Source organism: Natrix helvetica, assembly GCF_964273705.1.
Source record: "Natrix helvetica genome assembly, chromosome: 4".
Taxonomy (NCBI): domain Eukaryota; kingdom Metazoa; phylum Chordata; class Lepidosauria; order Squamata; family Natricidae; genus Natrix; species Natrix helvetica.
This window is the reverse complement of record NC_138550.1, coordinates 51,803,944-52,092,301: the sequence shown is the minus strand read 5'-3', so window position 1 is coordinate 52,092,301 and position 288,358 is coordinate 51,803,944. Positions and strand designations below refer to the sequence as shown.

The following is a 288,358-nucleotide window of genomic DNA, read 5'->3' as shown; positions in this document are numbered from 1 at the left end:
GTTCGCACAAGGCGGCCAAAAAAGCTGAAAGTCACGGTCCTCATTGAGGACACTCCCTGCGGGCTTGAAGTCGACACTGGATTGTCCCTCACGATCATCTCCTGGTCGACCCTGAAGCAAGCCATCCCGACCCTGAAAAAACGGCACCTTCGCACGCCAGACATCATGCTGTGCAGCTACCAGGGGAACCGAGTCCCCATCGTGGGCCAAGGCACCTTCCAGGTCCAATTCAAGGGCATCAGCACCAAGCTTCCCATGACTGTGGCCAGCGCACTGCTACAGAGCTTCCCGGGGCTAGACTGGTTCGAAGCCCTGGGCCTGGAAGTCACCAGGATGAACGCCATAAAGGACGGCGGCGCCGAGGCGATTTTTAAGGAGTTCAAGGACGTCTTCAGCTCCAGTCTCGGTAAGTATGAGGGGATGCCAATTTCTTTTAACTTGGACCCCAACGTCATGCCTATCAGGCTAAAACCCAGGAGAGTGCCTTTCGCTCTCCGCCCTAACATTGATAGGGAAATTGACAAACTGGTGAGCCAGGGGATCCTAGAGCCAGTCAACCATGCACGCTGGGAGACCCCTATAGTGACCCTGGTCAAGCCGGATGGGTCAGTCTGCATCTGCGCGGATGATAAATGCACAATTAATAACGTGCTGCAACAAAGCGCCTACCCTGTGCCCATTGTACAGCACCTACTACATTCGCTAAGGCCAGGAATTTTTTTTGCTAAATTAGATATGACGCAGGCATACCAGCAGTTGCCTGTAGATGGTGCCACAGTGGAGGCTAAAACCATTGTGACGCACAGGGGTGCATTCAAATTCCACCACCTGCAATTCAGAGTTAGTATCGCCCCTGAACTGTTCCAAAGCGTCATGGAACGGCTTTTGCAGGGGATACCAGGAGTCGTCCCCTATTTCGACGAAATTTTGGTATTGGCTGCAAACGAGGCACAACTTTTAAAAAGAGTTCGGGCTGTTTTGACCAGAATTCATGAAAAAGGCCTCCGGCTTTAAAAAGAAAAATGCAAAATTAATGTGCCCAGGGTAGAATTTCTCGGGTACATGATTGATGGCTCTGGGATCCACCCGACATTCCAAAAAGTAAAAGCTATCCAGGGAGCCCCTACACCTCGCAATCAGGCCGAGCTGCAAGCATTCCTCAGGTTCCTTAACTTCTACAGCGTCTTTCTCAAACAGAAAGCTACTGTTGCCGAGCCCTTGCATCGCCTCCTGTCTAAAAATGCCAAATGGTCCTGGAGCCGAGCCGAGGCCACTGCATTAACCGCAGTGAAGCGCCTGCTAACTGCTGACTCCCTGCTGGTCCAGTACAGCCAAACCCTGCTGCTGGTGTTAATGTGTGATGCTTCTCCTTTTGGCATCGGCGCTGTCCTCAGCCACCGCATGCCCAACGGTGTGGAAGCCCCTATTGCCTTCTACTCGCGAACCTTGTCTCCCACTGAACGGAACTATAGCCAAATGGATAGAGAGGCTTTGGCTGCAATGGCGGGAGTCAAGCGGTTTCACGAGTACCTCTATGGCCACGATTTCCAACTTGTGATGGACCACAAACCTTTGCTGAGGCTACTGGCTGGGGACCGACCTACCCCGGTTTCCTTGTCTCCGTGCATGACCAGGTGGACTGTTTTCCTGGCTGCCTACTCCTACAAACTGATCCACCACCCTGGTTCCACGTTGGGACATGCCAACGCTTTAAGCCATTGTCCCCTGCCTGAACTGCTGCCCGACCCCACTCCTGAGACACCGGTCCTTCTTATTGACTGCCTGGACTCTGGACCTGTCTCTTCTAATGACGTTGCCCGCTTTTCTGCTAAAAACTCTGTTATTAAGCAGGTTCTGAACTGGGTATGGAGGGGGTGGCCCAAGGGGCCTGTTGGGGCTGAATTTAAAAAGTTTTTTGCTAAGAGTGATGAGTTGTCGGTAATCAGGGGTTGTTTACTGTGTGGGGACCGGGTGGTTGTTCCAAGCAAACTGCGAAAGGCAGTATTGGAGGCATTACATGTGGGGCATCCTGGCATCGTCAGGATGAAATCCTTAGCACGGAGCTACGTCTGGTGGCCTAACATGGACAGGGAGATAGAAGAGTGGGTGGCCACCTGCACTCCATGTCAGGAATCCAAACCAGCTCCCCAAGAGGCGCCCGCTAAGGAGTGGGAGCACCCTCAAGCATCCTGGTCTAGGGTGCACATTGACTTCACTGGCCCTGTTCATGGCCAAACGTTCCTAATAGTTGTGGACGCATATTCGAAATGGTTAGAGGTAGCCCTGATGACCTCTACCATGGCAGAGGTGGTCATCAAGTTGCTACGGAGACTTTTCTCCACGCATGGCCTGCCCGATGTCTTGGTCTCTGACAACGGGCCCCAATTCACGGCCATGCAATTCAAAACCTACTTAGCTAGCCAGGGAATTCGGCATGCCTTGGTTGCGCCATTCCATCCGGCCTCCAATGGTCAGGTGGAGAGAATGGTGCGATCCGCTAAAGAGGCCCTTGCCAGAATGGGCCCGGGTGATTGGCAAACACGGGTTGATCACTATTTACTAATCCAACATATTACGCTAAGCGCCACCACTGGGAGAAGCCCCTCTGAGCTTCTCATGGGTTGCCGTCTAAGGTCCCACTGAGACCGGCTATACCCAAACTACTCTGCCACATCGCCCCCAGACTCCACAAGCAAGATTCGGAATTTTAGCATAGGGGATTCAGTATACGCCCAAAACTATGCCGGGGGAACTCTGCGGATTCCTGCTACGGTGATGGGCATCACCGGGCCTCGCTCTTACTTACTAGAGCTAGAGGATGGTAGAACTTGGAGGAGGCAGATTGACCAACTCCGTGGTTGCCTCTCCCACTCCAATCTTAGGGTACAAGACGAAATTCTGAAACCAAACGACTAAGGCCCTACCCAAAAGGAGCAAACATTCACTCCTTTCACAGACAACTCAAACCCGAAATGTCCGGTAGACTTATCCAAGTTTGTTGCAGGCCCACAGTGAGCTCCGAGCAAGCAAACTCAAAGAACTCCAGCCGCGGCCTGGGGTAAGTTCCAGCAGGTTCCACAGAGCGGAGCTGGAGAGCACGCAGGTCCGTCCGACCTGCCTGAAGAACCGGTTCCAAATGAACTGCGCAGGTCTGGTAGGGTAAAACAAAGACCCGCCTACCTCAAAGACTATGTAATCAATTAGAACAGTCCAACCAAGAGGGGAGGGGTGTTAGATATTAACACAGGCTACTGTGGTTTCCACTCCGGTCCTCTGTTTAGGCAGGAACAGAGGTTCAATCTGATTGGTCGAGAGGTCTGACAGCTCCCTATAAAAGGAGAGCTGTCAGACCTAACTGATGCTGGATTGTACAGACTTGACTGATGTAATAAAGAGCTGTTGTTGCGTTAAACCTGAGTCTGCCTTCTCATTGTCCTATCTAACAATGACAGTGGTGGGGCTCATTAATAAGAACAATGAGTCTGCTTATAGGAAGAAAGTACAAGGGCTGACATTGTGGTGTAAAGAAAATAATCTTACAATTAACACCAAAAAAGCTAAATAACTTATAATTGACTTCAGGAGGAAGAGAGATGTACATTTACCTTTGTACATAAATGGCGAGGAGGTGGAGAGGGTTGGTAGTTTTAAATTTCTGGGCATTTATATCTCAGAGGACCTCTCATGAATAAATGCTAACATGCTTGTGAAGAAGGCACAGAAGAGGCTGTACTTCCTGATAATGCTAAGGAAGATAAATCTATCTCAGCATCTACTTCTGTCCTACTATCACAGCACTATTGAGAGTGTCCTGACATACGACATTCTTGCATGGTATGGGAGCAGCTCTGCAATGGACAAAAAAGCTCTACAGAGAATCATTAAAACTGCCCAGAATATCACTGGGCTCCAGTTACCAGTCTTGGGCGACATCTCGCTGTTTGAGGAAGTTGCATAACATTCTCAGAGACTCTTCCCATCCTGCTTACAATCTTTTTAGACTGTTGCCTTCTGGCAGAAGATACAGAACAATTAAAACTAGGACCACACTTCTTCTGAATAGCTTTTATCCCAGAGCTATAATTGCACTCAACAATGAACTAAAGGGCCACCATCGGTAAGCTATTGGACAGCACTACTTGGTCTGTTGTGTGGATGTTTGGGTGGTTTAGGGGCGGGGAATTTTTTGGTGGGTGGTGGTGCGTTTGGGGATTGTTATGTGTGTTGGGCCTGGTCTCTGGGTATTATGTGAGTTTTGTTGTATGTGTAAACTGTCTATTTATGTACAATGACAGTAAAGTAAAGTAAATGCATTAATATAATATGTCAGATTTGGTATGCTTAAATCTTTTTGCTTCACTAAAGGATTTATCTTATTCTTGGTGATTTCAAAAATTACTAAATTATGAATTTTTATTTAACCAGTTAGAGGACATACTGGGATACTGGGAGTTTCTAAAAATGTTTTAGGAAGAATAGCAGTTTAAATAATTGCTATCTTAAAAATAAAAAATGATGTCACAAAATTTTTAATTCCACTTTATTTTTTTCATATTGCAGATTTTTTACTATGTTGCCAATCCTGCATAAGAATTAATTACAGATATTTAAATTTACCAGGGTTAATAAGAAAACCAATATTGTATTGAAGTTACTCTGGTAATGACATAATATTAATTAAAAAAAAACAGATTATTTTCATTATTTTCTTCTAATCTTATAGTTTATTGAATTTATCCAATTTATCCATTTGGTGACATCTGATTCCAGCATTTTGGGTAGGAGAAAATAGCTTCTCCCAATCTACTTTATAAAGTATAAAGTATGATGAATTTTGTGTAATAAGCAAATTTGGCTATTCCATTAGTGGTGACCAATTCCATTGTTTTTAAATGTTGAAAAACACTAGTCCTAAAACAGAAGATGAAATGAAGATGAAAGGAAACAATTACAAATTTACATCTTGAGCATCAGCAAATTGAGATGGATTGGGACTGGATACTTTCAATCCAAAAATCACACCATTTGTTACTCAGGACTTGAAAAAGAAGAAATGGAATTATTTTTATAGTTAGGAAGAGTTTAGCAAGAAGAGTACTTGGCTACAGTGCAATAAATGACCAAATAATATTGATTACATCCCGACAATTTTGTAATGTGATTATTCAAATTATGCTTCAACCACTAATAAAGACGAGGAGGTTAATAATTTTTATGATCAAGTTCAATTCAAAATTGGCAGAACATGGAAGCAAAACGTGTTGCTTCTGACTGATGACTGGAATTCCAAAGCTGGAAGCCTGAAAGAGGAAAATAATTCCTTCAGAGACATCCATACTTCCTGCTTTTCCTTTGGGTATTTAGAAAGATTTGTATCTATTTTACCATTGTTTACTAATACATAAGAGAACGTAATACTAAATATTACATACACAGACATACATCCCCCAAATACATTCAAATTCTACCTCCCAAAGCAATTTTAACCCAGTTGTTTTCAGCCTTGACAAATGCATTAAAAGCATCAAAGATAAGCAAAGCTAATGCAGGTTTAGTGTGTTAATATAGTGAATTATATGTAACATCCTTCAGATTTAATTATCTATGTTCCTTTTATGGACAAATCTCAGATAATTAGGAAAAATATGGTTACTAATAAGTGTAATTATATACTTGTGGCTGCATACGCAGTATAAATGTTGTAAATATGTTTTTATGTTGATTGGAAAATGAAATTAGTTTGCGGAGAAGTCCTGTGCATAGCAGAAGAGATTTCTGAATTTGATTTCCTTTTCCCTTTCCATGTTCCCTCAGAAAACATTGGATTTGCACCCGTAAGTATTTTGAGATTTTCTCACTAATTTCCACCCAACAATCCAAATTTAAGGATACAGTCTTTGTTTTGTAAAAGAACAAAAATGTAAAGCAATATTAATATAAAGAATTCTGTATATAAATTTGGATGAGTGACCTCATTTACCATGACTAAATAAGAGCAAAACTGTCATGTTGTTTTTGAGAAGCTAATTTACTACAATGTTATTATAAAGCAATATAATTATGTTGTACTAAATAATAGCATCTAATATCAGTTTCGGAATCATTCAGTGTTGTGTATTATGATAGCTTTAGGAAATCAAGTCACATGTTTGATACAATGACTCTGTAGTATTCATAATGCACTATTATATTACTAACAACCGAATCTTATATGTTTTGGAAATAAGAGAAAATAGTAATATTTCTCTTAGATGATTAAACAATGGTAGAATTGCAAAAATTCTATGAGGACAATATGAATTGCTTAACTCCCATGCCAAAATCAAGTAGGTACTTTTCATTGTTCTCATTCCAGGACAGCCGAACTTTTTGCATGATTTTTTAAAGGTAGTCCTCAAGTTACGACCACAATTGAGCCCAGAATTTTTCTTGCTGAGAAATTTGTTAAGTGAGTTTTGGCCCATTTAATGACTTTTCTTGCTAAGTGAAATCACTGCTGTTGTTAAATTTAACATGGTAGTAACATGGTTGTTAAGTGAATAGGACTTCGTTATTGACTTGGCTTGTCAGGAGGTCACAAAAGATCATCACATGACCCCAGGACACCGCAACCATCATAAATATGAACCATTTCATGCATCCAAATGTAAAACATAGGATCATGGGGATGCTGTATCACACAACTGTAAGTGTGAAAAATTGTCATAAGTCACTTTTTTCAGTGTTGTAACTTCAAATGGTCACTAAATGAACTGTTGTAAGTCAAGGATTACCTATAACAGGGATCCCCAGTCCCTGGACCATGACCCACTACCAGGCTTTCAGCTGTTCATAACCAGGCCATGGAAGTGGTGGGCGAGTGCATGGGCATCCCCACTTGCATGAGTTGTGGTTGACCATGTGCACTCCATTTGTGCAAATGGCATGTGTGCCTGCCCACCATACATGCAAAGGAAGTTTTGCTTGCCTGCCGTACACACAGAACCAACTCCTTGCTCCCCCATCCTCATGGTCCAGAAAGGTGGAAAGATTGGGGAACTCTGACTTAATAGGCATCTAAACTGTGATTGAAAATTATATTTTTCCTGATTTTGCTGCTGCTGTTTTCTCACAGCTTAACAAGAATAGTGACTTCCACATAAGGCTTTCACTTTTCATCATTTGTCTTTTATAAAATAGGGAGAGAAGAAAGGAAAATTAAAAAGCAAACATAATTAATGCTAGGAAAAAGCCAGTATGGCTACCACAAATTGGAGCAGCTGTTTTTTAAGAACTATGTTGTTCTAAATACTTAAATTATTGCTAGGGATGAAAAAGATGATAGCAGTTGTTCTGAAATGTCTGGATGGAAATGGAAGAAATTGAAATTGGAGAGTTTTGCAGAAGCAAATTGAGTTAGAATAGACTTTCACAAGCTGTGGCTCCCTAATAGTATCAGATGACAATTCTCATAAACTCTTACCAATACAAGCAAGTGGCCATGTTTATTTGAGCTTCTACCCTCTGGACATTTCAGTATAAGAAGCATTTTCTTCCCGGTGTTCCTAGCCTGTGGATAATTAAGATGTTTTCTGTGCATAAAGCACAGAGGAACTCTTAGGTACCTCTGCATCACCCCCATTCAACCAGCGATTCTAGTATTTTGAATCAAACAAGGAGAGGCAATATAGATTCCATTGTGGATGCCATATTTGGGGCTCAGAACTGTCTCCACTAATTCATCACTTCTATTCCTACCAGCAATCACTATATAAGCCAAAGGGTTGTCTCACAGAAAATGCAACAGAAAAAAATAGGAATTCAGTCAGCATCACTCTGATGGTAACCAGAATATCTCCAGGAACATTGGGAGGTGAAATGCTTTAATAACATTCTCCCTATAGTGTAATCCCAGCACCAGATCTCTCAAATGGATGAAGATCTAATGATTTTCTATCCAGCTAGGGAAACCTATGTTCTTTTAGATCAGTGGTTCTCAACCTTTCCAATGCCCTAACCCTAACCCTTTAATACAGTTCCTCATGTTGTGGTGACCCCCAACCATAAAATTGTCTCGGTTCCTAAGACCTTTGAAAATATGTGTTTTCCGATGGACTTAGGCGACCCCTGTGAAAGGGTCGTTCGACCCCCAAAGGGGTCCTGACCCACAGGTTGAGAACCACTGTTTTAGATCTTTATTTACACATGCAGATTAATTAAACAGTCTTCAAGTTTAAGCTTTTTTTAATGCAATATGGGTATTCAATATACTGTGAAGATATATTTTAAAAAGTAAAATACAGATTTTTCAAAGAAAAAAATTATGAAATCTGGTATTTTAAATATTCATCATAATTTAGGGTGGAAAAAAAGTCTTTTTTCCCCTGTAAGCATTTGAGTAATGTTCCCAAAAGTTGATGAGGTCAAGTGGTTTTAAAAATTTTTTTTCAAGAGATTGATGATCATGAATCTTCATTTTTTTTCCTGGTTTAACTTATGGTTGCCTATGAGATAGAAGAATGTAGTGAGATACCAATTTATTCCCCATTCCATGTCATTGACCAAATCAGGGCTGCTCATCTTGTGAGGCGGAGGCAAAAATTAAATTTGACTTGATTTCATTTGTAAACAATTCTAATGAAATGAATTTTAGTTAACATGATTATTATTCAGATTTATAGATTTCAGAAATGTAATTAAATGTTATATTTAATAACATTCCCTTTCTTTCCCATTAAAAATTACATTTTGGTTACATTTTTTTGAAGTTTTACAAGTGTCACAGTCAGGCCTTCCAAGGATCTCAGGTTAGGAACATCTGGCTTAAGAGACGCTTAATTCCCTTCTTAAGGCTAATAAACAGGTCGCATAAATGAGCTAAAGACAGGAAGATCCAAACTTGTTTTAACAACTGTACATTTCATCAGATTCTCTTTTTATTAGAGACAGACACTTGCAAAAGTTTAAGCATTATGAAGCCAATATATCAAAACCATCTGTTTAGTTATGCCTTTTTCTTTTCTTTTAAAAAAAGGTCTAAAAGTTGTTGCCTTTGGGAAACAAGCGGGGGAGGGGGAGGGGGAAGTGACCAGGATCAAATTGTTGATGCAAATTTCAAAGAGTTTATTTTTGTTCAGATTTTTCCCTTCTAAACTTACATGCGTGTGCATTTTTTTGATCCTGTTTGGAGGAGGCTTGCATGAAATTTAGGTTAGAATTTATTAGAAGGAAAACGTTATCCAGTTACAGTTTCCCATTATGTAGGAATCAGGCTCAGAGCAGGAAGGAGAGAGAAACGTAATGAGAAGAATCTGCTTGATGCATAATCTGAGCATTGCCCATCTAGAATAAATACAGAGAAAAAAAATCACTGTGTGACCACTTTTAAACATTAATAGAAAAGCCAACAAACATGTATGTTTAGAAATGATAAAGAAACTTTTTCAAAACCTTTCGCAAATGCTTTTCTTGAATATTGTTCGAAGTAGCAGAGGAAAATAACATATATGGCTGTAGCTTGTTTTCCTCTTACTAGGATTTAATTTGCAATCTTGCTTCTCTGCTGTGAGCAAATGAAGACTTTACCTATCAGAGGGGAACAGGCCAGATTAGAATCTGGCTACCAGGACATTCCTCAGTGTTAGCCCTGGAAGCTAAAGCTCTCTATATTACAAAATAAATGAATTATAACACAGGAAAATAGCTTTTAACCACTCTTCACTTTCTTGTTTTTTAAAAAAATTATCTTAGCACAAAACTGGAAGGGGTCATTTTTGAGAATGCATGTGCTTGTTGCCTAAACATAGCAGTGCTGGATGGTAATCTTGGATTTGTGGATGATAAATATGGAAAGAATGTTTAACTCTTTCTCTTCCTACTAGAATCCTGTTAAAACTGTCTCTTTAAAGTTGCATTTCAAGGGAAACTTTTGCTGGTGCCAATGGGGGTTGTTTTTCTTCAGTCCATGTTATGGAGAGTAAAGATTCAGTGACTTCCATGTATATCTCAGGCTTTCTTATAGCTGTTATTAGTAAAATATAAATCTCTAATAAAGGAGATTAATTGTAGCTCAGGGTTGACATGAGGAGTCCTTGGCGTGCTCTAAGCTTGCTTGTTTTCTTGAAGACATTCCATTACCCAAACTAGGTTAACATAATCAGTACTAAACTAGGACTCATGATTTTACCTAATTTGGATAATGAAACATCTGCAAGAAAACAAGCAAGTTCAGAGCGCACCAAGGACCCCTCATATAAATCTCTCCCATTGTTTACAAAGCTGTTTATGTCCCTTTACTCCCAATGTACTGTTTTGATAGATCTTGACTCTAGACTGCTAGGTTTGGAAAGCACAAGCTATAGACATTGACAGAGAAGAGGAGACATGATTTGGTATCATATCTGACTGATCCCATAGATTCTTGGATGCCATGCCAAGTGGATAGAATTGCCACCTTAACTGTATCAGGATCCTAAGGAATATTAATTAAACTGTGCTACTTTATGTATGCAGAGTGTGTATGTGGTAACTACTGTGTGCAGTAACTATTGTAATGGTAATTGATTAATAATATAATGACTAGATTGGCAATATGAATGTTGACAATGATCCTTTTCAAAACGAAAAGATACAGATGCTACATTAATATATTGGGTTAGCAGTCTGTCTATTTTGCAATAAGCTACTATCCCAAAATAAAAAAGAATCAGTGCTTGAGTATTCACTTCATGATGTCTTTGTACTGCTGTCACCTAGTAATTAATACTTCCTAAGATGTAGTAAATCAACAACAAAGACCATTATGGGAAAATACTACATGATGAACCTCCTCAGGTACTGATAGGCAAAGAAGTTAATTGTTTGGCAGCCTTAATAAATGAGATCACAGTAGGTTTTTTTTTTTAAATAATGTATTTGGCTTCTTTCAAGTGGAAACAGAATGGACTTTTATTATATACTTTGGTTAATTTTTCAGCATTCCCAAACTATTTTAAACTAATAATTAAGTACTAAGATCTTTGAATTATGTGTTGTCTGACTCTGCAAGAAAAATCAATGTGTGTAATTCACACCAACCTTATCCTGATTATTAGATAATTTGCCATGAAAGTTTACTCACAGTTACCTACAGTTATTGCTCCCCCCCACAACTAACCTATTCTAATTTGTTGAGGTTATATTTTCCACAAAGTTCATAAAACATATTAAGATTCTTTGTTCATCTAATCTGGAAAGGAGATTAATAATATGCTAGATCTGTATCTCATCAGTTTATTCTCTGTGTTATAGGAAACTAGAAATTGTACATTAACAATTTTGTATACTTTCAAGAAATATATGTATTTGTCCATTAATCCTATCCCAAAGTATAACACAGGGCCTTCTTTGTAGCTGATGGACTGATCTAGGTTATAAGTCTGTATTCCCACAACAAAAACATGAAAAATGTGAAAGCAGCAGCTATATTACTGTAAAGGGGGTATTGAACTGCACATAAAGGCTGAAGTAATAACAACCATAAATAGCATCCTATCTGAAGCTGGGCAAAAGCTCCCCCTAGGACCACAGTTTCCACTATTGGAGGAAGAAACTATGGGACAAGGAGGACCACAAGTAATGGAGCTGCTGCCGCCCCTGGATGACTATATCCAGGGTCAATGGAAGAGATGGAATCAAGCCATATGGCTTATCTAAAAGCAGTAGCTCTCTCTTGCTAAGATTTCATTTCAGTCTGTTTTCTCTCTCTTGTTTAGATTCTCACAGCCTCCAGACTCAAGTTAAAACCTCCATCACACTTCTGCTTCAGAGAAGCATCATTATTGTCTTAGGCACACTTAACAAAATAGCGTATTTGTGATCCAAATAAATATATGTGGAACAAGCAATAATTCAGATTCAATATCATTCTAAAAACAAAAGGAGTTGGGATATGCAGCAATATTCCAAGTTATAAAATAGAGAGTTTTCTTTGGTTCTTATAATTGCAATCAATTTAGAAAAAATAGTATGCTCGCTAGTGGAACACAAAGAATGCACTTAAATTGGAGTTGGATTATTTTACAACAGAATCAAACAGATGTGCACACAAGTGGTGAAAATACAGATTTTCTGTCTGTGTGGTGTATTTTATATGGAAGATTGGATAAGAGGTGTCTCCACTAGAATGTTGTCATCTATTTTAAGACCCAGAGGAACCTGTGTTTCACAAATGTTATAACCATGAGACTGTCAATTTGATATGCAATCTGATATCCAATAATAATAATAATAATAATAATAATAATAATAATAATAATAATAATAATAATAATAATAATAATAATATTTAATGCTTCTAGACCGCCCCCTCTCCCGAAAGGGACTCGGGGCGGTGTACAGTTCATACAAAATATAACAAGATACAATAAAATTAAATATGTACAGTTGACAATTGACGTGGAGGAGGTTAAAAGCAGTTAAAAGAACTGTACAAAGCAGATATAAGATAAATTCAAACCCCTAAAAACAAATACAGTAAATTAAAAAACCCCTAAAATAACCAGATATAACACATTTGCCAGGAGGGACAGTTGAATTATGCCAGGCCTGCTAATCGGAACAGGTGGGTCTTCAGTTTTTGCCGGAAGGAGCTGAGGTCAGAAGTGGTTCTAATGTCGGGGGGGAGGTCATTCCAGAGGGTTGGGCCCATCACAGAGAAGGCCCTACTCCTCGGTGTTGCCCGCTGGCATTGCCTAGTGGACGGCACCAGGAGAAGTCCCTCCCTGTGTGAGCGTATTGGCCGCAGGGATGTATGTGGGAGGATGCGATCCCGCAAGTAACTAGGTCCCATGCCATGGAGCGCTTTAAAGATGGTAATCAGCACCTTGAAACGCACCCGGAAAACCATAGGCAGCCAGTGCAGCTCGCGCAGGAGAGGTGTTACGTGGGAGTACCTCGTACTCCCCATCACAGCCCGCGCGGCTGCGTTCTGGACTAACTGCAGTCTCCGGGCGCGTCCCAAGGGCAGCCCCATGTAGAGAGCGTTGCAGTAATCCAGGTGGGACGTCACCATCCTCACTTAACCGAGGCAATTGAGATTGGAATTTCTGCAGCTAAACAATCGGATCAAAAAGTGTGATGTCACTTTGGCATTTCTGGTTGCTGTCACATTGTCATTAAGTGAGGACATCACACGGATGCAATTTGCTATCCTCTGTCAATTTCCCTGTTGACTTTGCTTATAGGAAGCTAGCAAAGAAGATTGTAAAGATCGTGTGAATGTAAGGATGATGCAAGAATTGCAAGTCTGAAGACTGGCCATAAGTACCACTTGTTCAGCACCATCTAAGTTTGGATGATGGCTATATGAAAGCTGGGTTTAGGGCAGGAAAGATACAATGTTTAAACCATATCATTTATACAGAAAGTAACCAAAGAAAAGGAAAATAAAAAGCCATGCAGGACTTGTTGTTCAGAAAACACAAAGTCACATAAAATTAAGGATAATTATGGACCTACATGGCACTGTTTTCTCCCTGAAGGGAAAAGAGACTGGACATCTTTTTAAGATCGCCCTCCCATTACTGACTGAAGATGTGCCTGGCTAGTGAGTGTAGTTGCCAGTGTATCCTTTGTACTGATTATATTAATGCATTCCAAGGAATCAGGAAGAATCTATAATTTGAGCTGGAGTTGAACCAGTGATGGGTTGCTCCCGGTTTAGCCCAGAACAGGCGAACTGGTAGTAGCGCCGGTGGGAGGCTTTGCCCACTCGCCTGGATGCTTCTGTGCATGCGCAGAAGTGTCACGCGAGCGAACTGGTAGTAAAAAATTTAGAAACCCACCACTGAGTTGAACTGCCTTTTAAACCCTACCAGAACATTATGGGAAAAGCCCATGTGACATTGTTCCAAAAGAACACTAGCATGGCACTTTTGTCTGAGGAAATTCAATGAATTGTGTTGGTTTTCCTCTAATTTCACTGTTCCACAACAAAAGCATTAGATATCTTTTAACTTGGATGAATGTTGTTTCTGAGGTTCTTGTTATAGCAGATTAAAACCTGAGGCCACGAGTTTATGATGTTGCAACACCTAACCCCAAGGAAGATATACCAGTTCTTCTGGAAGTGTGTGACAGGAAACTACTCCAAGTTCCTAATTGCTTGGGGCAGAAGAGAAACGTTTCTTTTAAGAACAGTCTGTTGAAATGTCAGATGTCTTTGTTAATAAGGAATCCAGGATAGGCTTTGCAACATTACTGCCTCTATTTCACATTCTTAGATATTTAGAAAAAGCCACATACAAGTATAACGAGAATCCAGATTTTTCTTTTAGTTCTGTAAAGTAAGTGAAGAATTGAAAGTCAGCTTACATAGAGAAAAGTTTAAAATGACTCATTTTATGTATTTATGTTTTTGAAATGTTTGCACATTTGAACTCTGTAAGTACCTCATTCTTACCTCACTACATAAAACTAATATTATTTATTTTCATGATACCACCTTTCTGTCTCATGAAACCACTTTGTTTAGATATGCAGACCCATGATGGTTTCTCTTAATGTAGTGACTTGACTTGTCTGGAGTATTACATTGTTATAGATTAATTGACTGTAAACTGATGTAAAAGCATAAATATTGTATCCATATTTAAGCTTCTACAAATGGTCTTCTGTTAAATCTCAGGAGCAGAGATTGTGATACAACTCCCGCCATTGAATATAAAATTATGGAAAATGTGTAATGGAAAGCAATAACAACCCGAATCCTCTTGTCTCAAAAAAGTAAGCTTCACCAAATATCAAGATTTATTTAAAAAAAAAAATTCTAAAGCACACTAAGAAAAGAATTTTTTATCCTTGAAGAAGTAAGCTTATGAAATTGGATGAACAACTTTCATATGGCATAGCATCAATATATGATGTTTGTATTCAAAAGGCATACTACAAGAATTAATCTGGAGTTATTTTTTCTCCTAAGTGTTCCAATAACAGGTCACAGAAATTAACAAATTAATTTTACGCTACTTTTTTTTTGCTAAAAAAAGTACATGTGCACACTCACTTAGAGAGAAATATTGTTGGCATTGAAGTGTAGGACTGAAATGCTCTAGCAAAATGGACTAATGTTCATAAACATAAGTATAAAGTTATATTTTTCTTTTCACTGTTTCAGAATTCAAAGTTTATTAAGTTTCATTTCAGTTGCAAAGTTTAGTAACAAATTTAAATTATATATTTTTTGTTTTCTTTATTTGCTCTTTATAACTATATCACTCATTTAAATTTTCCTTTAGACAAACGGAACTATTTAGCAATGTTAAAGCTTAAGCTTTTTCTGCAATATGAATATTCAGTAATTTTTTTTAATAATTGGAGAATATTTTTACTAAAGCCTGGCACTTAAAACAAATAATTGAGGGCGAATAGATTACATCAGAGAGAGCTGTTGAATCTGGAGGGTTCAACAGAATGATAAAATATGCATCCTCCGCCCTTTATCTAAGTCAGTGGTTCTCAACCTGTGGGTCGGGATCCCTTTGGGGGTTGAACAACCCTTTCACATGGGTCGCCTAAGACCATAGGAAAACACATATTTTCAAAAAAAAATGGAAAACATAAAACAATTTTATGGTTGAGGGTCACCACAACATGAAGAACTGTATTAAAGGGTCACGGCATTAGGAAGGTAGAGAACCACTGATCTACATGAAGACAACATTACAATGCATATACAAAATGGGCAGAGTCAGTATTGCAAGTCATCATATGCTTTTTGTCATTTCTTCACCCCTCTCCCAGCAGACTCCCATGAGTCATTTGCCTCATCACTGTCAAAATACTTCGGAAGATCATCATATTTTAATTAACATAATTATCGTATAAGAAGCAATTAGGTGACTTCTCTACAAATTACTTGAAATGCATAATGCACAAGTTTTGCAATAAAAGGCATACGCCGAAGTCACTTGCCATAGAAAGAATTATTACCTAGTTGGGCATTCTGTTTTATATAAGAACCAAGTGGATACCCAACTATGCAATGATTTGTTCTTTGGCAAGTGACTTCGGTGTATGCCTTTTACTGCAAAACATATGTGCATTATACAACATTTCAAGTAATGTGTAGCCCTTATTGGAGCCCTGATGGTGCAGTGGTTAGAAAGCAGTATTGCAGTCTGACTCTGCTCACTGCCAGGAGTTTGATCCCGATCAGCTCAAGGTTGACTCAGCCTTCCATCCTTCTGAAGTTGGTAAAATGAGAACCCAGATTGCTGGGGCAATATGCTAACACTGTAAACTGCTCAGAGAGTGCTGCAAAGCACTATGAAGTGGTATATAACGCTAAGTGTTATTGCTATTGTTGAAACCCACACGCAGCTTGTACGGGTTGTTGCTCTCTCTTGATGCTCACCAACTACAGGTAGTCCTCGAGTTATGAATGCAATGGAGCCTGCCCATTCCATTTATAACTTGAGGATTCATGGGAGTGAATCTTGTACCTAGACTGGAATCACTCCCTGCTTTTGCCTACACATTCACTAATTGAATGCACGGTTTATTAAGCGCACATGTGGTACTTCAGGATAGGGAAAGCCATGGGGGGGGGGTGCTAGTGATAGTGTTTTTCAACCACTGTTCCGCGGCACACTAGTGTGCTGCGAGATGTTGCCTGGTGTGCCGTGGGAAAAATTGAAAAGTAATAATAAAAGTAAGGGCTCGCCTCTTGCACACTGGTGTTCCGATCAGATCCACCTGGCGGGGACAAGAAGCGAGGAGGCAGAAAAAGAAACGGAGGCTAAGGAGCTTCCCCCCCGCCTCCTCCCAGCAAAAATCTAACCGGGGAGCCGGGCGGGCAGTAGCAAATTAGCCGATCACGCCGCGTGATCAGCTAATTTGCTACTGCCCGCCGGCTCCCTGATAAGATTTTTGCGGGGGGGGAGAAGCTCCTTGCCTCAGTCTCTTTTTCTCCCTCCTCGCTTCTTGGGGCTCCACCAATGGGGGAGCAAGGCCCGCCCAGCGCCAGGCTTTGGGCTAACACAGAGGTCTGCAAAGGTGGCTGTTTTAAGACTGGTGGACTTCAATTCTCAGAATTCTGGGAGTTGAAGTCCACCAGTCTTAAGAGCCAATTTTGCAGATCCCTGCCTGGGCTAATATGATTGATGCCCTTGGTGGACTTCAACTCTCAGAATTCTGGGAGTTGAAGTCCACCAGTCTTAAGAGCCAATTTTGCAGATCCCTGCCTGGGCTAATATGATTGATGCCCTTGGTGGACTTCAACTCTCAGAATTCTGGGAGTTGAAGTCCACCAGTCTTAAGAGCCAATTTTGCCCAGGTTGCGCACTGAATAAAGTATTTTATAATTTTTCATATTTCTGTTTACTTACTATTTCATAATAAAGTAATTATAAAATACTTTCTTTGTGTTTATTTGATTCCTATTCAAGAGAATTACTTTATATATAGTCAATATAGGCACAGAGTTAAATTTTTTAACATTTTCTAATGGTGGTGTGCCTCGTGATTTTTTTCATGAAACAAGTGTGCCTTTGCCCCAAAAAGTTTGAAAAACACTGCTCTAAGGGAATGCTCGTAACCTGGGGGATTACCTGTACTTTATTATACGATAGATGCCACATATTGAGATGCATTAACCTTTGGTCAAAGTCGGAAACTCTAGAGAGGACAGAAGATATAGAACTACTAAACCAATAAACAGTAAAATTAATCTGAATTGAGTTAATTTATCATTCACGGTAGATGAGTACATCTTTGGTCATTAGTGAATCAGATATAAAGGCTTTCTTTTCCTTTTTTCCAGTGTCAAAACTCTCCACAACCTTTAATAACTGCTGTGCTTGGAATCTATGAATCCACAAAAATACTGTAGTTTGAATTCAGGCTCTCTGAACAGAAGACAGTGGAAACCTTCACATTCTGTGAATATGCTGAAGTTTTCATTTGATGTTATTGCAATGCTTGATTTCCTAATTTGGTACTTCATCCCATTTTGTTTTTGATGACAACTCTCTGAGCACAACAATTTGCACATCCTGGCAAACAGAACTTGGTCAATATAGTTTTCATTATCCATTTGTGTTTTGCAATAGTAAACAGTAGCAGTTTCATTTTAAAGAAACAGTATTGCCTTTGGATGAGAAAAGTCGAGTGAGTCATCACATCCAACTTCCTGTCAATACAAGATTGGTCTTTAATATTTTGTCTACTTAAGCCTCAGAAAATTAATCCTTTACACCACATAATATTCTCATCCATAATTGCTTCCTTTACTAGCTTACTTATTTCCTAAACAAATAAACATCCAACACAATGATTCCCACATAAATCATTTAGCATCATGGGAAGCTTCATTCTGATGTATCATAAATGAATCTGTCCTGCCTTGTATGGGAAAAATATTTGAAGAACAATAGCACATTCTTGATAAAGCTAGATATGGTGGTTTTGATTTTAATGTGTCTTTTTAAACCAAGCTCTAAATAAGAGATAATTTTTGTGGTTTCCCTATTAATGAAATGAATCTTGATATTATTGGTTTGGAGAATTTAATTTCTGAATTCACCCAGAAGAATCAAATTTGCAGATGTGACACTGAAAGCAATTGGAGTTTAGCAAGATTTAGGTATTGTTAGGTAGGTATTAGAGCAGGAACCTCAAAATTGCAGACTGTTCCACTGGTATAGCCTAATATTATTGCAGCTGGGTCTATGGCCTGTCTTGCTATGGCTTTATGATGGGAGGCACAGGTCTAGATATGGGCTGGTCAAGCTAAAGTGTGACTGCACTTGTATCCCTGATCTTCTGCAAGACCATCAAGTGCCATCCAGCCATGGGATTCTGTATATCTGTGGTCATTTTTGCTTTGGCTGGCAGAGGGAATGAATTCCACAAGTTTGGTCACCATACCTAGTGGTAATACCCTTGATTGATCACTCATCATCACTGATCTGGTCCATTCCTCTTGGTCTTTTTTATCTCTGACAGCAGGCACTAAAGCAGATGGCCTGCTTCCTCATTGACCCAGCAGCTCCCTAACAGTAGCAATGTTTCATAAGCTATATGTTTTCCTTTCCTTTTTTATGTGAGGAATTAGATCTGATAGACAGAGTGCCTGAAGAACTAAGGGCAGAGGTTCACAACATTGTACAAGAGGTAGCAACTAAAACCATCCCAATGAAAAAGAAATGCAAGAAAGCAAAATGGCTGTCTGAGGAAGCTTTACAAATAGCTGAGGAAAGAAGGGAAGTGAAAGGCAAGAGAGAAAGAGAAAGATACACCCAATTGAATACATAATTCCAGAGAATACCTAGAAGAGATAAGAATGCCTTCTTAAATGAACAGTGCAAAGAAATAGAAGAAAACAGTAGAATAGGGAGGGCCAGAGATCTCTTCAAGAAAATTGGAGATATGAAGGGAATGTTTCATGCAACGATGAGCATGATAAAGGACCAAAATGGCAGGGACCGAATAGAGGCAGAAGAGACTAAAAAGTGGTGGTAAAATAACACAGAAGAACTATACAAGAATGAGCTTAACATCCCTGATAACCACAATTAGGTGGTCACTGACCTCGAGCCAGACATTCTGGCATGTGAAGTCAAATGGGTCTTAGGAAGTCTGAGCAACAACAAAGCTAGTGGAGGTGACAGTATTCCAGCTGAGCTGTTCAAAATCTTAAAAGATGATGCAATAAAAGTGCTACACTCAATTTGCCAACAAATTTGGAAAAGCAACAGTGGCCACAGGATTGGTAAAGGTCAGTTTACATTCCAATTCCAAAGAAGGGCAATGCCAAAGAATGTTTAAACTATCGTACCATTGCATTCATTTCACATGCTAGCAAAGTTATGCTCAAAATCCTACAAGCTAGGTTCCAGCACAGTGGTGAGTTCCGGATCCCGGTGCAACTGGTATTATGCAACGGGGCCCAGTGGCCACCACATGAATGCATGCAGCATGCGTGCCCATGGACGCAGCACGCACATGCATCCTTACCTCCTGTGATGCCTCCGCGATGCTCCAGCTGCTCGGCAGAGTGTCGTGCAGGCGCCGTATGCTGCGTGCATGTGCGCAGATGGCCCGTTTCCTTCAAATACAGGTAAGGAACAAGGGTGGGTGGGTGAGCACTCCGGAGCACCATACTGGAACGGTACCCGGTGCTCTTGGCAGGCACCTGTATGCCCATACCGGGGTGTACTGCCTGCAACTCACCACTGTTCCAGCAGTATGTGGACTGAGAACTACTGGAAGTACAGGCAGGATTTCAAAGAAGCAGAGGAAGTAGAGATCAAATTGCCAACATACAGTGGATTATGGAGAAAGCGAAGGAGTTCCAGAAAAACATATATACTCTGCTTCATTGACTATACTAAAGCCTTTGATTATGTGGATAACAACAAATTGTGGCAAGTGCTTAAAGAGATGGGAGTACCAGGCCATCTTATCTGTCTCTTGAGAAACCTATATGCAGGTCAAGAAGCAACAGTGAGAACTGAACACGGAACCACTGATTGGTTCAAAATTGAGAAATAATTTTGAGAATACAGAAAGGCTGTGTACTGTCACCCTGCTTATTTTAACTTACATGCAGAGCACATCATGAGAAAGGCGGGGCTGGATGAATTACAAATTGGAATTAAGATTGCCAGGAGAAATATCAACAAGCTCAGGTGTGCAGATGATACCACTCTAATGGCAGAAAGTGAAGAGAAACTAAAGATCCCCTCGATGTGAGTGAAGGAGGAGAGTGCAAAAGTTGGCCTGAAATGCAACATTAAGAACACTAAGATCATGGCATCTGGCCCTCTCAATTCCTGGCAAATAGATGGGGAAGAAATGGAGGTAATGACCGATTTTAGATCACCACAGACTACAACAAAGAAATTAAAAGACGCTTGCTCCTGGGGAGAAAAGCTATGGCAAATCTATACTATACAGCATACTAAAAAGCAGAGACAACACCCTGCCAACAAAAGTGCATAGAGTCAAGCCATGGTTTTCTCAGTTGCAATATATGGTGTGAAAGTTGGACCATAAGAAAGGCTGAGCACCAAAAAATTGAGGCCTTTGAACTATGGTGCTGGAGAAGACTCCTGTGAATCCCTTGGACTTCAAGGTGAATAGACAGGTCAGTCCTAGAGGAGATCAACCCTGACTGCTCTTCAGAAAGTCAAATCCTGAAGATGTTTGACCACCAAATGAGAAGGAAGGACTCACTGGAGAAGAGCCTAATGCTGGGAACGATTGAGGGCAAAAGGAGAAGGGGACGACAGAGAATGAGGTGGCTGGATGGAGCCACTGAAGCAGTCGGTGTGAGCTTAAATGGACTCTGGGGGATGGTGCAGGACAGGAAGGCCTGGAGGAACGTTGTCCATGGGGTCACAATACGACTTTGTGACTAACAGTAGCAACATTTTCCTTCCATGAATATGATCTTCTAGAGCAGTGATGGCGAACCTATGGCACGTGTGCCACAAGTGGCACGTGGAGCCATTTGTCAGGGCACGCGAGACGCTGCCCTGTCAGCTGGCCAGTGCACATGCGTGCGCTGGCCAGCTGAGTTCACCCTTTTTTAAAGCCATTTTTCACCTTCTTCAGGCTCCAGAGGCTTTATAGGAGCCTGGGGAGGGCGAAAAGAGCCCCCCCCCGAAGGCCCTCCGGAGGCTTCATGAGCTTCTGTGAAGCCTCCGGAGCATAAAAAACCAACCCTATGGGCAAACCGGAAGTTCAGGAACGGACTTCTGGTTTGCTCAGAGGGTCGTTTTGAGTGCTCCAAAGGCTTCAGGGGCCGCCCGGAACGCTTAAAACAACCCTCTGAGCAAGCCGGAAGTCACTTGATGGTCCCTGAAGCCTCCAGAGGGCGTCCAGGGGGGTGGGTGGGGAGGCTTTTTTCACCCTCCCCAGGCTCCTATAAAGCCTCTGGAGTCTGGGGAGGGCAAAAAAAGCATGTAAAAATGGGGGGTCGCACATTGCATTATGGGTGTGGCATGCCCGCACACGACCCCCCTGCGCTCCCCCCACTTATGGCACGCGAGCCAAAAAAGGTTCGCCATCGCTGTTCTAGAGTTTGGTAATATAATGATGTTATAATACACATATTTCTTGCCTCATTATAGCTCCAATAGCTTTAATGTTTTGCTGTCTGAAAATGTGTTGGGCTAAGGATTCAGCTGACATCCATGTGAACTAAAAAAATCTCAGCACTTCTGTGAAATAGCACATTATGACTTGCCTTTGGCATGTAGATGTTATCTCTTTTTATTGTGTTATCTAAACTAGCTCTGTGATTCATCTAGTGTTTCTTCTCTTTTGTGTGTGTGTGTGTGTGTGTGTGTGTGTGTGTGTGTGTGTGTGTGTGTGTGACTTCTAACTATCACCCACGATTTCTTGAGAAGTTTAAAACAAGCAAGTATAGAGTTATTTGACCTTAGGCCAGACTAGGCACAGCCCAAGCCTGTAGCATGATGAAATACTGGGCTTCAAGCATCATCATTATTGGAATGAGGGAGGGACGAAAACTTCAGTTGATGTGGAAATTCTGTAGGATACATTTCAAAACTAAAGTCAAACACAAAGCCTACTTTCAAAAGACTTTTGTAAAATATCAATTAAAATCTCTGAACACCTGTTGCTTTCCAGCAGTTTAGCATACCGGAGAGGGAGACAGAAAGAAAATATGGAACCTACTTATTGGATATTGTGGTCGTACTTGCAGATTTGAAATCTGCTCAATGTCTGTATGTAGCTACCTGTTAGACTATCTCTGGAAACCCATGGTCCTCAACAAGAAAACAAACAGAAAGATACTCGGCCACATTGTTTTCTGCTTCAAGCAGCCACGTATCAATAACATTGATTCAGGCTAATTGTTCCTCATCATCTCTCCATGGAACAATTTATACTAAGAACCCATTGCCTCATATCTTAATTGTACATTGAAGTTCAAGAGGAAGAGGAGGAAGAGGAGGAGGAGGATTAAAATGTCGAGCAGAATCTTTGTCTTTTTGTCCTCCTGAGTGGATGGATGGGCTTTTGAGTATTCCTAAGCACTTTTGGAATCCACATGAACAGCCTGGTCGGTGGATGAGACGGTAGGAGTAGGCAGCTAGGAAGATGGTCCATCTGGTCATGCAGGGTGATAATGACACTGGGGTAGGTCGGTCCCCAGCCAGTAATCCCATCAATGGCTTGTGGTCCGTAACCAGTTCGAAGTCCCAGCCGTATAGATACTCATGGAACCTCTTTACTCCAGTCACTGCAGCCAAAGTCTCATGGTCCAGCTGACTGTAGTTCCACTCTGCGGCAAACAAGGTGCTGAAGTAAAATGCAATAGGGGCTTTGGTTCTGTTGGGCATGCGGTGGCTGAAGATGGCACCGACGCCGAATGGGGAAGCATCGCAGGTCAGCACCAACGGCAGGATCTGGCTGTATTGTATCAGGAAGGAGTCTGCTGACAGGAGTCATTTTACAACAGCAAATGTGGCAGCCTCGGCTTTTCCCCAGGACCACTTCATGTTTTTAGCCAGAGACAGTGTAAGGGCTCAGCAACGGTGGCTTTCTGTTTAAGAAAGACGTTGTAAAAATTAAGGAGTCCGAGGAACGCCTGCAGCTCAGTTTGATTGCGAGGTGTGGGGGCGTCCTGAATTTCTTTGATTTTTTGTGTTGTTAGGTGAATCCCAGAGCCATCGATTAGGTACCTTAAGAATTCAACCCTTGGCACATTAATTTGGCAGTTCGCCTTTTTGAGACGGAGGCCTTTGTCTCTAATTGGAGCCAAAACTGTTCATACACATTTTAAAAGTTGCACTTTGTTTGCAGCCGATACCAAGATGTCATCGAAATAGGGGACGACTCCTGGAATCCCCTGCAAAAGCCGTTCCATGATGCTTTGGAACAGTCCAGGGGCGATACTAACGCTGAATTGCAGGTGGTGATATTTGAATGCACCCCTGTGCATCACAATGGTTTGGGCCTCCGCCGTAGCACCATCTACAGGCAATTGTTGGTATGCTTGCACCATGTCCAATTAAGAGAAAATTTTTCCAGGGCCTAATGAATGAAGGAGGTGCTGTACAATGGGTAAAGGGTAGGCACTTTGTTGTAGCGCTTTATTTATTGTGCACTTGTAGTATGCACAGATGCGGACAGACCGGTCAGATTTGACAGGTGTCACTATAGGGGTCCCCCAGCTTGTGTGATCGACCGGCTCTAGGATTCCCTGGCCTATGAGCTTGTCAATTTCCCTGTCAATTTTGGGGCGGAGAGCAAAAGGTACTCTCCTGGGTTTTAGCCTTATTGGGGCTATGTTGGGGTCCAAACTAAAGGAAATTGGAGTCGCCACATACTTACCCAGACCGGTGCCGAAGACGTCCTCAAACTCCTTAAAGATGGCTTCAGCGCCGTCATCTTTCAAGGCATTGATACCCGCCACCTCTAGGCCCAGGGCTTGGAACCAATCTAGCCCTAGGAGGCTCTGCAGGTTGCCACTGACCACTGTCACTGGGAGTTTCCTGCTGAACTACTTGAACTTCACCTGGAAGGTGCCTTGGCCCACGATGGGGACCCAGTTTCCCTGGTAATCACGTAGGCGGATGTCAGGGGTGCGAAGATGCTGCTTCTTTAGACTAGGGATAGCCTGCTTTAGGCATAATGGTCAGTGATGACCCAGTGTCGATCTCCATCTCACATGGAGAGTCCTCGATGAGGACTGTGACCTTGAGCTTTTTTGGCCATCAAGTGCAGACTTGGCGATTGACGTGTAGTAGGTGACTCTACTGTCACCCTCTGAGCGCCATGGCGGCTTCTGCCAGGCCCCTTGGTTGGGCCTCTGTTGGCAGTTTGGTGCGCTTCTAGGCTGCCAGGTAGTGACATGGAATTCGCTCTGGCACACCTTGGCAATGTGCCCCTTTCGCTCGCAGCACTGGCAGATTACATCACAGAAGTGGCAAGCCGATCTGGCATGGTGTCCTCCACAGCTAGCACAAGGCGGGGACACGGTTTGACTTTGTGTGCTGGCGGGATGCGGCTACTGCGCATGCGGCAGCTGTCATCTTCTTCGCCTTCTGAGCTCTCGGGCTCTGCAGCATAGCAATGTACATATGTACTCTTTTGCACGTCTTGTGGAGTGCTTTGGCGCTGCAGAGTCTCAGTAGATTTGATAGATGATTCGGATGCCCTGGCTTCGTCCAAGGCGATCTGCAGAGTGAGATTAGATTTAGAGAGTAACCTTCTCTGCAGGTTAATGTCCTGCACGCCGCAAATTATGCTGTCCAGAAACATCTCGTCCAGGTCTCGGAATTTGCAGTACGCTGCAGCCTTGTAGAGCACTGCAACATACTCATTAATTGACTCGTCCTCCTTCTGGTTTCTGATGTTAAACTCATGCCGGCAAATGGCTTGGATGGCTTGGGCGCATAGTTTGTAGCGGTGTCAGCTCAGAGAAGTTTTTCGCTGTCTCGAACACTTCCCGGCCACAGTATCCGAGGGACCTGTTCTTCTTGTGGCCTTCAGAAAGGCCCATGAGGTCATTTGCCTCGAGGAAGCAGTCAAACAGTAGCATGTGCGAGTCCCAGTGCTTGGTGACTGGGTCATATGGAGTTGGTGGGGTGTGCATGGCCATTTTATGTTCAGAGGGTGTTTTGAGTTTGCCGCTCAAAAATGGCTGCTCGAAGCTGTGCTGAGCTCCGGACTAGATGTACTTGCTGGATTGCTACGCTCTTTCAGTTCGCCTAGTTGCCTTCCAATCCCACCTTCGTTACCAGTGTTAGATTGGTTAATGGATAGGCACACACAGGCTTAATGGTAACAACAGCTCTTTATTAAGTACAACAAGTGAGAACAATCCAGCAAAGGTTGTTTCTGACAGCAGCCCTTTTTTAGGGAGCTGTCAGACCCTTTGACCAATAGGATTAAACCTCTGTTCCCTCTGGAATAGCAGACTTGGTGGAAACCACTGTAGTTAGAACAAATATCTAACAAATATGTTTCTCTATACTGCAGAATTTTAAATACACACAGCATGAACAATATTCAATTTAATTAACTCCTATGTAATAATAATATATCTATCTCATGTATGTACAGACTTGAACATTTCAAACAGGTCTACATTTCAGTGCTTTATCTTATTTAGGATAGATTTAGAAAAAGAGTGGAGCTGTTTGGGGAATAGAAATTTGATTTCAGTCAAGAGGGAGTGATAATAGAGAAATTCCAGTTAAAATATTTTCAGATTTACATGCATTGACTTGATATTGAGTCAATATATTAGGGATGAAACCAGAGACAGAAAACAGCAAATTTAGGAGTGGAACTAACTATAGTTAGAGTTACTAATTTAATTAGCTATCATAGAATTTCAATCATGATGAATGCTCAGATTTTTAAATTAATAAACTTATGTAGTACAGTTAGTCTATTCATTTATAAATGTAGTGCTTGGATTATGATCATTTGTTCTACAACTGTTTAAAATTATGATAATATTGAATGAAGAGTATGACCAGTCTGTGAAGTTGGGGCTGTCACATTGTCCCTGCCAACTCACAGTTTTGGTGGCCACAATGTCCTGCAGTCAGGCGATTGCCAATTGTGACTTCTCTGCTGGCATCCCATAAAAAAAGTCAGTGGGAAATCTGGCATGAGGTCACAAACCACTTTTTTTCTCGCTTGCCTGCAGCATCCACACAGTATTCCATGCTCCAAAGCATCTTCCTGAAGCATCTGTGTACCTGTCTCCATGCCATAGTGCTTGATTGTGGCACCCCTTCACCTGTCCAGTGACATAGTCACACAAGTCCCATTGCACCTGCCAGTAGTATCCACACACATGCCCACACTCCATAGCACTTGCCTGTGGCACCTGCATGCCTTAATACACTCCATAATGCCTGCCACGTCACCTGTGCAATTGCCATGCTACTTGCAATCCACCTGTACTATATAGCACCACCCCGTGACACACAGTCGCACCCATATACCTGCCTTTACTGTATAACACCTGCCTGTGGCACCAATCTGTTTAGGCTTCATAGCACCTGCACATGACAACTGCCTGCCTGCAGCACCTGCCTGTGAATCTCATCTGCAGTTCTAACCTGCTGACTACTTGCCTGGCATTCCTCCCTTTTCTCACATCATGGTCATGTGGGGTCCTCCCTTAATGACTCTTGTGGTCCTAGAGGTTATGATGGCTACCAGGATTCCAGCATTGTTGTTGCAGTTGTATGACTTTGGGATTTACAATTATATTGCTTAGCAACAGGCTCAGTTGCCATCATATCCCAAAGACTATCTATAATGAGGTTTGGCAAATCTTTGCTTGAATCTTTCATATGACATTTTAAAAATCCAGTCATAAACACATTGTTCTCCATTCAAGGTTAATTTGCCTTGGATTCATATTTAACCACTACGGTAGTTGCAGTTTTCAAAACTTTTGTTTCACTGGTCAGTACAGAAGAATAAAAGTTAACTTGTATTTTCTATCTGAAGTCTAACTGTAAGATGATAAACATGTCAATGCTATGTTAGACCTTTCCAAAAATATTTTTGGTTTCTAACTGGAGGGATGTTTTTTTGGAAAAAACAACCTGTTATATTAACACAATCTAGTTCTATACCATGATCTTATGATAAAAAGAAGAAAGTTTAAGGGAAAAATGACTTTCCTTAAAGGTTTAGGTGTGCCCTGAGAGGATTTTTGTGTGCTTTGCAAGCCTTGTTATGTGTAACCTTTCACTTGCTTTGAAAGTTGTAAAACCTGACTGATAAGTTTATCCTTTCCAATCAATAGGGGCAGTGGTATGCTCAAAACAGCAGAGACAGCCAACTCCTAATCACTGTGGATCAGTCTGAAATGGGTTTGAGTTAACAGAATTTCGGTACATGAGCATGAGATGTTTTGAAACATTATTTTTTCAATATCTGATCTGAATCGGTGAAGTAAAAGAAGATTCACCGAAAATTCTCTGGAACAACATTCTACTGACTTGGAATGAGGAAATGGCGGCAGCGACTTCATTGCAGATTGTAGGACTGATCCTTGGAGGCATTGGCACTGTTGGGACCTTTGCCATCACTGGCATGCCCCAGTGGCGAGTGACGGCTTTCATTGAAAACAATGTGGTGGTCTTTGAGACATTTTGGGAAGGCCTCTGGATGAATTGTATAAGGCAAGAATCCATCAGGATGCAATGCAAGGTTTATGACTCCCTCCTGGCTCTCCCACCAGACTTGCAGGCTTCAAGAGGTTTGATGTGTGCAGCTTCAGCTCTGGCATTCATCGCTTTTGCAGTGGCTGTTCTTGGCATGAAGTGTACCCAGTGCACAGGAAATGATGACCGCATCAAAGGCTACATTCTGCTGGCAGGTGGCATCTCCTTCATCCTGACTGGTATTGTGGTGCTCATCCCAGTATGTTTTGTTGCCCATAACATTATCCGAGACTTCTACAATCCCGTCATCACAGTGGCTCAGAAACGAGAGCTTGGAGAAGCGCTTTACATAGGCTGGGCTTCAGCTTTCTGCCTTGTGGCTGGAGGGGCAATTTTATGTTGTTTCTGCCGTTGCGATGAAAAAACCCGAAGCTACCGATACTCATTGCCCTCAAAACCCACCACCCACCGCAGCCACACTATTCAAAGAAGAGCTGAGAGTGCATATTCTAAAAGTCAATATGTTTAGTTGTCTTGATCCAAGAAGAAGAATCTTTTACATCCAACATGAAATTTGATAAGGTGAGAAGAAGCTTTTCTCGAGTAACATACTGTGCATGCTGGAATGCCACTTTATCTATGAACTCTAAAAGAAAAGACAGAAATGTCTTCAGATATTTCAGAGCAGGAATGGAGTTTGAAGCTGGATCTTGTTTCCAATTTGTCCTTTTCTAATTAATCTCTATTAAGAAGTATTCACATATTTATACTTTGGAAATGTCCACTTTAAATCTATAAATGATTATTTGCATAGGTAGTCTTTAATAAAATGTTCTTCAGTTGTCAGAAAGTATGAAATTATATATTTCAAATAGTTGGTTTTCATTTTCTGTCAAAATGTTTCTTTAGTTTATCCCAAAAGCATTAATATTTTGTGTAAACATAAGGGGTTTTGAATAATTAATGTCTGTTTTCGTTGTAAATTGTAATCTGACATTAATTTGATGTGCATTCTATTTCACTCTGCAGTTAAAAAAATGCTGTTATTAAACATATTTCACATTGCATCCGATAACAAGTTTTGTGTGACTTTTCCAATGGCTCTTTGGGTAAATCTAATTTGCATTCAAAATGTGAAATCTACAATAAACATGGAAAGTATTTCATGTGACTGACCAGTAGATGGATTTTGAGGGGGGGGGGAATATCTCTGAGTAGCTCGTAGGATTTATTTTAAGTTATATATATATTTATCAGGATGTGTTGCATATACAAAGCACTTACATTTTTATATTTGACAGGCCTAAAGGAAATGCAACCATTCATATTACAATGTGTTAAAATAGCTGCTGAGATTGCTTTCAGGTTTTTAAAGGTTAACAATGTCAATCACACAGCTATATACATGCATTCTTCTTCTAGAAAAAGGAATTAGACATTCCTTTCATAGATTGCTTGAGCTGAAATATGGCAGGAAACCGATTACCGCAATAAGACTATAGTGGAGTACATGTTGACTACTCAGTGTTCTTTATATTGTTGAAAATTAAAAGTTTTCATAGTCATATAGCTTATAGTTAGTGAAGAACAAACAAAATTCTTTTATAATTAATCATAGGAAGAAGCTGTGCAATCCAATTGCACATAGCGGTAGGTATTTTACTGTTAAATATTATTGGATTTAGAATGTACTTTCAAATATTACAAATGCTGTTTACATCAAGATGATTTTTAGATCCAATGGAAATTGCACAATTTGCCATTTGGAATACAGGTAGTCCTCGCAATAGTTCATTTAGTGACCAATCGAAGTTAAAGCAGCACTGAAAAAAGAGACGTAGGATCATTTTTCACACTTACTATCATTGCGGTATCCCCATGGTCACATGATCAAAATTCAGGCAACTGACTCATATTTATGACAGTTGCAGTGTCCCAGGGTCATGTGATCACTTTTGTAACCTTCTGACAAGAAATGACATTGGGGAAGCTTAACAACCGTGTTACTAACTTAACAGCTGCAATGTTTCACTTAACAACCGTGGAAAAGAAAGGTCATACAATGGGACAAAACTCACCTAACTGTCTTGCTTAGTAACAGAAATTTATGGTCTTATCTGTGGTCTTTTTATCTGTGTTGTTAAATGATGGCACTTTGAGCACTGGAGATGTGAATTAACCTCCCATCCAAACTTTCACTTCATTTTATGCAGCAAAGAATTCCAGCCTTCCACAACTCAGAGGCTCCTATCTATTGGGCCTGTATTGTATATATACAAATGGAATTTGTAGACCAATGTATTTGGAAAGCAAATAGCAGATTTCCAGATACTGTACAAAGTAACAGGCAAGAAAATAAGGTGTTTTTCTTCTAATAGAGAATTATCTGATTTGTCATCAAAATCTGGAACTGAAACTCCTAATAATTTTCCTGATTTTAATGTAAAATTTTAAAATAGGTAGGAAAGAAAAATCAAATTTTCAATATTTTTGGGAAATCTGGAAACCAGTACAAGAGGTGTTAGTATAATCCACAATCCTTAGTTTCATTCCCTCTCTTTCTATTGAAGGTGGTTTTTTTTTTTTTTTGCTTTACTTCCCTCAAGTTTCAGCATTACCTCCTATCATCTCGGACTCCATGTCTTCATGTCTTCAATGTGCTTATGTTATATTCTTGGATGTAAAAAAATAAATGCAGTCTGACTTTAATTAAGTCTCCATGGCTTAATTCTGTTCTTCAAATAAATACTTCAGGTATTTTGATGCAATTAGTTATGGAAGATCCTATATAAATAGCTTCGGTTTAAATTATTTGATCTATTTCATTATGTATTTATAGTATAAAATAATTACCATTAGTAGTAGAACTATTACGATTTGCTGGTGAGAACTTTGCAAAATGCCTTCATTTTAAAGGTCCATTGGTGAATTAAGAGGGCAAACCCTCTTCATCTTCAATTTATAGCACAGAATAAATGTGGCATCTGCTGACTACTTCCTCAGCTTAGCAGATAGGAATAATTATATATCTGTACTACTTTTTCTTTTTTAATTCTGAAGATGTTTTAAATTGAGTACCCAAATAACCCTGGCTGCTTTTTTTCTTTTTCTTTCTGTGTTTACATGCATATTTGCTATTTCATTCACAATTTGAATTTCCTTGAGTTTTGATACTTACATGCTACACTGCTCCACACTTGGAATGAAGCTAAATAGTTGTAACATTCGTTGCAAATGAGTGCTTTGAAGAGAGACTACACATAGTCGAACTCAGAGGTAAGAACAGTAACAGGTAAAGATAATCCATCAGTTTGGTTTTCTTCAGTTTCTCATTTTTTCTTACATCAATTTGTTTTATCCATTTCACACATCCTGGATTCAGCTAAGTGATGCCATTTAATAGATGAGCCCTGGAGCATGTCCATTCTGCCAGATCTAGTGGGATGAGTAGAAATGATCAGAGACAGGAAGTCTCTGGCTCTGTGCCATTCATAGTTGTGTAGGTAATAACCAGCACCTTGACTTGCCTCCAGAAGCTAGTGTAACTCACAAAGCAGTGGTGTTATATATTCTGTGCCAGAGTTGGGTTCCTACCGGTTCAGACTGGTTCGGACGAGTAAGTAGTAACTTGGCCTGCCATGCCCCTGAACTGGTTTTATAGGCACTGCCGTAGGCGCCGCCATCTTGTTTTTTTCAATATTGTGCATGCACGTGTACTGAACCAATCAGGACGTGACTAAGGCATAAGTGATGTGAGTGAAGTTTCCTGATCCAGCAACAGGTGAAACTGGTACTCAAGATGGATTTAAAGTCCCTTCTGGTCATGACCATGCGTCTCAAGCAGGAATAGTGACTCCTTTCACCACAAGCAGTTGGAAGAGAGGTGAGCTCTGAGGTACCCAGTGATATTGGGACTGGACCTATTTGACCTCTACACTGACTGGAACTAGCTTCAGAGGAAGAAGAAAATCCTCATAAAACTATATTCTCCATTCCTAACCTCTGAAACTAATCCAAAAGAACATCATAATTGAAAGGCCACTGAAAGATCAAGGAAGGCTAGGATGGATGTATCACCCCCATCCTGAACCCATAGTGGTTACTGATAAATCTGATCTATGTCATCTCCATGTTATAATCTGGTCTGAAACCTAACTGAAATGGGTCTACACAATCAGCTTTCCCCAGGGCTTTTGGAACGTCAAGATGATGGTCTATTCAACCATAGAATTGCTGGTTTTCCTGAAGAAAGTTTAATTTATCTCTAGTTGATAGCATATTTTAGCAACTAGTAGGAAAACTACCTTTTTCATATGATACACAGATATTGTCAGTGTACAATAATATTGAGATGGATCAAGTTTAATTGAATAGCAGAAACTTCTTACACTGACTTGCACCAGTACTGTTTATTGTAACTATACAATGAGTAAAAATTTAAATAATCAAAATTACACTTTGACATCCTGAGAATTAGAATTCGTAACTGATATTGGCTCACTTTAATTACTTTTCTAATTTGATGAAATATGCAAATCAATAGTAATATAACTCTTATGTTGATGAAGGTAAACTAATTGTCAGGGAACAATATTTAATCAGAGAACTTGGTAACCCTGACTTCTAAACAAACACATCAGACTTACAAATTTCTAGTAAGCAAAAGACTTTGAAAGGGGGGGGGGGGAGAACCTTTCACTCCAGCCATACTTTTTTATTCGTGACATGTTGCCTGAAAGTAGATCTGACCTTCTAGTATTCATTATATAGATTGAAAAACAAAAGGAGAAGATGTGGGTAGTGGCTGCCATAATATTGTAATGCTAAACAACAACCACAAAAAGATTACTGCAATATTTCCATAATTGCTGAGCTTTAACTTCCAATAAATAATCTCAGGTTGCCAAAATATTACTAGGACTTTATAGACATTTGGATGCACAGGGCTTCACCAGTGCTTCAATTCATTAACTTCAGGATCAATTTATCTTGTTTTTACTTATCTGTGTTAAAAGAACTGCTTAAGCAATGCAATTCATTGATTTGGAGAATTATCAGGGCATAGCTTGAAAAAGACCTTCTGCACACAATATTGTATGCTAATTAACTAATTCATTACTAATTTCATAACTAATGAATGAAAACAGGGACCCTCAGTGTGTCTACATAAATAATTCACATTCATCTATTCCTTGAAACATTGTCAAATATCCTAAACCCAGCCTTTGGTTTTTGTCATCAACTCGTAAATCTATTTTAGCAGATAGAACACCACGTTCATTTTACCCATTATATTTTGACACTGATGCAATCATTATTGTTGTAGAATAATTATCAGCACTATAGTTAGAACCAAATCATTTAATTATAGTCTTGCAGAAACATTGAAATTCAAAAAAGCATCAGCGTCAGGTATAAGTTAGACTCACCCTTCCCAAGGATATGATTTGCTAGCCAGGTATTAGGTCTTGCTTTTGTAGAGACTCTTAGACGGGATATATAGCAGTTTCCTCCGAGTAGGCAGATGTGTTCTGAACTCTTCACTGGTATAGATGGAGACGATCTTAAATTCATCCGACCCAGGAGGAAACCATGAATACATTGTCAACTTTTCAGAGGAATGAAGATCTTCTTTAGAAAGCATATTCTGTCTCTTGCTTTTCTGGGTACAATTTTCTGAGATGGCTTTTTGTCCGGTGCAAATGATGGCTTGGCTGCTAGGGATTGTTGGCATGTTTGGAACGGTTATTGTCACTCTGATGCCTCAGTGGAAAGTATCAGCCTTTACAGGGAACAACATCATAGTCTTTGAGACTATTTGGGAAGGCTTGTGGATGGTATGTGTCAGTCACATCAAGAATTATCAGTGCGAATTCTACAAATCCATTCTGGCCCTTCCACCTTTGTTAGACGCCGCGAGAGGATTAATGTGCACGGCTTGTGCGCTGTCAGTTATTGCTTGTCTGATTGCTTTTGCTGGCATGAAATGCATCCGAAGTCCAGGCAATAATGAACAAGTCAAAAGAAACATTTTATTCACAGCTGGAGTAAGTTTTTTCCTGGCCGGGGTTTTTGTGCTGATTCCTGTTTCCTGTATTGCCAATGATATCATTGAGAATTTTTACAATCCAGAAATCCAAGCTGCCCGGAAACGTGAATTGGGAGCTGCTCTCTATTTAGGCTGGGTCTCAGGCACATTTCTAATCTGTGGAGGAGGCATGTTTTGTGGTTTCTGCTGCTGTCCTGAAGAACCTGAAATATATCAGCATTCAGCACCATGCAGCCAAATCAAGCCTATGGGAATGCGTTCCTATGTATGATTCCTTCAGGTCTGCATCCTGAACTTGTCTGGGACAAAGAAATGAATTTTGGGATTCTAACCTTAAATCCGGGACAATACAGTTATGTAGATTCAATCAATAACAGATTTTCATCTAGTAGTATGCTCTTTGGGCAGATCACTTCCTTTACTTAGCAATGCAACATGTAACAGTATGAAGACATTGTATTTGCTGCAAAACTCTCAGGCTATGTCCATAAGGTATTGTGTTTTCAGGGAAAGAAAATTAGATTCAATCTGTTTTCTCCTACTTTTGAAGTTCTCTTGATCAGGATAAATGCTATTCCTAACATTTTGGTGAGAAATGCATGCTTATATACAGATAGTGGGATACACACACACACACACACACACACACACACACACACACCCTTCAGTGCTTTCACATTTTGAAACCTGAAAGCTTGCAGATGAATTTTAAATCTGCTGAAATTTCCTTCCTTTTAAAATACCCTTGCTGAATGCTTAGGAAAAATCTACTATATTATAGTTAATATCTATTTTCTTTAATTTTTCTTTTTAATTTATTAATGTGAAAAGTAAAAAGTTTATCAAGCCCTAATTTAGTTTTTTTCTGACTTAAGAATCCCTAGATCTGTGGATTTTAACTCCCAGGCATATGAAGCTAACATAGCCATTGCTAAGAAATATGGTTTTGATGCAGCTAAAAAGACCTAGATTAGGAAAAATTGGCTAAATGGGTCACAATATTTTTGTAATATTTCTGTTTGATGGGTCATGATTAGTCCAAAAAACACAGAGGAAACAGAAAGGAGTTTAGTGTATAAGAATGGCCAGTACAACTTTAACAGAGTGAACAATTCCAGAGCAAATGTATTAAAGGAATGCATTAATTTTAAAATATGTTGTAAAAGATTTGATTTTGTATGTTATGCCTGATTATGTTGCTTTCCTAAGTTCTATTTGCTAAATGACACCTCTTACATAAATATATGAGTAAAGGTATTTGATCTGGTGAATAAAAGACCTTTGAGTTTATAGAAAAGTACAATTTTTGATGCAGTGTAAATTATTATTGGATTTTCCCAGGTTTTGCCAAGAAAGTTATAGTGTGGCTTTCAGCATTTGCCTGGTCAATGTTCAATAAATTTCTGCATAACCTATCTTTGTGATTCTGTTCAGGACAAAATAGATACGTATTACGAAGAAAAAGTTAATATAAACTACCAGCTCTAATAGTAAGGTTTGCTCTCGGTCTGTCAGTCAATCTATCTGTCTGTCTGTCTCCATCGCTCTCCAAATTATTGTACAACCTAAATTGAAATATACACAAAACAGACACTATATATTACAGTACCTAAATTATGACCTTCTATAGTTTCCTATCACTAGACCCATACAATGTATGTGAATCCATTTTGATGCATGTATCCTGCATTGCGTACACATTATAATTAATTAATTATAGCTGCCCATTCCCATAGATTTTTTGGACAACTTATGAATATAATACAAAATAATACAAACAGTTAAAAACATGCAACCACATAGGCAGCCTAGACTAAAACAATCAAACAATAAGAAATCAAACCAAACCAGAACCCCCACAAGGACATCGACCTCAGACCTGAGACCAAAGCCAGGTCTTGAGAGTTTTTGGGAGCCCTAGGAGAGAGGGGGCTATCCTCACACTTTGGAGGGATGCTGTTTCAGAAGGCAATAGCTACAACAGAGAAGGCACACTTCCTTAGTTTTGTAAGATGATCATATTTAATAGAATGTACCAGTTGGGCAGAAAAGGTTCGGCCCTTAGATGTCCAAGCCATAAATGGTTTCTATAAATAAGGGTCAAAAGCCTCAATTGTACCCAGAAGCTGACTGGGAACCAGAACAACTCACTCAGTAGCCATGACATATGGTCATACTAAAAAGTGTCTGTTATTTTCACACTTATGAGTATTGTAGCATTCCCATGCTCATGTGATAAAAATTCAGACACTTAACAACTGGCATATATTTATGATGGTTACAATCTTCCTGGGTCATGTGATCACCTTTTACAACCTTCTGACAAGCAAAGTCAATGGGGAAGTCAGATTCACTTAACTGCCTTACTAACTCAACTGTTGCAGTGTGGCAAGAAGCTCATAAAATGGAGCAAAACTCACTTAACAATTGTCTTGCTAAGCAATTGAAATTTTGGGCTCAATTGTGCTCATAAGGCGAGGACTACCTGCACAGCTTCCAAATGATCTTCAAGAAGTATATACTTAGGTAAAAAGAATGGTATATGGAGTTATGATGTGAGCTTTTTAAATTTTAATCAGTGTTCACCCAGGCCAGCAATGAAATGGAAGTTTTCTAAGAAAAGGCTTGAGTTCCCCCCCCCCCCCAAAAAACCATGAAATTTTGAGGATTTTGAGAAATTTTGATTTTGACGAAACATTTCCCATTGCCCATTTGCACATCTCAGTGTGTTACAGACCATAAGAGAATGGATTCAATTAAGGTGGTGTTTGGACACGTGACCATTTTAAGAATTTTTGTGTCTGTTGAGTCAGAGGCCAGCTTAGCAGAGTTTCATAATGAAGCACCACCAAGAATTTGTTTTTTTTTCTGGTATTTCAGAGAAAACTTATTTGCCTAAAATTTTGCACATGAAGATCGCAAGTAATTGTTGGGATGAGACCTGCAGACAGTCTCCCCCCCCCCCCAAAAATGAGATACGGTATAGCGAAGCTTCACTGGCAAAAGCATAAACATCAGTGCAAACATTTTTAGGGTATGCTACAATATTAATATTTAAAAATAATTTTGGTATGAGTGCCATTTCCTGTTTTCTTTTCCCACACAAATGCTTTGGAATGATTCACAGAAAGATGGTAGGGATAGAAAACACCAATAATTATTTCTTAGAAGATCATTAATTTATTTAATTATTAATTATTTATTTATTTAAAACACAATAATCAGTTAAAAATGTTTTCCAGAGTGGCTAAAAAAGTTGAAGAATAAGAGAAATAATGTCTTAAAATCTCAAATACACCAAACACCGGGAGGTGGGGGAGGAGGAAGAGATAAAGCGAACCAGAGATTTTGGGGTAGTTTCTAAGTCACTAAAATAAATCTTCTTTGAAACATTTGAAATTCTACTCCCAAGTTTGGGAAATAATAGGACAATAAGCTATATGTCTGCTTATTTTTGAGCTACATTATGGATTCGGATAATGAAACTTGGTGTCTCAACAAGCACTGCTAATTTAAATATATATTTAACAGAAGTAGCATTATGATCAAGGTTTCTTTATCTGAAGAAGGGGCTGCTTGCTTTCATGATGATTCTTGCTTTAAACTGTATAAAAACAGCTGAATGCAAATGACCGGAATATATTTACATTTCAATACTGATAATAAGGTATGAGAACCACATGACAAATAATATGTTGACTATAGCTATGTTTAGAATTGCTTAAGATAACACAATAATTCCTTTGAAATTATTTTTTAAATACAAATGATTCATTTCTCCAACTTTATGCATATTGACTCAGAATAAAATTCCTCTCAGATTAGGAGGATGTAAAGGATTAACATTTATATCTATTGTTCTCCTCTGAATAAACAGCTTAGACTTATTTATTTCCGTGCTGGACAGCCCCTTTTCCTCTCCAGGAACAGAATAAATCCTTCTGCGACGGAGTTTGGCTGCAACAGCTGGAAGAAGTGTTACTGTCATTGATTTGTTGAACAAACAATATTTGTCTTGGCTCATGTAAGACTGAAACAACACCAGACAAGCCATATAGTATGTTTGTGAACTGCTGGAAGTACTCCTTTAGTGTATTTGTATTTATGAACAAGAACAGTCTTTGTTTCACAGATCAATTTGAAACAGCCAACTTATTCATCCAAGTGGGAGCTTTATTTTCCATCTGAATTTGTGAAACTTCATTCGATTTAAAACAGCAGCAAAAATTTACTGTAAGTTATGAGGGATGGCTTAATAGAAATAGAAATGTAAGTTTATTAGGGCAGTTTTCATGTTTCCGAATCCTAGCTGTAACAATAAATAAAGAAGTTCTCCTGTGTATTTGTTAATATCTCAGTCTGGCAGAATTCTGGTTTTAAGAAAATTGATTCGCCTTCAGTACAAACTAACATGCTACTGGAAAACATATTAGAAGCTGATTAAATATACTGAAAATTGTATAATGTAAAGTTCTAACTGAAATCAAAAAGTTATTTTTAATAAGCTTTTTATTTATTATTTTTGTACAAATTTAGTTTCAGCTATTGTCTCTTATGCTTTGTCAAACTGCCTCTTTTCAGAATATAGTTGTTACATATTGGTACATATAATTACGTATACCATTTTATGACCTTTTTGCCACAGTTGTTAACTGAATCACTTTGGTTGTTGAATGAATCCAATTTCCCCCACTGACTTTGCTTGTTGGAAGTCAATTGGGAAGGTCACAAGTGGTGACCACGTGAACTTGTGGACTCTCTGACAATTATAAGTGCAAGCTCTGGTTGAAAATCACTTTTTTCAGCGCTGTAACTTTGAATGGTTGTTAAACAAATGGTAATAAGACAAGGATTATCTGAAATGAGAAAGAAAGAAACAAATAGATGCATAATAACCTTTAGAATGGTATCACTAGCAGCTCTCCATCCAAAGCATTATTTATGGCCTCCTTCAGTAAACATGAATCAGGTCAAAAATTTAATAATTTCCAATATTTTATTATTTATATCAGCAATCAAAGTTAGTTTGTTCATTAATAAACTTATATTGCTTACTCCATTTCATTGATGGTTTCAGAAGGACCATACAAAATCAATTACCATTTTTTAAAAAGTGAAAACTTCATACAATCTAAAAAGAAACCACAAATAAACCCATTACTATTTATAAACTAAATAGTGAGGGACGTTGTGGCTCAGTGGCTAAGACTCTGAGCTTGTTGATCACAAAGGTCGGCAGTTCAAAGGTTCGAATCCCTAATTCCACATAATGGCGTGAGCTCCTGTTACTTGTCCCAGCTTCTGCCAACCTAACAGTTTGAAAGCATGTAAAAATGCAAGTAGAAAAATAGGAACCACCCTTGGTGGGAAGGTAACAGCGTTCCGTACATCTTTGACATTTAGTTATGCCGGCCACATGACCACAGAGACACTTCGGACAGAGCTGGCTCTTCAGCTTTGAAAAGGAGATGAGCATCGCCCATCGGGAACAAGTAGCACATATGTGCGAGGGGAACCTTTACCTTTACCTTTTATTTATAAACTGACCCACTGTACAATATTCATTCTTACTTCCTTCTGCAACATCATTCTGTAATGGTGACATTGAAAGGTAGGTAAACAAGTCTGATTTTAGTGAAGCTTGACAGCTCATAATTTCATGGTCATGTTTGTATTATTCTCTTGGCAATCTAGAAATAGTTTGCTACTGCCTTTTCCTTCTGGGATGCTGTTGTTGTTCTTTGTCTTTTTCACTCTAGCACAGTGATGGCGAACCTATGGCACGTGTGCCACAGGTGGCACGCGGAGCCATTTGTCAGGGCACGCAAGGCGCTGCCCTGTCAGCTGGCCAGCGCGCATGCGTACGCTGGCCAGCTGAGTTCACCATTTTTTAAAGCCATTTTCGCCCTCCCCAGGCTCCAGAGGCTTCCTGCCCCCCTGGAGGCCTTCTGGAAGCTTCATGAGCCTCCCTGAAGCCTCCGGAGCACAAAAAACTGGCCCTACGGGCAAAACGAAAGTTCAGGAATGGACTTCCTGTTTGCTCGGAGGGTCGTTTTGTCTGCTCCCAAGGCTTCAGGGAAGCCTCCTGAAGGTCCCTGAAGCCTTCGGAGCGCTCAAAACGACCCTCCAAGCAAACTGGAAGTGATCGCTTCGGAGGCTTCAGGGAAGCCTCCTGAAGGTCCCTGAAGCCTCCGGAGGGCTTCCGGGGGGCGGGGGAGGCTGTTTTCGCCTTCCCCATGCGCCTATAAAACCTCTGGAGCCTGGGGAGGGTGAAAAAAGAATGCAAAAATGGGGGGTCATGCCTGTAGTGCGCGCATGCACACTGGGGGATCGCACATTGCATAATGGATGCGGCACGCCTGCAAACAACCCCCCTGTGCTTCTCCCACTTATGGCACACGTGCCAAAAAAAGGTTCGCCATCGCTGCTCTAGCATATGGATTTTATGTTTACCTCCCCTCCAGGTTCTGATCAAATCTGAACTTTTTATTAAGCAGATTTGGCTAGGTGTTGTTATCTAGCTGGCAAAATGGTGACAAAAAAAGTCTAAATGGGTCAAAAGTGATACAATTTTTTGTTAAGCTACTGATGTCCTAATACATTGTCAGTTGTGATTCTAAAATGCACCAATAATTTTCAAATGTAAGCTAATTGTATTTGCTTTCAAATCCAGTGATACTCTAATCTTGGGTACAAATCTGAGGGCTGGTTTGTCAAATCACTGCAAATGTGGGAGTTACATAGCTAGAATTGCTAATGCAGTATTCAATTCCTCATGTCTAACTTAACTTCCATTAAGATGTCCTTGGAAATCATGACATAGCCTGGATTGGTTTTCATTGAATGGCTTGACTTAAGATATTCTATCTGGCATGACCACCTATAGTTGCATACTTAATGACTGATTTTGCAATTGCTGAAATGCTATTCCTTTTCTGGAGTGGCTGTTTTAGGGAATGCTCCACCAAGAAAAACAATGCATGTGTCATTTCGCTGCTCCCATTCATCACGTGTACACACCTAGATTGTGTAGCATGTCAGCCATCTGCTGCAATATTTTCAGAAAGAATAACAAACACATCACCCACTGTTGCTATTTTCCAAGTCTAAACAAAGTACTCAATAAGGGGAACTATTAACATATATATTTCCTTCAGACACAGGAAGCTGACTATGTATGATATTAAGATGAAAATCTTACCTAAAGAGGTACTTGAATATGTATGTGTTTGTGTGAGAGAGGAAGAGAGAATGAGGGAGGGAAAGGAATGTAGCATACAGATGAGCCCCATGTTATGCATGATTTAGCATTAAATGCAAAATAGCAAAGGGGAGCTACATCTTAAACCGATCAATGGCAGTGAGTTTATCGGTTTAAATAAGAAGCATTGCTGAGTTCAGAACTTCTAATTACTGTTTGCTTCAACAAATAAACCAGTGGCTATTTTGCCTCCTGGCTGATGTTTGTGACATGTAATCCTTCCCTGCAGGAAAGTGGCCCTGACAAGTCCATGTAAATCTTCCATGTAAATCTGAATCTAGATTTCTAGATAACATGAAGTCTGCAGCTATTGTATACCACGTTGACACATGCAGGCACTGCAGTATAAATGTGAGGGGAGAGTGTCTTGACATGTGCTGTGATGGCCACAAGTGAAACATTTCAAATATATTGAAATAGTTTGGCGTAAAACCTCTTGCTTGGAAATAAGAAAGGACAACGGAGAAATTCCTTTTCAATATAGGATGAATAGGAACTATTTTCCATGCCTAGCTTTCCCACCAGTGGGGGTTCCTAACTGGTAGTGGTTTGGCGACCTGGGTCGCTGGAACTAGCAGCGACCCAGGTCTGCCATGCCCCCCAATTGGTTCTCTGGGCGCCACTGCAGATGCTGCCATTTTATTTTTGGGTTCTGCGCATGCGCAGAACAATTTTAATCACACTGTGCATCAAGCAAGCGTGCACACACACAAGAGAACTGGCAGTAGTGCCTGTCGGAACCCACCCCTGTTTCACACTATGGCAGAAAATGATGTTGTGGCAAGTATTCAAAGGATTCCCAGCATCAAGTTCTCACTGTCAACCTTACCTCTTGCTTGGAAAGAGGGAAGACATATGAAAATGGAGATATTCAGAAAAGATCAAGGAAACTTTTGAGAAAAACTAAGTTCGTTAAAACATGGAAAGTGACTGATTTGAGCATTGATATTACGTTTTTCATGTTTAAAACTCTCTCTCTCCCTCCCTCTCTCTCTCCCCCTCTCTCACACACATCTATCTATTTATCTATCTGTCTATCTATCTGTCTATCTATCTGTCTATCTATCTGTCTATCTATCTGTCTATCTATCTGTCTATCTATCTGTCTATCTATCATCCACATCTATTATCTGTCATCTATCTAATCTATATTTATCATCTATCTATCATCATCTTATTAACTGCCTGTCTTCCTTACAGAGGAGCTTTTGATTTTTAATCCTATCTTGAGTTGCAGTTGAGAGTTGGGCAGCAATACATAATGATAAAATGAACAATGAATTAAAATATATAAACAATAAAAACACATACAGATTGTTTATTGAAATTTTCCATGGTTTTAAATGTGTATGTATAGAACAAGTTATTTGACAGTTCAACCTTGTAAATGTTACACAGAAGGACTCCTTAGGATGTTCAGAATATTTATATAATGAAAATTTGTTTTCTGTGGAGAAGAGACAAATAATTTTCTTGGAAGAAGGAACTGTATTTTTTAATTATTTAGTTTGGAGAAACAGAAACTCTTTCTCCAGTTTCCAGACACAGAAACCTGACAGCAAAAAAAGATCCAGTGATCCACTGAGTCTTTGCTTTGAGGTTTTGTTTGTTTGTTTATATATTATTTTAATAATTATTATTTTTTATTTTATTTTTATTTTATTTAATTTTTGTTGGATGATAAACATGTGTTTATCTCAAGCATATTTGCAGTCAGTTACTAATGGTTAACCCACTACCTCCCCAGGAAGTTGGTTCTAAGCTTCAATTACTTTGTTTCTGCTGTTCTCATATTTGTTATATGCTATTTTTTTGCTCCTTTACATTCTATCTACATCTGCTTTGAGTGGTTTCTTTCTTTTGCTTTTAATAATGGCAGATTTTATCAGCATCTATTGAGAACTGACTCGTCACCTTAAGCCAACCTTCAAGTTTATGTTTTAAATACTCCCCCATTTTGGTAAAAAAATTGTGTTTGAAGTCTAAAACTTTAGTTTTAGTATAGGTTATGTCAGTTTTAATTTTAATGTCAAATCAAAGGCATTGGTGATCACTAACACCTACATTTTTCCTCACCTCAACTTCTGGTAGCCATATCTCCATTTGTCAAAACTAAACCTAGAATATGGGCCCTCCTTGATGGGCATTTTACTGTTTTACAGAGGCACCTTTTAATGCCTCTAACATATTCCTGTTTCTTTTGTAAGTGTAGTTGAAAAATCCCAATTAATGTCGAGCATGTCAAAGTCACCTATGATTACAACCTCTCCCTTCATTGCCATCTGGGTTATCTCCTCAGCCAGAATGCTATCATAAGAGATTCAAGGGGCCATGACTATAATTTCAGGATATTGTCAAAGTAATTAGGGAAGGATACCTTAACATTTGTCCTACCAATCCTACAGTCCTAGGAAACACTGGATAATATGTTTGAGGATTCTAAGGTCTCCATAGTTAAAGTTCAAAGATTAAAGCATCTATTCTGTCCAATTAAAACTTTCTAAATATTTCAGGCAAGAAAAGATCTAAAATGTTGGCTCGTCAGGACTGTATGACAAGAAAACAATATAAAAATAAATATCCATCACTGCGGACTTTCATCAGCCATTGATTACATCTATAAAGTTCTTATTTCTTTTAAATAAGATAGGGAAAGCATGAAAAACATGGTTTCTGAATAATTCTGAAGCCCCTAATAATAGTGCCTCTCTCCCATGGCTAGGAAGGAAAAGGAGTAGCATGGAAGAGTTGGCATGTTTCAAACTACTGCCCAATGGCTATTCCAATAGGAATGCACTGGGATTTCCTCCCCTCCATTTCCAGTCAGGATGTGGCCCATTTTCAATGCCAATCTTTGTGGTTTCTTTGATCCCACTCTTTTTAATTTTCAGAGAGTTATCCTGCTGCTGGACAGACAGATGGATTGTTGGAGTACCAATAATACTGCTGACAAAATCCAAAGGACTGAGGGAGCAGACCACTGCCCTTTAAGAAGTCACTGAAGGGACATTATATGCCAAATGTACATCTGCAGAAGTCCTCTGTGTTGGATGGTGGGAAGCTCAGGCATCTTAAATGTTGCATTGTTATTGTTATTATGATGGTAGGGAATAAAAAACAGATACAGTCTGGGCATTTTTAAAAACCAATCAATCAATCAATCAATTAATCAAAGCTGTAATGCATCCTAGGGAGATTAAGGGGAAGAAATACATTTATAAAAGAGAAACATCAGATTAAAACATGGAGACGTGTTAGGGAAAATTGTCTATTTCCTCTCAGCCCATAAGAATCTGGAAGAAGAATTCTTCTGCTAAACACAGATTAGGCCACCTCTTTTGCATGAATTGCTCTTTATTTTATGTTCTTACTCAACAGCCCCTTCAAGGTCACAGTGTTACCTTTTTTCCCCTGCCAGCATTTATGCAGCATTTCAGGAATTATCTTTTCTTCTTCATGCCACAAAATGTATTATTTGACATTTCAACTCTATTTTCTTGTATCTTCCTTTTACTTTGTTGGGCCTTCCTTAGCTCATTTCAGGTTACATTCCCTCTCTTTTCTCTCTCTCTCTGTATCTGTTTTGACTTAGAGACTTAGAGCCGAGAGAGTTCACTGTGCCGCAGACACCCGGGTGTGAGTCCCTTGTCGTGAGATGGGGCCCAGGGAGACAGTTGGGCCTGCTGATAGTATACCTGGCTCCTCGCTATACATCAGCGGCCCTGCCTGAACTCCTCGAGCTGATCGCATCGGTGGCGGTTGAGACCCCCAAACTTTTAGTGATGGGGGACTTCAACCTGCCGTCGATGGGAGAAGCGTCCGAGGTGGCTCGGGAGTTCATGGCTTCCATGACAGCCATGGACCTGACTCAATTAATTCAGGGCCCCACGCACGAGGGAGGCCACACGCTGGACCTCGTTTTTGTCTCTGGCCAGTGGATGAGTGATCTGGGAATAGGGGATTTAGCTATCACTCCCCTGTCATGGTCAGATCACTCACTTCTCCGACTTGACTTCCCTGGTGCTACCCCCCGCTGCGGGGAGGCGGAACCGGAAGGCATTAGATGGTTCCGCCTCAGGCGCCTGATGGAACCGGATAAGTTCCAGATGGAGCTTGGGCCACCTCCTGTAGACCTGACCCGCCCCCGGATAGAGGACCTGGTAGCCGTATGGAATAGTGCGACTGCCGGGGCCCTAGCCCAGGTGGCGCCTTTGCGGCCTCTCCTGCGGCAACGAACCACCCTGGCCCCTTGGTTTACCGAGGAGCTAAGGGTGATGAAACGCCACAAGAGACACCTAGACAGTCGTTGGAGATCCTCCCGCTCTGAACTTGACCGAGCACAGGTACAAACCTACTTAAGGTCATACCTTGTGGCATTAAGAGCGGCCAAACATCGACATTGTGCCGCTCTTATTGCGTCCGCAGATAACCGCCCTGCCGCCCTGTTCCAGGTGACCCGCTCCCTTCTGTCACAGAGGCCGCGGGAAGCCCCTCTACAGGGCAGGGCAGAGGAATTTGGGAAATATCTGCAGGATAAAATCGCTCAAATCCGGAGGGAATGGGTCCCTTTCAGTGGGCTAGGGGAGGCGCCCAAGGCGAGTCTTGAGAGACCACTCTGGGAGGAGTTTGACTCAGTTGCCATCGAGGATTTGGATGGGTTACGTGGGTGTCTGCGACCTACCACATGTTTATTGGACCCGTGTCCCTCCTGGCTTGTACTGGCATCCTGGGAGGTTACACGCGACTGGCTCCTGGGACTAATGAATGCTTCGTTGGGCGAGGGGTCTCTTCCAGCCGCCTTGAAAGAGGCGGTTGTGAGACCCTTACTCAAGAAGCCTTCCCTGGACCCAACGGAGCTAGCCAATTATCGTCCTGTCTCCAACCTTCCCTTTTTAGCGAAGGTTGTAGAGAGTGTGGTGGCCCAACAGTTCCCACGTCACCTGGAGGAAAATGATTATCTAGACCCGCGCCAGTCCGGCTTCCGACCCGGGCACAGCACGGAGACAGCCTTGGTCGCGTTGGTTGATGATCTCTGGAGGGCCAGAGATAGGGGCTGTTCCTCTATCCTGGTCCTATTAGATCTCTCAGCGGCTTTTGATACCATCGACCATGGTATCCTTTTGCACCGGCTGGAGGGGCTGGGGGTTAGGGGCACCGTTTTACGGTGGTTCGGCTTCTACCTCTCTGGCCGGACGCAACGTGTGTTGGCAGGGGAGCAGAGGTCGACCCTGAGCCCCCTCACTTGTGGGGTGCCACAGGGGTCGGTCCTCTCGCCTCTCCTGTTCAACACATATATGAAGCCGCTGGGCGAGATCATTCGTGGTTTTGGGGTGGGATATCATCTGTACGCTGATGATACTCAGCTGTACATTTCCAGCCCGAACCACCCCAACGAGGCCATCGAAATGATGTCCCGGTGTTTGGAAGCCGTACGGGTCTGGATGGGTGACAACAGACTCAAACTCAACCCCTCCAAGACGGAGTGGCTGTGGCTTCCGGCCCCCCGGTTCAACCAGTTGCTTCCATCTCTGGCCATCAGGGGCGAGCAACTGGCCCCCATGGAGCGGGTGCGCAATTTGGGCATCCTCCTGGATGCCCGGCTGTCCATGGATGACCATGTAACAGCCGTGGCAAGGGGGGCGCTCCACCAGGTTCGCCTGGTGGCGCCAATTGCACCCCCTATTGGACCGTGATGCCTTACGCACAGTCACCCATGCGCTGGTGACGTCTCGCCTAGACTACTGCAATGCTCTCTACATGGGGCTTCCCTTGAGATGCACTCGAAGACTACAGTTGGTCCAGAATGCGGCCGCGTGGGTGATTATGGGGAGTACTAGATACTCCCATGTAACACCTCTCCTGCGCGAGCTGCATTGGCTTCCTGTGGTCTATCAGGTGCATTTCAAGGTTTTGATTACCATCTTCAAAGCGCTCCATGGCACAGGACCTAGCTACCTGTGGGATCGCATCCTGCCCCATACATCCCTACGACCAACCCGCTCGCACAGAGAGGGACTTCTCCGGGTGCCGTCCACTAAACAGTGTCAGAGGGCGACACCCAGGAGTAGGGCCTTCTCTGTGATGGGCCCAGCCCTTTGGAATGACCTCCCCCTCGACATTAGGATTACCTCCGATCTCCGCTCCTTCCGTTCAAAACTCAAGACCCGCCTTTTTCAATTATCTGGCCTGGCTCAACCATAGTTCCATCTTATTCCTCCTGACAGTCTTTTTAAATCCGTAATTTTAAACTGGGGTATTTTAATTGCTAATTTTATTATTATTATTTTATGTATTTAAAGATTGTTACCTCCTTCGTGTATGTGTATGTGTATATGTATATATATGTGCTTTTTTATTGTATGCCGCCCCGAGTCCCTTGTGGAGAGGGAGCGGCTAACAAATCAAATAAATTGAAATTGAAATTGACTAATAGCAATGTAATTCAAATAGTTTTAATTCTTCTGTCCATTCTCCTTTAACTTTTTTTTTGTCAAAGTCCATCTGCCTGTCATCATTGCCTCATAATAATGTCTCCATGACCTCATAAAACTCAGAAACACAGCCAGGACCAAAAAACTGGTGTCCTCTGAGACCTCTCATCCAAAATCATAAAAATCCCACAGAAATATAACGTTCAATGAATGCCATTCCTCTTTCATGGCATTAAACTTAGATATTTGAACATGGTGACTCATACTTCATAATGGTAGGACTGGCTTTTAGTTATTAAATTTCATCTTCTAAACATTGAGCACTCAAGTAGCTAACCCCTTCCAGTCATTTTGGTGAATAAAGATGGCTGAAGGCTAGCCTTTTACTCTGAGATGTATGACACTACAGTTACCATTTACATCTCCCGGTGTTGTATTTCCTTTTCTTCCTTGACTTACGACCGGGGATTCCCTTGCTGCCGGCTAGCAACAGCCAAGCCGCATCTTAGCCAATCAGGCGCGGCTTGGCTGAAGGCGGGCTGCTCTTGTATAAATAGCTGTCAAGCAGAGGGACAGCTGCTTCTCTCCTGTACTGCCTGTTTGCTGTGTGTTAAATAAATAGTTGGAAGTTTCCTCAGCTGTGTCCAGCCTCGTTCTTCCCCACTATTCATCACCCGGTTTAATAACTAATATTATGAAATGAAATTCTATGGTAAAGTTACATTTTGAAAGCTTTGTTTTATTTTCCTGGGCTCTAGGATCACCACAGATAGGAACTTCAGCCAAGAAATTAAAAGATGCTTGCTCCTGGGGAGGAAAGCTATGGCAAATCTAGACAGTATACTAAAAAGCAGAGAGATCACCCTGCCAAAAATGTGTGTATAGTCAAGGCTATGGTCTTCCCATTTGCAATGTATGGCTGTGAAAGTTGGACCATAAGAAAGACCTAGCACCAACGGAGAACGAGCCAGACATCGCAATGACACAACGTGCGGTCTCGATAGTCCGAGACCGCCGTTGATTCTTTTACCAGCTGCACGGTCCATATGGACCTAAACCATCCCGGAGAGATGGTGACAGGGAGACAAATCCTTGCTGGTCTCAGGGACACCGCAAAGTCCCTGATTGACCCAAGGGAAGTTCTCCAAGCCGGCGGTAAACAGACAGCCCCCAGGCTGACAAAGTCAGAGACGGCTCCGGAAGGAAGGAAGTGAAAGTGAGTCCAGCTGGTGAGATTTTTTTTTTCTTTGAGAATGATTGCCGAAAGAATTTTTTTAAAAAAAGATAAATTAGTCCTTTAAGGAAAAGAACAAAGCGGCGAAATTTATCTTTATTGGACTGCCTTAGAAAGTTTTTTTTCTTCCTCTTCTAAGTAACAGCGTTTTGTGTATTGAAGTGATTGGAACGCTTCCCGTTTCTCCTCTTAAGTAAATGAATTGATTTTTTCTCCTAATCTGTGCTACCTTTATTTTTTGGCTGATCTAAAACTTTTTTTACTTTAATAATCCTTCCTCTTATTGTTTAAATTTAAACAATTTTAAATTTTATTAAAGACACTTAGAGATTTTTGTTTTCCTTAAGCTTGATACGAATAAGAGAATGTTGAATCTGCCATTCGGAAGCCAGAACTTGGTTTTTTTCTCTTTTTGAAACAAAGTATCCTTTGCTCTACTTTTCCTGAGTTTGTTGACATTGCTAACTAGAGGGTTTGCAGCTTGTCTGTAGAGACTGATAACGGCTGAAGGACACAGACTGTTTTCTTGCAGGTGTTCTTTAGAATATTTTGGACAAGGGAAGGGAAAGAAAAGAAAAGATAGAACCCTCAATTTTTTTTTGAAAAAATTAAAAGGATCTTATGTTTAAGCAAATTTAAAACAAAAATATTTTTATACAGAAAAGAGATATTGAAGGCGAGAGTGCCAGTGGATTTTAAACTTTTTCTTTTCTTCTGGGAAATATGCATTCATATACAGATGAAGAAACCCTAAGTTACTAAGATTTTTGGGATGGAATTCTAAAGATATTGGAAGGATTTGAGAGGTTTGATAAGAAGTTAGATAGATTATTGTCTGGCTCAATAAAAGATTAAGGGACTGGAGCCTCAAAAATTAAAGAAGGGAGTGAAGATAAAGAAGATAAAGACAAGATAACAGATGAACCTAATAATGGAGCACCTATGAGTGAAAGTGGAAAGGAGGGAACATGGAAAAGTGAATCTGATTATTATTAAATACCTGATGATCTGGAGCTGTACCCCCCCCCCCTGTCAAGATATGGATTTGATGATGGAATTAAGAAGAGAAACAGCTTTAGAAAGACATCGGATAATCAAAGACATGTTAATTTTAATACCAGTTCAAAGGCAACAAGACTATATGAGAGGTCTTTCAAGCAAAAAAGTGCGGAGAGAAGTTTTTAAAAACTTTATAAAGAAGTTTATGAGAGAATTGACACAACAACTGGCTAAAGAGATAAGACAGTTTTGTTACTGGAAAGACACAGGCTGATGATGAAGGTTCATAACTCAAAACTTAGTTAACCTTTGGCGATTAATAAGTAGGATTTCTTAGACACTTTAGAATGTTTTCTTTAAAATGTTTTTTTGTTAATTAATAATCCATTATGATGATGATGATGATGATGATGATGATAATAATAATAATAATAATAATAATAATAATAATAATAATAATAATAATAATAATGTAATAATCTCAATTAGTAAAAATAATTTGGATATTATTATTATTATTATTATTATTATTATTATTATTATTATTATTATTATTATTATTATTATTATTATTATTATTATTATTATTATTATTATTATTATTATTATTATTATTATTATTATTATTATTCATATTTATAGACCGGTGTACAGTCATTAAAATGCGTTATAAAATACATACATAAAACAGTTAAATAATTAAATACATAGGTGAAGGAGGTTGTAAGACTGTATATAGAATAATAAATATAATACATTAAAAGCTTATTAAAACCCCAAACCCAATTAAAATGAATAAATCCCCGGGAGGTAAAACTAAGAAAGTGCCAGGCCAGCTGATTGAAATAGGTGAGTCTTTAACTTTTGCCGGAAGGAACGGAGGTCGGTGGTAGTTCGAATGTCTGGGGGGAGGTCATTCCAGAGGGTTGGGCCCATCACAGAGAAGGATCTACTCCTAGGTGTCGCCCGCTGGCATTGCCTAGCAGACGGCACCAGGAGGAGCCCCTCTCTGTGTGAGCGGATAGGTCGCAGGGACGTGTGTGGTAGGATGCGATCCTGCAGATACCTAGGTCCTATGCCATGGAGCGCTTTAAAGATGGTAATCAGTACCTTGAAACGCACCCGAAAGGCCACAGGTAGCCAGTGCAGCTCGCGCAGGAGAGGTGTTACGTGGGAGTAATGAGTACTTCCCATAATAACCCGCGCGGCTGCGTTCTGAACTAGCTGCAGTCTCCGGATGCATCCCAAGGGAAGCCCCATGTAGAGAGCATTGCAGTAGTCCAGGCGAGACGTCACCAGCGCATGAGTGACCGTGCGCAGGGCATTCCGGTCCAGTAGGGGGCGCAATTGGCGCACCAGGCGAACCTGGTGGAACGCCCCCCTTGCCACGGCTGCCACATGGTCCTCCATTGACAGCCGGGCATCGAGGAGGACGCCCAAATTGCGCGCCCGCTCCACAGGGGACAGCTGTTCGCCCCCTATGGCCAGCGATGGGGTCAGCTGGCTGAACCGAGGCGCCGGTACCCACAGCCACTCAGTCTTGGAGGGGTTGAGTTTGAGTCTGTTGTCCCCCATCCAGACCCCGACGGCTTCCAAACACCGGGACATCACTTCGACAGCCTCGTTGGGGTGGTTTGGGGTTGAAATATACAGCTGAGTATCATCAGCGTAAAGATGGTACTCAACCCCAAAACCACGGATGATCTCGCCCAGCGGCTTCACATATGCGTTGAACAGGAGAGGCGAGAGGACCGACCCCTGTGGCACCCCACAAGTGAGTGGCCTCAGGGACGACATCTGCCCCCCTGTCAACACACATTGCTTCCGGTCGGAGAGGTAGGAGCCGAACCACCGCAGAACGGTGCCTCCGACTCCCATCCCCTCCAACCGGCGCAATAGGATACCATGGTCGATGGTATCAAAAGCCGCCGAGAGGTCTAATAGGACCAGGATAGAGGAACAACCCCTATCTCTGGCCCTCCAGAGATCATCAACCAACGCGACCAAGGCTGTCTCAGTGCTGTGCCCGGGTCGGAAGCCAGACTGGCGTGGGTCTAGATAGTCGGATTCGTCTAGGTGTCATGGAAATTGTTGCGCCACCACATTCTCAACAACCTTTGCCAAAAAGGGGAGGTTGGAGACTGGACGATAATTAGCTAGCTCCATTGGGTCGAGCGACGGTCTCTTGAGCAAGGGTCTCACCACCGCCTCTTTCAAGGCGGTAGGTAAGTATCCCTCACCCAATGAGGCGTTCACCAGGCCCAGGAGCCAGCCTTGTGTCACCTCCCAGGCTGCCAGTACCAGCCAGGAGGGGCACGGGTCCGTTAAACATGTGGTAGGTCGCAGCCGTCCACGCAACCTGTCCAAATCCTCGGGGGCAACAGAGTCAAACTCCTCCCAGAATGGTCTCTCAAGACTCGCTGTTGGCAGCTCGTCTGGTCCACTGACGGAGGCCCACCCGTTCCGGATCTGATCGATTTTGTCCTGAAGATATTCTCCAAACTCCTCTGCTCTACCCTGTAAGGGTGTCTCCCGCGCCCCCTGCGATAAAAGGGAGCGGGTCACCCTAAACAGGGCGGCAGGGCGGTTATCCGCGGACGCAATAAGAGCAGCACAGTGTCTACGTTTGGCCGCTCTTATTGCCACAAGGTAAGTCCGCAAATAGGCTCTTACCTGTGTTTGGTCAGATTCGGAGCGTGAGGACCTCCACCTGCTCTCTAGACGTCTCCTGTGGCGCTTCATCACCCTAAGCTCCTCAGTAAACCAAGGAGCCCGGGTGGGTCGATGCCGCAGGAGAGGTCGCAAAGGCGCAACCCGGTCCAAGGCCCCAGTCGTCGCCCTATTCCAGGCAGTCACTAGGTCCTCGGAGCGGGAGCGGGACAAGGCTACAGGAATTGGCCCAAGCTCCGTCTGGAATCTATCAGATTCCATCAGGTGCCTGGGGCGGTACCAGTTTATAGAGTCTGGTTCTGAGTCTGAGGATATAAATTGTAAATGGTGACCTGGGGAAAAGATTTATCAATTTCACTAATATATTTTTGTTTAGATTTTATTATAAAGAGGTAATTTTTCTTGGGCATGTATAAACTTTACTAACAAACTTTTGTTTAGACTTTATTTTTCTTGGATCGGAGGGAGGAGATGTGATATAAATGACAAAAAAAAATCTGTTTTTTTTCTCTTTAGATAACTATAATAATAAGAAAATGTTAATGGACAATGTTTAATGATTTTTATATATCTTGGCATTGGTAAAAGCAATTAGATATAAGCCTTAGATAGTGAGTTGGAAAAAAAAGAGAATATGCTATAAAAGGGTAATTATTGGAGATTTATAGGAATAGCTAATGAATGCCAGTAGGTGGTTGTGTCTTCAAGTGCAAATGATTCTAGATAAAAGCATATTTAAATAATTATAGCTAAATGAGAATGATGGTACATTGATGGTAAAATACATAAAGATCTTCAATTTTAAAATGTAAATTAAAAATATGAAGGATGTATAGTAATGCACGAAATTTATTTGTAACCAATCGACATGCTTTCTACAAAATGTAATGAAGAATTTTTTTTGTGTTTTTGTTTAATTAAAACAATAAAAAAAATTCTAAAAAAAAGAGAAAGGCTTAGCACCAAAGAATGGATGCCTTTGAACTATGGTGCTGGTGAAGACTCATGCGAGTCCCTTGGACTGCAAGGCGATCAAACTGGCCAGTCCTAGAGGAGATCAGCCCTGACTGCTCTTTAGAAGGCCAGATCCTGAAGATGAAACTCAAATACTTTGGCCACCTAATGAGAAGGAAGGACTCATTGGAAAAGATCCTAATGCTGGGAAAGACTGAGGGCAAAAGAAGAATGGGACGACAGAGAATGAGGTACCTGGATGGAGTCACTGAAGCAGTTGGTGTGAGCTTAAATGGACTCCAGAGGATGGTAGAGGACAGGAAGGCTGGAGGAACATTGTCCATGTGGTTGTGATGGGTTGGACACGACTTTGCAACTAACAACAATAATCTATGGTAATATTTTTCAGAATGGATTATTGGATCTCCATCCCACTGAGATATTGGAGTTATCATACTAAAAGGTTATTGAAGCTAGCAAAATGATGATAAATAAATATTACATATTACCAAAAAGTTGCTAAGTAATATAATAAAATGATTTTTTAAAGTCTAAAATATAGCAGATGCTGCTTAACTGGGATATTTGTGAACCTGTGCCAAGAAAATATTTGTGTACTACCTAACAGTTAAGCACACACCAACAAACCAAAGTTGTTGCTGAAGAAGATGAAAGATAATCATGAGTTTTTTCTCACCAGATAATAAAATAGTTCTGCTATTTAGAACCCCTTGCTTGTGATACTGTAGCTGGCCAAATAAATGAATTGTCAGAAATTTTAGCATCAGAGTTGAAATCTAGATTAGCTGCAGGAGCCAGATATATATTAATCAGCCACCTTTTTCCCACTATAGCTTCTTAAATGTACAGATAGGAATTTTTCATTTGAAAGGCAATTCAAGGCACATTTATCTGGAGAGAATCCCCAGTAAACTCAATAAGACTTACTTTTGAGAAGGCATGCATGTGTAACACTGAACAGCCATAAATTAAAAAGGCCGATTCTGAAAATGATATATTTTTTTTCTAGGTTACTCTTAGCAATAGTTCTTCGGCTTCATTTCTAATTCACCACAAGACTGCTAGATGAAACCTTGGCCTTGTGACTTCCTGCAATTGAAATGATCAATTTGTTGACATAGCCTCTCTGATATCTTTTTCTTTTCTCTTTAGTGCTTTATTTTCATCAAGTGGGATCTCCGAGAGTGTGGGCTCTCATCCTCTGATTCTTCTTTGATGAAACTCTCAAAAAACTATGCTATCTTTTCTTTTCTTTTTCCCTTGTAATCAGGCACCATAAAAAAACTGGAGTACATTTTCTTCTTCAGATAATCAAGCAATTCACATTTTAAAATCAAATTATTCATGTAGTGGTCAGTAATGCTACTTCTATGATTTTTCATTAAACCATCCATGAGTGAACCATGTATTTGGAAGTTTGTTCGAAAGTATGAACTTCCATCTAGATTTATCTAGGTATATTTATAACATTTATTTTTGGGTGTGTGTGTGTAGGTTATTACTAACATTTGCTATATGCTTCATGAAAGGCATTGTCTAACAAACATTATACACATCTTCACACCAACCCTAAACTAAACCTTGTTGATACTCTGGAATGATAGACAGAAGCCAGAATCTAAAGAATCGTCTTTGCAGGCGCCATGGAACAAATCACATATTGGCATCCAGATTCAAGTCGGTTAAAGAAATAAAGGTATAAGGAATAAACCATTCCCTTTGTTGTATTACATGTATATTTGTAAGCTTAAGCTGAAATTTAAGCATATTCATATTAAATCTTACACACATTCACCAAACATTGAAGTACAATTTAATCAATTGTTTGTAGTTTAACTCCAGGCCTTCAGATTAGCTCAGTATGTTGTCTGAAGGTCAGTGAATAAACCATGGTTAGGTCAACTATGGATACACATGCATGAACACAGCCATTAAGCAAACCCATTAAACACAGTGGGATTTACATCACCTGACACTGTTCTGTTTTCTGCAGTGCATTCTATTTCCTAGCTGGCCATTTTCCTGTCTGGTTGTCTTCCTTAGTGCTCTTACCCTTTAACCCCCAAAGAGCTGTAGCTTGCCCAGGAAGGAGCCAGCATTTCCTTACTTATCCTCCTCAAATTATTAACCACAATATTCTTCATAAGATGAAAATCACTCTTCTTTTAAAAGAATCCCACAAAACTGAAAAAAAGACCTCACAACACTTCGTATATCCAGTATGAGCCAGGAATTTAGAATTTCAAGGACTATCTCAGCTTCTTGCTGAAGTTGAGTAATAAATGTATTGTGTCTATTGTTCAAAGACACTCTCCCAGTTAGATATTTCTCTCAGTGAGGATCAGCCTGAGGTTGCCTAAGAAAAGCAATGTATCCATGTTTTGTCATACTTCAGATAAAAACATCACACTCAACTTGATATATCGGCTTAGTTCCAGACTGTTCATCGTTCCACTCCATTAGTTTCTACCATAAATACCCAAATTTATTCCTTACATGACCTGGGATCAGTTCTGTGCACCACTCATTGTGCAGATTTCAGGATCTGGGATTGCTGCAGTACGCACACAGCTGAAAGAGCATACTGATGCTACTATGGCATGGATATTGCTGAAAAAGTGCTAGGAAGGCTCATAACATTAAGGCGTAGTTAAACCCTTAAAGTCACATACTGTTGGCACTCTATTTCATGTTTTGAGGGATGCTTAAGATATTGCTTTTTTAGAAGAGCACCATTATTTTGGCTTTAATATTTTAAGATTTGGAGGAGGAGATCTACAGATAATTTGATGGTTGTTGTTTTTTTAATTTATGGACCACCTGTACAGAATTCTGTACCACAAATACAACCTAATGTTACTCAGAAAAAAAGTGGAAAAATAATAGACTATGATGTATGAAGTAGCACCCCAGACATAAAAGATATTCTATATCTAAAGCAGCCATTATTCAGAGAAGTGCTATTGTGATATACAGTAAAACAACATTAGACTGCAGAAATAAAAGATACAGCACACAACACAAATATGTTTTATGTTTTATGCTGATCAATGAAACCACCATGGATTAATTTTCTTGTGATTATGACTGTAGGATTCATATTTTGACTGATTCCAGGTTACCAGTTGGCTTTATGACTAATATGGGACTAGAACTTACAGTCTTCCTGGTTTCTAAAACTGTGAAAGTTAAAACTCAGTCCAATATAATAAACAAAGCAGTCAGAAAATGTATCCTATTCCATATGAAAATTGTTCTATAGCTACACAGTATACATTTTACAGAGCATGTTAACCACCCTAAATAGCCCATCATCCTGGTTAGCAAAAATCAAGAAGATGAAAGCATTACCTCAAATTATCAGGAGGGAACTTTAAAAGTAACGTTAGAAAGTATTATTTCCTAGAAAGAGTAGTGAAAACTTGGAACCAACTTCCAGTAGAGATAGTGAGTCAATCATCAATAACTGAGTTTAAATGAGCTTGGGATAAGCATATGTCCCTCATCCAACCAAAATAATAATAATTATTATTATTATTTAATTAAAAAGAAAATAAAAAAACAAAAAACCCTCAAAGAGCAGACTCAATGGACCACTAAATTTTTCTGTCATCGATTTTCTATGTTTCTATCTTACCCTATGCATAGTGGTTTATATAACTTACAGCTGTGTGAAAAAGTCCTGCACGCTTTACGGTTTATGGTTTATGAGATTTTTTGGATAAGCCATTGATTTTATGATATTTTATGCTAACTGCTATGCAAATATTGTTATATTTCAATAAATACTGGTGGTTTTTAAGTGAAAAGCATAAGCTTTTTGCAATGCGGTGCTGTTGGATGGGGATTGTGGATTTTCTTGCATGCTTACAATGCATGCTTACAATGACTATGAAAACAGATTAACTGATGCATACCCAGTGGCATACGTGTTGCAATTACTAAGGCCGATGCTAATGTTTTGTTAACATTTTTATTGTTTGTGACCCTGAAAAGGACCGTTTAGGTAACCAAACATGGTTACTAATATGAAATTGGCCAGACCTTATTGCTTATCACAAGGTGGCATCGCTTGAGCATAGACTGTATAAGCTTTTGCACGTGATCTTTAATGACAATGTGGTGCCAGGCTGCAATAATGGATTCAATCAGCTCCTGCTTGGTCTTCGGATGTTTCTTTCTTATTTTGTAACCAATCTTGGCCCACAAGTTCTCAATTGAGTTCAAATCCAGGCTCTGGGCTGGCCAATCCAAGAGTCGAACACCATGCTTCTTCATTCACTGCTGGACAGACCTGGCTCATTGACAAGGAGCACTTGTAAAGTGGAAGTAAAAGTCCTTCCCTACAAGTAGCAGAGCTGAAGGAAGCATGGTCTTTTCCAGGACATACTGCTCGGAAGTCATGATTCCCTGCACAATTTGTATCCGACCAATACCAGAAGCAGCAATACAGCCCCAGATCATCATGTGCAATGGATGCTTCACAGATAGATTCAGGCAGCATGGCCTAAATTCTTCAGCTGGAAATCTTCTGACATACTTATTGCACTGATTCCCAGTCAAGTAGAAATTGCTGTCATCACTGAAGATGACCTTGGCCCACTGTTTGTTGGTCCACTTGGCATACTTCTTGGCCCATGCCCATCAACGAGAGCAGTGAGCATCTGTGAGTACAGGTTTATTTCAAGCCCTGCAGACTTTGAGCCCTCTGGCAACCAATCTGCAACACACTGTGCTTTTGCACACTTTTGCATCACATGTTTCACTCCAAATTCTTGTAATCTGAGGTGAGGTGAGCTTCCTGTCAGCCATCAAAATACATTGCAGAGCCTGATCTTGTGGTTTTGTCGGCTTTCTTGGTCTTCCAGAGCAGAGCCTGTCATCATCTGAACCAGTTATTTCATATTTTTCAACCATTCTACTCTCTGTGATGTGATGGCATTTCACTCTCTTGGCTATTTCTGTACAAGAATAACCCTCTTCATGAAGCACAATGATGTGATGTCGCTGCTCAGTACTGGTGAAAGCAAAGGCCTTCATCCTTGCCCACAGCCAGAGCTAAATTTAATTTCTCGATGCTTTTCATGCCTATTTATAGTCAGAGAGTATGACAACATTGATTGGCTCATAGATTTAGCCTCTGTGCATTTTGATTGGTCAGCCAAAGCTCTCTGCTGATTGGCTACTTTCGATCCTAACATCCTCGAAAATTCAAGTTGTGTTTGTTTTAGCACATAAACTCACTCAAAACCTTAAAAAAAACACCTTTGGTTATATTAATAAAAATTCCGTATTTCATTCTGACTACAGAATTTTTCATCGAAGTGCTAATTTTGCATGGTTTCTATGAGTAAAAAGTTGATTAAACATATAAATGCCGCTTAAAACTGGAAGTGTGTGGAACTTTTTCACACAGCTGTAATTGCAGTAGCTTCAAGCAGACTTTGAGAAGTAAGTGGATTCAGTAACTGCAGCCTATACTCAAAATCAAAATTGGAAGGAGCTAGGATTGCTAAACTGTGTAAACATTGTAAACAAAGGTAGGTTTTCAATATTTGGATGTCAGCTGTATCTTTATGAATATTCTATGGGATAAGAATTTAGTGCTTTTATCTTCATAATATTCACTGGTAGAAACAGCGAGAGCACCTGAAAGATTGACCAGTTTATTAGTGAATAAATTGCCTGGATCGCTTTCCACAGTTGGATTATATTCCATGTATCAGATGAAAAATACTGCAGTGCTGAAGACTGTTTCTGCTGCTAAGATAAATATAATAAAAAAGAACATGGCTACTGTTCAGGAAACCTTAGGAAAGATAAGTTCTTTCTTTTTCATGTGGCAGATAGAAAGCTGTTCTTTGATTCATCCTTTGTATTCTTTCTACTTGTCAGTAGCTGACCAAATCCAGTTTTGGTCTACTTTCTCCTTGTGATGAAGGGTGTTAAGCAGCTAATGATTATGCAACAGCTGCTTTAGTGCAATAGTTTTGTTGTTTGCCAATTGGATCAAGGTCCAAAGGGCAAATAAAAGTGCTGAATTTCCTGGCATCAGTGCAATCATTCCTATAAGCATTTTTAATATATACAAAGCAAGATAAATGTATCTAGAATGCATTTATTTCTCAGGAATGGATATGTCTATTAATGTGAAATGAAGGGTGGAACAGTAATATGAAACGGGATAGAATGAGAAGTAACAGTCTACAAAACTGACAGCTATTTGTCTGATTTGTAGCACAGCAGTTTAGCCTTCTTTGCTTTAGAACAGAAATAGAAATGGTGCTAGATTTCTGGAAGCACAGAGAGGAACCTGCCCCACTGTATATCGAGGGGGGCTGTGTGGAGAGGGTTTCCTCTATTAAATTATTGAGAATGCTTATTAGTCAAGATCTCACTTGGAAAAACAACACGTCTCTGGTGATTGGAAAGGCCCAACAGAGACTTCATTTCCTTAGAATCCTGTGAAAAAAACCAGGTGGAACAATGGCTGATGACCTCTTTCTATTGGTCCACGATAGAAAGTGTCCTCACATATTGTATTACAGTATGGTATGCTGGTTTAACAGCTGCGGACAGGAAGGCATTACAGAGTGATCAATTCGGCACAAGAAACCGTTGTTTGCCCTCTGACACCACTGGATGACATCGCCAGATCTCGCTGCTTTAGCAGAGTAAGGAAGATACTCAGAGATGATTCACACCCTGGTCAGTGTCTCGTTGCACTTCTACCATCAGGCAGAAGACATCAAAGTATGGCCAGCTGAACAAACAGGTTTAAAGATAGTTTCTATCCTTGGGCTGTGAGACTTTTAAATACAACCACAATCACTCCATGCACACGCTAGTTTTTTTTCTTTCTTTCTTTTTTCGTTTCTGTTATAATTTTGCACCAGTGAGGTGAAAACCAATTTCGTTGTATTTAAGTACAATGACAATAAAGATTATACTTACTTACTTAGAAATAATGTTTTGTTTTCTTGGCCTCAATGAACTACTGCTCTGTGTTTCTGGCAAAATGCTGTTTTTGGTAGTAAATAGTTAGAGCTGAGTATCCATTAGTGGTGATAATTTCATTTGCTATCCCACTGCTACAGAAGCAGAGATTTCATGAGGTGAGTCCTTTTGTTCCTTTTACACAATGAAGTTACATTCAGAAGGTACTTGTTCATGAATTAAACATTGGTGAGTCAAGTCCCTTGCCTACTGGAACAAAGAATATAAATGCAGCTTTTTGGGCACAAAGTAGATATAAATGGAACAGCATTCAGTCTTTGACAAAACCAGATTACACAGTAATTCATGCAGCTTGAGCAATATATAAAGGTACCATATTTTTCAGAGTATAAGACGCACCAAGATTTTGAAGAGGCAAATTAAAAAAATTGCATTCTGCAGACCTCCCAAAAACGGCTCATTTTTAATGAAAATGGGGCCATTTCCCTCCCCCCCAAAAAAGAGCATGAATAGCCTTTAAAAGGTTTGCAGAGTGCTCCTGGGGGGACGGGCCCCTTCAAAAATGAGCAAAAAATGTCAAAAAAAGGGCATGCATAAAGGCTATGAGGCTTATAGAGTGCTCCTGGGGCTGGGGGGGGGATTGAGCAAAAAACAGCCCGTTTTTCACTGATTTCTGCCCTCCCCAGCACCCAGGAGCACTCTGAAAGCCCCCTAAAGGCTATGCACGGCCATTTTGGTGAAGGGCTGGGGTTTTGGGAGGCAAAAAATGCTGTATTCAGTGTATAAGACTCACCCAGATTTTTAGCCTCTTTTGTGAGGGAAAAAGTGTGTCTATATTCCAAAAAATACGGTAATCCTCAGTTTACCACCATCTGCCCATTTGAAGTTACAATGGCCCTAAGGAAAGTGATCAGATGAATAGATTTATGACCGTATGCATTTATGATTGTCGTAGTGTCCCTAAAATCATGTGATCACAATTTGGGCGCTTGGCAACTGGCATGAAATTTATGATGGCTGCAGCATTATAATGACTGTGATTATTCGCTTAACAACATTGACAAAAAATGTCGAGCACAGACACATGCTGACTCACTTAATGACAGCATTACTTAGCAATGGAAGTTCCAGTCTCAAGTGTGGTCTGTAGTCAAGGGCTATATTAAATTTTACCATATATTTGGAAAACTCTCCTGGTGACTACTAGAACCAATATGATGATTTTCTATCATGTTCTATAAAATAGAGAGACGTATTGTCATGAATCTGGATTACATGCACTTTTGAACCTCTCTGTAAAGGCATGAGCAAAATCTTTTAAACTTGAATTTGAACTCTATCAACCTGAGTTACAGGACTTAAAAGGCACTAGGTAGGGCATCTTAGAGATTTCCGATTATACTGTATTTGCTTGTACTTTTATGAATTATACCAAAGTCCTCTTTATAGCCTTCCCCCCCACCCCCACAAGCATTCGGTCCTAGGCTGATAATGACCTGAAATCTTTGAAAGAAAATTTCTCTTCACTTAGGAATGTATTTTGCACATTTATCAAGAGAGAATAATTGCTTCTTTCAGCTGACCTCTTTCTCATTAGAGTTGGCATAGATTATTTCCCTTCAAATGACCTTACCTTTTTTTTTTGCCAAATGGCTGGTACAGGCAGAAAATACTGTATATATCTATTCCTTCCCTAACTGCCATTCTGCTAACATGGGCTATCAAAATTGCAATTACTGTGTTCCCAAACAGCAATAATAAATAATACTTTCTTATTATATATGTAAATTCCTAAATGTCATGTTAATTTCATTTATATTTATTTATAAATAGATTTACTGTATGTGTGTATAGATAGATATAGATTGATAGAGATAATGTTACATACATGATAACTTTCATTTACATTTATTTATAAATTGAAATGCATGGGCATTTTGTTCCTTTTAATGACACTCTTACAATCTCATAATCAATTGGCAAACCACATTAGTTCTCTCTCTCTCTCTCTCTCTCTCTCCCTCCCTCCCTCCCTCCCTCCCTCCCTCCCTCTCTCGTATGTGCTGAGAAGCAATTTAAAACAGTAAAAGTCCCAACAGAACCCCAGACTCTTACAATCAATAGAGGCCAGTTCTTCAGATAGTTTTTCTTTATGTTAAGACTCAAGGTGTTATCAAAGTATCCATCTTAAAAGAAGATTAACATTTTGCTGATGAGTCACTATTATGATTTAAAGTAATGGATTACAATTCGTTATTTTCTCTATGATCTTTTTAAAAAAATTCAGTAGAAAAATTCTTCCAGGAAAGTTCCAGAGTAACACATTGCTAGCATTTGTCAGGGTTTGCAATTATTTGGACATAAATGAAGCAGATCTCCCTTGAGCTTCAATAGATCCCATGACCTGTGATGAGACTAAGCCTTGATGGAAGTAGAAGCATTTTCCATTTCTTTCAAAGGTCTTTTTCCTGGTTCACTGCTTTTGATAGAGGGCAATCATTCTGAAATATTCTTATTTGAGTTCAATTCTTGTGCCTGTGAAGTAAAAAGTTATCTGCGGTCACAACTAAGTTTCTTCTGCTGAAACAATCTTCTACAGTCTGCATCTTCTATATAATTGGTGATAGCAGTTTTCAGAATTTCCAACCAATATCACCAAGTCTTATGATGACAGGGAATTTTGGAAGTTGTACTCCCAAAAAACATTTGAGAGCACCACATTGGGGCTGGCTGTAGTATTATATTTATTTCAAACCAACTAACAAAGTCAATTTACTTGTCTCATGTATTTGAGGATACTGAGAAATATTCTGGACAAAATGCTGTTATGATTACATTATTTCTACCAGACATGTCCCATAATCTAATCAATATAAGTAAAATGTTTGCTTGTTAGATGATAAATTATACTGAGTTGGAGATAGCCAAGTATGAAATATTTATGTTTTTGACATATTTTGCAATATAAAAGGACACACAAATAAATCATTGCTTCTTCCTTTTATATTTAGGACACATTAGAGCAAAGTAATTGTAAAAGAAAAATAATCACTGTCAAAACATGTACATTCTTTTTCTGAGAAAATTCTTACGCATTTTTTCTGTTGACATCCATTATAAGACTGTAGTGAAAGTAGAATGGACATATCAATTCAATGGTGGAAAAGAAGAGATTATCTACAGTATTATCCCATTTTCTTCTGTGAGTTTGGGAATATATTATTTGGACACATTGTCAGATTCTGGCTTTTTAATGTCTTTTTAAATAAGTAGCTGGTCTGTATGAGGGTGCTTTCTGAGTTTGATTGCTTTCTTGCAGGTGCTTCATTACCCAAACTAAGTAACATCATCAGTGCTAGTAGGAAATGGGGTTTGCTCTCGATTTATATTATAGTGGCTTGTCCTTTCAATGTTGGTGGGAGTTGTCTTAATGATTCTTTGGTTGAGCTGCTTATTGTTAGCTTGCTGGGCAGTTCCTTGATTGGGCAGTTCCTTGATTGGGGTATTGATTGTTGGTTTAGTGTTAATCTTGGCAGTGACGTGCGGTGAGGTTTATGGCTGGTGAGGCTGGTGACATCATCAGGAAGGCGGGGAATGGGACCACGTGTGCTGGAGGCTCAGGCTGCCTCAGCCTCCAGCACACGTGATCCCATTCCCCACCTTCCTGAGCGCGCTCCACTGGCTTGCGCTCCGCAGTCCTCAAAAGCAACTGGGGAACGACGAGAACCTTCCTGCCTCTGCTGGACTTTGCGCATATTGCAGTCGCGAGGAGCGGGCGAAATCCAGCAGAGGCAGGAAGGTTCTCGTCGTTCCCCAGTCGCTTTCGTGCCTTCGTCATCTGGGAGCGCCGACAACATTTCTGCCTCCGCAGATCCTGGGCGCGGCCGGACGGATGTATATAATATTATAATACATACATACATACATACATACATACATACATACATACATACTATTATTTCATGAAGAGAGGTGAGGCTCTGCCTCCCCTGCCTCCCCTGACCACACGTCCCTGAATCTTGGTATGAATCTCTGCTCATCTGGATGTTAATTGATGGTGGAAGGTGTTTTGGTCTGTTTCTTCCTTTTTTGGCTTGTTGATGGTCTCTTTTGTATGGTATGTAGGTTTTATTTACCTTTCTTTGTCTTTTGATGGTCGAAGTCTATATGTTGTCCATTATTTCTCCTGTTCATCCCCTTCATGATTCATGATTCTGTGGTCAAATGCCACAGAATCCATACAGACAGCCACTATATGTAATAAGAAAACCCAATTTGGGTGAAACAGTGCACCACAGGGCAAAACCTTTTTAAGCAAGGGCTAATTTATAGAATGTGTCCGAAATCTGAGAGCCATGAGTCTTTTGGCAGTGAAATTTAGTAAATTTATGACCTAAAATTATCATAAAGCATTTTATGACGTAATATAAAATGTCATAAAGCATTTCCCCTTGGTCAACTCCTCATGTTTGACCGTGCTATGCAGTTCAACATGGGTTACTTTCAAGGCAGATACATCTCTGAATATCTCTCTTAAATTTTTAAGAACATTTCCACAACATTAGATGCTTTGCAATTGTTGAAAGCATTGAAGAATCTGGTAAGGAAATATCTCTAAAATGGTGACTCAAGTGGGTCATGGGTATACTATTAGAACTATTGTTCCTATAACCTTTAACTGGGCAAAATGCTGCATCACAGGGCAATAATTTTTGAACCAATGTACCTCAAATTGGCTAATGCTGTGATGGCAAACCTATTAACCGGCATGCCAGCCCTCAGCTCTGGTGCGCATGTACGTACTGGCCAGTTGATTTCAGACTTTCCAGAGGGCCAGGGGAGGCCATTTTCATCCTTCCCAGGCTTCAGGAAAGCCTCTGGAGCCTACAGAGGGCGAAAAACTTCTGGTTGGTCCATTGAGCCTGTTTTTCGCCCTCCACAGGCCCCGGAGGCTTTCCTGAAGGCTGGGGAGGGTGAAAAACAGGCCAAATGGGCCAACCGGAAGTTTGGAAATGATCTGTTTCCACCTTCCATGTCACTGCGTTAAATTGTTTGCTAGCCTGAACTGACTGAATTGAAACTAAATAGTTAAACTGAAAGAGTTATTGCGCAGGTCATAAGTTCTTATCTGACAGTGATGTACTGCGCCTGCTCTTCACACATTCCAGAGCTTTCCTTCTGATCTTTGTCCGTCTACCAGGAGACTGGCAGACAAGCTGTTCTTTCAAAATGTAATGATTAGTTAGTTTTGCTTTATTTCCATTTATTATTTTTGTATTAAAGTTTGTTTATTAATTAGAATATGTTTCTCCAGAATCTTTATTTTATTTTCTTCGCACCTTAAAGAATATGCCTGTTGGAAACAGCCCCGATCTAAGACCTCGTCTAGTTCAGGGTGAAATAAATCTTCCCCTGACATTCCAGGGGGCCTTCAAGGAGGGAGCCATTTTTGCCCTCCCCAGGCCTCAGGAAAGCCTCCGGAGCCTGGGAAGGGTGAAAACTCCCTCCTGCACGGGGGGTGGGTGGGATGCGCAGCATGTGTAGGAAGGGCACATGCACAGGTACGTGGGGGCATTCCACTGTGGGTCTGGGCACAATTTTGGCATGCCTTTAGAAAAAGGTTAGCCATCACTGGGCTAATAAATAGAATGCATCTAACAAGATCATCACTCCTATGGAAAATAAATGCACACATTTTATAAAACATTTTTACCATAAAAATTATCACAAAATAGTTTATTATATAATACAAAATGTCATAGAACATTTCCTGTGCTGACATTTATGCTATACAATTCAACATGGATTATTATTTTCAAGGAAGATACATCTCTGAATGTATCTCAATTTATCCAGAGAAGGCAGTAGATGAAAAAGTCTGACACTGTTGGAGGCATTGAGGAAACTGGTAAGGAAATATCTCCTGAAAGGAACCAATGGATGTTGGTCAAAGCAACAAAGGAAATAAATGGAGTGATATCAAATGAAGTATGATATTTAACATTTGTTTTCATTTTGGTTTTTTTTATATTTTTGTTAAATAAGTAGATGAGTTTTTAAAATTATGTTTTCACATCGCTGTTAGTTTTATATGGTACAATTTCATGATATACTGTAATTCTCTTATTCTACCACAGAAGAAATGGCATCTTTTTGGAAGTTATTTAAAAGAATAGTAAGAAAAATGTCTGAGGAATAAATAGCAAAGTTCCATTATCTCTTCAGTGTAAGTGAAGCTCCACGTTCAAAGGTAATCTAAGTAGCAGATGCTTCAGTGGCTACCATTCTCATGCCTTGCTTATAAGCTTTCAAAGACATCTGGTAGTTACTTTTGGGAACAGAATGTTGACCTTTGAATAGCAATAAAACTTCTGTATTTTAGCTAGCAACACAGAACTGAAAAAGAACTATAAAAATAAAATAAAATAAAAGGCTCTATTCTTGTGATGAGAATCCATCTGCTCATGAGAAGAAAGAGCAGACTGCACTTTTTAATGCTTGGATGGCCATCTGATTTATTGATAGTCATTGGTTAACAATGGCATTCTGAGCATGGCAAATTAACCATCCCCCTGTCCCTCAACAATATGAAATATCTTTTACTCGATGAATATCCATACTTCTTGGACATTGTTGCCCCTATAATTGCCATTTAAACTTCATTTATCATGGAATCGTGACTCACCACCTCACATTTATTTAGCTCATTCAGTGTCCTAGTATAAAAGCTAGTGGAGTCTAGTGCTTAAGACATTGAGTAAAAGTGAGGAAACCCAAGTTCAAGTTCACCTTCAGTGAAAGTAGCTTTCACTGAATGCCTTTTGGCCAGGTATTAGCTCTCTCCACAGCACAGGGTTATTATTCTAGGTAAAAATAATTTTGTACTGCATTGATACATAAGCACATACTGTACCAAATTAAAATGCTAAAATACTAATATTAATTTCAGTCCTTAGCATCTATATAATGGATGAGGGGGAAAAAAGGATTTGATCGAACTTACAATATAATCTTCCCTGACACCAACAGAAAAGATGAGCATATTATAAAAAAAACCAAGTAGTGAGATAGATGGTCATATGTAGTATTGAAATCAATCAATCAATTCCTTCAAAACTATTAATATATGGCCTACATTTGCAGGCTTCCAATTAAGTGATAATGTAGGAAGGGTAATAAGCAATGCTGATAGAAACAAATCTAGGATCACAGTTTCAGGCAGGTGCTACAGATTCCTAACAATACAAAAGTTCTTAAGGCAATGTTGAGGATTAATTCTCCATTCTCGTCCAGATCTCAATGTAGAAACAAGACCAGCATAGACCCTGCTATTGTGAAGTCTATACATATCCATCATACAATTCCATTTTTTGCTAAGTATCCCTCACAAACATAAATGAAGGATTTTCAAACCATCCCTCACAAACATAAATGAAGGATTTGGACAAGCTTATAAAAAAATCAGGAACTACAGATGATGACAGACAGACGGTAGGAAGCTATAGTTAAAGAATGTCCGCAATCACTTTTACTAAAGAACAAATCCTAATCAACCAATGTACAAGCTCAGTTCCATTTTGTTTTACTTCTCACCCTTTTTTGAGAGATTATATTGCCACTTTTCTTGGGCAAATTGGCCCTTGTCTCCCCCCGCCCCTTCTCAATAATCTGATCTGTGTTATGTTGTTTTTCAGTGAATATATGAGGACTTACCTGAAGCACCATTATGAAAATGCACAAAAAGTGAAATAGCAAGAGAAGTTAAAAGGATAAAATAAGACAAAAATGGAAAGGCAAGCACACATAGAAGTTATTTCATGTGTCAAATAAAGATTTTTCCATGCAACTTCAGAAATCTTCATCATCAAAATTATCATAGGTAGAGCTGACTGTACCTGTATTTTTTTGGTAATTTTTGATAATCTCTTGATGAAATGCATTTGTATGTTATGCAACAAATTCCATGTATTGAGTATGATACAGACAGTCCTCAACGTGCAACCACAATTGAGCCCAAAATTTATATTGTTAAGTGAGAAATTTGTTAAGAGAGTTTTGCCCCATTTTATGACTTTTCTTGCCACATTTGTTAAGTGAGTCACTGCCGTTGTTAAATTAGTAATATGGTTGTAATCTGATTTCCTCTTTATTATTTCCTTTATTATTATTATTATTTTATTAAATTTATAGACCGCCCCCTCTCCCCGAAGGGACTTTGATTTTGCTGGTCAGAAAGTCACAAAAGAGGATCACATCTGGGACACTGCAACCATCATAAAGGTGAGTCAGTTGTCAAACATCCAAATATAAATCATGTGACCATGGGGATGCTACAATGGTCATAAGTGTGAAAAATGCTTTTTCAGTGCTGTTGCAATTTTGAAAGGTCACTAAACGTTGTAAGTTGAGGACTACCTGTAGTATATACAAAGTAACACTGACTTGTGGAAAGACACAATGAAATATTTCTAGTTGTTTGCTGCTGAATTCTTCACCAATTATATTCTTCCTATTTAGTTTTGTCTGACAGCACCATAACACAACCTGAAATGTTCTTCATGCTTGTTGCTGTTTTTGAGATGAACAGAGACTGAAAAAACCCTCTCTCTATTTGACAGTTAATTCATGGAAAAACTGTTGGCAGAGCAATTAACATTGCTAGCCAAACAAGCAGGTTGAGTCCTAAGGTGACACCTATAATGTATTACAACTACAAGGAAAACACTGCTATCTTCTGCTATAAATAGTAGGCACAGAGGGTAGGATAAACCAAATGTCTGCCATGAATATTAGCAAGACATTTCATATAGTTATCGACTATTATTTTTAGTTCTATTAATATTTTGTAATGCTAGAAAACATCCAGCCTTTGACAGATCAAACAATACAGAGATGAATTAGAGATTCTCATAATTGCAAATTAAAATAGGTTTTTTTTTAAAAAAGAAATGCCCATGGACACTTAAGGCAAGCAGTTGACTGTAATGGTAATGATGACTATATTATTCTTTTCAGCATTTTCCAATTTTTTGTAGTATATTTAATAATTTATTCCTTTCTTTTTGCTTAAATAACATTGGAGACATACAGTTAAAATGATCACGATACTTAAGGACAATCTTGCAGTTTTTGAAAGCTATAAACTGAGAAAACTAACATTCCTTGTTGTATAGTCCCTCAATCATTAGAATCCCTTATACACATTTAAGTATAATCTTTATTGTCATTGTACTTAAATACAACGAAATGTAATTTATGTCTTCGTTGCATTATGCTTTCTCCACATTTTAAGTGGTAGGTTAATAGCCGAAAGGAGAGAAAAGGCTACTTTGATTTGCAGACAGGTTCAGCAACCTGTCCAGAAGAACAGGCAGAAGAACAAGTCTTACCACTAAAAAAATGTATTTATGGTTTATTGTGTATCAATAAATACTTCAGTGAAGGAATGTCCATTGCTTTAACAGCTCTGAACAGAAAAACAAACTTCTGGGAGACGTGTGTCTCTTTCCACATTACTTTAATTAGCATATTAAAATGTCAACATTTAATGATTGTAGTTTTCAACTCATACAAAAACTAAAGGTGGGGAGGGGCTGAGGAAGAAAAAGAAGGGTTATTTCAATAAAGTGCTGCATTTTTATTCCTACTCAATACAAAAGCAGCAATATCTGCCTTTGACTTAATTTGACAGTAAAGATGAACACTGGAAAAGCTAAGAAAGAGTACATATACCTCTGGAACTATGTCAACCAAACAAGGTTTGTGAGTTGCAGTTTTGGCAGATTTCTTTGCATTGGTCATTCATCTTGGGTAGGATTGGAGTTCCTCCATTCATATTCCAATAAATGTTTCTTGGAATGAAATGTGATTCTTAATCACAACCAATTTACACCCTGGAATAACCCCAGTTTTAAAATATCAGCTTAATATCAGACAAGTAAGGGCATTATTTGGACTTTGAAAAAACAGGATGGAAAATATTAACACTTTGGTATTGGAGAAGACTCATGAGAATACTATGAATAATGAAGAAAACAGATCATAGAATAATTCAGTTCAGAATTCACATTCAAAGCATGCAAGCACAAAAGACTTCAATTATCATATTTTGGACATATTGTGGAAAGACCTAACTCTTTGGAGAAGTCTGTAGTGCTGGGAATGGTGGAAAGAAAGATAAAAATAGGGTAAAAATGTGGGGAGGGCCTGTGTCTCAAGCAGTGGGAACTAAGGTAGTAATACATTAATTAGCATTCAACTAGACTAGAGGGGAGAATATGTTTATAATATAATGCATAATGCACCTTTTTTTCAATGTTCTGATCGCTTTTTTTCCTTTTATGTCTTCTTGGATTTTTATTTGGTTTTCTATTTTGTATTTTAACTTTGTTCTCAATAAAATAACGACAACAACCAAAAAAAAGGGTGACCAGCACCAAAGTGGATTGACTCAGTTGTATGGTATGGTGTTGGAGGATCTGAAGGATCAAGTTAGGGAACAGATTGGGAGAAAACCTATGTGATCTCTGAGACCTGACACTGACTTAATGGCACATAATCAACTAATGCATCAGTTAATCAAATGCTGAGTTATTGTCTGTGAGGTCATAGAATCATAGGGCTGGAAGGGACCATGGAGATCTTCTAATCCAACCCTTTGCCCAAGACAGGTGTCCTTATACCATCCTGGGCAAATGGTTATCCAACCTTTTCTTGAAACTCCAGTGATGGAGCACCCACAATTCTGGGAGGCAAATTGTTCCATTGATTAATTTTCACTGTCAGAAAATTCCTCTTTATTTATAGATCGGATCTACATCTTATAAATTTCCACCCATTGTTTGCTTGTTTATTTATTGATTTATTAAATTTGCTTGCCATCCATCTTGCTTTGAAGCAACTCTTCTTGTTTTACCCTCGGGTGCTTGGAGAATAAATAGATGCCCTCTCCTTTGTGACAGCTCTTCAAGTATTGGAAGATGGGTATCATGTCTCCCTAAGCCTTCCCTTTGTTAGGCTAAACAGATTTTCCTTAGCCATTCATCATATGATTTAGTCTCCAGACCCCTTATCATCTTTGTTAGTCTTTTCCGCAGAGTATAAACCTGTTTGAGAAAACCCAAAGTAATAAACCCTTCTGAAATTCAGGTAGTCCTTAACTTACAACCGGAATTACAGTCATAAGTCATGATGATTGTTAAGCAGAACACCCTCACATTCAATTTGATAACCTTTTTTTGCAGCATTCATTAAATGAATACCACAGTCATTAAGCAAATACTGTAATCGTTAAGTGAACACAGCAGTCATTAAACAAGTCCATTTTCCCCAATGGGTTTTTTTCCCCATTATTCTGCTGTTTTATAAGTATCTTTTGCAATATAGGCAATCCTCACCTAACTGGCAAAGCCCACTGAAAATAACAATCACGTAACCACAGAATGCTGCAAATGTCTGTAAATGTGAATCAATTGCCAAGCACCCAAAATGGGGTCACATGACCACAGTGGCTTGTGCCGCCATTGTAACTATGAAAATGGGTCATGAATAACTTTGAGGAAGTCTGTTGTAACTTTGAATGGCCTCTAAGCAGCTGGATGTTAGGTGAGGATTGCCTATATTGCAAAAGATACTTATAAAACAGCAGAATAATGAAATTAAAACCATTCTTGACTTAACAAAAAGAAAGAAAAAGTTTTTTTATTAACTTCCAAATAAGTTGGAATAGAGTCAAAAAGCTGGCAATGATTACATCTAACCTCCATTGAAGTATTATAGTTCAATTGGTTGATTAGTATTAATGAGTACTGACTGTGGAGGTAGTTGGAACTGTTTAATCAATCAACATATGACTGAGGTTAAAATTAAATGCCTGATGTGAGATCTACAGAAACTGCACAAAGTACTACACAAAATCTGGTTCTCCATTAGGTAATACTGTACACATTGGACACTGAACAATGTTTCCTCTCTGCTGATAAGCAAACATATTTTCTTGTTCAACCTACTCAAGGTAGTTTAGTGAAAATGTTTTATATATTGTTTGTTAATAATGCATAACATTATTATCACTCCAACCAATTATCTCCCATCAACCTGACTGGGGGTAGATGGCTGGAGTGAAGTTCAAGAATGCTTTTTAAAATTTTAATATTAAGACCATAGGAAAAGAATATTTTGCATTAAAAAGAAAGAGGAAAAAACAAGCTTAAAAAAAGAAAAACATTAGTTTATAAATAAGATATCCTTCACTTCATTTTAGCACATTATTAGCCCTGCCTGCTATCTTTAAGTAACCTTGAACAAACAAAGGACTTTTACAATGATGTAATTTTATGTCCTACCTTCAGTTTTTCTAGAGGGCAGATATAGTAACATGTCTTTTTCTTACCATATATGTCCTTGTGATAGGCATGAAATAGGGATGGTAGGCCACATATTCTTCTATTCCTCCTACAGATAGATCTGTCACATTTACTTATTAACACCTCTTGATAAAAATACTAGGCAGGCTAGAGAGAAATGTAATAGATAATTTCGTTTTATTTGATCAATACATTTTATCTCAGAAAGAGTTCTGTGCAATTTTTACATTGTAAGAATAAAATGAATTCACTCTTTTAAAAATCCTTTAACTCTATTTATGTGCACATATTATAGATATTACATATTAACGTATATATTATCAGGGACTAAGTAGTCATAAACTGAAAATGATTCTATACCACTAAGAATTGCTCTGTTATGGAAATCTGAGGAAGATGGGTGGTTAATAAATATGAAATATAAATAAATTTCTTTTTCTTTAAGTTAAGCTGTGTGAGATTTTAAATTTATTTCTTTATTAAATTTATTCATTTAAATTATTTAAATTAATTTATGCTGCCCATCTCTCTACCAAGCAACATTGGGTGGCTTACACTACCACAAATAACAAAAGTATTACTGGATAAAAAAATTAAAATGTCAGGCATTAAAAACTAAAATATTAAAATTAATATTAAATCAGATAAAAATATTAATGCATAGATGAGGTAGAAGTGGAATCGTCTACTAATCTAATAGCCGCCTCCAAAATAGGATGTTCCCATTGGACCCCAAGCCCAAACTCTTGAAAATTGTTACTAAAAATGTTAGATATATCAAAAATATTTCCTTCTTACCCCTCTGAGTGGTATGTATCTCCCAGAGGCCCGGGAGTTTGCAAATTCTGTGTAGTATCTTAATCGTTCCTAACATTGCATCTCCTGGACAGAGACCTCATTGCTAGGATCTTTTTGAACCATTCTTGACCATTTTATTTTCCAGATTATCTCTACTTCCTCCTTCAGGCCCTGATGCTTTTCCAGTTTCTCATACTCCTTTTTCCTGATGTTGCTGACACTTGATGCCACTATATCTAACCCCACTGCTCTCTTCTGTTCCTTATCTCTTACTGTGAGGTCTGTTAATTGGCTAATACCTGCCAGTCTGGATCCACAGGAAACCAGTCCTCTTATTCTCTATGATCTTTTGTGGAATCTCCTATCTGATCTTGGGATGGTCTAGTCCATATACTGTGCAGATGTTCCTGTACACAGTGCAGCTACTTGATCGTGCCATTCTATGTACATTGTTCCTGCATGCATCTTACACCTTGCCATTATGTGCTTGACTGTCTCTGAGATTTCTCTACATAGTCTGCACTGTAGTTCTTGTCTAGTGTGGTAGACCCCTGCTTCTATGGGTCTGGTGCTTAGTACTCCTTTGATTGGTACCTCAGGGCTGCCTTTTAGTTCAGCCTTTGCAAGCTAATAGTAGGATTTCCCATTATCTGATATCTCAACTATTTGTCGATATATAAGAAATACCATGCATTATATTGTGAGATTAATTCCTATTTGTAGTTGTGAAAAATATACAGTAATATGTAAAGTTCTCACTATGTAGTCCATTGACTAAGAATACATGATAAGAAGCTACCATACTGACTCAAAGTATCACATCTATAGAGAATTAATCTATAGATTAAGAATTAATTCAAGAGCTACTTTCATCTCATAATGATAATAGTATTTTTTCTGCATGGGTATATGTTCCCAATGAATAACATACATTGAGATAGAGAACAGACGTGATACAATTATGAAGGACCAGCTACTTCCCATCTGTCTTTTCCTAATGGTTTTAGCATAAACATATTTCAATTCATGAACTTTAGACTTCAGTGTGTAAATTCAAGCTCAAGATAAAAGAAGCTCCATCAATCTAAACTGATAGCTTCTGACAAAATTCCTAAGAGGGAGGGGGGGGAGAAAAAATAAATGTGGGAAAAATGAATGTTACACATCGTTAATAGCTTAGAGAGCTGGATGTTGGAACCGAAGTCCAAAGAGTAGAAGAATACAAAAACAGTGATAAATATGGTAGGCCTCGTATTAACACCTAGGCAGGGAGAGCATGTCAAGTCCTAAATATAGAAAGTTTGAAACTGATGCTTAACCACTTTTTCTTTACTTGGGGTGTTCTGACTACCCCCCCAACACACACTCCGAGCCACAGATAAGGTACCAGATTTATTTACAGACAGACAGGTCCTTGGCAGCAATCCAACACAAATAAGCCTTCATAACAACTCGGCACTGATAATCCAGCCTGCCACGCTCACAAGACTGTTCTCCCACATTAGTTCATGAGTTCACTTCTGCAAAAGGGCATGTGCACAAGCAGTCCTTTTATAGTCTGGAGAGGAATCTAATTATCATCAGCTGAGCGCAATTACCTCCTGTAACTGCGCAATTGCTCCTGACACCTATTAGCGCGCTGATAACGAGCATCCAACAACTCACTACTGATGTCTGACTCACTGTCCTTTGTCTCTTCCCCACTGCTCCAAGGCATGACATCAGGAACACCATCCCTTTGGCTTTCACCACTGCTCCATGCCTCAGGCGCCTCCTGGTGGCCAACCAGCCTCTCTGATCTCTGCTCGGAGTCAGAACCCTGTCACGCGTCCTCCACATCCTCCAGAGCCAACTCATAGGGACCCTCGCTGTCGGAGTCTGGTGGCAGCTCCAATGGCTCCTGCTGGGCCACAACATTGGGGTAAGGAAATCAGACATACTGTAGATCTATATTCAGATCTTATTTTATAATGATATATTATTTTCATACCCTTATACCCTTAAATGGGTTGGCATCCAGCACCAATCCCTTATATGGATTGGTGCTGGAGAAGACTCCTGCGAGTCCCTTGGACTGCAAGTCAATCAAACCAGTTAGGCTCTTTAGAAGGTGATCCTGAAGATGAAACTCAAATACTTTGGCCATCTAATGAGAAGGAAGGATTCACAGGAGAAGAGCCTAATGCTGAGAAAGATTGAGGGCAATAAAAGAAGGGAACAACAGAGAATGAGGTGGCTGGATGGAGTCACCGAAGCAGTAGGTGTGAGCTTAAATGGACTCCAGAGGATGGTAGAGGACAGGAAACCTGGAGGAACGTTGTCCATGGGATCGTGATGGGTTGGACACGACTTCGTAACTAACAACAACAACAAGGATTGGCGAGGTAGCATTGCCTATAAAGACACTAAGAGTCAGACATGACTGAACGGTTAAAACAATAATATGGATTGGCACTGAGTTTTTACAGGTCTCTCAAACTCTTTCATTAGTTTTGTCAATTCAATGTGAAGATCCTATAAGACTCTATTAGCAGTACCTGATTTCTATTAAATTAGGGGAATTAAGGCCTGTAATCATGATTTATCAATATTCCTGGCAACTGAAATCTGGTCAGTTCCTATCTTATTAGATTTAGGTGTTAGGTGTAATCACAACTCAAATAGGAACAGAACCATTGCAAAATGGTATCTCAACTGTCAATCCTTGTAAGTAGTCCAGAAGTACAGTATGATCAATACTACTGAACACTACTAAGAGTCATGTTACTCAATGCTTGCCAAGTTAAATTAACTCCTGAAGTACAATTTAGCACTGCCTTAGGAATAAAGGTACAATAATGAGACTTGGTTGCCTTTCCATAACTCCATAAATCAATATCACACTTGACTTCATCCCTCTTCTTGGAGTTAATTGTTTGCACCAAGCAACTGGAAAACCAGTTTCTATCTTCTTCCACTTGGCGCAGCTTTTTCCCCACCGAGGCAATATTTCAGTTAATTTTCTCAGAGTAAGCCCTACTGAAGTAGGTTTTAGAAGACAAAGAATTGTGCTTTGGGTCATCTTATTATTGGGAAGAACCAATCCATTTATAGCTAAACAGTGACATCCAATGGCTAATGAAATAAAGGTCAGGTATTCCTAATTTTCTTACCTAGTTTATGTATTATATTCACAGAAGCTGTGTGCACAGGTGCAAATGTAAAATGTTGCTATTACTATGTAATGCAGGCAGCCACCCATGATATAATATGGACTAATTAATTTGTGCTATGGTTCTGTTGAATACCATAAAATGAATTCTAAATCAGGACTACCCAATTATTAAAGATGTATCATCAATTAAATAAAGCCAACAATTTGAAAATTAAGTATAATATTAAGCATCTAATGATGAATGGACCATAGGGTAAGATGAATCAGGCAACTTTACTGATAATGAGTTTTTGAATGCAACAAATGAGTATGCTTTCCATTTAATTCTATCCAGTAATCTTGAAAAGGAACAGATGTTCTTAAAGTACACTTAGCCGTAGCGCATTAGTTATATTACTGGAACCAGTGTTGCTTAAAGTATCCACTAAATTCATACAACATCTTATCTCTCTGAAAACTAAAATAATAATAAAAATGTCAAACTTTTACCAGATTTCAATGATTATGCCTTGTTCAGTACATTGACAGTTTTGACTTTACAGCCTGGGTTTAAATGTATAGTTGGGTACCATCTGTATCCTGATGAATACCAAACCCCAATATGATGGATGACTCCATGCAATAGTTTCATCTAGACAAAAAGCAAGGACTATCAAACCCACAAGTGGAGTGGTTGTTCCTCTGTGGAGCAACCAATAACATACATTTTGATGCTGTGTTTTGGGAAAGATGGTTTGATTCAGTTCTTAATTTTAAAAGAATTGGCCTTTCTGGAAAGAGAGCATCACAGAGCACAGACATTGGCAAGCAGATTTTAATACAATATAGGGACACACCTTTTTGATACGGGTTATATTCTATATTTATTGTGATAGAGTTGCATACAAAGCATTCTATTAACTGCTTGATATAAATTTATATTAGTGTAACGCTTGATAAATTTCTCATTACCTAACTGCATTAATCAACTGATGTATAATAACAGTGGCAGCGCTGTTATATTTTTCATGATATAAAGGGTTAAACTGGAATACACTTTTAATCTGATAAAACAAAGGTGTAAGCCAACTTTCAGATATTCTTCTTTCCTGTTTCTTCCTTCCTGTACAGTTTTGGACTTTTGTTGCTGACTTTTCCAGATTCACATACAACTAGTTTTTGTGGGTATTCTAAAACAAACTTTAAAGATCTCTCATTTTAACAGGGACATTAATTTGAATGAGCTGCATCTAACTTATTTTATCTGGAAGAAGATATCAGAAAACATAGTAATTGCAAGATGAAGAATGTCTCCATAATTATATCATTCAGTAGATCATTTATGCAATGAATCAGTGTCCGGTTCAGTCTACATATAGTTCATTAAGTTATATTTCATGTTGATATAGTTATGTATATAAATGAGGAAAATTTATAGATGAGGGATACATATTAATAAGCTGGCCAAAGAATTGCTGTTTCAATATTCAAAAGCTGATGGATTTAAGTTTTATTTGCATATTTACTTTTCACAAAGTATAATTTTTCTGGTCAATTGTTTTAGAATTAAGTACCAATTGGATCATTTATGAGGAATGGGTTTAAACATAATTTTGTCTGCATTGGATTATATCCTTTTTGCCCACTGATCTGAACTAATGGTAAATGTGTTTGAATTTGAAAAATAAAAATACAAGCTCAGACAGGATTGCCAATTTTTTCTGTTATTGCATTAATTAGAAGTTACCATGCAGGTGTAGCATTTAATTCCTCTATTAATTTTATTTCGGTGTAAAAACATTTCAGCTTTCATTTGAGATCAATCACAGCAACTTTCCCTTTATTTTTTCTGGTTCAGCTGAGAGTTAGGTATAATAATTTTTAAAATAGTACTACAGATTTCTATGGGATCAGTCTTTCAATAACAAACAAGGCATTATGTTGGCAGCTTCATTCTAAATAGGATACCAGCATGTAAGGTACTCAAACTTGTACAGCTTTTATTTCTGTTCTCTAGAATTTGTAGGAGATGACCAGGCTGAGCTGAAGGAAGGAGTCAAATGCATCATCAAACATGAGCCACTTCGTGCCCCATAAGAGATCTAAGTCCAACCCACCCTGAATTCTTTATCTACTGCCAAATTGCTTTGACCGTTAGTAGTTCAGATTCTTGTAAAGAGCTTAAGCTTAGAATAAATCTTTATGCTCATTTGAACTGCCTGAATCTCCTGATTTCATGATGGCACTTGACAGCTATAATTACCAGGATGACAGGAATCTTTATGTCTTCAGTTATATGAATGACCTCTTCATCAAAATTTAACATTATGTTGCCAGAATGGACAAATAGGCTCATATATTATAGACTTTTTGTATCTTTCTTATTCAGATATGGGAACTTCTATTATTTCAGCTCTAAGAGGTAAGACTGATTTCCTGACATTACTGTTACCTATGAAACAATATTTAGATGTGAGAAATAGCAAAAATTGATTTGGAATTATTTAAAGCAAACTTTTCACTCCTAAATTATTTCCATCCTGTAGGATTTCACACCAGGCAAAGCATTTCACTTTATTATGGCTATTTGATATTGCCTATACAATCTTTTCTTTTAAATCCTCTTTTCAAGTTTCCTGTCACAAACTAAAATTTAGAATTCAGTTCTATTAACAGAACCATTTAAATGGTAAACTGTGAAGGAAATAAACAGACTTTCAACTATGCAGCTAAGATAACATTGGACCAGGGATATGGAACCAAGGAAAGGACTAAAATGATTTGGGGATGGCACACGTAAATACTTCATTTTAGACTAATTAGGAAATAAACATTTCTAAGAAGGAACGGAAGCTAAATTAAACTTAAATAGATTAGTCTCAGTTATTCCATAACCACTAATCTGCATTTAGTAACGTATGTACATCAATAATACTTTTGCATTTCACATGGAATATAAAGACCAGATTTTACACTGATGGTTTAATTTAAGAAGAGCAGTCATTAGAAAGCTACTCTCCCTACTCAACTCCAGATCTTTCATAACGGTGATAATTTTCTAACTCTGGGTAGGTTATTGAAATAATAAATTTGCCTAGAATCACAGCATTAGCAGTATCTCTGGTCTAGATAACAAAACTTTGCCTTCTCTCCTTTTGCTCATTGATCAACAAAATGTTCCATGCCACAAATATCCATTTCTAGACTCATTTTTGATAACCATTTCATTAAGTTGAACTATGGCACTTGAAAAGAAACTGCAAAAGAATAGAAGTGACCTGTGAGTCCTGAAAATTTAGGGTTTAATTAACACCACGTAGGTACTTGAATTATTTGTCTCAATCAATCATGGAATTATACAATCTTAAATTTTTTAAAAATGTTTCTCCCAAATGTATGCATAAAATCAGTTCCAAGAACAAATTGATTTTAGCATTATTATTTTTCTCAGTGCACTTGTCAGCAACTTGCTCTTGATTTAAACAGTGGGAAGGGATGAAATTAAATAGCTATATCTATATGCATTTGCATATTATTTATCGAAACAATAATTCTACTGAGATGGAGGAAACAGATTGATTTATGTTATGATATATGTATATGTTTCAACAATATATGCATATCTTTTTAGAAGTAGCATTTTCTTCTCTGTAATACAGGTGATCCTTGTTTAATAACCATTCATTCAGTGACTATTCAAACAAGTAGTAGTTATAACTGTTTTCAGAACTTCCAGTTGGTGTGGTGCTATCCCTTTGTTCACACGGTCATGATCCAGACAGTTGGCAACTGCCCTGGATTTCCCAACAATTTTATTTTATTCAAAAGGTTAAAATATAAAATAAAATAAATTAACAAAGGCAAAACAAAGCTAAACAAAAGCATTGAAAAAATATGAATTAAAAAAGACAAAATACATATTATCCACCTAGTTCAGGCCCGTCAAACTGATGATCCATGGGCCGGATGCATCACGTGGAGACCACGCCCACCCCAGCTCCACAAAGGCAAAAAAAACCCATCACAATATGTCATGCTATGTCATGTGACATAATCAAGTTTGACACATGCCCTGGTTGAACACTAACAAATCTATTGCAACAATAATAGCTTCCTCCCTTGCAAAGAAGGTTCAAAATTTATAAACTTGGGCATCTATTTGCAACCGAATTGACCTGTCCTACATTTCACATATGACAGAAAAAGATATGTTAATAGGTTAAACAACAGTGAAGTTAGCATTCAAAGCAACCTGTCTGTTACTGTAATTAGTTCATAGAAAGTCTTTATCTAGTATAGAATGATAAGATCTAGATACCTGGAGAATATAAAATTTATATTGATATCAGTGATTACTGATTTGCTTCCAGACTCATTTTGATGTGACAATATTTCTTCTCCTTCTCCTTCTCCTCCTCCTTCTCCTCCTGCTCTTGCTCCACCTCCTCCTTTGTATGGCCCTTATGCGGCCTTTGCACTTAAGCAAAGGATGTATTTATATTGCCCCTACATCTATAAAGCCTTATCACCTGATATATGAATTTGTCATTAATTGTAAGAGTGTGATGAGATCAGCGCAACCTATCCTTCATTGCCTCACTGTAGGAATACAGCTTTTCATGCACTGCTGTTCTATACCTAAATGTGTTGGCTTCTACAGGTAATAAATACCAAGTTGGGGGAAAAGACTTTACAGTCCTATTTAAGAAACTTATTTTATATGTCTGTAATATGTCAGAGTGATCTTGTTTCATCCCTTTCTTCTTTTCTCAATTTAGTCTTTCTTTCTCTTCAAACTCTGAACTGTGTTGTACTTACCTGATTTTCTGTTTCTCATAGCTGTGGACAAGCCTAAATAATTCATGTCATTTCCTAAATAAAGCTTATCTTTATCTGCAAACACCAGCTTCAAGAATATTTTCTTATAAAAAATAGACTCCTAATTATACTATTTATCTCACTTTGCATTCTTTCCACTGTATGAAGTTATCTGCTATTCAGTCCTTATTCTAATGAAAGAAATGGTATGAGGGAGCTGAGGTCTGTCTTTCTTTTCCCTTTGTACAAAAAATAATGAGAGAAATGTGTTAATCTAGAGGGTGACAAACAATTCACATCAAAGGTCACCCTCCCTCTAGTCTTCAGTACTTTACCTCTCTTTGTCTCCTCCTTATCTGTCCCCATTATGTCCTATCAATTAAAGAGAGAAAGAACATTCTGAAATATCTACATATAGCACAACTGAATTAAAGCAGATAATTAGAAGAATTAGCCAGAGACATTACATATACAGTATTTTCATAAATGTTCCTAGAAATAGTTATTGATTTATTTATTCAATTTATATAGCTGTAGTGGCACAGTGGTTAGAATGCAGTATTGCAGACTAATTTTGCTGATTGCCAGGGGTTGAATCCTCACAGGCTCAAAGTTGACTCAGCCTTCCATCCTTCCGTGGTCAGTAAAAGGAGGGCCTAGATTGTTGAGGGCAATATGCTGACTCTGTAAACCGCTTAGAAAAGGCTGTAAAGCACTGTGAAGTGGTATATAAGTCTAAGTGCTATTACTATTGTCTATCTCACTTTTACCAGACTCTAGGTGACTTATAATAAAGTGAATGTAGTGTAATTGTTAAAATTTAGTTGTAAAATTATAGATCCAATACAATACAATAGCAGAGTTGGAAGGGACCTTGGAGTTTCCTAGGCAGGAAACCCTATACCGTTTCAGACAAATGGCTATCCAACATCTTCTTAAAGACTTCCAGTGTTGGGGCATTCACAACTTCTGGAGGCAACTTCTGTTCCACTGATTAATTGTTCTAACTGTCAGGAAATTTCTCCTCAGTTCTAAGTTGCTTCTCTCCTTGATTAGTTTCCACCCATTGCTTCTTGTTCTACCCTCAGGTGCTTTGGAGAATAGTTTGACTCCCTCTTCTTTGTGGCAACCCCTGAGATATTGGAACACTGCTATCATGTCTCCCCTATGTCAGGGGAAGATTTCACCATGAACTAAATGAGGTCTTAGATCGCGGCGTTTCCAAACAGCATTATCTTTAAGGTGCGAAAAAAAAGAAATAAAAATCCCGGAAAACATATTCTAATTAAAAACAAGCTTTAATACAAAAATAAGAAATAAAGAAATAAAACAAATCTATCTAATTGTTACATTTTGGCAGAAAACAGTTTGTCTACCAGCTTCTTGGCAGACGGACAAAGATCAAAAGGAAGAAAAGTCTCTGGAATGTGTGAAGAGCAGGCGCAGCAGTACATCATTGTCAGATAAGACCTTATGACCTGCGCAGTAACTCTTTCAGTTCAGCTATTCAGTTCAGACTAGCAAACAATTTAACGCAGTGACACCCTAGTCCTTCTTTTCATTAAACTAGACATATCCAGTTCCTGCAACCGTTCTTCATATGTTTTAGTCTCCAGTCCCCTAATCATCTTTGTTGCTCTTCTCTGCACTCTTTCTAGAGTCTCCACATCTTTTCTACATTGTGGCAACCAAAACTGAATGCAGTATTCCAAGTGTGGCCTTTCCAAGGCATTATAAAGTGGCATTAACACTTCACATGATCTTGATTCTATCCCTCTGTTGATGCAGCCTAGAACTGTGTTGGCTTTTTTGGCAGCTGCTGCACACTGCTGGCTCATATTTAAATGGTTGTCCACTAGGACTCCAAGATCCCTTTCACAGTTATTACTGTTGAGCAAGGTACCACCTATACTGTACCTGTGCATTTCGTTTTTGTTGCCTAAATGTAGAACCTTACTCTTTTCACCATTGAATTTCATTTTATTAGATAGTGCCCAATGTTCAAGTTTGTCAAGATCCTTCTGTATCTTAAGCCTATCTTCTGGAGTGTTGGTTATTCCTGCCAGCTTGGTGTCATCTGCAAATGTCAAATGAGATGATGTCAAATGAAAAATATTACAAAAATAAAGTAACATGGGTATAATTTAGCCTAGTCTGCTGCGCAGTGCAATATTTTCTGTTAGCCTATAATACTAATGTATACTCTGAAAACAATTACAATATGAAACACATTTGTTATAATCTTGTTCTAATAGAACATGCTAGTGATGTCAAACAAATATAAAAAATCATTCTTGACTGGGACTTTTTATTATAGAAATCCTGGGATCCAGCTGGTAAATTCCTCAGAAAACTACCGTAGAACTACTTCTAAATATACAGTGTCTTTAAGTGCAGGCTACATCTTAACCCTTTTTATTTTTATTCAGAACAATCAAATCCACTACAATTGAACATTGTCAGAGCTGTCTGATTTTTAAAAAATAAACTATCTTGATTGTTCTTAAATAAACTATTTGATAAACTACCTTGATTGTTAGAATTTTGATATTCATATTAAACATTGGAGTTCATTGTGTTTTCTGAGCTTGGAGGTTTGCCTGCAGACATTTCTTTACCAGACTGGATAACATATTTAGTGCAAGAAGGGACCAGGGAGAGCTTTGTTTATATACAGTATCTTGCCCTGTCAGTATTGGTGGGGGTGTTTTTTCCCGCCTTGGTAGTTACTTGATTAGGCTGTTGTTTACTGATTGATTGGTTGTCTCTATAGAGATAAACAACATTTAAAAGAGACAATAAAAAACTAATAGTAAAGAAAAGGACGACATAATTCTTTTCTTGTACAGCATTTACTAGCTATTCTTTAAATTCTTGCACAGCTTCCTGCACAACCTGCTTTATCTGCAGATTTAACATTCACACTATTCACATTTTACTTCTTGAAACATAATAATACTAATAATAATACTGAATTTCAGGGAAAACTTCAGCTTTCTTGCTTTCTTATGAAATCAAGCTGCAAAAAAGTATTGATTGCTTAGAAGACAACATCAAGCATGATATTTCCTGTTGGGATAAATAAATGAAAATGTTGTATGTGATTGAAGTCTGAAGAAATTATAAGAAACTATAGTAGTGTTCTGAATTTTCCTGAAGACAAGTAAAAATCAATTAGAGATGTCAATTGTGTAATTTAGGCTTCATCTGGCAATCAGCCTAAATCCCATCATTGAGAAGAGGCTGTTGGAGTATTGAAAACACTCTGGCACAAAAGAGTTTCATTACATGTGTGGTATTGTTAATAATGTCTTATAGATGGTAGAAGTAAGAAAGAAGCATGGTGTTGGGTCATGTAGTCTTCATATGTTTAACTTATAAAATCTTAATTAAATGTTTGAGGCACTGAGATTTACCATGGACCCCAGCAGTACTCTTGGCAAACAAACAGATCTCCCCTGCTAGAACAAAGGGGTGAGGTAGTATAATCTTCTTCTTCTTTTCTTCTTCTATAAGTATGTGTGCAACCTTGGGAAAATAAAAACTGGGTAGAAACACCCCCCCCCCCCGGTTTACAACAGAAACAAACATTTTGAGCACATCTTGTAATAAAGTATCAACAAACTGTTCTAGGAGATTTGTCCAATATGTTCTCTAGAGGCTAAATGGGAAAGTATAAATTCATGTGTATATGTATTTATAGAACGTATGTGGCCACCTATCTGACAAAGTGATCATAGGAAGCTCACAACATCCAATAAAATAGTAAGATAAAAACAGAACAAGCCCTTCCCTCCAGGCAATGGACCACTCATATTTGTATTGGCTTATTGACTCAACCCCATCCTAGCCCAGTACTTGGAGGAAGAGCCAGGTATCTCAGATTTTCAGAAGTCTAAAAGGGTACTCTACTACAAATGTGAAGACACATTTCTGAAGCATAAAGAGCTCAACTTTATTTAAATGTTCACTGGAAGACTAAGCTGGCTGGGGAATTCTGGAAGTTGAAGTCCACAAGTCTTAAAGTTGCCAAGTTTGGACACCCCTGGACTAAGAGTTTCACAGTTTTACCATGCCAGCAGCTTATATGATTCATCAAAGCAGGAGATAGTTTGAGGACTAACTGCCTTTGTGGTATCCAGATTGAAAGGGAATAGTAATTATTATTGGTTTCTGAATGTTAGCTGCAATCTGATGTTAGCAATATTTATCTCCAGTACATACATGTAGGTTGCAATCTTCATCTATTCTGACTTTAAACTATATTATAGAAACGTATGGCTGAAACATCTGTCCCAATTTTTAGATTTTTTTTAACTTTTTCCCACTATTTTTAAAAATCTTGTCTAGTAAATAATGAATGTCTGTTTTTGTGGCATTTTAGTTGAGCCTAAAAATGTATATTGTCTGGTACAGATGTTGGACTTGGTCTTCCCTCTACTGGGCAGATACAGCTCTTATTCTTTAAGAGTTAATCACTCTGCTCAGTTGGATAGATTTTTCCTACAGCATTCATTTTTAGATTATCTTTACAGCTCATTTGCTAATTTTGTTAAGTATTAAGCAGCAAATGAATTAAATAAAATTCCACCTATTCCCTTGCAAAATACATTAGATGATGATAATTATAACAAATGTTTAATACTGGAAGCTGATTTGGATCACATATTGTAACCAGATTGAATTGGCTTGATCCTCCTGTAGTGATGATTGATATTATTTTTTAAAAATGATGCATTGTCATTGTCACTATCTTTATTTTATTTCCATTTACTTTCTTTCATTATTACATTACAATGATTATTATTACTACACCTACTTTCTATATCAATTTTTATTTTGGATGTTACCATAGATGTTTTGTTTCTTCCCATTTTGTAGCTCCTTTCATTGCATTTGTTATCATAAATAGTAGTTGATTTAGTAGCATACAAATGGAACAAATAAATATACCTTACATCTCAATTTATATTCTGAGTTTGGGAATCATAATGCTGGCAATATAGGATTAAGATATAAATCTATAGTAACACTTTTCTTTGTCAAGTGAATTATGGATAAATCCATAAAACTATTACAGTTGAGAAACAAGAACAGATTTGTTGAATGCTATTGCTGGTCCTTCCAAATCATAGAGCCTCTGAATTGGATTCAAACTTTACAAGAACTCTATAAGATATGTTAGGTTGTAAATAATTATATATATTTGATTATGATTCTATTTCTTCAGCCAGAAATATTGAACTTAGTGAAAGAAGCAAGAAAGGCATGTGTTTAACTGGATCCCCTAAATTTTGAACCATAGTACTATGTTGCCCTGAAAATAAGACAGGGTCTTATTTTCTTTTGACCCCTGAAATAAGCACTTGGCCTTATTTTGGGGAGGTCTTATTATTTTTGAGGTGCAGGAGATGGTGAGCATGGTCACCCCATGGCTGCTGCTGGGTTGCAATATTTTGGGGGAGGGTTTTTTGGGGGGAGGGATTATTTTAGCACATGCGCTCAAAAGCCTGATTGGCTAATTATCCGGGGAGGTCTTATTTTGCGGGAAACAGGGTATTATACATAACTTTAAACTACTACAGCATTTTAGAAACTGTAGATGTTAGAATAACATTTTTATTTAGTATAAAGGTTCCTTTCTGGGCCCATATGGAATATTCTTATTTAGTATTTTCATATGGTCCAATTACTCAGAAGCGGAAGACGATGTTATTTACAAATTATATATGAGATAAAAATCTAATAAATAAACAAACAAACATACGTGTTGCTTATAGACATAGATGATTACGATGAAGTATGTCCATACTGTATTAGACTGTGATCTCACAATCATGCACATATATGAGAAGCTCCTTCTGTAATTTTTTTGTTTTTGCACTACTTTTTTAATGTTTCATTTGCTGTTTTAGTTTTTCTCTTTATTCTGATTTATTAAATAAATGAAAGCCAATATAAAAAAGAGACCTGTCCCCAGAATTGCAGCGTTTTTTCCACTCCTAGCCCTACTCTCAGACAGCTCAATACCATGATCCACATATCATAGATAAAAAGATTAGATGTTCCTGTATTCATAGTTTTTCAAAGAATTTTGAACTCATACCACTAGAGTCAGTAGTATAAATGACTTTTAGTCTAAAAATTAATCACAAAAAATGAGAGATTAAAAACAGAGTTGGATTTCCCATCTATTACAATGATTTCATCTTATCCTTGGAAAAATGAAATGGACAACTATTGGTAATTTTGTTAAGATCACTTGATGCAAGCCTAATAGAAGTCTAAACGAACATGCTCATATTGTGTATAATTTTATTTATTATATTTAGTCTCATCAGATGTTTCCACGTGCATTATTCTCTTATTATAACTTTTAGACTTTTATTTTAATGTAAAGCAATTTGGCTTTGTTCATTCAGCTTTTACAGACAAAAAATTCTGGCAATGAGCTTACCTTCCAGCTCTACCTAATGTTGCTTTCTTCTCAAGAAAAATTATACCCTGACAAATCAAAATCTTAAGTATTAAGTCTAAAAGGAATAGCATCTGTTTAGGCAAGGTTGACAAACAGGCAGCTACAGTATGAGGAAAGCTTTGTCCTGTTTCTGCTTATAATGAAAATCTTCTTAGTTTTCAATGCCTGGTGTCATGGTGGCAAGACAGGAAGGTAAAGTGACTTAGCAGAGAGTGAGGGGATCTAAGGAAATGGGAGCCAGGGAGAAACAAGAATTCCTGTCAGTGGGAAAGTACCTGTCCCAAGTTGCAGGATAACTAAAACAAATAGCTTGCATTGCTAATGACAGAGCTGAGCCAAAAATAAATGTGTTCAATTAAACTATAGCTGAAGTCAGGTAAGTTTATCAACTTTCAGTAAAAGCTGGTGCTGATCCCAGATCAGATCAAGAGTTGAATATTAACTGTAAGCCTTAAGATCTTCTAAGGGATTAAAAAAAAACATTCTATTCCACTTCTAGAAGAAGATGCAGCTCATACACCTCTGATCCAAGGAGCTTGAAATCTTCCATCCTCTCTTTATGAACTCTCGCCAGAGGAAATTGCGATAGTTCTCAGCTTTTCTCACTAATATTGGATCCACAGTTGGGAAAGATGTTTGTGATTACAGTACAGGAATGTAAAATTTGAGATAGTTCAGTTTCTGGTGTCTAATGATATCTGTAGTATTAGACCTATTTTCACCTGTTACACAAGAATTGTTTTGGGTGAAAACAAATATAACTCCCCCACAATATTTGGGGCTTCTATTGTGAAAGAAACAATAGAGAATAAGACAGAAAGACAAAACAAAATCTGTACACTGTTTTAGTTAAGTTATTTTTATGTGCCTTGACTTCTTTACCTAAGCTACTTAATAACTTAAGTGTTTTGGATACTATTCAGATAATGAAACAGTGTAATAAAATTGGAATTAGCTGTGTTTGTTTAATTGGGTGAAGTTTCAATTTTTAATGCTTAATTTGGTTAAACCATGGCAAATGAAGAGAAATGAAATTTTTTTAAAAAATAATTCCTGATCTGAAATTGAAAATAATAGCATTCATGTTCCCTCTTTTTTCTTGCCAACATGCCAGATTGAGTCTCAAAAGTAAAGCTTATGTTGCATAAGGTGAGAAAAGCATCACCTGAGCAAGAGAAAAGGATTAGGAAATAGTTCTGTTTGGGTTTACAAAAAAAAAAGTGTGTAGAAACCCAAGGGATTAAAAATAACTGTGTTGATTGATTTCTCACTTTTCAAAGGCATTTTATTATTGTGTTTATAACGCTGCATTATGTATCACTATCACAGTTAGGATGACCTATATCAAATGGATTGCTTCAATTATCTTCAATTTAGGATAATTAAGAGTCACAAGAGTTCCAAAGTGATCTATGAAAGGGGCTGCTACTGCTCTTGACAGCATTACTAAAACAGAGATTGACAGTTTCTCTGGCTGCATCTTGAATTCTTAAAGCTTGTCATAGGCACCAGAATTGAAAATGACTGATGTCTTAAACCACCCTGCCGTTACAATATTTTTACAAGTTTTTATTTTCAGTTGATGATGATGCTGTCACTAATCTCTTGTAATGTATTCACAGACCTGAAAAATTACAATAAAGTAGAGTAGAGTAGAGTAGAGTAGAATAGAATAGAATAGAATAGAATAGAATAGAATAGAATAGAATAGAATCTTTTTATTTTGTTCAGAAAGTACCTCAAGTGAATTGGCTTGTAACTGGCTCAATGAACAAAACTGTCATCAAGAGATTGTATCACTGATTTTATGAAGCAATGTACAGAATGTAGATTAGCCTAAAGCAAAGATGAAATCAACTGATGGTAAGATGGGTAGCAGCAGTGACGTGCAGTCAGGGGAGGCAGTCAGGGGAGGCAGAGCCTCACCGCTTTCATCATGAAAAGAAGAAAAAAAAGAAAAAATTCTCCCCTTTTCTCTTTCATCTCTTTCTTGCGCGTGCAAGCAAAATACCCCAGGATTGTTTGTTTGTTTGTTTGTTTTATTGGATTTATATGCCGCACTTCTCCCAAAGGACTCAGGGCGGTGTACAGCATTAAAAAAACACATATTACAAAAGTTAAAAGGAAATTAGAAACAATCCAAAAAAGAAATCCAATTAATATAACACTAACATTTAAAAAATTAGATAAAATTAACAGGTCAGGCCAGCTTGCTGGAAAAGCCAACTTTTTAGGGTGCGTTGGAAGGACCAGAGGTCAGGGATTATGCGAAGCTCCAGGGGCAGCTCATTCCAGAGGGAAGGTGCTCCCACAGAGAAGGCTCTCCCTCTGGGGGTCGCTAGCCGACACTGTTTGGCCGACGGCACCCTGAGGAGGCCAACCCTGTGGGATCACACTGGACGGTGGGAGGCTACTGGTGGCAGTAGGTGGTCTCGCAGGTACCCTGGGCCTAAGCCATGGAACGCTTTGTTTTTTAAAAAAAAAATTTTATTGAATGTTTTAATATTTAAAAACAGTAAAAAAAGAACAACAAGGAAAAAAACCACAATAAAACAAAACAAAACATGGAACCTACATAACAATTGTTATGTATGTGCCATGGAGCGTTTTAAAGGTCATAATTAGTACCTTGAATCGTACCTGGAAAACAACCGGCAAACAGTGCAGGCTGCCTAAAAGGGGTGTAACATGGGAGTACCTAGGTACCCCCGTGATAACCCGCGTGGCCGCATTCTGGAACAGCTGAAGCCTCCGGGTGCTCTTCAAGGGCAGCCCCATGTAGAGAGCATTGCAGTAGTCCAGGCGAGAAAGGATGAGGGCATGAGTGACTGTGCATAGAGCATCACGATCCAGGAAGGGGCGCAACTGACGTACCAGGCGAACCTGGTAAAAGGCCCCCCTGGTCAAGGCCATCAGGTGATCTTCAAAACTAAGCTGCGTGTCCAGGAGGACTCCCAGATTGTGAGCCCTCTCTGAGGGGGCTAAAATTTCTCCCCTTATCATCAAAGATGGAACAAGATGCACAAATTGGGATGATGGAAACCACAGCCACTTAGTCTTGGAGGGATTGAGCTTGAGCCTTTTCCTCCCCATCCAGATCCGCACAGCCTCCAGGCATCGGGACATCACATCGAGGGCATCGTTTGGGTGGTTTGGGGTAGAGATGAAAAATTGGGTATCATCAGCATATTGATGATACCATACCCTAAAACCACGGGTGATCTCACCCAGCGGTTTCATATATATGTTGAACAGGAGGGGTGAGAGAACCGACCCCTGAGGCACCCCACAAGTGACATGCCTCGGGGTCGATCCCTGCCCTCCAGTCAACACGAACTGCGACCGATCCAACAGGTAGGAGGAGAACCACCGTAAAACAGTGCCCCTCACTCCCAACCCCCCAAGTTGTCGCAGTAGGATACCATGGTCGGTGGTATCAAAAGCCGCCAAGAGGTCTAATAGGACCAGGACAGAGGAGCAGCCCCTGTCCCGGGCCCGCCAGAGATCATCGACCAATGTGACCAATGCCGTCTCCGTGCTGTACCCGGGCCTGAAACCCGACTGAAACGGATCCAGGTAGACAGCTTCATCCAGGTACTGGGGAAGCTGACATGCTACCACACTCTTGACAACCTTTGCTACAAAGCGAAGGTTGGAGACCGGACGATAGTTGGCTAAAGACGCTGGGTCCAGGGAAGGCTTCTTGAGGAGGGGCCTCACCACCATTGGTAATCGCCTGGAGCCAGCCTCGTGTCACCTCCCGCGAAGCCAAAACTAACCAAGAGGGACACGGGTCCAGCACACAAGTGGCAGCACTGAGTCTCCCCATAATCCTGTCCATGCCCTCGGGGGTCACAGGGTCAAACTCATCCCAGATTGTCTCCACAAGATTCATCCCCATTGACTTGCCCGAATCTACCCAGTCAGAGTCCAAGCCTGTCCGGATCTGAGCGATTTTATCCTGCAGATACTGAACAAATTCTTCAGCTCTTCTCCATAACGCAGCGGAAGGAGTTGCTTTCCCCGCCACCGAGATCCTGGGGTATTTTGCTTGCATGCTTGCAAAGATCAAAGTTGTCACAGTCCTCCCTTCGTGATGATAATTTGATGACGTCACCAGCCTCACCAGCCATAAACCTCACCACACGTCACTGGGTAGCAGATAGATAGATAGATGACTGGCTGGCTAGCTGGCTGGCTGGCTGGCTGGCTGGCTGGCTGGCTGGCTGGCTGGCTGGCTGGCTGGCAGGCAGGCAGGCAGGCAGGCAGGCAGGCAGGCAGGCAGACATGTCGATGTAGATAATAGATTTTTATTGAGCAGTGCTCTCCAGTTTTTTGGAATATGGGAAAGGTGCTTTAAAGAAAACATACATTTTAAAAAAAGAAAACTTGTCTTTCAAAGTTTATTTCTCAAGAATGTATATATTTGCAGAACAACAGAGTTGGAAGGTATGTTGGAGGTTTTCTAGTCCAACCCTCTGCTTAAGCAGGAAACCCTATACCATTTTAGAAAAATGTTGCCCAATCTCTTCTTAAAAACCTCCAGTATTGGAGCACCCACAATTTCAGGAGGAAAATCATGCCATTAATTAATTGTTCTAACTGTCATGAAAGTTATCCTTCATTCTTGATTAATTGTCTCCTTGATTAGTTTCCATCCATTGTTTCTTGTCCTGCCCTCAGGTGCTTTGGAGAATAGTTTGACCTCCTCTTGTGGCAGTGCCTTAGATATTGGAACACCGCCATCAGGTCAACCTTAGTTCTTCTCTCCATTAAACTAGACATACCCAATTCCTGAAATTGTTCTTTGTATATTTTAGCCTCTAGTCTCCTAATCATCTTTGCTGCTCTTCTCTGCACTCTTTCTAGAGCCTTATAAGGTAGTATTAGCACCTCACGTGATCTTGATTCTCTCCCTCAGTTAATACAGCCTAGGACTGCTGGTTCAGCCTAGGACTGCTAGTAGTGAGTGTCTACTAGGACTCCAAGATCCCTCTTGCAGTAACTACTATTGAGCCAGTACTACCTATTCCAGTGATGGCTAACCTTTTCGGCACTGAGTGCTGAAACTGGAGAATGCATGCCCATTCTGGAACTTGGAACTGTGCAGCTGGCCAGTGCACATGTGTGCGGTGGCTAGCTGCTCTTCTGGGTTCCATTGCATGCACACCCACCAGAGAGCTCTCTTTTGGGTTTCAGCTGGCGGGCATGTGCGTGACAGAACCCGAAAGAGTAGCTGGTGGCAGTGTGTGTGCTCACAGAGAGGGCTCTGTGTGCCACCTCTGGCATATGTACCATAGGTTCACCACCATGGACCTATTCTATACCTGTGCATTTCTTGCCTAAATGTAGAACTTCATTTTTCTCACCACTGAACTTTTTTTTTGTTAGATAGGGTCCAGTGTTCAAGTCTGTCAAGATCCTTCTGTATCTTGAACTTATCTTCAAGTATTGGCTATTCCTGCCAGCTCGGTGTCCTCTACAAATTTGATGAGGTCCCTTTCTATGCCCTTGTCTAAATCAGTGATGAAGATATTGTAGAATACTGGACCTAAAGTAGAGACTTGGGGTATCCACTGCATACTTCCCTCCATGTAGATACAGTTCCATTGAGGACTACATGTTGAGTGTGGTTGGTCAGCACATTATAAATCCATTTATCTCATTATGCTTCCATGGAGTTACAACAAACATTATATATATATATATATATATATATAATGTTTGAGTACTTCTTCCTCATTTGATCTGGGGAGTTGCCTTGTGACAAAGATTAGATTGAGAGACAGTGGCCATCAACTTCAGAGTTTATTTGGAATTTGATTCTAGGATTTTTTGCACAAAGTATAATTATCTAACCTCTATGATACACTAGCTCGAAAATATTTTGGTACCAATGTACTTTGAAAATTTTGTGTCTGTTGGGACAAGCAAATATGGATACAATTAAAATTTTATAAGAATTGATTTCTATAAAGCATTTCCAGTGCTTTGTATTAATGAGCTCTCACCTTTATAATACATATTCTGTTGCTCAATTCTGATTGCAAATTTGCATTATTAAACAGAAGTTGGAATTTATGCAACACTTTTAAGAACTCTACCCACAAAACAGATTTTTGTGACCCAGGTTACATACGCACTATATATTTGCTAAACAGCTGTCATTTTTGTGCTTATGACTTCAATTGTTTTATTAGAAAATACAAATAATTAGAAAGTGGAAGCTATTAATATGGTGGTGATAAACTTTAAAATCTTATAGCAGAAAAAATGTTTGATTTCTAAAATATAAATGAACAAATGTCCTTAAATTATACAGTGAATGCTAAATATGACATTGATAAGACATTGCAAGATGCATCAAATTGATTTGTTATATGAAAAAGTTTATAGTTTTGAAGTTAATACTAAAGTCTCCATGGTATTATTATTATTATTTGTTATTTATGAGTACTAAAAAAAAGGAAAGGAGAAAAAAGAGCTGATTGCAAAAGATAAAAATGTAATTCCTAACTTCCCCCTTTTTTGTACTCAGACCAATTTGCACTGTTTGTAAACATTTAAACCACTTTAAAAGCCATATTATAAATATTTGTATTTCCCCTCCTGCGTGATGTATTGTATGTATGGAAGTCATTCTTGCTTAAGTTCTTTATCTATTTCACACTGGTCTAGTTCCTGTTGCTCTGTCCCCATTTTCCACTCTATTTCTTCTCTTTCTTTGCCTAATTACAATAACTGTTTTTTCTACTGGACATTGGCCTTACATTTTTGTGAGTCTTGCAGTTACTGATATTTGCATCCAGCTGTGCTATTACTGTGTGTCTTAAATACGGATTGCTAATGAACTTAGACAACTCAGTGGTATTTGTACCAGGGATGCCAACATAATAACACAGGCTTAGTCCTGTTATCACATAAATGCTCCAAGACTGTGCTTGTGTCCTGACACCAAATGCATCATCACATATGTTTTGCCATTGGCTGATATAATTTTCTTGTGGATGCCACTGAACGTAGCATTCCTGCCCCAAATTTTCGGCATGACTGCATGTAAGAGCAGCTGCCAATGAACTGACTCCATCATAACAAATGTAATTAATTAAGTCTTGGACTTTGAAGAAATGAAATTAGCCATTGGAGAAAATCCATCTTCATTACTTAAGTTCCTAATTCAGCTATCGCTGGTGTTAGATACTCCCCCCTCTAGTTGTTGCAAGGACAATAGTAGTTTCCAGTCAGGTCCTCTCTTTTCAGGCGGGAACAGAGAGAGACCTGATTGGCTGAAGCGCTGGACAGCTCCCTTTTAAAAAGGGAGCTGCCAGACTTCTCACTCAATGGATGCCTGTACTTGACCAAATAAAGAGCTGTTGTTATCTTAGCCTTTTGTGCCTTTCATTACCCAATCTAACAGCTGGAAATTCATTCTATAGAGCATAATAGAAAACGATTTTGGCCTTTTTCTAATTGGTTTCTAGCTAAAACTTGCTCACATAACTGTAGGAAGTTGCAAAATAAGAAATGTGTGTGGTTTCATTTTGACTCCCAGTTTCACACAAAATGCACCTGATATGCACGAGGAAGAGTTTTAGTAATGATAAAGTTGATCATGGCCATTACTTTGACCTCACTTTTCTGAGCCGCAAAATAATAGAAGGTGCTAATTACACCTGAATATGCTTGTGTGTACAACCAGTTTCCCAAAAATAAGGTTACTAGTTGACCGCAATCATTTTAATTAAAGAAAATCTGGTTTTTTGTTGGACCAATCCATTAAAATATTTACATAATGGCCAGAATGAATTGCTCAAATACAAAGAGTTGTATTAAATATACCGCAGACATTAACCATGATGGCTAATGGGTTTTTTAAAAAAAAATCCCCCTCAAGTCTGGTTTCCAAGCTGCATAGGAAATACGGAAATGTCTTTGGTTTGATATGTAGGTATGCATACATATTTTGAAACCTTGACAATATCATGATTTGGGGTTATTAAAGAAAGTATGTCTACTCTATATGCTAATAAATAAAACTATAGTGCATTGTCAGAAGTAGCAACATATAGTGTATTTCCCCCCTTCAATCTGCTATTCAGGTATTTCACTAGAGACAATGTGGTTTTAAAAGGCAATTTATCTGATTAAAAGTATGCTTTGCTAGTCAAACAGGAATTAACTAATATTGTTCCATTAATTAAACAAGAATTAAGGTAGAAAAAAATAGGTGCAATGATACTTACACAGGAGCCATTTTATTTGTAAACATTAATTTAATATTGATCTATCTGGACAAATCACAGAAAGCATCTCTGCAATCCTGCATATTCTGGGTAACCCCACTCTTGTGATTCTTCGTGCAATTGGATTAATATTTTGTAAGAGGAGTTTGCAAACATTTGGATTTCAGCAATAGGTTGCTGTGGCTACCTGAACATTCTGAGAGTATTTCAACACAGTTTACTGATGTACTGGATTAAATCCTGACGGTGCTATGAATAGGCAGCACAAGCAGGGAGCTTGTTCCAAAACAACATCCCACATGCAAAAGGTCTTGAACCCTGAAATCTTTTTGAATCAAAAAGAGAGCTTTAACTAGAAAAAGCTTGGATTTCCTCTGAATCTCTTTACCATGATGATGTTTCACTTTCCCAAGATCACAAGGTGTGTGACTTGATTCTTGAGAAATGAAGATTGCTCCTCCAAATCGTGCAACTTTCCAAGTATAGTAAAGTCTCCTGAAATTATTGCATGTGAATTGAAGTAACTCTGAGCTTTGCCAATGCCTAAATAAGCACTAAGTGTAGAATGATTGAATGGTGGAAAAAGATACAGTAGCTATTTTCTGGAAAGGAGATGGGCATGGAAAAGAGTGACTGGTTAAGAATGCAACAGGAAGCACATGCTAATACATGATTTACAGGGATAGACTTGTTAGTCCTGAGCAGTTTCATGCACCTGAATGATGAGCTGATTGTTATTCGAAATAATTCTGCTTCTTTCCTCGCTTTGCAGAATATCTCTCCAGCAACAGCTGATGCATTTTGTATTTCTCTCATAAAACTATAATCTAGCCATCTTATAAGATGAAGGAATTAATGGAAGCCTAGGTAGTCATACATTTGTTTATCTTTAAAGTGCCATAAGATTCTTGATCAGTTTTGACCTTTCTTATTGTTTGCACAAGTTACTTTCTCATTCATATTGAGAAACCAATTTTAATTATTCCTAGGAAAGGAAGAAAAAACTGGCCAGAGACTTGAATGGTGATGTCAAAGCTTTAAAGTACAGTAGTTAGGACTGGACATAAGTGTATTTATTTCACCCTTGCAGAATTATTTTTGGGATTATATAACATTGCTACATTCATTTCTATTTTTTTGCTTCCTAATTACTAGTATATAATTCAAAATAAGATTAAAATGTACAAAAAACAGATGGAAAGTAATACATAAAATAACTTTTATCCAGAAGAACCCGCTGTACCATAAAAACATGACAAATAAACCAGTATTAAATACTGGATTATATATCTTCAACAATTTGCTGAATCTACCAAATATTTTCGTAAAAGATGCTTACAGTTATGCTCCTTGATCATATCTAGTTATCAAAATGATATTTTAAATAAAGATATTGTTACTCTGAATTTTTGGCAAGCAACAAGGGTATCTGATCCTACTAAAGTTCACACTTTGTTTTCCAAATAAGCATTGTTAAGGTTAAGATCATGTCAGTTTAGTATGAGCATAAACACTGATGCATTTCAAATAACTAAGAAAGAAAGTAATTGTATCCCAAACCACCCTCACTTCTAAGTGATTTAAAATATGCTCTTCCAAAATAACACATGGATGGCACTTTTCTGAATGCAAAACCTGGTATTAATTCATTAAAAACTTTATACTCCCAACTGAAATCTGAAAAATGAAAATATCTTTCACAAACTGAGAATTGAGCTGAGAAGAAATTATAGAGGAGAATCTTTCCAACTAAACCTCCAAAACAGGGCATTAAATATCTGAATCTACCATAACAAAATGAGCTTTATTTCATGTGCTATGTTTAAATGAGGCTCATATGTCTTAATATGTTGCTATTTCTAATAACAGTCCAATCATTTTAGATATATTTATCATGTATGTATGTATGTATGTATGTATGTATGTATGTATGTATGTATTTGTGTTATAATATTGATATTGTTATAAAACTGATAAGGTGGAGAGCCTGTGGCTTAGTGGCTAATACATCTGCCTAATATGTAATACAGCCCAGGTTCGAATCCCAGTAAGGGTATGGCTAGCTGATGAGAGCTAAATAGATCTATACTAGTCTCCCTTTATTTATTTATCAGCACAAATACAACACACACACACACACACACACACACACACACAAATTTTATCATTTTAGATATATTTCTAAGTATTCTCAAATATAATTCATTATAATTAGCAGGCTCAATCTGGCAAAAATAATCATATTTCATATTCTACTGAATGCACTAAATGCATCTCAGTCTACAGTGCTGGTTCTGACAGAGATTTGAAATTATTTATTTCTGGGTTTTCTCTGGTGCATTTGAAAATACAGTAAAAATAATTGCTCTCTCTTTTTTTAACCCCTTTTAGCCCTTTTTCTCTAAAGCTCTACAATCCAGTTGCCCACTGTATTTGCAGGAGCTTCTTCTCATTACATCTCTCTGATCCTTGGCTTCAACAAAAAACATGGGTTTTTACTCTCCTTCAGAAGACACTTGAAGGATCTAGGATGGCTAAATGAGGGAGCGTGCTTTTTATTTTATTTGTCTTTTGTGCTTGAGTTAGTGGGAAGAGGAACATTTATTAATATTCCTTGCATTTTCTTTGTGAATCTTCTTCATACTGTTTTTTAGGAATTGGGAAATAGAAACAGCATTGTGGAATTGTTCGTTGTCTAAATATTATACTCATTATTATTTTGGTCTCTGTGATATTTCCAATACAGAATGACTTTATACAACTTGACATATAATTTAAAATTGAACACAATTATTCTGCCTCCTGTTTACAGAATTAGTTATACAGGTTGGGTTAGAGATGTGTATCAGTCACATACCAGCTGTGCCGTGGTAGCTATTTTCAGTCATGCTTTGAAAATGCCAACTTCAGGAAGATTCAACATTGGATTTGGATATATTTTAACTCTCACCCAACACCCAGTATTAAGAAATACTTGAATATTTCTAATGTTTTCTTACAAATATACAGTAAATGCTTCTCAATGATAGATAGATATACAGACAGATAGCTAGATATGGAGAGCAATTAATTTCTTATGTTTCTTGTATATTTATACATTTCTTTTATGGTCCCTTATGCAGGCACATCTACATGAATTTAGGGAGTAAAATAAATTGCTAGTGCAGTCACTGCATTTTCCATTTCAATTTTCTGCTTGAGAAAGATAGCCTTATGCCAATGAAGTGGATAGTATGGTGATTGACTTTTAAATTGATACTTATCCATGCATCCCCATTGTGAATCAAGTCAGGGGAGCAGTGGAAATAAAAAAGTGTAATCATCATTTGGCCTTTGTAACAGGAGTATTCGGGATACTGATAACTCCTCAGAAACCGCCTTTGATTCAAAATTTCATGGAAATTACTGGTAGGATTTCATAAATGTTTGAAATTAATATTGGCATAGTCAGACTCCCACAAATTGAGGCTTTGGATTCTGACCTGGAACTTAGTTTTCAGCCGTGGAATGGAATGTCTGTGACTTTGGCCCATGGGCAGAAATGATCCAAAGGGAAATAATGAACAAGAGGCCATTAAAATTGCCCTATAGGTAAGGAAAAGGAAAGAGAAGGGAAAGGAAGGGAAAGGACAGGACAGGACAGGACAGGACAGGACAGGACAGGAAAGGAAAGGAAAGGAAAGGAAAGGAAAGGAAAGGAAAGGAAAGGAAAGGAAAGGAAAGGGAACACATCCCTGTGTGACTGTATTGACATATAGGAGCCAACCCCAGTTATTGAAAAATGAAGCTAACGTAAAAAAGGAGTCACTTAAACAAGGAAGTGGTGACATTTATGCAGTATTTTGGTCTTTACATTCTAGTTTCTCCCTTCCTCAACTATTTTCATTTCATTTCTATGTAGAGCAGGGGTGTCCAAACTTGGGAACTTTAAGACTTGTGGACTTCAACTCCCAGAATTCCCCAGCCAGTCACGCTGGCTGGGGAATTCTGGGAGTTGAAGTCCACAAGTCTTAAAGTTCCCAAGTTTGGACACCCGTGATGTAGAGAGACCAGCTACCAAGCTGAATCAGACTTGAACTGCTTATTAGCCTTCTTGATATATAACTAATCTGGTTACTGAGAAATCTAAGGGTTCAATGCAATATTTTCCATTGTACTCTAATTAATCACATAACATGCTTAATACACAGCACACACACCCGTCCCACCCCACTTCCACAAAAGATAGCATGTGTGTAGATGCTAAGTCTTTATCTGCTGGGTTTTTAACTGGCTTACAGTGGGTTGCTTGAACTTTGTCAGTATGTTTATGGTAGCTGAAGCAAGTATTATGTTAAGGTCCTTGCCCCTGATTTTGACAACGTAAAGCTCTAATAAGCAATTGCAGTATGTGTCTGTGTGTGGGCAAGGGAATATGGCAGTAACTAGTGATTCACATAGAGGCAGATCTTTGTCTCAACCATCCCAGTTACTCTCCTTACCTCCCATTTACCTTTTAGGCAGTCTTAGCTCAAGCAAAAACACCAACAATTTCATGGTAATTGCTTTGATAGTTGCCCAAGGCATTTTCTCTCTTATGGCACAATGTAGTTTGGGAGTGATGGAGATTGTAGTCCAATACATCTGCAGGTCTCAGATTGAAGAATGCCAATAGAAATTCATTATAGTTGAATAAGCTTAGGATACAGATTCCTTTATACCTGGTTCATCACAAGCTGAGAGATGACTTGCAGAAGGATTATTACACAAATACGGTAGTTAAAAAGATGACTATTTTGTTTACTACAAGCCTAAACCAAGATCTGACATGATTTGAATGGCAGACTATAGAATGGCTACTTGTATTCCTAAGGACCTTATGCCCCACTTGGCTAGATGCAAAGCAACCCAAGAAAAAATGCAGAAGAAAATGTAATTTTTTTAAAAAAAATCTGCTAATGGAGAGTATTATTATAACAATGTTTTCTATGCTGCCAAATGTATTGTCTCTAAGTTTAATTATTAAAATAATCTGTGATATTATAAAATCCATAAGCTTTCCCAATGAAAGCAATGAGAATTCTCCAAAAGCCACGAGGCAACAATAGGATGTGAAAATAATTATGAATATGACCCAATTGGAATAATGTACAATAAACTATAAATAAAAGCAAAATGGACACTAAAAGAGACTGATAGGGGCAATAGAGAGGGCATGTAAATACATTCTTAATGCAAATTTATAAACTTATCAATTAGCTCCTCAAATCAAGGCACAGAATGCTGACTGGAGCTTTGCTTACTATCATGTGAAAGTAAGCAATTATTACTTAGTATTATTTGCATACAAGACATTTTGATTTGGTCATAAAACTATGCTTCAAAATATTGACAATATTGTTCATTCTCTTCTCTGAACTTATGCTTCCCTAGCTAATCTACGTTTCTTGCTATTCAATTTCTAGAATATTCACTGAATATTGAACATTATTCCCCATAATATCAAAAGTCATGACACCCTGTGCTATGATTAGTTTTAATATTGCTTTTTTCCCCAGACAGTTGTAAATGATGTGGTCCACATGGCATACTAAGTCACAGATGTTTTTAGAAATCATAACAGCTGAAGTCACAATCAAATTAACCTACAACTAAACCAGGGATAATTTAATGAGCAAAGAGCTACATTATACAGCACATACCTCACAGTCATAACAGTTCCTTTGGTGAACAGTGTCTCCGCATCATAAACGTTTCATTCAAAATTTCTCAAGACAATGTTGCCTTTTGATAATACACATTTTCAATTGTCATGAAGGTTTCACCATGCCTTTGTGATCACTGAAGGTCTGTAACTGGACTGGGTCTTCAGTGATAATCTCCCTGCTTATGCATAACATTATCCCAGGTACTCATAATGTAGCTGTCAGGATTAAAATGTAGAAATAAAATGGCTTATTGAAAGCCATTGTGCCTTTAAGAAATGGAATAAGATATTAGCATTTCTTAAAACCATATTTTTTATAAACGTAACTAGAACTGAGTGAAATCTTCTCACTCAGCTGTTCTTGATAAATGACTTTTAAAATATGTAACTACAGCTTCCTTATGGAGCCATGCTCCAAGCTTTAATGTTTCCCTAAGGTCAATGATTTCTCCAGGGTTTTTTTTTTCTATTTCTGCTCTGTTCCTCAATCCCTATGTATTTTTCCCCTCCCTTTGAGGCGGAAGGTATTTGTAAGAAATATTTACTCTAATGGCAAACTTGGAGTAGTTTTTTATTCTGTTTTAGAAAATCTAGAATGGTGCTTCATAGCATTTCTACACACCACATTTTTGTGTTTTATCCTGCTCCAAACAAAGCCTGAGGTTAGCATAAAGAGATAAGCATAGTTCATATCTCTAGACTTATATCTTCCAGCTTTGTAGGTGAGACTCACTTTCTTCTGAGGCACACGGATTTAAAAACAAAAAGCTTCACAACCTTCACCGTCAGGTGAGAGACTAGCTGCTAGCAGTGATTGTTTCACAGATTATACTATAGAGCAGTGTTTCTCAACCTTGGCCCACCTGAAGATGCGTGGACTTCAACTCCCACAATCCCCCAGCACAATCCTCCAGCTTTAAAACCTATCCTTGCTAATTCCTTCACTATGTATTGACTCCACTCATAGCCTGATTGTTTTAAACCATAAAGACTCTTTTTTAACTTCCAACAATCAGTGTTGCTATCAGTGTTTAACCCTTCAGGTTTCTTTAAATATATAGTGTGTTGCAACCAGTGGTGGGTTCCTGCCAGATCGCACCGGATTGCGCGCTCCCTTTCGGCGCTAAACCTGGAAGTACGGTCTTGCCCCGCCCCTGGCGATGGGACGACGCTTGCCTGCGCTCCACCAGCTTGGCTGGGAACGGAGACGTTTCCTCAGCGGAGCGGAGCGCCTGAAAGGGACGCAGGCTCAGCCTGCCAGGCTGCCACCACTCCACTGAAGACATTGCTGAGCAGAGAAACGTCTCCGTTCCCAGCCAAGCTGGTGGAGCGCAGGCAAGCGTCGTCGTGTCGCCAGGGGCGGGGCAAGACCATACTTCCAGGTTTAGCGCCGAAAGGGAGCGCGCGATCCGGTGCGATCCGGCAGGAACCCACCACTGGTTGCAACGGTGCATGGAGATATGCTGTCTCAGCATCTAAATGATTCACTACATATCCATGCTTAGCTGCCCAAACTAATGATGCACGTAAAGTTGTAGCTTTTAAACTAGGTGCAAATACCTCATTATAGTCATTTGCTGACTGGTTGAAACCTTGTGCTACTAATCTAGCTTTATGGGTAACAGTCCCATCTACACTTGTTTTAATCTTGTAAATCTTGTAAAAATCTTGTAAAAAAGCCAGCTGGGGGATTGTGGGAGTTGAAGCCCACGCATCTTCAGGTGGGCCAAGGTTGAGAAACACTGCTATAGAGCTATGGATGCACCATAAAGGCAGTTGGCAAGAATAATTTGAGCTCAGTATGGGTTCCTCTGCTTTGTCCACAAGAGTTGTGAAAAAGTCTGATTCTGAAATGGATATTTTATAAATGGCAAATCAAATTCTTGCATGTGTAATTTTTAAGGTATGTGTTTTCCGAAAGATAATAAACATGGCATTCATTTAAGTATTCAATACTTTAGATGGATACTTGCTTTTAATTGTTTTCTATATTTAAGCAGTACAAAAAAATGATAAAGGACAGGAAAGAGAGAGAGAGAGAAATTGGAGTTGTACACAGGTGAATTAGTATATGCTAAGTGTCAATGACAGGTTAAGAAACTATTATAGTATTTCAACATGTATTTACTTTGACACCCACATTTTTAAAAATGTTCCTATGTTGGAATAGTAGTGGTATGTATGTATGTATGTGTGAATGTGTGTATGTATAGAGATAGACATGTACATTATTGCTGTTTCATTAATACAATTTCTACCTATCAAATCAAATGTGAACATGTGATACTTCTTTCAGTTTTCAGCCCCTCAGGTAATTCTTGTTAACAGGTGGATTAAACACATAATAAAAACTAAGCAAGCAAATAAAATCATTCTGAGTACAAAACGACTTACAGGTGTTTCCCCCTGATCAAACTCATTATTGATGGCTAAACTGACATACTGAACTGTATCACTGCTTGTTGTAATAATGGTTTTGAATGCTGTGAACAGTTTGAGTGAAAAGCATAATTGCCTGTTTATAAGTATTTACCAAAATATCCACGAAAAAATGGGTTAGAATCCAGTAGATTCTTTAGGTGTACTAGTCTATTAGCTGTCAGTTTGGATCTTGAATTCAGATGGATTTTTTTTTTGGTAAATGCCTATATTTTAGCATAATATGTTTTCTTTTATACTTTATTGGAAAACACATTTGAGATGTGCAGAAATTTCATTCACTTTTCTACCCTCAGCAATTAGCCCAAAGTTGTAATTATTTGACAAAGGAATTCTTTTATGATATAAAAAAATTCATTCTAGGGGAGGGGAATCCCATTGGGATAGGGAATCTTCTCCCACTGAGATTTCTCCTTTGGGGGGGGAGATACAGAGATACCCCTCGATTTTTTAAAGTACCCTAACAGTAAATGGCCCTATACCCCAGTCATATGGTCCTATTTTACGCCATCCCCCATAACTATCACGGTTTCCTGGAATCATTCTTTCCATTCTCAGGGGCTCGGAAATTCAACCTGAAGATGCTCAAAACCCCTCCGAGTTTTCGCCTCTGAAATCGTCCCGTGTTATATTCCTTTGGGCAAAGCTCAGCCTAAGTCCTAGCAACAGAATCCCTGAGTAGACGCTATGCTTTAACAGAGGCTTGAGGATAAATGGCTGGGAGTGGGACGACAAATGTAATGTATGTGTATGAGAATGTGTGCGCGCGGCGTGTGATGCTCCCAGGCGGGCTGACGTCACCAGAGGGGCTTCATTCATTCTTCTCCAGCTGAGCAGCTGCGAGTTGACCGGGTTCCTTTAATCGTGCCGGAGAGGAGAGCCAGCCCGGAGACAGCAGCGATCCAATCAGTTCTAGGTCCACGAGGCAGAAAGTAGCCGAGAGAAGGGGTGCGGGGGTTGGGAGAAGGCTTGGGACGGGCTCCCAGCAGCGGCTGCTCGGATTTGCCGTGAGAACTCGTCTCTCCTGCCTCTTCGCTTCCCCGTTCGGTCGTTGGGCGGCAGATCGAAAGCGGGAGCCAAGCCGGTCATTCCTTCCGAGAGGCAACTTTCCCATCGAATGACTCGCTGCCCTAGACTCGAGGAGACCCTCTGCAGTCTCTCTCGCCTGGCCGGGACACCAGCGAGAGTGATGGGCTGAAGGAAGGAGGGATACACGCGCTCACTCTCACGAGAGAGAGAGAGAGAGAGAGAGAGAGAGAGAGAGAGAGAGAGAGAGAGAGAGAGAGAGAGAGAGAGAGAGAGAGAGAGAGAGAGAGTTAAAGGAAAATATGAGGGGTCGCCGACCAGTCTGAGTCCGAGCAGCGAATGCCTAAGCAGGAGGAAGAAATGTGGCCGAGAGGTTGAAGCATGCACCCAGCCAGAGCGTGAAGAAAGCGGAGAGAGCCCTTTGCTAGGAGTCCATGGACTCTGCCATGGAAGCCAGCAGGAGGTTCTTGTTTCTCCTCCTTTATCTTCGCCTGGGCGTCCTTCACACTTCCCAGCAAGTGCTCAGGATCGGTGAGTGCCGGGAAATAAGGGGCAGGGAGGGTTCGTGAATGTGTGAAGGGATCTTTCCGGTGGTTTTTGGTTAGGCTCCTATATCCGTATGGAAACCTCCCCCCACAAGACAAGCATCAGGAGACCAAGCTTCTGCTATCTGCTGGTTGTCCACAGGGTAGGAAGAATCCGTCCATTCCAGTTTGGTCCCAAAGAAATGCTACACTGGAAACTGGTCAAGAATACCTGGACCTTTCTCTTTTTCTCTGGATTTAGACCAACCTCTCAGACTCCTTGGTTGTTACAATTGCTCCACTGGAATGCAGTGCAACTATCTGGGCAGGCTGCTAGTCCAAGGATGAAGGAGAGGCTGGCTAGACCAGCAGAGAGTGCACACTTGACCATTTGCCCAGGGATGGTTGTCCAGGTCCCACTTACCCAGGTGTTTTGTTTCAGTGGCTGATTCCCTCCAGAGTGGTTTTGTTTCTCCTTATTATTCACATACTCAGAAGCTTTTTCTCAAAGACAGTTGGTGGGCAGACTTAGCACTTTGTTAAGTTTGTTTCTCTGTGTATTGTGTATATATACACACACACGTCTCCATGGGTGCAACTGTGCAAGCATTTTTTCCCTCTTTAAAAGAATTTTTGGATTTCTCTTCACCAAACCTTTAAAAAGTACATTTGAAGTCACCAACCATCTTTATACACATTTTGTGTGAGATCCTTTGCTTGCATTTTCCAAGGAAAGAGAGAGAGATTTCATTCTCTTTAAATTCATGTTCCCAACTTGGAGTCCTTCAGAGGTATGGGATTACAATTCTCATTATTCCTGCCAGCATCACCAGGGGCAGAGTAATTCAAACATCTGAAAGGCACCAGACTGGGAAAGCTGTTCTGTGCTAATTCAAAATAAACAAATATTGACTGCCATCTGCTTAACCATTCTTCATTTTGAAGTCACCAAAAACCAGCCATTTTCCTTTGGCCATGTCAATATTTATATTTGCTTTTTGAAGATGTCAACTTCAGGAAACAATCTAGAAACTGAAACTGTGAATAAAGAAGGTAATAACTAAAATATTAAAATAACTTTCTGACTGGTATAAGAAATTGGCATGGGCATTTAAAAATTAGGAACCAGAAATGACTACATAGCCTATACTTCTTTGAGACTGAAAGAGTTAGAGCTGAAATATAAAGAGATCGTCAATCGCCATACTGTTAGATTGGTAGACAATTATAGATTATCTTGATTATACCCTCCTTAGACAGAATGTGCTACTGTATGGTTGAGAAAAAGATCAAACTTCTTTCCATGGAAACCCAACAAAGTTCATAGGGAGGGTTTCTTTCTATGGTGGGTTTCTTGGGTCAATAGTGAATATCAGTTATCAAAAATGTAGGTAGAAAATTAAGCAGGCAATGGACAATTGCAAAAAGGTAAGGCAACTTTCTGAATTCTGTTTCTTTGCACTTGGTGACTTATAAATAGTAGGCTAATGTTCTGAAAACCTGACCTAAATTACTATATATTTTAAATAGCTGTAAAGCTATGCTGAAAAAGTTGTTCTCAAGGTATTGTGATAAATTCAATGAAAAGAAGGGAATTCTTGATGAACTTAAGGAGAAATGAGAGTATTGGATAGTAAATGGACAAATAAGATTACCAATCAAAGAGAATATTTGTACCTCAGGGTTGAAATGAGGTGTCTTTGGTGCTCCCTGAGCTTGGTTCTTTTCTTGCAGACATTTCATTACCAAACTGGGCAACCTCAACAGTATGAATAATGAAACATCTGCAAGAAAACAGCCAAGCTCAGAGAGCACCAAGGACTCCACATAAATAAGTTTATTGTTGTAATCATGTATCATAACAAAGTGATGTAACATAAATACAATAAAGGAAAATTACAATAAAATGAAATAGAATAAGGAAATAAGTGTGAGATACAAAGAAACAGCCAGGTTAGGGTAGTCTTTTAGGGATCAGGTTAGGAACTGGGAAATCATGAGGGGAAACTGTGGGCCAGTCACTCTCTCTTAGATCTGGGAAGGAGGCAATGGCAAAACCACTGCTGAAGTCTTGCAAAAAAATAAATAAATAGTAAGAACATGCCCAGGTAGTCACCAAGAGTCAACACTAATCTGAAGGATGTATGTGTGCTTGGATGCACAGATGCATATGTGAACATATACGCACAGAGAAGTTAAAACAAGATATAATAAGGTCAGAACTTTAAAAAAGTATTTCTGCATTTAATAATAACAAAATACAAGTAGCAACCTGACTACTGTTGGAAAATGTAAATATTACATATTTAAATCTTGGGATCTGATCTCTTTTTTGCCCTAAAAAGTGTAAAATTATTTCTCTTCCTTTCTAAATAGTTATTTGACTTATTGGGACTGGAGAAAAACACCAATATGCCAAAACTACATGCATGCATACATGCATACATGCATACATACATACATACATACATACATACATACATATCATTTTCATATATTTTAATCTTGATTGTAGTGGATAATATCAAAGATCAATCTAAATTATAAGAATGGCTCAAAAATTAACACTGAAGTGCTTTTACAACTAACCTTGATCATGAGAATACTTGTGCAGTTACTTTCACAATATTGCCAGTAAGCCAATGAACTTCTTTGGATTATTAAACTAAAGCTTGATGTGCAATAATAATTTATCCGCTTTATATGACCTGGTTTAGAAATTACTCCAGGAAGAATTAAGGTTACAGCACCCAAACTATTTTATATTTAATTATCGCACAAAAATTGCTATGGAGCCTTTTCCTGATTATCTAACATGAAAATGACAGGTCAGAAGCTCAGCAATCTACTACTTGCTAAATTGCAGAGCTTCGTTGGAGATCAGCTATAGCTATTCTTAGAGAGCAGCAGGTTCTTTCTATCCTTGAAATCCATGTTCTTTATCTCTGGGGAAAAACACATCAGCACTTATCTTTTTTTATTTTTACGGGCTAAAAAAAGCTTGCCTAGTCTTAGCAGTTAAATGGCTGGATTTGAACAAAAGACAAAAGTTTTATTATTTTTAAATTGATTATCTTTTTTTGCAGTGCTTGCAAATCCATTAGTTTGAAATCTCTCGTGTTCATTCACCCTCATACACATGTACCCTCTCACACATATTCTCTCTCACACTGATATAGGGAACCTATAGATTGATTGTTGAAGCATCCTATGAAATAAAGAAACGAGACACTATTTAAAGCAGCAGGAGGCCTTTTTAACTTCATAAGATGACTACGGGGAAATGCTCTTTTCCACTATTGCTGTTCTGCAGCTGATATTTAATCTACATGTGATTCAGGAGTTATTACAGGTAGTCCTCGACTTACAACCATTTGTTTAATGACCGTTCAATGTTACAACAGCACTGATCATAGTGACTATTGATCAGTTTTCACACTTATGACCATTTCAGCATCCCCACAGTCATGTGATCAAACTTTGGGTACCTGGCAACTGGCATGTATTTAGGAAGGTTGCAGTGTCCCTGGGTCTTGGGATTGTAATTTGCAACTTTCTTAGGGAGTTTCCTACAAGCAAAGTCAATGGGGGAAACCGGATTCACAAACCAAAATTGCATGACTCACTGATTTGCTTAAGAACCATAGCAAAAGAAAAATCATAAAATGGGGCATGATGTATTTAACAACTGTCTTGCTTGGCAACAGAAATTTTGGGCTCAATTGTGCTCATAAGTTTAGGACTATAACTATCAAAAGTAGCTGCTCTTGATAGATTAATCATCCATAAAAAGGAATAGCTTGTCACATTATCAACAAAGACGTCTGCCAATTTGATAAATGTCTCAAGCAAAAGAAGACAACATAAATTGCCAAAGAAAGAAAATGTAGAATTCACTTGTTCAGGATTCTGGAGAGCACCTGCAACTACACGTGAAATCCAATCAAAAGCAAAAAGGATAGTTCTGCTTAAACCACAGATATATAATTTGGGTGATGATTTTTTTTTTAGAAACAGAAGAATTTGGCTTATCTAATGATGTAAATGTTTGGAATTTTTTTTTTTTGCATCTTTTCTATAAAGTAGAGATAGGAATTCCCTGATTCCCATTTCCAGCTAGCAAATTCAAACCAAAACATCCAGTTTTAAATTAGAACTTTAAACTGTAGCAATAAAGGAGAATATCTATAGCTCAAGGTTGAAATGAGGGGTCCTTGGTGCTTGTTTTCTTGCAAATATTTCATTACCCTAACAAACTAGTCTGATTAGCACTGATGATGTTACCTAGTTAGAGGAATGAAACCTTTGCAAGAAAACAAGCAAGCTCAGAGAGCACCAAGGACCCCTTTAACTATAGTTTCTCCTAATAAAATCAAGATGTGCTTTCTGATATTATCTTATTTATTTACATTATGTGTAATTAATGTCAGTCCTGTGTTAGATAAAAGGACAAGCTCCAGGTCTCGCGACTATGTAAAATTTGGTTAAATTCTTTTTCTTCCTAAACCTCATTGCATTCAAAGAAATATGAATTTAAACAAATTGAAATGCAGTGGTGTTTGATATGCTTATACCAGGGGTGTCCAAACTTGGGAACTTTAAGACTTGTGGACTTCAATTCCCAGAATTCCCCAGCCAGCCATGCTGGCTGGGGAATTCTGGGAGTTGAAGTCCACAAGTCTTAAAGTTCCCAGGTTTGGACACCCCTGGCTTATACAGTGTGTGAGTATAGAAGGTGGGAATTGCATGCATATGAGCCGTAAATATTAGTAAAATGACCACATGTCATTTTTATGTTGAACTCCTTTTAGAAGTGTGAGCAGTCAAAGGATTTTAGAGGCCTAGGTGCCTCTGGGTTAGAACTTCTGACTTAAAGAGCATAGCTTTTTTGAGATCTCTTGTCTTCTGTCTCTCCATGTTTTATCCTGTTTCCAGCAAACAGAATCAGTGAATGGAGAATATATGGAGAATGGAGGTAAGGAATGAATGCTAAGGGTGGCAAATTCTGTCCTCAAGTGTTGGGCTATCTCTGTCCACAACTGCCAAGGCTAATATTATTTGTCGTAATATTATTTATGTTTAGTTGAGAATTTGTCAATATTAGTAACAATATTGTGAAACACTAGTACAGTAGAAGTGGAAACACTGTTATTAGACATTGTCATTTGCCAATTGTAAAGATGATAATTGTGCCCAAAGTAGTTGAGTTATTAGACAGCCTAAGTGCAAAAGACAGTTCTATGTCTTCAAGGACACATGTATATCAGAATCAATCCAGTACACATTTATGAGGTCCATATATACTTCTACTTAAGATTTGGTTAAACCTTCCTAGCTATCTGAATGGTGGTATTTGAGGATGAATTCTTAGACTCATTCATTCTAACTGATAAAATTATCACGTCTTGGAAGATATCTCTGTTCAAAACTTTCAGCATCTTTACTTAATAAAATAATCCTTCAGTGGAGAAATTATCTCTGAATACAATGGAAATTTGACTGTAGTCATTTAGAAAGTAAATCCAATTGAAAATTGTAGAAGGTAAAGGTGCTAGAACTGCATATGTAAGGTTTTGATGGTACTAAAAATAAATGTCAGATCTTGCCCTCTAGTCATGTAGTTTAGGAGACATGAGCTACTTTGATTATCCCAAAGCTATATACAATGTATTTAACCGTTAAAACATTTGCAAGAAGTAGAATGCCTAGTAGTGGGATAAGTATCCAAACTGCAATTTACTGAATGCATTTTTCTACCTTCTATTCATTCCAAATGGTGCTTGGGCACCATCTTTTTGAAAACCTTAGTGCAAGGAAAGAAAGAAAATTATACTGGAATACTGATAAATATAAAGAGGGTGGCATTTTTATTATATAATATTTTTATTTCAGCAAGTATCTGACTTCATTATTATTTCCAAGTACAAAAGCTTTCCTTTGATAGATGAGCTTACAACCCAATTGCCAGCAATAACATATATTTTGTCTCCATAACTATACACCCACAGACATTCAAATATATTACAAAAAAACAAAAATAGAGTTCATGCACCCAATACATTTGATTTAGCATTAAGCAATTTTCATTTCTCTTTATGGCAGGAAACGCATTCAGATGTTATCATTTCCATGGTATGATATTTCAAGGAGATAGTCTGGGATACAATTCTGTTCATTTCCTGTATAGGAAAAACTTTTATGCAAAGTATGGAGGTACACAGATTCACTGGTCATCCTGATTTGAAGCTCTAGAGTTTTGCAGAAGTGTCCAATTCATGACTGTAGTCTCCTGTTGTCCAGCACAAGAGAAAATACAGATGTCCATAATTTTATGTTTAGTAGAATAAAAATTAACATGCAAGCTAAATAATTGTGACATGATATCATTACAAGGTGGTAGATTTTCATCAGTGTTAAGTGCTTTTAAGTTACCCAGTACATTGTTGTTTGGGTCAGAGTTTGTTAAATCTCAAGTAAAAATAGTTTCTTTTGTCTTGCAAAATTTTAAGCATGTTGTGAGTATGTTCTTTTGTTTTGTTCTCCAAAGTGGCATTTATCAGGTTGCTATTCTCTGAATTCAGTGAAGTTCTTTGTTTGTTTGTTTATTACTAACTTATATCCCAGCGCAATGTCATAACTCTGAATGATGGACAAGAAATGAAAAGAAGAAAAAAATGATTAAACGTTTATTATAAAATTAAAATACAAGCAAATAAAGGAAAATTAAGAAAACAAAAAATAAATTAAGGATCACGTATACTGTAACAGTAAAACATTGCAAGTAAAAGATGGTGCAGACAATGCAAATTCTGACCAGGGAAGCTTAGAGAGTGATTTCCACTATTAAGGGAAATATCAAAGGAAATAAGGTAGAAATGTGAAAAAAAGGGAAATATGTCACTTGTGCTTTGTTTTATGAAAAGAGTATAGAACACATAGTTAAGTCAGGCAAGCTAGCTAACAAGGCTCACATTGGGGTATCGTTTGCCTCCAAATGGGCTTGAGGCAAGACTAGTACTCATAGTTTCTAGTCTTATACCTTAACCAATACACCAAACTGCCTCTCTATTTGTTTATTTATTTATTAAGTGTAAGCAAAAATAAAAAAGGTTTGATTGTCAAAAATACAATAAAAGACATGCGAAAACAATGAGAAATGATGAAAAAGAAGTAGGTATATTATCTAACCAAATGAAACAAAACCCAGAGATAGCTCTAGAGCTACTGGGAACCAGTGACGTGCGGTGAGGTTTATGGCTGGTGAGGCTGGTGACGTCATCAGAAAGACGGGGAATGGGACCATGTGTGCAGGAGGCTGAGGCTGCCTCCCATTCCCTGCCTTCCTGAGTCAACATGAAGGGGACCGCGGAGCGCGAGCCGCGCGTATACAGGAGGCTGTGGCTGCCTCAGCCTCCTGCACACATGGTCCCATTCCCCACCTTCTTGAGTCAACATGAAGGGGATCGCAGAGCGCAAGCCGGCGGAGCGCACTCCGCGGTCCCCTTCAGGAAGGCAGGGGATCGGACCATGTGTGCCTTTTCCCCTTTCCCTTTTTTTTTCTCTTCATGATGAGAGCGGTGAGGCTCTGCCTCCCCTGCCTCCCCTGACCGCACGTCCCTGCTGGGAACCATGTTGTGGCTTTACATGTAGTCCTTGACTTATAACCACAATTGAGACTGTAATTACAGTTGCAAGCTGTTATGGTTGTAAGTTGAGGCTCCATATAACCAGACTCAATTGTTCAACCTTTTTTTCAAGACGTTATTATGTGAAACTGGTTTAAAAAAATCACCACTAGAAACCAGCAAAAAATATCACAAATCATGGTGCCGTGATTGTGGGATTCTGTAACCTATTTGATGACAAGCTGGTCAAAATGTGGTCAGATGACTAGTGAAGGTTTTGGTGTGACATTTTATGATGAACAAAAGTGCTTCATGGACTGTAAAGCACTCCTTCCGAAGGTGTTGTGACTAAAAGTTCTTTCAATGGCTGGTTATAAGTCAAGGACTACCTTTAAACCTTCAATGTTCATCATGGCAGCAGAATAGAGATAATAAGTAGGAGTCTAAGGGTCCCCCTTCTTTATTCTACATCATGAAAGAAAGAAAAATTTTAGATGGGATGATGCATCCAATGCTCTCTGCACAACTTCCTATATTTAAGATGGAATATTAAGGCACGCAGAGCCCACTCTGTGGGCATACGCATCTCGCCAGCTGCTCTTCTGGTTTCTGGGGTGAACATGCACACCGGCCAGCTGGCCTTCGCAGGTGCCAGACCACTGGAAAACAGCTTGAAAAAGCCCCCAAAACAAACATGTGTGCACCGGCCAGCTGTCTTCGGGTTTCCAGAGCTCTGGTACAAGAAGACCAGCTTGCCAGTGCACATGCACATGCTGGAAACCCCAAAGACTAGCTGGCCGGCACACACATGTGCACTGGCCAGCTGGTCTTTGGGGCTTCCGGTGCTCCAGCACACACATCCACGTGCGTTCTGGTTTGGGCACTCAGTGCCAAAAAGATTCGCCATCACTGTGCTAGGGTAAGATATCCTCTGTATGTTTGTTTTCATTCAAACAATTCACATTTCCTTTTTACTATGGTCATTGTCCATCTCTGTTGCTTTTGAGCCCAATCCTTATAGCTGCCTTCTGCTGGAGGCAGAATGAAGCAGCTGGAAGTTGCTGCCCTTCTCTGTTACTCCTCTGAGTATTTCTATTGAGGAAACAGGGACATCGGAAATGACAGTTTGGGAAACGCAGTTCCGGGGAACTTCTGTCCATGATACTGACAATGCTCAGTAAGCTTCCTGTCTGTTGCCACTGAAGGTTAGACTTCTTCACACATGAAACGATAAAAACATCGCACAGTAGTCTATCTGTAATATGATCCCAGAAAGACGTTCTGCGGTAATATACCCTGAATGCAAATTCAGTTTATTTAGTCATATTGCCTAACATTGCAGGCTATGCTTCAAAACTAATATGAATGTTTGGAAGCAGAATTTATATTCAGATCCTTCTGCTGCATCATCACTTACACGTACACACAACACAACACAACACACACACACATACACACACACACATACACACACACACAGCATGTTGGTTCAGCAGCTGGACTAAGAAGATCAGCACAGCACTAGGTGATTTAACAAACCTGACATCTTATTTGAGAACTACCATCCCTTCGCTTTCCTCTGATAGATGCTCAGTGATAGTAGAGCGCTGAAAATGTGAGCCACCGGGCAACAGTGTTCCCCAGAAATCTATTTATCTGGATTGAAACTCTCCTATATCATGTTCATTTCTATAGCCCTCCCTTTCCCTTCCTCTAGAATCTGTCCTTATACATACAAATGACTAAAAGGGAAATAATACTCATACATTTGCTGCTTTGACATGAAAAGTACAGTACTCATCACTCCTATGAAGCTCATAAGGAACACAGATATTACCATAATAGCACATGATCAGGTATTCTGCTTTGATTAAAATATATTGCGTAGGTAATTGTGTATATTTGCTAACACTTTAAAGTACTCCTTAATATTTCCTAGCAATGACTTCACATTTTTCAAAATCCCGTAATAATCAAATAAATGAAATAAAATAGTCGTAATAATTAGCTGCACTAGTTTTTTTTAAAAAACTGATTTGATTTTTTCTTATAGTTCTCATTCTGTTCAATATGGGTTATATACCACTACATGATGTGAATAATATACTCGTTTAATTCAGTTGTGTACAGCAAGTGTAAGTGGAGATATTTTCATATATAACTTTTTCTGCCTCTCTTAATGTTTAAGTAAAATGTTTGTTCTGGTATCAAATTTGTCTTTCTTAAAATTCTCAGATTGAGTTAGCAATGAATTTAACTCTTTTTGCAACAAACACCTGAATTAAACATTGTATGAAAAATTATTCTCAAAATTAGGGCAATCTTGCATTTCTTTAAAGCTGATGCTGTTCTTTCTTGCTTTTTATTATAACAAATAATAAAAATAAAAAAGTAAACTGCCACAATGCAATATTGTGAAGATGTTTGGGACAAGGTGTAGTTCATATATATATAACATGTTATGGAATTCATATATTCATAGCTTGAATTTTCATCAGGAAGTTGCTCTTTTAGAAAAAAAAAGTATATTGTAACAATGCATCCTTACAATTTTGATTGCAGATATCAGTAATCAGGCCGTAGTATTCTAGCTAGCTTAACTAAAGATGGTCCAAATGAAAAAGCATTCCAAACAATTCTACCCACAAGTTGTTCAGCGTAATTATATGGCCGTGAAAAGCAGAGGCAGATTGTAAGGTATCACAAGTCTACAACATTGAAGTAAACGACTACTCACATCTTCCAGCTTTCATCACTGAAAGTTTCATTCAAGATGGACTACATCTGAAATTGTGTTTTTGCAATTATGCTTAATCATCTGTATGCAGATACTTATAAAAGACATTCAAAACTATTTGTGAAGATGTAATATAACAAAAACTACCTTAGCATATCTTTGTACCTTAACTACACATGTTTAGTTAGAGATCCCCAGATAAGAATTAATTAAACTCAGTATTTGAGGAATTCTATTTTACAAGTTCTTTCTTTAAGGAATTGGGGTTGGGGTTTTTTGAAAATATATATTGGACTGTAGTTTTATTTTTGTATAAAAAACTAAAGAACTATTAAAATCTAATTCTGTGGTTTGGATTTGTGGTAAAACAATCTAGGAAGTTATCCTTCAGAGACTTACATCTTTCTCTACTCATACTATCCAGTATGGATAAGCTTCACTGACTTATGAAAAGGCAATCAGATGGTAATTTGTTTTTAGTTTTTAATCTTGCAACACGTTAAAAAAATCAACAGAAAGTACTGCATTTAGAAAATAATGTTTTACATTTTCAAAGCATATTACAAGCTTTCCCTTTACAGAAACTAAAGCAATTTAATACAGTTAGTCCTCAACTAAAGACCACAACTGAGCCCAAAATTTATGTTGCTAAGTGACACAGTTGTACAGTGAATTTTGCCCCATTTTACAACTGCCACAGTTGTTAAGTGAATCCTGCAGTTGTTAAATTAGTAACAGTGTTGTGAAGTGAATCTGGCTTCCCCATGTCTTTGCTTGTCAGAAGATTGCAAAAGGAGATCACATGACCTTGGGATACTCAATGGTTATAAATATGGGTCAATTGCCAAGTGTCTGAATTTTGATCATGTGACCATGGGAATGCTACAATGGTGGTAAATGTGAAACAGTCGTTCAGTGCCATTGTAACTTTGAACAGTTACTAAATGAACTGTTGTAAGTCGAGGACCACCTGTACATACAAAAGTAGGGCTACCAGACCTGAAGTGCAAAACCCCATGTATGTTCTCTGTATTGTAGCTGTTTAATGTCATCTGGTAGTTATGTACATTTTTCATCCCAATTCTGGTAGCTTCATGTAAAAAATACAGATGGAATATAGTGTGTGACAGTCTCATTGCATATTCAGATGTATGACAGATAATTTAGAAAGTATCTGTCATACATCTGAATATGTCCCTGGTTGAAGGGACATGATTTGCTTTTAAACAAAACAGAAGTTTCTCTAGTTACGTCTGACATAAAATACTGAGACTTGATCACATCGTAAATAAAGAGTTATAAAGCCACAGAAGAATGATTTTTTTTTGCCATCAATTACATCAATTATTGATTTTTAGGTGTCAGCTGAATTCCATGTATTATTAATAAAGGTACGTATTGGAAATATGCATTTAAACCAAGTAGATTTGCTCCCTGTACTTTTCCAGTTTTTTGCAGCTCACCAAAAGTTGTAGCAGGAGCATCTGTATGTGAACACAGATGTAGCATGGAGCTCGCAAACATCTCTATATCATTCTGGCTGGGCTACGAGCCATCTGGTGGTCCCATGAGCTCCTTGGCAAATACATGGAAGGCAATTAGGAATGGGAACGGAATTTGCTTGATTTGCAGCTTAGTTTGAACTGAAACGTGATTATCCTTTGATATTCGTAATGTTATAAATTTTGCAGGATGATTTTGTACCATTCCCAAATGTGTCTAAAAATATTCACTCACAAAACTTCATATAAATTAAAAACCCATGGCTTGATGAAAAATAATTTACAAAAATGACTTACTGCAAAAGTCTTACACGTGGAAAAAAAGTTCAATCATAGGTGGAAACAGAGTAAAATATTGGTAAAGCTGAAGAAAATTGAGTGAAACGAGATGACCAATCTATTCACCAATTTTAGTGTGCTTCTGAATATGATGTGGATTTTCAATTTGCTTTATATTTTTGCATTGTGATCAAGTTAGTTTTGCCTTGTAGTTGTTGAGTTAATTCATAACCTCTCGCATAATACATTTCTATATACAACATTTCTCATCAATAATTGTAAATAAACCAGTGTTCTAAATATAATACTCCTCCCCCCCCTAAGATCAGAAAGTATCAGGAAGTTGAAATGTTAACCTTTATCTTTATAACTGATCCCAAGTGGCTCATTGACAATAGATTTTGCCTACTGTGATAGAACACAGTCCTTTTTAATATGTTCTGTTCCCATTAAGGGCTGAAAAACATGCTGGACTGTAATGAATGTTAAATCTTTCCTCCAAGCATTTTAAGCAACTGTCTTAATCTTCTTAGAAATGCTTGATTTGATTGACTAGTCCAGAGATTGTTCAGCAGTTTAAAAAATAATGTTAAAAATCCTGTCCCCGGAACAGATTAGTTTTACTGGATGGCTTTGGAACTGTGACCTCAAAGATCGGTTTGTCCTAGTTTATTCCAAGTTTATGAATATGGAAAGATTGAGGAAGTAAATGGCCTCATTATTTCATATTCTCCTTTCTCTGCTGATGCTAATTAAACTTTATAAGCCAAATAGTGGCTTTGAAAATCAGTGCTGTTGGAAAGATGCTTGAATTACACCGATAATCTGTAAAGGATTGCTACCATGATGTTCCTGCTGAATTGAACAGGAGCTCTGCAAGAGCCCTTAAATGAACAATGCAGCAAAAACTTGCTGCATTGCTCTTGTGCAGCTTCCCCCCCCCCCCATAGAAGAGTTCTCTAGGCATGCATTAATGGTAGCAAGTTTTTAAACAGTTGTTTCTAACCTCTATTAAAATCATAGTCCAGCATATTTTAAATAATAGTTTGTAGATGTGCATTTATTCATAGACAAGTATTTGAAAAAGCTTTGAGCAATCTGTATTTTACTGCCAGCAAAATCTGGGTAAGAATCTGTCAGTATTTATTTCATTCCTTTGATTTATCTTCTTTTATAGATTGATATATGATTTTTCTTCAAGACATTCAAGACACATGGAGCTTTTTCTTTTATTCTTATTGCAACCCTGGGAGGAATGCTACAGTAGAGTTACTGGCTTTTAAATAAGATAAACAAATGCTGGGCTGACTCCTATTACTTAGATTGAAGAAATTCTTTACACCTTTTGAATAAGCATGTCTTTTTATCCCTCCTTTTGCAGGGACTAAAAAAATAAATAAAACTGAGGGATCTTTTTAGAAAGTAATAATTGGAGAATGTTTGTAGTTTAATTTAAGGTAGCTTGATGGTGGTGGTGGCATCTTTTTGGATGCAGCCGATGGTTCATGTAAATGTAGTCTTATTAGATTATCAAATGTTGGTCAGGGAATTAAGCAACATTGGTGGTCACCTGGACCAGTCAGGAAGAAGAAAGAAAGAAACGACAAAACTCCCCATTTGCAGTGGTGAATGCATATAATTGGGGGTTTTTTTTTTTAAATGAAGGAGCAACTAGGCAGGCAGACCTCAGTCTCTTCCTGAATATTTTGAAAGAAAATCTCAGCCTCATACCTCACATTCTGATCTTTTCTAACCCATGCACAGCTTTTCCAAAAGTGTCAAATTAAAAGGAAAGGACTATTTTGCTCCACAATTTTTGAACTTTACTTTTTTAGTCTGACACTCTAACCTTTTTTAAAATTAAACCGGGTGAAATACAGAGGAAAAGACTCTATATCAAATGGTCAGATAGATAGATGGAATTTTATTTCAGTCATTGACTAATATAAATGGAATCAACAACACGAACACACAAAACTATTCCCTAACAGCAAGAACTATTAGCAAACTGTTTGTCGGAGAACCTTACACACAAAGTAGCATTTCCTTTCGCTATTTTTGGAGAAATAAATTTATCTTGTTTATTTCACACATACTGCAGTTAAAAGCTGCCAGAGCGCCCTGGAAATTGAAATAAAAGAGGACTAATCCATTGGCAAATGTCCCTGTAGTACTGGAAATACAGATGAGTATAGGTTGTGGTTTTGATGGCATCCATATCAGAGGAATATGGTTAAATATTCCCAAAGTCAATATTGGGAAAATATTATAACTAACAATCTCAATGCAATATTAAAAGATATTCTTAAAAAAGTAGAATTTATAATCTTATGAAGAGCTTTGGTTCTAAATGGCCTATTTATGATACGGTAGCTATACTGAAATGTGGCTTTTCCTTGTTAGTTGAATTGTTTTATTAATTGTATCCCATTCTGAAATCTCTTGACATGCAGTGTGTTGGGAATATTTTAACAAAAAAATAATGTTTTTATACTGCACTGTTTATGGATTAGGTCTGAGATCCTGGGAAGTTCAATGAATTGAAATTCAATTCATAACCTCATGTTTTATTTTTTTAAGATATAAATCTAAATTTTAAAAGTGCACATAAAATGCAGGGAGAATATACATTTCTGTTATATAATTTTCTGTATAAACTGTAAATTTGCAAATGGTGATATACTAGAGAAAATTGACTTTGGTTAATGGATTGAAATGGTCCTGAGTTCAGAGTTCTATTCTTTGTATCATCTGGGATTAAAATATTCTTTAGCACAATTCAGGAAATTAATAATAATTCTTAAATTGCATTACCATAGAAACTACACATATTGATCTTTGAAATCAAGAAAGGTTAAAAGGGTTGACACACATTCATTCATTCATTCATTTATTAAGATTGAATAAATATTTTTGTAAAAAGAATAACATTTAGCTTTGTTCTAATTTATGTACATACCATCTTTTCCAAATAGATCAATGTATTGGTACTTTTCTACAAACAAATCTTTAAAACTAATTTGGTTTTTATGGTTAGAATGAAGTCCTATTAAAATTAATTATAGAGAACTTAAATTCAAGTAAAATAGACCTCTAACAAATTTTTGGCATCATTTGATGCACAATCTAAGAAAATTGTGTTCATAGAACAAGCAACAGTCAACTGATCTATTATTCTCAATAAGAGGGAATGAATGGAATAATGAGGAACTATAAAATTATGGACTAGGACATCTTTGTTTCTGATATTCTCTATTTAAAATACATATGGGCATAACTTATTAATTATGATTGCAATCTTAGTGATTAATCATTTATAGATTAACCATCTAAACTTAATGAATGGAGTGTGATAATAATTATCAAGTGGAAATGTTTTATTAGTACAATTGAATTGTGTGACTAGTTTGTCTCCTTTTTAGTTGATTTTCTTCTGATATGTTGTTGGGTAGTGATTAAATTAAAAGGTGAACATGAGATGGGCTCTCCTTCTAATACAATGTGGAAACTTTTATTTGGTAGACTTAGAAACTTTAGTAACTGAATTGTCACATTGTATTAAACTATGATATTTAACTATTGCTTGCTGACTTAATCATACTTATTAACATCATATAATGTTAAATGGTAAATAATATTGAATCATGATTTATAAAATGCAGTGGCTGTGAACAACTGTTGCAGTACAATTAGTTCTCAACTTACAACATTCCATTTGGTGACCAATAACATATCACTGGCATGACAATTTTTCACACTTATGACCATTGTGGCATCCTCATGGTGATGTAATCAAAATTCAGATGCTTGGCCACTGACCTATATTTGGGACAGTTGCACAAATATAGGTGATATGATCACCTTTTGAGACTTTCTGACAAGCAAAGTCAATGTGCAAGCCAGCTTTGCTTAACAACTAACAGCTGTAATGATTCACTTAACAACTGTGGCAAGAAAGGTCCTAAAATGGGGCACTTAACAAATGTCTCACTTAGCAACAGAAGTTTTGAGCTTAACTGTGATCATAAGTCAAGCGCTACCTGTATCAAAGAAACCACATTAAGGTTGAAAGGACTGTGTCAACTCACTACTTTATCTAAAAAAATTACATGGGCAAATATTTAATATAAAATATCAATATGAGGACAATCTGTACCACTGTTACAAATAATCTTAGTCCTTGTGAATTTGAGTCAGTGTTTTATTTTGCTTAAAATTTGGTAAAAAAATATATGTATTCTTTTAATTAATTACGATCATTTTATTATAAGTGTGCTAATGCTCAGTTAATAGATTATCAGCTATACATCAGCTATGTGTACATATATATATATATATATATATATATATATATATATATATATATATATATATATATACATACATACATACATACATACATACATACATACATACACACACACACACACACACACGATGGCGAGTGAGACCTCACCGAAACGTTGCCAAGACAATCTCAATCTTACAGGGGAAAAGACCCAAATACAACAAAACCAGCATATAATATATATGTTTTCGTAGATTTTAACGGGTGTAGGTATGCTGGTCTTGTTGTATTCGGGTCTTTTCCCATGTAAGATTAAGATTGTCTTGGCAACGTTTCAGCGAGGTCTCACTCGGCATCTTCAGGCTGGGTTTTGGGCTTAAAGTGTGATCGGAGCTGCCGTCTTTCTATAAATCTTGGTGGGAGTGGGGGTGGAGTGCTGGCTTTATTTCAGTAAGCGAAATGATTGGTTGTGTAGTTGTATCATGATTGGTAGATTGATGCCGATTGGTGCTGGCTATGCGTCCATTGTTGTTTCGTGTTGTAACAGCCTGGGTGGTGAGTGCCCCACTTGTTTGTTGACTAGGGCTGGTTTCCAGATGTCTGGTAGGTGGGAGGGATTGTTACGTTTATTCATGTTGTGGGGGTGTTTCTCTATTTCGATAGCTTCCATAATTATTATCTTGTTGAAGTGTTCTGTTTTGGAGATTAACCTGGTTCCTTCAAAATTAATTTCATGTCCTGTAGCTTTAAGGTGCTAGAAAAGGGAGGAAGTTTTTTCTTTTTTTCTTACTGCATTTTTGTGTTCTGTGATGTGTGCATTTATTCTTCTGTTTGTTTGTCCTATGTATGTTGCAGGGCAGATTTTGCATGGTATTTCGTAGACTCCTTGGTTTTCTAGCTGGATTTTGTCTTTGGGGGTTCTTAAGATATTGGCTATTTTTTGGTCAGTGTTGAAGGCTATCTTGATATTGTGTTTGTGGAGAATTTTGCTGATTTTATCTGTGGTGCCTTTGATGTAAGGGAGGAGGGTGATGCCGTTGTCCTGTTCTGTGTCTTGGTTTTGGGGGGGAGTCTCCCTTTGGATTAGGTTGGTAATTGTTTTTCTTTGGAATCCGTTAGAGATTAAAAGGGAAGTTGGTTGTTTGCTTCTATTTCCATGGTGAATTGTATTTTGGGGTGTAGGCTGTTGAGATGTGTGAGGAAGTTGTCCAGTTTTTCTTTCCTGTGTGGCCAAATCACGAAAGTGTCATCAACATATCTAAGCCAGAGTTTGTGTTTGTGTTCAGATTTATCTAAGGCATTGGTTTCAAAATGTTCCATGTATAAGTTTGCAATGACGGGTGAGAGGGGTGATCCCATGGGTGCTCCTTCTATCTGTTTGTATCTTTGTCCATTATGGATGAAGTATGTGTTGGTTAGGCAGTGGTTGGTCAGGTCCAGGATGTGTTTAGGGGGGCTGTGTTTGTTCTGGATAGCTGTCAAGGCTTCTTTTATAGGCACTTGGGTGAAGAGAGATATGACATCGAAACTCACTAGTAGGTCGCTGGGTTGTAGATTTTATTTCTTTATTGTTTCTATGAAGTGGAGTGAGTTTTGTACGTGTGAGGTAATGGATTCTGCGTAGGGTTGGAGTTGTTTGGTGAGGAATTTGGCAAGATTCTGTAGAGGTGAGCCTATGGAGCTGACTATGGGTCTGAGTGGTGTTCCTTCTTTGTGTATCTTGGGGAGGCCATAGAGTTTGGGGCATCTGGAAGATTTCTCTCTGGGGATGATTCGAAAGACCCAAATACAACAAGACCAGCATACCTACACCTGTGAAAATCTACGAAAACATGTATGTATGTATGTATGTATGTATGTATGTATGTATGTATGTATGTATGTATGTGAGAGAAAGCGAAAAGCCTTCCTCAACTAGAAGCCATCTTAAGGTGTTGAATTACTTCCATAGTTTGCTATCACACTATGGGAATTGTATTTCCAATATAACTGGTAGACTCCAGAGTGCATAATGCCAACAATTTGCATCCCACTGAGATAAATGTGAAGTAATTCATTTCATTCAAATTTATTCAGATGTATAAGGTCTTTAGGAACAAGACTTGGCCAATAAACAAGTAGCAAAATGCCTCCTTGGTGTGCTTAGTGATAGATGAGGGGGTTATAAGGCTTGATTAGGACAGTTATATAATTTGCAACTCTGATAAGTACTAATAATGATAATCTGAGAGAATGTTCATAACACTTCCAACAATAATCAGCTATGATTTTAATTGCATCAGACAGTCTAGCTCAGTGGTTCGGTCTAGCCCAACCTCTTTTTTTGGCCATGCCCCACCTAAGCATCTCTAAAATCCTGATGCCCTCTCCTGTGACATATAATTCTTACTTTACTCAAAAAGTGAACTCTACCCATGCGGAGGAAGCCTAAAAGGCCATTAACTTGGTTTAACAAAGTTCAAATTGCCCCCATTAAAAATCAAATTGCCCGTCTGTGGGGCATGGGCCCCACGTTGGGAACCACTAGTTTAGCTATAATGATTCGTATTTTAGTAAATTCTCATCTGGATTAAGGTAAAGCAGGGGTGTCCAAACTTGGGAACTTTAAGACTTGTGGACTTCAACTCCCAGAATTCAACTCCCAGAATTCTGGGAGTTGAAGTCCACAAGTCTTAAAGTTCTCAAGTTTGGACACCCCTGAGGTAAAGCATTGGAAATGGCCAATATATTTTAGATAGTAGGGTAAGGATAATAGGATAGAAAGGTTACAAATAAGGACTGGACAGTATTTATATTTAATTTTATTTATATTATTGCCGTATTTTATGAACTCTACTAATTTCCACCTAACCTGCAAGTTCAATTCAAAATGTAGGTATATGAAAATTAAGATTTTGCTCCTCAGAAGCTAGCTGACTAATTTCTTTGTGATATTTTTAGTGCCAAGTAATTTTTGAAAAAAAATAATGTACTGTCAGTTTTTTAATCTGTCAATTCTGGATTATTTACATCTTGTTACTATTTGAGTACTGATGTGTAGCTATTTGTACTATTTAGTTTTTGTACCATTTTGATGGGGTTTAAGCATTTTTTTATGATGTAGGATCCAATCTTGACCGGTCACCAGGGCCAGAAGTTTAGTCTCTGAGCTTTTGGACTTGTGCTGGAGCTCATCCGCAGAGAACGTACATCTACCAGAATGTAGACAGAAGTTCCCTGAGGATGGGCTCTAGCACAAGCCCGAAATCTCAGAAGACGAAACCTCTGGTGCCAATGTCTGACCAAAATTGGATCCTGCAACATTATCCTGGGACACATATATTTGCTTTCATTTATTGTTTTATGAATTATCCAAAAAGTTTTGGTTATTGGGTAACATAGAATCCAAACAAGCAACAAATAAATATTATTTAAAATTGAACCAGATAAAAGAACAATTAGTACATGAATTTCCCATAGTTCTAAAAGTTCCACATTATTCAACTTTCCTTACTATAGACACTCATTGAACTCTTTCAGATTTAGTTATGGAATTTTTCAGCTGCATGAACATTCACTAGAAATAATGTTTCCTTCCTTCCTAATTAGCAGGATAGTCCCAATGGGAATGACCTTTGGTTATGCCAGCTGTAACCCTTTTATGTACATGATAGTAGCAGAATAGAAGTAAAAACACCAGGAAATCTTTCCCACCCTCCATTCTGTACATTTAAAGCAACACTTTGATGATGGAAATGATGATGGAAATTATTACATTTATTTATGTACTACTTTTAAAGATAACAATTCTTTCAAAGCAATATAAATGCCTGTTAATAAAGATACAATTATAGATTTGCGAATAATAGTAATTGCTTGGATGTACAAAAATCTAGCTGAGAAGCCTTCTGGGATATTTGTTGTATTTTGCATGGTATCTGAACCTGGAAATCCAATTTATTGCTGCAAAATATTTTAGGATTCCTAAGCCAACAGCAAACCATGATTTCAGCTCATAATTCTTTACAACCTTGTTTTGTTCAGGTACAATTAGCCTTAGCCAGCTGTTCCGACTAGCTGGCCTGGCATGATTATAAATGTTACATCTATGAACTCCTGGTAGTATATTCTCATCTGGTTATTTTAAGGGTAATGTTTTAGTTTTAATTGTTTTTAGGGCTTTTAGCCTCATATTTATTCTTCTGTACAGTACTCTTAATTTTAACCTCCTCCACATACATACATATATTTATAGTTCTATTTATATTTGTATTTTATCTGTGATTTATTGTGGACTGTACACTGCCCCAAGTCCCTTTTGGGGAGAGGGGGCGGTTTAGAAATGTGAATAAATAATAAATAAAATAATAATAATAATAAATTCTGATAGAGAAAGCCATCTCTTCCCTACCTTAGATGTATCAGCATGCTTTTGTTCACATTGTTGTTTATAAAGCCATAACTTATTACAGAAAATGTACGAACATATATTTTAGTTTATTTAGAATACTATTTTTCCATTATAAGAAAACTGCAGGAAAAAATGTAAACATTTCAGTGGTGGTTTTATGAAAAGGTTCATATGGCTTTTCAAAACCTTACGTATTTGATGAAATTATGTGCCTATTCCTATGATTTTAGGCACCTGATGAAAAATTTAAAAGACCATAAAGTACAATTGGTGAAACCATAAATTCTGCCCTTTTCCCAAATACTTAAAGAAAACTGCTGCATTCATACCCTTTAAGTCTTTAAACAGATCTATTTGGCCAGAAGGTTACATAGTCTCCTATTATGTCAAATGTTCATGTAAAGCTTTCATGTATTCCATCTCCTTCAAAACATCTTATTTTTTTCCTAAGGCCAAATTATTTGGTCAAACTATTTGACCAAAGTGAGCGGTAAACATAAGTCTACAACTGAGTGTAGCATGGTAAGAATTAAGTCTTAATTACAGATTCATTTGTGATTATTTTTCAGACCAGTCTGAGTTTTTTTTAAAAAAAGTCTTTATAGTAGACATTCACTAATTTAGATATTGACAAGGGCAAATATATTCCTTGCCAGCCACCCTTATTCTTCTGAGCCTTGTCCTGGATTAAGATGATTACAGCTCCTTTGCTGAAGTAGATCTTCAGGCATGTGCTCCTAGTTTTACTAACTAGTAACTCTTTTCAAAAAAGAGAAGAGGAAGTTTAGTTTTAAAGTATTGGAGTTGGCAGCCATTATTTTGCTATGCCTCATTTAGCAAGAAAAGCTATAAGCTTCAGGGGAGTCTCCACCTTCTGTTTTAATGGAAAAAATTGCATGCAGTGCTTTTCTTGGCATGATTGTTGTTTCTTCTCCTTCTCATACTTAGAATTCTCTGCATTGCCTGAAAGACTTTGCAAACTTTGTAGCTCAGGGGTGTCAAAATCACGTCGTCACGGCAGTGTCACATGATGTATCAGAACTCCCCCCCTTCACTAAACTGGGTATGGGCATGGCCCAGTGCGTGACGCATCCGGCCCATGGGCTGGACATTTGACAGCTCTGTTGTAAACAATTTGGAAGTAGGACCTAAGCTCAGTACTCTTCTGTAGTTCAGTAAAGTTGTCAGCCTTTTTTTGGGGGGGGGGGTCCCTCACAAGCCTGGAAAAAAGGACAGATGACTTGTGAAGCAGCTACAAAAATAGAGTGGCTGCTTTAATGAGTAGCAGATATATGCTTGCACATGTAAAGTCCACAACATTTCTTCTTAATCAGTCTTTAACTCACTCTATTGCTTGTTTTTTACTAGATTTCCCTACTAGATTTCCTACCCAGCCATTGTAAATATAGTGGTAGTCTCCCTTGTTTTGAGGAAGTGGCTTGCTCCCTTTAGCCTGCATGGTCTTTATGTGCCAATATAGATTATGTATATTGGAGCCTCTCCTGTATATATGGAAACTAAAAACACTTGGTAACCCAGAGAAAAGCATGCAGAGAAAAGCATGCAAAAGGTGTGCATAAGTGCACCAGCGTGTCTAATGTCCCTGTCCTACTGTCTCCATTTATTTGTACCCATTTCCTGTGTTCTTAATCATGTTTATTCTTATTCCTGTTATATTGTACATGAGTGAAAAACTAAATAAATAAATCATTGAAATGGGTCTAATTTAAATCTATCATTACCTTTGCTTCTATTTTTTAAAATTTTAAATGATTCCTTTTAATCTAGTGAAAATTAAATAATGTGGAATTGTTTTTATTGTATATAATAAACTAAAATAATGCAATCATGACCTCTGTTGCTGAAGATCAAGTCATCTGCCATGAGCTTTGGGTACTAAAATGATTGGAGAATTACATGTGACTTTTGAAATAATTTTGCTTTTATTATATGGTAAATGAGCAAATACGGGCATAATAATTATTCTCAACCGCACTTTAGGAAGATATTTTAACAGTGATGGCTAACCTTTTTGTCAAGGGATGCCAAAAGCGTGGGGAACATTGGGGGGGGGTGTCATACATGTATGTGCCCACACCCATAATGCAATACCCTCACCCCGCACATGCATGCACAACCTCCCCTCCCCCGTGCATGTGTGCAGGCCTCACTGAAGCCTCTGAACTTCCGCAAGGCACATTGGGCCATTTTTTGCCCTCTGCAGGCTTCAGGAAATCCTCCTGAAGCCTCTGGAGGGAGAAAAATGGCCCAAAGGGCAACCCAGAAGTTTGTTCCTTGAACTTCATCTGGACCTGGATTGAAATGCACCTGGACCAGATGAGCTACATGACTTCTGGCTAAAAGCACTTACAAGTGTGCATGAAAGGTTGGCAGCCCAAATGAACCAGATTTTAAAAACACCTGAAAATGATGAATGGATGATGAGTGGAAGGACATTTTTGATCCAAAAAGATAAAGAAAGATGAAAGGACCCCTGGAAACTATAGGCCAATAACCTGCTTGCCAACAACATACAAGCTTCTTACTGGCATCATTGCAAACCAGATTTATGGATACTTGAAAAGAAATGATTTGCTTCCTATAGAACTGAAAGGATGCTGCAAAAATTCAAGAGGAACAAAGGACCAACTGCTGATTGACAAGCTAATCCTAAAGAATTCAAAGAAAAGATGAACCAACCTGTTCATGGCTTGGATAGACTATAAGAAAGCATTTGATTCAGTTCCACACAGCTGGATCAAGAAATGCCTGAAAATCTTTGGCATTAGCAGCAACATTCAAAAATTCATGGAAACTTCAATGAACTTCTGGAAAATGAAGCTTATGGCTATTGGAGAAGAACTGGGTGAAGTTGAAATTAAACGAGGCATTTTCCAGGGTGACTCCCTTTCACCCCTACTTTTTATACTGTCAATGCTACCACTGACAACCATTTTGAAGAAGGTGAACTGTGGATATGAACTTGCAGAGAAAGGATTGAAAATTTCACATTTGTTGTACATGGATGATTTGAAGCGGTTTGGTAAGCAAAAGCTGAACTGAATTCATTAATTGAAAGCACAAAAGAATTTAGCCAAGACATTGGCATGCAATTTGGAATTGATAAATGTGCAACAATGGCAATCAAAGCAGGCAAGGTCATAGACGATGATGGAATAGAACTTGAGAATGAAGAAATGCTAAAGGCAGTAAAACCAGAAGAAGGTTACAAATACTTGGGGATTTTAGAGGCCTCTGACTAAGGTGACCAACTTTTTTACAGTGAAAAGGAGGACAAAACACGTTCTATTGTCCAAAATGCTAAAGTGACCAACTTTTTTACAATGAAAAGGAGGACAAATAAATTGGAAAAAATATATCGTAAATAAAAGAAATATTTTATTCATTGCAACAATAATACACTAAAATATGATATATGCATAATAAAAACATTTGCAACATTTTATATTGTAATTATGCTTACATGCCTGTTAATTATTATTTAAATGAGTACTTTTCCATTGAATTAATATTTTTTGTCAATGTATCATCTTCTAACAATATATTGGAAATATCTGAACAAAATTCATATTGAATTTTACGGCAAGTGCTGCAGCTAGAGTATCAACATTCAATCTCGATTTCTCACTTGTCAAAAAATCATTGGCAATTGAAAAAAACTCTTTCAACTGCTGCATTAGTTCCAGGGCAGCACAACGTAAATTGAACAAGTATAAATAAATGTTCACATGGAATATGGAATATGTTCATTTTTGAAATGGCTGAAAATATCCACCCATCTTTTATCAATTTCAACATGTTGATTTTCCCATTGTATTGATTTTTCAGAATTTAAATATACATTCAGTCTTCTAATTTCTCCAAAGAGACAATTGTCGTCTATTTTAATGTCTAGCATTTCTTTAGATAAAAATTCTTGAGTCTTGACGAATTGTCATGTCAAATACAAATACGTCACATAACGCGCAACAGATTAGTCTTCAAATATCGAAAAGGAGGACATATAGGAGGACACTTTTCGAGGGAGGACAGAACTTACAAAAGAAGGACTGTCCTCCCTAAAGGAGGACGGTTGGTCACCTTACTCTGACTTAATGCATAATAAAGTCAAGGAATCAACTTCATCCAAGTACATAAGAAGAATTCACAAGATATTAAAGTCCAAATTGAGTGGAGGAAACATCATAAAAGCAATAAATACCTGGGCTATACCTGTGATTCGATACTCTGCAGGAATAATTGCCTGGACCCAGATGGAGTTGAACAATTTGGACAGAAAAACAAGGAAGCTTATGACAATGAATCATGCCTTGCACCTTAAAAGTGATGTTGATCGATTATATCTACCAAGAGCAAAGGGTGGTCAAGGACTCCTGCAAGTAAAGCAGACTGTGGAAAAAGAAAGACAGCTTGAATGACTACATCCAGAAAAATGAAGAACCAATGACTAAGGAAGTCAAAAGGAGGCTTTTTGAAGACAACTAAGTCGAAAGCTGAATACAAGAAAGAAGTAATTGAGAAGCGAGCTGAAAATTGGAAAAGCATGGCCAATACTTGAAAAGTATTGAAGGCAAAGCAGACTAAAAGCTAACTTGGAACTGGTTAAGATCAGGAATACTGAAAAAAAAAAACCAGAAGGCTTTATTTTGGCAACTCAAGAACAAACCTTAGCCACAAATTGCATGAAGGCAAAAATTCAGCATGTTACTACCAACAGCAAATGTCGCCTCTGTAATGAGAAAGATGAGACAGTCGAACATTTGATCAGTGGGTGCAGCAAAATTTCACAATCTGACTACTTACAATGCTATGACCGAGTTGCTAAAATCATTCACTGGAAATTGTGGCACAAGTTTGGATTTGAGTACAGCAAAAACCACTGGGAATATCAGGTTGAGAAGATTTTAGAGAATGAGAAAGTCAAGATCTTGTGGGATTTCAGAATTCAGACTGACAGGCATTGGCCTACAACACACCTTACATAACAATAGTTGAAAAGAAAAAAGTTTGGTTCATTGACATTGCAATACCTGGTGATGCACAAATTCAAGATAAGTAGCAGGAAAAAATCACAAAGTACCGGGACTTGGAAATTGAAGTTGAGCAACTATGGAAAAGAAATTGTCTATTGTCCCGGTTGTAATTGGAGCCCTTGGAGCAATACCTAAAGGGCTACCTCGCTATTTGGAAATTATAAATTCATCGGACTTGAACATTCTGATTCTACAAAAACCACCCTACTTGGAACAGCTTATATCCTCCGACGTTACCTTAACAGTTCCTAAGTCCTCTGTTAGGACTCGAACTGTTGAGCTACCAATCAGCCCCAAAGGCTGTGAATCTCACCAAAGATTTAATCATCATCATCATCATCATCATCATCATCATCATCATCATCATCAAAGCATTGCATGGTCAATTTCTGGGGGGAAAAAGATAAAGTGGACAGTGAAAAAACTTGGTTATGGTTAACAGCAGGTACATTAAAGAAAGAAACAGAGTCACTAATCCTGGCTGCGCAAGAACAAGCTATCCAAACAAATGCCATTAAGGCCAAAATTGAAAAATCCTCTGATGATGCCAAAAGCAGTCTCTGCAAAGAAGTTGATGAAACTGTTGACCACATGCTCAGCTGCTGTAAAAAAATCACGCAGACTGATTATAAATTGCAGCACAATTCAGTAGCACAAATGATCCACTGGAATTTGTGCAAAAATTATAATATTAAAACAACAACAAACTGGTGGGAACATAAGCTTGAAAAAGTCACCGAAAATCAGATGGTCAAGATCCTATGGGATTTTCGTATACAAACGGACAAAATACTGGCGCATAACATACCAGACATCACACTGGTTGAGAAAAATAAGGTTACAATCATGGACATCGCAATACCAGGTGATAGCAGGGTCGACGAGAAGGAACATGAAAAAATCGCGAAATACCAGGACCTAAAAATTGAAATTCAACTATTATGGCACAAACCAGCAGTGGTAATTCCAGTGGTAATCGGCACACTGGGTGCTATTCCAAAAGCACTGGAATTACATTTAAAACAGTTAAAACTTGACAAACTCACCCTCAGTCAAATGCAAAAAGCTGCACTTCTTGGATCCGCACGTATATTAAGAAAATACGTTACGACGTCCTAGGCCCCTGGGTGGGGCTTGACTAGTAATCAATGCCAAATCCGGCATAACAACTGGCCGCTGTGATACAATTGAATAATAATAATAATAATAATAATAATAATAATAATAATAATAATAATAATAATAATAATAATAATAATAATGGTATCACCTTTGAAAATCAACAAGTGTTTTAGAATATTCATTAGTCTATCAGTGTGCTACCCAATGCCTTCTGGTTTTTTGATGGTGTTGATTTGCATGACTTTCCTCCATGAATGGAAACTCAAATTCAGTGTGTCTTCTTTGGCATGATGGGCAAACTAAATTAATAAACAAAACATCCCCTGGGAAAGAATCTTTATTTCTTCCTCAGTCGACTAGTTTAGCTATCTCATACAATGCCACCTCATCACTGTCTTTCAATTTAATTTAATTAATTCAATTTAAAATGGCTGCTCTCTCTAGAAGTCTCTGGGTAGAAAACGACACAAAAGCAGATAGCCGAGACAACTAGAAGAACAAATAATAAAAACTGTACCAAAAAAATTACAATAGGGGCTCATCTAATAAATTAAAGCCATATTAATCCTAAGAACAGAGTTGTCCATAGCTATTTGTTGTCTACAGCCATTAAATTATTTCATATTTATTTTTGAAGGTCTTGTTATTGTTTTTCAAATCTCTTCACATTTTATTGGATCTCTGCCACACTTGAGACTTTGTGTCACTGTGAATTTGACTTCTGTGGCTATATTGTCCTTTTTAAAGCACTTGTGTTGCACTGTACAAAAATGAATCTTTGTGATGGAAAGCAATTACTTCTGATTTTGTTATATAAGATGATTTGGTGTCTTTGTAATATCCCAAAACACATGTGGATAAAGAGTATTAAGAGATAAATTGGATGAAATAATAAGCATCTAGTTCTTAATCTCTCCTTCTGTTCCCCATGCTCTGCAAATAGCAATAAGGACTGGTGTTAAGAAAATATACACAGAACCATCCTGTTCTTACTTCACTTCTTACTTTCTGTTCTCTTACCTTCCTCTGAAGTGTTTTGCACCATCATTAATGCAAAACTACAGGCATCTAGAGAGCATCTGTGCTGTGAGAGACATAAATATTTCTTACAGAATGTCCAGAGGCTCTAGAAAACTTAAGGAAGAGCTTTGCTGTGAATTTTCCAATCTTGCAAGTCAGGTTTGACCATCCAAGACAGATTCAAGCAGTCACATTTCACCAGAGTGCATGAATTGCAAATGACTAATGATTAATAGAAAATGTTTCAGGTCCACCATTTCTTTCTAGATAAAGATAGAAAAGGCAAAAAAAAGTAATACCTACCCCACTTAAATCATTTATTTTTGTTTATTTATTAATCAAATTTGTATAGTTGCCCATCTCACAAAAAGTGACTTTTGGCAGGAAATTAAATAAAACCACAAATATAAAATATATATAAAACCCGCAATCAAAGCTAAATATTATAAAAATGAACATATAGACCTTAGGCAAAGAGAGGATAAAAATAGCAACCCTAGCAATGGAGGCATCTAAATATGTCTCATCTTAACATCTAATTAAAGAATATTGAACAGACAAAAACATAGCTTCTAAAGAAGATTCTGCTGGGATATTCTCGACTTCAATAGGTCACAGAAGAATTTTATTAAGCAGATTTTTAAAAAGTACAAATGTAAAAGAAAAACAAATCAGCATACAGAAAGAAATTAGTTTTGTAGTGTAGATGAAAATATCTTTATAAGAGGCAGTCAGGATGGCTCCAGCATTTATCTATTGCAATGTGAATATAAATCAGAGGCAAATGGACTTTTTCTTTGAGATAGGATTCTTCCCAAGAGCAAGTGTTTATCGACCAAATCATCAATGTGTCAACTATGGTTTATTCCTAGTCCAAGGAACTTGCTGCTTGTCCACTCCCCAGCAATACACCACAGGTTTCTCGTGTTTCTTAATGCTAACTGCTGTAGAAAAAATGAAAATAGAACTCTTTGTGATGTGAAACCCCTGAATTTGAGCAAATAAAAACTAAGCTATCTTCCATTTGTTTGGGCCTGAAAAATAAAGACAATCGAGATAATTATTTATTTAACAACACAAAGAAAATTTTGCCACAAATTTCTGCTACTTTCAGTTGTTATTTTTACTTATCTGAACCTCAAAAGTAAATTGTTGCAATTTTTTAATTTTATTCTGATTAGACTTACTGTTTTATCTGTATTCATAGACATATTAGCTACTCGTCAATCAGCAATAATGTGATTGCGTCTAGTGAAGAAGTCTTTACTCTGCCAAGGTTTCATAAATGTCTTCCATATTTCTTTTAGAGATATCATTTTGAACATATTTCATTTAGAGATAGAATTCTACAAGGGTAAAATGATTGAGCATATATATGAGGTGCACGTGGCAGAAAAAGACATTTAAATCACTAATGTTTTCAGTCATTAACAGTTGAATTGATCTCAGAAATGGGCACCCAAGAGTGAATATACTATATAATATGTTCTGAAGGCTTGCCTCCAATCAATAGTGCCATGGTAGCAATTCACTTTGAAGGGTAGCTCCATATAGAATACATTACCATGGAAGTAATTAGGGCATAAATGAGTACATCAAAATGTAATTGGTCCTGAAAGATTTAATTGGTTTGCTGCTCAAATCTGTAAAAAGATACTTATTGCCATCCATGCCAGGAACACGCCCAAATATTTGCTAGATAATAATTTGCTAAGATTCCTTTTCTACACATTCACTTTAATGCCATGTTGTGGATCAACTTGCGGGTATCATAGAAATAAGATTATGCTAGCCATTTGGAAAACCATAAGATATTACAGCATGCAACAGATTTTTGCTGAATTTTCCACCCTGACGAATGAAAATTCAATGTAAATTGAAAAAAATATATTGACTCATTGTTATTTGTCATCCTAACAATACACTGTGTGATGTACAATGTCTTCTACTGTTTTTTAAAATCTGAAGCACCTAGAACATGGTAACCTGGAGAATATAAACATACCTATCATGATTAAATTTAAAACATATGCTGCTCCAGATTTATATTTACCATATTTTTCGGAGTATAAGACGCACCTTTTCCCCAAATAAATTTGCATGCGTCTTATATACTGAATGTAGTTCCACCCACCCCCACCAGAGGCCAAAAACGCAAGGCATGGAGGCAGCGATGGTCTGTGGCAATCCCTGCAGCCTGGAACAGCTGATTGGGGGAATTCCAGCAGTCTGATCCACCAACGAATCAGCTGTGCTGAATCAGGCTGCAATAAGTGCTGAAGCTGACTTGGCTGGTCAGAGTTTGCAGCAGCAATCACATTCAGAAAGCACAAACAAGTATGCTGATTCAGCAGGATTCAAAATAATAATAATATACAATGCAATACCAAAAGAAGGTTTTCCAAGGTAGCAGTAAATACAAGCAAAACACAAGCAGTTTCACTTTCATTTCTCGGCTAAGCCAGGCCCCTTCCGATCTTTTTGTTGCGCACATAGCAAATTTCAGAATCCAAATAGCCCTCATTGGCTGATTTAGTTGCTATGCCTATTAATTGGCTGACCTTGTTACCATATGACTGTTGAATACCATGGATGTTGGTAGGCAGAGGCAGAATTTTTTTCTTCTTATTTTCCTCCCCAAAAACTAAGGTGCATCTTATACTCCGAAAAATACGGTATATCTCAGAAATTGTATTATATGTGAACCAGTTTGGTCTAGTAGTTCAGGCACCATGCTAGAAACCAGGAGACTGTGAGTTCAAATCCCGCCTTAGCCATGAAGGCCAGCTGGTTGGCCTTGGGCCACTCACTTTCTCTCTCAGCCCAACTCACCTTTCAGGGTGGTTTTGTAAGGAAAGTAGGAGGAAGGAATACTTAAGATATGTTCTCCACATTGAGTTTATAAAAATAAAGGCAGGATATAAATAAAACAAATAAATAAATAAATTCTAGATCTTCTGGCATTTACAGGAATAATCAAGGGCATTCTGTAATTGTCTCTCCATTATCCAGCAACAATATTTCTCTAAAAGATTGGAGGACTGCAGACAGGGTGACAATACTGGATCAAGGGCAAGAGAGGCAATGCCTTTATAGTAAATCTGCATACCAAAAAATGTGCCTATTTAAAGTAATATTTTCCCTACTTTAAATGGGATAAAATCCAGTTTTCACTTTTTAGTGGCCAAATAATCCTTCCCCCAAGATTTCCATGAAACATATTTTAGGACTTCTAAGAAATCTTAAAAACAAAATGCATGTACCCATTGGCTCTGCATAAGTAATGCATTAATTAGGAATTGGCACATAAGATTTCATAATAGAATGATTATGATGAATCTTTAAACCAACTTGCAAACAATTAATTGAGAGAAGAAGCAAAGTCATTAGGTAGCATGAGGACTAGAAATAGTATATGCTCCTGTGGAGGCTAATATGTGAATTTGAGATGCAGAGATGAAAATAGAAAGGACAAGCAATGGAAAGAAATATGAACAATTAGGTGCATACTGACAATGGTAATGTCAGATATGGGTGAATGAAAATAATGCAGGTGATGGGCCAAGGCAATGAAAAATAACACAGCAAAATGAACACAAAGTGCAAAACACAGATGAGCTCAAAACCCAGGAATAGATTCCTTGGAGACCCAATAGCTTAATTTAATAGATAAGATTTAGAACTGGTTCAACTTTCCTTGTAACAAAAGACAATAATTTCTGAGGCTTTTGTCTCAAGAGAAGCAAAAGCTAAGTGAAGAAGAGAAAGCAATTGTCAATTAGAAAACTTGAAAGCAGCAACTATATGAGATATGGGCATCAGCACAAATTTATTCATAATTGCTTGGAAGTGAAAATAGCAGGGGTAGATTCCTAAATAAACATGTATAAGTTTGTGATGTAAATGAAGAACATCCAACATAAAACTTTAATTCCTCTTTAACTGCAGCTTTCAACTGCATTTTATAGGAGATGTACAAGATGTCATAACAACACCTGCTCAGGAAAGAGAGAGCCTACCGTAACTTGTGGAACCTTAAAAGGCTAGCAATTTTTGCATAGGATAAATCCTTTCATCACAGATATGCAATAAACAACGTAAATAATACAATAATGCATTCCTGAATAACATCAAAAACCCCAAAAGTGCAGTTCAAACATTGCATTGACATTTTAATGTGATAAAAGATAAAATAATGAGTACTCATTCATTTAAAAAAAAATTAAAAAGTGAATTCAAGTCATAGATAACAGATCTGAATTATCTGCTAAACTGTAATCTAATGTGTTTGACATTAGTCTAGCACTGTTTTATTGGTTGAAAAAACACTACTTTAAGGTCAGTAACAGGATGTGGAAAATTGAACAAATAATATGCAAAATTGCTTACTCTGATGGGTTACTAATGTACTTCCTATCCAAATATCTCCTTGAATGCACATATAAATATGAGAACATAAAGTAATATTTTTTCTAAGTTAGATAGCATGTACACCATCATTTTAGCAGTGTATTTCAACAAATGGGGCAGAGTCATTTCTAACATAATAACTGCTTATTTCAAACAACAATTTACTGCAATTCTGGCAAAAGACATATTTTGTGATAGTGGTGTAGAGACTAAATGAAGGTTCAGCCATTTGTAGCTGCTCAGTCTTGAGAAGACAAATACATTAATTTTTCATTGTTTTTCAGTGAAAAAAATTACAGGGCTTGGAATGTTTGATAGTCTTATTCTAAAATAACTCAAATTTTCTCTAAGAAAAATAAGTAGACAATATGTTGATTGAGCTGTTATCACTTAGCCTAACCCAGCATCATCAAAGTAAGTACTTCCCTTCCATTCAGAAATATTGCGTTGGAGTTACAAAACTATGAAAGACAGTTCTTTGTTGAAAAGGTTTCCAGTGGTTGGACAGAGGAAACTAGAGAATTGAGAATGGGCTTTGATTAGATGTAGTCACAATTGGCTGATCAATCACACTCACAGAGGGTGCATTAGTGGCAACAGCTTGGAGGTGAAAAGTGGAGCCCAAGGAGGGACAGTCCCAATTTTTATGCTTTTTCTAATATTTCTCAATGACTTGGATGAGGCAGTTAGTTTAGTTTACTTTATTGTCATTGCACCTTGTACAGAGAAATTAAATGTGATCTTCAGTGTACAATGACAGTTCAGGTTGTGGTTATTAAGGAATCATGTGCAGTCATTAAGCACAATATCAGGTGGTGGCTGGTTTCCTTATTGACTTGACTGATTGAAGCTGGCAGTGAAGATCACAAGTGGTCATGATGTGACTGTGGGAAGCTGTAACCATTGTAACTGTGTGCTGGTTGCCAAGTGCCCCAATCATGACCTGTGACTCTGGGGACACTGCGACAGACACAACTTCAAGGACCAGTCATAAGTCTTCTTCTTGAGCACTGTTGTAACTTTGAATGGTTGCTGAACAAGAAGTCACCAAGTGAAGACTACCTGTATAATCAAAAGCCCTTCCCTGTCTTTCATGGTTGACAAAGCATAATGACACCCCTGATGACAACAATTGGACAAACCATTTGGTCGGCTCCGTAGGACCCTGGGGTCTCTGGCCTGATGGCAAACCCATGTCTTCATGCATTTGGAAAGAATGTCGGGTGGGGGGGGCAACCTTATTATTTCTGCAAAGGTGATGTTCCATATATATCTACAATACAATACCAGAGTTGGAAGGGACCTTGGAGGTCTTCTAGTCCAACCCCCTGCCTAGGCAGGAAACCCTATACCGTTTCAGACAAATGGCTATCCAACATCTTCTTAAAGACTTCCAGTGTTGGGGCATTCACAACTTCTGGAGGAAAGCTGTTCCACTGATTAATTGTTCTAACTGTCAGGAAGTTTCTCCTCAGTTCTAAGTTGCTCTCTCCTTGATTAGTTTCCACCCATTGCTTCTTGTTCTATCAGGTGCCTTGGAAAATAGTTTGACTTCAATTCCTCTCAGCTTAAAAAGAACGCCTGCACAACAACCTCTCTTTCTCTTCCTGTCCCCTCTGTTTTCTCCTCCTCCTTCCTGCAGGGATATTATTCCATGCTTCCCCCAGAGGCCTAGCTGCCTTCTCTGGTATTTTATGAGAACATATAAAATTGTTGGTAATAGTCGTTTCACATTTCAATCCAATTTGTAACAAGGCTTGCTGACTATAGATGCCCCTTGCCCCACAGGGTTCATCCATGTGCGCAGCCATCTTGAATGATAGTTGGAACTAACTTAACTTCATTAAGCTCTTCTCTGTGTTCTCCTTCTAGATATGTTAAAGGATGATGTTGTGGCCAACTATTCCAAAGGCTAAATAAAGGCTTGCTGACTGTAGATGCCCCTTGCCCCACAGGATTCAATCAAGGGGAAAAAATCCAGTCCACACTATACACTGAAAAAAGGAGTGCCCAACCGCAGCATCCATATGTATAGCCATCTTGCCTCCAAGATGTTAAAGATGAACAAGTTGAGGGGACCGTGGGATTACTGTGCTTGATTGGCCTCTCCATTCTTCCTTCATACTCTGGGTCCTTGGTTTCCAAATGAGATGAAAAAGTTGCTCTCATCAGAAAAGAGGACTTGTGACCACTGTTGCTCAGTGGTCCAAGCACAGTAACCCCACGGTCATTGAACCAGTTTTTGATGCTTTTGGCAAAAGTTGCTCTCATCAGAAAAGAGGACTTTGGACCAAGGAGCAACAGGACTTTGGACCATATAAGTCCAAGGTAGATTTATCCTTAAAACTCCAATTTAATAAGACAGACATGTTGGCATTGTGCTATGAAATCCCAAATCTGATTTGCTTCCTGGGATTCCACCCAGTTGAAAGTTCATGATCTTATCCCCACACCCATAATCCATCACATGGTCCAATCTTCTTCTTCCATGCTGGCATCTATACCCCTCTGCTTCTGGTCAGGTGTCGAGGTGCAGAGACAAAAGATGACTTTGAGCTTCTAGAAAGAATGACAACAACACATCCCACAATTCTACTCCTTTCTATTCCCCCCTCCCAACTACTGCACTAAAGAAACAGCATAGGAAAATAATGGAAAGTGTGGCAGGCCAAAGATCCTAAAAGAAACATAACTACAGGCCTGACAGGGGGGAACTGTGTTGTTGTTCCTCCCAAACTGTGCATTGCAGTATTAGAGCCTTTACACGTAGGGCATCCTGCAATTATCAGGATGAAGTCTTTGGCTAGGAGTTACATGTGGTGGCCTAACATGGACAGGGAGATCGAAGAATGGATGGCTACCAGCACACCGTGCCAGGAGTCCAGACCAGCTCCACCATAGGCACCTGCTAAGGGTGGGAGCGACCTCAAGCACCATGGTCTAGGGTGCACATTGACTTTGCTGGCCCAGTTCACGGCCAGACATTTCTCGTAGTTGTGGATGCCTACTCGAAATGGTTAGAGGTAGTCCTGATGACCTCCACTACAGCAGAAGCGGTCATCAAGGTGCTATGAAGACTTTTCTCCACGCACGGCCTGCCTGACGTCTTGGTCTCTGACAATGGACCCCAATTTATGGCCATTACCCAATCTAACAGTTTGCCACAACTCTAACATATTACCTTCTTCCCTTTTACTGTAAACATCAAACTTCATCAGTGGTGGTTAGTGTATATGAAGGCTGATGGCCTACTGTATATACTCTCAACAGAGGTCATAGAAGAGAGGAAAGGGATTACAAATTTTGAAGTCAAATGGTTTTCTTCAGATGCCAGCGTTTCTCTCTCAGGTCCTCCCCAGATTCCCCTAGGATTGCAACCTAAACCTTTACTATTGCTTATTATTCAATTGAATTTTTTTAGCCTATGGACCTTCTGATTGTTTCATGCTTGTATTATGAATTATGCAAGCTTCCAATTTCATTGCTACAATGATGTGTGAACTAAAGCTAGTTTTGTGGCTCTTCAGAGATGTATCTGCTATAGGATGATTCCTTATTGCTATTGTTAAGTACAGAATAAATTTTATAATATTCTCCAGCAATTTTTTTTATTTCTAAAGAGCAGAACAGCCTATTAGACACTATGGGAGTAATATTATATTTGCTGGTCTTGTTTAGTTCATTCATTCATGGTTTTCAGGTAAAGAAATAACACAGATTTTATCAGCTTTTTCTTTAAAAATGGATATTTGTTCCTTAGGACTGTAAGTAATTACAAAATGGATTTATGGAAAATTTAGTTTGAATTTGATCATGCCATGATCAGTGGAGCAAACCTTTATGTAAAAGTAGTTAGATACCTTCTTAGAAGATACCATTAGTGGGGATTTGTAGTCATTAATCTCCTTTTAGAAGAAATAATAAAAAGCTCCCAAGTTAAACCCCAGATTAAGGATTGTCAAAAGCAATATCACATTTAATCATTCAAGGACAAGCTTCAGTATTTAAGTACATTTCTACAGAGTCTATATTTTTAGTTCAATAAATGAGTTAATACGCTATCTTAACATCAGTGTATACAATGTTATTAAATCTAGGAGTCAGTCATTTTCCATAGTCTGAAAGACCACAAGAACTTTTCATAGGAATTGTTCAGACTTTTGTATACCAGGCTACTACTTTTAGTCTGCATTTTTAGACATATTTCCAATATTTTAAAAAGGAAGCAAATATGATATACATTAACATGTACATTCTGCTGGATCTAGGCTATATATTTTATCTGTACACAGATTTTGATAATGCTCCCAAATTAAATAATAGTATGAATTCACAGAAATTGCAATAACTTTTTTTTAATGATTCATTATCTGTCATTTTTCCATATGAAGCAAAGTTTTCTTAAAGCAAGTGCATCTTTTTCAGGATGGATCACTTAAGACAGTTCAAAAGCCATATATTTATCCTCCATGTTATTTATGTTAAACTATAATGTCATAGATATGAGAAAAGCCCTTTTACCTTTGTAAAAGGTAAAATCCTACCAACTAGGCATTTAGGCAAAAAGTAAAATAAAGTACAAACGAAGAATATGTATGAACCTGCTACCACTTCCCTTATTAATCAATCAATACAATTTAAGATGTTATTGTACCATGATCATGTACCATGAAAATTTTATCAATCTGCTATATTCTTTCTTTCAGTGAGAAATATGTTATTTAAAGACACACTTTTCAAAATGCATACATAAAAATATTCATTTTTTTTAAATAAGAGGAAACTCACATATACTAAAACATACATCAATTATTGTCCAATGCTGGCTACTTCGTATTGAATTCAGCTTCCAAGTAAATGCTCGTTTTTAAAATATGTGCTGACTTAGTTTAACATCAGTAATGTCGGCCTTGAGTATCTTCATGAGCGATCCTTATAAATTTATCCATAGTATAGAACACAAGTCATTCAGGACTGTTACAGCAACTACAGCCCTTGACTGAATGGGCTGATTTTAGAAAAGCTAAGTGGGGTCTGATCTTATTAACAGCTAGATGAGAAACTATTAGGAACTCATAGAATCATAGGGCTATAGATTGTAAGTGAAAAAATACATCTTGGAATATTGGAATAGCTAATACTTTCATACTGCAGTCAAAGAAACTATGTAGGCATGGACATGTATTTAGCAACTTGAGGGAGTCTTTGGCTTTAATTTACATGTAGAGATTGGTATCAGATAATGACAGACCTATTGAATTTGGCTTGAGGAGCTAGTTTAGATCAAAATAATGAAAAAAAGGCAATATCTACAGTATCATTTCAGCATTCGTGTTGGGGCTTGTCAATCTCATTGAGAAGAGAAAGCAGACCCTTGCAACTTATAAGATACATTTGCTAACTGCTATTCTGGAAATAGGTAAATAAAAAAGACAATCTTTTATTTAATATAAGTGCAATTACAAAATTATCCCTTACTCCATAATTATGAAAGTTCCCTCTGAAATTCTAATTGGCACCATTTGGAGTAGACAGTTTATCTTAGATAGTACATTCATTGTGGTAATTGCAACTGATCATAACCAAGATAACTTTAAAATTATCTAAGTCTCTTTTGATAGCTTGTCATTATTTAATATAGTTATTTTAGTATATTCTTGATTGTTGCCTGTCAAATGAAAACAAAGGTACTTCACTGAGTTATCTGGCAACCATTCTTTTTACAGAAGATTGATTTTTTCCTTGCATTCAAAATCTTGTAATTATTTTTGTTTTCTGAACATTGATTTTATAAACATTCTTAATCTACCTTTCCTCTTCTTTATAAAAGGACATTTGTTTATAGGCAGTCATTCCATTGAAAATAAATTTATTGGATGTGGATAGAATGTTTAAACAAAATATTTCCTGAATATTTTGATTTCTAGGAAACCTGGAAAAGGGAAAAAAAAAACCTAGGGATGAAACAATGAAAGCATATCGGAAATCAGAGCAAAATTATATGTCTCCAATCAAGCATCAGTCCATTGTTATAAAGGTAGCACAGCACTCTATTTCTCCTCCTTTTTCTTCATCACTTCAACTACAGATAGTCCTCAACTTACAACTACAACTGAGCCCAAAATTTCTGTTTCTAAGTGAAAAATGTGTTAAGTGAATTTTGCCCATTTTATGACCTCTCTTGCCACAGTTGTTAAGTGAGTCACTACAATTGTTAAGTTAGTAACACAATTGTTAAATGAATTTGCAACTTTTTGTTCATCAAAAAGTTGCAAAAGGTGATCACATGACCCCAGGACACTACAATCGTCATAAATATGAGTCAGATACCAAGCACCTGAATTTTGATCACGTGACTTTGGGAATGCCACAACAGTCATACAGTAAGTGTGAAATATGGTCATAAGTCACTTTTTTCAGTGCTGCTGTAACTTTAAATGGTCACCAAATGAACTGTTTTAAGTTGAGGACTGTCTGTACTGGCAAGTGATAGCATTCCCCGCTGCAGCAATTCTATCCTTATTAATCTGCTGCCTGGACTAAATGATGAACTTTCATGACATAATATAACCTTTGGATTGTTTGAGATGATGGTTTGAATATGAGAAGGAAGGAGTACATTAAACACGTGCAAACTCCTTTTTAATATCATTAGTGGTGACCACTAGACTTTTTGCATGTACTTCTGTTTTAGTGCATAAATAGGGAAATAGTCTGATAAAAGTCAATGTTTTTTGTAAGTGCTGTGCTTGGTTAGAATCCATATGGCAGATGCAAATATTCTTTCTTCTACTCTTATTTCTTTTCTTTCTTTTTTTTGTTCTTAACAAAATGACAAAGAAAATGTTTCTATTTTTTCTGTTATAATAAATTTAGTAATGTAGGATGCATGAATCAATCTTATCTGGGCAGACCCAGCAAAATGAAAGAGATAATGATGCGAGAATAAACTCTCAATGCATAATTCATATTGGACAGTACACTGTATTGAGCTCTATCAGACAACATTTCAGAGCAGAGAGGTTTTCAAAAAACGTCTTGAATTCATCCAACGTCAGTGCCTTGTGCTTCTGCTTAGGTGCCAGAACCGATTGTTTAGAATGAGCAAAGTGCCACTCCATTCTGTTGCTGAAGCAGAGAAAGGTAGAAAGAGGCAGGGTGTTTCTAGCCAAGCAAATCTTGGAGAATAAGCCAATAAAGGATCATCTCACTACTCATTTTAAAATACAAAATGCTTTATGGTCAGCAAAATGAAACAAATGATGGTACTTTAGGAAGACTAGAGAAATACTGCTTTCTAATTTGGGCCAAGGGTTATAGTTATGAAAAATGTACCTTTAGATCTGGGATCTCCAACTCAGATCAATGTGAATGTTGTATAAGAACAACTACATCAGCCCAAGGTACTCAAACCCTGATAGAAAAATAAATCCATGAACAAAATGGAGATTATTATGGTATGTTTTAAACATATATTTATTAAATTGAAAAAAACCTAACCCTACAAAAGGTTAGCAAGGTGAAGCGTGAAAACTAGATCTGGATTAGCTAGGAATCTCTTGTGTCTGTTTAAATTTAATACTTCAATAAATGATAAAATTAATACATAGTATATTTAAACAATGGGATGTGGTGGCTCAGTGGCTAAGACGCTGAGCTTGTCAATCAGAAGGTCGCAGTTCAGCGGTTCGAATCTCTAGTGCTGTGTAACAGAGTGAGCTCCAGTTACTTGTCCCAGCTTCTGCCAACCTAGCAGTTCAAAAGCATGTAAAACATGCAAGTAGAAAAATAGGGACCACCTTGGTGGGAAGGTAACAGCGCTCCATGCACCTTTGGTGTTTAGTCATGCAGGCCACATGACCATGGAGACACCTTCGGCTTTGAAACAGAGATGAGCACCGCCCCCTACAGTCGGGAACGACTAGCACATATGTGCGAGGGGAACCTTTACCTATATTTAAAGAAACTAAGTGTCCATTGGAGTTGGGTGGCCAATAAATTCAAACAAACAAATAAACAAACATGCACGATGATCAGCTGGCCAGCATGCATGCTCACGCCAGAAAACAGAAGACCTTCTCTTCCAGTTTCCACCACTGCCACACACACAAAGGCCAGCTGATTGTCATGCACGCATGCTCACCAGAAACCCAGAAGAGGAACAGGCAATGTCATGTGTGCCAGGTGACATGGCTTCGCATGCCACTTTGGGCACGTGTGCCATAGGTTCGCCATCATGGACCTATACCATTAATACTAGGGGTGTATCTATGTTGCAGTCCTTCATATGCTGTAGAAAGATTTAGGTTTAATTTGGACATTCTCATGAATTAAACAAAGGGCAAAAATTGTTACTAAACTAGGTATGTGCAGGGACGTGCGGTCAGGGGAGGCAGGGGAGGCAGACCCTCACCGCTCTCATCATGAAAAGAAAAAAAAAGGGAAAAGGGAAAAGGCACACATGGTCCGATTCCCTGCCTTCCTGAGTCAACATGAAGGGGACCATGGAGCACACTCTGCTGGCTCGCGCTCCGCGGTTCCCTTCATGTTGACTCAGGAAGGCAGGGAATGGGATCACATGTGCAGGAGGCTGAGGCGGTGCCCTTCATGTTGACTCAGGAAGGCGGGGAATGGAACCACGCGTGCAGGAGGCTGAGGCTGCCTCAGCCTCCTGCACACGTGGTTCCATTCCCAGCCTTCCTGATGACGTCACCAGCCTCACCAGCCATAAACCTCACCACACGTCACTGGGTATGTGCACATATTTGTTGCCACCCTTCATTGGGTTTTATTTTATAATTCTCATTAACTCTCACATCTCTTTTTACAATTCCCTTCCCTTTACACATTTGCTTTATTCTTTCATATTAACAGCTATGATTCTGAATGTGTCTATATAAATGAAGGCTATACAACTAGTGAGTGGGTGGGGATCAGAGGTGGGTTCCTGCCAGTTCTAACTCTATAGAAGAGGTTCCACAAATCTACAGTGCCGTTTAGAACCGGTTCCATCCACCCCCCACCCGTCCGCACATCATCAAGATGAAGAGCGAGAAGAGGAATTCTGGAAGTTGAAGTCCACAAGTCTTAAAGCTGTCAAGTTGGAACACCTCTGGGTTTTTTTTTTCTAAAGGGTTAGGAGTGCAAGGGTCTTGGAACTTGACAGCTTTAAGACTTGCGTGCTTCAAATGTCAGAGTTTCTGAGCCAACATTTTGGTTGCTAAGCAAGAGCGTTGTTAAGTGAGTTTCACCACATTTTACAAGTTGGCCACGCCCACCCAGTCACATGACTGCCAAGCCATTCCCACTCAGTCACATAGCTGGCAAGCCACTCTCACCCGGTCACATGGCTGGCAAGATTTTTAGGTGCTAGAAAGTTCAGTTTAACATTTTTTAGAGATGCTAGAAAACTCTAGATAGACTAGAGCTAGAAAATGAATGACATTTATAATTAAAAGTAATTGTCCACTATTAATTAATAATTAGTCCATTCCTCTCTAATTACCTCACAGTCTCTTTTCCATTTTTGTATTTACTTGTAGAATTGTTGAATAGCATAGTTTCTTTTCTTTCTTTTGAAATTGAATTCAGGATCTAATTCGTTGACCAAAAACTGCTCATCCGCGACTTCAATTCTAAATTTCATAAATCTGAAAATATTAGTCACAATTGTTCAAACTGTGCTTTGGAGCAGAGGAGACGCCCTTGGCCTTTAAAATGTATATGAAGCTATTGGATGGGTCAGTTATAGTGCAGTTACGTATCTTTAGCATGCTAATTATCCCAGGTTTGCATCTCCACTATTGATCATAAAGTGACCCTGGCAATATTGTAACCTGGGGCTGTAGGGGTTGGAATGGGGAAGAACAGACTGACACTGAACCTAAGTAAGATGGAATTACTGTTTATACCTTGGTGCTGTCTGTCAAAAGAACTGCTCTTTCTGGATGGATAGAGACTAGCTGTAAGGGAGCAGGATCAAATAATACAATAATACAATAGTAGAGTTGGAAGGGACCTTGGAGGTCTTCTAGTCCAACCCCCTGCCTAGGCAGGAAACCCTATACTGTTTCAGACAAATGGCTATCCAACATCTTCTTAAAGACTTCCAGTGTTGCGGCTTTCACAACTTCTGGAGGCAAGCTGTTCCACTGATTAATTGTTCTAACTGTCAGGAAATTTCTCCTCAGTTCTAAGTTGCTTCTCTCCTTGATTAGTTTCCACCCATTGCTTCTTGTTCTACCCTCAGGTGCCTTGGAGAATAGTTTGACTCCCACTTCTTTGCGGCAACCCCTGAGATAGTGGAACACTGCTATCATGTCTCCCCTAGTCCTTCTTTCTCTTAAACTAGACATACCCAGTTCCCAAATCACAATTTGTTCTAGAGGCACCTTTGCCCAGTTTTGATTGTCTAAGCCAGTGACCCAGAACAAAAATCATGAGTTTGAATGTTTCCATTTTAAAGGTATATTTGAGATTATAATAATAGAAAATAAGGGTATTTGTAGTGTAATTTTTAATGTTAATTTGTTAATGTACCTATCATCTTTCACAATTCTGAAATCAGAGTTGCTGCAGCTGTATTTTTTAACTTTTTAAGTTGTCTCTGCATAGACATTGTTTGCAAGAACAGCAAAACCAGGACTATTCAGAAATTTATGTTTTACCTGAGGAAAAAAGAAGCTACAGTTCTTACACTCATAGAGTTCAACTTAGATAAAAATCACTAACTTTTATGAAGAGATAATTTTTCTCTTCATAAAAAAAAAAACCCACTACAATCAATTTTAGTACTCTTCACCAACCAGTAATAAATTATATCATCCCTGCCTGCCCTGTGACTTTGTTCTTCACAATTTCTATTAGTGATTTTATTGTTTTATGGTTCTGTTTTATATGATGCATTTGGATAGTATAGATTTACTGAATTATTCAAGAGCTGAACTGATCTGCATTTCACAGGTACTAAGTAAAACAAAACATAAGAAATTACTTACTACAGGCAGCAGGAAATCAAAACTTTATTACAGAGAGAATATTCTCATTAATATGAAATACAGATTCCTGAGGCTGGCAAGGCAATGGCTTACACTCTAAAAGGGACTGAGGTAAGGAAGTGTATGGAAGAATATGAAAAATATAAAGATTTATTTATTAAACAAAGAGATAAAAAATTTAAAAATACTTTCAGTACCGATTTGCACCTGCATCCTTCTTTAGGTATTTTCAACTTGACCAAGGAGAGACTAAGAAGAAAAGGAAAAATGAAATATTTTTTCTGTTTACTGTTTATTTGGATTTATATGCTGCCCTTCTCCAAAAGGACTCAGGGAGGCGTACAACATTAAAAAAACACACATCCCAAAGTTAAAAAAATTATATACATATCCAAAAAAAACCAACCAAATTTAAAAGACAATACATTTAAAATAAGTTAAAATTAACAGGCCAGGCCGGCTTGCTGGAAAAGCCAACTTTTTAGGGCACGTCGGAAGGACCGGAGGTCAGGGATTATGCGAAGCTCCGGGGGCAGCTCATTCCAGAGGGAAGGCGCTCCCACAGAGAAGGCTCTCCCCCTGGGGGTCGCCAGCCGACACTGGCCGACGGCACCCTGAGGAAGCCAACTCTGTGGGATCGTACTGGACGGTGGGAGGCTACTGGTGGCAGTAGGTGGTCTCGCAGGTACCCTGGGCCTAAGCCATGGAGCGCTTTAAAGGTCATAATTAATACCTTGAATCGCACCCGGAAAACAACCGGCAACCAGTGCAGGCTGCCTAAAAGGGGTGTAACATGGGAGCACCTAGGTACATTTTCCTATGTTTATGCATGAAAGGATACAATGCAATGCCATTTGTAGGATATAGTGGCCTAATTTAAATATCTGAGACAAATTGACTATAATTGTTTCATAATTCAACATAAAATAAAACAAAAATGTATCCCCAAGCTGTAACTGTTTTATTTTTCTGGAAAATGAAGTAAAATTATAGAAATTGTATACAGAATTATAATACAATGTGATAAAATATATACAATATATGTTACATTTTACTCCTTTAAACCAAGAAATAGCAGGATTGCAGACAGGACAGGATTGTGATGCTAAATTGTTCAATGATAGTTCAGTTTTCTGGGATGCTAGGGAGCTGGCCCAGCTAATCAAGCAATTTTGATTCCACTCCTAAAAGACTTCCCTTATTACTGGCCACATTTAATTGTGTCAGGGTTGTGGCATTTTGGCAGTACTCAGTTAATTATTTAGTGGAAGCCACAGAAACCCAAAACAAGAAATGTGATACAGTGCTACAAAGCAGATCATAGAAAAAGAGGCTGGCATGGAAAAATTGCACTCATACTCTTGCTGTTCCCAGTCTTTAGAACAGTAAATGTTTGGGTTAGGGCCTGTGTTAGCCTGGCACCTATTCACTTATTACTGAGAGACTTGAACTTTGTGTAATAATACAGAATTTGAAAGTAAGATTTGATATAAGAGCATCCATGTTGAGAAAAAAGGAGAGGAACTTCTGGGCGCAAAATGGCTGACCACATTAAAAACGTTGTGAGCTTAGACACTGAAAGAATCCCCAATTAGTGTCAGCCTTATGGATCCTCAAAAGAGTTCTACGAGGCAGAGAGATTAATGAAGTGATGAAACCAACTTGTAGCTTCCCGTAGTAATGTCAGAAAGGCCATCAAACCATTCAATTCACCACCCACATCATGCTTAGAGACGGGAAAATGCTTATTGACAGTGGTGGAATTCAGCCCGTTCGCACCACTTCGGGAGAACTTGTTGTTAACTTTATGAGCAGTTTAGTAAACTGGTTGTTGGAAGAAATCATTAGGGCAGAGAACCAGTTGTTAAATTATTAGAATCCCACCACTGTTTATTGGATATTGTAAGAAGATATGAAGCACTTTGAACTTGGCCTCCTGTTTGCAATTCTGCTTCAGTGGGTACAACTTGACTGAAACCTCCTTGAATTTTACACACAATCCTAATCAAAATTGAAATAAAACAGATATATGTAGTTATCATGCTTTAGGAAAAGATTTTTCAGGATATTTGTCTGAAGAATAATGCAGTGGAATATTTAATACAGTATAAATACTTTAGAAGACTAGACTGTCTCAAAGTTACAGTATATGTAACTTTTAAAGTGTATCCATAAAAAATAAAAGTCAGTTTTGAACTTTCTTTATAATAAAGGAGCTAAGGCAGCCTTGTCATCCTATTGCAGGGGTGTCCAAACTTGGCAACTTTAAGACTTGTGGACTTCAACTCCCAGAATTCCCCAGCCAGCTGGCTGGGGAATTCTGGGAGTTGAAGTCCACAAGTCTTAAAGTTGCCAAGTTTGGACACCCCTGTCCTATTGTCATAAATATTTGGCTAGAAAATCTTGAATTCTTTTATTTCATTGAAATTCTTGTTATTTTGCCGAATTTCATTTGTAATTATTATTATTTGCCAACAGGTGTCTAAGCAGAACTGTTTTTATATGTATATAAAAGCTACATTTCATGAATCTGATTAATATGATAGTATTTATAAAAAAGATAAATACCAGTACTTCCCTAAAAATCTTTAAAATATTTTCCTTTTTAAAAAAAAATGCTTTTGCTATTCTTGGTGCATTTTGAAAGAGGGACAAGAATTTGACAGTGTATTTGCATGGCATTAATATACAATTCAGTCTAATTTAAATGAGCAATCAGGTTTGTTTTAGCAATGAGTCTATCATAAGATGCATCATTGAATGAGAGAGATAATTCATGTTTGAATAATAGAGAAAGAAATAATGTAAAATAGCATGTAATGATGGCACCTAAGCAAAAGAAGAAGAAAAGAAAAGAAAAAAGAACTATAGATAAAATAAAGATCGTACAACTTCAAGAAAGTATAATGTGATTATCTGCTATGTATTGTTTCAACAGTAGGTCTGGTTATTAGAAGTGAATTTTGTCACTTTACATATTCTTTCTATTGTATAATATTACTTGCTATTATTTACTCACTTTTGGATTTGGTATATATTTGCTCACCAAGATTAGTGTTGACTTTGTCTCTGCCTGTTCTTCTCTTTTCACCCCCTCTCTGACCCCTCCCGCCACCTCTCAGTTTCTAATAAGTAATTCATTTGCACCATTCTAATACAAGGTACAAATAAATACCTATATACAAGGTCTCCTTCACTAAATTCCCAGTCTCAAGGCAACATTTACATTTAATAATCTTGAGTCAAGATTAATGTTCTTTCCCTTGTCTTTACCAAGGACTTGTGGCTTTCTTTTGCAAATCTTTAAGGCAAAGCAGTATCAACATTTAAAACACTGACAACAAAATTAAATTATTAGGGAAAAATCAGAGGGAACTCCACCCACCTTTAGAAAAAAATATTTCAGATTTTCAAAAGCCTTTCAGCCAAGAAACAGTTTGAAAGACCTTTTTTTTTCTAGACATTAGATTGCAATTTAATCAACAGAATTTGGGGTCTGCTTTGATAGGTTGCACTGGAGGCAAAAGCCTTCCTTCATCTTTGTTCACTTCTATGTCAAATTGTGCAAAGAGGTTTCATAGGTTACATACAATATACAGTGGTACCTTGGCACTCAACTGTTTTGGAACTCATTGGATTTGGTGCTCAGCACATTTTGACATGAAAATTTTGTTATGCAACTCATAGTTTGTGTTGAATTTGTTGGTGTCAGCTGCTCTGTGACTCAATACGTTTATTCCTAATGGGAAAAATATGTTTGGTACTCATAATTTTGGTATTCAATGCACCTCCTGAAACTAATTAACAATGAGTACTGAGGTAGCACTGAGGAAGGAATTTTGACTGTAGTAAGGAAATGTCTTTACAAGAGGCTTACCTTTGGATTTTTGTCCTGAACTACATGTGAACTGAAAATAAACTTTATTGTACAAGCCTGTATTAATGCAAAACTCTCCATGTTATTCACATATAATACAAATATAAATCTGTAAATGTATAATAAGCTTTCTTCCTCACATCCATTCCCAGTGACTTTCTTGAAAGAGCAAAATTCCAGTCTGAATATCACCTGCTCAGGATAAAAGCAAATTGTTCTCAAATTCTCATTATTGCCACATTTCCCCTTTCAGAAGGAATTCTGCCAAACAACCTTCCCATCTAAAATATTGTAATTTTTTAATCAATTTAATCAAGCTGAATTCTATTTCTATGCAGGATTCATAACAGCATTCTTCCAATCACCCTGTGTAGATGCAGTCTTCATGAACATGTTGGAAAGGTCATGTGTAGTAATCAATCCATTTTAGGAAGGCAGTTCTTTTCTCCCGCATAGCCACTTTTCAGCAATTTCATACGTAGCATTTATGATTTTCTTTTTATCAACATTTTGGGCACTATCATTTATAGCATTATAGCAGTTCTATTCTTTGACATATCACTAACTTTTCTTTAAAAAAATCTCCTTCCATTCTTCCCCTCCTTTAGTTTCCTTCCCACACATTACCATTTTTTTTTGTTTCAGTCATTGTACTTGAGGTTTCTATTTGCCCACTTCCAAAAGCTGTCGTGCTATATATTTAAATCAGGGCTCCTCAAACTTTTTAAATGGAGCCAATTCACGGTCCTTCATACTATTGGGGGCGGGGGCGGACTAACTGGGTGGGCATGGCTAGATGGTCTTGTGACTGGGTGGGCATGATTAATTTATGTGCATTGTTTAATGAACTGCTAAACTTTAATTTATTTTGCTTCTGAGGGTGTTTTATTTGCTTTTATTTGCAAATTGCTCCTTTGGTTGACTTTTCTTTTCACTAGATCATTTTTTCAGTTGTTTAGGAGTCTAGTGGTCCACTTCTTCTCAGCACCAAGGAGCTTATAATCTCTCTCTCTCTCTCTCTCTGTCCGTCTGTCTGTCTCTGTCTCTATCTGTCTGTCTCTCTCTGTCTCTATCTCTGTCTATCTTCTGGAGACAGGGGAGGTCAAAAACGGGGTGCACAGACATTCCGGAAGGCCTCCATTCACCCCATTTTTGGCTGGCAGAGTGCTACTGGAGGCATGGAAGGCCAAAAACGGGCCCATTTTTGGCCTCCCAGGGCATCCATGCACCCTGTTTTTCGCCTCCTTACCTCCAGAAGCATTTTGCAGGCCAAAAATGTTGGCCTTGCCTTCCAGTTCCAGCCCACAGAGCTTGTGAAGGTAAGTCCTGTGCTCAGCCAAGGCGTGGGGGGTGGCAGGTGGGCTGGTCGATGTAGGTGAGGCAGCCTCATGGTCCTGCGTGGGATGGATTAATGGCTTCGGTGGGCTGTACGTGGCCCACGGACCATAGTTTGAGGACCCCTGATTTGAATAATTTTTTGTGTATTTTCTCTGTTAGCATTTTTCGATGTTAATAGTTGCTGTTATTGAGTACATACTTTGAATTGCCATTATTTTTGAATAACTGTTTTGTGTGCATTTTTGTCACTCATAGCGTCTTTCACTTTATCATTCTACAAAGCATATTTTCATATTTCTGCACCTTTTCAGAAGTGTGTACTTTTAGCCAATCTTGTCCTTGCTTCTTGAATCATTTCCAAACAAGTATATGTAATTATCACTAACCACTGACTTCCTATTTTCATAAACCTCTACAACAGCCTACATCAAATCAATTTATATACTGACATAGCTTTTAGGCTTTTATTCTTAATAAACTAAACCTTTGCTTCCTCACATTCATTCATCATCTGTATTTCACAAAATCAAACTGACTTCTTTTACATTTATTGCATTCTTCCCCTTTCTCTTAATTTTATAAGATGTGTGTGTATGACTATGTTTGTGTCCATTTGTATTTATGTGTGTGCATTCATTAAGTTGTGCTCTTTAACTATTTGTTTTTATATTCCACATTTGAATCTTCTAAGCCATGGTCATCAGACGCAATCAGTACTTTCACTTAGTTTTTTAATAATATAAAAGCAGCATAGACAATGTTCGTAACTGAAATTGCATCCATGTTGTATAGAGTTTATTTGCTGTTTAACAATATCAAATATTTTGGACATAGTGCATCACCAAAAAAATGTTTTGAACATTGTTGCTGTTTAAAGAATATTACTGTTTTTTGTACTAGTGAAAAATGATTTGACAATTAAATAAACATTTGCCTTAAATGTATTACTAAGTAATAAATCATCACTAATTATTATTACAATTATCCTAGTTTGTTTAAAACTTCAGATTACTCCATTTATCTTAGTAGAGTTAAATAATGACACATTAAAGATGATCTCACATGTGACAAAGAATCATAACACTGTAGTGTGGTATTTGTCACATGAAGAATGTACTTTCAAGGAATTATTAAGAGCCTGATAGATTTAATTTAAAATAGGGAAGCAATAAAATAAATTATATTTGCTCTCTTCTTATCCCTACCTTAAAATTTATTTAACAGTTTGATAATAAACGAGATTTTCTTTTTTTAAAAAAACAAAGATCTGCGTTCATTGGTTGGTATTATTCCCAAAGGTCAGAGATTAGCAGAATGTTCTTTCATTACTTCTAGCTTGGACATAGAGACTAAAAATAATCTCCTGTGTATAGTGATTGCAAACACAATCCATATATCAAGCTATGTTTATTTTTGGATGGACTAATGAGTGGTAATGTGAGATGCATTTCAGAAACACTAAAATACCTGACTTTGAAAATCATGAACGAATGTAGAACATAGTAACTATATCAAAAACAACATAGAAAAGCTAGATAACTTACCTTAATCATGTCGAGCTTATGCTTCTGGGACATTTACAAGCAAACCAGAGTTAACAGTGTTTTTTATTGTGTGTATCTGCAATGGACTCCAGAGGATGGTAGAGGACAGAAAGGCCTGAACATTGTCCATGGGGTCTCAATGGGTTGGACACAACTTCGCAACTAACCACAACAATCCGCAATCCACAATACAATTTATTCAGAAAGTTAGTAAATATGAAGGCTTCTTTTACTGTGTTGGAGTGTTTATGGACAGTGTCAGAAAAGAAGGTTAAACATTTATTCACTTCAGGTCTTGAACTAAAATTGTCATGACTAGTCCATAGGTGTTCTATACTGAACCCAACAGTGAAAAGTATATGATATGATACCATGGTGTTACTGAAGCAATTTGTGCTTACAAGTAAAGGATTTTCAGAGCCATGGTGGCACAGTGGTTAGAAAGCAGTACTGCAGGCTACTTCTGCTGACTGCTGGCTGTCAGCTGTTTGGCAGTTCAAGTCTTACTGGTTCAAGATTGAGTCAGCCTTCCATCCTTCCAAGGTCGGTAAAAGGAGGACCCAGATTGTTGGGACAATCTGCTGACTCTGTAAACTGCTTAGAGAGGGCTGTAAAGCACTGTGAAGTTGTATGTAAGTCTAAGTACTATTGCTGTTATGACATCACAACACATATTTTGACACTTGTCATTATATATTCCTTCCATGGACATCTATGGAGATCTAATGGAAAGTCTATAGTAGCATCTTAAAAAGCTACAGGTTTTTGTTAATTGACAAGGAAGTGTGGAGCCATATTTAAGATTCTGTCACTTGACAGTGTGCATGGGATTTCTGACAACTAAACATTTGTCACATCAACTGCTTTCCCTAACTTACAAAAAAAAATGATATAGAGAATCACAGGAAGACCAAAAGTCTATTTTAAAAATGATAGAATCTGGAGTCAAGAATCAAGCTGAATCCTACATTAGTTATTTTAGAAAATAACTGGTTTTATCAGATGACAATAAAAGAAGGAATCAATAAAGTATATTTGTAATTCAGGGCTGAAACGAGGAGTCTTTGGTACTCTTTCAGCTTGGTTGTTTTCTTAGACATTTCATTACCCAAAATAATGAAATGTCTACAAGAAAACAGCCAAGCTCAGAGAACACCAAGGATTCCTGGAAAGAAAGAAAGAAAGAAAGAAAGAAAGAAAGAAAGAAAGAAAGAAAGAAAGAAAGAAAGAAAGAAAGAAAGAAAGAAAGAAAGAAAGAAAGAAATATGGGGTCAGAAGCTACTTAGAGCTTTGTATTCATTGCTAATAATGTAATCATCTTTTTCTTCTAGGCATGGAAATAATTTAATTTAAAAAATAATACCTGGCACTTTTTTCATAATTAAGGAATGGAGGTTTATACTGTATGAAGCAATAGAGTTTTCGTGATCACTAAAATTTTGAAAGCAAGCCAAAGCCATTTGGTAATGAAAGGAGTCATTACAAAAAGTGTTATTCTGCATGTCAAGAAGAATGGGTAAAAAAAGTAAAGAAAGACTATAGAGACATGCATATATGTACAGACAGTTGAGATCACCTTGATTAGATTTGCATTTCTAACAGCATGTATTCTTATTCCCTCTTATTTGTCAGCCTGGAATCCATTATTAATTATTTGATGGATGATTAACTTTTTGAAGGAGAGGCTGAGAAGTGATTCAGTGTTCTGGGAACAATCTGCCAGAAATTATTGAAAACATGACATTTTAGGTGGGCTTCTGATTTGTATGCACTGTAATGTGAACATTTGGATTGGTGTACAGAACATTACTCACAGTTCTTATTCGGTTGCTTAGAAAGATGTGGCTAATTAATGGATTATAAGAAATTGTTTTATGATGATAGTAGCAACCTTTGTATAGTATCTAATTTCACACTAACCTGGGTTAGGTGAAAGCTCATAAAAAGAGTCAATAAATAAAGATAGTCCTCAACTTATACATTTTTATTTAGCAACCATTTGAAATTGCAAAAGCATTGAAAAAAGTGACTTATGGCCAGTAGTCCTTTCACTTATGAATGTTGCAGTATCCCCGTGGTTACATAATCAAATTTTGGATGCTTGGCCACCAGCATGCATTTACAATGGTTGCAGCACCCCAATGTCATGTGATCAGCATTTGCAACCTTCGCAGTTGGGTTCCAACAAGCAAAGTCAGTGAAGGAATCACTTTACAACTGCAGTGATTCACTTAACAGTCATGGCAAAAAAGGTCATAAAATCAGGCACTTAGCAACCATCTTGCTTAGCAAAGGAAGTTTGGTTTCTAACTAGGGTGATAAGTGGAGGACTACCTGTAGCTCAAGAAGCAAATAGTTAAAATGATGGGCTAGATCAGGGATGGCGAACCTATGGCACGCGTGCCACAGGTGGCATGCGGAGCCATTTGTCAGGGCACACGAAGTGCTGCCCTGGCAGCTGGCCAGCGCGCATGCGCGCACTGGCCAGCTGAGTTCACCCTTTTTTAAAGCCATTTTTGCCCTCCCCAGGCTCCAGAGGTTTTATAGGACACTTCTGGTTTGCTCGGAGGGTCGTTTTAAGCATTCCGAAGGCTTCAGGGACCGTCCGGAGGCTTCCCTGACGCCTCTGGAGGGTGTCTGGGGGTGTGGTGGAGGCTGGTTTTGCCCTCCCCAGACTCCTATAAAACCTCTGGAGCCTGGGGAGAGCGAAAAAAGTATATAAAAATGGGGGGAGCGCCTGTAGTGCGTGCATGCGCACTGGGGGGGTCACACATTGCATTATGGGTGTGGCACGCCCACACACGACCCCCCCTGCGCTCCCCCCACTTATGGCACGCGAGCCAAAAAAGGTTCGCCATCGCTGGGCTAGATGCTTTTACGAAAGTGTTGAATTCTATCTGCAATCATTCATTACTCTTCTGAGTCAAGACATCTGATTGATGTAGGATTATTTCAGCAGTATTTAGAAGAGTATTGGGTTTTTCTAAAACATATGTCATTCTTTTTATATGTTTACATTGAAAGCATTATATAGGCTGTAGAACTGGAAGAACTAAAAGCTGAAAGAAATACCAATAAATTTAGATATGCAGACAATGTTTCTTTGACTGCAGAAATTGAAGACCACCTAAAATGATTATTTTTAAAGTAAAAGAGAAGTTCAAAAAGGCAGCACTTTTCTTACGCATAAACAAAGGAATATATCAACTGCATGAATAGAATTTAAGACCAACAGTGAGATAATGCAGTAGATGTAGTTGATGGTTACAATTTTCTAGGTTCCAGAACTGAGTCTAGAAATTGGATGTGGAAAAGAGATTAAGGTAATAACAATGAGGAAGAAGACATTGAGAGTCTAAACAAACATCAGGTCAGACTAAAATATCTCAATCAATGAAAAAGCTAAAATTGTTAAGTTAATAATATTAAGTTATGATGCATAGATTGGAGGGATGTACTTAACACAAGACCTAGAGTAAGATGATTAACTCCTGTCCAAGGATGCGTTGCATTCATTGGAGAGTTAACAGAACCATCTGTTCAGTGCTAAAGGAAATCAAGACAGAGCACTCATTAGAAACAAGGATCATGAAACAAAAATTCTCATACTTTGAGGATACAAAGAGGGCTAATGCATCTATGAATAATGTGATGATGCTGGGAAAGGCAGAATATGAAGAGACAAACAGCCCATGAGGTGGATAAATAGAGTATTGGAAATCACAGAAATGCTTAGAAAACTTTTAACCACAACAATGGTCTCCATGTTTTGTCCAAAAATCTCATTGTTGTGTTTTATCTTCTTTATTCAGCAAGTAAATTGACTGAAAGTAGCCTTTCTCCATGAACTTCCTGGTTGAAAAGATATTTGAATTAAACTTTCTCCATAGATGGCCAGGTGGAAAAGAAGGCTATTTTGTATTTTTAATGCCGAAGGAGAACAGTAAATTTCACTTGTAGAGTTACCTGGCTGACATATATTGGAATTCTATATGTGCCTTATTCCTTATTCTTTTCCAAGACCGATTCTAACTTTCTGTTTCCAAATCCAGTCCTCAAAGGATTAAAATAAAGCCATACATTTCTTACATGAATTTTGGTTATTTGAATTCCTTTGTGTAACTTGACTTCCTTAGTACCTAAAAAAATATATTTCTCTCCTTCTTTAATGAATGTAACACTGACACCATATCTTGTTCTTACACAATCCAACTTGATTTTATGATAATCCAATCCTAGATTAATAGCAAGATTATAGTTAATCAGCCTTTAGTTCAAGGTACTGTCAAGCATAGCCATTCTTACAACTGTTCTGTTTTAATGTTTAATTTTTTGCAGGTATGCGGAGATTCTTTTGAAAACAGAACAGCCTTCCTTGACTTACATACAGTGCAAGAACCATTGCACTGCAAGGGCACTTTTCCTACATTTGCTTCATTTCAGTATATCAATATAACAAATGAAAATTCTGACTGCCCAATACTGCAAATGCCAGTAGGATATTAGCAGCAAGGAGGATTCCTGGGGAATCATATCTGGTCATGGTTTGCTGGGATACTGTCATATAAATTATAGATTAATTTTAAGCATAGCTTCTGCAAATTCTCTTCGGAATCTGTTCATGACTCTTGTACAATGGTTTGGAAACAGCAGAAGCAATGCTATAATTGTGATGTCACATAACAGTTTAAATAACACCTTTGTTATAATTCTGAGGAGGTCAAAGTGTTTTAAGGTGAAAGGCTCCTAACACTGTGATCCCATTTTTCTTCCTTATCAAACTCTTTTCTAGTAAGAGAAAAAGCAAAATGCTAGAAAAAATGCAGGTGGTTACAACAGAAGGATGTTGGCAAAGATATTGGGCAGTAAGGTTATTTAATAAAATCCTTGTTTGCACAGATTCAGAGTTTAGTCCCTCTGGCAGAGAAAAAGTGTGGAAAGAGTCACATTACAGCCAAATCTTAAATTATATTAAATATATTAACTTGGAAATAATTCCAATTCTTTGGGGGATTTTCTCTTTGGAAATTGCGGGCTGTGATCAGAAAGGCATTAGTTGAACGAGACGCTAGCAATACAGTATTGCTTAAACTATTCCGTTCATTACTTTAAAATGTTTTCCATGCTGATTCTTATAACTTGTTTTATTTGATGCTAGCATTTCAGCTTGTTTGTAAGAAAATAAATGTCATGTTTGAGTGATACTGTTGTACTTATTCTGATTAATTCTAAATAGGTTCCTTATTTTCTACACTTTCCAAACTGCTCTTCCTGGACTGTTGTCCCATATTCTCTGTCCATATTACCCCTGTGACATTTTCTTGCCATCTTTTGGATGTATCTGCCGCATTCCATGTGTTTCTGTATTCCTAATATAGTATGATAGTAGATGGCTTGGTTTTACTTCTCATTTCTTGAATTCCACCTTGGATTGATTTCTGAATAAAGATACAAGGCTTATGACCAGAAGGTGAATCCAAAATCTAGTTTGGTGCAATGAAAAAAATGGCCAAAGTCATAGTTGCAAAGGGAAAGATTTCATTAATATATTATAATGTCTAGCTTGCTTTCTCAGAAAAAAACATTACATATTTACTTATTTCTCAAATAAAGTACTTATGATATCGTGACTAAAATCTCCACAGTCTCCATCTATGTTGAATAACAGTTTTTTCAAGAGAGAGAAAACACACCCTCTGTATTCATATGATGTCTTAGACATCACATGAATATCTAATTTTGATAATATTCTTGGTTATTTGCTATAGGTATTGTGAGACTAATATCTAGGCCATACTTTCAAAATGCTTATCGCAACTGGACTCGCATAAATTGTCTACCATCCAGTAATGAAAGCTACCTCAATTTTAAAATCTAGTTCATAAAAAATGTAATTGATTTTATAAAAATTATTGACTCTGGCAGGTTGCTTCTGGATGCTGTCATTTTCTATACTATCAGGGGAACAATGTGTATGCCTAAAATGCAAGATTTAATTACTATATGGAGATATGGCAGCATTTCATTAACAAGTGATAGGAAGCTTAAAGGTACACATCAAATGATACTGAGTTAGGTTAAGAGTGTATAGAAATACAGGTAAAACTCAAAAAAATAGAATATTGTGCAAAACTTCATTTATTTCAGTAATGCAACTTAAAAGGTGAAACTAATATATGAGATAGACTCATTACATGCAAAGCAAGATAGTTCAAGCCGTGATTTGCCATAATTGTGATGATTATGGCTTATATCTCATGAAAACCCCAAATCCACAATCTCAGAACATTAGAATATTGTGAAAAGGTGCAATATTCTAGGCTCAAAGTGTCCCACTCTAATCAGCCAATTAAGCCATAACACCTGGAAAGGATTCCTGAGCCTTTAAATGGTCTCTCAGTCTGGTTCAGTAGGAATCACAATCATGGGAAAGACTACTGGCCTGACAGTTGTGCAGAAAACCATCATTGACACCCTCCATAAGGGCATATATTTCTTTAAATATCAATTTTGTTTAATTTGTCGTCTTCTTTTGAAGAACTTGAAATAAGAGAATTTCAGTTTTTAGTAGGTAGGTCTACATAAAGAGATTAATCACAGTTACAATCGTACACACACACACTTTAAAATAAGATCCATTTACCTGTAGAAGGATACAGGTAAATACAGGTAGGCCTTGGATTATGACAACTTGTTTAGTGATCATTCAAAGCTACAGTAATGCTGAATGAACCTTACTTATGATGGGTCCTCATAATTTTACCCATTGTGGCATTCCCACAATCATATGATCATGATCCAAGACCTGGATGCCTAGCTCACATTTACCACATTTACCACAAGCTGTAGTCACATGATCACAATTTCTGACATTCCCTGCTGGCTTCCCACAAGCAAAGTCAATGGAAAAGCTGGTAGGAAATAGGAAATCATGGTGATGTGAAGCCCTTACTTAATAATCCACATAATCCTCGCTTAATGACAGCAACAAGGACTGCTGAAATTACCATTGCTAATTAACACTGTCGCATGACATTATATTTTATGATCACATCATTTAATGACAGCAACCAGTATCAGCAACCATTGTAACTCAAAGACTACCTTTAATGCTACAATCATATGTGAAATATAGAGAGGCAGTTTGGTGTAGTAGTTAAGGCATTAGGCTAAAAACTAGGAGTTTCTGAATTCTAGTCTCATCTTAGGCACAAAGCCAGATGGGTGACCTTGGGCCAGTCACTCTCTCCCAGGTATTCAAGGATTCATTTGTTTGCTTTCTTGGCTGTCCGTTGTATTTCAGAAGTCATCTCAAACATCCAGTGTCAAAAGCATAAATATTTTTTCTTTCGTGGTTCTTCAGTCCAACTTTTGCTTCCAAAGAATACTACAGGGAACACCATTTCTTTCACATTTCTGATTTTTTTAGGTGGAGACACATCACATAATTGGTATGTTTTTTCCCCATGGCCTTCATGGCTGATCTACCACATCCTAGGTTGCATATTATTTCTTGACCGCATCATCCTTTACTGTTGAGAGTTGATTCTATCTCTCACTTTGATAGCTCCCTTGTCACTTCTAAGGCTCATTGTGCTACCCATTGTCATTAGTTTGGTCTTCTTTATATTTAATTGTAGTCCCATTTTTTTCACTTTGCTCCTTAACTTTTAATATTAGAGCTTGCAGATTGTTTGCATTTTTGTGTCATCAGGTTATTGATGCTTTTTCGTGAAATGTTAAAACCACGCTCATTTTCCTCTAATACAGTTTCCAATTTCAACATATAGGCTGAATAACAAAGAAGAGAGTACACAGCCTTGTTTCCCTGCTTTGCCTTCTTGGAGCCAATCTATTTCACCATATTCTATTTATATTGTGACTTCCTGACCTGTATATAGATTTCACATGAGATATACTTGGATTCCTCTTTTTCTTCTCACATTTCACAGCTTGACATGATCAACGTTAAAGGCCTTTCTATAAAATGCTTCAATGCTTTTTTAGTCCCACTCCTGCTACTGTTAATTGTACTTTTGTATTCATTAATGGATAGGTGGTCTAAGTTTATAATTAGAAAAGTTATCTCAGTTGTGTAAAGTACTGTAAAAATACCGTTTACAAAGGTCTAAGAATAAGAGGCAGAGCAAAAAAGCAACTTTTACTCAACCTTTTGGGGAAAAAATTAAAACCTTCCAACCATTTATTAATAATAGTTGTTGCTTGTTTTTATTTTTGCTTCATCAGATAAGAAAAAGCTATAAAAGTAACATTGTACAAATCTGCAGAAAAATTTAAGTATCCCTAATAAGTTTAAACGATTTTATCTTGGGACAATTGGAAAAGTCTACAAGTTTGGACCAAAGTGTACTAAAACAAAAGAACACTTGAACATTTAATGCAAGAAAATCATTCTTACAACTTTGCCCTAGGGATTAAATCACACACACACTAATATAATTCCTTTTTTGTGGTTGTATAGGGGTGGCCTTTGTGCAATCGAGATAAGGGTTATACATATGTTTAATAGCTAGCTGGAAGTAGCAAACAGTAGCAAAGACCTGAGAAGTGGTGAGAACACTCATGGCACAAGTATGAGGTACTGTAATGTAGGACTTGAGGACAAAAATTTAAAATCTTGATTGTATGAAATGGCTACAATAAAAAATCTACAGCATGCGCTTAAAATGAAGCAAAATATGCACAACCATATTGATATGCACAAGTGGGTATCTGACATGTTTCTCTCCTCCCTCCCAACGGGAAATATGTGATTGTGGAAGAGTTCTATTCTTGGGCTTCTAGAAAGGAATTTTCTATTTTGACAACACCACATTCTACAATTCTACTCCTTAGTATTCCCCCTCCCAATTACTACACTAACGAAACAGCATAGAAAAATAATAGAGAGTGTGGCAACCAAATATCCTAAAAGGAATATAACTGCAGGCCTGACAGCTACCCTGATTCATAGGATCGTGTGGGATTGATTCATAACATAATCTAATAGTTGCACTATTGAACTCTGGATAAGCAAAGTACATTAAGCATAAATCGTTTCTTGTTTGTTTTAAACCAAATTACTTATTTTGTGCTGTGCAGTTACATAGCAAATACATACATAAAGAAAAATATATTTAAATCCATTGCATCTGAGATTATTTAAGAGTACAACATTGGAAACTGGAAGCAATTTAATTTTTGGCAGTCATTTCAAATAAGCACCTGGATAATTTTCCAAAGACAAGCTATTTCCAGCAAGTGCAAAGGGCACAGTGAATGACAGAGTGTTATCCAACCCATTTTAGGTGAACATTTTAATTGCGATGTAATGTATGAACAAATGTAAATCTCTGAGTGAGAAAAATAAAATAATATTGGTAAAGCTAATAAACTAATTTGCTATAAACCAGGGATGCTACAAAAATGCTTGGATTTAGCTTGCAAGCAATTGCAGTATAGTATTTTTTTTAAAAAAATTACATAATTAAAATGATAATTATGGAAATGATAATTTCTTCCCCATTGTACATTTGTGTGTAAAAAACTGTTACACAAATTTTTTTATAACTAAGTTGTGCCTAAAGAGAATGACTAAATTACCCCTAAATAACCATGCATCAGCATGAAGTTGAACCTAAATCTTGTCTGTCCAGTGCTTAATATTGGATCAAACTGATGATCAATAGGTAGGTAGGTAGGTAGGTAGGTAGGTAGGTAGAAAGATAGGTAGGTAGGTAGGTAGGTAGGTAGAAAGATAGATATTTTTATAGCTTGCTTCAACATTACTTGTGAGTTTCATACTGCCAAAAAATTTGCAACAAAATGCAACCACAAAAAACTTTCCTTCAAAATTACTTAACATTTTGAGTAGAACAATGTACTTATTTTTGGATGCAATGATAAATAGCAAGAGCCAGCTGCTTTAATCTATAATCACAATCGCAGCCAGGATTTTATTATTGTTATTAATTCAGCCATAGAATGGGTGTCTTGAGGCTTGGAAATCATGAAAAGATGGTCCGCCGGCTTCAGGTTACTATGCAAAATATTACTTTTATTTTGGCAGCCAGTATATAATGGAAAGCATTCGGTTAAAAATTAATCTTAGTACAGATTTATACAATTAATTGTGACATTGTCTGATAAGTTCCCAATGCATTTGTTTTATTCTCCGCAATAGAAGAACATTGTGAAATTTGCCAATAGTATGATGTTATCAGGTGACAGCTACAAATGTAGTTATCTATATTGAATCTAATTTCCTTTCTGGATTTAAATATCATGTAGATTGAATCATTAAATTGTGCAAGATCTGTGTTTCATAGATCCATTTCCTAACATCATTTAACAATGCCAAGAAAGCTGTTATGTATCAGTATTTTCAGCAAATTAAGCTAAAAATAATAAGAGTGGAGTTTTAAGGAAAACATTGTGAGATATTTTAATAGTTTATTTTGGAGTAATAGTATAAAATTGGAATGTAAATAATGTTGCTAGCAACAGGAGTTGATTTGAGAAAGAAATAGCTGAAGCTATAGAGTCAGATTATAAAAATAATCTCTTGGCTAAATTAAAGTTCTGGGAATAACATAAGATTCAATCAACTGTTGCAGATAATTTGAATTCAGGGTCATATGTGCCTTAAATTAAACCCCTCTGAACAGGATCCAATCTGAATCATTAAAGCATTTCATGCACAGTCTGTAATCATTGTAAATATCCCCCATTTGTGCTGAAATACGATTAAGTACAGTGGATGGTAGTCCCTAATTGCCCATTTTAAAGTACTAGAATTAAACTAGGAAAAAAAGACCTTATTTATTTTGCCAAACTATATTATCTTGGCAATGAAAGAATTCATCCCAACAAGATTGCTTTAGCTATTCTCTGTTCCAGTGCTTTTCTTTATCATGAACTGAATTTATATTTGCATTTTTAAAAATGTCCATGTTTGTATATTTATGTGGTTTTGCAACTAGGTCAGGCTTGCCTGGAATACAAACCATTCGCTAGTTTTGGAGAAGCTGGTAAACTTATTATCTTTTGGAAGTAATTAAGCAACTATAGCATTGGCACAACCTGTCATCCACACACAGCATGCTGTAGGCTTTGGTCTATAAGTGATTTATATTCTACATGCCATCATGAATCTTAAATCTACAAATCACTTTAAATTATTATTTAAAGCAGTGGTCACCAACTGATGGTCTGTGGACCACTCACCATTTCTCTTCATATATACGTATTTGAATACTGTTGCTGCCACTCCTGGTTAGCATGATCACTGGCTGAAATAGTTGGGAGCTGGGTTCAGTACATATAGATTTACCAGCATGAGGAGGCCTGTCACATTTTCTAAATAAGATTTATAGCAAATGATCTTAGAAGCCCATTTAAGCTATTCATTTTATTCAACTTTATCATAATTATTTCATCAGTTTCGGTATGTAAGAATTTGAAGACTGCTTTCATGCCTTTAAATCACATTCCCTAAAACTGTAGGATAGAAAAAGGCAAATGTACAGTTTCTCATACTTTCTGAGTATCCAAGAGTAAATAAACTGTATTTACTGTATATACAAGTATGCATGTGAGGGAGAGATAATTTTACACAACGCAGTCTATCAACATAATATAGAATGTAATTGTATAAAATTAGTTGAAGCAAGCATAGAGGGGCACAACCCAGCATTTAATAAATATAATAGTTTGAATGTTGAAATGGCATTTTGAGGCTGCAATTGAAAAACTAGCTACTTTGTGTATTTTGATATTCATATTGTTTAAAAGTATAGAAGAGTGTACTACATGTCTCAAATTATGCAGTACATAAAAAGACTCCTATGTAAATGGGGAGAACGCTTTCAAGCTGTTCATTCAGATGTGGAAGAGACAGGTTTACATTGGCTTTGGAAATGGAAGATGGAATGAAAGCCACTTAACTGAAAATATATGTTCTCAATAATTTATCATAAATTTTACAACCTGCATTTCTCAAGTTGGTGCTGCTGTTGGGTTTATAGTGAAATTATAGTTTTATAGTGGGTACAAGCCATTGTAAGCATGTACTTCTTTACAGTACTTTTATAAATGCCTACTTTAAAGTTACATCAATGAAATTTTGTGCCCTCATAGCTATCAACAATATTACTGGAGCTACTTTTTTTCTTTAGGTTCAAAATGCTTTGAAAGAAGTGTTGCAGAAGTTTGATTATAGTTTTTTTTCTTTTTGAGCATTAAAAAAAAACCATAGGCATTCTGCATTAGTCTTTTTCTACTAATGTTAAAATGGAATGTAAAGATTACATAGTTTATGAACAAATACTGTACATAATTTAGATTTAGTAAATTATTTGATGCCTGGTCAAGAAACTGGACATTACAATTCAGCAAGTTAAGCCCAGTCAAGCATTTTATGTACGCAGCCAATGAGCTGAGATTACAAAGAATAAAGCATTTTCTAGGTTTTCCAGTTACATTTCCATTTTTTCCCCATTCCTGACCAGTCTTAAAACAGAGGTTTAAATGAGATTTTGCCCCTTAGTTTTCTTCTTTAACTTTACTGAACAGTTTCTTCCATTTTTGAATGATAGCTATTGCTTACAGGTGAAAGTTGACTCCTTGTTTGTAAAATTCTGAGACTATTTTGAACAATAGTTCTCTATTGTTCTTATTGCCTTATTTTCTATGAATGATTGAAGTACAGATCAAGTCCAATCTATTGTTCATTAGAAAAATGATCATGTTTTACACATTTGCAATTTCCATACATGGTTGAATTCTTCTTGCTCTGTTATACTGAAGATGTCCGGGACTATAAGTATTAGCACATAACTCATAAGGGTTATAGTGGGATCAACCATTACTTATTAGCATATTGCTATTGGAGAACTGATTTCTTTTCCCTTTTGCTGTAATCTGCAAAAGTGCTTAGACCATCCAGGTGTGTGTTGATAAAATTTTAGGCTGAAATTGTAATTTCTAATCTAGAAATTAATTTGCATAAAATGTTTGTCGAATTTCCCATCTAGACTGATTGGATACTGTCATGTGCATTATGTAAATACATATCATTAAATTAAGTGTCTGTTTGAATTAATTGTGAATTAATTTCTACTAAGCATTTGTTTGTAATTAATGCTGATTATTATTACCATAGAGTGTATTTCTTTAAAACTGAATGTAGGTTAAAAAGAGAATTTCCATTGGCAACAATGAAGAAAAGGAAGAATGTCAAAACTTGAAGCAAGAATATGACTGTAATCCCATGACACCCTAGACCCTAACTTAACTATATTGACTATATTTTACTCCAGAGTGTTGATGAATTGTGCCTGTGGCTAATTGGTGCCTTAATGTATTATCCAATCCCAGAAATGTTGCTTTGATAAACCATAGCTAAACTAACAATAGATAATTGTGTCATATGCAAATAATAGTAATTGCTTAAAATATTTACTTAAAACTCTACACCTTGTGCCCCAAAATAAATACAATACAATACAATAAAAAATGAAGCAGGGAAGAATTGCCAGTTTACTTTGGTTCCTCAATTCATGAATTGCAATTCTTTTAAAAAGAGGTGAATAAGTCAATATCTAGGCCAAACAACCATTTCCATTGTTGTTCCATTAGTTTCTATAATTGTGATGTTTGTGTTGTGTGTAGAGATACACACATACATTAGAAATCCTCAAAATAAGCTTTAAAATGGCAATAGCATTAGCAGTTAGGCTTACATACTGCTTCACAGTGCTTTCCAGCCTTCTCTAAGCAGTTTAGAGTCAACATATTGCCCCCAACATCTGCGTCCTCATTTTACCAACCTTGGAAGGATAGAAGGCTGGGTCAACCTTGAGCCTGGTGAGATTTGAATTGCCAAATTGCAGGCAGCCAGCAGCCGGCAGTCATCAGAAGTAGCCTGCAATACTGCATTCTAACCACTTCACTACCGTGGTTCTTCCCAATAATTTCCCAATAATTCCCCCCAAATACTGTGCATGTATAAAATTCTGCAGTTTGAAACTATATCATAACTCTAGAAAATATTCTATGCAAGATGTAAGTACCTTGCTTATTTCAGAATAGTCATCACATGAAGCTAAAAAGAAACTACACAGGCAGGGTTAAGACAACATAGGCTCATAGCTGTAGAAGTCAGACAAAGCTACACTACACTTGATCTTAGCCAAAAGGCTGAGAAGTGATGCAGACTAAATAATTTAAAAAAATGATCCCACAATTTTAGGTAATGATTTCCTAGCTTCTCAGAAAGTACTGTGTTTTGCAGTTTTAATCATGTACCTCAATAATGCCAACAAGTATAACTTCTAGTTTAATTAGATAGTCACCCTATTCTACATGAGCTTCCTATATGGTAGTTTGCTCTCTTTTGAGTCCATTTTTTGTCCAATAAGCTAGTTAGACAGATATATAGACTGGATTTGGTATTTTATCAAGCTATTGAGTCCTTCCCGAGGACCTGTGATAAGCAAAAGTTGTTTTGAAGGATATAATCTGTTCCAAGTAAATCTGCCCTTTGCAATTTACTGATGGTGATTTTGTCAATGCCATTATTACATTCTTTTCAGGTATCATTATTATTATTACTTTTAAATGTAACAGTAACAATACTACTGTTACCTTTTCTGCAGCTTGCCTATTTCTGTGACATTGTACCTGAAAGGGTGATGTTGCATCTGCTAACAGATAGTATTACCAATGATTGTGGACCTGACACAGCTAAGATTGACCAGTGATGCTGAAGTCCTTACCAGGAGGGGCTATAATTTCTTAGCTTCTATGTCAAACTTTCTGGTGCCCCAGGAATCCTGATGATTACAAACAGAAAGCTGCCCCTCTCCTTGCAAAAGGGCAATTCAGAAATTAGTTTCTGAGTACTGTCAGCATGACAAATTTTGGCCAATATGCCTTCAGGCTGACACCCCTTGATGTCAATGTGAGATGTATTTGCTAATTGGGCCAAGTTTATTAAACAACCTCATGACAACTGTCTTGACATCACAACCAATGGCTGAGGCAGCAAAGCATGTCACCAAGAAGTGGAAATCAAGTGCAAATCAAGTTCAATGCTTTTGTGAAATATCTTATTGGGAAAATATGTCTTCATTAAACCTGTAAATCCTATGTGTTGAAAATGTTAACGGCTTAGAAATATGAATTGAACCAATACTTTGGATATTGAAATGATAGGAACATGCAACTGAGAATACCTCAGAGTGACCTCATTCAAGTCAAGTGCCGCTGAAACAGAATCCAATATATTTCTAACGAATTATAAAAATAGATTTTTATGGCAATTTGGGTATTCAAGTAAATGTAAAAGCAGAAGCATTTGGCTCATCGTTCGTGCACTTCCTGTGTAATATGGAATTAAAGGGTTATAAATTTCTACTGTTAGAGAAGCATCTCCTAATATTTCATTTGACACTTCTCAAAATATACATGTCTTTCCTCATCACATGAAACACCAACAGTTGCAAGGCTGCCGCCATTAATCCTATGAAAATTTAAAGTAATTTTTCCAATTACATTGTGCACATATGCATGCTACCGTATTTTTCGGACTATAAGATGCACCAGTGTATAAGACACACCATGATTTCGAAGAGGTAAGTAGGAAAAAACGTTTTTGCCTTCCCTCAGCCCCCAGCAGCACTCTGCGGGCTTCAGCAGGGCTGGGGCAAGGCAAAAATGCCCCTGTTTTTTTTGGGGGGGGAAATGGCCTGTTTTTTTGCAAAAATGGCATTTTTGCTTTGCCCCAACCCTGCTGAAGCCTGCAAAGGGCTGCTGGGGGCTGAGAAAAAAACCAGCTTGTTTTTCACAAAAATGGGATGCAGGGGTGGGGCTTCTGGAGGCAAAAAAATGGCTGTATTTGGTGTATTTGGTGAGGCTTCTGGAGGCAAAAAAATGGCTGTATTTGGTGAACATTTCCATGCTCTTTTAGGGGGGGAAGGTGCATCTTGTACTCCAAAAAATACAGTAGTTTAAAATATTACCTTTCAATAAGTTAAAGGTTATTAACCAAATCACATTTTACTGTATGAACAAGAACAATGATTGGGCCTGCTGAAATCTAAACTAAATGAACCAAATCCCTGCTTTAAGTGTGCTCTGCTTCAAATTTGTTGGAGGACACAATCAGAATAAAATGAAACTTGAATCAGTAACTCTGGCTTAGAATGATTGCTTGGAGCTATGGCACAACCCACAGATTGTTTTAAAAGGATCTTAAAGCTTTACTATGGTCTAATAGGATTTGAAGATTAGTAATTCCTATTGGAGTTTTTTGTTTTATTAGACTTTCAAGCCTGAAGATATTTCCCAGTGGTTCAACTGACATAATTAATGTTCCTAAATTTCTCAGCAGTGCTTTTTAAAAAGGATAATGAACTTGCTTTATGTCATTTCAGACAGAAGCGACTTGTCTGTTACTCATTAAAAGAACCACAGACCATAGACTGTCAGACAATAAAAATATTACTGGTGAAGTTTAATAATGATCAGTTAAGTAGGGGGACATAACTCAGTGAATCTCTAACATGTATCATTTTTATTCATGAATATACTTGTTCATACTGCTTGAAACACTCTGTTAGATAATATTTAGACATCAACTTCAAAAATGAATGGAGTGATAAAATTCAATCTGGAAGAGAAAAGGACAAAACAAAATTCCCAAGATATCTAGCAAAAAAGGCAAAGAACAGTTGGTTGAATCAATTAAAAGGTATGTGATATCTGTGTAAAAATAAAATAAAATAATTACTTAAGCCTCTTGTTTTTCAGTAGTAGTAGGAGCTATTGACACCTCTGTTAAGGCAGGACATAAAGCGAGATTTGGACATAACATGAAACAGGGTCAGACTGTAAGACCTCCTGGGGGCCAGATCTATCCCTTCTATTTTGTTATACATTTACTGAGTCTTGAACTGGAAAGTTGAACTCTGGAAATACAAATGTCAGACCACAATATCTGTTCTAAGGAGGCCAAGTCAGTTAGAGGTCTCGCCTACGAGTCAGGCATATAGCTTAATCACAAAAGCCAGTATGTATTCAGTACTTCCTGCTTGCCTACTGCAGCCGAGACATGAAAGAGAAATATGGTAGAATTCGCTTCTCTGCTTAGAATTAAGGAATTTAGCCAATAAGAATGCTTTAAAATATTTTCGTGTTTTTGATGCTTTGAATACAATATAAGAATGCATGTTTGGATTAGAACGCTGTACAGATGTTACAAAATTGTTATCTCTATCTGAACCATTTGGCCAAATAAAGCTATTTCTTGATCTCGCATTCCAAATCTCCTGATTTTCTGCAACGCTGTAGTGTGATTGTAATAGACAAATCTGGTTTCAGATCCTTTGCTTCTGACTTTTCACAGGCTACTTTTCACAAATCTGAGAAGGGCGGGTTGTTACCCATTGCTTTTAACTTGCAGAAAAACACACAAACCAATAATTTCTTTTTGTTTTCAAACAGGAAACTGGAACTGAGCCCAATTTGAAGGCTAATTTTGTCATTTGTATTATTTACTTGATAAAAATATTAGGCATGGTTATTAAAAACTTTGGGATGAGGTGCTATTGTTTATTCCTATGTATATCTGAGAAGGTTTTCAATGCACCTTTTAATGTTGCATGAACTCAATAATGGGTTGAATGAGGGAGAATAAGATGAAATTAATCCAAATAAGACATAGATGATGTTTGTATGGAGAGAGATGTACTTGGAATTTGAGGGGAAGTATATTTGAAGAGAGTTGCCCTCCCCTAGAAAGAGCAGATACACAATGTGGGAATGTTTATTGACCTATCACTGGACTTAAAGAGAATAGCTACACATTGATACATGTATGGCTGTCATCAATTGTGCTTGTTCCTGAGCCAGTGGGTTTAGTAAGCCAGCTGCCAACCAAATACAATATAAAGGGCTGATGTTGACCCTTGAAGCCATAAATAGCTTAAAGCCTGACTGAGAAGTAGTCAGCAAACATGCCTATCTAATTATAGCACGAGGGTAGGAGCATTACATATGCCACTTGGAATAATAATAATACTCCCTTTTGAAGAATCTGCTGTTGCTGGAATATTCAGTGAGAGATTGTTCTTTTGTGAGATGTGAATGCCTATGAAATGTGTTCCTAAAGGAAAGTTCGCCACATCTTCAGTGTTCAAGAAAAATATGAAACACTCTCTTTCACCAAGTTTGGTTAATTTAATTTATTTTAACGGGTTGATTTTAGTTTTTACTTAATTTTAATTGTGCGGTTTCATAGTTTGTATTTTTAATTGCTGTAAGTCTCTTGGAGTGCTATATGAAAAAGAAACAGACATAAACAATAAATGATAATATTTATCTTCTCACCTTTTGAAATAATATTACAAATATATCTATAGCCACGTATAGGCAAGAAAATTCAGTCCATAACTTTTTAGACTTGTTTTCTTCTATGTATTATTAATACTGCTACTATTAAGTTAAGATATAGAACAGTTACAATTCCGTTATGCTTTTCTTTTTTCTGCATCAGATGATGATTATGCTACTCTGTTTATGGGACATACTGAAATCAAAGACCATTGCAATACATTACAAGATTACATTTTCTTGTCTGAGAAATATAAATTATGTCAATAATAAATTTTACATGGGGAATCAATGATTAAAAAATTCCATTTATTCTTTAGTGATTAACATTAAATGAGTAAATGATATGTGAAAATCAAAAGCAGCTTCTGAAAGCCACTTTTCTTTTTTCCTTTTTAATTCAGTATCTTTATATACATTACAGATATTTGAATTATATCTGGTTCAGTGACGTGCAGTGAGGTTTATGGCTGGTGAGGCTGGTGACATCATCAATTGATCATCATGAAGGGAGGACTGTGACAACTTTGATCTTTGCAAGCGTACAAGCAAAATACCCCGGGATCACGGTGGCAGGGACAGCAACTCCTTCCGCTGTGCTGCGGAGAAGAGCCACACTGTGCTCCTCAGCGCTAGCCTCAGATCAGCACGAGCCACGGTCCCCTTCATGTTGGCTCAGGAAGGAGGGGAATGGGACCTCGTGTTCAGGGGAAGGGGCGGTGAGGAGCCTCCTGCACACGCGGTCCCATTCCCCTCCTTCCTGAGCCAACATGAAGGGGACCACGGCTCGCGCTGATCTGAGGCTAGCGCTGAGGAGCACAGCGTGGCTCTTCTCCACAGTGCAGCGGAAGGAGTTGCTGTCCCTACCACCGTGATCCTGGGGTATTTTGCTTGCACACGCAAAAAAGAGATGAAAGAGAAAAGGGGATAATTTTTTTCCTTTTTTTTCTTTTCATGATGAGAGGTGAGGCTCTGCCTCCCCTGCCTCCCCTGACTGCACGTCACTGATCTGGTTATGGGTAACACTATTCAAAAAGAATAATGACCAATTAGAAGAAGTTCAAAACAAGGCCATTAAGTTGGTGAGAGGCATGAAGGTTAGCTCTGTGAGGAAGCGTTAAAGAAAAACAATATTTTGTTTGTGCGCAGGAGAAGAAATATGTCAGCAATCTTCAAATACAAGTAGTCCTTGACTTATAACAACTTATTTAGTGACTGTTACAATGGTGCTGAAAAATGTAACTTATGACCTTTTTTCAAACTTACAACTGTTGCAGCATTCCCATGATCACCTGATCAAAATTCCGACACTTGGCAACTGATTAATTTTTATGATGGTTGCAGTAGGGGTGGGTTCCAGCAGTCACTACTGCCAGTTGGCTTGTAGATGCGCATGGGCAGAGCAATAAAAATTGTTCTGTGCATGCGCAGAAGAAAAACGCAAGATGGCGCTGCCTGGAGAACCAATTTGGGGGTGTGGCAGACCTGGGTCACTGCCAGTTCCAGTGACCCATGCTGCCAAACCGCTACCGGTTCGACCGAACCTACCACATGGAACCTACCACTTGGTTGCAGTGTCCTGATGTCATACGATTCTCCTTTTGTGACCTTCTGACAAGCAGTCAAAGGGGAAGCCAAATTCATTTAACAACTGAGTTCCTTAACTTAACAACTGCAGTGATTCACTTAACTTAAATTTAACAACATATCTAGCAACTGTGGCAAAAAAGGTTGCAAAATGAGGCAAAACCCACTTAATAAATGTCTCACTTAGCAACAGAAATATTGGGCTCAGTTGTGGTCATAAGTCAAGGACTGAATAGTTATCACACACATCAGGTGTGGACTTAGTCTCTATTGTCCCAGAGAGCAGGACCATAATAATTGGGTAAATGTATAAGGACAAGGTTCATGCAAGACCATCATCTGGTGGAATAGGCTGTCATTTTGGGTGTCAAAATGCCCCCTAAAATTAGGTTTGACTTATCTATGGATGGGCTTATCCATGAGTATATATGGTATTTTTTAAAGTACCAGTATTTACCATAGATGCTTGCATTGCAGATAAGCAGACTTCACATGTTTAAAAATACAATGAAAAATGTGGGTCAGCTTATCTAGCTCATTTCCATGGTATTTTGAGTAAAAATTTGAGAATCAGCTTTTGTGTGGATGAGCTTATACACAACTATACATGTTATACATTCCATGATTCTATGAAGTTATACATTTCCAAGTGGATCATTTTCAAAGATTTCAAAAATGCCTAAAGCTTAAACATATCAAGTTTTAAGGCAGAAATGTTGTACTTTAATCAACCAACTAACCAACCAACCCCCAAGTGCAAAAATATTTTAAATATTTGGCCTCATCACTCTAAGGATGTTCTGGAAGGCTACAACAGGTGTGCTGATTGTGTGTTGCATATGACCCACTAGCCATGCTCTATCTTGAACTAACTAGTGCACTGTTTCTCAATCTCAGCAACTTTAAGATGTTCCCCATGTTGGTTAGGGAATTCTGGAAGGTAAAGTCCATGTATCTAAAAGTTGCTGAGATTGAAAAAGGCTGCTCTACTCAACACTTTGATATCCAAGGATTCCATATTGTTTATTTTATAGCAAACTAGAATTAGGATAACTTTTTTTTCTTGTTTCTCTATTTTTGCAGGGGGGATATTTGAAATGGTGGAAAATGAACCTGTTAATGTTGAAGAACTAGCTTTCAAGTTTGCAGTCACCAATATTAACAGAAACAGAACACTGATGCCTAATACTACATTGACCTATGACATCCAGAGAATTAATCTCTTCGATAGTTTTGAAGCCTCAAGACGAGGTAACTATCTCAGCATTGTAATGCCTTATTGATTCTTCCCATTTTTCCCCCTAAAATTTCTCAGTTTTGGCAGTAGTTAATCTACACGTGATAATTCTATTTAGTTAATTAAATGTCTATTTTTCTCTCCCTATGATGGAATCATATTTTTTCACCCATTTACTAAGCATTAATTGTGTAATTATGTGAAAAGATTCAATTCTTTGTGTAAAAGTTAAAATAGCGGCAAGTGCGGCATTATTGAAATACCTAGAATGCCACACTAAACTTATCTTCTTTGCTAATGTTTAGTTTTGTGATAATAATAGATTGTGACAGAAATTCAAACATTTCCTTACTTCCAATTGGTTTTTTTTTTACTACTATTTTGAGTATGTCGGGATATTAAACCGTAATTTACATTCTTAATAGTGTCTACATTCTAAAGTTCACCACCAGAAATATGTCATTTTTTAGAGAGATATTTAAACTTTGTCACACTTCCCTTTGCCTGTGGCATTGTTGTGAGGATTTGCCATATATTTTCAGTTAAGCCCTTCTAATTAGATGGAAGTATTGACAGAAAGCTTTATTAAATATGGACCTGCTCATAGTGATACGGGCTAAAGTTTATTTCACTTTTGTAAGTGTGGCTTTTTTTAGGTATATCAGACTTCACATCCCCAAATCCTGAGCTCACAAAGCCGTTAATTATGCTGGATAAGAATTATGGAAATGAAAACCAACACTTCTGGATTCCATTGGAGAAGATTGGTCTGCATTATAAATTCAGCCTTAAATGTTTTAAAAACATAAAATTTAAAAGTAGAACTGAAAGGTTTAACATTTAAATTAACAATTAAAAAGGAAAAGGTTAGATTTAGTTCATGTTATTTTAGAAAAATAAACTGTATTATATAAGCTAAATAATAATTATATGCTTCACAACAGCCTGGCAAACATGTTAAATATAATTGCTTGTAAAACTATTGGATATGCAGAATTTTAGAAGCCATTATTTATTGAATAAATTGGCAAATAGATCCTCTGCCTCTGTATATTGAGTCTCCATTTTGTTTTTGTTTTTTGATGATGAGACAAGACTTTTGCTGTATTGTTACCTTTTTCAGAAAAAGATAAATTGATTAATTGCCTATTTGTCAGGCATCCTGGGGAACAATATATATATATCTAACACTTTGGAAATGAAATATAAATACTGTGTGAACGCACAATTGTCCTCATATCTTTTATATCTAATCTTCTCTCTACCCACTCTTTAGTTATTGCAAGTACTTCACTTTTGCTTATATCATTATATAAAGTACTATATAAGATTATAGCAACAAATAAATAATGAATATGTTATTTTTTTAAAGAAAAAAATAATATTGAAGAGAGATAACTACAAAATTTTGTAATTCTATTGAATGAGCAGCTAGGCTGCCATTCATGGCCAATAATCTGCTATAATTTTTTTTTTACATTTTTATGCCTAAACACTTGGCTTTGAGACTTCATATTGTGGAAAGGAAATGTAATAATGAACATTAATAATGAACTTTTAAAATAATAACCTGGAAAACAATTATAATAAAACATTAACTAAACACTTCAGACTATAAACATAAGGTGCAAATTATTAAAACCTGACCTGATTTAAATCCTTTCAGCCTTTAAGGATCATTTTTCATAGTTAAATCTCCTGGACCACGAATGTAATTTGTCACAAAAAGTACTCATAAAGGTTCTAGCACTATCTTAATTCCTTTTTCAGTACATTAACTTTATATATTTTTGGATTAATACAATATGTATTATATTGAAATAATCATGAATTCAGCATATATTTTTAAATGTTAGTAATAGGTTGCTGTTTAGTTTTTAGTTTTATTTCATTGCTTTCAATCTAAGAATTGTTAAGATTATTAAATTCATAATCATTATTGTTATAAAGTAGTGCTATTGAGCTGTTATTGTTATTAGATTTATTTATTTTTAAAAATGTGATTTTTTTCTAATATAGTTCATTTCCTAATACATATCATTTATACATTCAAATTGCTTAATAACACTGTAATTGCTTTTAATGTTGAATATGCTACACTCACTGTCTTGCTATAGTTGAACAGTTGACTTTTACATTGTAGATTAATATATCTTATTTAAAAATCAGCCATTTCAATCTTTTTTTCCATTTTCTACTGGCATCTCCTTTGTCAAATTTTACTTTTCTTATTCCCATCATACCTTATCCTTCTAAAGTGAAGAGCTGGCTATTGCTATTTTATACTATGTACTATATACTAGTAGAATTATTTCAGTTGTTTTATTCTTATTCTTGTTTTCTCTTCTGGTTTTTACAGTTGTAGAGCTGTAAAACTTCTAAACAGTACTAAATTCATTTTCCTCTCTGTAAAATTAAGGATTTTCAAAATTGCAGCCAAAACCATTTATATTTCATGAAGGCATTGCCACCGTGCCTTCTAATTTATACTTGATTGCTTATTGTATTGGTTTATGCTCTGAGATCAAACCATATTTTTAAGCCACACAAAGTCACTTCAAAAATGGGATGAGTGGCATATAAATCGAATAAATAAATCTGAAGAAGGATTCCTATTTTTATTGATTTCAAAGTTTTATTAGTTTCTCATTAGAGGAATAATTAGTTAGGGGGAGGGTTGTAAAATAGCTTAGCATTTATCTTAATAAAATTGCACTTTTAAAAAACTTCTCAATTTATTTATATTCAAGTACATGCTTTTTGAAGGACATTTTTTCCTAATTTAGCTTTTAAAATTTTAAATGCCTCTTTAGTTTTAGTACTTGGGATGCTAGGATGTGTGTATACAATGTCCTTATCATATTAAACAAAAACATCATTCAGACATTTAATTCAAACATCCCAAATACCCAACCACCCATCCTCCCTCCCTCTCTCCCTCCCTCTCTCTCATGTGTGTGTGTGTGTACCATTTTAAGCACATAATGTTGTGAGCTTTACTGGAAATAACACTAATGTAGAACATTTGCTTAGACATTACCTTAATTTGATTGGACATACCTGCTATATTTATCATAATGAAGATATATCCTTCTCCCATTCTTTTTCAGCTTTTGCTTGAGTGGTTTTATTGATGACTTAATTGTGTCAGGATCTTCTTTAGAATTATGAGATGTTTTAAGTAGTGTCGTATGTTCTTAATTATCTTTGTTGTCATTGGAGATATGTAATAAATCACTTATTTTGATTGCTTTTCAAGACATGAGAAATAGCTCTTTGATCCAATGTTGAACTGTACATAATTTATTATATTCATTTATTATATTATATTATATTCATTTATTTATAATTTATTTATTATATCATCAAAATAAATAAAGTATTTTGGCTCAGTTAAATACCAGACACCAGTTAAAAGAAATGCTAATGTTTCAGCATGCTATCGATTGGAAGACTTAGCTATTCCTTTATTTTATGTTTTTCTACTAGGGCAGTAACTATATCCCTACTATACTTAAGGTAGCTTCCCTGTTATATGAATCCCATTCTCGTATTTATAAAGATTATCAGTTTCTATACGTCAGTCAGTAAAAATTTGTTAGAACATCTATAGGCTACTAAAGTGTACCTCAAGTGTCTCACTGAAGCAAAAGGTAAGGCTAGACCATAGCTGTAACATTTAAAATATTCCTCAATAAATTATTAAATAATAATTTAATAATTTAAAATTATTGTTCAATATTATAATTGCTGAAATTGTAACCTTTTGCTGAACATAGGAAGAATAAGTGATAGGCTGCATGATAAAAAGGGCTATGAACTTTGGTTATAACATATTGTTTGAACAGTGGTTGAAAGAAGTGATGTTCACATTACATTATAAAAGAGAAGTTTCATAAAATGTTATACCATTGTAATATGTCTCCAAAAATATTATCTGGAATGTATAAATGTACTTCAAATTTTGTTGGAAATGTGGAAGGGTCATTTTATCATGCCTGATTGCCTTGTAAAAAGCCAGCAAATTTGGGGTTCAGATATATACATAATAATACAAAGAATTTTAAAGACTAATATTCAATTAGAACTTTTTTGCTGGTACCATTAGACAATTAGAAAAAAACTATGGAAGACTGCTTTCATATACGATTAACACATTGAGACTACTATATGTGCAAAAATGGAAAGACTCTGAAATAGCCACAGTGAAGGAATAGTTGGTGAGGAAGATGGAATTAGCAAAGGTGGCAACTTATTTGCTTAGAGAAAGATCAATTACTACAATTATTAGTGACTGGAAGTCTGTAATGGACTTTTTCTGAAAAATCTTACTTGTGTAGATTGAACAAGGACAATTTCCTTAATTTTACTCAATATCTTTTCTTGATGCATATATCATAGCAGGATCTTTCACTATTCCACAGAACTCTGGGGCTCCACAAGAATTTGATGGGTTCCAAGGGCAGAAGAAAAAAGTTTGCAACTAATTTTTTATCACCAGAGATTGGATTTGTGATCTGAATATCTTTTAATGAAGATTTTGAGATTTAAAACAATTTGAAAAAGCCCTTATTATTTCATTGTACATGTGAAATCTTTGAATTTTTGAGGAAGAAGGGACAAATGCATAGCCTCCAAATTCAATCAGATTAGTCTGCTGATGTTGCCAAAAACATTGCCAAAATAGTTTAGTATGCTCTAGATGTATAACTGTCCTATGTCAATTCTATGACAACATCCTGTAATCAGTTTCTGAATCATCTTGAATAATTGTGTTATGCTGGCTGATCTTAGCTCATAAGAAAAAAGTCAGGTGTCTCCTACATGATTATCTATAATACCCTCAATACAAAAAACGACTAATCACAGACCACACACAAATCCTATAGCATGCTTTCACTGAACTGTCAAAATTGGTCAACAAAAACAAATAATAGTCCAATAGTCTCCAAAAGTGCCTTCCTTGGTTAGATCAAAGAAATAAAGAAAGAAGGGGAAGAAGCGATGATAAAATGATGATGAAAGTGATAGTATATGTTGATTTTCAGAGGGTTTTGATTGTTTTAAAGAAGGAAACACATTATGCAAAGATCTAGCTTTCTGAAGAAGGCATTAATGCTGGGAAAGAAAGAGAAGAAGACAACCAAAGGGAAGGTGGATAGATTCAGTTACACGGATAATGAATACACCAGTAGAAGATCTGAAAAACTAGGTTAGGGATAGGTTGTCATGAAATCTCTCAGTGTGATTTCTAGGAGTCAAAAATGACTTGCACATAAGTCATTCAATAAATATTGATTGCACATAATCAATCCATCAATAAGTCAAAATTGTAGAGTAGTTAAATCAAATCTACCTTAAAAACAGGGTGGTATCAATTTAGAGTTGGAAACAGTATGTCAGACAAATTGTTATTCATAGTTATACCTAAAAATATTTGTGTGTGTGTGCAAAAGCTGCATATTTCCTCTTAATTTTTCAAATATATTGTTACTTTCTGTTTTCATACAACAAACTTCTGACTCCACAAGCAAGATTTGGACATTTAGCATAAGGGATTCAGTATACTCCCACAACTACACCAGGGGAACTCTGTGGATTCCTGCCACAGTGATAGGCATCACCGGCGCTCGCTCTTATGTCCTAGAACTCGAGTACGGTAGGAATTGGAAAAGGCATATTGACCAACTCCATGGCTGCCTCTCCAACTCCACTCTTAGACAACCAGAGGTAACTCCTGCACGAGTTAGCCAAAGCCTTACCCAAATGGAGGAAACACTCACTCCTTCCATGGCCAGCTCAAGCCTGAGGGTACCGGGAAACCTTTCTGGTTATGTTGCAGGCTTGCAGCGAGCTCCGAGCGAACTGGCTCTAGAAGCTCCAGCTGCGGCCTCTGAAAGGTTCCAGGAGTTTCCACCAAGCGGAGCAAACAGGTCCGTCCGACCTGTCCAAGGAAACCCCTCCTACTGAACTGCGCAGGTCAGGCAGAGCTACCCCAAAGCCCTTGTGACTACGTAACAAGTAGGATTGTTCCATCCAAGAGGGGAGGGGTGTTAGATACTTGCTCTAACTTCAGTGGTTTCCACCAAGGTGGAATAATCCTATTGGTCGAAGGGTCTGACAGCTCCCTATAAAAGGGCTGTTGTCAGACTCAACCTTCGCTGGATTGTTCTCACTTGTTGTACTTAATAAAAAGCTGTTGTTACTGTTAAGCCTGTGTGTGCCTATTACCCAATCAAACAAGTATGCCTATGTTTTTCTGGTTTTAGTTGTTGCTTTTAGTTCTCTAATTTATTTTGTATGCTGAATTTTGTAATAGGAAGCCTCCTCATTGGTTAGTTTAAAACAATGAAGCATGGATGAACACATAATTCCCTTTTTTTCTGCTGTGTAATTACTTTTTCTCAAATGAAACAATTTATTCTTATTGCATTTTTCTGTTTAGAAAAAGTATTACAAATTAGAAAGGTTGTTACATCTCTCTCTCTCTCTCTCTCCCTCCCTCCCTCTCTCTCAGCATGTGACCAGCTTGCTCTAGGGGTAGCTGCACTATTTGGACCATCCCACAGTTCATCAGTCAGTGCAGTACAATCTATTTGCAATGCACTTGAAGTTCCACATATTCAGACACGGTGGAAACATCCAACAGTGGATCTCAAGGACTCTTTTTACATCAACCTCTATCCAGACTATGCAGCCATCAGCCGAGCAGTTTTAGATTTGGTGCTACATTACAACTGGAAGATAGTAACAGTTGTATATGAAGACAGTACAAGTAAGTATCGTGAAACATTTAAAAATATTACATTAACAGAAATGCTCCTGATTTTCTGCCTGCATAATTATTAGATCAGAACTTCAGAAGCACCATGCCTTCTTCTTCTGCATTCACCTAAGATACTGGACTAGAACCAAGAAGACCAGGTTGAAATCAACCTTCAGCCACAGAAACTCAATGGGTGACCTTAGGCTAATTATTGACACTTAGCCCATTCTATCTCTTGCAAGAAGGAAAAAACCTCCCCCTCACTTATCCTCCTCATCTCTACCCTTTTGGCTGCCCTCCACTCTGCCACTGATGCTTAGCCTTGTTGCCCCCCACTATCATCAGCTTACCTTCTCTGTCTTCTTCTTGCTACTGATGAAACATCCCCAGCTGAGGCATGTGCTGCTGTTTGTGAGGCCTTCATCAGGTCTTTGTGACCCATCATCTGACCATGCAAGGCCTCCAGGAGGCCTCCATGATGCTTCCTAGTACCTCATCAAAGAGGTCTCATGGAGGTGTTTATTGTTTAAAAACCTTTATAGTTTTTCTCATTACGCTTTTTGTTTTATCTCATTACTATTTGATGCTGGTTATATCTTTTTATGGAAATTTTGTCCTTTAAATACTTGCCTGAGAATAAGGTCCAATAAGATCTAAACAGAAGATGACCATTTACAGGATTAGGGATAAATTGGAGACACGGTAACAATGGCAATAGCACTTAGACGTATATACCATTTTTAGTGCTTTACAGCTCTCTCTAAGCAGTTTACAGAGTCAGCATATTGCCCCCAACCAATCTGGGTCTTCATTTTACCAACTTCGGAAGGATGGAAAGCTGAGTCAACCTTGAGCCGGTGAGAATCAAATTGCTGGCAGTGAGCTGAATTAGCCTGCAATACTGCATTCTAACCACGGCACCACCTCCAGTAGAAGAAAATGTAATAGACATTCAATCAAGTAATCCATGGGATTCTATTTTTTATTTTTCTCTAGGTTTGCCAGCCCATTTTTGTATCTATTGTAAAAAATTATTAGATGAATTTAAAAATATTGAATTCTTTTAATGACATTTTCCCTACATAGCATTTATGTATTATTTTGGTATTATTTTTTTTAGTCCAAAGTAAGCATTTGAATCCAAACTCAGACTCTATCCTTGAGACAGGAAGCTATGAAATATCAGGGATGCATATCAAGGGATGAAATGTCTGGAATTTATCAGAGGGGGGGGGGAATCACTCAGTGATATTAACTACCATCTCCCTTCCCAGCATGCAAGATGTAAGAGTGGGAATCCCTGTTCAAACCAAAGCTAGAGCAGATAGCAAAGAGTTAGATCCCTTCTAATCCTGATGACAAGATCGTATTTGCTTCAGATGGGCTCTCATTTATTTTGGAGCTAAATGGGAAAAGAACCATTTAGCTGGAAAAGTAATATAATCTCTTCTTCTTTTTGACATATTTTCTTGTCACCTCACAGAACATATTTGTAGATATGAAAAAAGATCTGTAGGCATTATGGATTACACTTTTCCTTAATTAATCCATTTTCTCCCATTAAAATTCACCAACAGCTATCATGTGAATTTTTCTTGCTGAGGACACCAAATGATAAAGGATCTTTTTGAGCCAAGAAGTTTTAAACAGTAATTACAGCAGATATTATTATGCATTTCTTTACTATTATAACCTTCAGGAATGACTGAAGAAGCTTCTTTGGCAATAGAAGCTTAGCCAAGCTGTTGATTTACAGCCAACTTACATATCTTCTTTTATATTCAAAGTCTTTTCAGGAAGCCTACAAACCTGATCCAGCCAAAACCAGATTTGTTTAGTGCTTCTACAATTTTCACTTCAATAGTCATAATGGTTTATATTTTTTATTGGCTTGTGGGTGTTTAAAAACTGAAAGAAGAAAATCAGTCTACCAGGAAAAAAGACAATTTTATCAGTTCAGTGTGAGGCCTTGAGCAAAGACAATAGCTGGCAGGAGAGCAATCACTCCTGCACATCAGAGTAACTAGAGTGATATTTTATGCTGTTTTATACATCAGTTTGCATTCTTTTAGTGCAATTCTTATGCTGCAGGTGTTAAAGGGAACCATACAAAGCAAAGCAAATGGGTCCATTCACAAATCTGCTGAAGGTTCATTACCATAATTACCATTTGTTAGAGGGTTCTTTTAAGCAACACTTGCTTGTATTCAAATTCTTTCTTTGGAGGCTCTCTTTTGACATAGGAAAAAATCTTAAATATGTATATGCATGTATATGCATAAATGAAGAATTATTTGCATGCATGTTTGGAAGGCTGAAACTAGAGTAATATGTTGGTACTCCTTGACTTATAAACTATTCATTTAGTGACAGTTGGAAATTACAATGGTAGTGAAAAAATGATTTAGGGACATTTTTTGCACTTACCATAGCAGCATCCCCATTATCAATTCATCAGAATTTGGATGCTTGGCAACTGACTTGTATTTATGACAGTTGCAGTGTGTGTGTGTGGGGGGGGGTAATGTGATCAGCTTTGGTAATCTTTTCACAACAACTGCAAGTGATTCACTTAACAACTGTGGCAAGAAAAGTCATAGATTTTTCAAAACTCAAATAACAGCTGCCTTGCTTAACAACAGAAAGTTGAAGATTACCTTTATATATAGTCCTATATACTGAATTTAGAAAAACACATCCATTCATATTTGTAACAAGGAGATATAAAACAAGGAGATATATATATATATATAACCTAACCCACCTCACAGAGTGATTCTTGTGGGGAAAACAGGTGGAAAAGTTATGTTGAATATGTTTGCTGCCTTGAATTATTTGTAAAAATAGTAAAGGCGGGCTACAAATAAAAAAAGGAAAATATTAAATATTTAAAACATATTTAGAAACTACGGGCATCAAATAGTTTATATTAAATTTTAATATAAATAAAATGAAATCAAATTTAATTTTACAAATGCTTCTTTTACAAAAATTCCTTTTGGACTGCAATTCTGGAATACCATTTAAGTTTAGCAGCTTTCTCAATATGAAAAAAAGATGTGCATCCTGATTTAATAACAATAGTAATACTACTGGAAGCATCTTTACTTTCTGAGGAAACAGAGAGAATATTCAACTGTGTGTATTTTCTCCAGCATCCTCTCCCACTTTAAATTTCTGCGTTTGATACCTCTGCGCTATTTTTCATGGGTAGCACCTCATTATGTTTTCATTTCTTGTTTAGTTATTTACAGAAATATAATATAAGTAATGCATAAAAAGGGAAGCTGTTTGTCAGCTCTGGTACTGACATATTCACATTGTGTAGGCCACCTTGTACCTTCTGTTTCTGTGTTTGGCCAAAGCTAGCAAAACATTAGGCATTTCTAACCCAGTTGTGCCGTATTTAAATGTACCTCCCATCCTTTATCTTGCTACATAACTTTAACTTTTCTGAGTTTCATTCCCACTATAACCTTGGAGTGACTGTTCCACTTCTCCTTTGCCAAACCTACCACAATTCTGTCTCCTTCACTTTGATATCTCCTTTTGAATCTTGGTTTACCGGGGAGTCACTTGGCTGGTTCCCTCATCTTGCTGCCTGTCTCAGCATTGCCAAACCTGGCTGTCTTTGAAATGTATAGACTTCAAGTTCCAAAATTCCCTAGGTTGCATGCATACTGTCCACGACGCTAAAGGCAACATTTGGACCATGTCAGTGCTGGTGAAAACTGTCACTGCGTTAAATGTTTGCTAGTCGAACTGAATAGTTACTGAAAGAATTACTGCGCAGGTCATAAGCCTTATCTGACAATGATTTATTGTGCATGCTTAACATGTTTATATACATCACACATTCCAGAGACTTTTTTCCCTTTTGATCTTTGTCCGTCTGCCAGGAAACTGGGAGACAAACTGCTCTTGCCAAAATGTAACAATTAGATAGATTTGTTTTATTTTCTATTTTATTATTTTTGTATTAAAGTTTTGTTTTTAATTAGAACATGTTTCTGGGATTTTATTTCATTTTCGCTTCTTAAAGAAAATGCTGTTTGGAAAAGCCGCGGTCAAAGCCTCACTAGTTCAGGGTGAAACTTTTCCCTTGACAAAAACTGACCAGCAAAGAAACTGAAAGCAAAATATTTTCATATTAACAGTTTGCAGTTGGTAATGTTTAACAGTACATTAATTTTATGTTGCTATCCTTAGGATCTTTTTTTCCCCTTTCCTTTAGTTTATTTTAATCAATAAATAATTCTTTATTCATTATCATTTGCGGTTTTTCCTGTTGGTTTTATGTCTCTACTGTAATAAAAAAGTTTAAAAAAATTTAAAAAAATACTGCTGAGTATTGCAACAGTTCACTTGCTGAATTTTTTATGAAACGTTATTCCATTTGTGCACTATTTAATTGTTCAGTGATCTTGGATATTTAAGAGGGTTTTTTTAAAAAATGGCAATACTTATATTATGGTGTACTTACATGAAACACATGAGCTCCTGAAATATTTTCCAAAGTTTGTCATTAAATTTTAATTTTTAATGTGAAATAAAATTATGAAATATCCTGCTTGGCTAATTACCATTTGCAGTGCAAAGATAGCAGATTTTGTCCTAGTCTTTCCCACTGTTTGGCCATGGCTTTTTATATATTATTCAAAGTCTACATGTGGATTGGTCTTGCATTGCCCTGTTTTAAATAATAAAACTCATTTAGCAAGAACAACAAAAACCTCCCACAGGAAAATGTGTCAATTCATTTGAGGGCTATATAGTTTCTACTCATTTTCTAGATATAGATGCTATAGCACTAAAATACATCTTTCAGCTTTCTCTCTTAATTTATTTTTTTTCTTATGAGAAAAATGGTAGTAAAAAAAAAATACCAAATTTCCAATTACCCTGGTAAAACTCTCTGATGTAGAGTTGGCTATCCCGAAAACCTTGTTTGAACGCATTTCTCATAAAAGTTCAGAAAAGAAAGGGAAAAAAGGTCTATAAATTTTCTCAGTGAATTATGTGATCAATTATAGTCTATCAAATTAAGCTTTTATTTCGTGCAAACTTGAGATTTGTTGCAGAACAGTGAATGTAAATGTTGAATATAAATGGCAGCAAAGATTCATTGAACAGAAAGGACATCTGAATGATTGGATGTCATTTTCTAGGTCTAATTCGTCTGCAAGAGCTCATCAAAGCCCCTTCAAGGTATAACATTAAAATTAAAATACGCCAATTGCCCTCTGGAAATAAAGATGCTCGGCCATTACTCAAGGAGATGAAGAGGGGCAGAGAGTTCTTTGTGATATTTGATTGTTCACATGACACAGCAGCTGAAATCATGAAACAGGTAAGCAGGAGCGAAAGACTCATGTCATCTGGTTTGCAGTTGCTAGAAAGCACAGCATTATTTGGGGGAGGTTTAAGCTTTTGTTCATTACCATAATCCCTCTCTGAAAGCTGGAAAGTTCTTTCAGCCTTCCTGATTAAAGGAGAAACTCATTTAAAAGTTATGATCAGCATGTAGAAGGCACTGAAAAATTGGCCTTTGGGATAGCATCATCTCAACAGGTGTAAAGATTACGCATGTCCTAAGCTTAAGCATTATCTAAATACCCAATTTCAAATGGCAGACATCTGATATAAAAAATGATGGATGACAATAAATAATAAACTTAATTTTGTCCAATTGCTAGTGACAGCTATCCTAATGTATAACTTGTTCCCCCATGGAGGTTTACCTGGCACCTTGCAGCAGTGAACAGTTTAAAAATATCCCAGGATTTGTTGCATCCTCCTAACATGTATTTTTAACAAAGCTATATATCCTAGGTTTCAGTTTTATGGATACAGTTTCTTGTTTTATGAAGAATTATATTTTATTATTGTTTGCCTGGGAGCTGCCAGTGTGATCGAGGTAAAGGCTGCAAATAAATTTGTTCAAAATTGTGGCAGGTTAACAATCAACAACATAAACACAACTGCAATAGTTGATGTAGTCAAAAACAATAATTACAATGGGAGGCCTGTTGGTCAAAACATCTGGTTGAAATCTTATCACTAGATCAAAGGGTCAAGACCCGTGTCTCTGAGATTCAGACAGTTGTTTACAATTACATGTTTAGTTGTCTCTACTGAATCCTTTTGTATTTTTTAGAATCCTTTGAACTTTTCCCAAAGGTGCTTTTTCAAGTGGCAACTGGACTTTCTGGTTTTTCTTTGAAGACATTTCGCTTCTCATCCAAGAAGCTTCTTCAGAGCTGAAGAAGCTTCTTGGATGAGAAGCGAAATGTCTTCAAAGAAAAACCAGAAAGTCCAGTTGCCACTTGAAAAAGCACCTTTGGGACAACCATGACTTGGATGACTTGAGAGTCTCCATAGACCTTTGAACTTTTGAATTTGTAGGAAGAAACTAAAGCTATTGTACTCAAACCTGTTATTATTCAGACATGGTTAAGGCAATATGTATCATCACTGATGTTCTATCAGTGCATGATGTTGTTGGATGACTGAAAAAATGCTATAAATTACTAGTGAGGAAATGAACTAATATTAGCATTTGATGTGTGTGCGTGTATACAGACATACATACGCACGCACGCACACCTGTTGAAATATTATTAGTGATTTAAACCAGGGTTGAAGCTAATCAAAAACATAAAAACCCATTCAAGCAGCAATGATTTATCTACCTAATGTAAACTAGAATAGGGGCCTCATTAGAAATTTCTTGAATTTTGTTACGGACAATGATTATAAACAGATGGAAGGTTATCATAATGTATTGGAGTTATATATCATCTAGACAAGATTAACCTGTTCTGTATATTTTCAAGGTAATATGAATAGCTAAAGGAATTGAATTTTCTACAGCATTAGCAATAACTTGACTGGTATCTGAAATTAGCAAAGTTGTACATTGCAGAAAGCACCATTCAGCTTTTGGTATAGTTTGAATTCTGAAACAAATATTAGTTGCATAGCCTAATCACTTAATAAATAATTGATATCTTAACCATATAGCTAATTACAATCATTCTAAAATCCTATCATAAATCATGTATAACTAGACTTCTTAATTCTCATGTAATTTTTTTTTTTCATTTGTGTACATTTGTTTGTTTTGCAACACCAGCAAAAAGTTCATATGGAGTCTTTCTCCGTAGATGTAGCTAGCTAGGGATTATCTTAATTAACTCAGACTTAATATATTATTTCATAGTATATATTGTAGCAATTGACGAGATGCTGAAAGTACCTTGAGATGTTGAAAAACTGAACCTTTAGTAATCTTAACATATGTCCAGATAGAAAGTTGCTATCAAGATTACTGATAGTAAGTACACTGTGAGCATTCATTCAATTGTGAATGTTCATAAAAGGAAGAATTCATGATTGAGTGTCATAGTATGTTTACACTTACTCAGATGGAGAATATAGAATACTTGGGATGCAGTGCATGGAATCAAGGTTGCAGAACTATTCCCAGTCTTTGACTCTGCAATTGCATCTCAGTGTCCACTGAAGTGACACCTCTGCTAAAGCAGGAACATATTTGAAGCAACATTTTGAGGAAGCCAGAGTTAGTTCAGCTGAATACAGGCATTCAAATACTGAAGGTCAGAAATTCTAGTCTGCAAGTAATTGACTCTTCATTGTATAATAGATGCCTGCACCAATAAACCAATGTTAATAAAAGGGTCTAATGTCTTTGAGATTGTGCATTGGACTGAAAGTTAAGATATCAGAATTCCACTCGTCAATTCTTTTTTAAAATCCAGGATTTGTTCTGTTGCAATTAGGTAGAGAATTTTTAGTTCAACCTGACAGAAACCAGACTGGGCACATCACAAAAATGGCAGATTTTTCCACACAAAGAAAAGATTCATTGGGATTTTAGAATCCTATCAGTTAGCACTTCTCTTGCTATATCAGCAATTTTAGATTATGTCATTTCAGATTCTGCTTCCAAGTGAAAACTGTATGCCTAAATGTTCTGGTTAATTTGTCAGTTCACTGTACTGTATTGAGTACAGAATACTGTTCTGTATTCTGCTAGTATCTCACAGAAGAAAGAGATAAGTTGAAGGAAGACTGACAAAAGTAATAAAGCATGCAAGGGAAGTGAGAGAACTGGTACTTGATAGTTTCAGCGAGGTTTCAACTTTGTGCAGATAAGTCAAGATGGGACAGGGGTGGGTTCCTGCCAGTTCTAAACTCTTCTATAGAAGAGGTTCCACAAATCTACAGTGCCGTTTAGAACCAGTTCCAGGTCTCTCCCCCCACCCGTCCGCCCATCATCAAGATGAAGAGCGAGAGGAGGAATTCTGGGAGTTGAAGTCCACAAGTCCTTAAAGCTATCAAGTTTGAACCCCCTGGGGTTTTTTTTCTAAAGGGTTGGGGGTGCAAGGGTCTTGTAACTTGACAGCTTTAAGACTTGCGTGCTTCAATTGCCAGAGTTTCTGAGCCAACATTTTGGTTGCTAAGCAAGAGCATTGTTAAGTGAGTTTCACCACATTTCACAAGTTGGCCACCCCCCCCAGTCACATGGCTGGCAAGCCACTCCCACCCAGTCACATGGCCAGCAAGCCACTCCCACAAAGCAGGCCACACCTACAGAAGAGTTCTAAAAAATTTTGAAACCCACCACTGGGATGGGAATATATATAAGAACAGAACATATGGGGGGGTGGGATCTTTCCAAGGATTTCTGCTAAGCTTTAGCAGACAGAAAAGAATGAAACACATATATATGTACTGCATGAAGAGACATTTGTCTAAAAGGAGGAGACAAATTTGGCTGTTCTATTTCACTGACTTTCCGCATGATAGATCTTACTCAACTGTCCAGAGAAACTGTCCAGAGAAATAGACTAACAAATAGGAGAATGTAATACAATGAATAAAACATGAAAAAATTCTCTGGGAAGGGCAATAGTTATATCAGAAGTGTAGCCAGAAAATGATATTAAGAATGTCCACAGGTAACTTTAATTAGAAAAATTAGCCTGGATGTTGGTACTCTGGGACAAAGAACTAAAGTACATTGAAAGAATTCATAATTTTGAAATTTGAAGAGGAAGAATTCAACATTTCTATCCAGAAATTTCAGACAAAAGTCCAAATGGATTACAACCGAGTGAAAACTTTTTGTTCATGCTAATAAGTGAGACTAGTATCAATAAGGGCAGGACAAGTTTCTCTCTCTCTGATTCATGCCAGTAAAACATAAAATATGCTTTTTCAGCGTAGGGAAGGAGACTTACATGTTTTATCAAAAGGGAGTCTGGCAGAAAGAAAAAACAATGTTGCTCCATTTGGCATTGTTCATGCTTATCATTAGCATGCTGTGCTTAACAGAATACCTCTGAGAAATGTGACTTCATTCCAAAGCCAATCACTAGATGTTTCTATGTGCATTAGAATGGCAGCAGCTTCCTTCCCACTCTTTCCACAAAGGGCCAAAGGGATGCCTATGTTAAATTGGTTTCTGTGAGCAGATAATAAAGAAATGTTCTCTATTATTCTTTCATCATATGAGGATATGGGATTACTAAGAGAATGCTATGAAAATCAGTGACCTGCTGTAATTACCTGGGACAGTAGGAAAGGTCTGTATATGTAGGTAGATATTTTGATTGATAGTACTTGAAGCATATGTATCATTCATCGTATCATTATTATATTATTGTTAAAATTTAAACCTCCTTGTTCAGCTTTGTTTCTTATTATGAATACCCAAAGTGGCTGTTGGAGTTCTGAACTACAGAACATTTCTGAATTATTATTTGGGGGGAGGGGGTGTACTTATCCAGCTATGTATTTTGTTCAGAAAGAAAATACCTGACTTTTCTGTCAAATGGACTGCCACATATTTACATTCAAAGCTTGTACTTAAAAAAAAACTATTCCATGATAACAGTATGAGGCTATTATCATGAAAATACAGTCAGCCTGCTCTATAGATGCAGTCCGCAGATCAGTACATCAGCCAGCTATTTGCTGTTTTGGGAGTTAGAACTGACTGCTTCCTCCATATTAAATGTTATTACTCTGAGTAATTTTATTTGCTTGTTCTTAGGTAGAAACAATGACATTAACAGCTGGTTCCAAATCTTAACTTAATCACACATAATGGGAGGTTAGCATCCTGTTGTGGATTTTATATTTCTCATGTTGATTTTCTTATTATAATACAGAAGATTGTACAATGTGCGCTAAGGATTTTGTCTTATTTCATTGGTGTTGATTTATATGCCTCTAATTTAGAGCAAACTAGACTGAAGAACAGCAAATAGCAGCTTCCCTTGTCATACAAGGCAAGATACACCAAAGCCAGTCAGTTATTTAGTATCTGGTAGGGGAAGGAATCCCACAGACACCTTTTCCTTTTCCTGGTGTTAATGTAAAATCATTGTTTAAAATCATTGCTGTGGCATCCTGACATTCAAAATCCACTTCCTCTGGCAGCTGTTTCATTCTGCCAACCATGAACTGCATCAAAGATTTTTGCTTTGATATTACTACACTCCGCACCAATTTATTTACCCTAAAATTATATCAAAAAGCCCTCATCCAAAGGAGAGGGGGTACTGATGACTTGCCTGTGGTTACTGTAATTATTGCAAAGCCATTACAAGTACGTATAAATAAATAGGCATCTATTCTTCTGCTTCAGGCATACTACTGCTTTGCACTATTTCATAGTCTATGAAGATATTGTCACAGGTATATCGGAGCAGCATTTTTTCACATTATGTTCTGCACAACCTTAGGTTTCCAGGATGTGAGCTTGCTGGGATTCCTTAGACTGAGGCCCTAACAAAGAAAAAAAGAAAGGAAGAAAAATAATGTGAATATAGGCAATTTTCTATGATTAGAGCATTGCTTCTGGCTCAGGAGAATTTAAAAAAAAACAATCTGATGGATTCTGCAGTCTGAAAAAGTTTGAAAACTGCAGCATTACAGAATCAATCATTACTACCTATGCTGTGTTTTTTCACTTTGTTCTTTCTCAGGTTCTCTCCATGGGAATGATGACTGAATATTATCACTACTTTTTTACAACTCTGGTAAGATATTTCTGTAATTACTTTGTACCATTATCACAGAAATAGCTGAAGAGCTTATTTTATGGCAGTGTTCTATGTATAGCCATGGTAGATTTCAAAAAATAAAATTCTGCTTAAAAAATGACTGTAGCTCCTAGTCAGATCTTGTAAACAAGGTGGCTTGGCATATTCATCACAATCAGCAATTCACTCACTCTGTTTTCATCTCTCTTCAGTCTGCTAATTAATTCAGTGAAGAACTCACACTTTAACAGTATATCCTTGAAAATGTTGGGCAAAAGGAAAAGATCAAAGTTACTGGTCTACTATGAAATTTGTAATTTATTTATTTATTTATTTATTTATTTATTTTATTGAACTTATTAGTCGCCCCCTCTCCCCACAGGGACTCGGGGCGACGTACAGAGCAATAATCAAGATAGCACCATATATCGTGCAGAGGAGGTAAAAATAAGTCCATAAATAAGCATACTTACAAAATTTAAAACCCCAAAAATATTAAACTCTAAAAACTTTAAAAAACAAAATTTCCCATTATAAAATGACCTGGGGTGGCAAGATTGTAACGTTATGCCAGGCCGGCTTGACAAAACAGGTAGGTCTTCAGCTTCATACGGAAGGAGCGAAGGTCGGTTGTTGTCCGGATGTCTGGGGGGAGGTCATTCCAAAGGGTAGGGCCCACCACAGAGAAGGCCCTACTCCTGGGCACCGTCCTCTGGCACTCTCTAGAGGACGGCACCCGGAGTAGCCCCTCTCTGTGTGAGCGAATGGGTCGCAGGGATGTATGGGGCAGGACGCGATCCCGCAGGTAACTGGGCCCTGTGCCATGGAGCGCTTTGAAGATGGTAACCAGTACCTTGAAGTGCACCCGGTAGGCCACAGGAAGCCAGTGCAGCTCGCGCAGGATAGGTGTTATATGGGAGAATCTCGATCTCCCCATAATAACCCGCGCGGCTGCATTCTGGACCAACTGCAGTCTCCGGGCGCACCTCAAGGGGAGCCCCATGTTATTTTGTCACAGAGTAATTATCTCCAACCAGGAACTCTGGGAACTTGTGAACATGTTGGTTGTCCACAATAGACTTTTGTAATCAACATAGATGGATTATGTCTGGTGGGTGAATGCTGAACTAGTCTTGCTTAAGGTTTCCATAGGACTTCTCTAAAATGGAGAAATTGGTTACAAAATCAGTCTAGTATCATTAATTGTTTCTGGTTATATTTTAATTGAATCAAACACAGTGCCATTGTTTAAGCTTTCAGGATGTTATTGACTTAGAGAAATCCATATTTTTCAAGGGTTTTATTAAATGAAGACAGAGATGTTCCAAAATGAAAGTAAGGGCAACTTCTCAAATAATTACTATCATATCAGTGGGTTATATTTTGTGTACAAAAGTTTACCCTAAAAACCAATATTGCTACAAAAAACTCTAACATCCTTGAAAATAAATTATTAATAATTTTCATAAATGTTACAGTCTCACATTGAAAAAACATTTAAAATATACAGAAAGAACATTTTTTTTCTTTCCTCACTTAATTATTTCTACCATTGTGAAAGATGAGAATGTTTTAATTGAAACCAGAACATACAGTAGTGGATGGATGGATGGATGGATGGATGGATGGATGGATGGATTTCACATCCTGACAAATTATTTAAACTCTTTCATGTTATGTTAATGACATGATCTTGAAACGTGTCATACAAATTAATATCACTCAATTTAGCCTTTATATTTCTGCTTTGCAAACCTCTAATTCACATGGAACTGCTTCTTCGCTGATCTAATGCATACATCAGATAAAGTGCCAGTAATTTACCCCAGGTAGCAGGCAAGAGAAATACCAAGCTTCTAAATTGTAAAATTATATTGTTTATGTTGTTGACTCTTTCAAGGGATGAACCAATCAATTTGTCATGATTTTCTGAGTAGGTCTCTCCCCCTCCCCCACTCTTTGTAGCAGAAACATTATTTCAAAAATATTATTTTTTATTATAAATCAGCACATATACTCCTGGGCACCTTTCTTAGAACATAATATTGCAAATATCTGGAGTTCTGTGTTAACACAAGTCATAACTATGATATCTAATAAATCATATTCAGCTCATCATTATTTAGATTTAATAAAGTATGCAGTGTCTAGAAAACTTGGACTTAAGAAATACATACATACATACAAACATACAAACATACAAACATACAAACATACAAACATACAAACATACATACATACATACATACATACATACATACATACATACTCAATATCAATAGGGATTTGGCAGAAATTGTGAAAGACAAAGATCAGATTTCACCTCAGCTTTATTTTTTCAGTTTTAAGTCTACATAGGTGATATTTGTTGATACAAAATACTATTTTCTATATTGGACAATTTCAGTTTCTCTGCTCAAATAATAATACAAGGATAACTAATTGGAAGCTACATAATTGCTATAAAATACTACCAACACAGTGTGGCACTTTCATGTTATTGGATTGAAGTAATATGACATGATTCATTTTATCTTTAATACCCTTGTCTTTTCCTTTTGTTGTATCACCAACAAAATCTTGGTAATACAGGATTTGTTTGCACTAGACCTGGAACCCTATAGATACAGCGGAGTCAATATGACTGGATTTCGTCTGCTCAACATTGACAATACACAAGTGGCTTCAGTTGTTGATAAGTGGTCAATGGAAAGATTACAGGCACCACCCAGGCCAGAGACTGGACTCCTGGATGGCATGATGACTGTAAGTGACAAAACACAATCTGAAATGAAATAAATTACATTATTTTAATGACAAGCAAATTCTAAGTGAGTTGGTGACATAAAAAGCAATAGAGTTTTGCAGCTACTCTGTGTTCATATGCAAAGATATGGTTATATTAATGAGCTGCAGACACATGATACATTCATGTCTCTACAAGATCTGGAACATCTTTGGAACCAATCTAATTGCAATCATGTGCCTAGTTAAACCAATTGAATTCAGACTGCAAATGGATTCCTTTCCAGATGCAATTAATCCAACACTTCTCTAGGGCAAAGTGTTTTGTACAGAAACTTAGGAAATTCTAGTTTAGGTAAATGAAGTTCATGCCATACTTTTATAGATAGCCACAACTGAGCTGGAAGCCGAGGTAATTTTGGAAAAAGTAGCCCTAATGCCTTTGACCAATTTTGTAAGATGTTTTTTTTTTTTGAACAATTCTGAATTTTCAGAAATGCCGTAGAAATAGAGACAACCCAGAAACCTGCTCTTTACAGAACAAGGCAGTGTTTAGCTGCAAATGCATTGAAAACAATGTTAGGCCAAGAATTTCTGTTACCATAAGAGCATGATGTTTCACTTAATGACTGTGCTTAATGATGAAGTTGCTGGTACCAATTGTGATCAGTAAGTGAGAACTCCCTGCAGTTGCTATGGTATTTATGGTGTTCTTATATCCTAAGGTCTCTTCTCTTACATCCAGTATTCTAAAGGGAAAAAAAGAATAAGAAACTATGTTGTTAAACAATTCAAAGTGATTTTCGATGTGTGGATTGCGGTTAAATTCTTGTGAGAAGTTTGGAGCGTATAGTTTGGTGATAGTATACTGGACTAATATAGAAAGCTCAAGATTCAAGCCTACCCCCAACCACGGAATGTCACTGGTTGACTTTGGGCCAGTTTTCAAATTCAACCTTGTGCTTCTAAAGGAAAGGCAGGATATAAATACAACAAAATACAGGAATAGTTCACATGTATTACTAATTTGTTGTATTGATTGGGACTTCAAAGGGATTCCAAAGTTTTGCTGCAATTAAAGGTAACCGATAAATTCACATCACCTATGTTTTGCAATGATCTATGTAGGTTAATGAAACAGAGAAGTAATCTGTTAATTTCCAGAAGGATTTACAAGGCTGGCATACCCATGTAACTACAAAGTGGATCAGTTTAGCTGTTACATACTACTGTTATTATTTCATCAGGATAATCATGCAGCTTTCTTGCTTCATTGATTAAATTTTGTATGTCAGGAAAATGACACTACTTTGTACTTGTAACCTACCACATTTTTCCCCTTTAGGAAAATGTTATTTAAGATTTGAAAAAAAATCAGAATAGCACAACAGTACATATTAGCTGGTTGTTATATAACAATCTGCCTCAAAAAAACCAGTTAAAGCCATTTTTCTTCTTCAGGTTGAACAATTAACTTTTGAATTAACTGTGAAGCTTAATAATAAATAATGCTACATTTCACTACAGGTTGTAGTCTTTTAACCAAATCACAAGGTTAGACCAATTAAACAATATAAGGCTCTCATCTCAACAATTTAATTTAGCAAATTTTAATTAGTGACCTGATTCAGGGATTTGTCCAGAAAACAAATGTCTAAACTTAGATCTACTGCTGTTTTATCATGGATAATTTATTGTAAAGCCACAAATGTATTGCATAAAGAAAGCATATGCCTACACAGAAATTCAGGAACCATCGGAAGAAAATCCTGCAGTGAGTGATTGGGTAAGAATAAATTGAAAGAGAAACACAATTGATAACTTCATGGAAGTTATCTGCCAGGACAGCAGAAGATTGGTATCTTTCAAAGAAGTGTATGATAGCAGGAAATTTCAGCTTAGTGCTGAAAGTCTAGCTCTGCTAAAAAAATTATTGAGTTTGGAACTACGGTCTGCCTCAACTTGTCGTGATAGTACGTGGCTTAGAAAATACAACACTAACAACAAAAGATTAAAAACAAAGAAATCACATGGGAAAAAGGCTGGAAAATAGCAACCAACCATTCAAAAGATTAAAAAAAAATACACAAGGGATAGAGTGCCCACACTTGGGAAGAGCCAGGATTTCATGGCTTGCTTAAATAAAATTGGGGGACGATGATTGCATGAATCTTGGGGAGAATGGTTGAAAAAGGCCATTTCCTGAGACCCATGAGGTGACATTGTTTAATCAATGGCAACTGTTTCAGAAAGTATAGGGTGGGCAGACAATACTGTTTGAATCCACAAATAACCAATCCTTATGCCATGAACTGCTTTATAACTAGCATCTTAAATTAACTCAGAAGTTTGCTGGCTGCTAACACAGCTCACAAAACAGAGGTGTCCTTTTACTTTCCAGAAAATAGGGAGGGTTCCTTCTGAAATGCTTTCCACACACATTCCTTTCTGTGGACTAAGATGTCCTTTACATCAGGGTGTCAACTCGATTTCATTGAGGGCCGCATCAGCATTGTGTTTCACCTTGGGAAGCAGGGTGAGGGTGGCCAGCTATAGTCACTAGTGTCAGGGGTGCCTGTGGTGGCACAAGAGCTCTGCCAGTGAAAATGAGCTGTTTCCAGGGTCAGATCTAAGCACCCCACGAGCCAGATCTACCCCCAGGTCTTCTGTTTGACATCCCTGCTTTACATGTTGGTAATCCAGCCCATGGCTCTTCCTCCTGTCTCGTAATGTCATTCCTACATACTATTACAAGGATTCTGATGACTTCCTTAGAAGTCAAGCTCAGACTCTTCCCAGATAATCTGATAAGATCACATATCTATCTGACAGGAAAAAAAACTCTGTCCAGTCAAAGTTTAATGGTGCAATAATCTAGGAAATGTTATACATCAGATATTAGACTACTCGCAAAAGCAAGTAAAACAACTGACCCCAACATTCCTAACATCCAGAAAGGCTCTGAAGATAGTTTGACTAAAGTGTAAACTTTTAAAATGTAAAAGTTAGGAAACCTCTATTCCTTTTATGCTGTTTCCATTCCTTTTTCTACTTCTGTTTTTCTATATATTTCTCAAACTCTAAGCAATTGGTTTCAATGTACAAACAAACAACAAACAAAAATTATTAAATTGTCCGAAAACTCAAAATAGGAGAAATAGCTAGCATTTTAGAAGAAAATAAGATTTTGAAAACATGCTACTCCTCTCATGGTTTTGTTTTGTTTTTTGGGGGGCTTTTCCCGAAACAGACAGAATCAGCTTTGATGTACGATGGTGTTTACATGGTAGCAGTGGCATCCCAGCGGGCCTTCCAAATGACAGTCAGTTCCCTCCAGTGTCACCGGCATAAGCCATGGCGGTTTGGAACTCGCTTTATGAATCTGATAAAAGAGGTATATATGGGTTGTTCTTGTCATCAATAATGATGCTTTCTTTACCTTTACTGAATATGGTCTCCTTTCTTCATAATGTTCAGTGTCTCTTCAGTGTCCCAATTTATTCAATTTTCCTTCTTTGACGAAGAAGCATCATGTTAGGATTGCCCAAATTTAGCTTAGTTTGTTGTAAAGGAGAATTAAGTTTTAAACATCCGTAATTCTGGTCTCAGAATTAGTCAAGGAACTATTAAATTTCAACTTCTAGTAAATTTCTATTAGTTGAGCTTGGGAAACTGAAACAATTATTCATTCCTTCAGAATTCCCTCAAAAGAATGTATTTGTTGAAATGCAGAGAATGAATGGCCTTGTTTTCAAGTATTTTTTCCTGAAAGTTCATTCATTTTTTCTCACAAAGAGGGCAACAGTCAAATTTATCTAGCTTATGTCTACAATTGTATTACAATTCCTATGTACTAGAACTGCCATCAATTGTCCTGTGTGTTATATCATACAGGGAAACTTCCTTCCTTCTTTCTTTTTAGAAGGTAGTGCTTTCACCTAGGTTTTATACACTTAGCTAGACAACTAAGTGCTATAACAGCAGGATCAGATATCTAGATATAAAATTTAGATCCTCTTCTGATTGCTTCAGAATCTTTTCATACCATAGGACTTTGGAGAGGGGGGGGTTGGGTGTGTGTGTGTGTGTGTGTGTGTGTAAGTGTGTGTTTGGGTGGATATAAATGCATATTATTTTGCTAAATGGATTTCCTTCTGACCTTAGAATTTACAGTTCATCACATTAGCACTAAATTTTTTTACAGATGCTATGAATAAATTATGAAAACACTAAAATAAGGAGATGGAATAATCACAAGCTAGAGCAGTTTTCCCATTTTAAGAATATGGATACAATTTGGAAAATTCAAGAAACAGAATTGCACATTCAAATTGTATCATATGTTGTACTATTGATCTGAAGATAATGCGTTTATTTCTATTGCAATAAAAATATTATTTTTAAATCCTCTTTGTGTTATGTTTACCATAAACAGGCCCATATGCTAACCTGGCAAAAGTAGACACCTATCCCATAAATCAGATCTGTACTTGAGCAGCAACTTATCTTGGGATCATTACAAATTTTAAATGCCACATAATTTTTCACTGGCCTTCATTGATGCTTTGCATATAGAAGAGACTGAATGATGTAATTGTCTATACAGCCCAGGAAATATCAAAACAGGGATCCATATTGTTTTAAATTGCAAATTCTATAAAGACAGCCATACTCATTATTTATTGGGTTACCTGGTAAACATCCAAGAAATTTTATGTAACAACAAAATAAAACATTTCTACATTCTACATATAGCAAAATAATTTTCCTAGCTGAAAATAGTCTGTTTTAAAGTTTTATATTTCTGGTCAATGACCTAAATACATAGAGTTCACAATATTAAAAATATAAATTCAGACTTAATAAAGTTTTCTTGATAGAAATCACCACCATCATCATCTCTGGGTTGGGAAACAACTTTGTTCGTTTGTTTGTTTGTTTGTTTGTTCGTTCGTTTGTTTGTTTGTTCATTCATTCATTCATTCATTCATTCTACAAATAACTTAAGTCAGCAAGCCTATCCAAGACACTTTTCTCCTCCTATTTTCCCTACAACAACAACCCTATGCCATGGGTTGTGTTGAGAGAATGTGACCCAAAGTCAAAAATTTGAAAACACCGTACAATTATTTCATAGCACAAATGAAACATTCTGGTATATGTAAGAGAATTAGAAATCAGCCTATGATTTCTCTATTGATTTAATGTAACAGAATTGGAAATCATCAACTTGTTTTCATGTGGATTGATACGATGTACCATGCATTCAGATACAATCAGTCATGTAGATTAAATCTTTTCCAAAAGGCTTTGCCCCTATAACCTTATGTCATTTTTTATCTAAATGTATTTTAATACTTCACTCTCCCTTTGAAAATGAGTATATTCCTTAAGAAAAAGTGGCAATTTCCTTGCAAAAACAAGGGTGTGTTTTTTTTCTTGAGTAATAAAAGGAGGAACTGATGGCATTTTTGAGAAGAAAAATATAACTATCTTTCCTCACATTTATTTTCTTCCTCAAATCAATTAGCCTCAGAAAATTGGACAGCATAATAAGGTCTCTGGGCATCTTTTCTCAGTATATTGTATAATCTTTTCCCATAGCTTAAATAATTATTCCTAAATCTGTCCCCTTCAAAATATTTTCCTAAAACAGCTGCTGAATAAGGATTAATAATAAATAAGCAGCACATAAAAATACCTCATATACACCATTTGATCTACACTTGGCTATTTTTCTTATCATGGCAAGGTAATTTGCTAGGTTTTTAAGAAAATCTGAATGCTGAAAACAAAATAAAAGGAATCCCAACCTACCGCACATGCAGAAGTAGAAACACCAGGCTGCAGAAACAGCTTTCAAGATGGTCTTTATAATTTGTAACAAATTGTTGGTGTTAAAACCATATTAAAATCAATTTTCCCATAATGTTAGTGGCAAAATACAGTCATTTTGTCTGCGTATTTGGAACACTTCTGTGATTATCCAATGAATGAACAAATGAAGATTTGAAATTGGAATTAGGAGCTGCCAAACTCTTTGGGATACAGAATAAATATGTTGTAGTACTACAAGGTCACAGATGAGTGAAGTTTTCTTCACTTTCTACACAAATATAGGCAAAGTTTATTCTGTTGTGAATACATGTGCATTCTTTATGCTCTCATCATATACAGTATATCATAGAAGTGAGTATACTTTCTATGTGTTCCACGTCAGACTAACAAGGGCACACTTTTACATGTATTATGGATGCTGCATTTTTATATATCATTGTTTTCAGAAATTCAGTATCATTCAGAAACTGTATTATAACAACCATTTATCTAACAAAAAGTGATCATCAAATCAACTTTCAATGCCTCTTATATGTATCTTTTTGTGTGTGAATCTCACTGAGATACATCACATTGCTTTGATATGGCAAAGCCTTGTGGAGGGATAAAAATCTATTTCTCTCTCTCTCTCTCTCTCTCTCTCTCTCTCACACACACACACACACACACACACACACACACAAACACGCTTTTTAATTAATAACAGAAAAGGGGAGCAAAACACATAACAATGTTATAGTAATAGAGATGCATATGTAAAAAGAGCTCTAAAAGTGATAGAAATACAATAAAAATAATATACAATATGTCATTATAATAACACAGTTAGAATTCTATATATAGTTTTCTAATAAAAATATTCAAATATGTATACATATCTAATACATTGATATAATTATCATGTTTTTAAAACACCATTCAACAACCTATCTCAGGATTTTGGTAAGGATTTGATTGATGGATAAAAATGCCAAATTCAGTCTAAACATCTGGCTGATTCATAATAGAAAAGTCATGTATATGCCTTGTCCTACCTATATTTATTGAAGTGAGTATTATATATGATTTATACTCGACATTAGTGATATGAAATTGAAGATTTGGGATCAATATAAAAATCCATGAATACTACAGATCAAGTTCTGTAAATATCTGTAAATGTTTAAAATGTAGTAATGTTACCATAAATAAGATGGGAATGGAAATATTATTATCTCAAGTCACTACAAAGAGGATTATTTTCTGTCATAAATTATGTTAATAATTCCAGGAATTTAATACTGTGACAAATGGTAATTCAAAATTCCTTGAAATTATTCTTTCAATTTCATTAGTGCATAATCTGCTTTCTGACATCAATAATTGTATTATTAAGTATCATTATTACAGATAGTCCTCGACTTTCAACCAGTTGTTTAATGACTGTTCGAAGTTATGACAACTGAGAAAAGATTTATAATTCACTTCCGATGTCATAAAATGTTACTCTCTCCCCCATGGCCACATATCATGATCTAAGTCAGTGATGGCTAACCTTTTTGCCACCGCGTGCCAAAAGCGGAGGGAACATAGGAGGGTCATGTGTGAGCATGCCCACACCCATAATTCTATGTGTGTGACCCCCTGCGCATGTGCAGGACCCTCCCCCTGCTTTTGGCTCAAGATGGACCCATTTTTGCCCTCCTCAGGCTCCAGAGGCTTTTTAGGAGCCTGGGGAGGGTGAAAATTCCCTTTCCTGCCCCCCAGAGGCCCTCCAGAGACTTCAGGGGGCTTCCCTGAAGCCTCCGGAAGGCGAAAAATGTTCAACACGCAACCCAGAAGTTTGGCAACGGACTTCCAGGTTGCTCATAGGGTTGTTTTTCACCCTCCAGAGGCTTCTGGAGGCTTCCCTGAAGCATCCGGAGGGAGAAAAATGGTCAAATGCGCAAACTGGAAGTCTGTTCCTGAACTTCCGTTTTGCGTGTTGGATTGTTTTTCACCCTCCGGAGGCTTCAGGAAAACCAAAAAATGGCCAAAAATGAAGGCCGAAGTCAGCTGGCCAGCACATGCATGCAACCTGGGGCTGACAGGGCAATGCCTCGTGTGCCCTAACAAATGACTCTGTGTGCCACCTGTGGCATGTGTGCCATAGGTTTGCCATCACGGTTCTAGGTGCTTGGCAACTTGTTATCAAGCGCCCTGTGAACATTTGATTGCTATTTGCCAACTTCCCTAGAAAGCCAAACTGTTGGTGCCTGCTGAAGGATTTCCCCTCATCTCCATAAACAGGGAGAAAAAGTGTGGAAATCCTTTTGTCAGACTGTAGAAGAAAAGTTTGGATATTTGGAACTTTGCAGAAGTTCCCTTTTGTGGATGGAAGGGAGGGGAAATCCTGAACTGGGTTAGAGAAACAAAAGTCTGAGCTCCATTCCTGCACTGTTCAAGTTCCTCTGTGCATGTAGTCTTTAGCTATTGATGAAATACTAAATTATAGAATTAATCATACAAGACTACTTTAACCCGTTTCAAAAGTAATTATATCAAGAAATAGAAGTTACAGATCTATTTTTTATTTATAAAAACTGAACTAAATGTACTGCACATAATCATATTTCTATCTCCCTCTCAATCTTTTAGGGCCACTGGAGTGGTTTGACAGGACGGATTTCTTTCAACAAAACAGATGGTTTAAGAAAAGATTTTGATTTGGATATCATCAGCCTGAAGGAAGATGGAATGGAAAAGGTAACCAGTTTTGTACCACTGTATTCCTAATGTGACCCAGATGATACAGTCAGCAAGAGTGTAGATATTTAAACGCCTAGTGGACTACAGGTGGATATATACTTATCTATACCATAAACTGACCAAGGCACATTGAAATGAATATTCAAGTTCTTTCTCTACCACTTGCTTCTCATAGCAACCTACGGAAATTTAATGTTTTTCTCAGATTGAAAAAAAATACTGCTAGGGACCCATATCAACTTATTAAAAATCATTTAAATTGGCAGCAAAATCAAGATAATAATGTATTAAAATTAAATGCCATAAAATTAAAAGACTGCTATTGTATTTTTCTGCAAAAGGTAGGACTCCTGCAAATTGTGTTATTTTTCATAGTCCATAATTAATATAAACAAATTTAGATAGAAGGACAATATCTTCCGTTAGTACTTTCCATCATGCTGGGTAGAGACCATGACTATTTTAAATTGCGCCTACATCCTGTCATCATTATATAAATTATTTTTAATATATTCCCTGCAGCATTATAGACCATGATACTTTTAAGAGGGTTAGTTTGTAGAAAGCTCTATATCTTGTTCATAATTTGAAATGGGGATAGTAACATTTTACAAGTACTTTATTATAAACAATTTTTACAGTATTGCACATGGGCTTAGAACTATCCCATCCATTTCTGTTATCTTAAAAAGAAGGAAAATGTTTTCATTTTAAAGAAAAATAAATTTGATAAGCTTTGTATCAAGCTATCCCAAGAACATTGCTCTCCTGTTGAAAGAATCCTGTTTTTCAGAGGTCTTGTGCAAGGTCAGCAGATCAGATAACGTTGTTTCTATGTATGGAGAACATTTTTTGAACAATGTTTAATGTAATGTAATAGATTTCCCACCTAAACCCATCTTTTCTAGTTAGTTTGCAAATCTCCTTTTTACCTGGAAAAATTGATTTGTGCATTCATCTTTCATCTAAGCATGTGGTTTCTCTTTGAGGATTCGTTATCTCTTTTTTTGCTTCCTCAAATTTTCGAAACTGTTATAGCTATCATAAGCAATAAGATAAGAAAGCAAAACAAAAAGCAATTTCTTTATTCTCCCAAGATCAGAAAATGACTTTTGGAGTGTTTTGCTAACACAGTAAAATCCAAGTCAGGACATTGCTTTACTGCCTTATTTACTTATTTAGTTGTTACCAAAGAGAACCTTCTAGGTTCTCTACCAAGGTTATAAGGAGACTTCTCTGGTCTCATGGTAACCTCACATTCCACCATATGTGATCAATAATGCCTATATTTGAGGATCAGTGCTGCCTTCTGCCTGAAACTTGCGTACACACGTTGCTTTTGAAGACAACAGGAAGCAATGATGGCACAGTACTGGATGTTCTCTCAGTACAAGTCTGGCCTGCAAGAATTAATAACCTCTAAATAACAGCAAAGAATTAAGTATTTAGGTATCTCTTTGTTACTGTTTAGTGTTTCTCCTGGTGCTCTGACCCACTCGCCGGGCCACATAAGCAAATTCTAAAATTATTGTATGCTGGCTGCAGCAGGCCATGATCTGGTTTGTTTTATTCAAAAGCTATCACCATTGTAGTTCTGCCATTGTTCACCATCTTCTCTTTGAAATTATTAACAAGGCTTTCAAAAAAGCAATTTGTTTATATGGGTTCTTCCATGTAGCTTTATGTTGGTGGTGGATTCTTTTTTTAAAAAGAGACTGTTTGGTGTACTATAGTTCTTTTGTTCAATTAATCCAATAAGTCCCAATGTATTTAATGCCTCTAAGCAAAGGTTGTTATTTATACTATTACCCCAACCAAGTTCAGAGAATATCCAACACAAGGGACAACAGTGTGTTGTTCATGCTTTTTAGATGAGCTTGAAAGACCTGATATTGCTGTCAAATGCTTTGCATTATCTCGCCTATTTGTGTCCTATGCAGTTCTTTATTTCAAGGTCATTAATCTAAGTTTCTCCAGAGGGGCTGTCAATTGGCACAAAACATAAAAGTCACCTCTTCAATGAAGCAATACTGAAAAATGGTGCACATCTGATCTTCATAAAATAAATGCCAGGTATAGGATTAATAAGAGATAGGTTCTACACATTTTTAATTTCCTGAATTATTATCACACATATCTCATTCATCTTTAGTTCAATCTGTTTACCACAGAAATATGAAAAGGTGTGTGAAAGGTTGACTTTAATATTATGCTCTGTCATGCACTGGCCAAGAATAAGATCCAACTGGACTCTAAGATCCAGTGGTCTAAGGTAAGATCCATTATGGAGAAAGCCTAAACTTGGATCTCATCGTGCAAAGGGAACCTTTTTTTGGTAAGAAATGTTGTAATATAATTATGTATGTCTAATGTGTGTGAGTTCTCTGCATATTTGTTCTGTAAATCTAGGCCATACCCTTCAAAATATAGTATTTCATACTTTTTCATATTTCTTTCCATTTAAAAAAAATCCCCTTTTTACAAAAGCATATTTTGTATTTGTGAATCAGTGGAATTTTAGAGACAAAACAGAAATTATTTCCTATTGATTTAGCAGCCATTACTGGCTACATCTCTCTACTTTCTAATGTTCAGACCAGTTCAGAGGATGCCAAATAATGCTTTACTTTTGAAAATGTTTGCGCTACCCAATCCTATTCTGATTTTGTATTGCAGTTCTGAAAATATTCAGAGTTTCTATCAACATATACATTTTGCATTTCTTTAATAATTTCTTAAATGGATTTTTGTCTACAAAGGTTAGATGATAAGAATATTTTCTGCTGATATATTAGGTTTTTCACTGATGGACAGCCCGGGTTCAAGACCCGAGCTCCATACAATGGGGTGAGTTTCTGTTACTTGCCCAGGTTCCTGCACACCTAGAAATTTGAAATCATGCAAATACAAGTAGATTAATAATTTTACTGCTTTAGAGAGCATATCTTTGTTTTTCATTACTCCATTTGTACAATAATGTGAAGATTTTATGGGGTGTCCTGAAGGTGCTTTTTCAAGAGGCAACTGGACTTTCTGGTTTTTCTTTGAAGATGTTTCACTTCTCATTAAAGAAGCTGCTTCAGATTTGAAGAGCTGAAGAAGCATCTTGGATGAGAAGCAAAATCAGAAGTGGGTTCCTACTGGTTTGGCTCTGTTTGGCTGAACCGATAATGGTATGGTGGCCTGGGTTGCTGGAAACAGCAGCGACCGAGGCCCGCCATGCCCCCAAACCGGTTCCCCGGTCACCATTGCTGCCATGTTGTTTTTGAGTTCTAATTACGCACAGAACATTTTAATTGAACTGTGTATGCACACAAAGCGCACACACGAGTGAACCAGCAGTAAAGCCGGCCAGAACCCACCCCTGAGTGAAACATCTTCAAAGAAAAAACAGAAAGTTCAGTTGCCTCTTGAAAAAGCATCTTTGGAACCATGACCCAGATGACTGAGAATCTCCATAGACATTTTATGAGGTGTTACCTATTTTATGGAGCATTAGCTATATTGACTTTCCTTAGTACTTTTGTTTCCTTAGTTCTTTTGCAGCTGAAATGCTGATATTGTTAGGTATGTGTGTGTATTTCTCATCATCAGCCACAGAAGGAAGATAAGACACTAATGGGTCCTAAAAGTTTAATCAGAACCTACATCGATATTTTATTGCTTGATGTTTTCAGGAGGCTTGTTGATCTGGTGTTGAGTTAGTGAATTCAAAACTGGAGGAAACTGTTGCTGGTTATTGATCATTTGAGATCAAGTAGGAATTTCAAGAGGGGTAGCTCATTTTCAATAAATATAGGCCATTTTTTTCATTATTTGAGATTTTATAGATTTAGTTTGCTAGTAATTTTCATGCACTAAAATTTTAATCTAGAATTATGTGTATCAAACCTAATTGGAGCCAGAGCCAAGTGTAGAATTATAATCTCTTAGACAGCCATGCCTTGTTTTTGAAAATCTACAGTATAGGATTAGATGTAATGGAAGAGCCACTATATATTTTTCTTGCTGATGTATTGGAATAATTTATTTTTTATATTAGAAGGGGAGAATGGTATAGTTATTATTGTCTTATTATTGCTGCTCAACTGTTCTATTTCCCAAAAAGTAAGTTTAAAGACACTTCCACCTTGTATCCCAGACAATGTGCTATTTCTTTGACCCGCCCCTTTTTTTTTTTAATTGAATAATTTCTGAACATCAGCTTTTTTTAATCTGGGGTTCTATTTTAAAAAGATAAACTTTAGCTGATTCCACAAGCATTCCATAAGCTAGTTAAGGATGAAAAGCTTCTTGAACTGACTTTGAGGCAATCTACATTTCAAGCAGGCTTAGAGAAAAGAAGTCATCAGAGCATACATTGATAAAACTGGTAATAAGTAAATGGACCGATAATAGGTAAATGGAATGTTTGTGGGAAAACTCAAAATACAGGAAACGTTCCTCATCTTGGTGCATTACAACTTGAATAAATGTCAAAATCTCTATATATAAGATTTTTATTATATATATAAAGAAAAAATATAGTGTGCAGTCTGAAATGGTTTCCACCTTGCTCCTCTAAAGGCTCTACTTGCAAGGACATTCTTCACTCCTATGAATATCCTATTTATTTCACTATTTCTGTAACAATATACACTTCATGGTTTGTGCCAATTGATAGCACTAGTGTGAAGTTATCCAATTATTTACGTAACATTTGTCTTTAATATACATCTTGTACAACTTCTTACAGCTCATGTAGCTCTAAATGATAAATATGATAGCTCATACATAATTAGAAGTTTTATGAATTTGCAAAAAAGACTAGGAACTACATGCTCAAAAAAATCGGAAACAGGTGACTTTTTTAACCAATCTAAACATTTATGCACACGTTTTCCTGTAAAACTTGTTATATTGATATTTTGGCCCTTTATTATTCTCGCACTGCCAAAGAATGGATACAAATCATTATAACTAGTTTTGAAGAGTTGCGTGCATGCTATTTCAACTATTGCCATTGATACTATTAACATTGAATGTTATTTGATTTGCTGAGTGCCATCATTTAATATCTGAATGCTTTTTCACTACTCAAAGTGACATATATGTCACTTTCCTTCACCTAAATGCAGCAAACTTGTTTGCATCTGTATTATGTATATAATGAATCTCTTTTGGAACATATGGAAAAATAAATAAAAATGAGCCTTTGAATGTAATACAGACCCAGGGTGTCATAGGTAACCAGTAGATTCTTGTAAGCTACTTTGAACATTGGAATATAGAAATTTATATAAACTATAAATCAATAATAACGCAAAGAAATAAATGTACTAGGCAATATACAGTCTATTTATTTATTTTCATGCTTTAATTTTAATAAATTGATTGTGATATATGTTTGAAAGGGAATGGATATGCAATAGTTGTTTTACTTATATCTAAGAGTTTAATAATATATGTATCAGCGAAAAATGGTTTATTCTATGATAATTTATATTTACAGCTGTCCAAATGCACAAATATATTGTACATTCTGCTGTATGTAGAAAAACATCGGTTTAATTGATATGCCTTTATGTCTTAAGAATTGGTGTAGAATTCTAATTAATTATAGAAAGCCACATCATATTGTGTAGGTAGACAAGGATCTACAATATCTGAAACTAGCAATTCTCCATAATCTTGTGCTAAGGTTCAAAGGTGACAAATATGAAAACATACGCTTAACTTTGGAGACATATATAGGATTTTGACAAACTAAATCCAAACTGAACCCAAGATCAGTCAAATGTATATAAGCTGAACAATAGATATATTGATCTACATTTGAATCTGGAAACCAGTATTATTCTGATATGCCACTTTTTGTCATGCCACAATTTATGTAATTGCATGCCCAGATGAATTTAACAGATGGTGATGCTCACGTATAGCTCCATATTTGAAATGGAATCATCAGGGCTGATTTATGTTATTTCATAGCACACAAGTTTTTACTCCTCTGCAAACTACCCTTATTGGCATAAAAATGATCTTTTAGACTTCATCTTTCCTTATAAGAAGTAAGCATTTGTGAGTCTCTTTGGTAGTTTTCACAGCCCTACTTCCACATCCATCACAAACACACCCATAGCTAATGTTCACAATTATATACAGTATGGACAAATCTCTGAAGAAGAAAAAGATACGTATTCAGGGCAAGAGACACAAATATTTTATTTTACCAAATTACTGTGGTAAATCATTGCATGTATATCTGTGTGTTCAGAGTGAGTGGACAGAGATTTTTTCTTAAACCCTCTAAATATAAATCTTTCACAAGCACTGTATTTGCATGAGGTGACATCATGCTATTTGTTCAAGTTCATATTTTGCTAACTTTTTCAATAAGATGGTCATATATAAGCAAAACTATCAGATTATATGATTCTATCGAGATGGACTTTAGAATCCCATAGGATTAGATCTGGTTTAGAAATTAATAGTCACCATATAGTCCAGTTTGAACCCAGTTCAGCATTATGGAGCCAACATTACTTGTTTATCCTCTTCTTTCCCTAGTTTGTGACAGACAAGGGTAGAATCTTTTCGCATGCATAGTACTGTATATCTGCAATATTCAAACATTATACTTCTCACAAAGCTTTACTTTGTGATACATACAAATTTGTTGGAACCACATAATAGAAACTATTTCTAGTTTACAACAGAAACTATATAACTATTAAAGTGAAAAGGATTGTCCAAGTTATTCCTGTCACCATGCATGATAATGTACTGTAGTACTTATTTATATATTACAAGAATAGAACAGAAGAAAAAATGCTCAGATCTTGTACAGATCCATATATTAATTGCAAGCAAAATGTATTTTGTGATCTTTTCTGAAACTAAGGGCCTATAGAAAATGCTTGTGAGGAAATATGAGAAATTGAAATAAAATCAATAAGAGGGCATTTCTAATTAGATAGATGAAAGATCAGTACTATTAATTATTAAATCTAATAATCCAGCAATAATTAACTCAGTAAATCTTAATGCTATTAGAGAATTATAATGAAAATCTAAGTATACAATTATAATAGTTTTGCATTTTATTTTTAATGAAGCATTGTTATGTGTTCTTTTTTGTTCTTTTATAAATTAAGGTTGCTGGTGAAGTTTCTAATCATTTATATAAAGTTTGGAAAAAGGTTTGTATCTAGACAAGCTGTGTAAGGAACTGTTACTTCAAGTCTCAAACTATTCCTTGGGATTTTGAAAAATGGTATTAAATTGCAGTTTCGAGACAATATATTGGAATGTGTTTTCCTGTGCAAAACAGATTTTTAAGCATATAGGAAGTCTTGCTACACAATAGACTGGGATGAATACATAATAATTACAATTTAGAACACAATGACGTTATCAACCTGGTTTAATCCAGATCATAGCCAACCAAAGTATTAGCTGTACTGCCAAAAATCAAAATTAAATTCTCATTGTGCTTTTATGAATGAATAAAGATCTCCCTCTTTCAAGGATTTGTAATGGTTAGTGAAAGATTTAATAGAAAGAGTGTTAAATGCATTATAAGGTATTAATTTACCATCAATTTGCACCTTATAATGATTGAATCAGATTCCTTTAATTTGATATATAATCCACCTTTTTGTTCTAGCGAGCACTGGATGCAGCTACAAAAATGTTTTGATCAATGCAACATTAATGTGGATGATATTGAATAATATTTTTGGCTTAACATGGACTCATATAATATATATGGGCACCCACGTGTATAAAAACCAATATCAGTTACAATATAGATGTAAATTATTTTTAATTAAAGAACATTTCTGTCCACATAAGAGACATATTGAATGACTGGAATGAAAAGTAATGCATCCATAACAAATTCCCTTGCATATTGAAAAAATATTTTAGTGTCATTAAATAGAATCACTTCCTGTTTTTAAAATCTCTTGTAAATAAATTAATCAGGAAACACAGTTTTTTTTAAAATAATGCACCTATTGGCTCAGTATATTTAGTTTGAGCTATATTCCTAATAAAATATCTAATTATTAAACTTTTTATAACTGTGAAGCTAATTAATAATAAGGAACAAAAGTTTATTTAAAGCTGAATGCAAAGATTCAGTTTGGTAAATAATTCAGATCATTTGAATTCACTAATGAAGCCAAATAAACCTGGTTTCTTGAGTCAAAGTCTCAAATTCAGAATCAGAACCAATTTGCATGCTCTTAATATTTTTATTATCAGTGATAACTATCATCTACAATCTGACATGTAATATTATATGTGAAGGGAGTTTATTTTAAATTAATTTAATTTGGTACTTATTCACTTCATGTGTTGGGAACTATCTCTCACATAATACACTGTGAATTGTCACTAAACTGCAATAAGCCTGAATTCCCCCTAGTGATGTGATCCGTGATGTTATTCCTTCAAACACAATTCTGATCTTTCACTGCTGTAAAACTAACACACACTGTCATCCCACTAATATTAATGTATTGTAGTTTTATATTTTATCTTGTACTGTTTGTGACTGTGCTGGTTGGTTTTAGTTTTTATTTTTATATTGGTGTTTTTATAATATCTCATTCCCTATATTTCAAACACATTTTAAAATATTTTAAAATATAAGGTGGCAACTTGTGAAAGCATAGAATCTTTACAGCCAGAAGATTGTGGCTTTAACACCGCAAGGGTATCCCTAGGATTGGAGCCAGTGGAACAGCAAATCAGACTTAAGAAAGAGATCAAGAGAGAAAAAGGAAACTAATACATGTGCCGTTGGGTAAAATAGAGGAAAATAGAAGTCTAGCTTCCAGGGATGGAGAAAAAGAGGAAATAATTTGTCGAGCATTCTCAATAACCAGTAATCTTGGTTAAATCAGTACATCTCAAGTAGTTGGGAAGCATAGATCTGAAATTTGCTGTGCTGATCAACACCAGAGAAATTAGATGATTGGTCAAGGTTAGTATGCAGCATCTTCTTATTTTTATGACTTTACTGCCCAAAGAGGACAAGCATTAATTTATCATTTATAAATGGACTATCATTTTAATTCTCCCTTTCCTGGCCATCATGGATAGAATATATGGAACTTGGATTCCATTAACATGTAGAGGTTTTTCTCTCCCTAGTTCTTGTATAATGGTATACTTCTCTAGGAAAAAAAATAACCCTACTTTACGATATAATAAAATTCTTAGTTTTGGAATCAATGCTGTTGAATTGATTTCTTTATAAATGCATATAATAATTATCTGAAGCAATGACACTGTTATTCTTGATTTGTAAGAGTAGAAAATAAGTATAGTAGTTCTGCTTTGAGTTTGCCATCAGATTTTGATATTTGAGAAAATACCAACCAACAGGGTATAAACTACTTTTGAAGCCAATTCATAGATGGTGTCTGTGAGATTATCATCTCAAAAGACCTTATCAAGGTACAATACTGAATCCTGGAAAATCTAAAGATGTATCCATACCTTCAACACATATCCTTTGGGGCAAAAGCAGTATCATACAAAGTACAGAAAAGAAGTAAGAAATAGAAAACAAAATAAATTAAATGCAAAGACAAAATATAGCCTAACGCCATGTTAAACTATATTTGGGGTGGGGGGATTCAGGGGGAAAACATCTCTACATAGCTTGTTAACCTTGCAAAACCATCTTTGCCTCCTCCCTGAGCATGCATTCTTTTATGCACTGCTTTTTGTTATTTAAACTTTTCCTCCTTTTCTTTCTCAGAATCCCATCATCGTTGTCCAGCCAGAACTTTTTTAGTCTTCTCTTTTTTTTCTGAGTTCATTCACATATTCTTCATATATTCATACCTAAACCACCCCATTAACTTTTCTTCACATTGGTCACTCATTTTTATATTTACATAATTTATTTTCATTCATCATCTATTCATTTTTGACCCTAGATGACACATGCATGCTTCAAAACTCATCCATTACCACCACATTCACATTATTATTTTTTGTTTTTTGTGACATAGCTAAGTATCACTTCCAGGAACAAAGACAGAAGCACACAATTGTATATCTTGATATTTACTTACTTTGACACACATTCACTCATGTCATCAAACTACATGTTACCTGTTATTTTCCTAAAAGAATATCCACATCCTCATCATTAATAAACATTTATCTACTTGTTCTAGTTTATGTATAACCTGTGTGTGTGTTCAAATATACACACACATTCACATTTCCTGCCAACATACCTCTAACATCATCACAAACATTCTTTGTACATTGATCCATAAATACATTAAATAATCCTTGTTTTTTTTTCTCTCTCTCTCTCTAGCTACTCAGTGTTTAATTATTTTCTAAAAATGCAAATTCATTCATGTTATACTTCCATCATATACTACTCTTAAGCCAGTTAGCAATAATCCTTCCACTCAATTTTCGTGAAAAAAATTCCATTATTTTATTCTACTTATCATATACTTTCTCTAAATCAAACTAATTTAATTATCTATCATTTGTTGGAAGAGCAAAAAGTACCATTCAGCTTGTACTTCTTTCAATCAGAATTCTGCCAAACCGATTAATTTTTCAAGCTGCTTCAGGGGAAAATAAATTCAAAATCTGATTCCAATCTTACTTCTGGCCTCCCAGCTTCAACCTGGGAATTAGATTACTGGATTCACTGGCAAGTCTATTTGTAATAAATTAAAGTATGAACAAGGTGATAGACCCAGTAAAACTGTGAGTTGTAGTCCCACTAGGCATGATGGCTAACTAGGTGGCTTTGGGCCAGTCATTCTTTCTCAGCCCAATTTACCTCACAGGATTGTTGTTGTTGGAAAAATAGGACGAGAAAGGATTATTGGTATGTTCATCATCTTGTGTATTTTTCCTAAACTTTGTAAAACAATGATAGATGCTGCTGGGAGTGAAAAGTGAACAAGGTCAACCTCACATTGAGACTGATCATCAGATGGGAATTAGTACATCAAACAAGATTTTTTTTTCTACCTAAACAATCATCTTCATCTGAGGGGAAATGATAATAATTGAGCATTCGCTGTAGCAGCTCCTCTTTGGAGTAGTTTTTCCTCTGTATTTCATATGGCTCCCACTCTCATAGCTTTCCAGAAGCAGGAAAAAAAATCTTTATATTTAGCCCCTACTTTATATAATTCTAACTTTTATTTTATTCATTATTTTAATAACCTTCATTCTGATTTTGCAGTCTGTTTTATTCTGCAAATTCTATAAGCTGCCCAAACTCTGCTTCTTCATTAGCAGGCATATAACTAAAATAAATAAATCTGTCTGTGGTGTATGTATTCAACCTTGTGACATTTTTGCTTCATGTGAGGGAACAATAACAGCATTCTTCTAGTCATCAAGCACAGCTACAGACTTGAGATACATGCTGAACAATCTTCTCCTTAAGCAAAAATATGTTAACATCTCTCCAGTTACATATTTTAACATGTCTCCAGTTACACTGTCAACATATGCATCCTTAAATTATTTTAACCTTCTCACAATATTTATGATTATTTTCATCATTTGGTTTTGCCATTAACATTTGCAGAATTCATTTCAATTCCACTGTTTGACATACCATCATGCTAATCTCTAATATACTTCTTCCATCTTCTGAAATAATATTTTTTCTTAATTATATTCACTATGCTGGAGGACCCTTGCGTTACCTTTTCTATCCACTTCCTAAAAAAATTTTTTTTTAAGTCTATTGTAATTTTTTTTGCACTTGCACTGTCTCTTTTATTCTAATAATTTGTTGACAACTATATTTTCTGCTATATATACATTGTATAATCTGATGGTTTCTAACTGTGGTGTAATTTGATTTGATTTTTACTGAACTTTTATTGTGATCAGTCAAGAGAATCATTATGTCCTTTTCCTGGTGAATGTAGATTCAGATGTGTCTTATTTGACGGACTTACATATGATTTTCTAAAAGCTTAGAAATGAGTCTGTCTATCACTAGTTATCTCAGTAAAGATCTCATAGGCAAGAAGTATAAACATATAAACTATAAACCTGATTAAATGGGTGCTCAGTGTGGTAATGGAAGAAATATGTCCATTGTCTAATTTTAGCATTTGTAGTTTTGCCTCCCAAAAGTGATTTCATTGATCTGCTCTGGCTGTGGCTATAGGCTGATCCTTGAGGGATCTGCTCTAATGGTTAATCATGAATTGGATAAATGTCATTTTTCACTGTAAGTTTTTGAAAACATTTTTTTTTATTTCTCTCTTTAGGCCTTGCTCCAGTTTCTCTTCTAACTCTTAAAACCTAGGAATAATGTTGACAGATTAATTGCCCTTTCTTATGTAGTTTCCCTATTTGCTAGGTGACAAATGGTTATTCAACCTGTTTATATCTGAGTCAGATCTTTAAAAATTCACCCACTCACTGAAATATGACATTAATGAAATCATGGTATTAATCTTCAAAGCAAATGTAAGTCATGGAAAACTATTCTTTTCATCTGAACAAAAAGACCTGCAGTCCTGTTATTTGTAATAGTAAATAACCTTAATGGAGCCTCCCCTGCCAATGTAAATAGTGCCTGAAGTGGATTTCCCTTATCTACTATAACCAAGAAGAGCCGAGAATAATCACTTTTTCCCCTAATGCTACTCGATCCTCCCTGAAGCTGGTGTTTACACTGCAAAAAGAATATCTGACTAATAATTGCCAACTATAGTATACTGTAGTTCCTCTGCTACAATTCCATTAAACTGCAATACCATTAAACTTGAAGATGAAATTATGCAAGGTTGATTTTATAACTATGACATTCCCATTTTGTAATTTCAGTTCACACAATTAGATAGTGTCATGTTCCATTGAAATCCTTCAGGACAAAATTATTTATAATGTTCTGTAAATATTAGTCAAGACCCTCAGGTTGGGAAATCACCTCTCTTTTTTTTGATTCCGCTTCAGTTTTCCCACTCAGCTTCAATTTCCCAAGTGTTCATCGATCAGCGATCATTTTATTAATTCCATCATTAGAATAGTCAAGGAATCACTGCTTTCAAAGGGAAGAAAATGATTAGTGATTATGCCTGCTAGCATACTCTTAGTGTGTTTTTTGAAAATCCGGTTTTCATTTTCCATTTTCAAAAGATTCATTAAAAAGACAAAAGCAACATGTAAAACTCATGTATTCTAAGATAAAGTAGTTCTGGTAACTACTATGCAACTAACATCACTCCCTTATAATTAATCCCATCTCAGCAGTGTCTTTCATGTAACTAATTGTGTTGATAATCCATCATCTTGTAGATTGGTAGTTTCAAATATGTCTGGTCCATGCCTTTAGTATCTGTTATGGCTACTGTTTTAGTCTGCTACTGTGATGTGAATCATAAATAAAATTTCCACAACAGATCCATAATACACATTCATTTGCATAAAGACATTTTCCTAACATTACTGGTTAGCAGTCATATATCCAATTTCTTTTATATAGATTGGAATTTGGAACTCAAACCGTGGCCTTAATATGACTAACAACAATAAAGACCGGTCTACCAATATAACAGATTCACTAGCAAACCGGACACTCATAGTCACTACTATTTTGGTAAGTTCTGGCATATTTTCTGGTTAGTTTTCTTTGCTTTTCTTACAGGTAATATTTGCTTTGCTGACAGCCTATGTGTATTTTTTAAAAAGACATTTTTTTATTAATCACAAACTTTTATTACAGATGGTCTCAGTACAATGTGCTGTAGTACCAGCATCACAAGAATCGGGAATTTAAGTAGTGTAAGCATAAACCCTTGTAGATGTCACACATACAATTTAACAGCACATATACTCTGAGGTAATCATCTAAATCTTGTCACAGATGAAATTCTTCTATATTTTATAAACCCCATATTCCTGAAGCCTATGTTCCTATTTTTCTTCCTAACTTCATTGTGTTTCCAAACAATTTTAGCCAAGTTCACTTATTTGCTTAAAGCAAATGCATTATAACATAGAAGGAGTGCTTGAGTGTATGATGAAATGTGTTCGTGTTTAATTTAAAAGCCAAGTTTGAGAAACCAATCTTGAGAAGAAAATGAAAAGAAATAGATGTGTCCGTATTCTACCTCTGAACAATAGTGGATATACAATATATATAAAATTGAGGTTGACAGTCTGATGCCCAGGAATATCACTGGTTGCTATGTCTCTTTAAAAAAACAACAAAGAATGTTAAGATGGTAAATAACTCATAAATTACTTAATTCTTGAAAGATTTTCATATATAGTATGCTCTCGTTATACTTTGGCTATTTTAGAATTTAACAATTTTATTTATTATGTTTTTAAAATGTTTGAAACATTGCATGAAATGACTCAATGGTATCTTGGTCCTAAAAACATATAACTAACTGCAATGTCAAGATGAATCTATCTAAAACAGCAAGTTTAGATTCATGAAAGATCAGCAATTCTTAATTATTATTATTATTTTCTTATCACTGGAAGAACTGACAAATTAATGTAGGATTTTTCATGTTATTTACCAGGGTGATATGGTTGCACCTTAATGTGAGTGAATGACACATGCTTGGGCAACAGTACATCCTAATATCACAATAATAATATTAATCTTAGAAAATAATATCTCAGTGTTTCCTATTTAATTACCTGCTCCATACACTGTACAACTAGGCAGGAAACCTCAAGGTGGTTTTGAGTATGGAGTTTTCTCTTATTTAATAATTTGGGTCTAAATTACCATACTGTGATCCTAGCAACTGTATGATTTAGTACATCCTAAGTTTTTCAGTTATTTGTTTTTAATATGTGAATGAATATATTGAGCAGTGAATCCTTGCAAACTGGTTTCCTTTTTACTATCTTAATCAGATTTAGCTATGGGATGACCTCAGAAAACAAATCAAGCTAGATTTGTTTTACTGTTTTACATAATTGATTGAGATAAAATGTTGAAATTAAGCTAAGCATCTGTACATTTTAGCATATCACTAATCTTTTTCTGTTTTCAAAAATAGCTGGTTTTACGAATGTCTTATGTATTTTTATACAGGAAGATCCCTATGTCATGTACAAGAAATCTGACAAACCTCTCTACGGTAATGATAGATTTGAAGGTTACTGCCTGGATTTATTGAAGGAGTTATCAAATATTTTAGGCTTCATCTATGAAGTAAAACTAGTATCTGATGGAAAATACGGAGCCCAGAATGACAAAGGAGAATGGAATGGAATGGTTAAAGAACTCATAGATCATGTAAGATTGAATTGTCATCTTGGTCATTCTTTTCAGCTTGCATTGATCACTAACAGAAACATATAAACTACTAGACCTCCATACTTCTTTTTCCTCTATAGGTTAAGTACCTATTTGATACAAGAACAAAATTAGAATGGAGAGATTTTTTCACAGAAAGTCTGCAATCTTAAAAATTCACCTGCAATACGATTCCCTTACTATGAGCCAAATTATCATATGATAATTAGTAAAGCAGGTATTTAAAAATTCTGAACATTCTGCACCCTTAACTACAGATATAGAAGGAAGAAATGGCTGATGGCTACTTTTCTTCCAATTTTATTCACATTAATGGTTTATATTCCTTGCTTCTCTAGATCAGAGATGATCAAAAGGTTGTCTTTCATATCTTGATGGACCACGACTCCTATCATCCATCAGTTTTGACCGCGATCCTTATAGTTGAGTTAACATTTGGGAAAGAGAGGCTATACTCACTCACTGAGCATAATGTTTTGTATTAGCTCATTCTGTACAACATGAATGTACCGTTAGAACACAGACGAAACAGCCAACTAATATATGGACTAGGAGGACATGAAAAACTGTAGAATCAAATCTAAGTAAATTACACTTTAAATTTATATTTCTATAAGAAGATTTCTCTTGAAAAACATCACTTTTGGAATCTCTCAGAGTTTCACTTTTCCTATTACACTTAATGGATTCTGTATACTCAATGTTTACCAAGAGCACTTCATCATAGCAGCTCAAGAGCCATCTAAAAGGATGAAACACTAAATCATATACAGTAATCATAAAAATACATTATTTACAAAGCGTTCTTGCGCTATATGTTTTTGAATAAATAAAAAGAAGATAAGTGTGTCTTCTTACAGTGTTTTTCTGAAAGTAAGATCCCCTAATACAATGGAACGTACTGCTGAATAGACAAGTATACTATAATGTTGCACATTTCTGTTTCTTTCTCAACAACCTTTAATGAGAAAAACATTTTTGTTTGAAATTTATTGACCTATACTGATGCTTGAGAGAGTAACTGACACAATAAAAATATATTTATTTGTTTCTACAGTGGAAATGAGTAGATAATTCTTCAATTTGTATTCCCAGAAAGCTGACCTGGCAGTTGCTCCCCTCACTATTACCTACGTAAGAGAAAAAGTAATAGACTTTTCAAAGCCATTCATGACGCTGGGAATCAGTATTTTGTACCGGAAGCCGAATGGCACAAATCCTGGGGTTTTCTCATTTCTAAACCCTCTTTCTGCTGATATTTGGATGTATGTGCTGCTAGCCTGCCTGGGAGTCAGCTGTGTGCTCTTTGTCATTGCACGGTGAGTTTAAAGGCCCCACTTGTGTAATAGCAAAACACATGCATTCCTCTGAGTGATACCTCTGGGCATGTAAATTATTCTTGGTTCAGAAATGATAATCTAGTTACATTTTCTGCATCACTACCCTCTAATAATGTGAATCTGCCAAGCTGGATACAGTAAAAGCAAATAATGGAAGGGAAAGAATTTGGGAAGCTATTGGAGTGGCTGCAATCTATGCAGAAAGAAAGGAAAGAGGCCTGCTGGATCAGTGACAGTAGCTAGTTCAGCTTTCATTTCCTGCCAGAAGGCAGACAATTGAAGGTTCAGTTAATTTCTTTGTACCCTTTTCTGGGTTCCATTCTTTGTATTGGCTAGTTTTTCAGGTTAACACTTTATTTGGTGGTTTTCAAATTATATTCCAAGGAACCCGTAGATTCTCTGGATCAGGGGTCCCTAACCTGGGATTGCAACCAGGCTGCGGAAACAGCTGGTGAGCGTGTGCCCGCCCACATGTACACATCCTCAGTTGCACAAGAAGTTGGCAAGTGCATGCAGGCACACACCATTTATAATATGCATGCCACATGTGCAAATGGAGCTCTGTGTGCACACACATGCTTGCCAGCTGCTGGCGCAGAACCATCCCCTCTCCATCCCACACTGGTCTGCAAAGCAGGAAACATTGGGGAACTCTGCTCTGGGTGGATGACAGATATTTCTAACCCAAAGCCTGAGAGATATCCCATGGTAATAAGGCACGTTGTGATTTTGTGATCTTTCATATTTGGTCTAACTGTTCTTGCCTCTCATAACAGAAAAGAACAAATATATCATGCCAGTCCAGGTGGAAGATGTTTGTATAATCTGTCTCTGTCTAGCTTTGGCACTTTTTTTTTCATTACTTCTCCCTATATACCTCATGTTCTCCTTAACTCAAGAGAGAGAGAGAGAGAGAGAGAGAGAGAGAGAGAGAGAGAGAGAGAGAGAGAGAGAGAGAGAGAGAGAGAGAGAGAGAGAGATCAGGCAGAATTTTTTATCCTGATAAACTGAACCTTTAACAAAATGCGAAGTCCATCTTGAAAATGTATTGCTATGGACAGATTTTCAAAGATTAAAAGTTTGAAGGCTACTGAATAAATATGGATAAATAATTTTAACAGCACTGAAGTGATTGTAAAAAGCACAGGTACTATCAAGCTATTATTTTTGGGCAGACCAAACTGCATATTTCATGTAAGGCAATGAAAGAACAGTTGTAACAAAATATCTCATACCAATATTCTGCTTAGCGTTATGTGTCAAAAGCAAGGCAGGTAGTGAATTAATGCCTTGATTTTCATGCAAATCTGACACAATGCTCTTGAAAACTACCATTTGCAGCAATAAATGCTTATGAACTATGCTCACTGTACTGTGAATCACAGATTTGACTATTTGTAAATCAACAACTTTGGAATGACTAATAACCATCTGATCACCATTGCCAGATTTTTTCCCCCTGTGTAATGAGGCAAAACTGAAAACTACTCTGTTTTCCCACTGCGAGAAAGATGGATAAAAATCAGCTACCTGGAACCTTTGCTAACAAGGGCTTGATTCCACATTGAAGAAGTCTAAAATGAATAATAATCTCAAAAGGTTGCCATGCCAATTTGCAGAACACTTTGGACATCTAAATTGCTTCTTACAAAGTGTGTCCTGGCAAAGATAGGAATTTTCCAAATAGACATTTTTTCATGGCATGGGCATGAAAAGTATTCATTAAAAGCTTCACTTGCCATATTTCTGAGTGGGTTTGGGGATATGCAAATACTGTCCAAAATGTAAAACTGGTATATCTAGCGTTTTCTTCCCTTTCAATAATGGATACAGATTTGATCATTTTACAGTTTTCATTAAGATGAGAAAAGTATTCAATGAGGCCCAATTAGAAGCATTCACACTCTTTTCATTCTTATTTCTAAATGTTATTTTTAATTATCTTCATAGTTAAAAGATTTGTGCTTATATTTCTATGACGTAGCTACAGAACCAAACAAGGCAGCTTTTGCTTATGATACTTTTATTCAAGGATTTCTCTGTTACCAAGTTTCTTAGTATATTTAATAGCCTCATCCTTCTTGTGGAAGCTGTTTTCTAAAGGTCCTTCATTTCTAGCCCTTTATATGAATTTTGAATTCTGTTTATAGAAAGAAGTATCGAGAAATGGAAAATAAAAGTATACTAATAACACATATATCTTTGGCATATACATTTTTTCTACTGATTGCATATTCAAATGCTATAAAATCAGGAACCTTCTACTCATAACTCCAAATTGCCTTTACATTTCATTTTACATAAGGTTGTCATGATTGTAACTGATTAATAGGCTCTACTATGGAGAATAAATGAGTAAGTGTGAAATTAGTTTTAAAAAATAGAATTAGAAATATTTTTAGAAGATAGAATTTTAAAACAGCAGAATTAGAACATACAAGATGCATTGGCAATTTGAGACATTAATTGATGATGTACCTAATGCCTTGAACTACAAGTGAAAGTTAGAATTTATTTTACATCCTACACCCAATGCAAAGCTTCATTCTGAAATTTTCTTAATACCGCCAAAGGAAATTATATGTGCCTAATTTTGTGCACAGTTGCAATTGGTGACTTCAGAATTAGACGTTAATCCAATTTTATTTGTTTCGTCCATAACAACTTCAATAAAATATGTTAACTTCCTCAGGCTTTCACTAGAGTGAATAAAAGAAAGATAACTGGATTAGGAATCATATTTACAAGCTGTTTGCATAAAATTATTTGTTTTATTTTTTTATTTTCTGCAGTTTATAAAGATGACGATTTGTTTTTAAATCAATAAATAAATAACGTATTTTACATTTTTAAAGCTAGGAACAGGAACAATTGATAGGGAAATATAACCTGTATAAAAAGTCAGCACCTACATGAATTTTGTCTGATATTTATACTAGGCTTCAAAATGGCAAAGAGGCATTTTCTTTTGGTGTAGTTGGATAATTGTCCATTCCATCCTCCCAGTTTGCTGTTAGAAACCAGCTACAACATGTGCACTGTAAATATTATAAATCATTTGGAGATACCCTACAATCTAAAATTTTGCATGAGTATGGTATAGGTTGGTATGAACTGCAGGCAATTTCAAATGTAGATCCATAGCTGATCTAATTGGCAAGCTAGGAGGTTGGGTGCCTTCCAAAGATGAGGTGACTTAAACTTTCTAAATTCTTAAGTTATGGCAATGGTAACTGAGGACTGAAGGCCCCAAGGTTTGAAGGCTGTAATAAAATATGTATATATGCATAATAAAAATAGATGGTCCTCATCCCTTCAAGCCAACATTACACTTTGTAAGTACAGGATATTGGTCAAGAGCAGAATAATTCATAAAATACTATATTGTAAAATGATAATTTCGATATAATTTGAACTTGGATGTATTCACTGACTGCTTAAAAACTGCTGGAAAGAGGATTGGTTAGGCATGGAAATTCCACAACTATTTTCCAACATCTACTACGGTATGGTATGCTTTGCTTTGTTTTATTTTGCTTTGTTTACTTCCTTTTTTTGTTTAAAGTCACTTAGTTGAGTTGGGTGGCTATAGAAATTAAATCTAGGGACACGGTGGCTCAGTGGCTAAGATGCTGAGGTTGTTGATGAGAAAGGTTGGAGGTTCGGTGGTTCGAATCCCTAGCACCATGCAATGGAGTGAGCTCCCATTACTTGTCCCAACTTCTGCCAACCTAGCAGTTCAAAAGCATGTAAAAAAGTGCAAGAAAAATAGGGACCACCTTTGGTGGGAAGGTAACAGCATTCTGTGCACCTTCAGCACTTAGTCATGCCGGCCACATGACCATGGCTCTTCGGCTTTAAAACGGAGATGAGCACCACCCCCTAGAGTCGGGAATGACTAGCGCATATGTGCAAGGGGAACCTTTACCTTTTACCTTTACCACAGAAATTAAATAAATAAATAAATAAATAAATAAACATGTAACTGTTCTATTACATTTCAATACCTAAGTCTTGACCAGCTTGGTCACATAGAATTACTGCAGCATTTTTTATACTTCCTTTAGGCTTTTGCACCAAGATGGTGTTCACAGGAACTCTCTTGCAAAAATAAAAATAAAAATTTAGTCCCATTGTTGTCAGGACACTTTGTTTTATTTTCTATGTTATTTTAGCAACAGATGTGTCCACTGAGGAATTGAATAACTACTTACCTTTCAGTACTTTTCACTCTTTTTTTCTTTTTTTGGAACTCTTTTGAGTTTTAGTGATTCTGTCTAGTTTTTTCTTAATTTCCTTATTTGGCTAATAGTTCAGTGAGTATATAAAGGAGTTCAATAAAGGAAAAGAAATTTCATTCAGACCAATATGCCACAAGAATCTCTCATACTCAGGATGCTCTTTCTTTTCTCTCTGTATGAAAGGCAAACTATAGGTTTTTGAATAATTTCTTCCACAAGCTCTCAAATATTACATATGGACAAAATGCTACTGAGCATATCCTCTTGTGTACATGTAGTCCTTGACTTATGACCAAAACTGAGCGCAATATTTACGTTGCTAAGTGAGGCATTTGTTAAGTGAATTTTTCCCCATTTTACAATCTTTGTTGCCCCCATTGTTAAGTGAATCACTGCAGCTGTTGATTTAATAACATGGTTGTTATGTGAATTTGTCTTCCCTATTGACTTTGCTGGTCAGAAGGTCACAAAATGTGATCATATGACCTTGGGACATTGCAACCATCATAAATATGAGTCAGTTCCAAGTGGCTGAATTTTGATCACATGACCTTGGGGATGCTGCAACAGTCATAAGTCTGATAAACAATCATGCCACTTTTTTCAATGCCATTGTAACTTCAAATGATCATTAAATGAACTGTTGTAAATTGAGGATTCCATGTATATGCATTATGCTTACACCTAATTCGGTTGGTAGAGATTATATATTTTATCTTATAGTCCTATGTTCTACAGAAGAGTTGGGTTCAGTTTCAGGATTTTGGTATGATGAAATTTTCTTTCCCAGGTATTCTTACATATAGTATCACTAGTTATTTTGTCCATCCATTGTCTTCTGATCCCAAAGCAATCCCAATCCTACTTGTTACGTAGTCATGCAGGTAGGCGGGCTTTGGGGTAGCTCTGCCTGACTTGCGCAGTTCAGTAGGAGGGGTTTCCTTGGTTTCCTGGGTAAAATGTTTACCCAGTCCAGTGGTGGTTTCTAGATCCTGGTTTCTAGATCCTGTTGCAACAGGTATGGTGCAACGGGCCTGGCGTCCACCACATGAACGTGCGCAGCATTCACGCACATGCATGCAGCGCACGCATGCATCCTTACCTCCTGCGATGCCTCCGTGATGCTCCAGCTGCTCGGCGGAGCATCGCACAGGCACCGTATGCTCAATGCGCAGAAGCGCAGAAGAGCTCAAATACCGGTAAGGAGCATGGACGGGCAGGTGGGCCCTCCAAAACACCATACCGGAACGGTACCCGGTGCTCCCGGCAGGCATGGGTATGCCTGTACTGGGGCGTACCGGTCATAACCCACCACTGACCCAGTCCCAATATTGCCTGTAGTGCTATTTGTTTAATAGATATAGAAACCTAAGCACATAACATTGTAAATGGTGATGGATAGATTAAAAATCTCAATATTGCCTTTTAAGTTGAAGCATATTCTGCCTCAGTGTTGGCACAGTCCTGTTGTTACCATAATTAGATCCTGTGTTGTTGATTAAAATATTTATTTTAATTTTGAATTTCAAATTCAAGAGCTTGATGGAGTATTTCTAAATGGTACTTTTCATATAATGCATGTGAGATGTTTTCTTGAATAGCCATCTCGTTTTGATTTTTTAATTACGTATTATACTGATGATTATATTATTTAACTAACAGCATCCTAAACTACAAACTGTTTCAATCAGTACCTTCATTATTATCTATATTCATTGCTTTGCGTCTAACACAATGCTCAGTAACAAGAATGCTTATAACAAAGAATGCATATATTCAAAGCTTAAGTATATAGTTAAGTAGCTATTGTATTGGCATGGTATTGTCAATTAAGGCCATATTTATAATAATGAAAAATGTCCTGCAACTCCGAAATTATCCAACTGCAATCATCTATAGGTAAAGAATTTAAAATAATTTTGCTGATTTTAAAATCATTTTGCATAACAATTCTAAAAAATAAAACAAAATATTAATCCCATAGACATTTATTGTTCTTATTCCAAGAAGGCTTGTTAATGTAAGGGCTCTATCCTTAGTAATCGTATGTTAAGAACTGGTGGAATTGGATGAGCTAATGGATCATGGGACAGAAGTAACTCTGCAGCTTAAGTGTTGATCTCGACAAATATAACCTTATTAACATGATTGATTGCAGGCAAATGGATCTCAAGAAACTTGGGAAGGTATGGGGAGCTCGTCGTTCCTTGGATATTTCTACAAGAATTGTATCAAGAAGTCAGGTCAATTATGAGTGATAGTGGGAATTGTAGCATCTGGCATGGCACTGATTCATTCTTCCCAACAGCCAAGTTTGAAGAACTCCAATAATTAAATAAGATATAAAGCCTGCATGATGAGAATCCTGATTCACACATCTCCCCCATTTCTATACTGTAGAGTTGGTATAAAATATTTTATAAAGTTAACATTGTTCTAAAATAATGATGCTAAATTGATTAGAGTGAAAAATCATTCAGTGAGGTTTTTTTCCTGATAAATGATTTGAATCTGGTTGTATAATAATTTCCAGTGATAACAAAAGAAATATAAATTAAAGGAAGTCATAGATGGGGCCAAATACACCCCTGAGTGCTATTTGTTAGGGTTTTTAAACATAAACAATAAGAATTCACATAAACTTTGTGGGTTCATAAATGGAATTCAGCTAAGAGGACAACCATGTACTGAAGAGTTTGCTATCTCTTGCTATTAGATTGGGTAATGGATATGGCTTCAGCGCCATCGTCTTTCAAGACATTGATATTGGTCACCTGTAGGCCCAGGGCTTGGAACCAATCTAGCCCTAGGAGGCTCTTCAGGTTGCCGCTGACTACTGTCACTGGGAGTTTCCCGCTGAACTGCTTGAACTTCACCTGGAAGGTGCCTTGGCCCACGATGGGGACCCAGTTTCCCTGGTAATCGTGTAGGCGGATGTCAGGGGTGCGAAGATGCTGCTTCTTTAGTCGAGGGATAGCCTGCTTTAGGGTAGACCACGGCATGATGGTCAATGATGACCCGGTGTTGATCTCCATCTCACATGGAGAGACCTCGATGAGGACTGTGACCTTCAGCTTTTTTGGCCGCCTGGTGTGGACTTGGCCGATTGACGTGTGGTATGTGACTGTATTGCCACCCTCTGAGCACCGTGGTGGCTTCTGCCAGGCCCCTTGGTTGGGCCTCTGTTGGTGGTTTGGTGTGCTTCTAGGCTGCCAGGTAGTGACAGGGAATTCGCTCCAGCACACCTTGGTGATGTGCCCCTTTTGCTAGCAACACTGGCAGGTTGCGTCAGAGAAATGGCAAGCCGATCTGGCATGGTCCCCTCCATAGTTAGCGCAAGGCGGGAGATGCGGTGCATAGTGGGTCATCAGCGTCTGCTGGAGCATGGACCAGGCAACTGGTTGCAGCGGTGTCAGCTCAGAGAGGTCTTTTGCCGTCTCAAACACTTTCCGGCCACAGTATCCGAGCAACATGTTCTTCTTGCGGCCTTCAGAAAGGCCCATGAGGTCATTTGCCTCGAGGAAGCAGTCAAATCATGGCATGTACAAGTCCCAGTGCTCGATGACTGGGTCATACGGAGTCTGTAGGATGTGCATGGCCATTTTGTGTTCAGAGGGCGTTTTGAATTTGCCACTCAAAAATGGCTGCTCAAAGCTCCGCTGAGCTCCGGACTGGATGTACTTGCTGGATTGCTGTGCTCTTTCGATTCACCTAGTTGCCTTCCAATTCCACCTTCGTCGCCAGTGTTAGATTGGGTAATGGATAGGCACACACAGGCTTAATGGTAACAACAGCTCTTTATTAGATACAATAAGTAAGAGCAATCCAGCGAAGGTCGAGTCTGACAGCAGCCCTTTTATAGGGAGCTGTCAGACCCCTTGACCAATAGGATTAAACTTCTGTTCCCGCCGGAACAGAGGACCTTGGTGGAAACCACTGAAGCTAGAGCAAGTATCTAACTCTTGCCTTCCTATTGAAATTCCCCCTGATCGTTTTCAATCAAACCTTGTATGATTCTATTTACCTGTACCAGTTGAGGATATGGAAAGTATCTGCTACAATGAATGTGCAACAAACAGCACATAGGCCAAGACCATTTGTGGGTTTCTTTCATGCATCCAACCTACACACATAAAAAGTCTGACAGATACTTCTTAAATACTATTATTGTATGGAAAATTGCTCCAGAAATATACAGACACATATTATTGACATAGATGATAATTCATATAGAGAAAATAGGTAACATGTAACTGGAGCACCTTTATCATAAGCTGATATCTGGATATATTACAATTGGTTTCACTTTTATCAGTGTCTTATAAATTACAATCCTTGGTCTATAGCGGTGACGACTAACTTTTTACATTACTGTGTGCTGACCTGCGTGTCGCAAATGGCACACAAAACTGTCCCGCCTGAACCGCACAGCCTTACTGGCCTTCCTGCATGTGGAGTGCTGAAACCTGGAAAAGTAGCATTCCAGCATGCAAGCACGTGCTGGCACCTAAACTTCCAGTTTCCAGTGCAAGCTTGCACCCAACGAACAGCTGGTCATTGCACACGTGCACGATGGAAACCCCAGAAGTTTGGGTTCCAGCACGCTCATACACGCCGGAACGCTGCTCTTCCAGGTTTTGGCACTCCTGCGCATATAAAGGCTAGCTGACCAGCGCATGTATGTGCACAGGAACACGGAGGAGGGGCCAGTGAGGCTGTGCGTCCCAGCAAGCCGCACAGGATGGCTCTGCATGCCGCTTCAGGCACACGTACCATATATTTGCCACCACAGGTCTATAGAAATTCATGGATTTACTTGCTGGCTAGGAACCAAAGATGAATAGACTTAATGGAATTAGTCCTTTTATTGAAAAGTGTATTCTAAAATGCTTTGCACTGCAAATTTGCTTTGGATCTTTTGTGCTGTGATTGCATATTTATGAATATGGCCTTAATTGATTCCTTTTTTTTTCTTTTTCTCATTAATCTTTGGATTTTGTTCAGTGTTTGGCATATTTGTATGTGATGCTTACCAACTCTTTCTGTTAACTACCACAGGTTTACACCCTACGAGTGGTATAACCCCCACCCATGCAACCCTGACTCAGATGTGGTGGAAAACAATTTTACTTTACTTAATAGTTTCTGGTTTGGAGTTGGAGCTCTCATGCAGCAAGGTACAGCGGTTACCCTTCACTCCTGCACATATCCCACAGTTTGATGGAGGGCTGCTGTGCTGGTAAACTCCACTATTGGTAGCTATAGCAAAAACCTGAAAGCTTAATTTGGAAGGAAAGATATAATTACATATGTTTATGTACTGACAATTTAACGATGCACTTGGGGAGAATGGCCATGGAACCCAACTGAAAAGAGCCCTTCATTTGAAAATACTTGTCAAACTTATGTTACTTACCAAAACAGAATTAAGGCTTCTCTGCAGATATTTAAGATATGTGTCTCTTCCAAATGTATCCTATCTTTGATGCTCACAATTGCAGTTGATTCTAGAAATTGCACAAAAGGCCCATTTGGCTGTGAAATTAATAGGATGCCTTTGATACTGTATGGCATTCACTGGGAGACTTGAAGTAATGCATTTTTGCCTACATATGACTTATACATGTATATAAAGTTTATGCTGCTGTGAATCCTTTCAATACTGATCACACATTAAGGAAATTATAAGAACAGACAACATTTTTAAACGCTTTGCTAGTATAAAACAGTGTTATAATCTGGAAAAAACATAAGCCATTTTTTTCTTGTATTCATCTAGCTTTTTTGGCATATGTAGGAAGATTTACGTACCAAAGTATATTGTACACAGGGTGAGGAAATCTAATTTCATCCATTAGAGTAAGTTCTTTTTGTCATTTGGTGAATATAGCACATACGATTTCTCACTACTGGACAGGTGTATACTTCAGAGTACTTTATGTTTAAATTTGGTGTTCTTAATAATCTTCTTTTTTTGGAGTTTACCAACATCCACAACAAACTGTGGGATGTCGTGTCTGCAAGTTACCACTACCTTGGATACATGACAGTCAGCCCCAACCAGACTCTGCTTGTCTTTGAAGAAGCATTAAAAAGGAAAACTAAACTCAAACATTTGTAAATCGCAGCAAATATTTCCATGTACAAACTTGTGGTACGTGTGGACTATAAGGGCAGCATCATTAACATGAAGCGTTTGAACCAGAGATGAATGGCTTTAACCTCTGCACCTATTGGTATGCTCTTTTTTTGCTCTTTATGCTGCTGAATCATAAAGCATTGTTTATTAAATTATAAGTTGTGATCATCAGACTTTCTCTTTTCTATAGAGGTTGAGCAAAGTCTGAATCAGGATTGGCTGTCATGTCTGCCAAAACAAATAAAATAGACACTAGAGAGTCTTCAGCAAGTATTGTCACTCATTTGTAACATTTATTTCCCCACCATTCCCTGATTTTCAAATCAGATCATTTTTTTTCTTTGAACATGCAATATAATTAGAGATTAATTTATATAGAAAACAGAACAAGTTAAAATCCCCCGCTTACAAGCCTATATAACCACCATGAAGTTGTTATTCTAAACCAGAAAGCTGTTATTACTAATCCCAATTCTCTGGGAATAACTTCTTTGAATTCAATGCACCTTAGATTGTAGTAAATATACCTTACTTACTTGAGTCAATATTCAGCATCCAAATTAATCAGTAGAGTTATACATTCCAATGAACGCAGCTTTGTAAGAATCAATGATGAAACTGTTAAGAATAATGAATAAGATTCCATAACGTACCATAAAAATCAGACACAACAATTTTCTGCACATACCACAACTATGCACATACAGAATAGACAAATTTATTTCATGTATTTAGCAGATAAATAGATGCCAAGAGAGATGAATGTAAAAAGTATCAGTCCCCTTTCCCCATAATATGAATTGGGAAGGATGGTCACATAGCAATTGTAAGGATTAATTATATCTGATCATTCATTTTTCAAAGAAGCCTGCATTCTGCTTGAAATCAGGCATTTTTTTCTTTTGGATTTAATCAAAATCAGGGGAATATCATTCTGTCAGCCAATGGTATGGTTTCAGCTTTTCTGTGGTTGAAGTGATTGTTTTTGTTATCTTCTGATACCTTGTATGGTTGGCAACAAGCAGATGTCTAAATGAAATGCATTCTTTCTTTTCACACCAGCAATGGGCTTTTCTTATAAATCAAAGGGAATTCAAAATTAGCAATAAAGAATGTAAGAATTTCAGAACCTCCCTGTGTAGAATATCTATCTTGGAAGCAGAAATCATATCATTTTGGCGAGTTGCAATGCTGTAACACAGTGAGCTATTGAATTACTTTTCAACAGCTGTTATTACGGCTATTGTTATTACAATAATATCGACAGAGCTAAGTTCTGTTGACTATCTTATATTAATACAATTTGCAGCTTTAAACCATACATAACACAAGATTTTATCTGAAATATTTAATTTGGAAAACACCGTATTTAAATTAGATATTTTCCAATATTTAATTTGGAAAATACAATATTTCAGTTTACAAATAAAGATATTTTCCAAGGCCATAAATTATGCTTTTGCCTTCCATATAATTGTCTTAGAAGATATAGCACCTCGGTGCCAAAAAAAGTTTGGTAAACAAATCAGAACAGTTAATACACTTGCATGGTAGTCAGCGATAAAGAGTTTGACCACCCGCTGAGGTGTTGTAAAGAGGAAGAAGTTTAATTGCTGATGCTTTTTCAGCATCAGTAGAAATGCAATAAAAAATTGAAGGATTTTTTTTATCTCCTTGATATAAGGGTTGCTCGGGTTTTTCTGCAATTGTTTATTGACAGATCAGAAATCAATCCCCATATTCAGCTCAAAACTCCAGATGCAGCTTAAATGGTGTTGTTTTCTCTAAGTTACTGTATGCGATGCAGCGTAGTTTTCATTTTATGTAACAGGGAAATAAGGAACAAATAAAGGAAAGTTGAAAGATTATTTAAAGGTAGCAATGGCAGCTTCAACAAACTAATTTGCTTATAGTTTTGCCTCATATCAAATTTTTAAGATATAAATCTGAAAAAATGGGTATTGAAATTCAGAGCCCTATCTCCAATTAAAATTTTGAATTCAAAAGACTTCCCAAATGATAAAAACTCCCCATTTCATGCTTGAATCAGATGTCCTACATCTAAAATGATATTTCAGGCTTGGGGCAGGGTGTCTTGAATTCAGATCATTTTGCATAATCCTAGTCTGCAGTAATATTAGAATTGTATTCACTTTTAACAAAATAGACACAGTCAAAGGACAATTAGGGAAAATTGTACCAGAACATTTTTGAGATGCTTGGGTTGTTTACATTAGTTGTAATAAACTGAACATTTATTGAAAATATTCTGTTTTCTGAGAATAAACAAATGACAAGGTTCTCCCCAAATGTATGTACAGAAGAATTTCTCACTTGGTATTATGGGGTGGGAGGAGCAATATGAATAGTTAGAATGAATGTCGCTATTTCCCAGGGTGAGGGAGAATAGTGCTTTAATAATTAAATAATATGCAATTATCCATTTACTTTCGTGACCTTGCTATATTTAATGTTGCCTAATTTTTTCATATATTTTGAGGCATTCCGTAAAGGAAAAGTAATATATCCTCATATTATAGGGCATAATATTGAAAGTTCTTCCATTCTCATTCTGGTCCTATTTATTACAGCAACATCGATAAAACCTACTTCCAACTAAGAATATCCATCATCATACTTCAACTGTTTTACTTCAAAAAGCAATTAAGGGACATGTTAATCATTAAGGAAAATAAATAAATGGCAGTTCTGATCCAAAGACATCTATTCGTTTGTCATCTAGCACTGCATTCATCTTATGAAAAGTATTTGTTGAGTCTATCATTACTCTATACATCTAAATTATAGCATCAAATCATTCTTCTTCTGTATTCATAAGTTAACATGTTTCTGAAAATAACTTTCCATAGCGTGATCTTAACATTTCTTTTCATCCTATTGTAATACAATTGTTTTGATGGTGTCATGCAGGATCAGAGCTGATGCCAAAAGCTCTTTCCACCAGAATAGTAGGAGGAATATGGTGGTTTTTTACCTTAATTATAATCTCATCCTACACTGCTAATTTGGCTGCCTTCTTAACGGTTGAGAGGATGGAGTCACCTATTGATTCAGCAGATGATTTAGCAAAACAAACTAGGATAGAATATGGAGCTGTTAGAGATGGATCAACCATGACATTTTTCAAGGTAAGATGCTACGAAAACTTTTTGTTGGTGAATTGTTATGATTTTTTAATACTTTGTTATATATTGAATAGGACATTTGGATGATGAAAATAAATTATGCAGGTAAGTCAAAACTGGATATACATATTGGATTTTTGATTGTTGGATCCTTCTGACTATAGTTGTTTACTCAAAATTATGTTGCTCAGCCTTCAAAAAAAAACCCAACTTTTTCCTTTGCCCCTTATAAATAGGCATGGCCAATATCAATTTGGGATTTAAGTCATAGTTTGGGGGGACAAGCCCAACAGTGGTTAAATAAGCTGTTTTCTTAAAAAAAACATATCAATATGATGTTACATTTAAATTATAGTTAGACTACAGTTCTTTAAATTTATTATCTCAGTTGATTTTAATGTTTCTAGGTTTTCACAATACTAAATATTCTTAGTCACACCAAGAGCTTTCTCTATAGATACATTTCTCAGGACCTGGTCCTAAAATTTGGAAGGTGCATATGTTTTGTATTTTATATTAAGTAGAAAATTAACTTCCTTACAAGAAAGTCTCACCTAAGATCATGTTTCTCATGATCCTTGTTAGATTGGGTAATGGATAGGCACACACAGGCTTAATGGTAACAACAGCTCTTTATTAAGTAGAACAAATGAGAACAATACAGCAAAGAATGAGTCTGACAGCAGCCCTTTTATAGGGAGTTGTCACCACTGTTCCCCCCCAGAACAGAGGACCTTGGTGGAAACCACTGTAGTTAGAACAAGTACCTAACACCCCTCCCCTCTTGGATGGAACAATCCTACTTGTTACGTAGTCACGCAGGTAGGCGGGCTTTTGGGTAGCTCTGCCTGACCTGCACAGTTCAGTAGGAGGGTTTTCCATGGACAGGTCGGATGGACCTGTTTGCTCCGCAGCTCTGCTTGGTGGAAGCTACTGGAAACTTTCACAGGTCCCGGCTGGAGCTTCTAGAGCCCGTTCGCTTGGAGCTCGCTGCGGGCCTGCAACATAACCAGATAAGTTTCCTGGTACCCTTGGGCTTGAGCTGGCCATGGAAGGAGTGCGTGTTTGCTCCATTTGGGTAGGGCTAACTCATGCAGGAATTACCTCTGGTTGTCTAAGAGTGGAGTTGGAGAGGCGGCCACGGAGTTGGTCAATATGCCTTCTCCAATTCCTACCATCCTTGAGCTCTAGGAGGTAAGAGCGAGGGCCGGTGATGCCTATCACTGTGGCAGGAATCTACAGAGTTCCCCTGGTGTAGTTGTGGGCGTATACTGAATCCTCTATGCTAAATGTCCGAATCATGCTTAAGGAGTCTGGGGCAATGAGGCAGAATAATTGGGGAGAAGTCGGTCTAAGTGGGATCTTAGCCTGTGACCGATGAGAAACTCGGAAGGGCTTCTCCCTGTAGTGGCACTGGATGTGATGTGCTGAATTAGTGAATAGTGGTCAACCCGTGTTTGCCAATCTCCAGGGCCCATCCCAGATAGGGCCTCTTTTGCAGATCTCACCATTCTCTCCACCTGACCATTGGAGGGCGGATGGAATGGCACGACCAGGGCATGCCTGATTCCCTGAGCTGCTAGGAAGGTCTCAAATTGCCATAAATTGGGGCCCATTGTCAGAGACCAAGATGTCGGGCAGGCTGTGTGTGGAGAAAAGTTTCTGTAGCACCTTGATAACCGCTTCTGCCGTAGTGGAGGTCATCAGGACTATCTCTAACCATTTCGAGTAGGCGTCCACAACTACGAGAAATGACTGGCCATGAACTGGGCCAGCAAAGTCAATGTGCACCCTAGACCATGGTGCTTGAAGTCACTCCCACTCCTTTGGTGGCACCTCTAGGGGAGCTGGTCTGGACTCCTGGCATGATGCAGCAGCTTAGAGCATCAGCGTGCCCCAAAGTGGAGCCTGGTCGGTGGATGAGACGGTAGGAGTAGGCAGCTAGGAAGATGGTCCATCTGCTCATGTGAGGAGATAATGACACTGGGGTAGGTCGGTCCCCAGCCAGTAAGCACAACAACGGCTTGTGGTCCGTAACCAGTTCGAAGTCCTGGCCATATAGATACTCATGGAACCTCTTTACTCTGGCCACTGCAGCCAAAGCCTCACAGTCCAGCTGGCTGTAGTTCCGCTCTGCGGCAGACAAGGTCCTGGAATAAAATGCAATAGGGGCTTCGGTTCCATTGGGCATGTGGTGGCTGAGGACGGTGCCGATGCCGAATGAGGAAGGGTCACAGGTCAGCACCAATGGCAGGGTCTGGCTGTATTGTACCAGAAAGGAGTCCGCCAACATGAGTCGTTTTACCGCGGCAAATGCAGCAGCCTCGGCTCTGCCTCAGGAACACTTCGCTTTCTTAGCCAGGAGACAGTGTAAGGGCTCAGCAATGGTGGCTTTCTGTTTAAGAAAGATGCTGTAGAAATTAAGGAGCCCGAGGAACGCCTGTAGTTTGGTTTGATTGCGAGGTGTGGGGGCATCCTGAATTGCTTTCATTTTTTGTGTGGTCAGGTGAATCCCAGAGCCATTGATTAAGTACCCTAAGAATTCAGCCCTTGGCATGTTAATTTGGCATTTCTTTTTTTTCTTTTTCTTTTTGAGACGGAGGCCTTTGTCTCTAATTCGAGCCAAAACTGTTCATGCACGTTTGAAAAGTTGCACCTCATTTGCAGCCAATACCAAGATGTCATCGAAGGGGACTCCTGGAATCCCTGCAAAAGCCGTTCCATGACACTTTGGAACAGTCCAGGGGTGATACTAACACCAAATTGCAGGCGGTGACATTTGAATGCATTCCTGTGCATCACAATGGTTTGGGCCTAAGCTATAGCACCATCTACAGGCAGTTGTTGGTATGCCTGTGCCATGTCCAATTTTGCGAACATTTTCCCGGGGCCTAATGAATGAAGGAGGTGCTGTACAATGGGTACAAAGTAGGCGCTTTGTTGTAGCACTTCATTTATTGTGCTCTTGTGGTCTGCACAGATGCGGACAGACCTATCAGATTTGACCTATCACTATAGGGGTCTCCCAGCATGCGTGATCAACCGGCTGTAGGATTCTCTGGCCTACAAGCTTGTCAATTTCCCTGTCAATTTTGGGGCAGAGAGCAAAGGGTACTCTCCTGCGTTTTAGCCTTATTGGGGCTATGTTGGGGTCCAAACTAAAGGAAATTAGAAGTCCCCACATATTTACCCAGACCGGTGCCGAAGATGTCCTCGAACTCCTTAAAGATGGCTTCAGTGCCGTCGTCTTTCAAGGCGTTGATACCGGTCACTTCTAGGCCCAGGGCTTGGAACCAGTCTAGCCCTAGGAGGCTCTGCAGGTTGCCTCTGACCACTGTCACTGAGAGTTTCCCATTGAACTGCTTGAACCTCACCTGGAAGGTGCCTTGGCCCACAATGGGAACCTGGTTTTCCTGATAAACTCGTAGGTGGATGTCAGGGGTGCGAAGATGCTGCTTCTTTAGGCTAGGGATAGCCTGCTTTTGGGTAGACCACAGCATGATGGTCACCTGGTTGGGCCACGAGGGAGGGTTACCCCTCGTGGAAATGTGCCCACCAGGTTACCAAGCATTTCACCAGCCCCGGGCCCGGGGAAGGGGCGGTGGGGTAGCAGTGATTATCCGGGAGGACCTAGAGCCGAGGGAGTCCACTGTGCCACAGACGTCCGGATGTGAATCCCTTGTTGTGAAATGGGGCCCTGGGAGGCAGTTGGGCCTGCTGATAGTATACCTGGCTCCCCGCCATACATCAGCGACCCTGCCTGAGCTCCTCAAGCTAATCTCATCGGTGGCGGTTGAGACCCCCAAACTTTTAGTGATGGGGGATTTTAACCTGCTGTCGGTGGGAGAAGCATCAGAGGGGGTTCGGGAGTTCATGGCTTCCATGATAGCCATGGACCTGACTCAAATGATTCAGGGCCCGACACACGAGGGAGGTCACACCTTGGACCTCGTTTTTGTCTCTCGCCAGTGGTTGAGTGATCTGGGAGGAGTGAATTTAACCATCACTCCTCTATCATGGTCAGATCACTCACTCCTCCGACTTGACTTCCCTGGTGCTACCCCTCGCTGCGGGGAGGCGGAACCGGAAAACACTAGATGGTTCTGCCCCAGGCGCTTGATGGAACCAGACAGGTTCCAGACGGAGCTTGGGCCACCTCCTGCAGCCCTGACCCGCCCTCGGGTAGAGGACCTGGTGGCCGCGTGGAATAATGCGACTACCGGGGCCTTGAACCGGGTGGCGCCTTTGCGGCCTCTCCGGCGGCAACGATCCACCCTGGCTCCTTGGTTCACCGAGGAGCTAAGGGTGATGAAGCGCCGCAAGAGATGCCTAGAGAGTCGTTGGAGATCCTCCCGATCCGAATTTGACCGAGCACAGGTACGAGCCCATTTAAGGACGTACCTAGTGGCATTGAGAACGGCCAAACGTCAATATTGTGCCGCTCTCATTGCATCCGCAGAGAACTGCCCTGCCGCCCTGTTTCGGGTGTCCCGCTCCCTTCTGTTTCAGGGTAGGGCAGAGGAGTTTGGGAAATATCTGCTGGATAAAGTCGCTCAAATCCGGAAGGATTGGGTCCCCTTCAGTGGCCCAGTCGAGACGCCAGTGGCGAGTCTTGAGAAACCTTTTTGGGAGGAGTTTGACTTGGTTGTCATCGAGGATTTGGACAGATTGCGTGGACGACTGCGACCTACCACATGTTTGCTGGACCCGTGTCCCTCCTGGCTTGTACTGGCTTCCTGGGAGGTTACACGCGACTGGCTCCTGGGCCTAGTGAACGCTTCGTTGGGTGAGGGGTCTCTCCCGGCCGCCTTGAAAGAGGCAGTGGTGAGACCCTTGCTCAAGAAGCCTTCCCTGGACCCTACGGAGCTGGCCAATTATCGTCCTGTCTCCAACCTTCCCTTTTTGGCGAAGGTTGTAGAGAGTGTGTTGGCTTCTCAGTTTCCACGACATCTGGAGGAGAATGATTATCTAGACCCGCGCCAGTCCGGCTTTCGCCCTGGGCACAGCACAGAGACGGCCTTGGTCGCGTTGGTAGATGATCTCTGGAGGGCCAGAGATAGGGGTTGTTCCTCTATCCTGGTCCTATTAGACCTCTCGGCGGCTTTTGATACCATCGACCATGGTATCCTGTTGCACCGACTGAAGGGGTTGGGGGTCCAGGGCACCGTTTTGCGGTGGTTCGGCTCCTACCTCTCCGGCCGGACGCAACGTGTGTTGGCAGGGGAGCAGAGGTCGACCCTAAGCCCCCTTACTTGTGGGGTGCCACAGGGGTCGGTCCTCTTGCCGCTCCTCTTCAACACATACATGAAGCCGCTGGGTGAGATCATCCGTGGTTTCGGGGTGGGATATCATCTGTACGCTGATGACACTCAGCTGTACATTTCCACCCGAACCACCCCAACGAGGCCGTCGAAGTGATGTCCCGGTGTGTGGAAGCCGTACGGGTCTGGATGGATGACAACCGACTCAGGCTCAACCCTTCCAAGACGGAGTGGCTGTGGGTTCCGGCCCCCCGGTTCAACCAGATAATTCCATCTCTGGCCATTGGGGGCATTCAACTCGCCCCTGTGGAGCGGGCGCGCAATTTGGGCGTCCTCCTGGATGCCAGGCTGTCCATGGATGAACATGTGACAGCCGTGGCCAGGGGGGCGTTCCACCAGGTTCGCCTGGTGCGCCAATTGCGCCCCCTATTGGACCGGGACGCCTTACGCACAGTCACCCATGCGCTGGTGACGTCTCGCCTGGACTACTGTAACGCTCTCTACATGGGGCTTCCCTTGAAATGCACTCGGAGACTGCAGTTGGTCCAGAATGCGGCCGCGCGGGTGATTATGGGGAGTACTAAGTACTCCCATGTGACACCTCTCCTGCGCGAGCTGCACTGGCTTCCTGTGGTCTATCGAGTGCGTTTCAAGGTTTTGATTACGATCTTTAAAGCGCTCCATGGCTCAGGACCTAGTTACCTGCGGGATCGTATTCTGCCCCATACATCCCTACGACCCATCCGCTCGCACAGAGAGGGACTTCTCCAGGTGCCGTCTACCAGACAGTGCCATGGGGCGGCGCCTAGGAGCAGAGCCTTCTCTGTGGCGGGCCCAGCCCTGTGGAATGACCTCCCCCCGGATATTAGGACCACTACTGACCTCCGCTCCTTCCGTGTCAAGCTCAAGACCCACCTTTTCCAAATAGCTGGCCTGGCTCAACCATAACTTCGTAACGCTCCTGATGGGTTTTTTAATTTAGTAATTTTATTTAAGGGGATTTTAAATTGTATTTTTAACTGTCTTTCACTTATAAGTCAATCCTCCTCCATGCACATATGTATATGTCTTGTTCTTTTGTATATATGTTTGTCTTATGTGTATTTTTATCCGTTTTGATTGTACGCCGCCCCGAGTCCTTCGGGAGAGGGTTGCGGCTAATCAAATAAAATTTATTATTATTTATTATTATTATTTATTATTATTAGTGATGGCCCAGTGTCGATCTCCATCTCACATGGCTGATTCGGACACCCTGGCTTCGTCCAGTGCGATCTGCAGAGTGAGGTTAGATTTAGCGAGTAACCTCCTCTGTAGGTTAATGTCCCACACGCCACAAATTATGCGGTCCTGAATCAGCTCGTCCAGGTCTCGGAATTCGCAGTATGAGGCGGCCTTGCAAAGTGCCGCAACATACTCATTAATCGACTCGCCCTCTTTCTGATTCCTGATGTTAAACTCATGCTGGCGAACATGATTGGACAGCTTGGGCACATAGTGGGTCCTCAGCGTCTGCTGGAGCATGGAGCAGGTGACTGATTGCAGCAGTGTCGGCTCAGAGAGGTCTTTTGCCATCTCAAACACTTTCCGGCCACAGTATCCGAGGAACATGTTCTTCTTGCGGCCTTCAGACAGGCCCATGAGGTTGTTTGCCTTGAGGAAGCAGTCAAATCGTAGTATGTACAAGTCCCAGTGCTCAATTACTGGGTCATACAGAGTCAGTGGGACATGCATGGCCATTTTGTGTTCAGAGGGCATTTTGAGTTTGCTGCTCAAAAATGGCTGCTCAAAGCCATGCTGAGCTCCAGGCTGGATGTACTTGCTGGATTGCTACACTCTTTTTGATTCACCTAGTTGCCTTCCAATCCCACCTTCATCCCCAGTGTTAGATTGGGTAATGGATAGGCACACACAGGCTTAACGGTAACAACAGTTCTTTATTAAGTACAACAAGTGAGAACAATCCAGCCAAGGTTGAGTCTGACAGCAGCCCTTTTATAGGGAGCTGTCAGACCCTTCGACCAATAGGATTAAACCTCTGTTACCTCCGGAACAGAGGACCTTGGTGGAAACCACTGTAGTTAGAACAAGTATCTAACACCCCTATTAACAAATAATGCTAATAAAATGTGTACAATATGCATTTAATATTCTATTTAATATGGTTTTAGTTTTAGACTGCATGCAAAGATCATTAAATTCGAAAAGACTGTGCTGAACTTTGGGAAACTGCATATGCAGACAGGGAGAAAAGGCTGAGTAAAATCTTTGGGCAAAGCAGTGCTTCATTTAAACATGGAATTAAATGAGATGGATTAGCTTTCTAGAAAAAAACAGATTCAAATCTGAGTAGAGGATTGATTTTCATGGCCATAAAGTTTCTGGTCAAAAACATGTATTTACAGGCTTCCTCTTTGTGAACTACTCATATGTTACCATTACCTTGTGTAAAAGGAAGTTCTTACTGCACCTGTAAAGATTTGGGAAGCTTGTAAATAGGCAGCCAAAGATACGGAATCCAATAACAATAAAGAAAGGAATCCATAATATGTATGACTTCAAGTAAATTTTCAGAATTTAACATATCCCTGATAATCCATATTGTGCTTTATTGGGAAAGAGCTTGTCTCGCTGTCTTAGTTTTTTGCTTCCAGTTACTTATTTATCAGCAATGGTGTTCAGGATAAAGACTCAATTCCTACCTTATTGTTATTTATCATTACTTATTTAATTATAAAAAATGCTCACTGTATATTGTGCTCTGCTGATTTATGGTACTATGTGGTAATATGGTGACAGACATGCTTATTATAATATTCTGCACTTGATATTTAAGTCAACATTAACAATTAAATACCATAATAAAAGTTAAAGTACAGTAAACTACAATTAAGTGATAATTGAAAGATACATGTAAATGTTGATCATTCCAGTAGCAACTCTCTGCCTTGGGATCTTTCTTTCTTTGTAAAAAGATTTCAGATCGAAGTAGCTATTTCTATTCTTCTATTCTCAGATCGAAGTAGCTATTTCTATTAATAAGTGATTTAAAAATAATGTGAACAGATAGGAATAGTCCTTCACATAATACACTGTAAATGGAACTAGCTTGAAATATAGGCATCAACATGGGAAACCTAGAGGTTTTTCCTATGCTTGCTTCTCAGTTCATTTTTATTTAATGTTTGAAAATTTGTAGAAAAGAACACATGTTTTTCCTATGCTTGACTAACTAGCATATAGGTTGGTTTCTAGCAAAGAAAGAAAAAGATTATCTTTCATTATTCCAAACCCACATTTCAATTCCCTCCCTCCTTTCTTTCTTTCTCTTCTTACCTGATTCCCACATATATTTTGTATATCTTTTTTTTTAAAAAACCATTAACAACAATCTGTAAGACTTAATCTTACAACCTACCATAGTCAAGCAGAGGAACCACTATTCTGTTATGCAATGCACTCTAAAATGCACACCCCAAAAAGGACATTAGAAGCCACATGAACAATCTATTGGCTGATGCAAATTCTTTGTCTGTAACGATGCTGCCCACAGAACTAAATTTAGCAGAAATAATTTACAGACAACAGGGTTCTTTTTTTCCTAAGGCCCAAATCAAGGATAGTGTCATCTTGGAATGCTTAGCAATTAAATGCATGAAGAATACTGATTTCTACTGCTTATAATTTCTTTTCTTAGAAATCCAAAATATCAACATATGAGAAAATGTGGGCTTTTATGAGCAGTAGGCAACTGACAGCTCTGGTGAAGAACAATGATATAGGCATCCAGCGGGTGCTTACTACTGATTATGCTCTGCTGATGGAATCAACCAGTATAGAATATGTCACTCAAAGAAACTGCAATCTCACTCAGATTGGGGGACTCATTGATTCAAAAGGTTATGGCGTAGGAACTCCAATTGGTAAGAAATGTGATACATATATATATAATTATTGGTAGATTGCTGATGGTGAGCATTTTGGAATACTTCATAATACGTCATAATCTAAAACAAATTCTATTTAACATGATGTCAACAAGAGTTTTGCAGGTTGAGAAGCATGAAAAATTATATTACGTCCTATAAATAAATACACAGTAGTATTATGCTACCTCCTGACTTGTTTTAATCAATTTAATCCAAAGAGTTTAAAGCATCATCAGCTGCTATTTTTAATCTCTGATTCTTTAAAATCATTAAAATATATTTCTTGTTTTTCTTTATTTTAAGAAAGTATAAAAGACAAGCAAAGTATTGAGGTACACAACAGTAACAATGTTAAACTAAATAAACCATAAAATTAAAAATGATTTTTAAAAAGAAAAAGAAAACTGTAAGAAGAAAAGCAAAATTTTATATTGAACTTATAACCACTGGTTTACAAGATGTAGCATATAATATTATAATGAAAATATTATTGTAAAATATCATGAAATCTACATATGCCAATCATCAACCTATTGCTTCATCTTTTCAGTAGTAGAAAATAATGCCTTTTGAAGGACAGATAAATCACATATTTCCAAACGCCAAACCTCAATATCTGGAATAATATCACTTATCCAAATTCTCAATATTTCTCAATGTTTTTAAAAAAATATTTTTAATTGAAAAAATTAAGTAATAATAATAAAAGACTGTACAAACTAAATTCAGAAAGAAAAAGAAACAATACAACAGGCAATAAAAGAAAGGAAAAAAGAGGAAGAGGAAAAAAGAAAAAAATATTTAAAGAAGCGAGTTTGACTTTCATCATAAGTACAAATAAACTTAGTGATTCTTTATCCTCCCACCTACCCAATATGGGCATATGCAAATATCTCTTCTTCCTATACCTTTTATACTAATACTCTTTATTATTCTTTATAATAACTTTTATAATAACTTTAATCATTATAATTTCCAATAGAATAGAATAGAATAGAATAGAATAGAATAGAATAGAATAGAATAGAATAGAATAGAATAGAATAGAATATTCTTTATTGGCCAAGTATGATTGGACACACAAGGAATATGTCTCTGGTGCATAAAATTTCAGTGTAGATACAAACAACAAAGTACTATAATAATAATAAGATACCAACAGTAAAAGGTAAAAGGAAAAACAATAAGATGAATCATAATATAGCCCTACTACATGGCTAAATACTGTATCTTTAGACATAAGACAGTGCTGCAGAAATTAGGTGTTCAGCAAAGTGATGGCGCTAGGGAAAAACTGTCCCTATACCTAGTTGTTTTGTCATGCAATGCCCTATAGTAGCATCCTGAGGGGAGAAGTTGAAACAGTTTATGTTCAGGATATGGGCGGTCTGTAGATATTTTCTCAGCCCTCTTTCTGGCTCATGCAGTATGCAGGTCCTCAGTGGAAGGCAGGCTGATTACAATTTATTTTTTCTTGCAGTCCTAACTATCTGTTGAAGACTACCTGTCCTATTTGGTTGCTGTATCAAACCACACAGTTATAAAAGTACAGATGACTGATTCAATGATATCCATGCACATCAACATTTCAGTCATGGTGTCAGCAAAAACTTCTTAAAGGATTCCCAGTGTTTTATAAAAATATATTTTAACTTTGGTCAAAGAAACCAACTTTGCACTCCTTCCTTTTGCTTCTAATAAGCTTGATATTTAATTTATTCAAAAGTTGTCATATGATTTTAGCTCCCTTTCCTTTTTCTTTTTTCCATTTCAAAGTCTTCTTCAAGGCTTTAGGAAAACCTTTTTTTTTTTTAATCCACTAAGTAATCACTATCCAGACGGATAATGCTTGTTGGCTTATCATTTGTATTTCCACTTTAACTGCCGTCTCTGTGTTGTAACCCACATTTTTTTTAGTTTTCCAATATTTCAACATATTTTTTGTATCCTAATATTTTTGCATTGGATGAAGTTTATTTCAATTATTGATCCTGTAAATCTTTGAGGACATTCTCTTTCACATCTGTCATTTCTTATTTAACTGCTTTTGGAAATAAATTCTCAGGCCCCAGGAACCAGGAGCAACTTATGGAATTACTTCCCAGCACTTTCCTTTATTATTCCTCACCTGTAAACAGAAATATTGCCAACTAAGCCAACTACTTGTATTACTATAGATATATTCTAAGAATTGCTAGGGAGGAGCCTGCTTTACTCTTTCTCCCAAAGTATCTAACCTTATCTGCAACTTTGTCCTCTGGAATGCAGCCCCTTCCTCCTGGGAATCCAGACTACATTCCACCATATCAATCATCCAAACAAGCAAACATCATTGCTGACTTGGAGCTGCTATAGTTTCTGTCCCCTTAATTTAAATATCTCCTGAAACATTTCAAATGTCATATCATTTTTTGTCATTTTTGTCCCAATACTGACCAGAAACAAAAGACAAGCCTCTTTTTTCTTTTATGCCTGAATACCTAGTCCCCTCTAGTGTCCAAAATATGAAATCATAAAATCTCAAATTTGCCTTTATCTCAAACTTCTGTTTTTACTTAAAATGGACTAAATAATTTAATTCGCACAAAGGTATCATTTATTTATATCATTATAATTCAAAATAATTATTGCCAAAATCTTTTAGCAAAAAACCTAAAATTCCAAATTCATCTGATTGCTTAATATTTTAAAATAACTTCCTTCGTCTTACTCAGCTTTTTGTCATTTAATTCAAATACTTTGATTTTTTTAACTTATCTTTTTTTTTGTTCTAGATGAAGGTAAACTCACCAAAATTGTCATTTTGAAAATCTCTACTAGCCTTAAAATAGTTACATGAAATTTCCGAAAGTGATTAGAAAGTGAGGTTAGCGAACTCAGTGTCCTTAAAAAGGCTCTTCTGTGGTTGGGAGTGTGATGATTCTCCTTTGTCTCCCAGTGCTCAAACCCACATAAAATGCCTGTCCTGCAGTTGCCTTGTGAAAAACAGCCATCCAGAATACTAGTGAATGATCTCCCACCCTGTCCTTAGCCAGGGAGGTACTATGGGATGGTCTATTTATTGGTATTTTGGTCAAGACCATGAGATTGTATCTGCTTATTCAGAAATGTACTACTTCACCATTCTTCAGCTAGTAGTCAAATCTTCCAGTAGAGAAAATCTGATGTTCTTGCTCTGAATCTATTGTTATAATAAAATCTAAATATGTATTTTATTAATCAGTTTTAATCTCAAATCCATCAGTACTGTTTAAACTTTCTTAAGAACATGAAACCATTTGTGGGGCATTGGTGGAGATTCCAATTCTGTGGTCCATTTTTGATCTACTCCAGTACTATCCACTTAAAAAATATCTGCAAACTTTTAATAACGATATGTTGAGAATATGTTCAGTTATGGATTTCAGGTACCTTTGAAGCGGCCAAAGCATCTGGCCCAAACTGAGCTATTAAAACTTGCTTAAGCTGGGAATATTGGCACTATTGTGAACCACAAAAGACCAAATTCAAATCTTTAAAGTAATAATTACTTTATTATTGATTTAATTGATTTAAAATCACCATCCCAGATTTTGCCAATATATGCACAATCTGTTTTGTGAGAAATCATTTTTTAATCAGTCTCTCTGGAGAAGAAATAACTAACATTGTTTTTGTAAGATTCTTAGATAAAGATCCAATTTTGAAATATCTGGCTATCATATGTTTTACTTCTGCATAAAGTTCTTTTGTAACTAGATTACAAATCTGATTGGTAAATGAACCAAATGTTATAAGATAGCAATACAAGACTTTCACTATTCCAAAGAGAGGCAATTCAATACTATACTTATTCAATATTATAACCCTGAAGTATTTTACTGCTTGCAGCCCTGAATCAGTGTTGAGTTAGGTGACTTTGTAATCTAAATTAAAAACAAACAAACAAATAGACAAAAAAAGTATGTGGGGAGGGTTGCACCTGTGTGACTGTTTTTAACATGGTCCTATATAGCCTGACATATTCAATTTTGCTCTACTCCTTTTCCTTTCCTTCAGGCTCTCCTTATAGAGACAAAATCACCATTGCCATTCTCCAGTTACAAGAGGAAGGAAAGTTGCACATGATGAAGGAAAAATGGTGGCGAGGCAATGGCTGCCCAGAGGAGGACAGTAAAGAAGCTAGCGCCCTTGGTGTGGAAAACATTGGGGGCATTTTCATAGTGCTTGCAGCAGGACTAGTTCTTTCTGTGTTTGTAGCTATTGGAGAATTTTTTTACAAGTCAAGGAAAAATAGTGACATTGAACAGGTAAGTCCATCTGAGTTCAGTCTGGGAAATACCTTCACATGAAAGAATGGCGTCCAACCAAGCACACAAAACCCACTTTTGCCTTATTATTGAGTTCCGGAAGAGCTGCCTTCTGCTGATCTGGCCTAAAGCCTTTTGTACTAAGAAGATAACTGAAATAACTAATAAAGGAACCACTTGTGTCTTTTTATGAGTAACTCTGCCCAATACCAGTCCTTTCCCTACGATCAGCCCTACATAATAGGTTCCAGCTAGTGCTATGGGCACTTCTATAAGGCTATAGCTGTCAGCAAAGTCAATGTGTCATTGCTTCATCATCATTATAACAATACTGTTAATCTCGATAAGACCTTTCTGCCTAGTGCAATGAAAGAAATGCAGAGTTCATGCTTTTTATGGGCAGGAGAAAATATCGGGTAGTAATTAAGGGTCAGCTGAAAAGAAGTTATAGAATTTCAAGAGTCAAAGTGAGGATACAGCTGGGGCATTTTTCAGCCTCCAATGATTAAACCGTTTGGCATTATCTATGTGAGGCAGAGAAAGGGAATGAAACTGGTATTTCAACAAAGGATTCCAAGTCTTGCTGTTGAACAAATGAGCCTGCTAAATAAAAAAGGACACAAGCATTATCCTTACCAATACCCAAACCACTCCTGGTGCAAGCAGAAGTATAATTTAAATAGATGACACATAAGAATGATGCTCCCAATGAGCAATTTCCTCTAACATTGGCGTTGTAATTTAAGTTGGAAGAGAGACATATCAGGAGATTGATCTGAAGATGTACAGTCTTCACTTGTTACCCAAGTGATTGATTTTAGGAGGGCGAGGGTTGCAAAGAATGAACATCTTTGTTCATTGGAATGGTGGAGTGGTGGAGTAGAAAAATAACTCTGTGTGAGAGAGAATGTAGGGAATATATAATATATACAATATAATAAATAAATAATATAAAGGGTACTACGATCTATGATAATATGGACCCCCATTTGCATATTTGCATGAAGATGAATTAGTATGTGTGAGTATAGCCCCATATCATATAACAGCCACATTTGGCCAAACCATGTTGGAAAGCGCCATAATTTACAGCAGGATACATATTGTAATGTGCGGCAACTCTTTGTGATGCCTAAATCCCATTTGGCTCTTTATTATTTTTGAGGTGGAAAAGTTAAGAGGCACACTGATTACCTTAAAGTTCGTAAAGGATTAAGTATCCCTTAATCCTCCTCTTCCTCACCTCCAGGAAAAAGCATCCTGCCTTTTTGAAGATCTGACCCTCAACATGCAAAGCCTGGGGTTGCCCTCAAATTTTTCCTTATAAATACTTGTTACCATTGCAGTGATATCTTATTTTTATGCTTACATGTTGGGATTGGTTTGGATCTCTGCTATAAAATTTTATGAGATACAAGAATGTTATCTTCTTCATGGTCTAAAGCAGACAGAGATCAACATTAAAGCAAAGTTGACTAAGATATTGTGCTATATATATCCTGAGAACATGGATTGATTCTTGTCAGCCAATAAAATAATAAGAAAGTAAAAATTCAAATTATTTTCTGCAATTAAGTTTTATTAAAAGAGATGACAAATATGAGGGTAGTTGCTAATTTTTAATATATTTACACATTTGATATTTATTTATTTATTTACTGCGCTTCTAGACCGCCCCCTCTCCCAAAAGGGATATAATACAGTAAAATCTGCAAATATATCCTAGAGAAGTTATATATTGTTAAATACATTTCATAAATTTCATTTTCTATAAGTATATTGTTTTATAAGTTTTGGTATCATTCTCTTTAAAATTTTGTTACATTGGTTAATATTCTTAATTTTTCTTTTTCTTCCATCTTTTTCTTTCTGCATGCAACAAGGCCTTTTGTTTCTTTTATGGACAACAATGTAAACAAACTCATCCATCCAACTTCACTTCTGGAACTACCTTATCTACAGAGTTAGACTGTGGCAAATTAATTCGGGAAGAACAAGGGATTCGAACACAACCCTCAATCCATACTGTATAGTTATCATAAAGCAGTGGTGGGTTTCAAATTTTTTTAGAACCTCTACTGTAGGTGTGACCTGCTTTGTGGGAGTGGCTTGCTGGCCATGTGACTGGGTGGGAGTGGCCTGCCAGCCATGTGACTGAGTGGGAGTGGCTTGACAGTCATGTGACTGGGTGGGTGTGGCCAACTTGTAAAATGTGGTGAAACTCACTTAACAACGCTCTTACTTAGCAACCAAAATATTGGCTCAGGAACTCTGGCATTGAAACGTGCAAGTATTAAAGCTGTCAAGTTACAAGACCCTTCCACCCCTAGCCCTTTAGAAAAAAAACCCAGGGATGTTCAAACCTGACAGCTTTAAGATTTAGATAGGACTCTTAGAGGCGGGCGGGACGATTGGTGAGTCAGCCAATCAGTGAGCGGCTGGTGGGGCAAACATGGTGCGGACGGGCAGGGGGAGGGAGCTGGAACCAGTTCTAAATGGCATAGTAGATTTGTGGAACCTCTTTTATAGAAGAGGTTAGAACTAGCAGGAACCCACCCCTGTCATAAAGGAAAGATGTATTTAGCTAAGAGCAAATTCTGACCACAACATACATTAAGGGGGAGAAACTCTGAGGTCAAAATAACTTATTTTTTCATGTACCTAAGGAAGTTTGGGGTTGGTATTTCCAATAGAAGCCTAGCATGTGAAATAGCATAGGAAGAAGAAATAAAACAGTTAATCCTTCAGCCTATTTGAGAAAATGTAGGTAAATGTCTTATATTGACCATATTATAGTAGAACATTATGAATATAATATGACAATAGGCTATTTTCTTTTCCAGAATAGCAGACCAGTGATGTTTGCAGGATTCGGATAAGGAACAATTATAAAAAGAAATAAATATAACAGTTGTGACAATGTGATCAAAGTCCCATCCCTCTGTGCACTGATATAATTATTAAAAATGGTGGAGCTTTGATTGTGCAGCAGCAACCATCATCCTGGACTTCTGTACAGATATGGTAGCTAGGTCTTGTGTGGAAATGTCAAAGCACTCCTCAAATGAAAAGTTCTGTACAGAAAAAGTGTGTGTGAGCGTGGCTATTCTGAAATTCTCTGGATTTAAAACAGCCAATAGCAATCAGATAGAATCCTCATCTGTAGTGCATCTAACACACATGCAGTGTGTTAGATGCAGTGGGTAATGGATAGGTACACACAGGCTAATGGTAACAACAGCTCTTTATTAGATGCAACAAGTGAGAACAATCCAGCGAAGGTTGAGTCTGACAGCAGCCCTTTTATAGGGAGCTGTCAGACCCTTCGACCAATGAGATTAAACCTCTGTTCTCGCCGGAACAGAGGATCTTGGTGGAAACCACTATAGTTGAAGCTAGTATGTAACACCCCTCCCCTCTTAGATGGAACAATCCTACTGGTCAAAAAGTCACGCAGGTAGGCAGGCTTTTGGGTAGCTCTGACTGACCTGCGCAGTTCAGTTGGAGGGTGTTCTTTGAGCAGGTCGGACGGACCTGTTTGCTCTGCAGCTCCGCTTGATGAAAGCTCCTGGAACCTTTCACAGGCCGCAGCTGGAGCTTCTAGAACCAGTTCACTCGGAGCTCACTGTGGGCCTGCAACACAACCAGATAAGTTCCCCGGTACCCTCGGGTTTGAGCTGCCTGTGGAAGGAGTGGCGTATTGCTCCCTTTGGGTAGGGCTTTGGCTAACTCGTGTAGGAGTTACCTCTGGCTGTCTAAGAGTGGAATTGGAGAGGCGGCCCCATTGGTCAATGTGCTTTCTCCAATTCCGACTGTCCTCGAGCTCTACGAGATAAGAGCGAGGCCCAGTGATGCTTATCACTGTGGCAGGAATCCACAGAGTTCCCCTGGTGTAGTTGTGGGCATACATTGAATCCCCCATGCTAAAGTTCTGAATCTTGCTTGTGAAGTCAGGGGGCGATGCAGCAGAATAGTTTGGGTGTAGCCGGTCTAAGTGGGACCTTAGCCGGTGACCCATGAGAAGCTCGGAGGGGCTTCTCCCTGTAGTGGCACTGGGTGTGATATGTTGGATTAGCAGATAATGGTCAACCCATGTTTGCCAATCTCCCAGGCCCATCCTAGATAGGGCCTCTTTTGCAGATCTCACCATTCTCTCCGCCTGACCATTGGAGGCCGGATGGAATGATGTCTGATTGATGTCTGGAATTGTTCGAATTTGCACGCCGGCGGCTACTGAGCATGTGGCAGCTGTCCTCTTCTTCGCGTTCAGAGCTCTCAGCCTCTGTAGCCTCACGCTGTACGTGTGTTCTTCCACGCGTCTTGTGGAGTGCTTTGATGCTGCAGTGTCTCTGTGGACTTAACAGCCGATTCTGATGCCCTGACCTTGTCCAAGGCAATTGGTAGAGTGAGGTTAGACTTGGCAAATAACCTCCTTTGTAAATTAATGTCCCGCACACCATCATGAAACAATCATACTGCAGGTGTTTTTGGAACAACAAAACTCATTTTCAATAAAGCAGATGGAAAAGGGGAAAAATAAGTTTCCTCTTGGCCATGAACAACCTTGTCACTTGGCCTGTTTAATTACGACTTTTTCAGTTCCTGTCCTAATATATATATATATATATATATACATATATATATATATATATATATATATATATATATATATATATATATATATATATATATATATATATATATATATATATATATATATATATATATATATATATATATATATATATATATATAAAGACAGTAATTGAGACTCTAATTTTTAAAAATGGTGTAGAAAACTAATTTCTACAGTTTAAAGACTATCACTACAGTTAACATATGGTTTTGATTGTTTACAGCTATTCCTCTTGTTAAGATACAGATGTGTCTCAAAATTGCTTTTTAAAATCAGCATTGCAACTTGAAACTGACTAATTTGTTTATCAAAGAAACAAGAGTCTGGCTTGCATTGCAAATAACACAGATTTAAATGAAGAAAACAAAACCTTCTTTCCACACTGCTGTAATTCTGTTGCTGGGTCTTAAGTACTCTTATCTTGATATAGTTAATTCTATTTCATTTTTCTCATGGCCGTATTGCTATATTTTTTAAAATTTATATTGGTTTTATTTATTTTTTTACTATGTACATTCTGAGATCTATTAGCCACAGTGCACCTCATACGGGGTGAAAAAACACAGCTAAGTCAAGAGCTATTGAAGGCTGAAAAAATAACTGACTATATTTTCTGGTCCAAAAATTAATACTATATAATCAAACAGTAACAATAAAGATGATAATCAAATAGTTAACAGGTATCAGAGTTTTCTGCAACCCAACAAAAAGATGATTTGTATTTAAGAGGAGGTTATTTTATTGATATCAGTGAACATCAGTGATGTTATATTTGGTGAACATCAGTGATGTCATATTTGGTGAAATATAATCATCATTATATTCATAATTATTTCCACAAGATATGACTGTAATATTTATAGCCAGGTTTAAATTCTATTAAATACATGGTAGAAATCTCCTGTTAACTCCAATAAATTTTTCTCTCCTATCTTTTATCAGTGTCTTTCTTTTAATGCCATAATGGAGGAACTTGGAATTTCACTCAAACATCAGAAGAAATTAAAGAAAAGATCAAGAACTAAAGGGCGTACATCTTTCACAAATATCCTTACTTGTCATCAAAGACGGACTCTTAGAAAAGAAACCATGGCTTGAATAAATGCAATTTTCCCTGTAGGAAATATCAGGATAGAAGGCAAAAACAAACCTTGATGCCTACTTATGAAAAGACAACTGTTTTATTTCACAGTCTGATTTTCTTCTTTTTAATCCAGAGGAAATACAACAGATTCAGTCTTCACATATAATTCATAGACTACTAATCATCCCAAAGCATTTCATTCTTACTTTTGGATTAATATCACCTATTTTGCATCCCTGTGCTCTTCCCTATTCTTTGCTGTATGTGCTTTATACATAAATAAAAAAGATTTTTGGGGACTGGAGTATCAATTTCTTCATATCAGAAATCATCAAATATTTATTTCAGTTATATGAAACTTTCTTCACATATAAGTATGTCTACATACCATCTATCCTCATTAGCAATCGTTTTTTATACATTCAAGTGGTACCTTAAATTAGATTAGTTCAGTGTTTCCAAGACTTGTTTTGTTATGGTTGGTTCCTCAGACACCCAGTTGTTTAGAGTTGATTTAGCATGTTCATTCACCTATTGCAGTTATGGCAAACTTTTTTGGCAACAAGTGCCCAAACCGGAATGCATGTGAATGCGTGCTGGCCAGCTGGTCTTCGCAGACCCTGGAGCGCCAGAAAATGGCCTAGAAATGGCCCCCAAAAAGCCAAACAATAGGCTGTTTGGGGGGCATTTTTCAGACTATTTTCTAGCGCTCTGGTATTGTTGTATTGTTGATATTTTTTTTAGGACTTTCCATCCTAGCAGGCTCTGGAGAGTTTACAAAAATAGTAAAAATAGTTAAAAACACAAAACTATACAGGCAACTCAAAATAAAGCAATCATAACTATACAACAGGGACTCCACAAACCCCAGGCCTTGGCCAAGAGCCAGGTCTTACAAGCTTTCCTGAATCCCAAGAGAAAGATTGCTGTCTATATGTCTGGGGGCATGCTGGTCCAGAAGGTGGGGGATCACAACACAGATGGTACACTTCCTCAGTCCTGCAAGATGACAGCATTTGATAGAGGGCAGGCAGAAACAACTGGACATAAATGGATCCTCAGATACTAGGTTTTATGTGACGGATAATAATAATACTCCCAGCAACTCTGGGTGGCTTATAAGTATCCGTAATCCTTGAATTGCACCTGGAAACTGACTGGCAATTAATTCAGCTTCCATAGTATCAGTGACCCATGGACATAACCAAAAGCTCCATTACTTCTCACATTACTGCATTTTGAACCAGCTGTAGCCTCTTGATGTTCTCCAAGGCCAGGCCCATATAGAGTGCTGTGCAATAATCAAATAATCTCCATGTAGAAAGCATAATCCAATCTGTGAGATGATCAGGGCCTAAGTAACCATCTTAGAGGCCTTCCAGTCAAGGAAAGTGTAATTGATGCACAAGATGAACCTGTTCAGAGGGTGTCCTGTCACAGCTGCCACCTACTTTTCAAGCAGAAAATCCAGGAAGACCATCAGGTGTGGTTTCATGTAAATGTTAAAAAGAGGTGATGAGAATATTGAGTCCTGAGACATCCCACAAGTGTAGGGATGCCAATGCAATTTTCCCCCTATCAACACTGACTGACACTAGCCACTTAGAAAAGAGATGAATGACTGCAACAGAATGCCTCACATTTCCAATCCCTGAAGCTAGTCCAGAAGGAGGTTTTGATCAATGGTATCCAAAGTTAGTGAGAGATCAAGGAATTCAAAGATGGATGCACTTTATACATCTATAGCAAAGGTTATAAACAAGCATGACTAACACTGTACTACGGCCCACTATGAAATCTAGATGAAACAGATCCAGAAAATCCATTTCCTCGAAGATCCTCTGCAACTTTTATCTAATTACCTTCTCTACAATCTTTCTCACAAATTGTTGATAATTGTTGAGAATGGAGGGGCACTTCCATTCCCTAAATGAATGCCTTTGGTCAGTTGATATTTGCTTAGTCCACAGATGAGAATAGGTACAAAATAAGATAGCAGGTCCATCAATATTCATTAATGATTGTTATACAGAAAATATTGTTATATTTCCTATAATGCAGGAAAGCGACTTCTTGAGTTTTTAAAAATGCATAAAACCACAAACGTATTACTGAATTTGATCAAACAAAATCAGTGATTTCTGTTTATCAAGACAATTTAGAAGGAATGCAGAGATGTTTAATAAAAAATATTTGTTGGGAACTTTATGCACAAAAAATATACTTTTAGGGGAGTTCAAATACTGTAAAATGTTCATTCAGTGATTTCAAGAAAATGAAGACTAAGTAAATGTAACAAAATTGACCCAGAAAGACAGGTATTAATAGAAACCAATACAGTTTTTGAACTTAAATTACTTTTTGTAATGACTATGGATTTCTGCAGTACTATCTGAAAAGGATCTTCTATTCTGACATACTCATCTTTGTTTCAAACAATAAATATTCACACGTAAATACAAATTAGACTTCCCCTTCTTTGCCATACTGTTTGTATGTGACCAATAAAATGTGTGGAATCTATTGATAGGGAAACAGCAAACTATCTTATATCTGGTATGTTTTTCTGTATAATATTGTCAAAAGGACATTTTTACTATTCTTATAAAGACATCCTCATTCTCCCCAATGGAAAATTTGCCCAACTGGAGCTGGTGAACTATCACGAGTTCCATTTAATTCATAAAAGGAACAAAGGGAACGAAAGTCTTCTATCTTGGGCACCTTGCACATTTAAAAAACTAAATGGAATATTGTTCCCTATTGGACAAAAGTAAGCCAAACCTGGAATTGAATCAATTTCATTCCTGATGGAATCTGGAAATTATTTTTTAATTCCTATTAATAGTTAATGTAGGTTTCTCATATTATTCTCATATTATTATAACCAAACTTTTTCTGGGGAAGCAGTTTGTTTGATTGCTACCATAATTACACTGATCCAAACTGAACAGATTTTTTTCTCTTTAAGTATAAATCCCTGCCTTTTTTTTAATCCCATGATCACCCCTTTCTAGCAAGTTCAAGGAATTGTATACCCTATTCTACACTAATTATTGTATTTTCTGCTTGCAAATCCCAGGTACAGTGTACAGTCTAGAAAGACAAGAATTTTGCTTAAAATATATATCCGAACAATATACATGAACTATGTATGCTAGTGAAAGTGACTATTTTGGGCAGAGAATTCTGATCTTTATTTTTAGCATTCTGTCTCCTATACGTGCATTGCATGGAACAATATGTCCATCAATATGCTTTATAATCAGTTGATTCTGATGGCAGAAGCATTTTGCAATTCATGGCACATTTCTATTTGCAGACATTTTATTTCAAGAAAAATGCATCCACTGTCCTCAGATTAATGCACTTGAATGACATGTATTAGTTGAGTACTAAAAATCGCAGAAGACTGATTAAGCCTATTCACAGGATGCTGAAGACTATGCTCTTGTAATGCATTATGCACATTAGTACATGATTGAATAAAAACAGATAATACTGCTAATCATCCACTCCACCTTAGCATTCAAGTTATCTGTTATACTGTCCTATTATTCCTTCACTATTATCTCATGGGCATGAACTACGCATATCTGTGCTGATACATGCTAATTTTATGCATACCAACCCAGACTTTTCTGGATTGGTGTATCTTTCAGCACCCATAATCCTTATCCTTGCAGAGAACAAACCACAGCATTTAAAGATAACTGAACTTCCATTGTTTTTGTTTTTTTCTAGAAATCTCCAGGAATGCACAAATATGTGAAATGTCTATTCTATATGGGTTACTTTTTTTTTCAATTTTTACTTAATTACATTCTGTTTCTTGATCAGTCTGAGTTTTTTTATAGAGTGTATAAACTTTTCTTCCAATACACACATATACACACAGAGGAAGAGAGATAAACTTATTTTGTTTATTACAAAGCGTGATTACCAATGATAATTGTGTTTTAATCTGCAAAGTAGGTCAGTTGGCATTTTTTAAAAATCTCATAATTGATGGATGCTGGTATTTTTTTAAAAAAAGTCATCTAATTTCCATTACAAAACTTCTTATATTTTGTGACAATGAATTGTGCACTGTTTTTCTTTTTTTCTCTGCTGAACGATTCATCAATAGATTTAGTTTCAAAGCCTATAGCAATATTATTAAAAAGTTATATTTTGTTTGTAAATATACTGTTTATTCTTTTCTTTTTTATAGCTTTACACTATATATTTTGAGATGAAAGAGGTAAAGGTAAATACAATATTTCAGAAACACTGTAGATTTAGATAAAAAATAATTATGCATATATATTTACTTTAAATTGCTTTTCCAAGAATTACTAATAATGAACTGGCACTCTTTACTGTTGCTACATGATAAATTAATATGTTGCTGAATTTCCACAATATGATGCCAAGATTTGATTTCAGAAAGTCAGTCAGTTTATATTTCATAAGTACACAGATAAAGATACACTGATTTATATCTTTATATCTTGCATTTAAGTTTCATATTTTGCTCTTCTCTGGAATCTTCATGTTTTCCATATTATAAATTACTTGCCATTTGGGTGTAAATTCTACAGCAGCAGTTTCAATACATGCGTTTATTTTGTTACTTTGTCTTTTATAGTACCAAAATGCTGAAGCATTAATTCCACCATCTTATTTCTGTGTAAACTAAGTCATTACATTCAGTTTCTGCTTCTTGAAAAAAAACCCACTTTGAATATTCATTGTTTCAGTTCATTACTGTGAGAAAAGCTCACAGCCACTGACAACACATGATCATATTTTAAAACTTTATCAAAGAAATCTTGAACGTGAATAATGTATTGGTGTTCAGTTATTTCTTTTACAAGGTAGAGCTGAGGAAAAACAACTAATGTTTTTGCTATTCAGGGTGATGCCCAGCAGTGCAAATCAGCTAATGTTCCAATGTTTAAGACATGCCATGATTTCATCACAAATTTCTTTTCCATTTGTACAGCTAGCTGTGGAGCACATCCCAGTAATTTCAAAATGTGTAATGATTCCTCTTACAAAGATTAGTAATTGTGCTATCTCTTTTAAATTAGCCCTTTCATCAAATGATATTGAATAAAAGAGAAATTCTTTAAATTTGACAGCTAATTGATCACTAAAATTGGAAAAAATGTCACCTATACGTCTTTGAACAATCATTTGGAATAAACTAATATCAAATGTTGCTCTTTTTTCTGGGCATAAGCCAAACACAGCAATCTGCATACTTTTTTGTTTAAATCAACCTTTTGTAAAATATTATTTAACATCAACAATTTCTCTTGCAGTTTTAACGCTGCTTCATTTTCTGCATGTATATTCTTGAAAACCTGCTGTTTTCTAGAGAGATTTTTTTCAGTAAACTAACAACTTTAAATTTTTCTCATTATAGTCTAATGAGAGCATGATGGTTTTTTTTTCAAAATGTTATTGGAGATTATATTCTTTTGGGAATACAGCACAAACTGCAATAGAGGAAAAAAATTCATTTGTCTATATTCATTAAAAACCTATGTTCTAACTCAGTTTTCCTCTTGTGTTCACTTATAATATCTATGAGCTTATAATTAAAAATCACTCAAAATTAGTTTTTAATTTATTTAAGAAAAAGAATAGTTTTATTATGGATGCACAATCAGTAGCATCCTAAAAAAAGTTAACACACAGGAAAATTAATAAGCAGACATTACTGTACAAAATTGTTAACTGCACTTCAACACCACTACCAAGTTTTATTTGGATTTGGATTTGGATTTATTAGATTTATATGCTGCCCTTCTCCCAAGGACTCAGGGCGGCGTACAGCATTAAAAAACACATAGTACAAGAGTTAAAAGGAAATTAGAAACAGTCCAAAAAACAAACCCAATTTATATAACACTCACATTTTAAAAATTAAATAAAATTAACAGGCCAGCCCGGCTTGCTGGAAAAGCCAACTTTTTAGGGCGCGTCGGAAGGACCGGAGGTCAGGGATTATGCAAAGCTCCGGGGGCAGCTCATTCCAGAGGGAAGGCGCTCCCACAGAGAAGGCTCTCCCCCTGGGGGTCACCAGCCGACACTGTCTGGCCGACGGCACCCTGAGGAGGCCAACTCTGTGGGATCGTACTGGATGGTGGGAGGCTATTGGTGGCAGTAGGTGGTCTCGCAGGTACCCTGGGCCTTTTATGGAGCATATACTTGCAAAACAGTTGGAAGAAATGAGAATTCCCAAGGCCCATAACTGCAACAGTTATAAATGATATCTACATTGGCAGAAAGGTGCAAGTATGAAAGTTCAATTCTCTCCTTTTGATCTACTTTACATCTCAAGAAACTAGGGAAGGTCTCTTCTGTCCTACCCACAATCCAGCCTTATCTTACTATTTCCTTGGCAGCATCTCACCTACTCTCCCAAGCTCTTTCTTACATACCATTTGCATTCATGCATTTTACAGTAGTCATGTTGAAAATACTTTTGTATAGTTCTTTTCCAAGAAAGGAATATAATTAATATTTGTTGACCTTTCAAAAAATTCCATCTGTCTGCACAACGCTGTTTGGCAGGTTGAATGTAGACTGTGGTCCATACGATATGTATGCTCGCTGTAGAGAATAAACCATACTGAAGCAGATACTGCATCTGTAACTGTTACCTGGAAAATCCATTTTTCCTGAAAATGTCCAATATAAATAAGAAGTTAGAAGAGAATGGAAGTGGTAGAAGACACAACCAGACAGAGTATGTATACAGATCTTTGATCCCAATACTTATGCAACCAATTTGGCTGTATTAAGTTTGGGGCAAAGCTTAAGCTTAACATTCTTCAACTGCAAAATAATGAATAAAACACTAGAAATAGGCTGTTGGTTGGCAACATCCTAAAAGCTGAAGTTAAACTGTGTTGGAAGAAAAATCCAGTCTGATTCCAACCTGGGGAAAAGAGGCTAAAAATAAAATAGAAGGAAGCCACATGGAAAGAAGGTCTCTGTTTATTTGGATGCCAGGAACTTCAGTGACAGCAGCATGTTTCTGGGGTGGTGGCTGACCTTGTTGGCTGAGCAAGTGGATTTCGGTGGGGGAATCTAGATTTTTTAGGAGTCTTTGTTTTTCTACTTTTTAAATCCCATCAGCTCCAGCCTTTTGTGGGAGCTTGTGGCTGAAGGTGTTGTGTTTATGAATAGATTGACCCAGTCTTTCTTAAAGCATATACAATCTCCATTCCAAAAGACCAGTCTCTTCTGCTTGAGGCTGTTTTCCTGTGGCAGGAAGTCTGGGGCTACTTTCTGCCTTTAAGAACATGTTTCTCCATTTCTTCTTTGGGAAAATATAATATTCTGCCTCTTTTAATATTCCCCAAAATATTTCATTCTCTAGGAAGCGGGGGTGTTCCCACAACTGCAAACAAATTCTTTTGGTCGAGGAAATTAGAAGATGAAAAGCTAATTTGGGGAGAAGAATAGCCAAAAGATATTAAAGACACCAAGCATGGGTGTGATAAGGGATGAGAGAGGAAGAAAGAAAAAGAGAAAGACTGTATGAGATACTTTTTGGAAAAAAGTTTCACAGGAATTTTTTTCCCCCAAAGAAACAAGGAAAATTATTTTGTGCCTTAGAAATGTGCTGTGCATCTTTAAGAAGAATCTCTGCATCTCTGCTTCTTTAGTTGTGTGTAAAGTGCAAACGCCAACCAATACAGGGAGATTAGTCCCATTGGATTCAATAGATTATTGCTATTTATAACTATTCTTATATCTTTTTGACACCATCTTTTCTTTGACACCAGAAATGTTTTCTTCTTTTTTTATAATGATTCTTATTTTTATTCAACAAAAGTGAAAATACAGAACTCCCCAAAAGAAGAAAATTCATAGGAATAAGCAAACAAACAACATCCCCTGCCCCCCCCAAAAAACCATGAAAAAAGTGCAGTGAACTTTTCTTAATGTAGAATTGTTTTCCTGATGCAAAGAACAAGTAGTAAAGTTGAATGTTTTTCCTACAAAATGACTAAGTGGGAGTAGAGAAGCTCTCCTGCTAGTTCACAATGAGACAGCAAGCTTGGTTAAGCTAAACTGGAAAAAACTATGAGCAACCATACATATACAATAGCTGAGTTGGAAGGGACCTTGGAGGTCTTCTAGTCCAACCCTCTGCCTAGGCAGGAAACCCTATACCGTTTCAGACAAATGGCTATCCAACATCTTCTTAAAGACTTCCAGTGTTGGGGCATTCACAACTTCTGGAGGCAAGCTGTTCCAGTGATTAATTGTTCTAAGTGTCAGGAAGTTTCTCCTCAGTTCTAAGTTGCTTCTCTCCTTGATTAGTTTCCACCCATTGCTTCTTCTTCTACCCTCAGGTGCCTTGGAGAATAGTTTGACTCCCTCTTCTTTGTGGCAACCCCTGAGATATTGGAACACTGCTATCATGTCTCCCCCAGTCCTTCTTTCTATTAAACTAGACATACCCAATTCCTGCAACCATTCTTCATGTTTTAATCTCCAGTCCCCTTGTCATCTTTATTGCTCTTCTCTGCACTCTTTCTAGAGTCTCCACATCTTTTCTACATCGTGGTGACCAAAACTGAATGCAGTATTCCAAGTGTGGCCTTACCAAGGCATTATAAAGTGGTATTAACACTTCACGTAATCTTGATACTATCTCTCTGTTTATGCAGCCTAGAACTGTGTTGGCTTTTTTGGCAGCTGCTGCAAACTGCTGGCTCATATTTAAACTGTTGTCCACTAGGACGCCAAGATCCCTTTCACAGTTACTACTGTTGAGCAAGGTTCCAGCTATACTGTTCCTCTGCCTAAATGTAGAACCTTACTCTTTTCACCATTGAATTTAATTTTATTAGATAGTGCCTAATGTTCAAGTTTGTCAAGATCCTTCTGTATCTTTAGCCTATTGTGTGTTGGCTAGTGTTGGCTATTCCTGCCAGCTTGGTGTCATCTGCAAATTTGATGAGTTCCCCATTTATTCCCTCATCCAAATCATTGATGAAGATGTTGAAGAGTACTGGGCCTAAAACAGAGCCTTGGGGTACTCCACTGCATACTTCCCTCCATGTAGATGCAGTTCCATTGAGGACTACACGTTGAGTGTGGTTGGTCAGCCAGTTACGAATCCATCTGGTGGTGATGCTGTCTAACCCACATTCTTCTTCTTTATCTAGTAGTAGGTTATGGTCTACCTTATCAAATGCCTTACTGAAGTCCAAGTAAACTATATTGACGGCATTCCTCTGGTCCACTAATTTTGTCACATTATCAAAGAATGCAATAAGATTAGTCTGGCATGATCTGTTTTTGGCAAACCCATGTTGACTTTTGGCTATTACTTTGTTTGCTTCTAGGTGTTCGCTAATTTGTTGCTTGATTATCTTTTCCAGAATCTTTCCTGGTATTGAAGTCAGGCTGATAGGTCTGTAGTTTCCTGGATCTGTTTTTTCCCCTTTTTTGAAGATGGGAACCACATCAACTCTTTTCCAGTCCTCTGGTAGTTCCCCGATGCTCCAGAATCTCTGAAAGATATAGTTCAGTGGTTCTGAGATGTAAGGCTATATAAATTAAAAACCAAAAGTTTTAATAAAAAGTGAGAAGCTAAATGAAGTGGTAGAAGCATTAGCTGGTATATAGAAGCATAAAAGTATGTAGAAGCCTATATCTGTCAAGTCATAAAGTTCTCTAATATGGCGAACTGAGTGCTCATAAGATCTAGTGAATAAAATTGAGCTCCAAGCAGAAGTCATGATCTGACAAATTTTGAGCACTACTTCACAGAACCTCACAGCATTGCATATTGTATCAGGGTTGATATATGAAAGTAACAGGGTGGTGTAAAATCATCTATGCGCTCTAGGTATTTACATAATAGTGGCAAGATTAGATTAGCACTGGGGGAGGGGGGTCACATGCTGTATTCCTTCAGAACCCTGGGGTGTAATCCATCCAGTCCTGGTGATTTGAACTCGTCTAGGGTAGACAGGTGTTCACTTACCATTTTGTTCCCTATTTCAACTTGTGTTCCTAATCTGATTTTTGTGGTGCTGCTTTTGATAGGTTGGACTGTTTTATCCCTTTGTGTAAAGACAGATGCAAAACATGAGTTAAATAGTTCTGCTTTCTCCCTGTTGCTTGTCACCTTCTTGCCACTTTCTCCCAGCAATGGACCAATTGTTTCCTTAACTTTTTTCTTGTTTTTAACATGTTGGAAGAAGCTTTTTTTGTTATTTTTTACTTTTGTAGCAAGCCTTTCTTCATTGTGAGCCTTAGCTTTCCTCACTTCATCTTTACATGCTCGGGCTATTTGTTGATATTCTGCCTTAGTTATGTGCCCCCCCTTCCACTTTTTATACTTATCTTTTTTGTCTTTCAATTTGTCAGAGAGTTCTTTATGCAGCCAAGCTGGTTTCTTTTGGGAGCTGTTATTTTTCTTTTTCATTGGTATTGTGCTAGACTGGGCTTTTGTAATCTCATTTTTCAAAATTTCTCAAGCTTCTTGAGTTGTTTTCCCCTTGAGGATTCTCATCCATGGAATTCTTCCCAAGCTCTCTCTAAGTTTATTGAAATTAGCTCTCTTAAAGTCCAAGACTCTAGTTTCACTTTGTTCTACTATTTGTGTTTGCATAATGTTGAATTCCAATATTGCATGGTCACTTGCCCCCAGGGTTCCTGTGGCTTCAACACCTTCTATCATTTCTTCTCTGTTAATGAGAATTAAGTCCAATATGGCTGATCCCCTTGTTCCCTTCTCTCTTTTTGGGAAATGCTAGGTTTGTTAGGAACCTGTTGGATCTTCCACTTGCAGAGTTTGGATCTTCCACTTGCAGAGTTTGTTTCCCAGTTGATGTCAGGGTAGTTAAAATCCCCCACTACTATTGTGGTGTGCTTCCTACATACCTTGGTTAGCTGACTAGCAAAAAGTTCATCTACTTCCTCTGCTTGGTTGGGTGGCCTGTAGTATAGACCTATGGCAATGACATTTTCCTGCCAACCTTTAATATTGACCCAAATGCATTCAAGATAGTTCTCATCATTGTTGTGCTCTATTTCTGTAGAGGGGTAATTATTTCTTATATATAGTGCAACTCCACCTCCTCTTTTATTTGGTCTATTTCTTTTAAATAATTTAAATCCTTCTAGCTGTATGTTCCATTTGTCGGTTTCATCCCACCAAGTTTCTGTAATGGCAAGAATATTGTATCTGCCCTCTTTTACTTGAATTTCTAATTCACCCTGCTTATTCGTCATACTCTGTGCATTGGTGTATAGACATTTGAGTCCATTTTGATTGACCCTGTGTTTACTGTCTACATAACCTGTGTTATGCCTGACTGCCCCTATTTTCTTGCCACTTGTATGATTCATGCACATGGTATGGCACTCACTATTAAATGCTTGGTTTTGCTTGACAGCGGGAGTGATAATCTTACCTGCACAAACATTTATGTTACATGCACTGATAACCCTATGAATTTTATATTGCTGGGGACAGAAATGTTCTGTATCAATTAATTCTCTGTCCCCGCTGTTCAGTTTAAATGTTTATCCAGAAAATCTGTAAATTTAATGCCAAGTAACTCAGTCCCTTTCTTGGATTGGTGCAAACCATCTCTTTTATACAGTTTTTCATTGGACCAGCTGCAGACATCATGACTAATAAAACCAAAGCCTTCCCTTTTACACCACTCCTTTAGCCACACATTAAACTCTGCTACACACTGGCCCTTCCCTATTGTTCCTTATATACTGGTAAAACCTCTGAAAAGATAAGCCTACAACCTATACTACTAAGTTCATACCCCAATCTATAGAAATCATTCTTCACAAAAAGTGAAGACAGATCATTTATGCAAAGATGTATAATAGCATCAACATCACAGTCCTTACTTGCATTCTTGACTATTTTAAGAATACGCCTCTTGACTCTGCTGGCAATAGCACCTGGCAGACACCTGACCTCTTTTAAAACCTCCATATCCTTTCCTAAATTTACATCCCTTATGATTGAATCACCAACCAGAAGGTGACTTCTCTTTTTGCATACCTTGCTCTTCTTGTGCAACTGATGTGTGATACCTGGTTCCCCATTTCGCCTTTCCAAAGTTAGTTCTTCATTTTGGACCATGATCCCCTGCTTATTTGAGTCATCATTATCACAACTACCTTGACCTGTCTCTTTAGTGTCCCCATTAGGGTCAGCAAGGGCGCTATATCTGTTATGCTGGGTTACAACAAAAGCTTTGTGTTTATGGTTCACAGCTCTCACCCTGCCAGATCCCATGGTTGTCCAGACTGCTCTTCTCCTGCAAGATCTTTGCAGTAGGGGGGCTGATAATGTGGCACTCCACTCCGTAGAGTGGAATGACCGAATTGGACACCTAATTTCTGCTTGGAGAGCACAGATTAGAGATTCTAGATAGGTAATCTGTCTATGTAGACTAGTAATTTGTTTACAAAGAGGACAGTAGGCCTTCTTGTTCTAAAACAGGATCACCTAAGACCATCGGAAAACACATATTTTTGAAAAAATACGGAAAACATAAAACAATTTTATGGTTGGGAGTCACCACAACATGAGGAACTGTATTAAAGGATCGCGGCATTAGGAAGGTTGAGACCCACTGTTCTAAAAGCATACTCAGAAGGGCACTAACTTTGTTGATTAAGTAATAGGGCTAACCATGTCATTTCTTATCTTGAGGAACATCACCCCCATAATATCAACGACTTCATGCAATTGAACTAAATTTCTCTGCATTGGCCTAAGCAGTATAAATGAGGGGGTTTCTGTAGTTAGTTTAGTTTAGTTTATTAAATTTATAAACCGCCCCCTCTCCCCGAAGGGACTCGGGGCGGTGTACAGACAGAAATAAAATATACAATAGACAACAAAAATACAAAACCCCAGACAAACAAATTGGACACAAAGCCTATACAATAGTCATAGAGCAATAACAATAGACTTAGACTTATATACCACTTCACAGTGTTTTACAGCCCTCTCTAAATGGTTTACAGAGTCAGCATATTCCCCCCAACAATCTGGGTCCTCATTTTACCACCTCGGAAGGATGGAAGGCTGTGTCAACCTTGAGCCTGGTGAGATTTGAACTGCCAAATTGCAAGCAGCTGGCAGTCAGCAGGAGTATCCTGCAATAGTGCACTCTTAACACGGTATCACTGCAGCTCAGGCATAATCACATTATGCCTAAAACATCTTAAACAAAGATTATATATTTTGAGCTATGAGCTTTCTTGATTGATCACTGTTTAAAAAATACTAATAGCACAACTGTTTAATAGTTGGTCACATGAAATTGTATCACACAATTATATATAAAATATATCTAGGCTAATTTCAGGAGAAAAAGTAAATTGCAGATTAATCAGTACATTGTCTTCTTTCTAATGGTTGTCCTGAATATTCTGATACAATCTGAGAAGTTCTACTTGCCTGCTTGTGATTTCCTTCCATATTCAGTTGAAGCTTTATTTAAGCTTCTATCTTTCTTTCCTTTTTTCCATTCTGCTTAATTTAACAACTTGTTCAATGTAGCCCTGGCTTTTTTTAAATTTTGAATTGGACTAATAAAATTGTTGCCTTAATACAGTGCTTCTCAATTATTTTCTGTCATGCCCCACCCTAGGAAGAAGAAAACATTTCGCGCCCCCCGCGCGACTGTAAATAGTATCATTTGTCTATAAAATTGTTATAAGTACACCTCTGCATAACACTGTATCCTTATTAACGTATAAGAGAATAAAAAAAGAAAGAAATGTGGATCAATTTACAACAAAGAATAGCTTTATTAACTGTAGCAGAAAAGATTTAAAGGAGCACAGGATTTAAAGGAACACAATATTAAAAAAAACTTTAACCTGCAAAACAAAAATATATAAAATAATTTGAGCTGAGCCCCCCTTTACGGAGCCTCACGCCCCCCCTGAGGGGCCCGCCCCACTATTTGAGAAGCACTGCCTTAAGGAATCTCTTTCATGCTTCATTTGTATTAGCGAGTAGTTGCACATAGCAGATGTTAGCTGGTTGATCTGCAAAAATAAGTTAACAGGGTTGGACCTGGTTAGTACTTTAAAGGGTGAACATTGGATTGTGAGCTAAAGACCCAGAAAGGAAGACAGGAAGAGTCAAGTACTTCCATAATGTTGCTAAGAAAACCACATAGATATGAGTGTAGTTGCTATGAACCTTTTAAAGCTTGAGATAAAGTTTAAAAAAAACTTTTATCACCTATGTTTCTTTTAATATAATTATGCAAATAGTGCCAAAAGACCAAAAAGCCAAATTCATTTTTGCAAGTATCCAAACTCCATAGCAACTAAGGCAACTTATTGTTCTGATATGTAGCTTCCTGCACTTACATACAGAAATAACTAAACATTGCCAGATACTGTTCATACTATATGTAAATATCTCTACAAATAAATTTATTTGCTTTAGAAATAAAAATAATTGGGCTTCATAAGATTTCCGGTATTGGTTATATTTCTCCAACTTATCCATAAATAAATGGATATAAAGGCAACTTTTAAAAAAGGAAGATTATTTTAAATTGTCTCAGAAAGATTCTTCAAAGATCTTTATACATAATATAACTGGTTTTTGGTTGCCATTGTTCATTTGTAAGTGTGAACTCTATTTTAGACATCTTGATACCATTTACAGACCATGTAGCTTGTCTATATCCTTAGTTCTTTTTTTAAATGTTCTTTCGTGTGCCTTATTTAGAGGAAAATTGCCTGAAAAATAATTTTTGAAAAATGAAGACAAAAGTTTGCATATAAAGAAATCTATGGAGAAACAGGGAGCAAAATAATCTATTAAATTTAAATATTAACATAAGACATTAAAAAAATAAAATTATAAATATCCTAAATATGACATTGGCTATTTAAAGCATAATATATAATTATACACATACAATATATAGACAAATATCAAATTCATATAAGGGAATTTTTTCTTCAGTCCAAACTGACCATATTTTCAATGAAAGACTAGAGAATCTCATATGCAAATTTACAAAGATATATATTCTCAGTTTAAATATGCCAAAATATTTTTATCTGAAGTGTGGTACGCTCATCCAGTCAGTTGGATTCTTTTGAACCTTCCCTTCCATTAGAAGTTTCAAATTATCCTTCATGTTATAATTATCACAATCAAATGAGTAAATTGCTAAGGTGGCAGAAAAACTGTGTTTACTCCAAAAGCAGCAAGGCTAACAATGCAATTGATTAAAGAGGTCCTCTTCTGATAATTAACTCAAGATGGAGTTGTATAACCCTTAAACTAACTGACATGTCAATTTATTTTCTAAAACATTTGGTGGCAAAAAGGCAAGCAGTGAATAGAATGATTTTTGCTGGACAGCAGAAAGTGGGATACTTCCCTCATCTTTATAATTGGCAGCTGCTTAGTTGAGTTAGTGGTGACAAAACTTTCTTACCAGCTGAATTGTTTTTCTCTTACACCAGGGGTGTCCAAACTTGGCAACTTTAAGACTTGTGGACTTCAACTCCCAGAATTCTGGGAGTTGAAGTCCACAAGTCTTAAAGTTGCCAAGTTTGGACACCCCTGTCTTACACAGTCATACATAAATGCACATATCAAAGGCTAGAATTTGTATTCAGTCTTGTGCTGCTGATAGTTCATGACAGCTGAGGCAATGGAATAGGAGAAACATTTGGTTAAAAAAAAGTTAATCTGACTTCATACATTCATTTTTTTCAAAAACCATTTGGCTTCCAGCATTCTAATACTTAGAGACTTTAATCACTATGATTCACAGAATCTTAAATGTAATAGCACTCTGCTTTTCGGACTGGCTGGGAAATTCTAAGAGTTGAAGTCAATACTTCTTAAAGCCAAAGTTAAGAAAGCCTGTTCTAGTACTTCCCCTTCATTATCTTTCCAAATCTCCATATCAAAGTAGTTATGGAACTATTATGAAATGATATATTCCCTAATGCAATACACATAAACATTTGTCACAATAAGTAAAATATTCCCAGTTTAATTAGTAAAATTGACTATTCCAAAAATGTAACAAAACCACAGTGTAACACACAAAAACCTGAGACAAAGGAGAAAGAAGCAAAATAGTATGTGCAGAAAATAGCATAATAATACTTACCACTACATAATTTAACATTGGAGTGAAAAAAATGTTTTCAGAGACCTATTTCAAAATCTTGTCCCATTTAAAAACAACCAATATTTTCTGAGTTTATCTAAAATATGTGCTGATAGGTTTTGGTTTTTTTTTTAAAATTGATTAGAATCTTTAATCACCAAATAGAATTGGCTATTTTTAAGTTTCTCATAGCTTGACAGATTTTTAAAATAGTTAAGCTCATGGAATTATATCAAGGCACATAACATAAGAACATGAATTATTAGAAAGATTTGATTTCTTAAAACAGCTAAACTCTAATATATTTTAGGGACAAATCCCAATCCAGATTATGTTACTATTGCTGCTAAACTGGCAAATCACCAAAGAGTTGGATATTTACCGGCAGAGTCTAAGTGAAATGAATTCAAATACCTGACCATAACTTTCAGGGTCAACAAAAAGATGAAAATTTAAGCCATCAAGTCAAGATTCAGGAAGTCCTTCCACAAATCCTTTATTGCAATGATACACTTTAACATTTTTGCATGTCAATATATTCCAAGAATGGTTTTTAAAAAAATTTAATCTTGGTTTGCTGATAATCTCTGGACTGTGAATTCTTAATCAAAATTCAAAGTAGACTTTAATTCACATCTATAAAATAAGAAGATTACCCTCCATTGGCCTGTTTCTCCTAGGCAGTTCTAGTGCTTCACTTTCCTCCTTTAAAGCAAGTAGAAAAGGCAATTGAAAGCTCATGTAAAATGGTCAGATATTCTTTCATTAAACACGTTGTTTAATGACAGGCTATAGGTATTTAATTCAGAACACCAAATACATTCCAGCTGCTCTAGCTTTTCAAGATAAACTAATATTGTTGAACTATTATAGAAACAATTAGGACTCTGCAACATTTTGAAGAGATATGTCAGGTTTTATTTCCTTTCTTTTATAATTTTATTTTTCTTTTGTTCTTGTTTTGTAGTTCGCTAATAAAAGGGGGAGGAGAAAGAAAGCAGAAGAATACAAATACAGAACTTTCGTATGTTTCTTTAAAGCTGCAGTGCCTGTTCCCAGGACACTATATCCCAGGCAGGGAAAAATAATCTTGAGGGAAAAACAGGTAGTGAGTTTCAATCAGGCACTGCACTCCAACTCATAATCAAGTATTGTGAAGCAGTATATAAGTCTAAGTGCTAATGCTAGTGCTACTTTTGGAATTTTGGTATGAGTTGTTGAAGAGCAAACCAAATTGTGGCCATATTAAGTTTCCCTACAATTGCCACAGCATGACCTCAACTTTAAATTGCATCCAAAAACTCCCTAAAGCTTTCTATTACCACAATTAACTTTGTGTTCTTTTTTAAGGGCAAAGCACAGGCCTCTGCTCCAAAATCATCCCATCAATGTTCTAAATGTGCACATTGACTTAGTCAGTGTTGACTCCTGGTGACTGCCTGTACAAGCCCCTGCAGATTTTTTGGGCAATATTTCAGAAATGTCTTTTCTTCTTCCTAGGACTAAGAGACTGTCACTGCTCCCAAAGTTACCTTTGTGTGTAGTACGAAACTAAAATCAATAGTTCAGAAATCAGTCTTCTGTTTTATAACCCGTTGCCTTAATCACTGTACCATATTGGCTGTCTCTTGCAAATAAAGTTAGAGGGGGGAAACTGGTGGATGCTACTAGAACTGCATTTCTATATTCCTTCCAATGTTTTCAGAATAACTGCAGAAGTTCATTCACATAATTCAGGCAGTTAGTAGAAGTTATTTCTTTTCTATGTAAAAAAGGGAAATCAGTATCTAATCTTATGTTATGTACAACCTTGTCTTTTTATTTTTATTCAGAAATAGCCAAACCAGAAAAGGAATGTGGAAAGATTTGGGTTTTTTTCTGTCCTTCAGATAAGACTCTCTTAAAACAATTCTTTCATGGGTAAGAGATACCATTATCAAAATTTCCAATGAGTGCCAATGGGGTTATGAAAAAAGCTAACTTTGTCACACAAAGTAATGGGAAATTCTGCTTTTATGAGTTTGGATCTTAGTAGATAGCATATTCCTTTTGATCATTAAAAATTCTAAATGTAATATCATGCAAATGACGAAAATATAATGGAAAAAATTATCAGTTCACCAACATTCTTCAGTGCTATTAGTAAGATGTCTTCTAGATCAAAGAAATGTAATTTAAAAAGTAGCCCTTGGACTTAAAAAATGAGCTGTTACATTTATACTTCATATTTTTCATTTATATTTTAGATCTACCGTATCTTAAACATTTTAATAGAGAATTTTACACTTTAAAGGTGAAAGGAGCCCACCTTTGTTCACCTGTTTTCTGAGTGTGTGATAAAAAGCATCATTTAAAACAACTGATAATTTATTATGTTATTTCTACTGTCTATCTAAAGATTTATAAACTTGATATCTTTAATAGAGCATATGCTGGATTAAAAAAAAATTCCAGGGGTCCTAGACACTCTCCGAGCTTGGTTGTTTTCTTTCATTACCTAAGCTAGGTAACATCAGTTTATCAGTTTAAAAAATGTCATTGTTATTATCAAAATTATTTGCCACCCATCTTGTCGTTCAAGGTGACTCTGAGACTTTTTTTAAATCCTAAAAAAAGCCTGCAGGTTCTAAGATAACAATTCAGATATAACTGCAACAAACAAAAAGGACAAGCACTAGGTTTTAAAAAGATAATCCATTTTTTTCTGAAAATGAAAAAAAATATTGTAGTCATCATATGATAAACTTACAGAATATTAAACATACTCATGAATGTTTTGTTTGGGGAAAAATGGTTTTGAAAAAATAAAAAATGCTGGCTCTGTGTGTGTGTGTGTGTGTGCGCGCGTATGCACATTAGTATGTATATGAAAGGCAAAGAAGGACAGACAGACAGTTTGGGGTAGTGGTTAAGGCACCATGCCAAAAAGCTGGAGACCTTGAGTTCTAGTCCCATTTTAGCCATGAAAGCCAGCTAGGTGACCTTGAGCCAGTCACTTTTCTTCAACCCTAGAAGGGTAATGGCAAGCCACTTCCAAAAAAAAAAAAACCTTGCCAAGGAAACTGCAAGGATTTGTCCAGGCAGTCACTAGGAGTCAAAACTGACTCAAATCAGACACATGTGTACTTACATATGAATTCTTAGTTTGTATGTATGTGTACATACATAAAATAGATACAAAACTGGTCCTCACAACTGTCATGCTAATGAGACCAAATTCTAACTATTTGCATATCTCCCCCCTACTGGTATCCCTCTTGATACTGCTGAATCACAACTTATTACAGCAAATCCTTAACAGCCGAAGCAATAATTAGAGATTTTGAAACTTATAGGTGAGTATCTGGAAGTTAAAAGATTCTTCTCTGAGAGAGAGAAATAATCTCTTCCAAATATTAGTGCATGTGGTTCTCCTCAAAGACATCCACAGTAGGGTCAAATCACCAAAATGGTGGATGCTTTTGTAATTGAAGCCCTGCTCAGTGACACCCAGTATGTCAGACCCAAAAAATCAAGACCATTCGCCTAGATTGCAGCATTAAGAATTCATTGAAGCCAATACACAAGAATCTGGTCAGCTAATGGTCAGTATTAAATTGGAGCTAGATAAAGATCAATGGAATTCAAGAGGCCTGGACTGGATCAGTTGTGGCAATGTAAGGAGTCTAAATTAATGACACTTTTTACTCCTCCCTCCAGCTCTGCCTGGTCTTCTCCTATATGGTGACACTCACCATTTTGATGCTGTTGATCCATCATTTCAGCTATTGATACCTGTGGTTCATCCTATGCAAGCCACACACAAAAAGCTGTTTCTATCGAATGTCCAGTATTTACTTGTTCATTTCTTTTGAGTGTAAAGCAAGCAAAAACAAAAACACTAAAGAAATGAACATTTATTTTACACATTTATTTTGTGTTGGATTTTTTTACCCTGTTCTTATAATCTTGAGCCAATATCCATGGTCCCTGATTTTACTGCTTTTCATAAATGTATAGCTAAAATTGAATATAATGTTAATTTAATGCTGTTTTTAAAACACAGGCACAAGTTAAAAACAATGGATCCAATTAATATAAATCCATAGCTTATTTCATAGGCACCGATTATACTGACAGAAGTTGCCAAAGCAAGATTATCGCTACTAAATGCCTGTCACATTTAAATCATGCTAAATGGCTTTTATGTAAGGAGCAATATGTTGCTAAATAGCAATTCTGCTTCATTTTAACTGTGTGACTATATACCACAAACATGTGAAATTAACTTAATTCTGCAACCAGAATGAAAATTTAATAAAATATTGGAAAGTTGGTTTTAAAGTTTTATTTTTACTAAATTTGCTATTGTATAAATAGCTTTATAACTTCTTTTACATTAATAGGCAATATTTTACACACATGTTAATTCAATAAGAATGGTTCAGAATGGCATGCTGCAGTTCTTCTCTGGCAGCTTCCCACGAGTAAAGTCAATATGAAAGCCAGCTGGGAAAGTTGGCCCAGACACAATCATGCCATTCTACACAAGTCACCCACACTTCCTCCCCTGACCAGCAGCAGCCACCCTTGGGCCTACTCTGCTCACATTGCACATCACTCCATGCTTACCTGATAGCTGACCTGCTTGCAAGCTGCATGGGACTTGCTTAGCAACCTGCAATACTCACTTAAAAACAGAAACGATGATTTCTGTTACTAAGCAATGCAGCCATGTAACATTGTGCTTTATGGCCACATCATTTAGCAATGGAAATTCTTTTCTCATTTATGCTTGTTAACCGATAACCATCTGAACTGGACTTCAAATATTGGAAATACGCTCAAACTAGAGGAAAACTGTTTTAGTTCTCTGGGATACCAGAACACAAGGTCATCTACATAAAGGAAACAATCCTAAAGCAATTACATGAAATAGCTGTATTAAACCATTCTGGATTAAATGAAAGCATTACATGTAATTCTTACTGCCACCTTTCAATTTAGAGTTTTCCATTCTTTCTGCCCATAAAAAATATTTGTCTAACATTGGCTATGGCGTATAAAGAAAATCTTTATAAGATGTTCTACAGATGGCATCTCCCTCCAGCATGGCTTTCCAAAATGTTCAAAAATCTGGCCCCAAATTGTTGGAAGTGTAAAAAAACACCAGGCACTTTCTATCATATGTGGTGGACGTGCAATGAGGCAAAAAAATATTGGAAAATGATTCAATCATGCTTAGAACAAATGATGGGAGAACAAATTATGTTTAAACCAGAAACTTTTCTCCTAGGCATAATACCGGAGGGGTTTAAGAAAGATACACTTTATTTAATTATACATATACTAACTGCAGCGCGCATAACGTATGCACAGTATTGGAAAAAAGAAAATACACCATCAGAGCTTGATACAATCAGAAAAGTGTTGGCCTGTGCAGAAGCAGATAGGCTCACTCTTGAATTTAAAAATAAAGGGGAATCAGAATATTTTGAAGTATGGAACAGATTTTATGATTGGTATAAGACAAGATGACAAGACTGGAACAAATGTATATATTGTGATTGAACAGAAGGACAGACAATGTATTAAGTAGATTAATTGTTAATGGTTGAAACTAGCTGTACATAATGTGAATGTATGACCACTCCGACTCCGCGGTATTGCATTGTTTTAAATGTAAAAATAATAAATAAATAAATAAATAAATAAATTATATATATATATATATATATATATATATATATATATATATATATATATATATATATATATATATATATATATATATATATATATATATATAGTACAAATATATATATTTGTCTATGTACAGTATGCTATAGATTAGGATAGGGAGGAAGTCTTTTTATACACATACAGATACACATATAAAATGAAAATCTAAACATAATTATAAAAAGGTAAGGATATAAGACTATATAAATTAAAAACCAAAAGTTTTTATAAAAAGTGAGAAGCTAAATGAAGTGGTAGAAGCATTAGCTGGTATATAGAAGCATAAAAGTATGTAGAAGCCTATATCTGTCAAGTCATAAAGTTCTCTAATATGGCGAACTGAGTGCTCATTAGATCTAGTGAATAAAATTGAGCTCCAAGCAGAAGTCATGATCTGACAAATTTTGAGCACTACTTCACAGAACCTGACAGCATTGCATATTGTATCAGGGTTGATATATGAAAGTAACAGGGTGGTGTAAAATTATCTATGTGCTCTGGGTATTTACATAATAGTGGCAAGATTAGATTAGCACTGGGGGAGGTCACATCTTTATTCCTATGTGTCCAGAGTCACTGAAATATTATCTTTTCCATTAAGGAATATTTCTATATTGGTCTTCAAGGCCAACTGAGGGAAAGGTAGGGTAAAGGCACCTCTGAGTTTAGCTACCTCAAGTTTACTTATTTATGCCTCAAGTGGAGGATTGGATTCACTAACAATAAAGACTGGTGCACTGGCTAGACCTGACTGGTGCCTGTGTCTGTTATGCATTGTCTAACAAGGTTTGGCCTAATATACTATGCTGAGTATAAGAAAGACATGGAGAAAAGCACAAGGATTAGATTTTAGATGCCACTGCTTGTTTCCATGTAGATTGAAAATAATTGCTTATTGCTTAATATTTGTAGTGGGTTAAAGCTAACAGCTGAGTATGGCTACCCATACACTTGCTTCTATTTCATGAATCCTGTTTTTAGTCACAAGATGCCATTAGAGACATTATTAGGGACTTTAAAAACTGTTTTGAGATATGTGATTGTATAAGCTATAAAAATCCGTCACAATCAGAGAAGTTGTGTTAATCGTCTGTCTTCAAATAATTTGAGAGCAGCAGGTATATAGTGGCTACTTCTTAAGGTATTTAAGGATGGCAGTTGAACTCCACTGTGGATTTTCAACAATGACAGTAGTTCCCATGGACACTGAATCTTGTGGCCATCTGTGCTTTAGGAATAAAGTTCATTATTTCTGACAATGAATACAAATCAATAATGACTTAGAGAACACAGACCAACCAATGTTTCTCTAATGCTATCTTCAGGAAATAAGCCATGTTGATTTTGAAATGGGTCAATATATCGATAATTTGAAGACTTGGCTTGTATGGAAATCAACAGGCATGCAAGTGTATGCTTGTAGGCTTTCTCCTGCAGAATGTCACAGTGAACACACAACAACCTGCAGGAAGCAAATGTCATTCAACTGAAGTTGACTGAAGGTTATCCAGTGTGATCCTGTGCTGAGCATTTCAGATGATAAATGTCACTTAATAAGGTAAGCATCTCTACTGAGTAATACAAGAATTCCCTAATGGCAAATGAAAACATGAGCTTTGCTTTGTTACTGAAGCTGAGAAGATAAGAGATCCCAGTACTTCTTAGGAAGACCTTCATTAAATTAAGTAGCAATAACTGTACAGGAATCAACATTCTTGGGCTTCTCAAGTGTAGCCTTTCTGTTGTCTGTGAAAAGTTAAAACTGGGAAACTGGTATAAAAAAAGCTAAACTCTTTGCTTTTTTAAAAAAAGTTTTTTTCCAAGTTTATTTCTCCAACCCACTCACAAAAAAGGCAACTTCAGTTGTGTAATCTTTCATCAAAATAATGTCATTGAAAATTAATCTAAGTGAGAAAATTAACACTCAACAGTAATTATTTGTTCAATACCAGATGGGAGAGGTAAAGTTCATTCTGTTTTTGAAAACGTGCCTTAAGTTGGGCTGTCAAAATTCAAACCAAAGGGATTTAAAACAAGAGAAATTCAAGGGAATTCACTCTATTTAAAAATATCATAATATTATGGAGGCCAACTGGCATTTTTATCCAAGAACTGTAGATAAATAAGTTGGCAAATGACAAATTGGAGACAAGAGACTGAAAGGATAATATTCTAGTTTATGCATTGTGGTAAACTAAAGCTGCAAAGATTACTGGCTTGTGAACAACCATGTTGTGATTAAACAGAATTTTTAAGCCTCAGAACAGACTGATTCAAATAGAGGTGGATTCTTTGCTGGAGGTTTTCAAAAGAGAGTTGGAAGGCTCTCTGCTGAGGATTGTTTATTGGACTTTTTTCAAGGAGCAGGGGGTTGAAGTAGATGACCTGAAAGGTACCTTCCAACATAGGAGTACAGAAAGTCTCTGTCAGATATTCTATTACAAGCCAAGGAAAATAGAAAACCAAGCAATTACAAGATTAAAAGTTTTATTACCATGTCATAAATTTATTGATAACAACCATGAATAAGATGAGCAATTAGCCAGACAACACTTAAGATTTGGAAAGATCACAAAATCCATAAGTCACTTAAACCATGAGCAAGTACATGTAGGTAGTAGAGCCACAAAGGTTTTCCATGACAGTCCTGGATTTGACTCCCAGTCAGTACAAATGTTAAATTTAGGGGCCAAATGCAGGGCAAGGAGAAACAGGAGCAGAACATTCCGAGATTCACAACATCCAGATTCAGAGAACAATTTCCATTAGAGGGGAAAGGCCTGGGGGCTACTGCCATGATTAGACACCTGCTTATCACACAGCTGTCAATGTGCTGCTGGACCAGGTTCTTCATCAAAAGCTGACTCTTCGTTACTTAAATCCAGCCTCATTGGTTCCTGCTTATTGTCTCCTGGAGCTGCAACAAGCATCTGATTATTTGCAGACTCTCCAGGTTAATCTGTCAGGTCTGATTCTTCAGCCTCTGACTCATAAGATTCAGATGAGACCACAACATGATTGATTTGATTAGTGTTACAGTACGTTGAAACTCAGATCTCTGATCTGTCCCCTCTTAACAAGCCATATTCATGAATCAGATTTGGTTGTTTGATTTTAAGTTCTCAGAAGAGGAACAGGCTAGTTATCTGTATCGTTCTAGCTCATGACTTGGCTGCCAGCCCAGCTTTGGAACATAAATCAAAAGTTACAAATCTAATTATTAGTTTGAGATTAGCTGTAATAAGAACGGAGATAAATTCTTTCAGTTTACATTTCAACAAAAAGCATACAATTTTAATTCTACAAGTAATTCCTTATTTTAGGTGTTGGAAGAAATGTCCTTCTGGGTTTGGCTCCAAGTGGGGAAAAAGACACTGGAGACATGGAGGCTGCTTGGAAAGATGGTTTTAATGGTGGACAGGACCGCATGGCTTGAGTCCTGAACAGAAAAGGTGATCACATGCTTCAATGTTGGTGGAGAAGAAGAGAAGGGAAGAGAAGAGAGTGAAGAAGGGCTTGCAGGGCTTTTTATAATCTGTTCTGCCCCACCTATCTGTTTCCTGTTCCTGTGTAAGAAATGTATTCTGATTGGTTGCCAGATTCCCATGGGCCCGGGCAAGGGCAACCCTCTAGGCTGAGTTTTGAATCCAGGTTTGGTTTTGAGTTCTCAGATGCCATGTGGTCAGTTGAGTAAAGGCTTATATTATCCTGCCTTAATCCCATCACTCTGGAGCTGAAGAGGAGAACTCTTTATTATGTAAAGTGGACTAGCTTGGCCTTCTTAATGGCCCATTGACAAAGTGGGTGGAGGCAGGAAGCTACAGGAATTTACTTTGTGTTTAAAATGTGTTTCTCCCTTTTTCACATCCAAGAAAATATAATATTCTGCCTTTTCAATATTTCCTAGGATATTTCATTTTTCTGGGAGAGGGCTGGGTGATAACTTCCTACATAGGTAACTGTACACTGGAATGTAATGATGATATTGTGGAATGTTGTCACCCAGCCCCCTCCCAGAAAAATAAAATATCCTAGGAAATATTGAAAAGGCAGAATATTTCTCTGGATGTGAAAAGGAAGAAACATGTTTTATAAAGACAGAATAGCTCCCTGCAGCTTCCTGCCCCCACCCCCTTTGTCAATGAGCCATTAAAGCCTGAGCTAGTTCACTTTACATAATAAAGAGTTCTCCCCTCCAACTCCCAGAGTGATGGGATTAAGGCAGGATAGTATTGGCCCTTTACCCAACTCCCCACATGGCATCTGAGAACTCAACCAAACCTGGATTCAAAACGAAGCCTAGAGAGTTTCCCCTGCATGGCCCCATGGGAGTCGGACAACCAATTAGAAGACAAGCTCAAGATCAAAGGCCAGAGAGGGCATAAAACCAGGGACTCAGCTTCTCTTCCGCCCCTTCTCTTCTTCCCAACATTGAAGCATGTGATCACCTTTTCTGTTCAGGACTCAAGCCATGTAGTCCTGTCCACCATTAAAACCATCTTTCCAAGCAGCCTCCATGTCTTCAGTGTCTTTTTCTCCACTTGGAGCCGAACCCAGAAGGACATTTCTTTCAACACTATGGATGATTTGCTAAATCAAATAAAATGTCAAGAGACTGAGCCTTCATTTAAGTCCAAAGGACATGCTGAATTTAAAACCAGTATGCCTTTCACTATTTATTTTATTTATGTATGTATTTTTCTACGTTCTTTGTAAATAGCATACTAAGTTCACAACTCAAGTTGCTTCATATTGCAAATAGTCTTGAACATGTAATTGTACCATAGACTGTAACAGCACAATAATCAATTATCTAAATGTCTCCAGTTGTGCTCAGTTCCACTAAAACCAGAAAGATATTGCTTTCAATATAGAAGGCTACAAATCTAGACCAGCACTACTAATTTAGGATATGACATTATCAAAATTTATTAAGGTGTTGCTTTTATAGGAAACCTGCTTAACTGCTAATTTCATTAATGCATTTTCTAAGATTAAATGCTTCTCTCCCTTGGGCTTAGCTAACACAGTTAATGAGCATTTTGGCCAGGTGATTTGTAGCAAGTGTCTGCTGCCATCTATTGTCTGAAGACAGCATGACTGGAAAAAGCCATCTTTTTTGGCTGAAACAAACTACATAGTATTTCTGTCTGGTTCTAGAAACAATTATTGTACGTTTGCAATAATTTGGGCCAATGAACATGAAACGTCTCACTTGCTTATAGTAAAAATGTACGCTAAACTTTTAAAAAACTGGTTATACATCCTGTTCAAATGAGCAGAGTTGCAAAAGAGGTATGGCAGAAAGGAACATCTGACATCCTTTAATTTACAACCTGATCTGATTAGTATCAGCTAAACTTTAGGTCATGTTAATGTGATAGGACCCTTATTATTCATGGGGTTCTATATTAACCACACAGAGAAAGAAACTGTGGAAAATAAAAAGCTCAGCAGCACATTTTGTATGTATGCAAAGACTGCTAACAAATTTATACATGTATAAAATATAGAAAATAACCCAAACATTCCCCTCTAAACAGAACTATGTACCAAAGACATGAAATACATGAAATCTTTTTCTATAGGTAATGTGGTCTGTTCTGTATTTATTAATTGCAGATACAGGGAACCATGGATAATAAAATTTTCAATAATGAGATTCTATTCTGTAGCTATAGAGAAGCAAATAGGTCTTAATGTCTGTGGAATTTCTCAGTCATTCAGGACATATGGTGCTTTTTCAAAAGGCAACTGAAACTTGCCTTTGAAACTTGAGGATAACTTTTTCTTCCTCAAGGAAAAAAAACAGCCCAATTGCCTTTTGAAGAAACACCTTTGAGACAAACAGGTCTAAAATTAAATCTGTTCCAAGGCAATCCATGTTACGAGAACTGTCTTTACGAGTACCTGGGAGAGGTACTCTTAACTGAATAAGAGAAATAAATATTTTTTAATCTTAGGAAAAATGTGAGAGGAAAGAAGAAAACAGTGCAACAAACATATGCATGAAGACATGTGATGTGTAAGCAAATTATACCTAATTCGATCTTTATAGGTTAACAGAGACTCTTTGTGTGCTCTTTGAGCAATTTGTTACTGTATAAGATCCTGACCTTCTGGTCTCCAAAGAAAGGGTGAATGTATCCACTAATGCAGTGGGTCTCAACCTTCCTAATGCCGTGACCCTTTAATACAGTTCCTCATGTTGTGGTGACCCCCAACCATAAAATTATTTTATGTTTTCTGTATTTTTTCAAAAATATGTGTTTTCCGATGGTCTTAGGCGACCCCTGTGAAAGGGTCATTCGACCCCTAAAGGGGTCGCAACCCACAGGTTGAGAACCCTGAACTAATGCATTCTTTTCTATGTCTATGGTCAGTACATTGGAAAATTGCACCCTTTGAAGAGATTGGGAGAATTGCGACAGCTTCAAAAGTGCAGCCAGTTCAAGAAAGGTGCGAGGCAATTTCTGCAGGAAAGCATTGGCTAGGCCCTCTTTTGGAAAGTTGTTCTTTCAAAGAGATAAGTGGAGCAAGGCATGCTGGGATGCAAAACAGATCTAAGACCTCTGCAACCAGGCAGGGGGAGATAACCAGGTGGGTGTAACTGCACTGTCCATACAGTTCGTAGTAAGGGTTGGCAGATTGCCAAGCATCCAAATTTTCATCACATGACTATAAAGGCATTGCGGCAGCCACAACTTTAAATACAGGCCTATGTCCCTTTTGTTCAACATTATTGTAATTTTGAACTGTCACTGAATTATTGTCCATAAATGAAGGATTACCCCAATAATAATAAAAATTTAAAAACATGCAGCGTAGCCTCAAAAACGAAAGCAGTTAATAGCAAGATGATTACCAAAAAACTAAACCACTCAAGATAATGACTTTGGGCCTCGAGTGAAAACTCTGAGTTGTTTGACAATCCTTTTGTTTTCCTGGCTGTCCATGTTATTCTTAAGAATTTTCTCCAACACCAAAGTTCAAAAGCATTAATACTCTTCCTGTCAGAGCATCCACAATTCTGATCTTAGTGGGTATCAGAATATCTTTTTCCAAGGCTTTCATGGCTGCTTCATCAACGGCTAGTTTGCAGTTTATTTCTCAACTATTTATTCCTTTACTTGAGTAGGCTATCTAGCATTTAATATTGTCATTATCAGTTCTAAAGCTGTTCTACCTATTGTCAGCTTGGTCTTCTTTGTATTTAATTGTATTTTACTTTAATTTTTTCACTTTGTTCCTTGATTTTTATTACTAAAACTCATAATAATATTTAGATGCTGCTGGATGTTGGGCAGTGTATGTATTTAATAAATTATTATTATTCATTAAGCATTGTTAAAACACATATTCCCTCAAATATACTGATTAGGTGGAGATGATGAATAGGACAAGAAACAGCATTTTTGTTGTTATTGTTTAACTTGAAGACTGACACCTGATTGGATTTGCTAATTTTCAAGCTTGATCTTTCTTTTGCCAGCCTCTCCTTCCATACCAAGTTTGGTTACTTTCTGCTTCCAGAGATTTAACCTACTGAAATATAGATTACGAAGTCTTTTATATAATTTTTGCCCAACAGGAAATGAACAAAAATATCTATTTAAACAACCACATTGAATATACTCCTCGGAATATAGTTCATAAAATTGAAGTAAATATTTTTTTGTGTAGAAAAAAAATGTTGGGATTCAACAAACCTCATTTCCCATTAGTTGTGTTTTGAAACACTAAAATGTTATTTCCCTAGTTATTGTTGAACTATGAGAAATAAATTGTTTAAAAAGTTTAAAATTCCGTGATACCAGCAGATCTAAGAAAAGGCAAGCCTTTTGATGGATGCTGTTGATGAAAAATGAATTAGCCTGTTTTCTTACCATGCAACATATGTCAGTTCAGAAAATTTCTTAAGATTTTAGCATTAACTAAAATTATTTTCATACTAAGTTACTAAAATTATTCTGATACTCATAGTGGCTAAATGCAATGGTGCTTATCTCATCACAAATGGTAAAACATAGCTATAACTTTGTCTCTTTTCAAAGCTTGTAAAAATACTAGCTTTTAGAAGCAGCAAAATAATTCAAACTCTGGTTTATATACACTTCAGATTTAAGTTGCATTAATTTTCTTCAGTATTTGTATTTGTAAAGCTAAGTAGTAGTACAAAAATCACTTCTGAAAATTTATTAATAGTATTGTATGTACCTAATTATCCTTAATCCCTTATTTTCTCCTTACTGATTGAAAACCCCACCATAACTGAGGTCCAAAGATTTAATGTAATGCATAAAAAATAAAGTCCCATATATTTTTAAAATGCAAAAATATTTATCAGCTGTTACCAGATATTTCAATTTTTTTACATCAAACTACACCTCAAATATTAAAATTCAGGCTGAATTATTTTGTTTCAAAATTTGCTGTTTCAATAGGTAAATACAGTGTTGTATTTCAACACCTTCAAATATTGCGAAGGTGCTGATTTAGGAGAAGGGAATGGAAACCCAGGTTCTAGTTTAGTCATAAAACCTCAGTCAGTCTCTCTCAGCATAACTAGCTTGCAGGATTGTTGTGGAGAAAAAAGGTTGTGCTGTTAACTTCTGGTCTGAAAACTGGATAGAAATGTATAAAATGCCAGAAACTGAGCTTAGGGCTAAGATATTATGCAATTATAATGCAAGTGCATGCTTCTGGAAACAGCATAATTATTTCACCAAAAGTTGGCATAGATCTGTTAAGGAAAAAATGTTGTCAGATTTTCTCTCCCAGGCATTAAAGCCATCTATTAGGGATGCTTAAAATTGGACTTTGCACTGAACAGGAAGTTGGATTTCATGGCTTAAACAGTCCTTCCAATTCTTTCAGTTCTATCATTGACCAATAAGCCCTTCAAAACTACTATCCTTTATGGTGATTAAGTAATATGGCTTTTTTTAAAAAAATACTGCTTGCTAAATCTGATCTACAGAAAATACTATACTATACGATAACTTACATACCGTTCTAATAACTTATATACCGCTTCATATGCTTTGCAGCCCTAAGCAGTTTATAGTCAGCACCAGAGGTAGGTTCCTCCTAGTACAGTACCGTATGCCAGAAGAGGTAGTGAAAATCTGGTTTACCGGATAGGACCAGTAGTAATGATGGCTTGGCCACGGCCCCAAATCTGTTCTCCCATCAGCTTCGTCAGCTTTTTTGAAATAAGTTTTCCCCCCTGCCGGTTCAGGCAAGGGGAAAAAAGCTTTAAAAAATAAGAGAGAGGAAGGAGGGGTGGAGAAAGGGAAAGAAAAAGAAACTCACTTTTTAGCTGGGAGATTCAGCAAAGGAAAAAAACAAATGCTGTCACTTTAAATTGGAACTGAGCATGCCTGGCTGTGGAATTCTGGGAGTTGAAGTCCACAACTTTTAAAGCTGCAAACTTTGCTTTAAATTGAAAAGCTGCTCGAAAGGAGGTTTGCAAAGTGACATTCAGCAGTTATTTGGGGGGTTTGCTTCCAACAGAGGGAGGGAGGGAGGGAGGGAGGGAGGGAGGAAGGAAGAACAGCATAGAATTTAGGGCTAGAAGGCTACTCAGAGGTCATCTAGTCCAACTCCTGGCTGCAACAAGAAACCTTACGTTGTCTGGATTATTTTGGTGCCTGTGAGAGGAAAATTGCCAGAAAGGAGGAGTTTACTAGAACAAGACTGCCATGCAGAGGAAGGCAGAGATAGTCCTTGACTTATGACTACAATTGAGCCCAAAATTTTGGTTGCTAAGCAAGAGTATTAAGTGAGCTTCACCACATTTTACCCAATCCATGACATCTCCTGCTGAGTGACATCAAGTAGGCCACGTCCATCCAGTTACATGACCAAGCCACACCCACAAAATAGGTCACACCCACAGAATAGGTAGTAAAAAATTTTGAAACCCATCCCTGGTCAGCATATGGTATTTCTCCCAACAATCTTGAGTCCTCATTTTACCAACCGCAGCAGGATAGAAGGCTGAGTCAACCTTGTGCCAGCTGAGATTCAAACTGCCAAATTGCAGGCAGCCAGCAGTCAGAAGTAGCCTGCAGTACTGAATTCTAACCACGGCTCTTATATTGTTATATATAAATATTGTTATATACCAAACAGAAGGTATATGATAACAATATATGAAACTTACTTCTGCTTGGCATATAACAATATTTCTATGATGGTGTATATTAATGTAAAAGCTATAATATGAAATGATAACACTACATTTTTCGACCACCCAGTTCTGAACCATCTTAACAAGAGTTTAACAGTATAATATAAAAATCAGGTTATGAAACAGCTCAGTTAAAACTTCTAAACAGCAAT

The 288,358-nt window shown here is 37.3% G+C and overlaps 3 protein-coding genes across 6 annotated transcripts; all 3 read left to right on the top strand.

The window, feature by feature from the left end:
* Nucleotides 1–27,981: 27,981 nt before the first annotated feature.
* Nucleotides 27,982–28,662, top strand: LOC309391964 (claudin-8-like; the record flags this gene model as incomplete). Its single annotated transcript, XM_081952842.1, has 1 exon — nucleotides 27,982–28,662. The coding sequence occupies one exon, from the start codon at nucleotides 27,982–27,984 to the stop codon at nucleotides 28,660–28,662; it is 681 nt and encodes a 226-aa protein (XP_081808968.1).
* A 5,152-nt stretch (nucleotides 28,663–33,814) lies between these two features.
* LOC309391915 (claudin-17-like) lies at nucleotides 33,815–34,453 on the top strand (the record flags this gene model as incomplete). Its single annotated transcript, XM_081952752.1, has 1 exon — nucleotides 33,815–34,453. One exon carries the CDS (start codon nucleotides 33,815–33,817, stop codon nucleotides 34,451–34,453), a length of 639 nt encoding a protein of 212 aa, XP_081808878.1.
* A 71,469-nt stretch (nucleotides 34,454–105,922) lies between these two features.
* Nucleotides 105,923–256,408, top strand: GRIK1 (glutamate ionotropic receptor kainate type subunit 1). 4 transcript variants are annotated; one of them, XM_081950643.1, is made up of 17 exons: nucleotides 105,923–106,226; nucleotides 177,466–177,633; nucleotides 184,137–184,394; nucleotides 189,554–189,735; nucleotides 195,404–195,457; nucleotides 198,053–198,226; nucleotides 201,456–201,599; nucleotides 206,660–206,767; nucleotides 213,907–213,951; nucleotides 220,263–220,376; nucleotides 221,838–222,041; nucleotides 223,158–223,381; nucleotides 232,702–232,820; nucleotides 236,714–236,931; nucleotides 245,887–246,112; nucleotides 250,157–250,407; nucleotides 255,938–256,408. In XM_081950643.1, the coding sequence occupies exons 1-17, from the start codon at nucleotides 106,130–106,132 to the stop codon at nucleotides 256,139–256,141; spliced, it is 2,790 nt and encodes a 929-aa protein (XP_081806769.1). In that variant the 5' UTR covers nucleotides 105,923–106,129; the 3' UTR covers nucleotides 256,142–256,408. The 4 variants fall into 4 exon arrangements, with proteins under 4 accessions (XP_081806769.1, XP_081806771.1, XP_081806770.1 ...); XM_081950645.1 differs by lacking the exon at nucleotides 213,907–213,951 and adding an exon at nucleotides 252,291–252,456 and having other exon boundaries at nucleotides 255,986–256,121; XM_081950644.1 differs by lacking the exon at nucleotides 213,907–213,951 and having other exon boundaries at nucleotides 255,986–256,408.
* The last annotated feature ends 31,950 nt before the right edge of the window (nucleotides 256,409–288,358 follow it).

Bases quoted from the DNA above. Each gene is read 5' to 3' on its own strand.
- GRIK1 (XM_081950643.1), top strand. From the start codon at position 106,130: ATGGACTCTGCCATGGAAGCCAGCAGGAGGTTCTTGTTTCTCCTCCTT. The intron at 213,952-220,262 runs GTTTGTATCTAG...TCTTTTATATAG, and splicing joins TATATAAAGTTTGGAAAAAG to ATTGGAATTTGGAACTCAAA. The intron at 236,932-245,886 runs GTAAGATGCTAC...TTCTTTTCTTAG, and splicing joins CAACCATGACATTTTTCAAG to AAATCCAAAATATCAACATA.